Source organism: Scyliorhinus torazame, chromosome 1 (assembly GCF_047496885.1).
Source record: "Scyliorhinus torazame isolate Kashiwa2021f chromosome 1, sScyTor2.1, whole genome shotgun sequence".
Lineage (NCBI taxonomy): Eukaryota > Metazoa > Chordata > Chondrichthyes > Carcharhiniformes > Scyliorhinidae > Scyliorhinus > Scyliorhinus torazame.
In genome coordinates, this window is record NC_092707.1 from 312,056,723 (window position 1) to 312,345,080 (window position 288,358).

Sequence of the window (288,358 nt, forward strand, 5' to 3'; positions counted from 1 at the left end):
CAGGACCTTCAACCGATGTTATACACCAGATACATCGATGACATTTTTTTCCTTTGGACCCACGGCGAAGAATCACTGAAACGACTACACAATGACATTAATAAGTTCCATCCAACCATCAGACTCACCATGGACTACTCTCCAAAATCAGTTGCATTCTTGGACACACTCGTCTCCATCAAGGACGGTCACCTCAGCACTTCGCTTTACCGCAAACCCACGGATAACCTCATGATGCTCCACTTCTCCAGCTTCCACCCTAAACACATTAAAGAAGCCATCCCCTATGGACAAGCTCTCCGTATACACAGGATCTTCTCAGACGAGGAGGAGCGTAACAGACATCTACAGACGTTGAAAGATGCCCTCGTACGAACGGGATATGGCACTCGACTCATCGATCGACAGTTCCAACGCGCCACAGCGAAAAACCGGACCGACCTCCTCAGAAGACAAACATGGGACACAACCGATAGAATACCCTTCGTCGTCCAGTACTTCCCCGGAGCGGAGAAACTACGTCATCTTCTTCACAGCCTTCAACACATCATTGATGACGATGAACATCTTGCCAAGGTCATCCCCACACCCCCACTACTTGCCTTCAAACAACCGCGCAACCTCAAACGAACCATTGTTTGCAGCAAACTACCCAGTCTTCAGAACAGTGACCATGACACCACACAACCCTATCATGGTAATCTCTGCAAGACGTGCCAGATCATCGACATGGATACCACTATTACACGTGAGAACACCACCCACCAGGTACGCGGTACATACTCGTGCGACTCGGCCAACGTTGTCTACCTCATACGCTGCAGGAAAGGATGTCCCGAAGCGTGGTACATTGGCGAGACCATGCAGACACTGCGACAACGAATGAACGGACATCGCGCAACAATCACCAGGCAGGAATGTTCCCTTCCAGTCGGGGAACACTTCAGCAGTCAAGGGCATTCAGCCTCTGATCTCCGGGTAAGCGTTCTCCAAGGCGGCCTTCAGGACCCGCGACAACGCAGAATCGCCGAGCAGAAACTTATAGCCAAGTTCCGCACACATGAGTACGGCCTCAACCGGGACCTGGGATTCATGTCACATTACATTCATCCCCCACCATCTGGCCTGCGAAATCCTACCAACTGTCCTGGCTTGAGACAATTCACACTTCTTTAACCTGGGATTACCCCATCTCTGGATCTGTAAAGATTTAATCACCTGCTAATGCTCGCATTCCTAGCATTGTTTGGCATCTTTGAATTTGTCTATATATGTGTTTCTGGAACAGACCTCTTCATTCACCTGAGGAAGGAGCAGCGCTCCGAAAGCTAGTGACATCGAAACAAACCGTTGGACTTTAATCTGGTGTTGTAAGACTTCGTACTGATTTAATAGACACCATGAAGCTAATGAAAGAGGTTGATAGGGTAGATGTAGAGAAAATGTTTCCAAATGTGGGAGAGTCCAAAACCAGGAGCCAGAAATATAAGAAACAAACTAATAAATCAAACACAAAATGTAGGAAAATTCTGTTCCAGAGGGTGGTAAGAATGTGAACATAAACAGCACAGTGGCACAGTGGTTAGCACTGCTGCCTCACAGTGTCAGGGACGGGTTCGATTCTGACCTTGGGTGACAGTCTGTGTGGAATTTGCCCGTTCTCGTCGTGTCTGCGTGTGTTTCCTCTGGGTGCTCCGGTTTCCTCCCACGATCCAAAGATGTGCAGGTTAGGTGGGTAGGCCGTGCTAAATTACCCCTCAGTGTCCAAATGTGTATGGGTTAGGTTGCACTATGGCGGGGATAGGGTGGGGTATTGGGCCCAGGTAGGGTGCTCTTTTGGAGGGTCAGTGCAGACATGATGGGCCGAATGGCCTCCTTCTGCACAGTAGGTAGTCTATAATTCATGTTTCAATGTGTACTTGAGACAAATATTGATGGTGCATTTAAAGGGAAGCTAGATAAGCACTTGATGGAGAAAAGCACTTGAAGAAGGATTGGCTGGTGCTCATGTGGAACATAAAAAAGGCATAGACCACATAAGCGGAATGGTTTGTGCTACAGACAAATTGTAGGATACCTAGTAGACATAATGTGATACAATCTAATATACCTAGTGGACTGGCACCTTGGCAGTGCCATGTGGGAGCCAGTCCCAGGGACAATCCCTCAATTCCCAACCAGAATGGACTCTTTTTTTTCGTTAGATCGATTTGATTCAAAGAAGGGGCATAGAAATTATCAAGAAAAAGCAATAGACCTGAGGATTGGGAGCAGCTTAAAGTTCAGCAAAGTGGGCCTAGGATTTGATTTAAGAAGGGGAAATAGAGCATGAACGTAGGCTAGTGGGGAGCATAAAAACTGACTGTAAAATTTTCTATAGGTAAGTAAAGAGAAAAAGATTGACAAAATCGAATATAGGCCCCTTACAGTCAGAAACAGGAGAATTCATTTTTTTAAAATAAATTTAAAGTACCCAATTATTTGTTCCAATTAAGGGGCAATTTAGCGTGGCCAATCCACCAACCCTACACATCTTTTGAGTTGTGAGGGTGAAACCCACGCAAACACGAGGAGAACATGCAAACTCTACACAGACAGTGACCCAAGGCCGGTATTCGAACCCGGGTCCTCAGCGCCGTAGCCAGCAATGCTAACCACTGTGCCACCGTGCTGCCCTGAAACAGGAGAATTCATAACAGGGAACAATGAAATGGCTGAGGAACTAAATTTATACATTGCATCTGTCTTCACAATGGAAGCCATGAATAATGTACCAGAAGTTCTGAGAAACACAGGTTTTAGTGAGGAGATTGTGGTGATGTGCATCAATGTAAATGCATGTAGGCTAGCTAGACACTAGAGGGAGCACCAGAAACATCACACACACACACTCAACCAATAGATCAGTTAGATAGGACGCGACCAATGGACATTCACGATGCACACGGAGGTGACACGACCACAGGGGGGCATTACACCAACCCATAAATAAAAGATGCCACACACATGATCTGCCTCTTTCCAGTGGAGACAGTCAGTGAGTACAGACACAGGGTTGATTCAATATTAGACCCGCCACGTGGATTGCAGCAGCTAGTTAGTCAGTCTGGGTTGCTATAGTAGGATCAGCAGTAGTGTCAAACCCGAGTAATAGAAGTGTAAATAGTTTAATAAACGTGTTGAAGTTATCTCCACGTCTGAACCTTCCTTTGTCAAGTTGTAGCCACCTGGGTTGGCCACTTCCCGACTTTAAAATGGAGATCCGCTAAGAATGCAGGGAAATTCAGCCAACGTAGGAAAAACAGCAGGTGCAAAGTTTCCTGTATATTAGAACTTGCAGGAACCCAGACAGCACTGAAACTAACAACCATCTACATATTAATGAGCGATCCCCGGGAACAATTGGAAACAGTTAAGGTAAACAAGGCCAAGCCAAACTCCACGGCGCCAGCAGGAGCCAAGACAAAGGAAGTCCAACAGACACTTAGGAACAGCCCAGCGATCAGGGAACAGCTTCAGTATTGGAGAAATCGATCCAAGTGATCAGAACTCAGTCCAATCACTTGGAACCAGGTACGGGGTCCACCCCGAATGGCGCGAAGCCCCTGGGGACTATAAAATAGAGTCCCCAAGTTCAGTTCGGCCTTCTTGGCAGGGTCACTCAGCAGCTCGAAACAATCCTTGACAGTAACCTGCCTAGCCGCTACATCAACCAAGTAAGTCTCCAGTCAATGCACTGATAGGCGCTCCTAGCTACCAGTCTATACCAGCTTTGAATCCTGCAGACTCAGAATCGAACGAAAGGCCATTTGTTCCCCTGACCTGGTGGGCCAGTTCCAAAGCTAAGTATAGGCCTATAGTGTTAGAGATAGACTAGTAAGTAGAGTTTTATGCATGAGTAGTGATTGACTGTGTATAATAAACGTGTTTTGATTTGAATCTTACTAACTGGTGTATTGAATTATTGATCAGTACTTGAACTTGAACCTCGTGGTGGTATCATAAAGATACCTGGCGACTCTAGAGCAAAGGTTATAGAAACAGAGCAAATTAAGTAAAGACACAACGAGCAACATTTAAGAGCCAACCAAAAGTTAGCAACAAAGTGCACCACAAGGAAGCCCCTTATGTTACACCTACAACATAACAAATCAGAGATGAAGCGAATCAGTAGTAGTGCAGAAATGGTTTGGGGAAATTAGTGTGATTGAAGGAGAATAAATCTCCAGGGCCCGATAATCTTCATCACAGAGTACTTAAGGAAGTGGCCCGAGACATAATAGATCCATTGGTGGTCATTTTCCAAAATTCTTTGGACTCTGGTTCCTACAGATTGGAAGTTAATGTAAGCTATTCAAAAAGGGAGGTAGAGAGAAAACAGGGAACTATAGACGAGTGAGTCTAACGTCGGGTAGTAGGGAAGTTGCAAGAGACAATTATCAATGATTTCATAGCACAGCATTTGGAAAACAGTGGTGTAATCAGACAATGTCAGCATGGATTTACGAAAGGGAAATCATGCTTGACAAATCTACTGAAATTCTTTGAAAATATAACTAATAGAGTTGAACAGGTGTCTCAGTCGAGGCAGGAAGAAGGAAAAAACTTTTTTTTTTTCTATCTGTTTTTCAAAATGGACAATTGCTGAGCTGACAAGATGGCTCCGACTGCTCACATGCTGGCTTTTTTTTTACATAGAATTTACAGTGCAGAAGGAGGCCATTCAGCCCATTGAGTCTTCACCAGCCCTTGGAAAGAGTTCCCTACGCCTCCACCGTATCCCCCGGAACCTGGTGGATATTGTTTATTTTGACTTACAGAAGGCTTTTGACAAGGTCTCACATAGCAGATTACTATGTAAAGTTAAAGTGTATGGGATTGCAGGTAGTGTCTTGAGGTGGTTAGCAGACAGGAAGCAAAGAGTTGGAATCAATGGCTCTTTTTCCGACTGACAAGCAGTGATTAGTGGAGTACCGCAGGGATCTGTGCTAGTATCCAACCGGCCACATTATATATCAATGATTTGGTCGAATGCACTAAATGTATTATCTCCAAATTTCCAGATGATACAAAGTTGGGTGGGAGGGTGAGCTGTGAGGAGGATGCAGAGATGCTTCAGCGTGATTTGGATAGGCAGAGTGAGTGGGCATATGCATGACAGATGCAGTATAATGTGGATAAATGTGAGGTTATCCACTCGAATAGCAAAAATAGGAAGGCAGATTATTATTTGAATGGGTGTAAATTGAGGAGAGGTGGATACTCAGTGAGACCTTAGTGTCCTCGTGCATCAGTTGCTGAAAGTAAGCGCACAGGTACATCAGGCAGTAAAAAGGCAAATGGTATGTTGGCCTTCATAGCGAGAGGATTTGAGGATAGGAATAGGGATGTATTACTGCAATTGTATTAGTGAGGCCAAACCTGGAGTATTGTGTGCAGTTTTGGTGTCTTTATCTGAGGAAGGATGTTCTTTCTATGGAGTGCAGCAGAGGTTTACCAGGATGATTCTTGGGATGATGGGACTGTCATATGAGGAGAGACTAAGTCGGTTAGGATTATATTCATTGGACTTTAGAAGAGTGAGAGGGAATCTTATAGAAATTTATGAAATTCTAACAGGATTAGACAGGGTAGATTCAGAAAGAATGTTCCCGATGGTGGGGGAGTCCAGAACTAGGGGTCATAATTTGAGGATAAGGGGTAAACCTTTGAGAACTGAGGTGAGGAAAAATCTCTTCACCCAGAGAGTGGTGAATCTGTGTGGAATTCACTGCCACAGAAAGTAGTTGAGGCTAAAACATTGTGTGGTTTCAAGAAGGAATTAGATATAGCTCTTGGGCTAAAGGGATCAAGAGATATGGGGGGAAGGCGAGATCAGGGTATTGAATTTGATGATCAGCCATTGTCATAATGAATGGTGGAGCAGGCTGGAAGGGCCGAATGGCTTACTCCTCCTATTTTCGCTGAAACGTTTGAACAGCACAGGCAGCAGACTAACACAGCGCCGGTCGGCGCCCCCCCCCCCCAACCCCCCCCCACCCCCCCCCCCCCGCGATTCTCCGGCCTGCGATGGGCCGAAGTCCCGCTGCTAGAATGCCAGACCCGCCGGCGAGAATTAATTAGGGGCTGTTTAGCACAGGGCTAAATTGCTGGCTTTGAAAGCACACCAAGGCAGGCCAGCAGCACGGTTCGATTCCCGTAACAGCCTCCCCAAACAGGCGCCGGAATGTGGCGACTAGGGGCTTTTCACAGTAACTTCATTGAAGCCTACTTGTGACAATAAGCAATTTTCATTTTCATTTCATTTCTAAAATCTTTTAAACAACAGCCAGCAGATTTCAGGACCACCCACACCAACCGTGACCCCACAACGGAAACCCCCACTTCTGCCCACCCTGCACGTGCCTAAGGCTACTCTCCCCCCTCCAGGGCTGGCCAGTGGACTCTGTCCCCTTGGACTCTCCAGTGTTAGGTGGAGACAGATATGCTCACCTCCTTCCTCCTGCTCAGAGTTCATGATGCATGGTTCCCGTTTTTAAATAGCAGTAGTATTTCCCATCATTGTGATGTCACGCCTGGTGAGTTGGAAGATTGAATGGGGGCTGAAGGTGTGATGTTAACCAAACTAAGTACGTAATAATGGATTCAAATCCATGCAAATCAGGTTCATGCCCTTCCTGGGTGTGATCATGCTCACACTTACAGGGAGGGCCCGGGAAAATGGTGTTTCAAAATGTCGCCGGCTTGAATCTGGTTTTTGGCCTCTCACGGGATTTAGCAGCCATTACTGGATTTATGCCTGCAGCTAATGGGCCTCCTAAATCCCACCCATGGGGAGGGATTCTCCGACCCCCCACCGGGTCGGAGAATTGCCGGGGGCTGGCATGAATCCCGCCCCCGCCGGTTGCCGAATTCTCTGGCACCAGATATTCAGCGGGGGCGAGAATCGCGCCGGTCGGCGAGCCCCCCCCCCCCTCCCCCCGCGCGCCCCCCCCCCCCCCAGCGATTCTCCGGCCTGCGATGGGCCGAAGTCCCGCTGCTGGAATGCCAGACCCGCCGGCGAGAATCAAACCACCTCTCTTACCGGCGGGACCAGGCGGCACAGGCGGGCTCCGGGGTCCTGGGGGGGGCGCGGGGCGATCTGGGCCTGGGGGTACCCCCACGGTGGCCTGGCCCGCGATCGGGGCCCACCGATCCGCGGGCGGGCCTGTGACGTGGGGGCACTCTTTTCCTTCCGCCTCGGCCACAGCCTTCGCCATGGCCGACGCAGAAGAGACAACCCCCCCCCCACCCCGCGCATGCGCGGGGCTGACGTCAGCAGCCGCTGATGCTCCCGCGCATGCGCTGACGTCAGCCGGCCAGCAAAGTACTTTCGGCCCCGGCTGGTGTGGCGCCAAAGGCCTTTCCCGCCGGCCGGCGGCACACCATCCACTCCGGTGCTGGTCCCTCAAGGTGAGGGCTTGGCCCCTAAAGGTGCGGAGAAATCCACACCTTTGGGGTGGCCCGGCGCCAGAGTGGTTCCCGCCACTCCATCTCGCCGGGACTCCCCGCCCCGCCAGGTAGGGGTGAATCGCGGCCATGGTCATTCTTAGACTTTTCACTCCAGATTTTTATTGAAATCAAATTTCATCATCTGCCATGGTGGAATTCCAACCCAGGACTCCAGACCAATACCTAGGGTCGCTGCCTCATAAGTAAAATGAAAATCATAGTTTAAAAATAAAAAGAAGTAATTTATTTACTATCTGTGAGCGACTTATACAATCAGCTCACGGACGATATGTAAACAATTAAGGCGATGGCACATGACATCATTGTGCTTGGCAAAACAGTACAGCTGGAACCATGTTTTATCGCTAGAATTTCATATTTTTGTGATTACACATTTCACAAATTCTAGCTGTTATCTGTTAAAGTATCCATCACCAAGAAGATGTTTTAATATTCAATATTCTTTTTCAATTAGAAACACTTTTAGGTAACTGTTTTCTAAAGATCGATAGAGAAAAGATGGGTTCAGTTGATCAAGGTCAGGAGGTACGCATTAATCCTCATGAACCACAGACAGCTCTCGAGTTGGAGGTTGCTGACCCCTGATTTCAGGGATTTGGAAGTTAAACAGCAGTAAGTTATCATCGCAGCAAGTAGATGACCTTGTAAGACATAACACAAAGAGAAAATGGTATTCTAAATATGTAAGCGAATAATATATTTTTGGCCTTCGAATAATTATGTGTGAAAATTAGCTGTAAAGTTAAATACACACTCCAACAGTCTAATCACAGAAAGATCTTTTACTCCACCAGAACAATTAAAAATACAATCAATAAACAATTTCCTACATATAAAAAGTGTCACCAGCATTGACTGTTTTAGTCATCTCTGTGCGGTTGTTAGTGAAAATACCCAGAGATGAACAGATGCCCCGGTCGAGACAGGAAGAAGGAATTGTTTTAAATTTTTTTCTCTCTCTGCTTTTCAAAATGGACAATTGCTAAGCTGACAAGACAACTCCGGCTGCTCACATGCTAGCTTTTCTTTTACATAGAAGGAGCACCTGGAGAAAACCCACGCAGACACAGGGAGAAAGTGAAAATTCCACACAAACAGACACCCGAGCCCGGAATTGAACCTGGGACCCTGCAGCTGCGAAGCCGCAATGCTAACCACTGTGCCACTGTGCCAACCCAACTTCCAGGGCTTCTGGAAGTTTCTGAGCAGTTTGAAAGCGAACAAATGCTAACACCTCAAATGCCCTGGAACATAACACTCCTTGTATCATGAAACATTCCAGCCAAGCCAACATAATGGCTTAGCAGATGAGCTTCCTGCCCCAGCCTGCTATGCACAGAGGCAGCTATTTGCAACTCCTAGTCTCCAATCTGGAGCTAATGGATCAAATGTTACCTGTTCAAGTACACAACGGCTTTCAACCAGAGATTTTGATTAGTCAACCTGAAACGAGTGTCTCCAAGAACAAAAGGAATCCTGGTTTCCATTAAACTACTCAAGGTTCCAGCCCTGGAAAAATACATCCTTTGTCCAACATCTAGGAGAAGTGGTGGGAGGTACATCACATTTGGATTTGGATACCAAAGTACAATGAAATGTACTTTTCTGCGAGCAGCTCAAACAGATCATTAAGTACATGAAAATAAAAGAAAATAAATGGAAAATATATGACAGGGCAACACAAGGTACACAATGTAAATACATAGACACCGGCATCGGGTGAAGCATACAGGAGTGTAGTATTAATCAGGTCAGTCCATAAGAGGGTCGTTTAGGAGTCTGGTAACAGCGGGGAAGAAGCTGGGCGGGATTCTCCTTTCGCGAGACTAAGTCCCCACGCCGGCGGGAAAACCGACGCGAACCACTCAAGCGTCAACAGCCCCCGAAAGTGCGGAATTGTCCGCACTTCCGGGGGCTAGGTGGATGCCGGAGGGGTTGGCGCCGTGCCAGCTGGCACCGAAGGGACTGCGCTAGACTGCGCATGCACCAAAGGGCCAGCGTGATCCCGTGCATGCGCGGAACCGCCGGCATAGTCTGGCGCATGCGCAGGGGGTTGTCTTCTCCGCGCCAGCCATGGCGGAGCCTTACAGGGGCCGGCGCGGAAGGAAGGGGTGCCCCCACGGCACAGGCCCACCCGCAGCATGGTGGGCCTTGATCGCGGACCAGGCCACTGTGCCCCCCCACCCCCCTCCCCCCCCCCCCGTGTCAGATTCCCCCCCCCCCCCCCCCCCCCCCCGGAGGACAGCACCAGCCTACTTACCTACCAGGTCCCTCATGTCATAGATTATCATAGAATTTACAGTGCAGAAGGAGGCCATTCGGCCCATCGAGTCTGCACTGGCTCTTGGAAAGAGCACCATACCCAAGGTCAACACCTCCACCCTATCCCCATAACCCAGTAACCCCACCCAACACCAAGGGCAACCTTGGACACTAAGGGCAATTTATCATGGTCAATCCACCTAACCTGCACATCTTTGGACTGTGGGAGGAAACCGGAGCAGCCGGAGGAAACCCACGCACACACAGGGAGGATGTGCAGACTCCGCACAGACAGTGACCCAAGCCGGAATCGAACCTGGGTCCCTGGAGCTGTGAAGCAATTGTGCTATCCACAATGCTACCGTGCTGCCCCACGGGGTCCATGTCTAATCCACGCCAGCAGGACTGGCCAAAAACGGCCCCCGACCAGCGTGGCATGAACCCTGCCCCCGCCCGAAAACCGGCACCGGAGAATACGGCAGCCGGCGTCAGGGCAGCGGGGCGGGATTCCCGCCGCCCCCCAGGGATTCTCCGACCCGGTGGGGGGGTTGCAAAATCCCGCTGGCTGTTTTTGAATCTGTTTGTGCGTGTTCTCAGAATTTTGTATTCCCTGCCTGATGGAAGAAGTTGGACGAGTGAGTAGGCCGGGTGGAAGGGGTCTTTGATTATGCTGCCTGCTTTCCCCAGGCAGCGGGAGGTGTAGATGGAGCCAATGGATGGGAGGCAGGTTCCTGCGATGGACTGGGCGGTGTTCACGACTCTCTGAAGTTTCTTGCGGTCTTGGGCCGAGCAGTTGCCATACCAGTGATGCAGCCCGATAGGATGCTTTCTATGGTGCACCTGTAAGAGTTGGTAAGAATCAATGTGGACATGCCGAATTTCCTTAGATTCCTGAGGACGTAAATGCGCTGTTCTGCTTTCTTGGTGGTAGCGTCGACGTAGGTGGACCAGGACAGATTTTTGATGATGACCTCCCCAAGCTACTAAAACTTGTAATATTTCCCTGTGGGCAGCTACGACAATTACAATTTGACCTCTGAAGAGAAACAGTGGGCGGAATATTCCCCAAAATTACACTAAGTGTCATTTCCACTGTGAAAATGGGTGCGATATCCACAAGACCAGAACCAAAATGCAATTTCTCAACACTTAGAAAAAAAAGATTTCCCTACATGAAAAATGTCGCACTTGTGGCATGAGCCTTCTGATTCGCCTGCCCTGGGGTCATCTGAGCAGTTCCATCAAGAGGACGCTGCTTTAAATGGCTGCACAACACTTGTTCACAGTCAAGCCAGGAGGATAGCTCAGAAGTCTGTTCCCCACTTTACGGAGGGGTCTTCACCCATATGCTTGATGCTGTGGAGGAGAGACGATCAGTCATCTACCCACAAGCTGGCAGGAGACCCTCCAGCAAGGTCATGAACCCAACCTGGGAGACCGCGGCCGCACTGGTGAGTGCCAGCACCCACCACAAGACAACAGGGTTCAGTGCTGCAAAAAATGAATGTCCCCTTCATTCGGTCAGAGTAAGTGCTTCTCAGCTTCTCTCGCCACTCTCCCTTTCAGTCACCCCTCACCATGCCACGTGAACCCGAAATATTGCCATCCTCGCTCGGCCCCACCACCTGACCTCCCACAAGCTTCCTCATCTCCCCAGTGCTCCCCTCCTTACAAGTCATCCCCGCTCATGCCAGGTATCATGGCCATCTCACCCGGCTGGCAGCCGGCTCACATCGTCCCCATTTGTCTCCCTACAGGATAAGCTCACTCACAACTACACGAGCAAGCGAATGCAGGGGGGGGGGGGGTCTGCGTCAACTCTCCACTTCAGTTCAGAGGAAATATCAGAGGAAGACAGAGAAGATGAGTCACAACTGTCACCTGCACCTTCCACCAGCGCAGAGGCACACCCATTGGTAGGTGGACTTAGCAGGCAGGTTTCTGGGTCACCAACTGGTGAGCACCGCACAGCTTGTGATGCACATCAGACGGAGGCAGGAATGTCCCAGTCTGAGGTCTGCTGGATCCCAGGACTCAGTTGTTCCCCAGGCATGTTCCGTGCCTTTGGCGTCATTCATCCCTCAGCTGCTTGAGATGCAACAGCAGAGCCACGAATACCAGGAATGGATGTCAGCAACCTTCCTGTGAGGCCAAATGGAGGAGTTCCAAAGCCTTCTGTCGCAGGAGATTGTGTCGGCAATGCGTAGCACCCAGGCCAATACTGCAAGGGTGGCATCCGCAGTGGAGAGCCTGGGGCTTGAAGTCAGATCCATGGCGGGAGATGTTGGAAGCATGGCTCAATCCATGAGCTCCATGGCTGAGGGCATCAACTGCATGGTGCAGAAACTGGTGGGCATCCACAGAGCCAGCACCAGAGGACAGTGTGTCTTCTGTGCCTCACTCCATCTGCCCCTCTATTCCATGGAGTGAGCCAGAGGCCCAGAAGCACCCTTAGGGAGGAGGATCCGCTGGTGCACAGCCTGGGGCCTTCCACCCAGAAGACCCCAGGAGTGTCCTGCCCATATGACTCCTCCCTTCCAGAGATTGGCAGACCTCAGTTTCAACAGACAGAACAGTGTGGCATTATAAAACCAGTGCCACCCAAAAGTAGGGTCCTGGCCCTCCAGAGGACACCCACAAAGAGCATCTCCGGCATCAAGGGCGGGAGACAGCATACCGCCTCCACCTCAGATGTGGATCCTGGGGACACAACTAGACACAATGGGAGGGTACATAAGGTTAAGAAAGTATGGATGCATAACTTGGGCACAGGTGAATTTAGGCACTTTAAACTCTGGGTCACTGTCACCTGTCTAATTTTGATTTGTCAGTATATTAAATATTATTGATGCTCACCACTTTAAGGATTCACAAGTTTAAATGACTTCTTCACTCAAATGGGGCTTCACACCATCGGGACACATCTGGTCTCACAGGGCCGACATAAAAGTAAAGATAAAGTCGCCATTGTCCCAGGCGACCATAGGCTGCTTTCCTCTTTGAAGGGGAGAGCTGACTAGTGGTGATTTAATCTGAGGATCACCATAACTCAGGCAAGGGGCAAGGTTGAGAAGGTGGGGGCTTCATGAATAACCTCAACAGGTACAGGGATTGAACCCAGGCTGCTGGCCTCGATCTGCATCACGAACTAGCTCCCAACCAGCCCTCAACAGGGCCTACATGCTCTTCAAGTTTCTCACTTGCTACTGTTTCATTCGCATTGACAGGACTCAGTCATGATGCAGGGAGTCCAAGGCCGTTGCCCCAAATCCTCCTCTAGAGCATAAGGACAGAAGAATGTATGCATTTATCCTCCCTCTGACATGAGCCAGGGAGTCAGCATGTTGGCATCAGATAGAAAAGAGCCAGACATGAGCAGTACCAGTGAGGAGAATCACAGACCTTTCCTCACTGTGAGTCATCATCATCCTTCTGCATTGACTGGTCAGCAGGCACTCATGGACTCCCCATCTCCCTGAATAGCAAGTCGTCGCCCCCTTCACTCCTTGATCACATGGGGTTGGCAATCATAGAATCATAGAATTGACAATGTCGTGAGGGGGCACACAGTTGTCCACCCGACCAGTCATCCTCCATGAATTGTGAGGTGATGAGGCCATCTCTAGCCCTCCTGCCCATGCGCACCCTCGCGCCTGTCTAGCCTCCATCCTGGAACTCCTCAGCGGCCTCCTCCTCAGCACCTCCTGCTCGTCCTCCTCATGTGAGAATATGTGCCGCTCCTCCAGGTCCTCCTCTGGCAGCTCCTCACCCCGTTGCAGAGCACGATTGTGGAGGGTTCAGTAAACAGCATCAATGGAGACCCTCTAGGGGCTGTACTGTAGGGCCCCACCGGACCTGACTAGACAGCGAAAACTTCAGAAGTCGTATGCGCTGCAAGATCAATGAGCGAGTCGCATTATGTGCCTCACTGTATCGGTTCTCCACCCATTCTGTGGCCTCCGCAATGGCATCATTAGCCATGATATGAGGGTATAACCCTTGTCCCCTAGGAGCCATCCATGAAGTCTGGAGTGTTTGTCGAAACATCCAGAGATTTGGGACTGGTCAAGGATGAAGCTACCATGTATGCACGCTGGAAAATGGACATGCACGTGCTTTATTCACATCTTGTTGTCACAGACCAGATGCACAATTAGGGGGTGGAACCCCTTCCTACTGGTGCCAAGGGGCACGGAGAGCTATACGGGTGCAGTCAATTGCCCCCCGCACTTGTGGCAAACCCGCAATCTGTCCGAACCCCGTAGATCTCTCATTCTGTCTGACCTGGACCTGGTCGAAATTAATGTAGTCACTGGCCCTTGCATACAGTGCATCCGTGACCTGATGGATGCACTTACGGCGGATGCCTGTGAGATGCCACACAGATCCCAGGTGGAGTCTTGAAAGGATCCAGAGGCAAAGAAACTCAAAACTGCTGTGACCTTGATGGCCATAGGGAGCAGGTGTCCTCCTGCGCCACATGGCACCAAGTCCACCAGGACATGACAAAGGTGCCCCACATCTCCTTCGTGAGCTCTGGCAGCAGACGCTATCAGAAAGCTCCATGAAGAAGATCCAAGTGCAAAATACTTTGGAGCGATTTCATTACCTTCAAGCTCCTTACATGGTTGATGCGGCCTATGGCAGCTGATCATGGACTGTGGCCCTCTGGTGTTGATTTGGAAGTTTCATCATTAGTGCCGTTGTATGTTGCTGCCGGAGTCTCTCCTCCTCCAATGCCATGATTAAGATCAGGTTAAAGTACAACAGGTTTTTTGGAATTACTAGCTTTTGGAGCGCAGCTCCTTCATCAGGTGAGTGAAGAGGTAGGTTTGAATGCGAGTCTTTGCAGATAATTAAGTCTTTACAGATCCAGACGGTGCGACTGGAAAGAGGGATAACCCCAGGTTAAAGAGGTGTGAATTGTCTCAAGCCAGGACAGTTGGTAGGATTTCGCAAGCCCAGGCCAGATGGTGGGGGTGAATGTAATGAGACATGAATCCAAGGTCCTGGTTGAGGCTGTCCTCATATGTGCGGAACATGGCTATAAGTTTCTGCTCGGCGATTCTGTATTGTCTCGCGTCCTGAAGGCTGCCTTGGAGAACGCATACCCGACGATCACCAGGCTCAATGCCCTTGACTGCTGAAGTGTTCCCCGACAGGAACGTAACATTTCTGCCTGGTAGACTCCAAGAACACCGACAACGGACTCATAGGTGGGGATTCACCGATATTGCGGCCAAGTGTTGACACCGGCGTCAAAACCGGCGCGAGCGACGCCGGCATCAACGGGCCTCCAGGCCCAGTAATTCTCCCCTTCTTCAGGGGCTAGAATGGCGCCGGAGTGCTGTGTGCTGCTCCGGCGCCGAAAGCTGGCCCTACATGGCTGGCGCATGTCTGTGCATGCGCACCATGGCCGGTGCGGGTCTGCGCATACGCCTGGTTACCATCTCCACTCCGGCCCCCGGGCAACATGGCAGAGCCCTACAGGGGCCCGGCGCAGAGGAACATAGGCCCCTCCCAGAATAAGTGCGCCTGCCGATCGGTAGCTCACGATCACGGGCCTGGCTACCGTGGAGGCCCCCCCGCAGTCGGATCCCCCCCCGCTTCCCCACCAGGATGGCCCTGCAGCCAGAACAGCGAGGTCCCGCCGGATGGGACCATATGTAGTCCACGCCGGCGGGACTCGGCGGGCACTTGGCCCGTCGAGCGTGGACAACCGCCACGAGGGCCACTTTTAACGGCCCCCGACCAGCGCCGCGGCAACCGCGCGGGCGCGATTGACGCCGATTCTTCGGTCGCCGGAGAATCGTAGGCCCGGCATCTGAGCGGCGTGGTGGGATTCTTGCGCCCCCCCCACCGGCGATTCTCCGACCCAGCGCGGGCTCGTAGAATCCCAGCCATAATCCATCAACTGCAATATTAATTATCAGAGACCCCTCCCATCCAGGCATTGCCTTCTTCCAGACCCTTCCATCAGGCAGAAGATACAGAAGTCTGAAGACCCGCACATCCAGACATAAGAACAGCTTCTTCCCCACAGCTACTAGACTCCTGAACGATTCCCCCTCGGGCTGATCTGTTCCCTGTAAGAACACTATTCATGACGCCCTATGCTGCTCTTGCTGATGTATTTACATTGTTTGGCCCTTTGTTCCGCACTGTAACCAATCACTGTTTGTCGATGTACCATTTGTCATGTTCTCTGTTGATTATTCTTTTTATCTACTATGTACGTACTGTGTACGTTCCCTCGGCCGCAGAAAAATACTTTTCACTGTACTTCAGTACATGTGACAATAAATCAAATTAAATCAAAACAAATGATGCCCCTGTGAGTAAAGCCACTGGCCCCCGAGAGCTGCCTTCCTCTTTCTCCTATTCTCTCCCCCTCCGCCCGCCCATGGCTGCCCTGTGGCCTGTGTCCCCATGGACTCTCTGGTGCTCAGTGGAGACAGTGATGCTTACCTCCTTCCTCCCTCTCGGAGGTGCCTGGTTCTCATTTTTAAGGAGCAGTAGTGATTCACGCTTGCGTGATGTCATGTCTGGTGGGTGGGAAGATTTATTGAGGGAGGTGTATGTGATGTCAAGCTCTCTAAGTATATTGTGGTGGTTGAAAGCAGAACTAGCCGGCAAAGCCTCAAAATAAGGGGAAGTAGATTTAGGACTGAGCTTAGGAGGAACTTCTTCACCCAAAGGATTGTGAATCTATGGAATTCCCTGCCAAGTGAAGCAGTTGAGGCTCCTTCATTAAATGTTTTCAAGATGAAGATAGATAGTTTTTTGAAGAATAAAGGAATTAAGGGTTATGGTGTTCGGGCAGGAAAGTGGAGCTGAGTCTACAAAAGATCAGCCATGATCTCACTGCATGACGGAGAAGGCTCGAAGGGCCAGATGGTCTACTCCTGCTCCTTGTTCTTATGTTCTTATAATGCATTCAAATCCATGCAAATCAGGTACATGCCCTTTCTGGAGGGAATCGGAGATTGCGATCAGAAATATCAGCGGTGCAAATCCCGTGTTTCGCCTTTTGTAAGATTTAGTAGCCATTGTGGGATTTGCGTCCGCAGCTAATGGGGCTGCAAAATCCAACCCAGTATCTCCAGACAAGCAGCCTTCATTGCCTAGCATCTTATCATCAAGCAGCAGAAAGAACTCAGCCCTCATTAAAACTCCAAACTACTAGAGCATTAGAACTTGTGCTTTCAAGACTAACTTAACTCTACATGCCGTTTCCCCTGGTGGAAGTCTCACTTCTGGAAAGATTGATCACCCTGCAACACTCAACTTCTCCTCTGAAGAAAACATTCCATTAGTCTTTTGATTCGGGACTCTGGAAACATGTAAATCCGAATTTGTCTTTTTACTGTTGTCTTGCCCTGTATCTCTTTCCTTTCCCTTACCTCTCTTTGTATTGGATATGTGCAAAAAGGGACAGACATTGCAAAACTCCTGCCTCGTATGTGTGTGTATAAAAATAAACCAAACCCGTTATTTTATCCTACCTCGTGTTTGCTGCGCAAGCTATTCATAGAGGATTGGAACACACCAAAATTAACGGTTGAGGGAAACACGCCACCACTTGCAAAAAGGGGAGAAATAAAAAATAAAAAAACACCTTTCTATATACAGACAGATAGTGGAGGAGATTTCAGGGCTGTTTAAATTAACTCGCTCCCCCCCCCCCCCCCCCCATCCTGTCTGTACACAGATAATCAAAACCGTGGATTATTTTACCAAGACTTAGCTGTGGCCTTTCTGGGAGTAATGTGTGTGGCCATAGACCAGGGTTAGCATCAAAGGATAGAAGGTGGTTGAAAAAAAGGCATAGATCGGGAATTTATCATGGGCCTCACTCATTCATCTGTCAATTACAATCACATAGGTTACACTTGGCACAAGAAGCTGCACATTAATTCTTAGGTAAAGTTTCATCTCCGCCCACAGTATCAAATTGGTGATTTCTGTGTCAATAAATGGGGGAGAAAATAGCAAAAATCCCTGGAGAGGAAATGTAAGGGAAGGAAAACTTTAGCAAACAAAGTTACCCTTGCCAAATTTCATTAACTAATGGATACTTGTTACAGTTCTGCTACCTCCGCTGTTTCAGTTCCTGCAGTGGTTTGCCGTTAAGTTGTAATAATACTGAAAAGTGAACAGAAGAGGAAATAATATAAGGGCACTGGTGTGTTAAGTCAGCAAAGAGAAAATCACACACAGGTACCGGGTTTCCAAGTTAAAGGCAGGTCTGAATGCTAAATCATTAAGGCTGAAGAACATTGTTACATCTGAAAATGTTTCCCATTGTATACTTTTGTTAAATAATGTTCTGCAAGACAAAACTTTGAATCATGGAATCACACATTACAGAATGCAGCGAATGAGAGCAAGTTCAACAATTACCTTTTCAAGTGAATGCAGGTGAATTTCAGCTGTAGAATATTATACTTCATATGCGTATTTCTGATATTGTACAGACTGATATTGGTGTGTTTTTTAAAGCACAGTTTATACAAAGTGTTTTCCACGTATTTTTACTCAACTGGGAAATTGCATTAAAAGTCTTTGGGTTGCCAATTTACCAGACATCTGGAACTTCCGAGTTAAAAGTTTTCCCTTCCAGGATTAATTTCACAACTCAATGCATTCCTCTCTTATTGGCAGGTTAGCAATAGAGATAGACTTTACTGCTTGACCATGTGACTCTGCCACTAACCCATTAAACCTTTCCTCAATGTCTCTTATTTGCTATATCGAGCAGGGTTTGAGCAGCACTACTGTTCATGATAAGGTTACTGCCACTGGGAGGGAGGGAAATTCTGTGTTGATATATCCTTTAATAGGCTACTGTCAAACTAAAGAGGAGAATAACTTTTCAACAGTAGAGAGTACAAGGTGTTTGAAGGAGGATGGGCCTCAAGGGAGAAAGTCAGCAGTGTTCTGGCCAAGATATGTTACATGCCTGTGGAAATATTTCTGATTGAAGTCAAGGCAAGAAGAGCTGGACCATTAGGCATTGAGGGTAGGCAAACTCATATGGAATGATCAGCTTGTTTGGAGGGAGGTTGCAAAGCTGACAGTTCAACATTGAGCATTCAAAGAGCTGCCATACAACGCAGCAAGCTCAACGGTGGCCAAGATAAGTCAAGGCACCAATGCTAATTCACATGGTGTATGACTGATACAACCTTCACTCACCTCCTTACCTCTCATACTTTTCCTCTGTCAGGGAAATTCAACATGCAAAGGAAAGCCTCTGCAAGCATACAAACATCATGGAGAGTGGAGAAGCAAATGACCTTGGCTAAGGAGCCAAACAAGAGAGTTCTAATGTACCCAATCATTAAAAGAGCTGTGTCATGTGCAGGATGAGGAGATTCTTTCCACACATATGGTTGAGGGGCTAGAGAAGCAAGGGGGCCGGTTTAGCTGGTTAGAGATGCAGAGCAACGCCAGCAGCATGGGTATAATTCCTGTATCGGCTGAGGTTATTCATGAAGGCCCCGCCTTCTCAACCTTTCCGCTCGCCTGAGGTGTAGTGAGCCTCAGGTTAAATCACCCACAGTCAGCTCTCCCCCTCAAAGGAGAAAGCAACCTATGTTTGGGGCAGCACGGTAGCATTGTGGATAGCACAATTGCTTCACAGCTCCAGGGTCCCAGGTTCGATTCCGGCTTGGGTCATTGTCTGTGCGGAGTCTGCACATCCTCCCCGTGTGTGTGTGGGTTTCCTCCGGGTGCTCCGGTTTCCTCCCACAGTCCAAAAGATGTGCAGGTTAGGTGGATTGGCCATGATAAATTGCCCTTAGTGTCCAAAATTGCCCTTAGTGTTGGGTGGGGTTACTGGGTTATGGGGATCGGGTGGAGGTGTTGACCTTGGGTAGCGTGCTCTTTCCAAGAGCCGGTGCAGTCTCGATGGGACGAATGGCCTCCTTCTGCACTGTAAATTCTATGTTAATCTATGTATGTTCATCTGGGACTATGGCAACTTTACCTATCTTTTCCCAGAGAGGCAAGATAAGTCTACTCCCAACATTTCCAAAACAGTGCAGACAGCTTCCAGGCTATGTAGAAAGCTCCCCCCCCCCCCCCCCCCCCCCCCACCCCCCACCCAACGAGAGTAACCATCCAAAATATTTCAGCAGTAATTTGCAGGAGCAGATACCATGGGGATAATGAAGGTGTCTGGAATCTAAGCTATCACTGCTTCAATAGATGCTTTGGACAGTCCAAAACCGCAAGGGACACCAACCAGTTGCATGTTGAAACCCATTTTCTGACTCTGTTGCTTTCTATTTCTTACTCTCCAAGGATTAGCAATGTGCCTGCATCCCTAACACCCACTCCAATGCCTGCATCTGTGGACAGCACCTGTAGACACTGCAAGAGAAAGGGCTCCAGAGCTGCTTACCTGAGATTGGGAGTGATCACAAGCCTGCAAGACTCCATTGAAAGCTTCCTATCTCTGGATGCACATGACTCAGGGAGTACCTCATAAAAGTAGTAGATTAAGAGGTTAGGTTGGCACATAGGCGACCACATAGAAAAATTAATTAATTTCTGTGTATGCTTTCAAACTGTTAGAAGATGTTAGAGAAAATTTAGACTTCTATTTCATGTGCTTTTTGGAATCTTCCCTGATATGCCCCCTATGTCCCAAGTAAGTTAGTTTAAATAAATTGTAAGAGCCAAGCAGTGGCACTGGTACTTGCATTTCATGCACAATCATTCACACAGCCCTTGGGGTAAATTACACTCAGAATTATAAGGTACTGCTGTTACCAGGATCTGCTGAGGCAGGCAGATGTGAGGGGTTTGAGAGTGTGGAGAATTTCAGCAGCTGTGTCTGGAGATGCCAATGGCTTTTTGTTGTGGATTTTCTGCTCACGCTGACCTTGCTTTGAGCTGATTTTGATTGTGGGAGGAAACCGGAGCACCCGGAGCAAACCCATGCAGACACAGGGGGGAACATGCAAACTCTGCACAGACAGTCACCCAAGGACAGAATTGAACTCAGGTCCCTGGTGCTGTCAGGTAGCAATGCTAACCACTGTGCCATCGTGCCACCTCACGGTAGGTTTCCCAGTGGCAAAGGGTGCAAAAAAGACCCCTTGATACTGGCAGGACTGGAAGATCCTGCCGCCAACCACCACCACCATCACAAAACATGCTACAGCGTGGGGCGGATAAAGTCCCAGCAGTGTTTGATCTACAGTGCTACCAAATCTCTTGCCATGTGGAGAGAAGAATCCATTATTGAGCGCCTCAAGCTTTCCCACAATTCAATTAGAACATAGCTAATCTGCACCTCATTTCCATTTATCCACTTTGCCTTTCGAGTTCACAAAAGAGAATGGGATTTAGTCAGGCATTGTGAATCCTGATCAAAATGTCATAAAACATTGAGCAGAGGGAGTACCAAGTATAAATTATGTGCCTGACTTGTGATACAAACAGAATATATGAGCAGCATGTTACATGCAATTTATATTACATTCTTACTAATCAAAACTTACTTTTGATATCACTCTCAACACTTGTGGAATATAAATCGCATGTCATAGCGCCTCAACATGGATGGGATTCTCCGGTTGCCGATGCCGAAATCGCATTCGGCGATCGGCCGGAGAATCAACATTTGTGCCGAAATGGGGGACGGTGCCACTTTCGCAATGCTCCGTCCCCTCCAAAGCGGTGTATTCTAGGAGTACGCCACACATCATATCGACAGCCTCAGGGTGTTGCCTGAGGCACTCCTCCGATGCTCCGCCCCCGACTGGCCGAGTTCCCGGCGTCGTCGGTTGCTTGTGCTATTATTTGTCGGGAACTCGGCGTGGCGGCTGTGGACTGAGTCCAGCACCACCACAGTCAGGGGCGAGCCGATCCACGGGCAGGGAGGACTTTGACAGGGGCTTGGGGCATTGTTGTGGGGTGGTCCAGGGGTCACGAGCCGGCCAAGGAGGGCGCTATTTTGCAGGCCGGGTGCGCGCGCGGCCGGCTCCATGTTGCATGGCGCAGCCAGGCGAGTCCACGGCGGCCGGCTCCATGTTGCATGGCGCAGCCAGGCGAGTCCACGGCGGCCGGCGCCATGTTGCACGGCGCTGGCGCTACAGGCCGCCGCTGTGCGCATTATCGGCCACGGACCCGGCAATTCTCCAGCCATATCAGCAGCTAGAGCCAGGTGCTCTACACTGCCTGCCTGCTAGCCCCCCACCAAATGGAGGATGGGTGGCCGTTTTGTGCCAAATATTCGGTCGTAAAGCGCCACCGTTCTCCCGCTGGCTTCAGGACATAGCCTGAAAATGGGAGAATCCAACCTCATATATTTTCTGTGTCGGCGTTAAAAAAAATGAAAAGTAAAGTTACCCCATTCTTAAGGCAGCTGTGGATATCAAGTAAATTACAAATTTATTTCATTGCTATCTGTATAAATGCCTATGGCCCCCAAACTACCAAAAGACTGGATAATTTATTGATGTGTCCTAATGTATTTTATTTCCATCGTGCGTTTCACGAAATACAATTCTGAATAATTGCTTAGTTGACGCAAATGATTTCTTCAGTAACATTGCCAAGTTAATTATTGCTAGCAATTGCTGCATTCCAAAACAGAACAGACCTAAATTAAATTAGCAGATGTTGTAGACTGATATATATGTGTGACTTGCATCATGGCCTGTGAATAATTTTACTTTCCAACTTGTATATTGATCAATTTTGATATTTGGCAAATCTGAACTTGGACACAGAGTTTGGACAGGACTGGGTGAATCATGAAGAGTCGATCGTAAGCAATGTGGAAGCTGGGAAATTGGTGATGGTGGAGAGGAGGAAGGCCATACCATTGTCACTCAGAAGGAGTGACTCCGCAGAACTCAAGGACGTTGAGGTATAAGTATCTAGGTTAAATATCCAGCTATCTTATATTGTGTTTCTTTTCATTTAATGGGCACCATCGAACAGCACCTGAAAGGCAGCGCGACGCAGCACAACGTGGTCAATAGAAGCCGGGAGACCCCGCTCCATGGATCGACCCGGCTTCAACGCCTCGCATGATCTAACGCGATCGTGCAAGATGTTGTGCTGTGAATCCCGCCCATTGTGGGAGGGATCACTTTTGGGCAAATCTGCATATTAGAGCAAGACAGCTAGTGTCACTTTAATATGCAGTTTCCCGAGGCACCCGAGGCATTCGGATCTATCCCTTCCACTTTGGGGACCTTGGGCGAACGCTGTTCAGTGCTGGTCTCCACAAACGGGGACCAGGCAGAACGGCACTTATGGGGGTGAAGAGATCTACCATGCAGAATTAGTGAGGTCTTGCGACACTAAAACTCAGTAGAAATTTGAGTTAAACCTCTCGGATGCAAACAAGAATCTTTATTGCCTCAATTTGATTACAATTTGGAGAAACTTAAATCTATTCTCAATAAAGTCCAACTAGCAAAAGGACTTAAAGAGAAGTAACTTGTACACAATTTAACTTTCAAAATAATACAGAAATGGTTTCTTGCTTACGGCAAAACAGCTTGCATTTACTTCAAGAGTTAGAGTGGAAAAGTGAAAATATGAAAATAGATATAGCGAAGTTAGGTCAAAGAATAGGATGATCCCGGAATAGAGATGGCCGTGCGGACCATCATGTTTAAAGGAAATCTTATCAGTCTTGAGCCATCTATCTACACCTCTATGTCGTCCTAATTGGTTTGGGTTAGAATCAAATGTATTTGATTCGATGGTTAACTGTCAATCCTTAATGTGCAACATAAGTTCTGAATGTTTCATGTTTGAATATTTGTGTACGTTATGGAATGCGATTCTGTGCTATTATCAAGACTAGATTCTACTGGTTTTCTGCTGACTTTGCTTTATCCACATTATGAACAATGGTGTCTTCATGTTGCTATGGTGCCTGCTTCGTCCTTGATCAGATCACTGGTACAGCTCATTTCTTAATGTCAAACTGTCTTTGAAAATATGTTTATTATAACAATAGCTTTTTCATCTTGCTTAGTGAAATGTTGTTTTAACCTCCAATTAGTTTATGCATGTGTCAGGCTTGTTGCGTCTCTGTTGAAGCTATGTGTTTTATCATGACCTGAGGTTGTGAGTGCTGAAATCCTCATTTTAAAATGGGTATTAAACTGGGGCTTAATATTTACACTAAATAGCCTTCTTTTACCAATCAGATTTATCAGTAAATAGTCGATTACTATCAGTCCGCGCTTTTGATAAATCGAAAGATCAAGTGAGATATATCACAGTAAGATAAACAATACATCAAATGCGATAGGATAGGTAAAAGCGCAAAGAAGACCTCATTCATATTGTCATTGCAGTTTTAAACAATAGAGTGGGCAAGCATTGCATTACAAGCATTTCAGCAAAAATTATTATAATTCTTAAAGAATCATTATTATAAAATAACAATTAGTCAAATTTGATTCTACTGATTCAGTATTAATCTATTAGCAATATGTGAATAATGCAGTCAAATAATTGATTGATCAGTAACATTTCAATAATAATATTGCATTTCTGTTTCATCTAATGGTGGTGCAGTGGGGTTAGTGTGAATCATTCTGACTGTTGGGCTCTTGCGTTTAGTAAATAGTTGTTTAATGCACACGATACACTGGTATGTTATGTAAATGATGAATCCTGCTACACAGGAGAAAAAGATTATTCTTACTGTGGACGTTCCAGTGTGTCCCAACCACCCGCAAAGTTTCTCCCAGATGGAGATATCTGGGGGTGGTTCAAGTTTCTTGATTTCCTTTTGGATATGTGATGCCAGATCTTTAACTTCCTGTGAATTATCTGGAATGAAAGTGCAACACTCTGCACCAGAGCACAGGTGCCACCTTTTTCGGCTAGCACATAGTCAAGTGCCATTCAATTTTGTAATGCCACTGTTCGAATTGCTCTCATTTCATCAGAGATTTTATCGAAGGCAGTGGCAGTGTAATCGGCTACGTTTTGTATGATGGTTGTTATTTTATTCAATTCATTGGCCACCCTTACTTCCCAATAGAAAGGAATAACTCTAGCATAAATTGCATCTCGTAATGTTAAGGCATGTTTATTTCTTCCAGTGGCTGGTTCTGAAACATAAGGGAGATGAGGAAGATGACGGATGGCAGGTACTATCTAAATAGCAAGATCCTGACCAGTCTTTTGGGAGCCAGGAATATGCTTTGTCATTACAAATAAAATAAGTCCCATTGTAAGCAGAGTATAAGTAAATATCTTCCTAGTACCAATGATCTGAGAATGTTTTATTATTTGTGATGTTGCATATGCCTGTTATTGTTGAGGACCGTTCAGTTCTTTGTAATAAATTTTGCGTACATTTATAAACTGTGATAACATCCAAATAATTAGTACAAACACTATTGCCCATTTTCATCCCTTTAGAGTGATTACTAATGAGGCATATTGATCCTTTTTGTTTAATATTAGTTGGGAGGCTAATATATTGAGGATTTTTGTTGGGGTTATATTTAAGTTGGTGCCATCCTGAAAAGGTGTATAGTGGATAGCCTGCAGATTTCCATAAGCTAATAAATTTCTTTAAATAAATCTTGTACCTTCCTTTTTCACATGAATATGCCCAAGAACGGACCACTACAGAGCGAGGGACACTTTGATAGATGTACCATTCTGCTGTTTCTGAAGCATTAAAGGGAATAGTTAAGAAGGGAATACCCTCTCCTGAGTTAGTAGGGGTTGCAATGCATACCCAACAATTAGAAATGTTGAAATTTTTGGCATATACCTTCGATGTGTAAAGGAATGTCTTCTCGTTCAGTTTTGGTACAACATTTACAAAGTCAATCAAATAACTGAAAATGAATATTACGGTAAACATTTTACAGATCTTAATCTTTATACGCGCGCTTCACATGTGATGCGTGGATCCAACGTATCTTTCCTTTTAATTTTACAGCAGATTGGGTGGTGAGGATTATGAATGGTCCTTCCCACTTTGATCCTAGGGGTTCTTTCTGCAGCTTTTTGGCGTACACTTCTTCACAGGGCACCAGGTCGAGCCCACCTTCTGGAGGATCTCCCCACGCAGCTAACACCTGTTGAGAGGCAGAACTAACAGCATTTGTTAGATTTTGACAATAAGTCAGCAAAGTATCACTCATTAAATGACAGTCTGCTTTCCGCAAATCAATAGTTCCTGGCAGAGACATTGGTCTGCCTGTCATGATTTCAAATGGACTCAGGCCTGTTCTGTTTGGTGTCAATCTAATACTGCATAATACTATTGGCAAAGCTTGAACCCAATTCATGCCTCCCTGGTTGTATTTAGACAGTCTTCCTTGCAAAGTTCAATTCATACGTTCCACTTATCCTGATGATTGTGGATGATAAGGACAGTGTAAATTCCAGTCAACGTTTAATAGTCTACAGACTTCCTGACAAACAGCACCTGTAAAGTGGGTTCCATTGTCTGAGTCAATGCTAGCTGGTACTCCCCATCTGGGATAAAGTCTTTGCATAGCACTTTGGCTGTATGGGCAGCTGTTGCTCTTCTAGCTGGAGCAGCTTTCACCCATCTAGAGAATGTATCCACTATTACAAGGACGTCATTGTATTTTTGGCATTTAGGAAGGGTGATGTAATCTACCTTATATCCTGGAATGGTCCTGCAGGAGCAGGAGCTCTTAATTGAGGCATCGATGTTATAGGTCAAAGTTATTCTTTTGACAGGTTACACAATAGTTTGATACTAATTGTGCATGTTTGTTGAATCCTTTACCACACCAACTTCTATGGAATTGATCCATCATTTGTTGAGGTGATAGATGTCCCCATGAATGAATTTGTTGAACTAAGAAGGGCATTAGTGATTGTGGTGCCACTGGTTTATCAGTTTGAACTTGTCTCCAAATATTGTCATCATACAGCTGAATACCTGATTCTAACCATGTCCATTTTTCTTCCTTTGTACAATCATGTTGCATTTCATGTAAATCCTGTAATAAGGTGGTTACTCCCAATTTGTAAATGTGATTGAATCCTTATGCCATTGGGAGGCAGCTTCCCTTGCTTCTTGGTCCAGAAGAGCAATTCCTCTTGCTTCCATAGTGTCCTCATGAGTATGGGCTTTACATTATAGAACTCATACTTCTTTTGGCAAGGCCATAGCTTCTAGAAGATCTCGTACTTCATTTCCATTTCGGATAGGTGTACCTGCTGTTGTGAGAAATCCTCTTTTTCTCCACAGATGGCCAAAATCATGTGCTACTCCAAAACCATATCTGGAATCAGTACGGATGTTAGCAGTTTTATCTCTTGCCACATGGCATGCTTCTGTTAGTGCTTTTAATTCGGCCTGCTGAGCTGATGTACCTGGGGGCAAACTTCCTTCAGCTAATACTCCCTTTGGGCTTGTGACTGCCCACCCAGCTTTCCTGATACCCTTGTCAATAAAAGAGGAACCATCAGTGAATAAGACTAAATCTGGGTTCTGTAGTGGCTCTTCTACTAAGCGTACTTCTTCCATTTCCTCTATTATCTTCACACAGTCATGCCCTTCTCCCTTTTGTTCCTCGGGAAGCGGGAGCAAAGATGATGGGTTTACAGGGCTGGCTCTGTGAAAATATAGGTTGGGAGCTTCCAAAATTGCTGTTCATCTAGTCCATCTAGCTGATGTAACTTGGGATACTCTTTTCATGGATAGGAGAGAATGGACTCAATGTGGACATTTAATGGTTAACTTTTCATCTAGGACAAGGCCTGATGTTGCCATTACAACTCGACATGGGGCTTCCATGGCTCGTAAACAGCTGCCAAATGCCAATGCCACATTGTCAAGTTAAATAGAGTAGTATCCAACTGGTCTTAACTGATCACCATGTTCCTGGGCTAGTACTGCAGTCATGTAACCATCTTTTACATGAACAAACATGGTAAAAGGTGTTCCGTTGTTTGGAATACCTAAGGCTGGAGCTGAACACAGGGCCTTTCTCAAATTTAGGAATGATTGCTTTTGTTCTGAATTGAGTTTAACTGTGTCTTTTGATTTCCGGTGTCCTTTTAAAAGATCATTCAATGGCTGAGCTAACTGAGTGTAAGAATCAATCCAATTTCTGTTAAAATTACACAGTCCCAAAAAAAATCTCACTTCCTGAACAGTTGAGGGTTCTGATGTGTTAGGCAGGTAGGTTCGATGTGGACTGCACTCAATGCAGGGAAGCTAGAAACAGACGTCTGACATTGGAGAAGATCGAACACTGTTTTATTCAACGATAGAACTGATATACATATTCAGCTGTGGGTCGACACTATACTGAACTGACTGGCAACCTTGTAGTAGCCTGACCAGACTTACTAGCTACCGCATGGTGTTTGCACTTGCTAGCTCGTGAACTCTGACTGTCTCAGTGGCTGGGTCCCGAGAGAGCGAGAAACCTAGTGCCCTCTGGCTTTATAGTGGTAGTGTCCTGTCTGGTGATTGGCTGCACTGTGCTGTGTGCTTACTGGTCATCCTGTGTGTCAATCGCTGCCTGTCTGCACCTCATTATATACATGAGTGGATATTATGACAGGTTCTTTAGCGGCTTTGATGGCAGCTGTTCTGTTCTGAGTAAGTTCCCTTTTGCCTTTGGATATTTTCTGACCTAAATAGATGACTTCTTCCTGGGAAATTTAGTCTTTGGCAAAGCTAGCTTTGTGACCATTATCACTGAGATGGTTCAGGCCACTCGTAGGTCTTTTTCGTCATCATCTTTATTGATGGAGGCTATCAGAATGTCATCTACATACTGGATAATGGTGGATGGCAGATCAGGCAGTTGCCTGAGATGATTCTGTAGAGCCATGTGGTAAACAGTTGGGCTATTGTGAAAACCTTGCGGTAGTCCAGTCCATATGTACTGTTGAGGGGGAGGGGTGGCATTGTTAGTCAAGGACAGTATTACGGTGGCAGAAAGGACGTTTGATGAAGACTCGTCTACTGAGGTAGTATGGGCTGAGGCTAGAAACAGGAAAGGAGAGGTCACCCTGTTAGGGGTTTTCTATAGGCCTCCGAAAAGTTCCAGAGATGTAAAGGAAAGGATTGCAAAGATGATTCTGAATAGGAGCGAAAGCAACAGGGTGGTTGTTATGGGGGACTTTAACTTTCCAAATATTGACTGGAAACGCTATAGTTAGAGTACTTTAGATGGGTCTGTTTTTGTCCAATGTGTGCAGGAGGGTTTCCTGACACAGTACGTAGATAGGCCAACGAGAGGTGAGGCCATATTGGATTTGGTACTGGGTAATTAATAAATATGTACCTGTCAGGCAGGGAGGAAGTGGTCGAGCAAGGGAACCGTGGTTTACTAAAGCAGTCGAAACACTTGTCAGGACGAAGAAGGAGGCTTATGTAAAGATGAGACATGAAGGTTCAGTTAGGGCGCTCGAGAGTTACAAGTTAGCTAGGAAGGACCTAAAGAAAGAGCTAAAAAGAGCCAGGAGGGGACATGAGAAGTCTTTGGCAGGTAGGATCAAGGATAACCCTCAAGCTTTCTATAGATATGTCAGGAATAAACGAATGACTAGGGTAAGAGAAGTGCCAGTCAAGGACAGTAGTGGGAAGTTGTGCTTAGAGTCCGAGGAGATAGGAGAGGTGCTAAATGAATATTTTTCATCAGTATTCACACAGGAAAAAGGCAATGGTGTCGAGGAGAATACTGATATTCAGGCTACTAGACTAGAAGGGCTTGAAGTTCATAAGGAGGAGGTGTTAGCAATTCTGGAAAGTGTGAAAATAGATAAGTCCCCTGGGCCGGATGGGATTTATCCTAGGATTCTCTGGGAAGCTAGGGTTGAGATTGCTGAGTCTTTGGCTTTGATCTTTAAGTCATCTTTGTCTACAGGAATAGTGCCAGAAGACTGGAGGATAGCAAATGTTGTCCCCTTGTTCAAGAAGGGGAGTAAAGACAACCCTGGTAACTATAGACCAGTGAGCCTTACTTCTGTTGTGGGCAAAATCTTGGAAAGGTTTATAAGAGATAGGATGTATAATCATCTGAAAAGGAATTATTTGATTAGAGATAGTCAACACGGTTTTGTGAAGGGTAGGTCGTACCTCACAAACCTTATTGAGATCTTTGAGAAGGTGACCAAACAGGTGGATGAGGGTAAAGCAGTTGATGTGGTGTATATGGATTTCAGTAAAGCATTTGATAAGGTTCCCCATGGTAGGCTACTGCAGAAAATATGGAGGCATGGGATTCAGGGTGATTTAGCAGTTTGGATCAGAAATTGGCTAGCTGGAAGAAGACAAAGGGTGGTGATTGATCGGAAATGTACAGCCTGGAGTCCAGTTACTAGTGGTGTACCACAAGGATCTGTTTTGGGGCCACTGCTGTTTGTCATTTTTATAAATGACCTGGAGGAGGGCGTAGAAGGATGGGTGAGTAAATTTGCAGATGACACTAAAGTCGGTGGAGTTGTGGACAGTGCGGAAGGATGTTACAAGTTACAGAGGGACATAGATAAGCTGCAGCGCTGGGCTGAGAGGTGGCAAATAGAGTTTAATGCAGAAAAGTGTGAGGTGATTCATTTTGGAAGGAATAACAGGAAGTCAGAGTACTGGGCTAATGGTAAGATTCTTGGCAATGTGGATGAGCAGAGAGATCTCGGTGTCCATGTACATAGTTCCCTGAAAGTTGATAGAGTTGTTAAGAAGGCGTACGGTGTGTTAGCTTTTATTGGTAGAGGGATTTAGTTTCGGAGCCATGAGGTCATGTTGCAGCTGTACAAAACTCTGGTGCAGCCGCGTTTGGAGTATTGCGTGCAATTCTGGTCGCCGCATTATAGGAAGGATGTGGAAGCATTGGAAAGGGTGCAGAGGAGACTTACCAGAATGTTGCCTGGTATGGAGGGAAGATCTTATGAGGAAAGGCTGAGGGACTTGAGACTGTTTTCGTTAGAGAGAAGAAGATTAAGAGGTGACTTAATTGAGGCATACAAGATGATCAGAGGATTGGATAGGGTGGACAGTGAGAGCCTTTTTCCTCGGATGGTGATGTCTAGCACGAGGGGACATAGCTTTAAATTGAGGGGAGATAGATATAGGACAGATGTCAGAAGTAGGTTCTTTACTCAGAGAGTAGTAAGGGCGTGGAATGCCCGGCCTGCAACAGTAGTGGACTCGCCAACACTAAGGGCATTCAAATGGTCATTGGATAGACATATGGACGATAAAGGAATAGTGTAGATGGGCTTTAGAGTTGTTTCACAGGTCAGCCAACATCGAGGGCCGAAGGGCCTGTACTGCGCTGTAATGCTATGTTCTATGTTCTATGTTGCTGATTAATGGTAAAAGCAAACCATAATAATAATAATATTAATCGCTTATTGTCACAAGTAGGCTTCAATGAAGTTACTGTGAAAAGCCCCTAATCGCCACATTCCGGCGCCTGTTCGGGGAGGGTTATGGTTAGGGTTAGGGTTAGGGTGCGAGAAGTGAACCCATGCTGCTGCCTTATTCTGCATTACACATCAGCTATTTAGCCCAGTGTACATCCTTAGCTAGTGGTACTGACCAGAAACCATTTGCCATGTCAATGACTGAAAACCATTGAAGGTCAGGTGTTAAAGAGTTAAAGATCGTAGATAGGTCTGCCACTAAAGGAGCGTTTCTGACAATGAATTGATTTGCTCTTCTATAGTCAATAGTAAGGCGTCATGTGCCATTAGCCTTTTTTACAGGCCACACAGGGCTGTTTGATGAGCTGTGAATGCGCACTAAAATACCCCTTTCTTCAAGTTGTTTTATTATAGGTAGAATACCTTGAATTGAAGTTTTGTTAATGGGGGTATTGTTTGGTACAAGGTGGAGCAGATCCAATGAAAGTGACTGGTTCCATTTTTAAAAGGCCACAATCATTTTTGTCTTTTGCCCAAATTGGGTGATTTTGTATCTCATCATTTTTGATGTGTCTAATGGACCAGGTGATTTTTCCATTATCAAAATTAAGTGAAGAATTTAGTTGAGATAAGATGTCCATACCTAGAAGTGCTTGTGTTACCGACCTACCCAAATTGATGCCATCAGTTGATGTGGCCCAAATTCTAACAGCAGTAGATCAGTCTGTTGGAGGGTAAAAGGATCTCCTCCTGCAGCAAAAGTGTTAATTTTTCCTGCAGATAGGGGAAATAAAACAGCATAGGTTTGAGTAACACAGGTAAGTTCAGCTCCAGTGTCAAAAAGAAAATTGATATGAAAACCTCCCACTCTTAGCAAAATATATAGTCCATCCTTTTTCTGTTCCAAAAGTGCATGTAGAGAAATATGGAAAGAATCACCAAGAGTGGGGTCCATTAGTTTTTTGAAGAATCAAACATAGAACGCCTTTGAGCTGGAGTTAAGCTGTTCAACATTTCATTCATGTCATTGTCGTCATCACGTGCGTCCCTATGTGGGAACGGCTGGGAGGATCTAGAATCCCTGCACGCATGTCTGGGTGTGTCTTGTTGGAACGCAACTCTAGGTGTGTCTTGTCTGTGCGTGTTACGTGTCTGGCCAGTCTGGTCACGGGGTGGAAACGTATTGAAGGAGTCATTGGACACCTCACTATCATTTCTTGACTCAAGTCATTGTTTATAATAACATGACACCATCCAATGGCTTAGTTTGCCACAAAAAAGACAGCGTGGAAGTTTCTTATGTGATTTTAATGGAGCAAGGGTGCATGCGGAGCCCGATGCTTCTGGGGAGGTTGTAGTTACTGCTGATATCCCTGCAGGGGCTACAGCAGCTGCTGCTGGAGCAGCGGGCAACACAGGCTGAATTTGAGCAGCCGCAGTGTGATAGTTTGACTGGTTATGCATACCGTGATCTAGCTGAATGCATCGGTCAACTGTTTCGCGATATGTACCAGCTGTGGCCCAATTTGGTAAAATTAGATTCAAAGCATTAGATATTTCAGGTTTAATACCGACTACAAAAGCCGTTTTAATTGGCCCTAAAGTGCTTGTATCCCAAGTGTCAGTCTCGTTTTGGAGTTTCATTCCTGAATGTTCTATCCAGACATGTAAAAATCTGTCTTCGAAATCTTGTATAGCTTTAGTATGTTTCTGAATGCAAGATGTAATTTTAGACCAATCGGTTTTAGGAGGGCAAATTTTTGATTGCCAATTTTTGACTGCTAGCCAACCAGCTTCTAAATTTTGCAAATCATCTCCAAGGGCAACTTGTACTCCTTCTCCAAGAATTATACTGTCACGGGTGCCTACCATAATAGACAGAATTTGTACACCATCTAATGGGTGGAGATGATAAATGGATTGCAATCTGTGAAGTTGTTCCCACGTGGTCAAACCACCTTTTTTTGGGTGTTGAAGATCTTTAGACCATCTGTCAATTTTTTCAGGGTCTGCGACCTCATGTACCCAATGATGGCCAAATACAGTTTTAGTGGTTGTCAAATCGTTTTCTTTTATTTTTTTACTTACAATTTTAACCCGTTTGCATCGTAAAGGGGCAAATCAAATTACTTTTGTATTTTGCATTCTAGGAACGCTTATTTCATCACTTTCTTCATCTGAGTCAATTGGCAAATGAAAATTAGGTTTTGATTTATTACTAACACTTGATCTTGGCTGTGGAACTGGAGCTGTTTGTACAACTGGAGCAGTTTGTTGAATTGGAGTTGTTTGAGGAACTGGAATTGGCTGTGAGATTGGATTTGGAGATGAAACTGGAGTTGGAACTATGTTGCTCAGAGTACTTTCTCTAGTTTCAGAACTAACATTCTCGTTTGTGCTTTGATTCAAATTATGAGCTGCAAGATTGTCTGTCAAGAGTTTGCAGTGTCCTTTTAAATTGTTCATTTCACCTTCCAAAACATATCTTTCCACGACTAACTGACAATTTTGACTTTTGATTTCATCAGTTTCTGTTTGTAACTGTTGGTATTTGGACTCTGATTCATTATTTTTACGTTGTAATTCACTAATTTGAAATCATTGTTGTTGAACTTTAAAGGTTTCGTTTTCCAATAATGTTTTAATCTGATCACATTGTTCAAGTTTAGATTTTACATCTCGTAATTCTTCAACAACTGCGGCTAGTTGGTCTTTAGTGGACTTAAGGTCATGATCGCTTTTCGTTTTTGTAATTATCTCTTGCTGTCTGCGGAGCTGTGCCATTATTGCAAAAGACCATTTCACACGTTTTCTTCTATTTAAGCGTGTGGTTTTTCCCCATGCCTTCTTGATGTTATCAAGGAACCACTGCCCTTTGGGGATGTCATATTTTGATTCAATTTTTGTGGCTACTTCAGACAGTCCAAATTGTCTACAAATCAAAGATCTAAGATCACCCATTATATCGTCAATAGATACATCCGGTACAGTGCGACCTCCCTTGGACATTGTGGGAAGTAGTTCTCTATCATTTGAAGGTCCTGAATCTATTTTAGGAGTCATGTCCGCCATAAACTCAGCCTTACACCCAATGTTTTGGTTGTCAACTATGTTTATGTGCAATCTTTGTACACTACCACGACTATTCACTATTCAGTCCCATTTTACTTTAGTTTCTATGACCGGCACCCGATTGAATAACACAGTCTGTAAAAAGGTCCTTTCTAAGGGGTCGGAGTACTGCTTGATGCGGCTTTAAGACTTTTAATGGGTGAAAAAGATGTTTCTTACCCCAGTCTAGCCGTTTTTCTTTGGATCTTCCGTCCTTCTGGGCTTCCGTTAGCGGTACGATCTTTCGTCTTCCGATGTCGTCCGATTCTCCCCGATCGTCTCCGACTCGTTACGATGTTTTTCCGATTTTGTCCGATTTCCATCTCAGCGCTCCTCCCCTTTTGCCGAACTATGCCAAATTGAAGAGATCTACCATGCGGAATTAGTGAGGTCTTGTGACACTAAAACCCAGTAGAAATTTGAGTTAAACTTCTCGGATGCAAACAAGAATCTTTATTGCCTCTATTTGATTACAATTAGGAGAAACTTAAATCTATTCTCAATAAACTTCGGCTAGCAAAAGGACTTAAAGAGAAGTAACTTGTACACAATTTAACTTTCAAAATAATACAGAAATGGTTTCTTGCTTACGGCAAAACAGCTTGCATTTACTTCAAGAGTTAGAGTGCAAAAGTGAAAATATGAAAATAGAGATAACAAATAGTTAGGCCAAAGTATAGGATAATCCCGGAATAAAGATGGCCATACAGACCATCATATTTAAAGGAAATCTTATCAGTCTTGAGCCATCTATCTACACCTCTATGTCATCCTAATTGGTTTGGGTTAGAATCAAATGTATTTGATTCGATGGTTAACTGTCAATCCTTAATGTGCAACATAAGTTCTGAATGTTTCATGTTTGAATATTTGTGTATGTTATGGAATGCGATTGTGTGCATTCTGCCACCAGTTTCTACTGGTTTTCTGCTGACTTTGCTTTATCCATGTTAGGAACAATGGTGCCTTCATGTTGCTATGGTGCCTGCTTCGTCCTTGATCTGATTACTGGTACAGCTCATTTCTTAATGTCAAACTATCTTTGAAAATATGTTTATTAGAACAATAATTTTTTCATCTTGCTCAGTGAAAATGTTGTTTTAATCTCCAATTAGTTTATGCATGTGTGGTAGTATGCATTAGGGGTCATGTGGGACTGTGAAGCCGTGATGTCATTGGCTGACAGATCCCGGGTCCTGGTTGGCTGTTGACCTCTAGCTCCGCCCTGAAGGCGGAGTATAAGAACCAGGAGTTCTCCCCCGCAGGCCAGTCTGTTACTGAACTGCGGGGAACAAGTCACGCTTAATAAAACCTCATCGACTTCACCTCTATTCGTCTCTCGGGAGTCTTTGTGCGCAACAATTTATTAAGCATGCTTAAAGGACTATGGAGCTCAGGATCATCCCGGAATGCCTGAGGATCAGCCCCCACGCAGTGAACTCAGCAGCAATTTTTAAACACTGGCAGACTTGTTTCGAAGCATACCTCCGAACGGCCCCCGGCCGGGTCACAGAAGACCAGAAACTACAGGTCCTGCACTCGAGGGTAAGCCCGGAAATTTTCCCTCTCATCGAAGACGCAGAGGATTTCCAGATGGCATTCGCAGCACTAAGGAGCATCTATGTTCACCCAGTGAACCAGATCTACGCACGTTACCAACTCGCAATAAGACGGCAAAGTCCCGGAGAATCGCTGGACGAATTCTACGCCGCGCTGCTAATTTTGGGACGGGCCTGCAGCTTCCCGCCGGTAAACACGTTTGAACACACGGACATGTTGATGCGCGATGCTTTTGTGGCAGGTATGAACTCTCCCCAAATCCGCCAAAGACTTTTGGAAAAAGAGTCGCTGGAACTCTCAGAGGCACGGGCCCTTGCAGCCTCCCTGGATGTAGCCGCGCGAAACGCCCGCGGGTACGGCTACGACCGCGCAGCAGCCCCTTGGGCTCCGTGGACCCCCGTCGCGACAAACCCCCCACCCCCCACCAACAGGCTTGCGCGGTTCAGACTCCAAGTCGTCCCGGGGGGGCCCGCTGCTATTTCTGCGGCCAGGCGAAACACCCCCGGCAGCGCTGCCCGGCCCGCACAGCGATTTGCAAGAGCTGCGGGAAAAAGGGCCATTTCGCGGCTGTGTGCCGGTCCTGGGAGGTCGCCGCTGTCCCAGGAGAAGAAGCAGTCCTGCACGTTTCTAACGCTCCCCAACCCCCCCAGCACCCTATGTACGACCCGCAGGCGCAGCAATTTTGGGTCCCGGCCACCGCTGTCCCCGGAGAACAAGGAGTCCTGCGCGTTTCAAACGCTCCCCAACCCCCCCAGCGCCCCATTGCGACCCGCAGGCGCCGCCATTTTGGGTCCCGGCCACCACGAGGGGAGGAGGGGCGCCGCCATCTTGGGACACCCAGCCCAGTGCGACGCATGGGGGCGGCCATTTTGTCCACCCCGCCGCCATCTTGTGACCCCCAGCTATGTGCGATGCATGGGGGCGGCCATTATGTTCACCCCGCCGCCTTCTTGGACGGCAACAATGGACCCCAGCATCGACGCTTCAACGGGGTTCGAGGAAGACGCTGAAGCACTACGACCACGTCTGGCCTCAATGACGCTGGACCAAGCACGGCCCCGGACGCTCCAGACGACGACAACAACGGTGCTGATCAACGGGCACGAGACACCATGAATGGTCGACTCCGGGAGCACAGAAAGCTTCATCCACCCCGACACGGTAAGACGCTGTTTTTTGACCATCCGTCCCAGTGCGCAAAAGATTTCCCCAGCTGCAGGATCCCACTCCATACAGATCAAAGGCTACTGCATAGTGACCCTAACGGTGCAAGGGAGGGAGTTTAAAAACTACAGGCTCTACGTCCTTCCCCAACTCTGCGCGCCCACATTACAGGGATTAGACTTCCAGTGCAACCTGCAGAGCCTAACTTTCAAATTCGGCGGCCCAATACCCCCACTCACTATCTGCGGCCTCGCAACCCTCAAGATTGAGCCCCCATCCTTGTTTGCAAACCTCACCCCGGATTGCAAACCCGTCGCCACTAGGAGCAGACGGTACAGCGCCCAGGACCAGACATTCATTCGGTCCGAAGTCCAGCGGCTACTGAAGGAAGGCATAATCCAGGCCAGCAATAGTCCCTGGAGAGCACAGGTGGTAGTAGTAAAGACAGGGGAGAAGCAAAGGATGGTCATAGACTATAGCCAGACCATCAACAGGTACACACAGCTAGATGCGTACCCTCTCCCCGGCATATCCGACATGGTCAATCGGATTGCCCAATATAAGATCTTCTCCACCGTGGACCTCAAGTCCGCCTACCATCAGCTCCCCATCCGCCCAAGTGACCGCAAGTACACAGCCTTCGAGGCAGACGGGCGATTATACCACTTCCTAAGGGTCTCATTTGGCGTCACAAACGGGGTCTCGGTCTTCCAACGAGAGATGGACCGAATGGTTGATCAACACGGGTTGCAGGCCACGTTCCCGTATCTCGACAATGTAACCATCTGCGGCCACGATCAGCAGGACCACGACGCCAACCTCCAAAAATTCCTCCAGACCGCTAAAGCCTTGAACCTCACATACAACGAGGACAAGGGCGTTTTTAGCACAAACCGGTTAGCCATTTTGGGATATGTAGTGCGCAATGGGATAATAGGCCCCGACCCCGAACGTATGCGCCCCCTCATGGAATTTCCCCTCCCTCACTGCTCAAAAGCCCTAAAACGCTGCCTGGGATTCTTTTCATATTACGCCCAGTGAGCCCCCCAGTACGCAGACAAGGCCCGCCCCCTAATACAGACCACGACCTTCCCTCTGTCGACAGAGGCTTGCCAGGCCTTCAGCCGCATCAAAGCGGATATCGCAAAGGCCACGATGCGCGCCATCGACGAGCCCCTCCCCTTCCAGGTCGAGAGTGACGCCTCCGATGTAGCTCTAGCGGCCACCCTTAACCAAGCGGGCAGACCCGTGGCCTTCTTCTCCCGAACCCTCCACGCCTCAGAAATCCGCCACTCATCAGTGGAAAAGGAAGCCCAAGCCATAGTGGAAGCTGTGCGACATTGGAGGCATTACCTGGCCGGCAGGAGATTCACTCTCCTCACTGACCAACGGTCGGTAGCTTTCATGTTCGATAATGCACAGCGGGGCAAAATTAAAAATGACAAGATCTTAGGGTGGAGGATCGAGCTCTCCACCTTCAACTACGAGATCTTGTACCGTCCCGGAAAGCTGAACGAGCCGTCCGATGCCCTATCCCGCGGCACATGTGCCAACACACAAATAGACCGTCTCCAAGCCCTCCACGAGGACCTCTGCCACCCGGGGGTCACTCGGTTCTACCATTTTATAAAGTCCCGCAACCTCCCCTACTCTGTGAAGGAGGTCCGTACAGTCACCAGGAACTGCCACATCTGCGCAGAGTGCAAACCGCACTTTTTCAGGCCAGATAGAGCGCACCTGATCAAGGCTTCCCGTCCCTTTGAACGCCTCAGTCTGGATTTCAAAGGGCCCCTCCCCTCCACCGACCGCAACGCATACTTCCTGAACGTGGTGGACGAGTACTCCCGTTTCCCCTTCGCCATCCCCTGCTCTGACATGACAGCGGCCACAGTCATTAAAGCCCTTAACACCATATTCACACTGTTCGGTTGCCCCGCATACGTCCATAGCGACAGGGGGTCCTCCTTCATGAGTGACGAGCTGCGCCAGTTCCTGCTCAGCAAGGGTATAGCCTCGAGCAGGACGACCAGCTACAACCCCCGGGGGAACGGGCAAGTAGAGAGGGAGAACGGCACGGTCTGGAAGACCGTCCTACTGGCCCTACGGTCCAGGGATCTCCCAGTTTCACGGTGGCAGGAGGTCCTCCCGGACGCCCTCCACTCCATCCGGTCGCTACTGTGTACCACTACTAACCAAACGCCTCATGAGCGCCTCCTTGTCTTCCCCAGGAAGTCCTCCTCTGGAACGTCGCTGCCGACCTGGCTGGCGGCCCCAGGACCCATCTTGCTCCGGAAACATGTGCGGGCGCACAAGTCGGACCCGTTGGTCGAGAGGGTTCACCTCCTCCACGCGAACCCGCAGTACGCCTACGTGGAGTACCCCGACGGCCGACAGGACACGGTCTCCCTGCGAGATCTGGCGCCCGCCGGCAACACGCACACGCCCCCGACACCTATCACCCCCTCCCTGCCACCGGCGCACCCCGCGACAGCCCCCTTCCCGGGAGGATCGGTCCTCCTCCCAGGTCCGACCAGAAGTGAAGCTGAAGCAGAAACCGTAAAGCTCCCGGAGGCGACAACACTGGAACAAGCACCACCACCACCAGGGCTGAGGCGATCGACAAGGACGACCAGACCGCCCGACCGACTTGTGGCATCGGTGTAACACTAGAATGTTGTGGACTTTAACGAGAATCTTTTTACCTTTTTCCCTCTTACGAATACTGTAAATAGTTCAAAACAAAAAAATACCCTGTACATACTGTGATGACATGCAAAAGTTTTTCCTCCCAGGACCAGCCTTGTAAACCTCTACCACCATGCGAAGCACCACCCCGCCGGGTTCATTTTTAACAAGGGGTGAATGTGGTAGTATGCATTAGGGGTCATGTGGGACTGTGAAGCCGTGATATCATTGGCTGACAGATCCCGGGTCCTGGTTGGCTGTTGACCTCTAGCTCCGCCCTGAAGGTGGAGTATAAGAACCAGGAGTTCTCCCCCGCAGGCCAGTCTGTTACTGAACTGCGGGGAACAAGTCACGCTTAATAAAGCCTCATCGACTTCACCTCTATTCGTCTCTCGGGAGTCTTTGTGCGCTACAGCATGTGTCAGGTTTATTGTGTCCCTGTTGAAGCTATGTGTTTTATCGTGACCTGAGGTTATGAGTGCTGAAATCCTCATTTTAAAATGGGTATTAAAACTGGGGCTTAATATTTACACTAAATAGCCTTCTTTTACCTATCAGATCTATCAGGAAATAGTCGATTACTATCAAGGGGTCTCCCCGGGCATTGGAGGCACACAGGTGATTGCCCTCTGGGCAAGGTGGCACCCTGGTAATGCTGGTGCCATCTAGGGACCTTGGCAATGCCAACCTGGCACCCTGGCAGTACCACTTGAGTGGCAGCCTGGTGCAGGCAGCTGGCATTTTTTATGTGGTGGTGATTGGGCCAGTCATATTGGGAGGGAACTGGAGACCCCCTCATAATGAATAGGGGTTGTGTGGGGGCTCCAGTGATCGGGACGCCATTTAAAAATGTCATCCTGATAGCTCACTGCACTGAGGAATTCCGATGAGCTGAGTTCCACAGTGCAGAAAATGGGAAGTGCTGGGAAACGTGCAGCTAAGTACGCTCAATATGGGACTTTGTTCCCATTTGTTAAATTGGATCCAATATCTCAGCGGTTCCTGCTGGGCCTGAGTAAATAATTGGTCTTTGGCTAGTTTGCTTTGAGGGCGACTAGAAAAATAGCAACGTCGTTTAGATCTTATTAACAGCAAAAAACAGTGGCAGAATCAGACAGAGTCAGCATGGATTTATGAAGGGGAAATCATGCTTGAGAATTCTTTGAAGATGTAACTAGTAGAGTTGACAAGGGAGAGCCAGTCAATGTGGTATATTTGGACTTTCAGAACGTTTTGACAAAGTCCCGCATAAGAAATTATTGTGCAAGATTAAAGTTTATGGGATTGGGAGACGTGTATTGAGATGGATAGAAAACTGGTTGGCAGTGAGGAATTGAAGAGTAGGAATTAACAGAATCTTTTCAAATTGACTGGCAGTAACTAGTGGGATGCCACAGGGATCAGTGCTGGGACCCCAGATATTCACAATATATATTAATGATTTGGACGAGGGAACAAAATGTAACATTTCAAAGTTTGCAGATGATACCAAGTTGGGTAGGAGGGTGAACTGTGACGAGGATGCAGAGATCCTTCAGCATGATCTGGAAAGGTTGGGTGAGCGGGCAAATCAATGGCAGGTGCAGTATATTTGGATAAGTGTAAGGTTATTCACTTTGGAAGCAAAAACAAGAAGGCAGATTACTATCTGAATGGCTGTAAATTGGGAGAGGAGAGTGTGCAGCGGGACTTGGGTGGCCTTGTGCACCAGTCACTGAAGGTAAGCATGCAGGTCAGCAGGTGGTAAAGAAGGCTAATGGTATTTTGGCTTTCATTGCGATAGGTTTCAAGTACAATAGCAGGGATGTATTGTTACAATTATACAGGGCCTTGGTGAGGCCACACCGAGAATATTGTGTGCAGTTTTGGTCTCCTTTTCTGAGGAAGAATGTTCTTGTTCTCGAGGGTGAGCAGCAAAGATTTACCAGACTGATTCTGGGGGTGGCAGATCTGACGTAAAGGAGAGATTGACTAGGTTAGGATTGTTTTCGCTGGAGTTCAGATGAATGAGGGGGGAATCTCATAGAGACTTAGAAAATTCTATGAGGCTTAGATGGGTGGATACAGGGGGAATGTTCCTGATGGTGGGTGTGTCCAGAACCAGGCATCATCGGATTTGAGGTAGACCATTTAGGACATGGATGAGGAGACATTTCTTCACCCAAAGAGTGGCGAGCCTGTGGAATTAATTACCACAGGAAGTAGTTGAGGTTAAGACATTAAATACATTCAAGAGGGGGCAAGATATGACATTTGAGGCTAATGGGATCAAGGGTTGTGCAGAGAGAGCAGGATTAGGCCATTGAGTTGGAAGATAAGCCATGATTGTGATGAATGGTGGAGTAGGCTCGAAGGGCCGAATGGCCTCCTCCTGCTCCTATCTTCTATGTTTTCAAATATAGTCCGATGATGGTGGCCACGTTGAAAATATGGAGGCAATTTCAGCAAAACTTTAGGTTAGGGACGGAGTCAAAGTTGATGGCGGTCCAAGGGAACCATGTGTTTGAGCCATAAGACCATAAGACATAAAAGCAGAATTAGGCCACTCGGCCCATCGAGTCTGCTCCGCCATTCAATCATGGCTGATATTTTTCTCATCCCCATTCTCCTGCCTTCTCCCCATATCCCCTGATCCCTTATTAATCAAGAACCTATCTATCTCTGTCTTAAAGACACTCAGTGATTTAGCCTCCACAGGTTTCTGCGGAAAGAGTTGCACAGATTCACCACCCTCTGGCTGGAAGAAATTCCTCCTCATCCCTGTTTTAAAGGATCGTCCCTTTAGTCTGGAATTGTGTCCTCTGGTTCTAGTTTTTCCTACTTGTGGAAACATCCTCTCCATGTCCACTCTATCCAGGCCTCGCAATATCCTGTAAGTTTCAATAAGATCCCCCCTCATCCTTCTAAACTTTAACGAGTTCAGACCCAGAGTCATCAACCATTCCTCATATGACAAGCTGTTCATTCCAGGGACCATTCTTGTATATAATTGCTCAGCCAGTGAGGATGGATGCTAGGCTTTGGGGATGGGGGAGAGAGGGGTGATGGAAATGAAGGACTTATTTCTAGAAGGGCAATTTGCGAGTTTGGAGGATTTGGGAGGGACATTTGGGATCCTGTGATGGAAGATTTTCAGATATATGCAAGTGCGGGACTTTGCGATAAAGCTCTTTCTGACTTTTCCGGTGGCACCACCCGCCTCGTTGGAGGGGGTGGTGTCAGTGATGAGATTGGAGGGGGGGGGGGTCATCTCAGCGTTCTATGGGAGAGTTTTGAGGAGAATATGGTGTCTCCGGGGGTGGGTGCAGGTTAAGACCAAGTGGGAGGAGGAGCTGGGGATGGTGCTGGAGGTGGGGTTGTGATATGAGGTGCTGTGGAGGGTGAATGCTTCAACCTCATGTGCGAGGCTGGGGTTGATACAGCTAAAGGTAGTACATAGAGCGCATCTGATGAAGTCGAGGATGAGCCGCTTGTTTAAAGATGTGGAGGATTTTTGTGAGTGGTGAGGGAGGGGCCCAGCCAATCACGCATATGTTTTGGTCCTGCCCTAAGTTGGAGAAATTTTGGAGGTCGTTCTTCAGCACCATGTTGGTGGCCTTGCAGGTGTATTTGGAGCCTATAGGGCCATATTTGGGGTGTCAGACTTGCCGGAGCTGCAGATGGGAGCGGGGACAGATGTTTTAGCCTTTGCCTCGCTGATCGCTCGCAGGCGGGTCCTGTTGGGGTGGAGGTCAGTTGTCCCACCCTGTGCCTTGGTGTGGCTGGGGGATCTAATGGAGTTTTTGTATCTGGAAAAGGTGAAATTTGCTTTGATCATCAAGAAGCCTCTCACAAGGTTCAACGGCCTCGTTCCGACACCTTGTCTAAGGAGAATTGCTTAAGTTTCTAATTAGAATGGAGGAATAGCTACACTCCATCGCCTTCAATTCCTGCTTTGTGTGAGAACTTCCCAAAGCTTTAAGTGTTCCAGAGGTGTACAGGAAGTGCTTCCAGCTGTTCGGACACATGTTTCTAAGCTTGCAGGGCATGAGCATTCACTGCAGGTCATACAGGTGACTGAACGTGTCCTGGATATAGGTCCCAGAAGGTTGTCACCCCACAGAGAGATAGAGTTCAGACTAGTAAGTGAGTGGCCAACAGGAAGAATTGACAGATGCAGGCAGTGCAGGAATCCTCTGGGAATGTAGCACTCTCAAACCAATATTTAGCTTTTAATACTGGTAAGGGTGGCCACACCTCGAAAGAGTGCAATCCCAAGGCTGTCACTGTGCGGAAAAGGACGCTGGCAGCAAAATATGGCAATGCAATAGTAATTGGGGATTCAATGGTCAGAGAGACAGACAGGCAGAGCTGCTACTGTCACTGTGAAACCCATGTGATTTGTTACCTCCCTAGTGCTAAGAGTAAAGGACATCAGGTAGAGGGTGGGGAACATTCTGCAAAGGAAAGTGGAAGAGCTAAAAATCATGGGTGTGAACCAAGTGTATTAGGCAGAATAAGGCTTACGGTCCTGCAGTTAGAGTTTAATGAGCTAAGGAGGAAGTTAAAAGCAGGACCTTGGAGATTGTAATCTCGAGATCACCCCCAGTACCATGCGCTAGGTGAAAATAGAAATATGACGATATGGCAGGTTGATGCATGACTAGTGATATGGTGCAGCAAGGAGGAGCTCAGATTCCTGGGATATGTGGCCCAATTTTGTGCCAGGAGGGGTTTGTTCAAAATGAGCAGGTTTTACCTGACCGACGCTCGGTTCAACATGCTTAGTGGCAGGTTAGCTTGTGGCTGTGGGGAGGATTGAAACAAATTTAGCAGGAGTTGGGCACCTGGACTTGGGACGTGATTCACCAAAACTTTCCCTGTCCAGTGTCCGGCGTGTTTAGCGGGGTGTTTCTCGGCGGCTACAGCAGCGAAAAACATCTCGCTATTCATGTCACTTTGTCGTTTTCTTTGGCCCCAGCGAGTTTCTCTCTGCCGAGGCCACACTTAGAGTGATATCCTAAGGCGGTGTTTCATTGCAATGTTAATGGTAGCTTGCTTGTGACAATATAGATTATTTTAAAAAAGAAAGCAGGAAGATGGGTTGCAGTTTTTATTCAGGAAAATATTAAAGTGCTAGAAGGAGAGAACATTCTGCAGGGGCCCAAGAAATAATCTATTTGATTGGAGTTAAGAATCAACACGTGGTATATTTTACAGATCACCAAAAAATGAGGAGGTAGAGGGGCAAATTTACAACGAATTGCCAAGAACTACAAGGTGGTGGAAATGGGAACGGTTAACTATCCCACCGATAGCAGTCAAATGGAGCAGTGGTTGAATTTAGGGCAGACAAGACAAGAAATTACAGAAGTGTTTTAAGGAAACCCAACAATTGGAAGGAGACACTGTTCAATCTCGTGCTGGGGGATGAAATGGTACAGGTGGAGAAAGTTACAGTGGGGAATACTGATAATTGTATCGTGAGGTTTAGATTACTAAAGGTAAAGATAATGTTTTTATCAAGTTCAATGGCATGTGCCTCAACCTTGTTGCTGACAAAAAGATTTGGGCCCTTATTTTTTGGCTGAAACGGAGAGGGATGCTTTTGCCAATCTCCATCTACTCTATGGGCAGTATTTTATGTAAACTGAACAAATCTATTGCTATCAGTTTTTTTCCTCTTTCCCTACTGCGATTTAAACCGAGTGCCAAGTCACGGGAATATCATGATTCCATTAGTAGTAATGTCTGCAAACAGTTAGGCAACCAATCAATTTGAATTATTCACATAGAGCAAAAGCAGGATGTTAAATGCACTTAATCATTCACTCTTAAATATTTTAATAGTGAATAAATAAATGAATATAGAAGCTAGAATAACAGCAGTTTTAAACAAGTAAAGACAACTTTTGTTCTTAAATTTTTTTAATTTTTTATCATTGGGGAGAAATTTGACTCTCCACAAATATAAAATTTTTCAGGGCCAGTTTTTCAGGGCCATTTAGCTATCATCATGAAGTTAATGCTCTATTAGAAATCTAGGTAACAGCTCATTCAGTGTAAATATGTAACATTTTTGGGGCTTTTTACAGTAAGGTTACTGGAGCAGAAATCAAAGTTCTCACCAAATAATAACTGCCCTTTGGGGGAACGTCTACAGGGCACCCTATGGAAGAGCACTCATTGTCAATCGGCGGAATTAAACCAAAAAAGTTATGTGTCATCTTGGATGGGTTCAACGGGGTGTTTCCCGACGGATTTATTGGTGAGATCCACATCGGTTTTCAATCACACTTAGGGTGCAATTTAGCGGAAATTAAACAGAGTCCCAGATCGGGAGCATTTAGCCATGTGTTTCCCAGCGCTGGCAATGCTGAGAATGGCCCCGCTATTAAAAGGACTCAGCTTTAAGGGCAGCACGGTAGCACAAGTGGATAGCACTCTGGCTTCACAGCACCAGGGTCCTAGGTTCGATTCCCTGCTGGGTCACTGTCTGTGCGGAGTCTGCATGTTCTCCCCGTGTCTGCGTGTGTTTCCTCCGGGTGCTCCGGTTTCCTCCCACAGTCCAAAGACGTGCAGGTTAGGTGGATTGGCCATGATAAATTGCCCTTAGTGTCCAAAATGGTTAGGAGGGGTTATTGGGTTATGGGGATAGGGTGGAAGTGAGGGCTTAAGTGGGTCAGTGCAGACTCGATGGGCTGAATGGCCTCCTTCTGCACTGTATGATCTAAGTTCTAAATTCTATGCTTCATTTCTGGGCCTCGACAAGAAACACCCCGCAGAGGCCACATTTAGTCCCATTTCCTGCACTAACGGGCTCCACTCGCCAGTGCAGGAAGAGATCAGGGCACCATTTTTAAATCGCACTACGATCTCTGAAACCCCCACCACGACTTCCAGACACCCCCTCCCAAAGCCCCAACTTACCAATGAAGGGGTGCTTGAGCCCCCCATACCCACTTCATAAGGGCAGGCCACCCCCGGGCCAGATCCCCGGCACGGGCAAGATGCCACATGGACACCTTGGCCCTGCCAGACTGGCAGCACCACCTGGGCACCCTGGCAATGCCAGTGTGGCACCTGGGACCTGAGTTGGTTGCGACAAGGCCGGTAGATTGCAGCCTTCGTCCTTTTATTGGGCCTTGGGGAGTTTCTTCACGATCTGTCTCACTCTTACAAATTTTTTCAGCAATGGGGAGCAGAACTCGCCAGCGAGACTGGCGCCTCAGAAATCAGGCTGCCATCTTGAAACGGTGCCCCAATCTCTAAGTGAGCTTGAGGGTCCATCACAACCCCCACCCACAGACAATGTCACCCCCTGCAAACATGGGCAACATCCCTAATCCTCAAACTCCGAGGGGCATCCTTCCCCATCAATAAAAGTTAGCATGAGCCTCCCCCACAACCCAGAATGAGGATGACCCTGCCCCGCACCCATCCATTGTTGTGGGCATCGCCCCCCTCCCAAAATGAGTATACCCTACTATGGGGTCAGTTCAGGCCGCCCTTCACCCTCAACCTTCGTGACACCCCTTCATATCCCCTTCACCTCCACCCCACCATTCATACCTCCTTTTCACCCCCTTCAGGCCCCACTCCTAGGTAGGGCCAACTTGGCACCCTGACACTACCAGACTGGCACCCAGGCACTTCCCCTGACACCTTGACAGTGCCAAAATGTCCTGTATAGCTGAAGCATAGCATCCTTACTTTTGTGTTCAATTCCTCTCATAATAAAAGATAGCATTAAATTTGCATTCTTGATTATGTGCTGTACCTGCATTCTAACTATTTGTTGCTCACGCACTGTAACACTTAGATCCCTCTACATATTGGAATTCTGTAGTCGTTCTCTGTCTAAGTAATACTCTGTTTCTTTATTCTTCCTGCCAAAGTGAACAACTTCACATTTTTGCACATTCTAGGCCTTCTGCCAGATTTTTGCCCACTCGCTCAACCTATCTATAACCATCTGCCAACTCCTTCTATCTTCTTCACAACATACTTTCCTACCTATCTTTGTGTTGTCTGAAAATTTAGCTACCATGCCTTAGCTGCCCTCATCTAAATAATTGATATCAATTGTAAAATGTTGAGGCCCCAGAGTAGACCCCGAGGGTCTCCACTTATCACATCCTGCCAGTCAAACAAAGACCCATTTATGCATACTCTCAGTTTCCTGTCAGCCAGTTAATCTTCTATCTATGCTGAAATGATACCTGCTACACCATGAGTTTTATTTTCCATAATAACCTTTGATGTAGTACCTTATCAAATGCCTTCTGGAAATCCAAGCATGTTACATCAACAGGCGTCCCTTCATCCACAGCATGTAATATTCCTTCAACGAACTCCAATAAACTGGTTAGGCATGATTTCCCTTTCACAAAACCATGTTGACTCTTACTGATTACCTTGAGTTTTTCTAAGGGCTCAGAGTGCGTGATTCTTACACCGTCCCCACAATCAATGTCAGCTAACTGCCCTATAGTTTCCTGTTTCCTGCCCCCTCTTTCTTGAATAGAGGGATTATATTTGCCACTTTACAGTCTGATGGAACCTTTCCAGAATCAAGGGAACTTAGGAAAATTAACACCAACACATCTATTATATCATTAGTCACCTCTTTTCAGAACCTCAGACGAAACCCATCTGAACCTGGCGATTTGTCAGCCCACGGCTCCATCAATTTGCTCAGCACCTCTTCCCTAGTAACTGTAATTTCACCAATGTTCCCCTCTCCCTTCCATCTCCTGATATACTGCTATTACTGGAATGTTTTTGTATCCTCTGTCGTGAAGATAGATGCAAAATATTTGTTAATTTCATTTGCCATTTCCTTATTTTCTACAAATAACTCCCCATTCTTACTCTAGAGGCCAACATTCACTTTACTTTTATTTTTTAAATACCTGCAGAAACTTTTCGTATATGCCTTTATATTTCTTGCTAGCTTTCTCTCATATTCGAATTTCTTTTTCCTGATTAACCTATTAGTCCTTCTCTGCCGTTCTTCATCTTCTGACCGATCATCTGGCCTGCCAGTCATCTTTGCACAGGTATATGCTTTTTCCTTCAGTGGGCCTTTGTCGCAAATGCCATCAACACCATCCTGCAACACGCCATCTGCCACCATTTCAGAGCAACCCTAGTACACAGTGAAGTTGAAAAAGCCATCCGACAGCTGAAAAGCAACAAAGCCTCTGGCGCAGATGGAATCCCTGCAGATGTATTAAAATGCGGCGGAGAGGCACTCTTGCCAAGAATCCACAACTTCACAATAAGGGGCTGTTTAGCACAGGGCTAAATCGCTGGCTTTGAAAGCAGACCAAGGCAGGCCAGCAGCATGGCTCAATTCCCGTAACAGCCTCCCCGAACAGGTGCCGGAATGTGGCGACTAGGGGCTTTTCACAGTAACTTCATTTGAAGCCTACTTGTGACAATAAGCGATTTTCATTTTCATTTCATTTCATCACCCTTGAATTCAAGGAAGAGAGCATGCCGAGTGATCTCAGAGACACCTTAATTGTGACTATCTTCAAGAAAGGAGACAGGTTTGATTACGGAAATTGTAGAAGGATTTCCTTACTCTCATCATGGGAAAGGTCATTGCAAAAATCCTCCTCAACCATCTCTTCCCAGTGGCAGAAGAACTCCTCCCCGAGTCTCTGTGCGGATTCCGCACATCTAGATGCACAATGGACATAATCTTCAGCGCGCGGTAAATCCAGCAAAAGTTCAGGGAGCAGCATCAACCTCTCTATATGGCCTTCTTCGGTCTTGCAAAGGCCTTCGACTCAGTCAACCGTGAGGACTTGTGGAACACCGTCCTCAATTTTGACGGCCTGCAAAAATGCATCACCATTTCTCCGCCTGATCCACAATGACATGCAAGCAGTGATCCACACCAACGGAACCACTACAGACCCAACACATGTGCGAACTGGGATCAGACAGATCTGCATCATCGCACCAATGCTCCTCTCCATCTTCCTCAGAGCAACACTCCACCCCGTCACCCTGCTGGAATGGAGTTACCCTACTGGACAAGCAGGAAACTGTTCAACCTCTAATGCCTCCAGGACAGAACCAAGACCACCCCAACCTCTGTCATCGAGCTGCAGTGTGTGCACACACTTAGAGGCTGAGCTACAAACCATTATTGATGCATTCACCAAGGCATATGAGAGAATGGACATCAGACTAAACACCTGGAAAACAAAGGTTCTCTCCCAGCCCGCTCCTGCCACACAAAACTGCCCCCCGACAATCAAGATCCACAGTGAGCCCCTGGACAGTGAATCATTTCAGCAGGGTAGCATTGTGGTTAGCACCATGGCTTCACAGCGCTAAGGTCCCAGGTTCGATTCCCGGCTTGGATCACTGTCTGTGCAGAGTCTGCACGTTCTCCCCGTGTCTGCGTGGGTTTCCTCCGGGTGCTCCAGTTTCCTCCCACAAGTCCTGAAAGACGTGCTGTTAGGTGAATTGGACATTCTGAATTCTCCCTCTCTGTACCGGAACAGGTGCCGGAATGTGGCGACTGGGAGCTTTTCACAGTAACGTAATTGCAGTGTTAATGTAAGCATACTTGTGACAATAAAGATTATTATTATTATTTCCCATACCTCAGGAGTCTCCTCTCAGCGCAAGCTGACATCAATGATGAAATCCAATTTTGACTCCAATGTGCCAGTGCAGTTTTTGGATCCCTGAGGAGCAGAGTGTTCGCAGACCGAGACCTCAAATCCAGCATCAAGCTCATGGTCTACAGAGGAGCTCTAGTCCCCGCCCTTCTGTATGCATCTGAAACATGGACAGTAGACACCTCAAATCCCTGGAGAGATATCACCACATACCCCCACAAAATCCTGCAAATCAACTGGCAGGATAGACGTACCAACGTGAGCATCCTCTCCCTGGACAATATCCCCAGTATCGAGACACTGGTCATGCTCAACCAGCTGTGGTGGGCGGGCCACACTTTTCGCAGGCCCGACACAAGACTCCCAAAAGAAGTACTCCATTCCGAACTCCGCAATGGCAAGCGATCACCAGGAAGGCAGAGGAAACACTACAAGGACCCTCTGGAAACCTCCCTAAATAAATGAAGCATCGCCATCAACATGTGGGAATCGCTTGCCTTAGAACACAGAAACTGGAGAAGAAGCATCCGCGAGAGCACCAATCACCTCGAGCATCACAGGATGGAGCACGCAGAGGCCAAGAATAAACAGCAGAAAGGGAGCACAGAATCCAGAGCTTCCCACCTACCCACCTCATCAAGCACCACCTGTCAAACCTGTGGCAGAGTCTGCGGATCCAGGACTCGGCCATTCAACCACCACAGAACCCACCTCCTCGGAGTGGAAGCACGTCATCCTCAACCTTGAGGGACTGCCCAAGTTGAAGGGGGTTTAGATGTATCCACTTTTCCCAGTACTGCTGTCCAGTGCTCCACAAAATGGAACCCACTTCTCTCACACCAGTCTTTAAGCCACTTATTCATCTCTCTAATTTTATGTACCATATGCCAATTTGCATGCGTCTCAGGTAATAATCCAGGGATTATAACCTTTGAGGATCTGTTTTTAATTAAGTGTGTCGCTCCTCATACTTTCCATGCAGAATTGCAGAGGCTGACACTCCTGCACTGTAGGTCCTCTTACTTGCCTCACTCGCAGTCACAACCTCCTGTCCGTGACCACTGACCAAATCAAAATACCTCATTCTAAGGGGTATGGCTGCCTCCTGGCCAAAGCTTCCAGCTAGCTTTCCGCCTCACTGTTGTGTCACAGAGTCTGCCGTTCAGCCTCCAGCTCAATGACTCTGAGGCAAAGCTCCTCGAGCTGCAAACATTTACTGCAGACGTGTTTGTCCTGGATTACAGTGGTGTCCAGGAGCTCCCACATGCTACAGCCTTCACACAACACCAGCCCTGCCATCCTTAACGTATTTCAATTAATTATGTCGTTATATTATGCACTTTACTTATGTTGCTTTTTAAATATATTTCATTCACTTTACCACCAATTTGGGTACTATTTTAAACCTTAGGGGTAGAATAGACCTTAACCACTTACCCAAAACGTACTCACCAAACAGCTAGCTTCTTCGCCTGTAGTAGAGTAAGAAACAGTTCCTACAGGGTGATAAAGATAGAAAAAGCAAAAGGAAAAGAATACCTCCTTCACCGCCCCCCCTCCCCCACCTTCACCGAATGCCCCCACTCACCAAACCCTCAGGTTTGCACTCAGTTTTCTCAGCTCCATTCATTTGCCATCTGACTTCGTTGTGCCTGTTAATTCATATGTACCTCATACCTACCCTGAACATTCAAGTATATAAATATTATCAATTATTTTATCTTTCTGACCTTGTATAGTAAAGTTTACTTTGTTTGTTCAAAACCTGTGGAATCCTGTGGCTTTATTACATTAGCAAGCGCTTTAAATCTCAAACTTTAGGCCTGATCTACCGACCACGTCGCGTCCGAATGGGAGTGTGGGAGCGTGACGCAGCCGGTAGATGTCGGTTGAAGCCTCCCGCGGGCTTCCTGACAACCACAACACCTCGCGGGTTCTACCATGTGGGAGTCATCGCTTAGCATCCCAATCAGACCGTGATGCCTGAACACTGCGGGAGGCAGCACCATGGACGCAGCAGCCAACATCCAAACTCCCAGGGGTTGGACCCCAGCAGCAGGACATTACTGTGACCAGAGGGTGGGTGTGTGCTCTGGGGAGGGGACCAGCGCCCGGTCCAGGTAACATTATATATGGCTGTCTGGGATATAAGGTCTGAGGTCCAGTGAGCCAGAGCCCCTGCTGTGGCCGGAGGTGCGTGGTTAGGACATGCCAGGGGGGAGGCATGCTGGACCTCTGTGTCCGGAGAGATGGGGCATGGGATTGGTGCTCGGCCTGCATTGCGGAATAAAGTGGCAGAGATGTCATGTTGGCCAAGGTGAACGATTTTTATTATTTAACAAAATGTGTCCCTAACTGCTCCAATCCCCTGATGGTGCTGCCCCCCCCCTCCTTCCCCACCCCTGCCAGAGCCTCCCGATCCCTCCCCCTACACAATGCACCTAAGCCCCCTTACCCCTCCCCACACCCTTTTCCCCAATCCCCGCTCAGTGATCCTCGACCTGCTTAGCCTTCGGTACTCTAATGCCTTAGTGTGTCCCCAGGATCCACATCAGAGGTGGAGGCAGCTTGCTGCCGACCATGTCCCATGGCCTTCGATGTATCTGGTGGGTCTCCTCTGGGGGCAGAGGACCCTAGCGCACTTGCCGGCTGCACATGCCTCGTTGTGCTGCCATGTTCCTGGTGCTGACTCCAATATGCACCGTTGGCAGTGGGATTGGTTCGCGGGGGAGTGAGTGGCCACCTTCGCCACTCCATAGTGTGGCTCCAGGTTGGCACCCAGCGCCCCGTCCTTCCGGTCGGTGCCCATAGGGCCCTGGCACTCACCTTGGAATGGACGGACAGTTGGATCGAGCCCTGGTTGCCCCTGCGTCATTTGGCTCTGCCAGCCCTGACGGCTCCCCAGCACCGTGTTGACACCCTCGCTGATGCTCGTCAGTGACTGGGCCATGCTCTGAAGTGCCCTGGCAATGCCTACCTGCAATTGGGATATGTTCCCAGTACCGGGACAAACTCTTCAGTGCCTGGGCAGTGCCCACCCGAGAATGGAACATGCCCCGCAGCACCTTGCCCACATGGGACTGGGAATCACCGCCCCCCCCCCCCCCCACCCCACTTGCGACCAGGATGTTCTCAGAAGGGCCTCGGCAAAGCCACCTGAAACTGGGACATGCTCCATCGAGGTCTGCCTGGTAGTGGATCACGTCGCCCAGTGACTGGGCCATGCAGTTGGGGCTCTCAGCCATGGCCGTCACTGACTGAGCCATGCCTAGGACACCACCACTCATGCTGCCAGCGTCACGCACCAAGCTCTCTAATGCAGTCGCCACCCCTGCAGTGTTGGCCTTGGTGCCGGCGACATCTTCAGCAGGTGGGACCATCATTTGCAGTGTCAAGCCCATGAGGCTTACATAAGTATTAATAATCTTTATTTTTGTCACAAGTAGGCTTGCATTAACACTGCAATGATGTTACTGAAAATCCCCTATTCGCCACATTCCGCTGCCTATTCAAGTACACAGAGGGAGAATTCAGAATGTCCAATTCACCTTTCAGGACTTGTCGGAGGATGGCAGGAGAATGGGGATGAGAAAAATAGCAGCCATGATTGAATGGCGGAGCAGACCCGATGGGTAAACCGGAGCACCCGGAGGAAACCCACGCAGACACGGGGAGAACGTGCGGGAATCGAGCCTGGGACCCTGGTGCTGTGAGGCAACAGTGCTAACCACTGTACTGCTGTGGACCCATTAACATGTTATAGCAGTGGCGGCCTCACCGGGCCGAACGTCGTAAAGCTGGCAGCAGTTCCCGCTCACTACCACACTTAGAGCTAGATTCTTTGCCCACGCCCGCCGCAAGATCGCCATAGACTGGACGGGGACTATGTAAAGGTCCGTTGACCTCGGGTGGGAATTTCCGGTCGCTGGGCAAGCGCGACCGAAGAATCCCGCCTCAGATACTTTTCCATTAAATCGCTGTTAGTGTGGCTAAACTAGCGAGAAACTCCCCATGGCCCAAAAAATGGCTGTGTCGTTAGATAGCGGTGGGGAATTCGCTGGCAGAGCCGGCGGGAAACTTCCAGCAAAGCCCACCATAAATGACACTTAGAACCGTTTCCGTTAAATCGTGTCCTTTATCTACTTTAAACAAAATGTTATTAGTCCCTAACTGAATCTTGGGGAGGGGCCTGGCCAAGGATCACAACAAATGGGAGAATCCTAAATTTAAACTGAGTCCCCTAGTTCTAGACTCCCCCACAAAGAGAGACATCCACTCATCACCCAAACTGTCAATTCTACTCAGCATCGAGTCTGTTTCAGTTAGGTCACCACTAATTCTTCTAAACTCTAATGGGTATAGGCCCAACTTGCCAATCTTTCTTCATAAGCTAACCTATTGAATCAGTCAAGTGAGTCTTCCCTGAACTGCTTTTAATGCAACTATATCCTTTCTTAAGCAAGGAGCAAAATGTCAAGGTGTCTGATTGTTTCCTGTGGAACAAGGCTCATGCTCTTCTGCTTTAGCTCACGGTTAGTTTCCACATGCCCACAACATCTGCAGCAGAGAGATACGATCCTGTCCACATGATAAGGAAAAACACGGATGTAAACATGATGAAAAGAATTTCTCTCTCTAATGGAGCTATTTCAGTAACAACAGGGAGATCAAACTAGTGGGTAGGAGGCCCCCACCAGAGACCCACAGAAACAGTCCTCAGCAAGAAAAGTGGGCAGGGGTGGGGCAGGCGGTGGTGCAATCGATAACTTTTGTGGTCTGAGAAGTTCAGGATAGGGAAAAATCCAAAATGACCTTGTAGAACAAGGAGGAATAAAAAGGACTTGCATTTATATAGCATTTCTCATGAAGTGTCAAGGCATTTTTGAGCCATTGATGTATTTTTGAAGAGAATTCACTATTGTAATGTAAGAAACACAATAACCAGTTTGTGCACAGCAAGCTTCCACAAATAGCAATGTGGTAATGCGGAGTTTGTCTGTGTTTATGGCATTGATTGAGGAGAAAATATTGGTGAGGACACCAGGGAAAGGTCCTCTGCTCATCTTTGAAAGAGTGCCATAGGATCTTTCACACCATCTTCAAAGGCAGATAGTGTGAATGAAGGACAGATAGCCTGGCAGCAGTCAGACCTGCTGTTTTTATTAGCCTGAATAATGACACCTCCAACAACACAGCGCTCTCTCAATACTCCACTGGAGTGTCAGCCTTGGGTTTTGTGCTCAAGTCCTGGAGTGAGATTTGAACTCAGAACCTTGTAACTCAGATGCATGTGTGTTATGGCCTCATGGCTAGCATCTACATGCCAGCAAGGAGCCTTTAAAAAGTAAAGCCAAAGGCACTTACCTGATCATCCTGTGAAAGTCTGTGATAGAGACCAAAGAATGTTTCTGCTCCTGTCAATTTTATGCTGGAATTGTGAGAGTTACAAAATTCTGATGCCTACCTGAGCAAAAACTGTTGAAATTAGAGAAAGATCCCATTGTCATGCATGCTATGCTTCTACCACCACAGAATATTTGTTTTAGCTTACTCATTGGGAACTACTCAATGGTTCATGCCAAAAGGGAAACCATTTTGGTCATCTAGCCATTGATATTGGCAACTTTACCAAACGCAGTAGTTACCAGCCTTCCTTTCTTTTGTAGTAAAGCCAGTTTTTTCCATCTCTCATCCATCAAACTTGTTTCAGTACTAAACGTTTGCCAGTTATTGCAGCAAAACGAGAACACTGGGATCATTTGAAAGTCTTCCTCAGTGCAACTTGTATAATCAGAAGGCCCCAGCTCAAACTGGGCCTGTTAATATTTTCCTCACATTTCTATATCGAGCAATACACATAAAGTTCAGTGGGACAAAATAGAAAGTCAACAAGTAAATACATAATAAGTAAGTCAGGGAGAAAAAAAACACCCATTAAAATTAACCAAAGTTGTTTGGTAGCTTTAAAGGATTCCAGATATTTCATTAAATTAAAATCAGATATATGGATAATGCGAGTTAAGTAAAACATTTTAGTTAACGTACAACTTAATCAAGTTCAGGAAAGTAGTTTAAAAACTAAAACAAGAAGCTAAGTTGAATCTGAGAGCCCAGAAGTAAGGCAGAGCAAATGTTTAGGAGGGAGAATTTAATAAAAACATCCAAAGCCATAGTAGCCAAGTAAAGGAGCTGATTGATGAGGACATGGTGAGAGTTTTATTTTAAGTCTTAACTTTTTTTTTCCTATTAGATCAGTTAATATTCTAATAAATAGAGGCATGGCAGAGTACCTCAATCCTGTGAAGTGCACACCTTATTCCATATGGGAACTCCAGGACATTTCTCATGTCCTGGACAACCACATGTGCAGAAAGTGCCATCAGCTGGAGTAGCATGAGCTCCGAGTTTCAAAGTTTGAGCAGCAGTTGGCTGCACCGTGTACATCTGTGAGACTGAGATCCACGTGGATAATCCATTTCTGGAAGCAGTCAACCTGCACCTTGAGAGTGCAATGGGAGAGAGGGAATGGGTGACCACCAGACAGTTATGGAGGACTCGGTTGGTAGTGCAGGAGTCCCTGAGTCCATCTCGCTCCCCAACCGGTATTCAGTTCCGAATATTGCTCAGGGTGATGGTTCCTCTAGGCTGGTGACACAAACTCAATGGTCTGAATGGCTTTGTCCTGTGCTGTAATTTATTCCATGGTTCTAAAGCTTATCATCTAACGCACTCCTAACTCAACACCAGCTGTAAACTGAATAATGTGAAGGGAGATTTTCCAATGGGCAACAGTAGTTGAACCAAATTTCTGCAAATGCCAACTTGAGGCCGGTGTTAACATATTCATTTTACAGTCATTTCTGTTTGTATATCTTGTGACATCCACGTCAAAATAAGAAAACTGAAGGATGACAAAAAAATATTTTGTCTATCAAAACCCTCATCCATGTAGTACTTAAGAAGCCTTACAACACTAGGTTAAAGTCCAACAGGTTTGTTTTGAATCACTAGCTTTCAAAGCACTGCTCCTTCTTCAGGTGAAAGGAGCAGTGCTCCGAAAGCTAGTGATTCCAAACAAACCTGTTGGACTTTAACCTGGTGTTGTAAGACTTCTGACTGCTCACCCCAGTCCAACGCCGGCATCTCAACATCATGTAGTACATAATCTACTTCATCGTGGCATCTATTTATTGGAAAGTCAATGTTTTTGCCTGGATTATTTTCCTTGACAAGCAGTTTCACTCTCTCAAGACCATCTCCTTTAAACCTGTTTTAAATTACTTTTTTATAATTGTTACTAGTGTCCTGTGATGCTACTTTCTTGGCATATTTTAAAGTAATATAGGTTGGGTACTTTAACAAGAATCCCTTCGACTTCAGTGATGTAGTGACAACTTTGGAGATGTGTATACAGTAGATCAGGTGGTAATTTAATTTTCACCAAGGAATCCAGGGTTGAAAATTCCACTTCTCCCAGAAATTGTTGAATTCGTGATGATTTGCAGTGTATTTTTCCAGCATTCTGATCCTTATATATATGTACATTTTCTGATACATGTACTTAATATGAGAACATATAACTCCCCTTCGCTTCAGTAGCAGTGACTGAAGAACAAGTTTAGGGGTTCAGGGGAAACATGATATTTAGAGCAGATTAATTATATGAATTTTGGAATTCAATCTACTATTGTGCTTAATGATTCAATAAATAGTTTCTAATCTCTTAAAACTGAAGAGAACTGTCACATAGGCACAATAGATTGGGAAAGGAAATTCCTCAGTGCCATAGCTTTACAAGACAGATGAATGTCTTTGCTGAACAGCTTCATGAGGAGGAATAACTATTGTATGTTGAGCTATTCACTGTGAACTGAATGTATCACATCAGGCAAGCACTGATGCTGTATGAGGATCAACACCTGGGTGAGTACCTATCTGACTTGCATCCAGTGCAAGAACCCAAAAGCATATCGCATTTGCCCAAACACTGCTGGTCAATCCTGATATCTGCACAAAAGTGGACATCCATATTTTAGCACTCTGTCAAGCAAAACCAAGGGTGAGATTTAATGGGACAGAAACAGAGTCCTGTTTTGTGTGCATTTAGCTGGGTGTTTTGCAATGTTTGTAGCACCAAGAATGACATCGCTATTTAATGGCATTTTGCTGTTTGTTTCAAAATATATTTTATTCCAAACATTATCAAATTTTTTACATACAAATGCTTAACTATATCATACAAACAGTTTGTCATTTTTATTTTAACAAAGTAACAGCAACATCCCTTAATCCCCTATCAGCCCCACTATCCTCCCTCCCTTATCCCCTCCCCCTCCAAACCCTCCCGCCCCATCCCCCTAACTGCTGGCTATGGACAGGTCCTTAAAGAAAGCGATGAACGGCATCCACCTGGAATAGAACCTTTCCTCCGACCCTCTCAGGGTATATTTAATCTTTTCCAATTGCAGGAATTCTGCCAGGTCACTCAACCATGTCGAGGCCCTGGGTGACACCGCCGACCTCCATCCAAGCAGGACTTGCCTCTGAGTCACCGAGGAGTCAAACGCCAGGACATCAGCCTCCCCCCACTCCCACCCCCTCAAGGAGCTCTGGGAATCTGACCTCCATAGATGTCTGACACCCCACCAGCGGACATGGCTTTAGTTTGACCCCAACGATCTCAAACATGATCTCAAACAATGAGACTCAGAACCCATCTAGCTTGGGGCAGGACCAGAATATGTGTGAGTGATTTGCAGGTCCCCCTGAACAACGCTCACACCTATCCTCCACCTCAGTGAAGAACTCACTCATACACGTCTTGTTAAGTGCACTCTATGTACTACTTTACATTGTAGCAGGCTCAACCTGATGCAGGAGGTAAAGTTTACCCTATGCAGGATTTCACTCCACACCCCTCCCTCATGCCCTAGGCCCAGCTCTAATTCCTATTTCCCCTTCACCTCTTCTAGTAATGGTTTCCCCGTCTCCAGCAAACACTCATATATATTGGAGATCTTCCCTTGCCCCATCGCATCCTGTGATAGCATCCTATCTTTCAGTATGCGTCTTGGCAACTGGGGGAACGAGGACAACTCTTGAGGAATAAAGTTCCTCACCTGTAAATACCTGAATGCACTCGCTCTCGGGTGTGGAAATTTCTCCTCCATCTCCTCTGGACCTGCAAACCTACTTTCCAAAAACAGATCCCTGAACCTCTCAACCCCTTTTCTTCTCCATATCCTGGTGCATTGCGTCCAGCTCTGACGGTGAAAACCTATGATTATCACAGATTGGTGACATTGAAAACATGTCCCCCAGTCCAAAATGTTGTCTAAACTGGTTTCAAATTCTTAAAGATGCCTCTGCCACCAGGCACATAGAAAGCCTGGCGGGGAGAATGGAAGAGGGGCCGTAACAAAGGCCCTTAGACATGGCCCTATGCAAGAGGCCTCCTCCATCCGTCCCCAACCTGCACCCGGCTCTTCAGGCCACCTTCACACTTTCCCAATGTCCGTCACCCAGTAATAGAGCATCAGGTTTGGCAGGGCCAACCCACCCGATTCGCCCTCTCTGTAGGAAAGTCTTTACCGCCCAAACAAACGCAGTGATTAGTCTATCAACCCCAGCAAAAAAAGACTTAGGGTGGAAGGTCGGAAGACTCTGGAACACAAATAGGAACCTTGGTAAAACGTTCATTTTGACCGTGTGTACTCCACCTGCCAAGGTTAGTGGAAGGGCATCCCACCTCTTCAGGACCCACTTCACCTCTTCCACCACACCGATCAAGATTAACTTATGCAATCGTGCGCCACCTGAATCCGTAAATACCTAAACTGTGTCATGGCCAGTTTAAAAGGCAGCCTCCCCGGATCTGTCCTCTTCCCCAGGGAATTTACCAGGAACATCTCGCTCTGCTCATATTCAATCTATACAATGAAAAGGATCCAAATTTTTTCAATAGTTCATAATTTCTTCCATACCTGTGAGCGAATCGGAAACATGCAACAACAAATCATCTACATAAAGAGACACTCTATGATCCTCACCCCTCCCCCTCTCAATACCTTTCCATTCTCCTGACGATCTAAGCACAGTAGCCAATGGCTCACCCGCTAGCACGAACAATAGTGGAGACAGCATCCCGTGCCCCTGTGTAGTCGGAAATATCCTGAGCTCACAGCATTGGTCCAGACACTAGCGTGGAGACATTATATAGCAGTTTCACCCAGGAAATAAAAGTAGGGCAAAACCCAAATCGTCCCAACGCCTCAAAGAGGTAGCTCCACTCCACTCGCTCAAAAGCCTTCTCCACATCCATGGAGATGATTACCTCCGGCACCTGCTCCACAGAGGGCGACATGACCGCATTCAAAAGCCTCCTAATATTGGACAACAACTGCCAACCTCTGACAAATCCTGTCAGGTCTTCAGAAATCATTTCTGGTAATGTTTCGCCAGGATTTTAGCTAATATTTTCGCATCAGTCGTTAATAGTGAAATAGACATATAAGACCCACATTCAAGGGAATCTTTGTCCTTTTTCGGGATTAGAGAAATCGAGGCTTGCATCGGCGTGGCTGACAGCATCCCTCTCAGCAGAGAGTTGTTGAACATTCCCAGTAAGTGCGGCACCAACAAGGCCGCGAATTGTTCGTAAACTTCAGCTGGAAAACCACCAGGCTCAGTGCTTTCCCCAATTACATGGAACCAATACAGCCAATAACTTCCTCCAACCCCAGCAGAGCATCCAGCCCCTCCCTCTTCACCCTTTCGACCACTGGGAAGTCCAATCTGTCCGTAAATCGCACCACCTCCGAGCCACCCTCCGCTGGTTCTACCCGCGATAAAAAACTTCAAAAGCTCCGTTAACCTTGTCTGGGGCAGTAACCAGCTCCCCCCCCGCCCCCTCATTTTTACCCTGGGTTATTGGGGCAGCATGGTAGCACAGTGGTTAGCACTGTGGCTTCACAGCGCCAGGGTCTCAGGTTCGATTCCCGGCTGGGTCACTGTCTGTGCGAAGTCTGCACGTTCTCCCCGTGTCTGCGTGGGTTTCCTCCTGGTGCTCCGGTTTCCTCTCCCTAGTCCCGAAAGACGTGCTGTTAGGTGATTTGGACATTCTGAATTCTCCCTCTGTGTACCCGAACAGGCGCCGGAATATAGCGACTAGGGGCTTTTCACAGTAACTTCATTGCAATGTAAGCCTACTTGTGACAATAAAGATTATTATTATTATTTCTGAACCAATAATCAACTGGCTTTATCCCTGTACTCATAAAAAGTCCCTCGGAAACGGCGAAGCTGCTCACCACATTCCCCATCGATTCAAGCTCAAACATCATTTGTAGCCTGATCTGGGATGGTTGCCAACATCCTTTAGATAAAATCTTTGTCGTCCCAGTTTGGTACATAAATGTTCACTATTACCACTGGTGCTCCCACCAGCACCCCACTGTAGAAGTCAACTATTTCCTAAATAGCTATCTTACACCCACTCACCATAAAATATCGCCCCCAGGGTCTTTCAAAATTCTAGTTGCGGGAAATGCATCCTCTTATTGATCAAGATCACAACTCCTCTCGACCTTGGATCACCCACCAACTCTCTCCTCAGTCTCGTCTGATCCTTATCTCACAAATGTGTCTCCTGCAAGAAGACTGTTTCTGCGTTCAAAGTCCTCAAATGAGTAAACACCCGAGACCTTTTAACTAGACCATTAAATCCCCGAACGTTTCACGTCACCAACCTTGTGGGGGGGCTCCGGACCCTCCTTCTAGTAGAGTCAGCCATACCCACTCTGTGCGGACCTCCAACTGGGCCTCAACCTACCTCGAATCCAGGCTCAACCATGATGGACGCTGCCTCCACCCCTACGTCGGCCCATACATGAAGAGATCCTTGTCGGCAGCATATTACCTACCCCCCTTCCAACCCCCCCCTTCCCCTCGGCAGTCCACTCAATACCCCTCTCCCCTTCTTCCCTCACCCTTCCAAACATTTGCTAACTATTCCTCCCAGCTCAAATAGGCACCCATTCCCTACCCCTCCCACACCCAACAAAGAAAATCCAACCAACCTAAACCCATTACCTTACCCAGCAAACAAAACAGAAACCACTCCCACCCCAAGCATCTAGCCACAGCCCCCACTCCCACTTTTCTTCCATTAACTAGCAAAACCACTGGCCAGGCGGCCCCCATCCAGTTTACCCCAGTTGCCCTCTTACCCTAGTCCCTCAGCCAAATCAAAAGTACACATTAGGCAAAACAATAAATAAATGAAGAGTCCACACACCTAACTGATCAATCAAACTATTCCATACTATCATGTGCGAGAAGACAAAAACAGAACCCCAAATAGCTAAAACACAAACAGTGACAGGAAATATGGGCAGGATTGTCCCATCCCCGGCAGAGTGTCCATGCGTCATAAACGCCGTCACGTTTTACGACAGCATGAACGGGCCACTGCCAGGAGTAATTCTGGCCCCTCCATGCACAGTGGCGCCGACGCCAACGCGCGCTTGCGCAGTGGCCTCCTTCAATGCGCCGGCCCCTGCGCAACATGGCGCAGGGCTACAGGGGTCGGCACATAGGAAAGAAGGCCCCCAGCTAGAGAGGCCGGCTCGCCGATCAGTGGGCCCCGATCGTGGGCCAGGCCACATTGGAGGCCCCCCGCGAGGTCGGACCCCCCCTGCACCACCCACAGGCCGCCACCTGACCCTTCAACGCCGAGGTCCCACCGGCTCAGAGCAGGTTAGAACAGCGGCGGCAGGACTCGGTTCTTTTCTTACGGCCGCTCGGCCCATCCGGGGCGGAGAATCGGCGGGCCGGCTGCGTAGAGTGGGCCCGAGACCGGCGCCGCGCCAACCACGCCGGCGCCAATGGCACCGATTCTCCGCTCTGCAGAGAATCGCGCGCCGACGTCGGGGCGGCGTGGCCCGGTCACGGAAATTCTCCGGCCCAGCCCAGGGCTGGGAGAATCCCGCCCTATATACAAGAACATGAAAAATTTGGTAAACACAAAAAACATCCCATAACCACAATCAGATCTCTTCTAGACCGCTCCTCCTCACATCTGCTGTTTTTTTGTTAGCCTCAGCGAGGAACCACCTGCCGAGGCCACACTTATTTTTTTAAAAATAAATTTAGAGTACCCAATTCGTGCTTTCCAATTAAGGTGCAATTTAGCGTGGCCAATCCACCGACCCTGCACATCTTTGGGTTGTGGGGCGAAACCCACGCAAACACGGGGAGAATGTGCAAACTCCACAAGGATAGAGACCCAGAGCCGGGATCGAACCTGGGACCTCGGCGACGTGGGGCCGCAGTGCTAACCACTGCACCACCGTGCTGGCCCGCACTTACAATCATGATGAGCTCAACTTGCCAGTGCAGGAAGAGTATTTGCGGATCGGGGCACCATATTGAAATGCTGCCCCGATCTTTTGATCCCCGTCAGCCATCCCTCTGCGGCCTCCAGACCCCCCCCCCCCCCCACCACCACCACTGCACCCACCTTACCTCTTACGAGGTCCTTGAGCCCTCCCCTCACCCCACTCTTAAGGCCAAGGTATCTCCGGGCCCAATCCCTGGCACGGGCAACCTGGCAGTGTCACCAGTGCACGCTGGTAGTGCCAAGGTGCCCGGGTGTCAACGTGAGTGCGAGGGTACCACCCTGCCCAGAGCCTGACCACCTGGGGGTCTCTAATGGCCCGGGAGACTCCTCAGGTACTGTTACGTCTGGTCCACATTTGTGTGGACCAGTACTAAACAGCACCCTGGCAAGGTCTTCCAGGCGATGTCCAGATCGCGACATCCCACGAGATCTCATTTAATTTCACGTGGCATTTCAAGTATTGTGAATCTTGCAAGAGGTCACTCGGGAGATTCAACGGCCTTGTTGCATCACCAAGTTGGGCGCAGCGAAGCCATTAAATTGTGTCCCAAAAGTGCTTTGTAATTTTTCCATGTGGATAGCCAACATTCTTTCATTTTTTCCCTTCTTCAGGATAACATATACCATCTGCCTCAAAGGTCTTGTCAACCTTAAATTACTTTAACTTATCAAGCACTCCCACAATAACTTCAAAATGGTGCAGCATGGTGGGGTAATAATAAACTGGATGATATTCTGTCCTCTCAATTGAATAATTTAGAAAATATACAATGCACCTGAAATATTGCATAGCTTTTTTACAGAAGGAGTGCAATATGTTTCCAGGCCATTGTGTTTCTCTTTGTTTTTTGTTGCACCTACTTTAGATGTTTCTCTTATGACTGGCCTTTGCATTCAATGGGCTGTAACCTCCGTTGGAGTGGAATCTGATTGCCACTCCACATGAACGTACTAACCTGGGAGTCCAGGCAATCCTCCCTTGCCTGGCCTTTTCACTCAGGCTGGGCGAGATTAGGATGGTGCAGAACGTTACCAGGGCCAATCATCGGGTGCTGTAGAGTCACTTGTAAGTAAACCATGTCCCATTTTTAAAGGCACTAGCTGCCATAAACTAGGTAAGTTTAAAGGTCCAGCCAATAAGAAGGTCTTTGGCAAACCAGGGAGAAGGTAAGTGTATAAAGTAAGTCAGTAGATTTGGGGGAAGTGTTCGGTCCTGGGGGAGTGGAGAGAATGGCAGTAGGGTCTTGGGTAGTGGGGGGGGGGGAGTGAAGGGTTCCCGTGGAACTGGAAGGAGTCCCATGAGGGTAGGGAGCCCCAGTGTGGGGGGGGGGGGTGATAGTTGGGGGGTGGGAGAAGTCCTTTGGGGTAGGAAGTCCTGTGGGGGCTGTGTATAGCCAGGGAATGGGTTGAATCTCTTGTGGGGGTGGTAGTCAGGGCTTGGGGGGGTGGGGAGAGTTCCTGGAGGAGGGTATTCACGTGGCAGGGGGGTGAGAATATCTCCTGGAGGTGCTGTGTCCCAAGGAGGGGTGGGTGGAGCCCTGTGGGGTTGGGAAATTCTGTGTGGATGGTTGAGGTGGTGTTGTGGGTCTGTGCATAGAAGCTAGAAGTGGTTTTAATTTTTCTAACCTTTTCTGTGTGGCTATTGATGTTACATAGTCAGAATCATACAAAGTTTTTGATTAAAATCAAATTTTCGAGTGGTCCTCGTGCACAGCAATTGCCCACCGGAAGGTTTCACTGCCAGAGCCAATTGTTGTGCAAACCTTACTTGGGAGCTACGGGGGAAAGGAGGAGCGCATCTTTGGGTTCGCCCACCCCATCCCATCCCAGTTACACTGTCCTGGACCACTCTTTCATCAAGATTTTTTGACATTAAAATTCATATTATGGTAATGCAAGAGTGAAATCATTTGACCAGCAGTCGCCACTAGATGGAAGCCTATGGCTTGATTTGAAATTATACCAGAACTAACATTCTGAGATAAAGAATAATTGTTACTGTGTATTAAACACAACACTGGGGGACCCACTGTTGTTTGTGAGTTATGAGACTTGGCAGCACGCTGTATTATTCATATCCAACGTGCCTCCTCGACAACAGATTTTCAACACCTCTATCGCCAAGCTATCCCACTTGGTCTTTTTTCCTAAATATTCTCACGTTTTGATGATGCGCATCAAGGTTGGTTTCTTCTGTTTACTATTTCTTCCAGCGATACTCGCTAAGGTCAAACAATGGAAAATCTACCTAATACGCTGCAGGAAAGGATGTCCCGAAGCGTGGCACATTGGCGAGACCATGCAGACGCTGCGACAACGGATGAACAGACATAGCACGACAATCGCCAGGCAGGAATGTTCCGTTCCAGTCGGAGAACACTTCAGCAGTCAAGGGTATTCAGCCTCTGATCTTGGGGTAAGTGTTCTCCAAGGCGGCCTTCAGGACGTGTGACAACACAGAATTGCCGAGCAGAAATTTAGAGCCAAGTTCCGCACACCTGAGTACTGCCTCAATCGGGGCCTTGGATTCATGTTGCATTACATTCACCCCCCACCACCTGGCCTGGGCTTGCAAAATCCTACCAACTGTCCTGGCTTGAGACAATTCACACCTCTTTAACCTGTGATTATCGCATTCAAAGTATCGTCTTGCATCATTGACTTTGTCTATATATATGTTTCTGGAGCCCCCCTCTTCATTCAACACATTATGGAAAATCATGAAGGGGTTTTTCCTGGAGAAGCACAGTGTCAATCAGAGTTTGCCAGTTTAGTCAGATGAATGAAGAAGGTGGGATATTTTGTTACAGTCTGACAGTTTCACCAAATAAACATGAAGGAGAAAATATGAGGCAGAATGAATCACCTGTAACGTCACAAGAAAGATACCCACCCACTCCCCCAATATTACATTGACCAAAACATTCTTATTTCCCCCCACTTGAAGCACTTTCAGCATTGCAAAGAAAGCTGATCCAGGAACTCAAAACTCGTCAGGAAGTCTTCAAGCTGCGTTTGGGGTGGGATTGCCAAATATTGTTGACCTCACCGCGTGTTTGAGTTTTTTAAAATATTATTATTCATTGCTTGGATGACCCCCTCCCCCTCGACACGTCAGCCAAAGGTTCCCGGAGTAAATCAGCCACACGCTGTTCCGTATTATTTTTGGCTGGCGGAATCTGGGCAGAGTGCAAACGGAGGCCGTTTTCAGAGCTGTGAACACTGGCCTGGGCTCTTTAATAACCTTCTGGAAAAACCTGCCCACTCATTATCATTGCCGCTTCATCTATATTTCACTCTGGCTCTGTTAATCCTGAGAATAACGTGCTCGTGTGTTGTATGTTGACTGCCTCGTTACTTTATCAACTTTATTCGAGTCGGCAAAAAAATATTGCAAAATGTCACACAAGCTGCAAATCGCTCTATTCCCCCGCTATTTATGTTTTGTAGTAACTGCGGATGATGAAACCTTTAGATTTGGAGGAGCATTTTACTTCACGTGCAGTTGCTCCATTCCTGAAGAACACGCGAGTATGTAACTATTCGATGCAATCTTATTCGGCTGTCCTGTGACTGAGCTTTGACTGATAGACCCGCCTTGCCTTCGGTGGATGGTTGCAGAGCAACTAGGACACCACCTGACGGTGCTGCAGTTGTGGTGACACTCCCCTTGAACTGCTCCTGAAGGGTTTGTTGTTCGCTCTTGTGTTCTTAGTTTGGGGGGGGGGGGGGGGGGGGTGGGGAGCGATTTAGCCCGTGAACCTGCAGAGGGAGCAACACATCTGTCGCACAACCTCCTCACAACGTCTTCACCACCACTGCAACTCACACACTCAACACTGCTCTTCCGGCAACTGATAATATATATTAAAAAAACAGCCAAAAGTTGACCAGAGGATTTTTTTAAAGTTGTGAAGACCTGCTTTTCTTTAAAGGTAATGTCAATACATGTATATGCCGCTTCTGTAGATACAAGGTTGAATAAAACGTTTTATTGTGCGTGACAATTCTGCACTTCAGCATGCATAACTGCTCACTATTTTAATGATTGCTCATGTTCACTTTGGATTACTTACTAACCTTGTATCATGATGTAGTTCGAACTATTATAATAGATTTTTATGCGTGCAAAATTGTCCTATATGTAAGTGAATATAAAGAAAATGGAAAATGAAGTGTCTGCAGATGAAGAGAATTCCTTATATTTTGAAACCACCATTATATTGCATGCATTAAGTTTATGAAAATACTTAAATTCTAAATAAATTAATTGATATATTTAAGATAAAACGTTTGTAGATCTATAAAGCATAAATACCATTTTCCTTCTCAAGATGCCTGTCAAGACTTGTATAAATGTTGTTAGTTTAAACTTGAACTCATTCCAATAAAACAGTGCAAAAACAACCTCTTATGTTCACCATGTATTTTTTGAATGATAAATATAAATTAATTAGGTGCTGTAGAGTTGGCTTAACAATTTCAAAGGTTGTGTGTTATTATTGTCCAGATACAAGATGTTGCAGTGGTGTCTGCTGGTTGCAACGATTTTTCATACCATAGGTTCACAGGAAATCGATGAAACTATCACATATACGGTAAGATGTCTCCAAGAACTGAGCACCCTGACTGTTCAGGATTACATAAGATTTGATTATAATTCGATTAACAATAATTCATCATTGATAAATACTTAAATCTGTGATGTGATCAATTCTGTATACAATTATTCCAGTGTGTTTATCTGCAATGGGATATTTATTTCGCGGTTTGTGATTATAAGAAACATCATTTTTACATCACAGCAGTTGCTTGTCACGGAGAACATTGCTGAATTAGTCAGTAGCATTCTCTTTATTTTAGTTTTCCTGTTGCACAATACTGTAATTTTCCAACTAATGCAAGAACAGTGCTGCTCTTTGAAACCCCTTCTTGTCTTTATGCTCTTTCAGCAGTGTACAGATGGTTATCAATGGGATCCTGAACGGCAGCAATGCAGAGGTGAGACTGTAAACTTGAGAAGTTTTCTCCCTTCCTTTTACATTGCATTCCTTTACTTTTATTTGAGTATTTCATTTCCTATTTCAGGTTCTTCTGTATTTTTACATTTTACAGTAATATCGTCAAAATTATTTCAACATTGTCTGATATAAAATGTCAGTTATATGTCAGAATTAGCTATTGTAAATCTTTTTTAATGACTGTGCCGAATAAAACAATAATTGGAACAACAACAAATTCAGTGCACTTGTTGGGAACAAATTGATGTTTTCATGCAGTGCAATTAAAAATAAGCGACAATGGGGCGGATTTTGGTGAAAAGAATAATGGTGTCCGAAAGGCACATTCTGTTATTAATGTGCTAATGGGCAAGGAACTTATAACGAGGCAGAGATAGATACCCATGAATTGCAAATTGCCACAAATTACTGACTGATTTATATCGCTCCGTTGCTAGATGCATGCCAGCAAGAGCTTGTGCTTAACCCTCCCATGTTTTTCATGAGATGACTGCATTTGCATGTTAGTTGCCCATTCAACTAGCAACAGACAGTTAAGCCTGGTGAGTAACAGCATATTTATTCTGTTAGCGACACGCTAACTGTTGATGACTGCCAATCAAACTCTCTCGCCCAGAATGTAAACAAGCATGTGCCAAGTCTCATTCCTTCAAATACAAATTGTTTTGTGAAATGGTAAAAATATCAATTTTTTTTCTTTTCTTACTTTTCCTTTCTGAGCTTTTTCCCCCTCTCAATCAATTTTCATTTATTCGGTAGAGATCCTGCTCCCTATCCCTACAAACAGGAATGTTGACCGGCCATTCTTGCACTTCTTCTTTAAAGGAAAAAGATAGACTTGCATTTATATAGCACTTTTCATGACCACCAGGCATCTCAAAAGTGGTTTACAAATAATGAAGTTCTGAAACCAAAGTTTTAGGAGAGGGCATGGGAAAATATTGTCAAGTACAATCAAGGAAAACCCAAAGACGTTTCAGAATATGTTAACAGCAAGAAGATAACTAAGGAAAGAGTAGGGCCAGTTAGAGACTGAAAGCAGAATTTGGGTGTGGAGGTGCAAGACATTGGCATGGTTCTTAATGGATACTTTGTGCCGGTCTTCTGGAAAAAGGAAGATGATACAGATATTGTTGTTAAAGAGAAGAAATGTGAAATATTGGATGGGATAAACATAGCAAGAAAGGAAATATTAAGGGGTTTAGCATTTTTGAAATTGGATAAATCATTCAGCCTGGATGAAATGTATCCCTTCACTTCCTCCTATTTCTCACTTACCTGCTGCCTCTTAGCAGCATCATCTGAAAGCACAGTGATAGTAAAGCATTTGATAAGGTCCCTCATGGCTAGTAAAGCATTTGATAAGGTCCCTCATGGCAGGCTGGTGCAAAAGATTAGATCGCATGGGGTCAGGGTGAACTAGTTGGATGGATCCAGAACTGGCTTGGCCATAGAAGGCAGAGGGTAGCAGTGGAAGGGTGTTTTTCCGAATGGAGGTCTGTAACTAGTGGTGTTCCACAGAGATCAGTTGGGGACCTCTGCTCTTTGTAATATATATAAATGACTTGGAAGAAAATGTAGCAGGACTGATTAGCAAGTTTGCGGATAATACTAAGATTGCAAGAGTTGCGGATAGTGATGAAGATTGTCAGAGAATACAACAGGATATAGATAGGCTGCAAAACTGGGCAGGGAAATGGCAGATGGAATTTAACCCGGATAAATGCGAGGTGATGCATTTTGGTAGATCCAGTTCAGGTGGGAGCTATAAAATAAATGGCAGAACCATCAGGAGCATAGAGACACAGAGAAATCTGGGCCTGCAGCTCCACAGATCCTTAAAAGTGGCAGCACAGGTGGAAATGGTGGTGAAGAAAGCATATGGCATGCTTGCCTTCATAGGAAGGGATATCGAGTATAAAAGCTCGAAAATTATGTTACAATTATATAGAACGTTGGTTAGACCACATTTGGATTACTGTGTCCAATTCTGGTCACCGCACTACCAGAAGGATGTGGAGGCTTTGGAGAGAGTATAGAAAAGGTTTACCTGGACGTTGCCTGGTATGGAGGGTATTAGCTATGAGGAGAGATTGAATAAACTGGGATTGTTCTCCCTAAAGAGACGGAGGCTGAGGGGTGACCTGATAGAAGCTTGTCAAATTATTCGGGGTATAGATAGGGCGAACAGTTGGAGGCTTTTTCCAAGGCGGAAATTACAATTACAAGGGGGCACAAGTTCAAGGTGAGGGGACAAAGTTCAGTGGAGATGTGCGGGGGAAGATTTTTACAAAGAGGGTGGTGGTAGCCTAGAATGCACTGCCAAGTTAGGTGGTTGAGGCAGATACGTTAGCGACATTTAAGACTTATCTGGATAGGCACATGAACAGACGGGGTATAGAAAGATACAGGTGGTTGGTCTAGATAGGACACGTGATCGGTGCAGGCTTGGAATGTCGAAGGGCCTATTCCTATGCTGTGTTGTTCTTTGTTCTTTGATAGTTTTCAAATGAATGCTCTATTTCACCATCACTTCTCATGACTCCTCCATTGTTGCAAAATTATCAGACTGCTTATCCAAGATCCAGTAATGGACGAGCAGAAATTTCCACCAGCCATTGGGAAGACATCTCTCTTGAGCACCCCTGGTTTTAATCACTCCAACGTTAGTGGCCAAGCCTTCAGTTGCCTTCGCCCCTAGCTCCCAAATACTTTCCTCAGCTCTCCGCCTCTCTACCTTGCGTTCCTCCTTAAAGACTAGCTACAACGCAGCTTTGATCAAGCTTTTGGGCATCTGGATTAAAAACTCATTATGTGGTCCAGTGTCGCATTTTGTTTAATAATGCTTCTGCGAACTGCCTTGGGCATCTTATTATGTTAAAGGTGCTATATAATTATAAGTTGCTGTTAAATGTAGGGGTCATAATTATGGAGTTTGCAGATCATAGAAACAATGATTGATTTATAAAGCCACGAAGGAATCCACTGTGAATAGTTCAGGGAAATTTAGTTTATTTACAATAACTATTATATACATCACACGGTAGATCCCATCTGGGTCTGCTATGCCCGTGCCTAACTGGCCGGCTTTTTATATCATCCAACTCATCACCCAACTCTACATTGTTTAGAGGTCCCTTGTCCTCTTAATGGGGGAGCTCATATTCTGCTAGGTTCATGTGGAAGTTAATTGTTCCCATCCCATAAGATACTTGTGGGTTATAGCAGGTTGATGGTGAAGAAGAAATCTGTAGGCTCCAGGAAGATAACAATGGATCGGCCAGGTGGGCAGAGATATGGAGGTAGTGCGTTTGGGGAGGCAAACAAGACAAGGGAATATGCAATAACTGGTACGACACAGAGGTGTAGGGGAACAGAGGGATGTTGGAGAGCATATTAACAGATCCATGAATGTAGCAGGACAGATAGATAAAATGGTTAAGAATGCATGGGATAATTTCATTATTAGTCGAGGTATGAAATATATGAACAGGGAGGTTACAGTTCTGATCACCATATTGCAGGAACTGTGTGATTACAGTAGAGAGAGGTCAAAGGAGAATTACAAGGATGCTGCCAAGGATGGAGAATCTTTAGCTATGGGGAAATATTGGCTAGGCTGGGTTTGTTTTCATTGGAACGACACAGGCTAAGGAGAGATTTAAGTCAGGTGCATGAAATTATGAGGGGCCTCGATGGAGTGGATATAGAGAGAACCTATTTCCATGAGCAGAGAGGTCAATAGCCAAAGGGCATTGTTTTAAAGTAACTGGCAGGAGGATTAGAGGAGAGTAGAAAATGTTTTTACCCAGAGGGTGCTGGTGGCCTCGAGCTATCTGCGTTAAAGCCTGGTCAGGCAGCAACCCTCATTGGATAAAAATAATTCTTGAATGTGCAATTAGAATTCCGTAGAGTACGCCAATACGGATCGAGACGTGAAAAGTGAGACTAGACTGGATAACCTTTTCAGCCAGCACAGGCATAGTAGCCTCCATCTCTACCATGAATGCTTAATGTTTCTACATTTTTATTTCTCTTTCTCTCTCTGATTTGACTTTTATTAACCGGCTTTCTCAAACCCTCCGTTGTTTATTTCTTAACCCTTTAATCTCATTGGCTAAGGAGGGGCACTGGGCTGAATTCTCCGGTTCCTTACCCGCGTATTTCTCGGCGGCGTGCCGTTCGCTGGTGACGTAATTCTGTCTTCACGCTGCTTGTCAATGGGATTTCCCATTGAATCCAGCCCACACGGCTGAGAAACCCACGAGCGGAGGTGCGCTGCTGGCGGGAAAAGTGGATCGCAACAGCCGGAGAATTCCTGCCACTGTTGGCTCGTTATACACTCCGGTTCTAGCTCCCCTGTTGCCTTAGCTGCGATGTAATCAGCTGACATTTCAAGCAACTTTGTGGGAAAATTGCTTTCACACCTAAACATGAAGGACGAACCCTAACTAACAGGCTATGCTTTTGTTTGTTATCAGATATTGATGAATGTGAGACCATCCCAGATGCTTGCAAAGGAGAAATGAAATGTATAAATCATTATGGAGGATACTTATGCCTGCCTAAAACAGCTGTCGTTTTCCTGAATAATATGACAACGGCTCCTCCTTTGGTTCCTGTTCATGTGCCTGTTCCCACTCGACGGTCAAATCCAATTCTCCCTCGCTTCCCACAGCGTCGATGTCCACATGGATTTACACTTAATGAACAAAACCAGTGCAAAGGTAAGACTGCAGTTTAGCAATTTGATTGCACTTATGAGCTTGTGGAAAGATTAATGGTTATTTTGCTTGCACTTGCTTCAAACATTTTCAGTTGAGTTGTGTAATAATTTAAATCCTTTCCCTCTGTTGCAAAAAGATTCATTATTGCAATACAAAACTACGACTGTCAGTGGAGTGACTTATTTTTATTGAGTTTTTCTCCTCTCATTCTGTTTCATGTTGGTTTGGGAGGCATCCTGTCGCTTCATATTCTCTCTTGCCAATCAGGAAATTCAGAGCATTTGATGACCTGTCTGTCTCCAGCACAATGAGGAATTCAAGTGGGGAAGTCAGTCAGTGTCATTTTTCACATCCTTCCAAATATTTCTTCTGTTTTCCAAACAATATTGAAGCATTGCATGCATTAATGTAGTGATTAGTTCCACGTAGCACTATAAACAAACAGCGCAGTTGATCAATAAGAAATCCTGTTGATGCTTCTGAGGCAATAAGAAATCCTGTTGATGCTTCTGAGGCAAAGTATGGTTTGAACCTACAGCCACTGTGCAACTGATTTCTAATCTTTGGACATGTCAATGGCGAAAAGCGTTGAGCAGAAACTGGAAGGTAGGAGGGTCATTGAGAGAACCATTCACTCAGCTTGGAGCATCTGATCGAGTGCAGCACTGGTGGAGGCCGGGAGGGGGCCACACAATACGTTGGCTACAGTTAGGCCTGAAGAGAATCTGGAAAAATAAAGGGGAAAACCCCGCCTTATGAGAAAAGGTGCTTTTAAATTCAGATTCCCACCTTTTAGCTAATGAAAGATCAGTGGCAAAAGATAAAGTAAAACAGATCAACACTGCTTTTGAAGCACAAAATAAAAGAAGTAGAAAAATGAAAAACAGAAAAGAAATTGAAGGAAGATCTTTTTTATTCAAAACAGTCCTGAAGCTACATTGAAACTTCAGGGTGCTCGACCACTTAAAAATACGAAAAAAAACTCTCCTTCCGTATCATCAGGAATGTTTGAAAGTGGATGAGAGGTTGAGGTGACTGTTAAAAATAGCACATAGGATTCCTGGTTTTATAAATAGAGGCATAGAGTAAAATGCATGGAGGTGACTGTTTTGTTATGTTTCCTTTGTAACATAAGCGGCTTCCTTGTGTTGCATTTGTCAAGGAAGGTCGAGACGTGTAAATAATTTCAACTCATTTATTTACACTATGTACACTTTTATAACTTGAGTTCGACACTACTGCTAATCCTATTGTAGCTACCTAAACTGACTAACCAGCTGCTGTCTTCCACGTGGTGGGTGTGATAATGAATCAACCCTGTGCCTCTCCTCACTGACTGTCTCCACTGGCCGAAGGGGGTGATCATGTGTGTGGTGTTCTTTATGTATGGGTTGGTGTAATGCCCCCCTGTGGTCGTGTCACCTCCTCGTGTATCGTGAATGTCCATTGGTCGCCTCCCATCTAACTTATCTATTGGTTGAGTGTGTGTGTGTGATGTTTCTGGTGCTCCCTCTAGTGTCTGTCTAGCTTACATGTATTTACAGTGATGCACATCACCACATCCTCCCCTTTTTATATGTTCATATTTTCTGTACACTTTAAGAAAAACTGAACAAAGAACAGGTAGAGAAGGTAAGGTATATACAAGTCATGGGAACGGTGGTTAAACAATAAGTCCAAATCATTCAGGTGAGTCCATAAACCATCAAACATCATGGTCAAATGTCTCTCTTGGTTATGAACGCCATCAACAGGAACCAAGAAGTGGTCGAATCACTGCGCTGTCCGATTTGGAGTCTTTTTATGTTTGTGGTGGTGCTGTCGGATGGCATCTTGTAGCTGATAGGTCGTTGACATTGAAGAGGTACCATCAACAGTATCATTCGAGGTCATGGATGTGCCAGATGTTGAAGTCGGATGAGACTGTGCATACTGGTTCTGGCCACATGCTGTGCTGGAAGGGTGATTCTGCTGAGAAGCATTGAAGTATATCGATTTGGAGACAGAATTGCTGCTAGCATCAATGTCTGGTGATGGTGTGAAACTAGAACCTTGCATCTGATAGGAATTTGCTGTCTGGCCAGGCTGTGGTGCAGCAAATCCTGGGCAGTAACTAAGGCATCCAGTCTGTAGTGCAGATTGCATTGGCGGTAGTCCTCCTTCGGTCTTGATTCCATTAGTGGGCAATCCGTAGTGCTGGCCTGTTTGAGAATATGCTGCATAGACTGCTGGCTGCTGCAGGCTTGAATACTGGGTTTGTCCTGCATGAGCTGTCATTGGCCGCACTGTCGGTATGGAACAAATGTGTGGACATAGCTGTGGTGAAAATTGGTGTATTCCTCTTGGACTGTAGCTGCTGCTTGTTATTGCTGACCCAGTGTGATTGTCATGTGATCCATCTCCTGTCATTGTGGCATCTGCTGTCACCCTGAGCGTGCCATCACTGAGGTTGCGACACTGCCTGTCTGGAGTAAAGTCTGGCTTACGTGAATCAGAGTCGGCGTTTGGTTGCTCCCCATCTGGAGTCTGGTCTGTTTTTTGTTGATGCTCCCTGTCTCCACTGGCCGAAGGCGGTGATCAAGTGTGTGGTGTCCTTTATGTATGGGTTGGTGTAATGCCCCCCTGTGGTCGTGTCACCTCCTTGTGTATCGTGAATGTCCATTGGTCGCCTCCCATCTAACTTATCTATTGGTTGAGTGTGTGTGTGATGTTTCTGGTGCTCCCTCTAGTGTCTGTCTAGCTTACATGTATTTACAGTGATGCACATCACCACAGTGACGTTAAACATTTATAAAACAGTGGTGAGACTCCTGTGTCATTGGGTGGGACTCAGTGACCCCGTTGCGCCCGGCTCAGATCCGGACTTGCCTGAACCCATTTTAGCTTGGGGGTTTCTTTTCTTTTTAACATCTCTTTTTGATACGAGTAAAGTCAATCCTCAGCCTTTTCTCAATTTGTGTCAAATACCACAGGTAACAGTTATTTATGTAACATTCAATGGGCAAACTATTCTCAGAACACCCTTTGTATAGAATTCCCTTTAAACTATTTGACAAGTAAAACCCAATGGGTGGGATTCTCCGTTTCCCAACGCCTATTTTGTATTTGGCTCTCGGGCGGAGAATCCCTTTTTACGCCGGATTTTGGGGGCGGCGCCTGTTTTACCCAGCTTTCTAATGCTCCGCCTCCTCCAAAACAACGTCATCATGGCGCACGCCGCAAGCCGTTGGGACAGCCTCGACATCACCTGAAGGCCCTCCCCTGATGGGCCGAGTTCACGATGGTGCAGGGGACGTGTGATGCCAAGCATGTGGGAACCTGGCGTGGCAGCTGCAGACTATATCCGCCGCCACAGCCGGGCGGGAGCTGTGCTGCTGGCCCGGGGGGTGGGGGGGGGGGGGGGGGTGTGCTTCGGCGAGGGCATGCCCTATCAGGTAAGAGAGGTCCGCGCACGGCAATTCTCCGGCCGTTTATTTTGTGGAGGCCAGGCGTTTTACGTGATGCGACTGCTCGCCCCTCACCAGTCGCAACATCGGCGAGGGGGCACCGCCGAGTTTCTTCCTCGTAAAACGCCACAGATCCTCTGCACTTAGCCTCAGAATCGGAAAATCTGTCCCCATATCTATTGCTTCCACAAGAGCCAGTGTTTCAACCACCCGGTTTACTTTCTTACCTTCCCAGACCAGTGACAATATTTTCTATTTCTCCCCACCAAGAATATTCTAAAACCAGCTGTACTTAAATATCTACATAGAAGATTGGAATGAGAAGTATCACTAAAAATGTTTAATCTCAGGTCCAGAAATTTGAGTACACATTACTCTGTATTTAAATTTTTAATGTTTTATTTGTCCTTCAGACATCCTCAACTGAACTATAGCATGTTTCAGCATAGTATTTGGTTCCAATTTATTGAACTAGCTGGTCTAATTCGATTTTCCAGCTAATTCAACGGCCCAATCAAGCTTCTTAACTTCTCTGTTTCTTAACATCATCTTTCTGTGATGACCTAACACAATTACGAGGTATAGAAGTAACTCTCACTAGATAAGATCGTGGATTCAAAGTTACCCCAGACCTAGTATGCTTATTGTGCAACCTACACATTTAAAAGGTCCCCAAATCCTGACGTCCAATCTTAAATTCCCTTTTAAATCTTATTTAGAACAAATTGCTCAAATTCCACAGAACGTCCCCATACAAAATCATCAACATGCATCATAAAGATGCCGGAGAATTTCCCTTTGTGGCACTTGTCAATCATTGCTGGATCTGCTATCAATTGCGTACAACCTGCTTTCAACAAGACGATCTAATCGACAAATACCATACCCTCGATGCATCATTCAATCGATAAACCCATTTGTTTTGTTTCCACGGTTTCCCTTCCACATCACTTGCCTCTTTAGGTGGTTTCAAAAACACTTGTCTGAAATTTTTCTCCCTGCAAAGACATGGGGTGAGATTCTCAGTTAGACGACGGCGAAAATCGGGAAAGACGATTCGGTGGAGAATCGGTTCCGAAACCTAAATTGCGGCAGGTGCCGATTTGACGCCAAATCGCAATGCTCAGCACCTCGACAGCGGTGTCAATGCGTTCCACAAATCACATACAGTAGACACCGTTTGAATATCATTAGTGGGCCCGACCCGGTATTCTTCGAGACCTCCGCGATTCTCTGCCTCCGTTGGGCCGAGTTCCCGATGGCGTGGTTCCTTGTGCTTTCAAAAATCGTGAAACCGCGTGGCCGCTGCTGAGGGAGAGAGAGGGCGTACGGAAGATGTTCAACATCGCCATAGTTTGCTGACAGTTGTGCTGCTGGCCAGGGGGCTTCTGCCAGGGCTGGAGGGAGTAGTGGGGGTGACCAGGAGGTGGGCTGTGGAGTCAGGATGGACGGGCATGGAACACTATTGCCACAGCCAGCAAGGCAACCATGCAGCTGAGCACATCGCGAACAGCTCATTTTGAACCAAGTGCCATGAGTCATATAGGTGTTCCCCCAGGGCAGCCCCCTGGGTGACCTCTGGCCCCAGCAGACCCATCAGCTTTATGGGCGCGCTCCAGCACAACCAGTGCCATGTTGTTGGCTGGGATAAGTGTGTGTGTGGGGAGTGTAATGAGTATGTGCGGCTGCAGTTTGTCAGACTCAGGCACTGGGGGAAGAGGGACATGCCTGGGCACTGTCTCCTGGCACAACGTGACAGCCGGGGGGGAGGGGGGTAGGATTCCCCCAATACTTCCATGGTGAGGGACATCACTCCGATGCTTGTGGGGGTTCATCCGTGGGGATGTGGGGCAAGTACATTTTAAATGCAAAACAAGGTGCCCTTTAAAGATGGTGCCCTGATCTCTGTGGAGCCAGCCGTTCCGGCCCTGCCCTACCACAGTGACAATGCAAACATTGCCCCCAGAATCTCTGTACAGTGCCAGAAATGTTTGTTATGGGAAGATCGAACCCTGGAAACGGCAATCCAGATAGTTAGACAGTCCGAACCAGTGATGGGAAACCTGCAGCCCCGGTCAAATGCGGCTCATTTAGGTTCTGGGTGTGGCGCAGGAGACATTTTGTTGACTGTTGCCCACGTGAGAGTTGCCACATTCCACTGATCTCCATCCATGTAGGTTTTTTCCCCTACTAGTGTGTCTGAAGTGATTTGCACATAAAGCAAGGGCACATGAGGTGAGATGCAAGCTGATTGCACACAACATTGACTGCGAGCCATGCGCTCTCTCTGCTTCCGAAGTGTATATATTTATTTAGATTTTACCATTTGAAGTTGATAGTTCTATTAATATGTAAATGCTTAAGCATTTTCTACAACTAGTTATGAAATATTCAGCATTTATTAAATATATTTAATCTTATTCATAGGGTCACGGTTAGTGAACAAGCCCAATTTGAATCTTGTAACCCATTGAGATGAAGGAGGGACACCCATGCGGCCCACTCACCAGCCTAGGTGGCCCATCGGTAGTCAGACCTCGGAGAATACAGGGCAATTTTAAGGGGAGCGAATATAAAATGGTCAGCCTTCAGTCCAGTTTGTCAGGTCACAAGACACAAAGACATTCTAAGTCAAGAAATGCAATTCCTGAACCAGCCAGTGCTGTGGAGCAAAGCGCCGTCACTGGTGAGATCGATGTCCTGCAACTGCAACCCAATGTCCCAATGAAACAGAATTGGACACTATGGCAAACTATGCAAGGCAAGAGCCATGAAACAAATGGAAGGCCCGAAGATGATCCACAATGTCGGCATGATGGCACAGCAGTTAGCACTGCAGCTTCACAGCACCAGGGATGTGGGTTCAATTTTGGCCTTGGATGACTGTGCGGAGGTTGCATATTCTCCCAGTGTCTGCATGGGTTTCCTCTGGGTGCTCCTGTTTCCCCCCCCTCCCCCCACAGTCCAAAGATGTGTTAGGTGGATTGGCCATGATAAATTGCCCCTTAGTGTCCAAGGATATGCAGGTTAGATTACAAAGTTAGGGTGGGGAAAGAGTCTGGACCTGGGTGGGGTGCTCTTTCGGAGGGTTGGTGCAGACGCAATGGGCTGAATGGCCTCCTGCACTATGGGGATTCTATGATTCTAAGGTCGAGACTACAAACCCAGAAGACACAAGACATGCTTCTTTGGAGGATCCCGATTTCCAGACATTGCTATGATCCTGGAACCACCGGTATGGTGGGAACTAATGTATCATCCATTACTAGCTTTTCTGTCTCCTGAGCAGGGATGCCTGCAGAGCCTTGGACCTTCTCAAGGATGCAGATGATGTCAAGACAATGCAGATGATGTCAAGACAACTACCGTCTTTAGCGAAACGGAACTGCACATTCCCAAGAATGCAAACAAAGAGTATCCTTGCTGGGACTTCAGCTCTGAACCATCTTCCGTCTTTGCGGAGCAGGTTTGTCCATTCTTGTTCCAGGTCCTGGAAGACCCTCAAGGTCAGACTAGCCAATCACCCAGGAGATAATCATGACCGCTCCTGTGGAAGGGATGAAAGAGAGCGATCAGCACTCTGAAAAGCCTCTATCTCCTGCCCCGACGATGGTACAGCAGGTTAACACAGCAAGCACTGTACATCCATCGCAACTCCCCGCTGGCGTGCCAAAGCCGCAAGAGGTGTGGGAACCTGGTTGCAGCTGTCCATGGTGGACAATGAGTAGCAGAGGTGAATGTACCACAAAACCTTCTTCTCGCCACAGGAGCACTTTTCCTCAGCCACAGAGGACATCACATGTTGTCGGAAAAAACAATGGCATCAAGGAGATAAACATAATGTTCACCCGCCCCTATAAGAAACAAGTTGGATTAGCCACAACCACTGATCTATGCCACAGCTGAAACCCATCAAGTGAAGAAATGGAAGAAAAGAATAAAATACCCAGATGCCAGCTCAATCTCCAGACCAACCAGAAGAACCATTAACCACACAGCCTACCAGAACTGCAAATGTGATAGGGAACGGTTATGAGGCCTGCAGACCACCTGAACCTTTATATCCGAGGAATCTAATGGGGGAAATGGTGGTAGTGATAAGGTGGTAACAGTGCGGGGGTAGTAATAGTAATAATGCAGCAACAACGTACTGTATTGGACTGATAACACCGTATGACATGAAGTAAACTAGTATATTTCCAAATACATTGGATAAAGACCAGGGGGGGGGGGGAGATGTAGTATAAGGGCCTGGCACAAGAAGGTCAATGTGGGACTGAGTACAGTTTCATCTACGCAGTGATGCAAGAAGGAATATGTTCCAGACCCAGGTGTTGAACAGTGATGTGTATAGACCCAAGCATGGAGACAGCTCCTAGCTTATATACTTTACTGCACATGTGCAAATAGTTCCAATAGGTAATAAAGATTTTGTTAACAGAAAACTACAGAGGGCACGGTATAACAAAAAAGAGAGTCCAGTTCGGAGCTGGATCAAAGTTCCACTCGCCAGTGCAGGAAATGAAGTCCCAATCTCTTTCCGCTCCCCAACTGATACGACACCCCAGATGCACCCAATGCCCCAACTCACTTGGGGGGTCCTTGAGCCCTGCTGCACCCCACCTCATACGGGGAGGGAACCCTTGGACCCCCGGAGTGAGCAAAATGCCACCAGGGCACCTTCGCACACCCTGGCAGTGCCACCCAGGAACACTAGCAGTGCCTAAGTGGCACCCGAGAGGCACTGCCCAGGTCCAGAGAGTATGGCGCGCCACGTATCGATGGCCTCAGGACATTGCCTGAGCCCCCTCTTCTTGATGCTCCGCCCCCGACCGGCCGAGTTCCCGACAGGGTTGGTTGCGTATGGTTTCATCCGTCAGGAACTCAGCGGGGCGGCTGCGGACTCAGTCCAGCGGCACCACAGTCGTGGGAGGGCTGATCTGCGGGCAGGGGAGGACTTTATCAGGGCTGGGGGCACTGTGGGGGGGGGGGGGGTGGTCCGGGGCGCACAAGCCAGCCAACGGGAGGGGGTGAAATTATTTTGCGGGACAGGTCCGCGAACGGCCTCCGCCATGTAGCACAGCGCGGCCGCTGCAGGCTGTCACCGTGCACGTGCGCGGCAACTGACCCGGCAATTCTCCGGGCCGTATCGGCAGCTAGAGCCGGGTGCAGTATGCTGCCGGCATGCCAGCCCCCAGCAAAACGGGGAATCGGTGGCCGTTTTACACCATTTTTTCTGCCATTCGCACGCCGTCGTGGGGACATAGCCCCAGAATCGGAGCATCCAGCCCATTGTTTCCTAACCACCACCCTCCCAACATCAACTCCGATAGAAGTACCACAATCCAAGATCTTACAGTAGTGGCTTATGTCACAGAACTCAAAGAAGTATTCAGCAGACCAGAATTTATAATGAAACAAGATGATGCAACATTGAAGAATACTTGGGAAGGGTAGGAAAATGGGGTCAGAACAGAGAAATCTAGTTCAACTGTTAGCACTATCATTTTACTGATGGTTTAAATGGTCTTCTTCTCAACTATAATTTCTACAGTTCTCTGTGAAGGAATTGAGTGGGAAAGAGAATTGAGCTCTGCGGAATCCTTGCATTAATGGAAAAAGAGTCATAGGATCAGTTGTCAACCACACCTCAAATAGAGTGATCTTGAAAAAAAATCTGGCTTGTCATCAACGTTCTTTTGTGGGGAGCCGTTTAATGATAATTTGTTTCATGCAGTACAGTTCCAAATCCAGTCAAATACACCAAGGCAATAGCAAACAACTCTCCAAAGTGCTGCAAATGCAGAATTCTGGAAATACTCCACAAAGCCAGCAAAATCCCAAATGTAGTGGCCATGCCAAATCCAAATTGGTGATAATAGGATTAGGACAGGACATTGGAAGGGAGAAATAATTTCTCAGATAATATTAACCTTACTGTTGCTAATGCAAAGGTATTAAAGTGGATGAAGTTGAAAGTGTTCTACGGCAGGATCTTGCGGTCCTGCACACTGGTGGGATTTATAGGTGCCGCTGGAGTCAATGGATATTTGGCTGGCTCACCGGATTAGCCGTGGAAGGGCGGGGAATTACCCGCCAATGAGACGGAAAATATCAGGTAACTAAATCCTCATCAACAGCAATACATTTACTGTACTGGATACTTGCTATGTTAACTCGGTTCCTTCTAATTGTCAGGCTGAACAACCTTTACAGCTGTTATCCATGAAGGTGTGTGCACCAGTTAAGTGGAAATATGCGCCTATCAATCAACTGAATGGACATTTAAAAAAATAGTATCTTGGAGTTATTCTTAATCTTTTTGACTTTTGATTTTAAGGATGGGTTTTATTGGTGATACTCTACGGGCATGATCTAACGAAAAAAAAAAAAAGAGTCCGTTCTGGATGGGATTGGAAACTCTGGGGCCTGACGGGGAATCACCCGAACTCTCGACTGCTGCCCCCCGCCCCCAACATGACCTGCAGACCTTCCCAATGCCCTAACTCACATGTAGGGGGATCCGCGAGCCCCCGCCCCCACCTCATCTGAGCAGGGCACCCCTGGGCCCAATCCCCGGTGTGGGTAAAATGCCATCTTGGTACTGCCAGCCTGGCACTCTATGCCCCTGCCAGCCTAGCAGTGTCACCGTGCATCCTGGCATGGCACTGTCAAGGTGCCCAGGTACCACTGCCAGGCTGGCAGTGCCAAGATTCCTGGATGAGTTAAGTCTTAACTCTGCAAGTCTGGATCTTGTCCATTATGGGGGTGATCCAGATCACGACATCTCGTCAGGCGTAACGAGCCGTTTTCCGTCCTGTCCCAATTCCAGTGGGATGTGGTGGGGAAATTGCACCCATTGATGCAGTACAAAACGGCTGGTGATGAGAATATGTTACAAAAGGTGGAATAAAATTGTCACTGTTAAAGTGGCAATAGATATTCCTGGAATAATGTCCAAAAAAATGGAAATCATAATGAAATGGATATTGTCGATTAATAACATGTTGAGCAGGATTCTCTGTTTGGGAGACTATGGGCTGGATTCTCCGATTTTGAGGCTATGTCCGGAGGAAGTGTCTAGTTTTACGACGAGAAAGTCGGCGAGGCCCCAGCACTGATCCTCCGACCGGTGTGGGGCTAGTAGCCACACCACGTTAAAATGCACGGCCTTCCAGATATAAACGCCTGGAGAATTGCTGGGTCCATGACCTGCAGCGGTCGCGCCGTACAACATGGTGCTGGCCACGTATGGACCCGACCCGCCAGATAGTGCCCCCCTGGACCTCCCCGGTCCACCCCCACCAGTCCCCCTAGCCCTCGCCTGGCGGCGCTGGACACAGTCCGGGTTCACGAAAACTGAGAGCACGTGAGCACACGTGCCCCGCAGCAGCGAGAACTCGACCCATCGGGGACAGAGCATCGGGGGATGGCCTTCAGATAACGTCCTGAGGCTGTCCCAACAATGTCCAGCATACTCCTCGATGACACTGTTTTGAAGGGAGCAGAGCATCCGAAAACAGGCACCGCCCCCGATTCAGTCGGAAACAGGGATTCTCTGACCAACCGACGATTAAGATATCAGGGTCGGGTAATGGAGAATCCCACCCCACATTCTCCCGCGGGAGTTGAATTGCACCCGATTTGCGCTCATGCTGGGAGCGCAAATCAAGAAGCGATTCCCAGTCCTTGGCCATGCAAATTTTTGCATGCCGAAGATTGCAAGGGATTCCCTATGGAACGTGGCTATTGGGCTGCCAATTTGAGCGGGAAGCCTGAAAGAAAAGGTCCCGCAGCTTTCTCAACTTCCCCCCCCCCCTTTGTCACCCCCGGGATCGTTAGGTCACCCCCCCCCCCCCCCAGTACGGGTTGACCCAACCCCACCCCTCCACCAGAGACCCCATAAAGACCCCCCCCCCCCCCCCCCTCAGAGGCCGCTAGCATCCTCCCGCTGGCACACCTCGATCCCGATTTCAGCGGGTGACCAGAGCATTGGAAACGACCGGAGTGTCTTTTCCCCGACGCTGGATTCTTTGCTCCATCAGGAACTCCAGGACCGCAGGAGGGCGGCAGAGAGTCCAGCCCATTAGTATTCTTAAAGGCACGTGAAGTATTTTTATGTTACTAAAATAAATCATGTTCTTTGAGGGCAGAGAAGGTTCAATGGAATAAATGGCCACCTCCTGTTCCTATTAAAGTAAAACAGTCAGGTTAAAAACGATCACTTATAGATTTTAGTTTGTTTTATATATTTTTTTTAAGTGACCTTCAGTTAGTTAATAGATAAATTCCTGCAGATGGCCGTTTTTTTTTTTCCAGTCCAACAGACTCAGTTCTTTAGCTGGGTGTTTTTTTATACAAGAATTGTAGTTCAAGAACCATTGCGTGATCAAAATTGTACTCTAAGGACACTTTAATACTGACATCATTGAGAAATCTGGAGATATTTTATATGGAGATTAATGGAATCTCCCATGCGTATTACACAGTCAGAGCTTGTTTGTACAACCACATTTATCACAGTCAAATTAGCCAGATAAACAAGGTCACTGGCGTACAAGTCACATGTACAGTAATCATTTCAACATCGCACGTGTTAAAATAATTGAAATGCTTGTGGGACAGGACTAGATTATGGCACATACGTTGAGTATTTATCATTTTGAGACTCCCATCAAGGTAAGCTCTTTGGTTTGCTTTGTTGATGAATAACTCACATATTCATTTAATATTTGGCGTTTACCATCCATATGTTTCACCTGCGAAAGGGGAGCAGCAACATGCATTCTTAAAGTATTCGGAGCAAATATATTTTATGGAAATCTCCTTTTCCCTTCCAGACACTCACTGGTAGATGCACAAAGTCCTGGATAGAACACAAACAACTGTCAAATCAAATCTGTATATTATTTGTGTATTCATATCGTTTAAGCCTTGAAAGATAGATAATGTAGCCACAGCAAAAAAACATTTTTAAACTGTTATCTTAACCCAATTATAATACACGAGGAACAAAATGCAAGATTGGATGTGCTAACAAGCTTTTGCTTCCAACATGCACGCTATAGAAAGCCAGACTGTTAGTCTGAGCAGAATCGGCTCAGTACACACCTCCTCCAGGTACCATGGGCTAGATTCTCCCCTTCAGCGGCTAGGTGCCAGCTCAAATGGAGAATTCGCAGGCGTTTTACGACGAAAAAAATCGGCACCGACCCTGTACCAATTCTGAGACCGGTGAGGGGCTAGCAGCAGCACCAGGTGAAGCTCCCGCGCTGAAAATGGCCGGAGAATGGCCAAATCCCTGGCCATGCGCACGGCGATGACTTGCAGTGGTTGCGCCTACAACATGGCGCCGGGCTATGTGCGGACGCGACCCGACATCCGCAACCCCACAGGCCACTCCCGCCAGTTCCCCGAGCCTTCGCGGAAGCCCCCCGGGCCAGTGGCACAGATCCCGGCCGAATGTGGCGGCGCTGGGCACAGTCCGCAGCCACCACACCGGGTTCCCAACCGCTGAGACCATACATGTCCCGCAGGGTATCGCAGGAGGGTCTGCCGATGATGCGGCGACGCTGTTTCAACAGCATGCGGCGCGCTATGCAGTGATGCCATTTCGGAGGGGGCAGAGCATGGCTGACCGGCGTCAAACCGGCGCCAGCCCCGATTTGGGCATCAGAATTGATTCTCCACCCGATCGCCGATTACGATGTCACCGCCAGGCAACGGAGAATCCCTCCCCCTATCTTAAAGAGGGTGTTGGAAACCATGGACTTTGCCCACGATTATGCTTGGCAAGGTACTGCAGTGATTTGCTGTTGCCTTCTGCAGCAAATTCTCACTCTTATCACCTGTCATATTGGAAGGATTTACAGGCTCATAATCAACATGTCTGGCCACATTGTAGCCCCCCCCCCCCCCCCAACCCCAGGGGTGATGCAGAAACTTCTGGAGGAGGGGCTGTAGAATTGTGTTGAAGGCGGGGGGTCAACCTCTAAGGATTGTGACTTGCTTCCGTGAGCGCAAATCAGGTGCAATTCAGCTCTGGCGCGAGAACATAAGTCTCCCAAATGCAGAATCCTGCCCTAAGTGTTGACGCCGGGACGGAATTGCTTGCAGTTCGTGTTTCTGTTGGGCGTGCTTTTCGATAAGAGAGTCAGGACATGCAAATGGGTCAGCTCTCTGCCAGCGCACTATCAGCACAATTCCCATCCCAGTGGGTGTTCTAACTGCTGGGGATGGAGATGACGTGAAAGAGCCTGGCAGCTGGAGCTGTTTTAAGTGCTCTACGTACCACACACACACTGCAGCCACCAAGATGGCTCACAGAAGACAAGCTCCCTGAGGTCGGGAGTGTGAGGTGGACCAGCTCGATGCCAGTGAGGAGCAGAGGGACACCCTCTTCCCCAGGTTGGACCACACATTGAAACCTGCCCTCATGAACACCACCTAGGAGGTGGTGGCAGACACAGTCAGTGCTGCCAGTCCCACCAGAAGGAGACAGCTGGTGATCAAGAGGGGTGGGGTCACAACTGAGGCCTCTGCCCTGAGAGGGGCAGAGAACCAGGGAGGGCTCTGCAGGCCATGGTGCAGGTGTCCTCTGGTTGGGGTGAGCTCTCCTGATTCCCTCTTACTCTCCAGTGAGGCAGCACTCAAGCAATGTAAGCAGCTCGGATTACGATGTCGCCGCGAGGCAACGGAGAATCCCTCCCCATATTTTAAAGAGGGTGTTGGAAACCATGGACTTTGCCCACGATTATCCCAGGGAACACAGACTGATACCAAGCCGATTCCCATTCCTCCTCGGCAGTCATTTGTAAATACTTTTAGTAATTTGAACTCACGATACTTCTGCCTGAGAGGGGTGGAGTGTCGCAGAAGGGAGGAGCATAATGGGTCCAAGACGCTAATCACATTTAAGCAATTCCCAATCTTTAGGCATGCGAGGGATTCACAATCAGGCCGCCATTTTGAGCGGGCTGCCCAGAAGCAAGGTCTGGCCACCATCCACCCCCGCAGCACAATAAAGCCCCCACCCCCCAGATATTCTGGGTTCACCCCTTCCCCCTCTCTCTCTTCCCCCCCCCCCCCCCCCCCCCCCAAATACGGAGGTGATCTGAGCATTCTGCTCACCCCCCCACCAACAAAGACCCCTGCGGACCTGGACCCCGGAAATAGTGCCCCCGAACGGCCGCTCGAGAATGAGGCCCGCCCTGTCCTCCGATCAGCCCACCCCCAACTGTGGCAGCCGTGGACGTAGTCCGCAGCCGCCTCGCGTGTTTCCCGAACATCAGGACCAGTTTAGATCCACGCCGTCGGGAATTCGGCCAATCGGGAACAGAGAATAGCAGGGCAGGCCTCAGACAATGGCCTCGGGTGGTGGATACTTGGTACGCCGCTTTTCGGGGGGGGGGGGGGGGGCGGAGAATCGCGGAACTGCCGCTGGTCCTGATTTCATGCGTGAAACTGGATTCTCCACCTCGTCGGCCAACGCGATCTTGGGATTTATCTACTGACGAATACACGGCTACGAAAAGGACTTAAACACTCAATGACCCTTTACTTTGACCTCTATACCTTGAGCTGCCTGACTTCCTACTTTAGCTTATCTCCAGCCGAGAGCCTCATGTATGGCTTTGTTGTCTCCCATTCAGCACCCTCTGTAAACCTCAGCTTACCAAATCTCGGTGGTCCACATCCTCACATACACAACCTCTATCTTTTGCTGACCTGCACTAGCTCTTGGTTCTCCAATGCCTCCAACTTAACATTCTCATCATTGCTTTTAAATCCCTTCATGGCTTCACCTCTCCCTCTCTCTGTAACCCCCTTCAGCCCTGTACACTCCCCAGTACACTTCATTCCTCTGGTTCTGCGCATTCTGTCTAACCCATCAAACCCATCACTGGTTGCCATGGCTTCAGCTACCTAGGCTCATGCTCTGAAATTCCCATCCTAAATCTCCTCCCCAGTCTGTTTCCTCGCCTCCTTAAGTTCCTCCTTAAAATCCACCTTTTTGACCAAGCCTTTTGGCCTCACCTCCTGTGTTCTTCCTTAGCTAGGCATCTATTTTTGCCTAATACAAATCTGTGAAGTACTTTATTGAAGATGTTACATAGTGATAAGTTGATGTTGTCCACAAACCTGCAGATGCATGAAATTCAAATGAGACAAACCATTAAATACGAAATATAAATGCAGCAAAAAAGAATTGACTATGCTATAAGCGCCAGATTATCAAGGCACATGTTTTGGTCCTAGATTGAATGTTGGATACCCCTGGGCTAAGTAATAGCACATACAGAAGTTGCCAAAGAACATGATACACAGAAACTGGCAGTATGAAATATCCACAAGTCTTCTGGGGCCAGATGGATACATGTTAATGTCATAAATAATTAAAGCAGGAACTGAATGATGTTTTGATATTTCTCGGAGCTCCTCAAAGGCTGGAGTAGTACCAGAGCTAGAGAAAAAGCAAAGTTAGTTCCGGTCATCAGCATGAAGCAACGATGGGAATCACAGACTCTTTAACCTAACGGGCCAGATTTTAAGGTTTGCCATGGAGGGGGTGGGTCTGGAAATTGTGGCAAGGCATTCAAAGGCCATTGACTTCGGAAGGCACGGAAAATCCCGCTGACGGAAAATTCTACCCAAATTCTACCCAATGGCCAAAATCTTCCACCCTGGGATTTTACGGTGCCCTTAAATGGATAGATTATTGGCTGGAACGCCAAATTATCCATTCTCGCTCACATCAGATCCCGCCACGGATAAGACCGTAGAATTCCTGTCGTGGGAAAATGTTACGGAACTTTGTGGCTATTATAAGTAAATAGCTAAAGAGCACAAGTAGTGCTGGATAAAAAAACAAAAAATAAATAAGCAACTTGCATTTCTATAACTCCTTTCACAGCTTCAGGATGTCCCAACATGCTTTATAATCAATGAGGTACTTTTGAAGTGTAGCCACCATTGTAATGTAGATAACAATACAAGCCCAGAAAACATAGGAACAGAATTCGGCCATTCGGCCCATTGAGTCTGCTCCGCCATTCAATCATGGCTTTAAATCCCTTCCGACTAACTCAAGATATAGGGCGGAATCTGACTGAAGAAACGGTGAAGTGTCAGTCACGGCGAGGAAAAAGGAGTGAATCCTGTTGACCGATTCGGTGGGATTTCTAACGGAATCGGAGGCCCCTTAAACAAAAGTTTTCCTTCCCATGAGAATCCCACTGTGTTCTTGGCACCTTCCTGCTGATTTGCTTGCCCCGAGGAAACTTAATCACTGCAATCACCGGGGATTCCATATAAATGCATTCCCAGCACTTGTTCCAAATCCAAATCCAAGAGAAGGGATGGCAGCATGAAAGCTGGCACCACGTTTCACAGAGGGAGCCCTGACCAGACACCTGGATGGTGTGCAACAGATCCCAGTGTGGTACCATCAGGTATTGCAGTACCCGAGAGGCTGAAGACCATTGGTTAAACCTAGGAGTTTATCATTGGCTGTTTGGTATGTAGCTCCGCCCTGACAGGCGGGGTATAAGAACCGGTGCCATCCCAGCAGCCCTCATTCTGTACCGAAGCTGCTGGGGAACAGTTCTAGTCTATTAAAGCTTTCAGTTATGTTACTACCTCGTCTTTAATTGTAATTCATCGTGCATCAATTTATTAGACTACACTTAAGCTGAAAGAATGGATCTCCGAATCAAGCCGGAGTGTCCACAACTCAGCCCCCACGCGGAGAACTCGGCGGCGATATTTAAGCACTGCCTGCCGTGCTTTAAAGGCTACCTCGAGACGGACGGAGGCACCCCCTCAGGAGAACAGAAACTGCATCTCCTGCACTCATAAGTCCTGGGATCTACACCCTCATCGAGGAGGCGGAGGACTTTGATGCTGCGATCGAACTGTTGAAAGGACATTATATCCGCCCTGTAAACCAGGTCTACACACGTCACCTGCTTGCAACTAGACGGCAAAGCCCCGGGGAATCGTTGGAGGAGTTCTACCGTGCGCTACTGGTGCTGGGCAGAAACTGTGGCTGCCCACAAGTTTCGGGGAGCGAGCACACGGAACTCCTAATCCGGGATGCCTTCGTAGCAGGTATGAGCTCCTCAGAGATCCACCAAAGACTCTTAGAAAAAGACACCCTGGGACTTAGAGAGGTACGGGCCCTGGATGTTGCCTCCAGAAACGCGCAGACCTATGCGCCCGATCACGCGGCGGCCCCCTGGGCTGCGTAGCATCCCACAGCGGCAGCCCCACAGACCTTCCCAGTGTCCCCGCAGGCATGCGCTGTAAGACAGCCCGCTAACTCAGTTGGGCCCCGCTGTTTCTTCTGCAGGCAGGCGAAGCACCCCCACCAGCGCTGCCCGGCCCGCACCTCCACCTGCAAAGGGTGCGGCAAGAAAGGCCATTTTGTGGGGGTCTGCCAGGCACGAGCCATGGCCGCGGTCTCCAGCGACTCCGGATCTCCGCGGCAACCTTCTCTTCGGGCCCCAGGCAGCCAGCACTCACCGCCACTCCCCTATCCTAGGGCCACGTGCGACCCACGAGCGTGGCCATTTTGCACCTCGGACACCACACTGGATGGATGGGCGCCACCATTTTGTCCATCCCCGACCACCATGTGCGACCCATGGGAGACGCCATCTTGAATGGGGCTCCAGGCCCCCAGCACGGCCGACTACACGCTGCCCGATCAAAACCCGCAACTACTCCACCTGGCCTTGGTGACTCTGGACCAAAATCGACCTTGGACACTCGCAACAGCAACGACGACGGTCTTCATCAACGGCCATGAGACATCTTGCCTGATCGACTCTGGGAGCACTGAAAGCTTTATACACCCAGACACGGTAAGGCGCTGTTCACTTGTTACCCACCCTGTAAACCAAAGAATCTCCCTGGCCTCCGGGTCACACTCGGTGGAGATAAAGGGGTTCTGCCTAGCAAACCTCACTGTCCAAGGCAGGGAATTCAACAAGTTCCGCCTTTATGTCCTGCCGCACCTCTGCGCGGCTACACTCCTGGGGTTGGACTTCCAATGTAACTTACAAAGCCTGACCTTTTTCGGTGGCCCTTTACTTTCTGCGGCCTCGCGACTCTGAAGGTCGACCCGCCTTCCCTGTCTGCGAACCTCACCCCGGATTGCAAACCCATCGCCACCAGGAGCAGACGGTACAGTGCCCAGGACCGGACCTTCAGGTCAGAGGTCCAGAGGCTACTGAGGGAAGGGGTCATTGAAGCTAACAACAGTCCCTGAAGAGCTCAAGTAGTGGTGGTGAAGACCGGGGAGAAACATAGGATGGTCATTGACGACAGTCAGACCATCAACAGGTTTACGCAGCTGGACGCGTACCCTCTCCCCCGTATCGCCGACCTGGTAAACAGGATTGCGCAATACAAGTTTTCTCCACGGTGGATCTCAAATCCGCCTACCATCAGCTACCCCTCCGTACTAGTGACCACAAATACACTGCCTTCGAAGTAGATGGGCGGCTCTATCAATTTTTAAGGGTTCCCTTTGGTGTCACTAACGGGGTCTCGGTCTTCCAACGCGAGATGGACCGAATGGTTGACCAGTACGACTTACGTGCAACGTTCCTGTATCTTGATAACGTCACCATCTGCGGCCATGACCAGCAGGAGCACGACACCAACCTCCGAAAATTTCTCCAGACCGCGAAAATCCTTAACTTAACGTATAATAAGGATAAATGCATATTTAGCACCGACCGCCTAGCCATCCTCGGCTACGTAGTGCGAAATGAAGTTACAGGCCCCGACCCTGAACGCATGCGCCCCCTTATGGAGTTTCCCCTTCCCTCACTGCCCCAAGGCCCTGAAGCGCTGCCTCGGGTTTTTCAGTTATTACGCCCAGTGGGTCCCTAACTACGCCGACAAAGCCCGACCCCTAATCCAGTCCACAACCTTCCCTCTGTCGACAGAGGCCCACCAGGCCTTCAGCCGCATCAAAGCAGACATCGCAAAGGCCACGATGCACGCCATCGACGAATCCCTCCCCTTCCAGGTCGAGAACGATGCGTCCGACGTAGCTCTGGCGGCCACCCTCAACCAAGCGGGAGACCCGTGCCCTTCTCCCGTACCCTCCATGCTTCCGAAATTCGCCATTCCTCGGTCGAAAAAGAGGCACAAGCCACAGTAGAAGCTGTGCGACATTGGAGGCATTACCTGGCCGGCAGGAGATTTACTCTCCTCACTGACCAACGGTCGGTGGCGTTCATGTTCGGTAATGCACAGCGGAGCAAGATAAAAAACGACAGGATCTTGCGGTGGAGGATAGAACTTCCAGACCGTTCTACTGGCCCTACGATCCAGGAATCTCCCAGTCTCCCGCTGGCAAGAAGTCCTCCCGGTGGCCCTCCACGCCATCCGGTCGCTGCTCTGTACAACTACCAACCAGACACCTCATGAACGTCTCCTTGTCTTCCCCAGGAAGTCCTCCTCTGGGACCTCGCTCCCAACCTGGCTAGCGACACCCGGACCCATCCTACTTCAGAAGCACGTGTGGGCGCCCAAGTCGGACCCATTGGTCGAGAGGGTCCACCTGCTGCACACTAACCCCCAGTACGCCTACGTGGCGTTCCCTGACGGCCGACAAGATACAGTCTCCCTTCGGGACCTGGCGCCCGCCGGAACCCCACGCGCACCTGAACCATTACCCCCCCCCCCCCAATTTGGGAGGGTCAGTCCTCCCGCCGCTCCTGCGTAGGCCCTCCCACCCACCAACGCCCCCTATAGGCGCCCCCCTCTCGTGTCAACCGTTTGCCCCACCAGCGCCGTCTAGGGGTGACTAAGCTGCCATGGAGGACGAAGCCACGCTCCCGGAGTCGCAGATGCCCGGACCCCAACCAGAATCACCACCGAAGCCCAGACGATCCAGGAGGACGACCAGGCCACCCGACCGACTGATTGCTTCACTGTAACTGTAAACGAACACTGAATGTATATATCTTCCACGCTTGTAAATATTCTCGACAACTCTGTAAGGAGGTATCACGGTAACTCCATATCTGATCATACCATGTTAGATGCAATTGTAACCACTGGCCACCACCCCCGCCGGACTCTTTTTTTTTTTTTTTTTAAAACAGGGGGTGAATGTGGTATTATCAGGTATTGCAGTACCCGAGAGGCTGAAGACCATTGGGTAAGCCTAGGAGTTTACCATTGGCTGTTTGGTATGTAGCTCCGCCCTGACAGGCGGGGTACAAGAACCGGTGCCATCCCAGCAGCCCTCATTCTGTACCGAAGCTGCTGGGGAACAGTTCTAGTCTATTAAAGCTTTCAGTTATGTTACTATCTCGTCTTTAATTGTAATTGATCGTGCATCATCTGGAATGAGACCCACCAGGAGAGTTTCCACCCCAGCCTGGAAGGCAATAGTTACCTTGGTGAGTGCCAGCATTGTCCAGAACAGGGCGTGCAGCAGTGCAGGAAGAATGAATGAATGAACCTCTTTGTGCAGCCAGGGCAGGTTGCCACCTGAGTTTCTCACTGCCCACTTCACCCAAGGTGATCTCTCAGCCAGCCACCTCGTGGGTTACCCACCAGGTGACGAGGCCCTCTTCCCCCCCCCCCCCCAGCTCTGAGGGAGGCATCTTGCATATAAACATAGAACAGGCGTCACATCTGTCACCCGCACCCACCAACAGCACTGATACGCACACCTCGGTGGGATTAACTAGTAAAAAAGCTTCTGGATCACTCACTGGTGAGCACCTCACAATTGATAATCCACAGCAGGTGGAGGTAGGGTACACAGAGGGTAGTGGGTGCCTGGAACTCGCTGCCGGAGGAGGTGGTGGAAGCAGGGACGATAGTGACATTTAAGGGGCATCTTGACAAATACATGAATAGGATGAGAATAGAGGGATACAGACCCAGGAAGTCTAGAAGATTTTAGTTTAGACGGGCAGCATGGTCGGCACAGGCTTGGAGGGCCGAAGGGCCTGTTCCTGAACTGTACTTTTCTTTGTTCTTTGTAGGGAGATCCCAGGGATGGGGAAGTTGGAGGGATGCTGGGGCCCTGGACACTGCTGAGCCCCTGGCCAATGACATGCCCCTGGTTCCAGACCCGCCAGAGCTGCAAAGGCAGAATCATGAGAATCAGGCAGGGATGACAGCGTCCATCCTTGGACTGCAAGACTGTCTTGAGGAGTCCAATGCTGTCACTCCTATGCAACAAACCCAACACTGGGATTGGCCGTGAGCTGGACATCCATCACCAAGCAGCATGCCAATTAGTGGGGTGTCATCCAACCCACTCCTCCATCACCCAGCGTACCGCTCGTCCTGGTCACCCCAACAGCCAAAGCCCATCCCTTCACCAGCCATCCGAAATTAGGTTAGTCAAGCTGCAGATTCCTGAGCAGCGGCTCCCTGACGACAGCTGCTACTCCTGACAGGGGAGAGCTGTGGCACGAGGTGACCATGCTCCACACTTTGAGCAGGACCTGGTAAAAGCCGGGCAGTTCCTGCAAAGAGTTTCAAAGACCCCTAAGATCTATGAACTGGAGCTGCACGTCATAGTTCAGGTCATGCACCTGGCGGAAAAAATACATCACCAGGGCACACCATGAAGATGGCTTGATGTAAAGGTTTTGCTGCAGGGTCTCAAAGTGAAAGATTGCCTCCCAAGTGCGGAAGCACAGCAATATCTGATCGCCCTCCCTCAGTGGGAGATTCAGAACCTCAGCAGCGACCCAGTGCAATCTTTTGTCTCAGGAGAACTGGATGAACATTCTCAGGATTTTTGTGACAAAGTCAGGGGGAGGGGTCAAAGTGACCAGCTGGTACCATAACATGGAGGCGACCAGAACCCAAGCTCTGTCAGACAGCATTCAGAACAGTCCTGTCCAGCATCTCAGGCGATTGGTGACCCTGGCCTCCAGCTCCTGCCAGGCAAAGATGGACTCCCATGTAGAAGAGGTTGGTCCTGCTCCAGGTGAAAGGCCGGAGCTTCTCAGGGAGTGGGCCAACTGCCACGGATCGGCCAGGTGTCCGGAACACTTGGCCCAGTGGATCCCGGCAGAGGACACAGCAGAATACAGAGCTTGGCACCCGCGCATCCTCCGTAGGTCAGCAGGGTCCATGAACATTAGGAGTACATCCTGGCGTAGGCCGAAAGGACCACCTCGATGTCTGGCTTGCACCGAACCAGACCCTATGACCTCTTCCACAAGAGATGCAGACTCCCATGTGGATAGAAAACAATTGGCCAGACAAGAGGCAGACTGACGCACTCCTCTCCCAAAATAAAGGAACGCCATCGGGGACACGTTTATCTTAACGAGACACTCTGCGGCAGCGTACAGAAGTCAGATCCGGCAACAAAGTGCGTCCCAAACCTGAATGCACCGAGTTCTGAATAATTATTCGTGATCCACCCTGTTGAACGTGTTCTCCTGGTCAACTGACAGGAAGGCGCTCGACAGACCAGCCCTCTGGGAATGGTGGATCAGGTCCCTGACCAGGTGGGTGTAATCATGAATGGTCCAGCCCGGGACCGTGTAGGATAGGTCAGCATGGATCATGTGGTCCAGTACGAGAAGGCATTGCCTTCACAACGATTTTGTAGTTTATGCTGAGGAGGGAGACACGGTGCCAGTTTTTTAAGCAGGTGGCAATCACCTTCTTGGGCAGCAATAACTCCCTGCACCACCAAAGGGGCATGTCCCCAGTCATGATACTCTCCCCCAGGACCACTGCATAGTCGTTCCCCACGACATCCCAGAACGCCCTGAAAAAATCCACAGTCAGCCCATCTAGCCCCAGGGATTTGTCCCTGGAGAGGCTGTCGAGGGTACAATCAATAGAAAAAATATAAAGCTTTTCCCCCCTCAACAGGCAGCACCAGGCACCGACCGACCTTCCAATGTCAGATGTTCTTATATCCAAAAGGTATTCTCCTTCCCGGCTTGCACTCACTCTAGGCCCTTGAATCCACAGGCTCCAGTTTACAGGCATCCCTAAGACAAGACTGCACCAACAGCAGCACTGGCTCCTTGCTGCAGTTGGAAGTGCCAGGTAAATTAGGCCCTGCAGCACAAAGCTGCAACACAAGTCTGCAGGCAGGCAATGCATAGAGTCTCTCTCTCCTCCCTTCTCCATAACCATGCAAATCAAATACAGGCGTTAGAGATTCTACATCTTTACTGGTTCACTTGTAGTCCACAGAAGTTCTCCCAAGTTCAGCTCCTCAGGGAAAGGCCGTTTGCCAGCATCTCCAGTTGCAGCCTCCACTCGGTGGTAGTTCGCTTGAGCTTTGCATATCTCATTTGCACTGTTAATTTGCCAATGAAGGGTGAACCTACATTGCAAGCAATTAAATGCCCCTTGTGACAGATGAGGCACAGATGATTAGAGTAAAGCCCACAATAAGCTTGACGAGCACACATCGAGAGGGCACCCTCGTTCTCCCATTTCACAGCTCGACATACTTGTTCCTGAGAGACAAATAACTGAGAGAAATGAAATTGATATTCAATAGAGCTCAATCTCTTGGTCCTCAGAGTAAAACAGTGAAAGTATATCTAACGTAAAGGGTCCTAGTTTAAGACAAGCCAATAACACTATGGAAAGAGCGATGCCGAGCCCAATCATGACACAGCAAGTGACTCCTTTTGTAGCAGCAATAACACAGGAATTTCAGGGAGGTGAACACTGGTTTAAAATAAAACAAATCTACAACAGCAACAGCTTGCATTTATTTTGCACCTTTAGCATCCCAAGGTGCTTAACAAGAGCTTTATTAAAACCAAAAAATCTTGACATTGAACCACAAAAAGATTTTTAAAGACAGGTGATCAAATGTTTTATCCACGAGGTGGATTTTAAGGGGCGGGATTCTCCAACCACCCGCCGGGTCGGAGAATCGCCGGGGGCTGGCGTGAATCCCGCCCCGCCGTGTCCCGAAGTCTCCGCCACCAGAGATTCAGCGAGGGCGGGAATTGCGCCATGCCGGTCGGTGGGGGCAAGAATCGCACCGCACCGGTCGGCGTGTCCAACGCCGCCGATTCTCCGGCCCGCAATGGGCCGAAGTCCCGCTGCTGGAATGTCTGTTCCGCAAGCGTGGATTAAACCACCTTTTGAACGGCGGGACAAGGTGGCGCGGGCAGGCTCCGGGGTCCTGGGGGGGGGGGGGGGGGCGCGGGGCGATCTGGCCCCGGGGGGTGCCCACACGGTGGCCTGGCCCGTGATCGGGGGCCCCCCGATCCGCGGGCGGGCCTGTGCCGTGGGGGCACTCTTTTTCTTCCGCCTTCGCCATGGTCTTCACTATGGCAGAGGCGGAAGAGACCCCCTCCCCTGCGCATGCGCGGGAATGCCGTCAGCAGCCGCTGACGTTCCCGCACATGTGCCAACCCGCATCGCCCGGCGAAGGCCTTTCGGCCCCGGCTGGCGTGGTGCCAAAGGCCTTTCCCGCCAGCCGTTGGAGCGCAAACCCCTCAAGGTGAGGGCTTGGCCCCTAAAGGTGCGGTGACTTCCGCACCTTTGGGGCGGCCCGACGCCGGAGTGGTTCCCACCACTCCATTACGCCGGAAACCCCTGCCCTGCCGGGTAGGGGAGAATCCCGCCCAAGGAGCTTTGTAAAAGAGGAGAGAATGCCAGAGCAGTGGAGTGGTATGTAGAGATAATTCCTGAGCTTAGGGCCTGGACAGGTGATAGCATGACCACCAAAAAAATCAGGGATGCGCAAGAGGCTAGAATTGGAGGAGCGTGCAGATTTTGAAGGCATGTAGAGCTGGAAGAGATTCATAAGATAAGGCCAGACCAATGAGGCCACAGAGTTATTTGAAAACAAGAATGAGGATTTTAAAATGAAGGCTTTATCTGGCTGGAAGCCGATGAAGATAATCAAACATAGAGATAATGGGTAAACAAGACTTGTGCCTCGATTTTGAGCCCACGTTCGGTGCAAGCACAAACGGCAACATGGGCTTAAAATATCGTGAGACGTGGAAAATAGGAATCTTGCTGGCGAGATCATGTTTACCAATTCTCCCTGCCCCGCGCTAGTGATTTAACGAGGTTCTCACCCAGGAGATTCGGCAACCTCATTTAAGTACATATTGGCAAGGGGGGAGTTCCAAATGTGTGAGGATTCCCCCCTTGCCGACATGACGTCACATCGGCAAGGTTCACAAGTGCTTTTCAAAATCGTGAACCAGGCAAATGGAACCTGTCGTGGTCCCTGGCGGGGGGGGGTGGGGGGGGGGGGGGGGGTGGGGGGGGGGGGGTGAACATGCTTGGGCATACCCTGGCATTGTCCCCGACATTACTCTGGCACTATCCCCTAGCATTGCTCTCTGGCAGCCTGACATGGCCCCCAGGGCCCTGTGGGGAGCTCCAATGGGGGTTCCCTTTACCAGTTGAGGCAGCATTCCCTTTGTCCATATGGGTAAGGGGGGTTCCCCATGTCGATGAGGGTGTTCATGTGAGTGAGGGTTTCAGCAGGACATGAGCTGGGTAGGGGCAGAGGTAGGCATGTCGCGGAGATGGAGTTCAGAAATCTTTGAGATGGAGAGATTGAAACCTTAGGTCAGGGTTGTATGGGATTCTGTGGCTGTCTGCTTCAGTCCGAGACCGTGACCAGCGAGTAGCTTGGGATCTGTGGCAAGGATATAGAATTTGTGGCAGAAATCAAAGAACACACCCGGAGGATTGCAGTTTATCCAAGACTGAATAAAAGACAAGCACTTAAAATGGGGAAAGGGTGAAGGGAACATGAGGGCTGCGTGTGGAAAATTAGCTCAAAGAGCACAGGGGGAAAATGGGAAAGTAACAACTGTTTCAGGACTGAGACTGGAGGCAACAGGATAAAGCTGGGCTTGGGGGAGAAGCATTGGGGGTTGCTGAACGGATGGTGTTAGCGTTAATGGCAAAGACATTCAGAAGTTCCTCACACCTGATGAACTTTAATCACTAAAACGCTGATGAGCACAGTATTATTAACAGGGATCGCACAGCTCCGTGATTATAGAAGTAGATTATAAAGCACAGTCCCGCTCACTGAAACACTGAATTACAGCTACACCTACCATTTTAGGCCCATATAAATCTTGTTGTATGGTTTATACTGGTAAACTGGTATCCAAATACCCATCAGCTTTGGGGTGTGAACTCAAATCCAATCTGGAATCATGAAGTCGAGATAAAGATTAAAGTGCACAGGTAGTTTACAAACTGTTATACAATGACCTTGTGAAGTTGCAGATTTAAGCTGGATCGAAGAAAGGCAATCTACAAGTTATATGTCAGAGATTGTTCAGGTTTCTCGATGGTGTTAACATAATTGTTAATCACGTCAATGTCAATTTGATTATTTTCCAATTAAAATTGTTGAGCTCTGCTGTACGAAAGTTCTAAAAGCCTCTTTAAGATGAATACACATCGACCGCCATTCAATCTGCCTGGAGCATTCTTACTAACTAATTAAACCCCCCGAATAGTTCAAAAACAAAAAAACAAATACTTACAAGTTCATACAAGACATTATAGTCTTCTGAACATCTGACAGAATTTGGATCAATCTCAAGATTCTACATGCAAGGCCTTTTTATAGTGAAGTCAGCAGCAAAAGGTAAACATGGGCGAAATTCTCTGGAAACGGCGCGATGTCCGCCGACCGGCGCCAAAAACGGTGCAAATCAGTCGGGCATCGCGCCGCCCCAAAGGTGCGGAGTCCTCCGCATCTTGGGGGGCCGAGCCCTAACCTTGAGGGGCTAGGCCCGCGCCGGACTGATTTCCGCCCTGCCAGCTGGCGGAAGTGCCCCGCCAGCTGGCGCGGAAATGACATTGCTGGGCGGCGCATGCGCGGGAGCATTAGCGACCGCTCACGGCAACCCCGCGCATGTGCTGTGGAGGGAGTCTCTTCCGCCTCTGCCATGGTGGAGACCGTGGCGAAGGCGGAAGGAAAAGAGCGCCCCCACGGCACAGGCCCGCCCGCGGATCGGTGGGCCCCGATCTCGGGCTAGGCCACCATGGGGGCACCCCCCGGGGCCAGATCGCCCCGCGCCCACCCCCAGGACCCCGGAGCCCGCCCGCGCCGCCTTGTCCCGCCGGTAAGGTAGGTGGTTTAATTCACACCGGCAGGACAGGCATTCTAGCAGCGGGACTTCGGCCCATGCTGGCCGGAGAATCACGGGGGGGGGGGGGGGGGGCCGCCAACTGGCGCGGCGCGATTCCCGCCCCCGCCGAATCTCCAGTGCCGGAGAATTCGGCAACCGGCGGGGGCAGGATTCACGCCAGCCCCGGCGATTCTCCGACCCGGCGGGGGGTCGGAGAATCTCGCCCCATGTATTTAATAATTATAAAGAAAATAAGCTCTTCTTCATATAGACTTTAATCAACCAAGTCTAATTTCAAGGTAAAGCTAAGAAAGTTTTCCTCAATGGTGTCTACACCTGTTTGGAATGAATTCCAGGTAATCCTTATACTTGTTTTTAATCTTCTTCAACACGAATAAAGCATGCTTGTCTTGTGAACTTCAGCCTTGATTTACATGACATGGAACAGACTCAAAAACTTTTTTTTTGCTCCATTCCTCCTGTTTCTTATATTCTACTTAATATTGAGGGTCACCTCCATGATGTAATTCACAATATTTCTATCTGCCTCATTGCTGAATTCTTCTTAACTCGTATTTACAGCTACATTGGTGAAAATAATGATATAATTCATACATCGAGGATTAAGTTCACTATTTCTGAAAGTAACATTGCTTTCCTCAAACAGTGCTCAGCAATATTTATTATATTTGTAAGCGGTCAGCACTTTCCTTACAATGAATAAATATATATATATATTATTTGTCATTTTGAAAGAACTAACAATATCATGGGAATCTAAGGCTTTGAAATTTCTGAGAATGTGTGTTTGTGTCAAGGAAAATATTCAAAAACAGCTAAAATGTCCGGAAGCTTTTGAAGGCAGAGGCAAAGTACTATGGTAGAATAAGCAAATGACAGTTCCAAGCTCAGGAACATAATGCTGAAAGATAGGGAGATAATTGAAAGCAGGAATTACTTTTGAGAATCTACTTTGTAGAGGACCCGTCGAAATGTGTGTTATGGAGTGATAGATATGTGACTTTCTGTCAGAATGGTGTTAGCTCATTGAGTTTTGAATTAACTGAAGTTTAAAAAACATGGAGCAGGAAGCCAACTGGCAGAGTATTTTATAAATAAAGGTTTGGTATGATGACGGCTAGGACATAAATTTCAGAAGTCAATGCCAGAATTAGGGGATGAAGCAAGGTTTTTCTGGAGATGGAAGAAGCCAGTTTTAGTAATGGGTTCAATCTGAAGTTGGAAGCTTGTCTCGTCGTGGCATAAAATGGTGAGATGGCACACCATTGTGGTCAGCTTGAGAAAACAGCTATAGGGGTTGGTGAAAGTAGATAGTCACCAGATGAGATGAACAAGAAAGGCTTGAGATGTGCCATTGTTGAGCTGTAGGAATTTACAAGTCATCCAAGCCCTGCTGGATGTGTTATCCAAACAAGAGATCCACAGTGTTGGTAGCATGCAGACATAACACACTTACAATAGTATGTTTCTCTAGCAGCTAACAAGCAATGTAACTCATCATAAATGTTGAAACTTTCCTTAATCCTTCATAATAATAGGAACACAGATTACAGACCCCATTAGAGATCCAGAGGAAAACGCTCCACTGGGCAGGGTAGCCCCTTGGTTAGCACAATTGCATCACAGCTCCAGGATCCCAGGTTCGATTCCTGGCTTGGGTCATTGTCAGTGCGAAGTCTGCACGTTCTCCCCGTATCAGTGTGGGTTTCCTCCGCATGCTCCGGTTTCTTCCCACAGTCTAAAGATGTGCAGTTTAGGTGGATTGGCCATGTTAAATTGCCCTTAATGTCCAAACAAAATGTTAGGTGGGGTTACTGGGTTACAGGGATAGGATGGAGGCATGGGCTTAGGTAGGGTGCTCTTTCCAAGGGCCGGTGCAGACTTGATAGGCCGAATGGCCTTCTGCACTGTAAATTCTATGAGTCTATAGAACATAGAACATTACAGCACAGTACAGGCCCTTCGGCCCTCGATGTTGCGCCGACCTGTGAAACCACTCTAAAGCCCATCTACACTATTCCCTTATCGTCCATATGTCTATCCAATGACTAATTGAATGCCCTTAGTGTTGGTGAGTCCACTACTGTTGCAGTTAGGGCATTCCATGCCCTTACTACTCTCTGAGCAAAGAACCTACTGCTGACATCTGTCTTATATCTGTCTCCCCTCAATTTAAAGCTATGTCCCCTCGTGCTAGATATCACCATCCGAGGAAAAAGGCTCTCACTTTCCACCCTATCCAATCCTCTGATCATCTTGTATGCCTCAATTAAGTCACCTCTTAACCTTCTTCTCTCTAACGAAAACAGTCTCAAGTCCCTCAGCCTTTCCTCATAAGATCTTCCCTCCATACCAGGCAACATTCTGGTAAATCTCCTCTGCACCCTTTCCAATGCTTCCACATCCTTCCTATAATGCGGCGACCAGAATTGCACGCAATACTCCAAATGCTGGCATCCAACCTGGCACAAAGGAAGATGGTTGTCGCTGTCGGAGGCTGACCATCTCAGCCCCAGGACATCATTGCAGGAGATCCTTAGCGTCATGTCTTAGGCCCAGCCATCTTCAGCTACTTCATCAATGAGCTTCCCTCCATCATAAAGTCAGAAGTGGAGCTGTTTATTGATCGTTACACAGTGTTCACTACCATTCACGACTCCTTAGATACTGAAGCTATCCGTATCTGCATGCAGCAAGACCCGGGCAACATTCCGGTTTGGGATGATAAGTGGCAAGTTACACTTGTGCCACTCAAATGCCAGGCAATGACCATCTCCAACAAGAGAGAAGCCAACTATTCAATGCCATTACCATCACTGAAACCCTCACTATTAACATCCTGGAAATGAACTAGACCACCATAGAAAAACTGTGGCTACAAGAGCAGGGCAGAGGCTGGAAATCCTACGGTGAGTAACTCACCTCCTGACTCCCCAAAGTCTATCCACCTAGAGGGCATAAGTCAGGATTGTGATGGAAAACATTTCCAACTGGCTGGATGAGTGCACACACATAGAATCATAGAAAGAATTATAAAATCATAGAACAGTTACAGCACAGAAGGAGGCCATTCAGCCCATCTTGTCCATGACAGCCTGAGGACACCCAGGTGCCCTTTCTAATCCCACTTCCTGCACCTGGCCCATAGCCCTGTAGCTTAGAGCACTTAAGGTGCAGATCCAGGTACCTTTTAAAAGCGTTTACTGTCTCTGCCTCCACCACCAACTCGGGCAATGAATTCCAGACACCCACTATTCTGCGTAAAAAGGTTTTTTCTCATGTCCCCTCTACACCTTCTGCCACTTACCTTGAACCTATGTCCCCTGGTTTTACAAACCTCCACCAAGGGAAACAATTTTATCCTGTCCACTCTATCGCTTCCTCTCATAATTTTGTACACCTCAGTAAGTCACCCCTCAGCCTTCTTTGTTCCAAGGAAAATAACCCCAGCCTATCCAATCTGTCCTCGTAGCTACACTTTTCTAGCTCTGGCAACATTCTTGTAAACCTCCCATGCACTCTCTCCAGAACAATAACTTCCTCCCTCTAATGTGGTGACCAGAATTGCATACATTATTCCAGTTGAGGACTCACCAGTATTTAATACAATTCTAACATTATATCCTTACTAAATATTCTATACCTCTGCCAATGAAAGAGAGCATTCCATATGCTTTCTTCACAACCTTGTCTACTTGAACTGTTTCCTTTAGGGACCTGTGTACCTGTATACCAAGATCTCTCACTTTATCTACCCCTCTTAGTATATTCCAATTTATTGTGTACTCGCTGCAACTGTTTGACCTCTCTAAATGGATGACCTCCTACTTCTTGGTGTTAAATTCCATCTGCCACTTTATCGCCTACTCCACCAATCCATCAACATCATTCTGGAGATTATAGCTATCCTCTATACTGTCCACCACTTGGCCAATCTTTGTGTCATCTGCAAATGTCCCAATCATGCTCCCCACGTTTACATCCAAATGGTTAATATGCAACACAAAAAGTAAGGGTCCAACCCTGTGGAACACCACTTGAAACAACTTTCCAATTGTAAGGGCAGCCATCGACCATTACCCTGTTTCCTGTTTCTAAGCCAACTTTTTATCCAGTTTCCCATTTGCCCTGGGATACAATAACACTCAAAGCTCATCAGCATCCAGAACATAGCAGCCCATTAGCTTGGCACCCCATCAACTATTCACTCCCTCCTCGAGAAGCACATAGTGGCAGCAGTAAGCTGGACTGCAACAACTTGCCAAGCCTCCTTCAACAGCACTTTCCAACGCCAACTCTGCCACCTAGGAAGACAAGGATAGCAGATACATTGGAACACCACCATCTACAAGTTCTCCTCCAAGCCTCACACAATGCTGATTTGGAACTCTATCACCATTCCTTCACTGTCGCTGGATCAAAATGTTAGAACTCACATCACAACAGCACTGTAGGTGTATCTGCACGAAATGGACTGCAGAGATTCAAAAGGTAGATCACCCCACTGCTTTCTCAAACAGGAATGGGCAACACCCACATTCCATGAACTAGGAGGGCGGCATGGTAGCACAGTTGATAGCACTGCTGCCTCACAGAGCCAGGGACTTGGGTTCAATTCTGGCCTTGGGTGACTGCCTGTGTGGAGTTTGCACGTTCTCCCTGTGTCTGTGTGGGTTTCCTTCAGGTGCTCCAGTATCTTCTCTCAGTCCAGAGATGTGCGGGTTAGGTGGATTGGCTATGCTAAATTGCTCCTTCGTGTCCAGGGATGTGCATGTTAGGTTACGAGGATAGGGAGGAGTGGACTTAGGTGCGACGCTCTTTCAGAGGGTTGGTGCAGACTCAATGGGCTGAATGGTCTACTTCTGCACTGTAGGGGTTCTATGATAATTCTGGGGCTGGTTTAGCACAGTGGGCTAAATGGCTGGTTTGTAATGAAGAACCCATAACGACCTCCCCGAACAGGCGCCGGAATGTGGCGAGAAGGGGTTTTTCACAGTAACTTCATTGAAGCCTACTTGTGACAATAAGCTATTATTATTTTAAACATTGGAAAAAGGTCATAGGTTTTTCAATACATTGAAATTAATTGTATCTCATCAACTAGTAGGACTTGGCTAGACGCCTAAAAGAAATTGCCCAACATAAATATAAACACAAAGATAATGCATAAATATTACTAGAAAGTAGGAGTGTAGTATATACATGTATGTGAGATTTAGTGAAAGGACACGATTGAAGCGGACCAGTGATCGCAAGAATATGCTCGGTTATTATTTTGAAATTGAAAACAATGGGTTATGCAAATTGCTTCATGTCTGTCATGATAAGAACGGAAATATGCTGCTGAAGGAATTTTCATAGGCTGGTTCACACTGCTTTCATGCTTAAAGGCATAATTGGACTATAACTGATCTTTGACGCATGACATGAAGCAACTCATGTCATTGCGTAGAAATTGCTTTTGATGTGCTATTCAGAGTGAAACAATGGATGTAAAAGGTTTTGGGGAGATTTAATTCCTAATAGGCTTGCACAACAACATTTGGGCAAAAAGCTGCAAGTAAAAATGGACAAATTGCTCGCACCCAACAGGAAGTTGACAGGCACCATGACAGTTTCTGGGTTAACCTCATTTGTACAGTGATGCCAAGATCTCAGTGCTATTAGTCCTTGGGAATGTGCCATTTTTGAGTGGAACTAACTTATTGCAGGAAGGTTTAAAGGCCAAGTAACTTCAGGAGGTTACAGTAGCTTAGTTTGTTTTGTATATAATCTTTTTATTTGCATAAGACATTGACGGTGGCGGACAGGTTGAGAGCCGTTAATAAAGCATACAGCAGGGCAGCACAGTGGCGCAGTGGTTAGCATTGCTACCTCATGGCGCCGAGGACCCAGGTTCGATCCCAGCTCTGGGTCACTGTCCATGTGGAGTTTGCACATTCTCCCCGTGTTTGCGTGGGTTTCGCCCCCACAACCCAAAAGATGTGCAGGTTAGGTGGATTGGCCAGACTAAATTGCCCCTTAATTGGAAAAAATGAATTGGGTACTCTAAATTTGTAAAAAAAAAAAAAAATTTAAAATTAACTAAAGCATACAGCATCCGAGGCTTTATTAACAGAGGCTTAGAGTATAAGAGCAAGGAGGTTATGTTGAACTATGCCTCAGCTGGAGTATTGCGTCTAGTTCTGGGCACCACACTTTAGGAAGGATACCTAGACATCGCTTATGTACAGATGTTAAAGAAGTTCAAATCACTCTCCGTAGATCAGAGATGTTACAGGGAGATTTAATAGAGGCGTTCAAATTGCATCTTGAGCCAACAACTAAGGAGTAACTGTTTCCAGTGATAGGTGGGTTGATGTCCAAAAATCTCAAATTGAAGGTAATTGCAATAGAGCTGGAGGAGAGATGAGGAGACTTTCTTTCACCCAACAAGTTGTCATGATCTGTAATGCACTGCCTGAAAAGGTGGTTGAAGTAGATTCAGTAGTAACTTACTAAAGAGGGTTGGATATGTACTGGTACTGGAAAAGGAAATGAATTGGAAGGTTTTGGGAAAAGATCAGGAGAGTTGGATTAATCAGATTGTCCTTTCAAAGAGTCAGAAGAGGTACAATGGATCCAGTGGTCTCCTTCAGTGCTCTATGACTCTCGATGCTAAAAGAGAAGTAAGTCATAAATTCCAATTTTGAGGCCTCAGCATAGCTTGTTCTTGCGAATGTTACTGTCTCTACTAATTGATTCATCACTCGTCATGCAAAAATTCCCATGATTTTCATCAAATCCCTGTGTTAGCAGCAATGCAGAAAACACCAGGAGAGGATAGGAATTTGAAGCGGAACTTTTCACACTGCATTTCTGCCCCGTTTCCTATTTCCCGTTAAGATCTAGTGGTAGGTTGGGGATGTATAACATGCAAATCATCTGTGTTCCAATTTCCACATCAAAGGGACAGGCATTGGAAGTTCTAAAGCTTTGCTGGTAATCCTATTCTTTATGCCTATGTAAGTCTTGGAGAAGCCTCTAATATTGTCCAAGCCTTTATGAAGAAATATATTCAAATCTGGAGGCGGATCAGTTGTCTTCCCAAAGGAGCTCACTTGCTCTACAGGAAGCAGAAGAGATGAAGAACAGGAATTTCTTGAAGACCGAGATGAGATCTTGGGCCCGTCTAGGTTTTGATCTGCTGCACTTGTGATGGTGGAGTGGAACTCCAAAAATCCTGTGTTTAAATATCAGTTGCTCAAAAGCCAAACAAAGTTTGTAGCACCTAAGATGTCCCTTACAAATGCACATAATCTCTCTGAGCGCGATCTAACAGCTGCGTTGCGCCAGGCAGAAATCCGTGCGAGCTGAATAGATTACGGAGAGTCTAAAATCAGGAACCGTGTTGGGCACTATTCGGATTCCAATCGAACCGGCCTGCTGCCATTGGCGAGATCTGGATCCCATTCTATCAATTAAGGCCAATCTTCATCCTATTACTGGGAAGGACCCCCTATCGAATGGCCTCCCATGATCTAACCAGCTCCCCAGCAAGCGGTCATGCGGGCACCCTTCAGCACACCTGTGTAAAAACGTGAAGCTAGCGCAATGGCTGCTGTGGGGATCGGAGGAGGTGAGTCACCATCTTGGAACTCGGGAAATTGGATTGGATTGGATTTGTTTATTGTCACGTGTACCGAGGTACAGTGAAAAGTATTTTTCTGCGAGCAGCTCAACAGATCATTAAGTACATGAGAAGAAAAGGGAATAAAAGAAAATACATAATAGGGCAACACAACATATACAATGTAACTACATAAGCACTGGCATCGGATGAAGCATACAGGGTGTAGTGTTAACGAGGTCAGTCCATAAGAGGGTCATTTAGGAGTCTGGTGACAGTGGGGAAGAAGCTGATTTTCAGTCTGTTCGTGCGTGTTCTCAGACTTGTGTATCTCCTGCCCGATGGAAGAAGTTGAAAGAGTGAGTAAGCCGGGTGGGAGGGATCTTTGATTATGCTGCCCGCTTTCCCCAGGCAGCGGGAGGTTTAGATGGAGTCAATGGATGGGAGGCAGGTTCGAGTGATGGACTGGGCGGTGTTCACGAATCTCTGAAGTTTCTTGCGGTCCTGGGCCGAGCAGTTGCCATACCAGGCTGTGATGCAGCCCGATAGGATGCTTTCTATGGTGCATCTGTAAAAGTTGGTAAGGGTTAATGTGGACATCCTGAATTTCCTTAGTTTCCTGAGGAAGTATAGGCGCTGTTGTGCTTTCTTGGTGGTAGCGTTGACGTGGGTGGACCAGGACAGATTTTTGGAGATGTGCACCCCTAGGAATTTGAAACTGCTAACCATCTCTACCTCGGCCCCGTTGATGCTGACAGGGGTGTGTACAGTACTTTGCTTCCTGAAGTCAATTACCAGCTCTTTAGTTTTGCTGGCATTGAGGGAGAGATTGTTGTCGCTACACCACTCCACTAGATTCTCTATCTCGCTCATGTATTCGGACTCGTCGTTATTCGAGATCCGGCCCACTATGGTCGTATCGTCAGCAAACTTGTAGATGGAGTTGGAACCAAGTTTTGCCACGCAGTCGTGTGTGTACAGGAAGTAGAGTAGGGGGCTAAGTACGCAGCCTTGCGGGGCGCCGGTGTTGAGGACTATTGTGGAGGAGGTGTTGTTGTTCATTCTTACTGATTGTGGTCTGTTGGTCAGAAAATCGAGGATCCAGTTGCAGAGTGGGGAGCCAAGTCCTAGGTTTTGGAGCTTTGATATGAGCTTGGCTGGGATTATGGTGTTGAAGGCAGAGCTGTAGTCAATAAATAGGAGTCTGATGTAGGAGTCCTTGTTTTCGAGATGCTCTAGTGATGAGTGTAGGGCCAGGGAAATGGTGTCTGATGTGGACCGGTTGCAGCGGTATGCGAATTGAGTGGATCAAGGCGTATGGGAGTATGGTGCTTCATGATCAACCTCTCGAAGCACTTCATTACGACTGGAGTCAGGGACACTGGTCGGTAGTCATTGAGGCACATTGCCTCAATGACTACCGGGCAATCAGCCCGGGGGCACAGGGGATGCTGGACACTTTGCCTGAACACCGGATGCATCAACACCACAGAGGCAGCAACCAACAATCAAACACCCAAGAGCTGTGCCTCAGCGACCAGTGGGTGGGTGTGTGGATCGGGAAGGGAACCTGCGCTCGGTCCAATAATGTTCCCGGCAGAGGTCTGTGTGTGCAGGGCACGGTTCCCAGCCCAACTGGCTCGTTGGATGGCACCGTGTGAGATAGCAGGGAATGTAAGGGTGGGGGAGGCCTGGGGGACTCAAGGGCACCGGGGTGGAAGCTCTAACTGATTATTGTTCTCTCACCCTCTCCAATTCATAAGAACTAGGAGCAGGAGTAGGCCATCTGGCCCCTCGAACCTGCCCATTCAATAAGATCATGGCTGATATTTTTGTGGACTCAGCTCCACTTAACCGCCCGCTCATCGTAACCTTTTATTCCTTTACTATTCAAAGATTTATCTACCTTTGCCTTAAAAATATTTATGACGTAGCCTCAACTGCTTCACTGGCCAGGGAATTCTAATGATTCACAACACTTTTGGTGAAGATGTTCCTCCTCAACTCAGTCCTAAATCTGCTCCCCTTATTTTGAGGCTATGCCTCCTAGGTCTAGTTTCATTCACCAGTGGAAACAACCTCCCACATCTATCCTCATCATAATTTTATATGTTTCTATAAGATCCCCCTCATTCTTCTAAATTCCAAAGAGTATAGAATCATAGAATTTACAGTGCAGAAGGAGGCCATTCGGCCAATCGAGTCCGCACCGGCTCTTGGAAAGAGCACCCTATGCAACGTCAACACCTCCACCCTATCCCCATAACCCAGTAACCCCACCCAACACTAAGGGCAATTTTGGAGACTAAGGGACATCTTTGGACTGTGGGAGGAAACCGGAGCACCCGGAGGAAACCCACGCACACACTGGGATGATGTGCAGACTCCGCACAGACAGTGACACAAGCCGGAATCGAACCTGGGACCCTGGAGCTATGAAGCAATTGTGCTATCCACAATGCTACCGTGCTGCCCGAGAGAATCTAGTGGAGTGGTGTACCGTATAGTCCCAGCCTACTTAGTCTCTCCTCACAAGCCATTCCTCTCAACTCCGGGATCAACCTAGTGAATCTCCTCTGCACCCCCTCCAGTGCCAGTACATTCTTTCTCAAGTAAGGAGACCAAAACTGTACACAGTACTCCAGGTTTGGCCTCACCAGCATCCTAGACAGCTGCAACATAACCTCCCTGTTTTAAAATTCTATCTCTTTAGCAATGAGTACAAAATTTCACTTGCTGCAAATGTAAACCAACATTTTGTGATTCATGCACAAAGATACCCAGGTCCCTCTGCACAGCAGCATGCTGTTTCACACCTTGAATGTTCAACATGAGTGCGACCACCACCTAAAGATCATGCACATCTGTGCCTGCTTCCCAGAGAGTGTGCATGACAGCTACATCTCGTCACTTCACGTACCAGCCTCCCCGAACAGGCGCTGGAATGTGGCGACTAGGGGCTTTTCACAGTAACTTCATTTGAAGCCTACTTGTGACAATAAGCGATTTTCATTTCATTTTTCATCCTGGGGCAGTCGGACATCCCAGGATGGCCAGTTGGCTCTTGATGGTATAAGGGGTACCCGCTGAGGTCCTGGCTAATGACTCTAGTATGGAAGCCGATGGCCGATGCGGCGACCCAATACAACGAGGCCCATGTGGCCACCCGGGCTGTCATTGAGCGGAGCATCAGACTGCTGAAAGTGCGATTCCGATGCTTCGACCGCTCTGATGGTGCACTGCAGAACACCCTTCGAAAGGTCTCCCTCTTTGTGGTGTTCTCCTGTGCCCTCCACAACCTGGTACAGCAGCGAGGCAACATGCTGGAGGTGGAGGAGGAGGAACATGCGGCCTCTCTGAGGAGGAGGACGAGGAGGAGTCAGAACAGGAGGGGCGGGAGGACGAGCCTGGGGAGGACCCGCGGAAGCAGCCGGAAGATGGAGGACAGATGGCTGCGAGGGTCTGACATGTACGGGGGACCAGGGAGGCCATCATCCTCGCCCACTTCTCACAGGGCGTGGATCCATCCGTCATCGTCCCCTCGTCACTTACCACCCACCATCTCCTGCTACCCGACGCACCTCTCCATCACACCCTACCCGCCAACCATTCCCCGCCCTCCCTTCGCTGTGTTCCACCTTCCCAGGGGCAGCGTAACATCAATCCAGGGTGATGTGCATGTGTCGGCACCGCCAGCAGGTTGATATACAAGGCAGGATGGTGATGATAACCTGCTGTGGAGTGAGCATTGTTGCTCCTCAATCTATGCCATAATCTGACTCCTGTCTGCTGACAGAGCACTCACACCCATCACCCGCACATGGTATAACTCGGGGAAGGGGGGGGGGGGGGGGGGGGTGGATCTAGGATCACCACGCCTGGGAAGCTGGAGCCGGAGCAGAGGGCAACAGGGTGAGGGGAGTGCAGTCTGGTCCGCAGTGTGGAATAACGTGACAGTGGCTTCACATGTCTGGGGTGTGACATGTTTAATGGTGTATAATCGTGATCCTAACTGTGCGGCTCTAACTAGAGGCTCCAGCAGCGATTGGAGTGAGCTCCAGATGCCCCTGCGCATCTGGCTCTGCCAGCCCTGGTGGCTCCCCTTGGTCTGCAACTTGGTGCCGATGCCCTCAGTGGTGCCCCTCTCTGTGGCCGGGCCACATTATGCAGCGCCTCGCCAAAGCCGACCTTCATCTGGGACACATTCCTCAGTGACTGGGACATACTCTGGAACACCTCGGCAAGGTCCATCTCCATCAAGGACACGTCCCGGAGCAAACCGGGTGAGCTGCCATGATGCTGACGTCATTCTCCAGGCTTTCCATGGCGGTCAGCACCCTAGCAGTTGGCCTCAGTGCCGTACTTTGCCGGTGCCATTTCCTGCACCTGTAGCCTCTGGGACTCCTCCATTCGGCTATGGATCAGCTGGAATGTCGCTGACATCCTCCTCCGAATCTCACGGCCACACCGTAGCGTTGGGATCAGCTCCGGGATAACCTGGTCCAGAGGCTCAACATCGGGCTGGGACTAAGCTGGGTCCTGGGATTCAGCATACTCCCGACTGCTGCCTTCCCTGGACGTCCCTGCCTCCACCTGATGTGCATCAGCAACAGTGTAGTGCTCACCAGACTGTCCCAGAAGCCTGTCCTGTAAATTCATCCACCGAGGTGTGTGTCTCTGCGCTGGTGGAATGTGGGGATGGTAACTGACTCCTCAATGGTGGCATCCTCGGAGCTCTCCTCCGAGGTGTTCTCTTGGGAGGCGGTGGGGGGGGGGAGGGGGGGGAGAGAACCGAATGGGCTGGCACCATCGGACCAAGATCCTGCGAGAGAATTGGCATGTGGTCAGTGCGAGGGAAGGATCATTATGCCTGACATGAACAATTCACATGTGACAAGTCATCTGGGTGGGGGCCGGTGGATACACACACGGCGGCGGAACCAAGCTTGAAGTCAGTGACCGCTCTGTCCACAGGCACTCCAGCGACCTCCAGGACCCATTCCTTGTGGGGGGTGGGGACTCTGCTGTCCGGCATCTGCTGTTGTTTGGCTAACTTCGTCTGTGGAGATAGAGAGAGGGCAATATGAGCTCCATGCTTCATGCATTGCGGAGTGGGCGGGAGGGGCGCTATGACGGAGTCAGATGTGATCACTGTTGCTGGGAATGGGTGGGGTGTACTGGTGGGTGCAGCGTGTACTGGGACATAGGCGCGGTATTGTGTTGGGGGGGAGGGGTGCAATGCAAACCGCAGGGTCGTTGTGGGGATGGCAGGCGGGATCGGTGCTACGTGGCCGATGCCCGCTCACCCGTGCGGCCAGGTGGAGGTCATTGAGCTTCTTGCGGCACTGGGTGGCGGTCCTCCTGGTGACACTCCTCACTGACGGTCACTGCCACTGTCTCTCAAGTGGCACTGGCTGACCTGTGGCTGACCCTCTGACCCCTTCGGGGAAACAGGATATCCCTTCTGGACACCCACTGTGTCCAGCAGTCTGGTCAGGTCAGCAGCTCCAATTTGTGGAGCCGGTTTGCACAGTGGCATGGCTACATGCTCTCTGGGGTTTGCTCTGCGAGATAGTTTTAAGAGCTGCTCAATAGCGGGGTGCTTCTGGGTGCGGTCCAGGCAAATCAGCTGGCGGGACAATTATTTCTGACGTGAAGTCTGCGGGGCATCATTACCAGTCCTAATTGGCATTAGATACCAGTGGTGGTCTCGCTGGGTCAGCCATCAGGAAGCACCCAGCAATTCTTGCTCACCACAACAGTTTTTCTGTTAGATCGCACCCTCTGTCTTAGATGTTGGTGCCGTGTACTGCTACTTATAGTATATTCTAAATTATGTAATGTCAATGGCGGAACTCATGGGACAGACTGTTCGGCCCTCAGTGTAAATGTTTCATTCACAGTGCTAGGACTCAGGCATATTCAGTGAACCCTAGACCCGAAATCTCTCCAGAAGAAAGGGACAAAGGAATGTAGCACAGAATCTCACTCAGACATGAGACGGAGAGTCAGCGTGCTGACAGCAGACAGACAGGAGTCAGACTTGAGCTGTAGCTGAGGAGCATCACAGACTGTTCTTCACTATGAGTTGTCATCACCTTCCTGCATGACGCTGTCGGACAACATGCTGGTTCTACTCCATGAGGCAGGAGGTAATGAGGGCACCCTTGCCTTTCTGCCCATGCGCACCCTCTCCCTTGTATGGCCTACATCCTCCAGATCCTCAGCGGCCGCTTCCTCGATTCCCTCCTGAACGTCCTCCTCATCCGAGATCGTGTGCCGCTCCTTGAGGCCTTTCCCCCAGTACAGAGCAAGGTTGTATGGGGCACAGCAGACCGCCACAATGCAGGAGACCCTCTGTGGGGCTATAATGGAGGACCCCACCAGACCGCTCGAGGCAGCAGAAACACATCTTTAGCAGACCAATGCACCACTCTATCACATGTTGGGTGGCAGTGTGAGCCTCATTGTACTGGGCCTCTGCTGTGGTCTCTAGCCTCCATACTGGCGTCATTACCCAAGACCAAAGAGAATATCCCTTGTCCCCTACAAGCCATCTCTACAGTCTGGGGTAACCCTCAAAAATGTGGGGATCTGCTATTGTCCAAGGATGTGACTATCACGCACTCTTCCAGGAAAATGTGCACAAACGTGCATGAATCACATCTGATGGTCCCATATCGATTGGATTCCTGCGAGGGATGAGAGAGAGTCAGGTTGATGTCGCTGCCAGATAACATCAGTACCTCTGCTGACCCATTGGCCTCCCAGACCTGGAAGCAGCCAGTCCCACACCATATCGGGCAGCAACCCTCACTCACAGCTCAGATGTCCCCCCATCTCCATTGCATAACTGGCCCGGCCTATGCACTCACCCAATCAGAGTCGCCTTTGGGCTCCTGTCTAATTCAACCCTCCCTTATACTCTATATCACCGGGTGTTCTGACAGGAGATTTATATGCTCAAACATCCTTCATGGGTGGTGATGTCTGCTTTGGGGGATAACCCACCCTCACTGACAGGGGTTGAACACATAAGCAAGCCCAGTGCCTCTTAATCTCGTGTGCCCAATCATTTAGCCTTGAACCCTGAGTATTCATCCCATTCCTTGAATTTGATGCTGTGGGCAGGTGACATTATTAAGGGTTAACTCTTGATGGCCAATTAGTTTGACAAGCATGAGTCTCTGGAATGTCAGAGGGCACAATTGCTTTCTGCTTCAGGGATCGGCAAATCTAATCTGCACGCTTCTTACTCAAGCCACATCATTCCGAGATCTCATTGCTGTCATGACTCTTGGGTAACACAGGGTTTAGTGAAAAAGAGAAACATTCTTTTTTTAAATTTAGAGTACCCAATTATTTTTTTCCAATTAAGGGGCAATTTACCATGACCAATCCACCTACCCTGCACATCTTTGGTTTGTGGGGGTGAAAGTCACGCAGACACGGGGAGAATGTGCAAACTCCACACGGACAGTGACCCAGAGCCGGGATTCGAACCCGATCTTGAGTGCCGTAGGCAGCAATGCTAACCACTGCCCCACCGTGCAGCCCTCGTGAGAGGGAGAAACTGAAGGAGATCGGTATTAGTAGAGAAATGGTATTGGGGAAATTGATGGGTTTGAAGGCCGATAGATCCCCAGGGCCTGATAATTTACATCCCAGAATACTTAAGGAAGTGTCTCTAGAAATAGTCATCTTCCAAGATTCTATAGACTCTGGAACATTACGACAGATTGGAGGGAAACTAATGTAACCCCACAATTTAAAAAGGGAGTGAGAGAGGAAACGGGGAATTATAGACCAGTCAGCCTGACAATGGTAGTGGGGAAAATTCTAGAATCCATTGTCAAGGATTTTATAACAGAGCACTTGGAAACAGTGGCAGGATCAGACTGTCTGCATGGATTGAGAACAATAGAACACTACAGCAGTACAGGCCCTTCGGCCCTCGATGTTGCGCCGTCCTGTGAAACCAATCTAAAGCCCATCTACTCTATTCCATTATCATTTATATGTTTATCCAATGACCATTTAAATGCCCTTAATGTTGGCGAGTCCACTACTGTTGCAGGCAGGGCATTCCATGCTCATACTACTCTCTGAGTAAAGAACCTACCTCTGACATCTGTCCTATATCTATCTCCCCTCAACTTAAAGCTATGTCGCCTCGTGCTAGCCCTCACCATCCGAGGAAAAAGGCTCTCACTGTCCACCTATCTAATCCTCTGAACATCTTGTATGCCTCTATTAAGTCACCTCTTAACATTCTTCTCTCTAACAAAAACAGCCTCAAGTCCTCGGCCTTTCCTCATAAGATCTTCCCTCCATACCAGGCAACATCCTGGTAAATCTCCTCTGCACCCTTTCCAATGCTTCCACAGCCTTCCTATAATGCGGCGACCAGAACTGCACGCAATACTCCAAATGCGGCCGCACCAGAGTTTTGTACAGCTGCAACATGACCTCATGGCTCCGAAACTCAATCCCTCTACCAATAAAAGCTAACACACCATACGCCTTCTTAACAGCCCTATCAACCTGGGTGGCAACTTTCAGGGATCTATGTACATGGACACCGAGATCTCTCTGCTCATCCACACTGCCAAGAATCTTACCATTAGCCCAGTACTCTGTATTCCTGTTACTCCTTCCAAAATGAATCACCTCACACTTTTCTGCATTAAATTCCATTTGCCACTTCTCAGCCCAGCTCTGCAGCTTATCTATGTCCGTCTGTAACCTGCAACATCCTTCCGCACTGTCCACAACTCCACCGACTTTAGTGTCATCCGCAAATTTACTCACCCATCCTTCTACGCCCTCCTCCAGGTCATTTATAAAAATAACAAACAGCAGTGGCCCCAAAACAGATCCTTGTGGTACACCACTAGTAACTGAACTCCAGGCTGAACATTTCCCATCAACCACCACCCTCTGTCTTCCTACAGCTAGCGAATTTCTGATCCAAACCGCTAAATCACCTTCAATCCCATGCCTCCGTATTTTCTGCAATAGTCTACCGTGGGGAACCTTATCAAACGCTTTACTGAAATCCATATACACCACATCAACTGGTTTACCCTCGTCCACCTGTTTGGTCACCTTCCCAAATAACTCAATAAGGTTTGTGAGGCACAACCTACCCTTCACAAAACCGTGTTGACTATCCCTAATCAAACAATTCCTTTCTAGATGATTATAAATCCTATCTTTTATAATCCTTTCCAAGACTTGCCCACAACAGAAGTAAGGCTCACTGGTCTATAGTTACTGGGGTTGTCTCTACTCCCCTTCTTGAACAAGGGGACAACATTTGCTATCCTCCAGTCTTCTGGCACTATTCCTGTAAACAATGACGACATAAAGTACGGCAGCACGGTAGCATTGTGGATAGCACAATTACTTCACAGCTCCAGGGTCCCAGGTTCGATTCCGACTTGGATCACTGTCTGTGCGGAGACTGCACATCCTCCCCTTGTGTGCGTGGATTTCCTCCGGGTGCTCCGGTTTCCTCCCACAGTTCAAAGATGTGCCGGTTAGGTGGATTGGCCATGATAAATTGCCGTTAGTGTCCAAAATTGCCCTTCGTGTTGGGTGGGGTTACTGGGCTATGGGGATAGGGTGGAGGTGTTGAACTTGGGTAGGGTGCTCTTTCCAAGAGCTGGTGCAGACTCGATGGGCCGAATGGCTTCCTTCTCCACTGTAAATTCTATGATAAAGATCAAAGCCAAAGGCTCTCCAATCTCCTCCCTAGCTTCCCAGAGAATCCTAGGATAAATCCCATCCCGCCCAGGGGACTTCATCTATTTTCACACTTTCCAGAATTGCTAACACCTCCTCCTTATGAACCTCAATCCCGTCTAGTCTAGTAGCCTGTATCTCAGTATTCTCCTCAACAACATTGTCTTTTTCCTGTGTGAATACTGACGAAAAATATTCATTTAGCGCCTCTCCTATCTCCTCGGACTCCACGCACAACTTCCCACTACTGTCCTTGACTGGCCCTACTCATACCCTAGTCATTCTTTTATTCCTGACATACCTATAGAAAGCTTTAGGGTTTTCCTTGATCCTACCTGCCAAGGACTTCTCATGTCCCCTCCTGGCTCTTCTTAGCTCTCTCTTTAGGTCCTTCCTGGCTAACTTGTAACTCTCAAGCGCCCTAACTGAACCTTCATGTCTCATCTTTACATAAGCCTCCTTCTTCCTCTTGACAAGTGATTCAACTACTTTTGTAAACCATGGTTCCCTCGCTCGACCTCTTCCTCCCTGCCTGACAGGTACATACTTATCAAGGACACACAGTAGCTGTTCCTTGAACAAGCTCCACATTTCAATTGTGCCCATCCCCTGCTGTTTCCTTCCCCATCCTATGCATTCTAAGTCTTGCCTAATCGCATCATAATTGCCTTTCCCCCAGCTATAACTCTAGCCCTGCGGTATATACCTATCCCTTTCCATCGCTAAAATAAATGTAACCGAATTGTGATCACTATCACCAAAGTGCTCACCTACCTCCAAATCTAACACCTGGCCTGGTTCATTACCCAGTACCAAATCCAATGTGGCCTCGCCTCTTGTTGGCCTATCTACATACTGTGTCAGGAAACCCTCCTGCACACATTGGACAAAAACTGACACATCTAAAGTACTCAAACTCTCGCGTATCCAGTCAATATTTGGAAAGTTAAAGTCCCCCATAACAACTACCCTGTTACTTTCGCTCCTATCCAGAATCATCTTTGCAATCCTTCCCTCTACATCTCTGGAACTTTTCGGAGGCCTATAGAAAACTCCCAACAGGGTGACCTCTCCTTTCCTGTTTCTAACCTCAGCCCATACTACCTCAGTAGACGAGTCCTCCTCAAACGTAATACTGTCCTTGACTAACAATGCCACACCTCCCCCTCTTTTACCACCTTCCCTGAGCTTACTGAAACATCTAAACCCCGGAACCTGCGACAACCATTCCTGTCCCTGCTCTATCCATGTCTCCGAAATGGCCACAACATCGAAGTCCCAGGTACCAACCCATGCTGCAAGTTCACCCACCTTACTCCGGATGCTCCTATTGTTGAAGTAGACACACTTCAAACCATCTTCCTGCCTGCCGGTACACTCCTGCGACCTTGAAACCTTACTCATGACCTCACTACTCTCAACCTCCTGTACACTGGAGCTACAATTCCGGTTCCCATCCCCCTGCTGAATTAGTTTAAACCCTCCCGGAGAGCATTAGCAAATTTTCCCCCCCAGGATATTGGTACCCCTCTGGTTCAGGTGTAGACCATCCTATTTGTAGAGGTCCCACCTACCCCAGAATGAGCCCCAATTATCCAGGTATCTGCATCCCTCCCTCCTGCACCATCCCTGCATCCACGTGTTCAACTGTTCTCTCTGCCTATTCCTCGTCTCGCTAGCACGTGGCACGGGTAACAGCCCAGAGATAATAACTCTGTTTGTTCTAGCTCTAAGATTCCACCCTAGCTCCCTGAATACCTGCCTTATATCCCCATCCCTTTTTCTACCTATGTCGTTGGTGCCTATGTGGACCACAACTTGGGGCGACTCCCCCTTCCCCTTAAGGATCCCGAAAACACGATCCAAGACATCACGGACCCTGGCACCTGGGAGGCAACACACCAACCGCGAGTCTCTCTCGTTCCCACAGAATCTCCTATCTGTCCCTCTAACTAAGGAGTCCCCAACGACTAATGCTCTACTCCTCTCCCCCCTTCCCTTCTGAGCAACAGGGACAGACTCTGTGCCAGATACCTGTACCCCATGGCTTACCCCTTGTAAGTCGTCCCCCCTACCAGTATCCAAAATGGTATACTTGTTACTAAGGGGAACGACCACAGGGGATCCCTGTACTGACTGCTTCCTCCCAGCCCCTCTCACGGTCACCCATCTATCTTCATTCTTTGGAGTAACTACATCCCTGAAGCTTCTATCTGTAACCCCCTCTGTCTCCCGAATGATCCGAAGTTCATCCAGCTCCAGCTCCAGTTCCCTAACGCGGTTTTTGAGGGACTGGAGATGGGTGCACTCCCCACACTTGAAATCAGCAGGGACGCTGACAGTGTCCCTCACCTCAAACATTCTGCAGGAGGAACATTGCACTGCCTTCCCTGCCATCCCCTCTAGATAACTTGCGGATAAAACAAGAAAAAGAAAGAAAGAAAGAGCTTCCCTGGTATTCACTCAACCCCTTAGGTTAGAGGAGGTGGCTCCTCTCCCCCGCTTTTAAATCTCCGGCTCCTCTCCCGCTTTTAAATCTCCGGCTCCTCTCCTTTCCCATTTATGAATGGGAAATCATGCTTGACAAATCTTCTGGAAATCTTCAAAGATGTAACTAGTAGAGTTGACGAGGGGGAGCCAGTGGATGTGATTTATTTGGACTTTCAGAATTGACTAAGCTCCACATAAGAGATTAACGTGTAAAATTAAATGGGAAAATTTCTAGTGGGTACCACAGGGATCAGTGCTGAACCCCAGCTATCAATAATGTATATTAATGATTTAGATGAGGGAACAAAATGTAATATTTCCAAATTTGTAGGTGACGCAAAGGTGTGAGGAGGATGCAGAGATCCTTCAGTGTGATTTGGACAAGTTGAGTGAGTGGGCAAATGAATGACAGATGCAGTATAATTTGGAGAAATGCGAGGTTTCCCAATTTGGTAGCAAAAACGGGAAGGCAGACTATTATCTGAATGGCCATAAATTAGGAGAGGGGAATGTGCACTGAAACCTGGGTGTCTCATACACCAGTCACTGAAGGTAAACATGCAGGTGCAGCAGGCGGTAACGAAGGCAGATGGTGTGTCGGCCTTCATCGTGAGAGGATTCGAGTACAGGAGCAGGGATGCAATTATACAGGGCCTTAGTGAGACCACACTGAGAATATTGTGTGCAGTTTTGGTCTCCTTATCTGAGGAAGGGTGTTTTTGCTATAGAGAGAGTGCAGCAAAGGTTTACCAGACTGATTCCTGGGATGGCAGCACTGACGTATGAGGAGGGATTGAGTTGGTTAGGATTTTGTTCGCTGGGTTCAAAAGAATGAGGGGAGTATCTCATAGAAAGCTATAAAATTCTAACAGGAGTAGACAGGGTAGATGCAGGAATGATGTTTGCGATGGTGAGAATGTCCAGTCTGAGGATAAGGGGTAGATCATTTAGGACTGAGATGAGGAGAAATTTCTTCACCCAGAACGTGGTACGTCTGTGGAATTCTATCACAGAAAGCAGTTGAGGCCAAACTACTGTGGGCGGGATCTAACCAAATTGGATCAGAGTCCCGGGATGACCGTGTTTGCCAGGTGCTTACTGGTGCTCGCCAACAAACACCACACTATCTACTGGGACTCTGGGTTCGATTCGGGACCTGAGCGGGGAACTCCCCGACGAGGTCGCACTTAGTGGGCCCACCCATAGGCTCGATCCCCCTCATGGCAAAATGCCAGCCTGGCATCTTGGAACTGCCCATCTGGCAGTGCCCCTGCCAGAACCACCTGGGCACCTTCACAGTGCCAGGCTGGCACCCAAGTGGCACTGCCAGGGTGCTTGGCTGGCAATGGCAAGATGCCCAGGTGGCACCTTTAGATGAGGGAACAAAATGTAATATCTCCAAATTTGTAGGTGACACAAAGCTGTGCCAGGGTGCCACTGTGGCGCACAAAGACTCCGTGAGACAAACAGAGTGAAGTCGATGAGGCTTTATTAAGCGTGTCTGTTCCCCAGCAGCCCGATAGTAAACTGGCATGCGGGGGAAGGCACCGGCTTCTTATACTTCGCCTTCAGGGCGGAGTATGAGGTCAACGGCCAACCAGGACCCGGGATCTGTCAGCCAATGACATTAGGGCTTCCAGTCCCACATGACCCCCAATACATACTACCACATTCACCCCTTGTCAAAAATGAACCCGGCGGGGTGATGCTTCGTATGGTGGTAAGGGTTTACAGTACTGGTCCTGGGAGGAGAGAACAGTTACATGGTAGGACCGTATTGGACAGTATCGTCCTGTTACAACTATTTACAGAGGATATAGGAAAACAAAATGTTCATTGGACAGTCCATCTTTGTTTTACATCGACGCCACGAGTCGGTCGGGCGGTCTGGTCGTCGGTGTCGATCGCCTCGGCCCCGGCGGTGGTGGTAGTGCTTGTACCAGCGTTGTCGCCTCCGGGAACCGCACGGTTTTAGCTGTCGGTGCAAAGGGGAGGGGGACTGATCCTCCTGGGAAGGGGGCGGTCGCGGGGTGCGGCGGTGGCAGGAAGGGGGGCGGTTGGGTTGATGGTGCCGGGGGGGTGTGCATGGTGCCGGCGGGCGCCAGATCCCGCAGGGAGACCGTGTCCTGTCGGCCGTCGGGGTACTCCACGTAGGCGTACTGGGGGTTTGCGTGGAGGAGGTGAACCCTTTCGACCAACGGGTCCGCCTTATGTGCCCGCACGTGCTTTCGGAGCAGGATGGGTCCTGGGGCCGCCAGCCAGGTCGGCAGCGACGTTCCAGAGGAGGACCTCCTAGGGAAGACAAGGAGACGCTCGTGAGGCGTTTGATTAGTGCTCGTACATAATAACGACCGGATGGAATGGAGAGCGTCCGGGAGGACCTCCTGCCACCGTGAAACTGGGAGGTCCCTGGACCGTAGGGCCAGTAGGACGGCCTTCCAGACCGTGCCGTTCTCCCTTTCTACTTGCCCGTTCCCCCGGGGGTTGTAGCTGGTCGTCCTGCTTGAAGCTATACCCTTGCTGAGCAGGAACTGGCGCAGCTCGTCACTCATGAAAGAGGACCCCCTGTCGCTGTGGACGTATGCGGGGTAACCGAACAGTGTGAATATGCTGTTCAGGGCTTTAATGACTGTGGCCGCGGTCATGTCGGAGCAGGGAATGGCAAAAGGGAAGCGGGAGTATTCGTCCACTACATTAAGGAAATACGCGTTGCGGTCGGTGGAGGGGAGGGGCCCTTTGAAATCGAGACTGAGGCGTTCAAAGGGACGGGAAGCCTTAATCAGGTGCGCTCCATCTGGCCTGAAAAAATGCGGTTTGCATTCTGCGCAGATGTGGCAGTCTCTTGTGACTGTACGGACCTCCTCTAAGGAGTAGGGGAGATTGCGGGACTTGATGAAGTGGTAAAACCGAGTGACCCCCGGGTGGCAGAGGTCCTCGTGGAGGGCTTGGAGGCGGTCAATTTGTGCGTTGGCACATGTCCCGCGGGATAGGGCATCAGACGGCTCGTTCAGCTTTCCGGGCCGGTACAAGATCTCATAGTTGAAGGTGGAGAGTTCGATCCTCCACCGCAAGATCTTGTCGTTCTTGATCTTGCCCCGCTGTGCATTATCGAACATGAAGGCAACCGACCGTTGGTCAGTGAGGAGAGTGAATCTCCTGCCGGCCAGGTAATGCCTCCAATGTCGCACAGCCTCCACTATGGCTTGGGCTTCCTTTTCCACTGAGGAGTGGCGGATTTCTGAGGCGTGGAGGGTTCGGGAGAAAAAGGCCACGGGTCTGCCCGCTTGGTTAAGGGTAGCCGCGAGAGCTACGTCAGAGGCGTCGCTTTCGACCTGGAAGGGGAGGGACTCGTCGATGGCGCGCATCGTGGCCTTTGCGATGTCCGCTTTGATGCGGCTGAAAGCCTGGCAAGCCTCTGTCGACAGCGGGAAAGTCGTGGTCTGTATTAGGGGGCGGGCCTTGTCTGCGTACTGGGGGACCCACTGGGCGTAGTATGAAAAGAACCCCAGGCAGCGTTTCAGGGCTTTTGGGCAGTGCGGGAGGGGAAATTCCATGAGTGCGCGCATACGTTCGGGGTCGGGGCCTATTATCCCATTGCGCACTATGTAGCCCAGAATGGCTAGCCGATCGGTGCTAAAAACGCACTTGTCCTCATTGTACGTGAGGTTCAAGGCTTTGGCAGTCTGGAGGAATTTTTGGAGGTTGGCGTCGTGGTCCTGCTGATCGTGGCCGCAGATGGTTACATTGTCGAGGTACGGGAACGTGGCCCGTAACCCATGTTGATCAACCATTCGGTCCATTTCCCGTTGGAAGACCGAGACGCCGTACACGGAGTCTTTGTGCGCCACAATTTATTAAGCGTGTCTGTTCCCCAGCAGCCCGATAGTAAACTGGCATGCGGGGGAAGGCACCGGCTTCTTATACTTCGCCTTCAGGGCGGAGTATGAGGTCAACGGCCAACCAGGACCCGGGATCTGTCAGCCAATGACATTAGGGCTTCCAGTCCCACATGACCCCCAATACATACTACCACAGCCACCCTGCCCAGAGGGCAAGCACCTGGGGGCCTCCGATCCCTGGGAGACCCCCACAAGTGCCGTTCCATCTGGTCTCCATTTGTGGAGACCAGTGCTGAACGGCACTCGCCCAAGGTCTCCGAGGCGAAGGGGTTAGATCCCACTACTTTGCTAGATCGCGAGAATGCATATTAGAGTAAGACTAGCTGCCCGGTCTAATATGCAAATTTGAAAATAGTGATCCCGCCCACAATGGGCAAGATTCAGATTGCGATGTCTTGCGAGATTGCGTTAAATATCGCGAGGTGTGGCACGCTGGGTAGATCCCGGAAGAGGGACCTTTCACCATCTACCGACCGCACCGCGCTGCTTTTTAGGTGCAACGCGGCCAGTAGATCATGCCCTTTATGTATTCAGTGCTCAGTGGAAACAGTGGTGCTCACCTTCCTCTCTTTCCGATGTCATGGCACTAGTTCCTGTTTTTAAATAGCAGTTGTAATTCGCACATTCGTAAAGTCATGCCTGATGGGCAGGAAGATTTGATGAGGGCTGAAGATGCAACGTTAACCACTAAATATGTTGTTATGGATTCAACTTCATGCAAGATTCCGTCATTGGGCAAATCTCACGAGATTTGACAGCTATATGGGATTTACACCCACGGCTAATGCGGCCACTAAATCCCACCCCACTTCTTAAAATTACTCTATATCATGAATCCAGTCTAAATTCATGACTAATGAGTTTAAGATGTAAAAACAAGTTGTTTTCTTCCAAGCAATTAAGGAGGCAAATGGTATATTGGCCCTCATTACTAGAGGGTTTGAGTACAGGAGTAAAGATGTCTTATAATTTTCTAGAGCCTTGGTGAGACTGCACCTGGTGTTGGTCTCCTTACCTAAGGAAAGATACACTGGCCATATAGGGAGTGCAATGAAGGTCTACCAGACTAATTCCTGGGATGAAGGGATTGTCCTATGAGGAAGGATTAAATGAACTGGACCTTTATTCTTTGGAGTTTCAAAGAATGAGAGGTGATCTCATTCAAACACACAAAATTCTTACAAGGCTCAACAGGTTAGATGCAGGAAGGTTGTTTCCTTTCACTGGGGGGGGGTCTCGAATCAGGGGACAGTCTTAAAATAAGGGGTAGGTAATTTAGGACTGAAACAAGTCCTCAGAGGGTGGTGAATCTTGAGAATACTCTATCCCAGAGGGTTGGAGCCAATTGTTGAATATGTTCAAGACTGAGATCAATAGATTTCTGTATATGAAATACATCAAGGGATATGCAAACAGTGCAGGAAAGTGGTGTACACCATCCATGATCTCATTGAATAACAGAGGAGGCTCGGTGAGAGTCAATGTAGGACATCTGTAAACTTTATTACAAATAAAAGTTGATCTTATATTTCACAATAAATCTGTCATTTATCCTTATTCCATTTCTTAAATGCATTTAAATTATTAATACATTAATTCTATTGTGGATAGTGGAAGCATAATTGTTTCCTGTACCACTTTCCAAACTCAAAGACATAACCTGATAGCATATGGTATATTAGTGAGTTTGAATACAGTAACAATACAATAACAAGTGTTTCTGTTCAACTCAGGTGTTCACAACAGGTAAGTCACATTTGTTCACAAGCGTTGATTATAGTACCGAATGTGAGGACAATATTTGAAGTAAAGCTTTAAAACATATGAATACATTCTGTTGAATTGCCACATAATCCTATATGTTAGAAAGGGAAATTTCCATAAACTTACCAGTATGCCTCAATCTATTCTCATTAAAATCTTGTGGATTATAATATAATTGGTTAGGAACAAGGGGTCTGATTCTGTGTAGTATTCTGGTCCAATATGCACAAGAAGTGTTACACTCAAAACATTGGTGAAGCTAATGGTATTGTGCATTAATGATATGGCAACTTCAGGTGATGAGCACTTGTGCAGTTAAATGCCAACATCCAAATGTTGGTGTCCAAATCCTGCCGTTAACTTTGTAAAAATGGCATTCAACAGTCTGCCTCACCATTGACATACGTTGAATGTTGTGAAGTTGCTGTCTTTCAACATTAGATATGAGGTAAAGCTTCCAGAGATCTTTAGTAGCATAACTATCAAATACTCTTGTAACTGTTCATTTCTGCCAATCAATCTCTCGGGCACTGAAAATAAACTATTGTAAGTGTAAAGATTTATCTTTTTGCAGGGACACTTCAAAACATCCAATTTATTATTTAAATTCTTGCTTTACTGTCTCTTTCTTGCACTTCTATGTCAATCTTGCTTTCCATCCCTTTATTTCTCTTTCTGCACCTGATTTGACATTGAATTCATCCCTTTTAACTCACCAATCTTCTTAGTGATTCTGCCATTTATTTATCAGTCCTTAAATCTGATTCGTTATGGCGATACTCTCTGTTGGTTTCCTTGTTCTCTCAAGTCAAAGGTTTCACTCATTGTGGCATGTGCTTTCAGCAACTTAGTGAGTAAAAATGTTTTTGGTTAAAGTGCTAAAGGGAAAGTCTAACTAATGACAGGCTAGGTGTTCTGCTACAGCAAACTTTGACCCACTCTGCCAATTAATCGATTTGATCGTCTAACTCAAACATACCAGTGACATATATATTTTGTGTGAGAAAAAGCAGTCTTTCTGCCATTGCAACAGAATTGTATGCTCAGCCCCATAGGAGCAGATGTTGACCATTCATTACATGAAGCCTCATCTTCTTCATCCCAATTCATCACCCTTTCATCACATCCCCTATTTCCCAACATTGCCGTCCAGAATTCCAAGATAAATTAATCGACAAGCATGTAGTGAGGTACCGAGCCGTACAAATCAGGCAGCTCTCATTTTTGATTGGCACACTGCACTGAGATAAATGATCCCAAACAAAACAATTTTTGGGGGTGATTCAATTGGTCATGGTTTTGGTTATGGGGCGTTCAAATCAGCAAAAGATCCCACACCAAATTGTTATCCAGCAATGCCTGTCAGAAAGCAATGTTTACATATTGGATGGGTACAAAATAAGGCTTTGCTGTGATGCTTTCCATTATGTGGAGATGTTTGCGTTGGACTGGGGTGCGCACAGTAAGAAGTCTTACAACAGCAGGTTAAAAACCAACAGGTTTGTTTGGAATCACTAGCTTTCGGAATGCAGCTCCTTCCTCAGGTGAGTGCCTGATGAAGGAGCTGCGCTCCGAAAGCTAGTGACTTTAACTTGGTGTTGTAAGACCTCTTACTGTGCTTTCCATTGACAAAAAGCTGGTCATCAGCAATAATAGAATATCCAATCCAGACTTTTGCAATGTTTACATTTTATTGAATACATTGATACACGTTTTCTTACTTCTCTTTTTGTAAATGCACAGAGATGTTATGATTAATGCTCAAAACAATTATGCCATTTAATGAAAGGTTGGCATTCCCTCCTAAGAAATCAGGTCAGTGGTTATAAAACATTACATGCGCATGACTAGACAACATTCCAATGTGCTGGGAGATAATAGACTTTTGTAAACAAAAAACCTTCTGAAGTACAGTGGAAATATTTTAGAAATCATGTTCCCTTCATGATTTCTTTGACAGAAACAAACGTATTTAATTGAAGAAATCAGCTCTTATTTTATTAGTGACTTCATCTATTTGCAGTTTCTCATCTTTGCAGCTTTAGTTAAACATCTCCAAGAAACGAATGTCATAAAAACAAAATAATCATAATATTGTATTGTTTTGCTGGCCATTATACAAAAGAGTAGGAGGGAATCAGATCTTACAGGCTTTTACAGTTATAGCTTGTTCCGATTTGGTACAGGGACCATATACTCTTAGACCTGGGCCTGAACATTTTGATGAATAATGCTTGGCTCAAAACTGTTTCAAATTATTATTAGAACTTGCTCTTATAGCATCAGATATAAGCTACAATACAAACCTGCAGAGTAAGAACAAGTTAACATATGTCTCATCAATTTGGAATATGTCTGCACATTTTGAATGTTCGGGAGGAAATATAATTTAATATAAATGTTATGCTGTGTAATCCACGTCACCAAAATCATATGTTGAAGCATAAATTCCAAGTGATTTACGATTATCATGGGTGGACTTTAAAGTGGAATATTAATCCACTCAATGTTTGGGAATTAAAGGCTAAATGAGTATTGAACAAATAAATGACCAAAAACCTCATATAAAAATGAACTCTTTCCAATACCACGTGGAATACTCATTTAAAGTTAGGACTTCAACTTTTTTAATTTTTGAAAAATTAGAAGAAAAAACCTAGGCATACGCACTTATTTCTCAAAATATTGCTCCTTTTGCCCTCTCCTGTAAAACACAGTAAATAAAAATGCAAGAAGAGAACATTTATTTTGTCTTTCTCCAAACCTAGTGTTTTTGTCTAACACATTTGTGTTCAACTTAGTTGGACAGAACTCTGAACCTACGTGCTGTCATGCACTATCTGCCTAAAGCTCAGGTGTCTATGAGTTTACTTGATGTGTCTGGTAGCAGGAAGCCAGGAGAGAGAGGGTTGTCTATGGTACTGACATAGTAACCTAGAGGTTATGAATTAAATTCATAACAGGTTGAGTATTTAAATGCAAAGAAATTGAAGAACAAATAATTAAATAAGCAAAATCTTGGGCTAGCATCGTACAGAACAACCATGAAAGCTGCTGTTTTTTCATGGCCAGAATTTCACGTGGTTTGACCGGGCTCGCGGCCCACCCTACGGCATTAGAAGACATCAAGTTCCCATACTGACATCATCCCACATTTGCACAATGTTCCGCTCAGCGAGTGCAGAGGTGCACCCGCCGGCAATTAAGCAGGCAATTAAGCCCATTAAAGAGTCAAATAAAATCGCTTTTATGCGACCCTTCCGTCCAGTTTTACGGTTGATGGGCAGATCAGTCGACTTGGCGGCCTTTACATTTTCACTTCTATCTCAATCCAGGGCAGGATGAACTATCCGGGATGCAATTTGATTTTTTTAAAAAGGTGCCTGGGGACTGATCTCTGTTGTCAAGTGTTTGGCTGTGCTGCATAGACACAGTTTGCCGCATTTCTTCATCACTTTTAATTTGGAGCGACACAGCAGCTGACCGTCTTGAGGGAGCCAACAGAAGTGCCAGCCCACAACCTCCCTTGCCTCGGAGCTTGCCTTCTTCCTGCCCACTCTGGCAGTGCTGAACCTTTCACAGCGTTTGTTACATGCTGCCTGTTAATTGGCCAACCAACGTCAAATCACATCCCGGGACCAATCGCAGCCGGAAGCGCATTTTGAAACCACTTCCAGGCCTACCGAGTGTGCGCGCCCAAATTGGCGACAAACTTCAAGCACATAAAAATTCAAATGGTTCATCAGGGAGCCAATCAGCCGTAACTTACTATTGTCAGGGCTACTGGAGATGGGCAATAAATGTGCCCACCACCCAAAAATATATTTAAAATATCACACTAACAGGTCATGCTCAGAATTAATCATAAGATTGATTTTAGTTTGCTTGAAAATGTTGATGCCAGAAGACAGCCATGAATTCTACCTTACTTATATATACTTAACAAGGAATGTGATCATCAGGTTTACTATGTTTTCAAGTTAAGTGTTGAGCTTGGATGGAGAGTTAGTTAAAAACAATGATTCTGTTTGGATGGTTATCAACACGATAGAGCTTAGTGAGTTATGACAACTTGTACATACTTAAGCAATGGTGTCAGGTCTATGCACTCCAGCAGTAGACAGTTCTTTGAACCCTTGTGTCTTTTCCCATGAGTGCACATGTTGTTGATGTAGACCAACTTCTAACCTTTCTATTGTATGCACAGAGGAACCCTTTGTTGCTTTAGATTTGTATTTTGTTCCCTTAAAACTGCCTTGCCACTATAGATCTGAAGCCATCCAGTAGAGTAGAAGATTTTGGCTAACGGTTAGTTTCATAATTGCAATTGCTGCTGTTCCATTATCGGTCTGCCAAGCATGTGATTAAAGCAGGAGAGTGATGGATGAATTAGGGCGGCACGGTAGCACAGTGCTTAGCACAGTTGCTTCACAGCTCCAGCGTCCCAGGTTCACTTCCCAGCTTTGGTCACTGTCTGTGCGGTGTCTGCACGTTCTCCCTGTGTCTGCATAGGTTTCCTCCAGGTGGTCCGGTTTCCTCCCACAGTCCAAAAGATGTGCGGGTTAGGTGGATTGGCCATGCTAAATTGCCCTTAGTGAGTGGGGTTACGGGGATAGGGTTGAGGTGTGGGCTTGAGTAGGGTGCTCTTTCCAAGGGCCGGTGCAGACTCGATGGGCTGAATGGCCTCCTTCAGAACTGTAAATTCTATGAATTATGTCCTCCCCTTTCTTCTGAGATGGAACAGCTATCATATGACATGCCATTGAATTACCTGAACTGGGAACTGAGGAAGCACATTCAATTAAGGAAGGCAGGCTCAATGGCAATACGATTTGTGCATAAATATATGTCATGTGCATTTGTAAATAATTTCTCATTACCTCATCAAATTTGGCTTTATCTAAATTATTGTTCATCACAATTTTGGTGGAGAGTTGTATGAAACTAAATGCACTTAAAACACAAAGGGATCTATTTTAACTTTTGGGTGATCAACTGGTGGAGCAAGCAAAATAAATATTGAGCAAGTACACCCCTTCCCCCACCCCGAAGGGAGTACTGAGATTTTTCAGGCTGCACTGCCTGAGTTACATCAAGCTCTGAGTCATGCCAGGTGAAGGCTGGTCAATTTTGAACCAAGGTTCTCAATAGCAAGGTAAGTGTGGGGAAGGGGGAACACATCACAGCATGGAGATCATAAGCAGGCAACACCCTTGATTATTCTTCTGGCACCTAGAGGAATATTCATGATCTTATCTGTTATAAAGGCAGAGTTCTATACTGAAAGCACATAAAAGACGGCTAATTCTTTAATAGCTTCTTTAAATTGTCAATCACAATGTGAATTCAGGCCCCCACTGGCAGAGATCTCTGGTTTTGAGCTTTTGAAACTTAGCCAATCATTCATAAAGCCTTAGCTGTAATAACAGTCCTTAGGAAATGTCAACAATGAACTCTATTGAAATTACAGGAACAGATGGCGATGTTTGTTTCTAACTGATGGCAGTCAAAGCAGTCCAGCAGCCTGTGTTTTTTTGTTCTAACTGACAGATTCATCATGGTGTTTTTAAAGGGCTAGGGATTTAAATAACTTCAGATCATGACACCTAAACTTACCTTACCCGCTCCTCAAGAGTGTTTCATCTACTAGGTCCGAGTACTTTTGGTTGCACCGAGGGACGAGACAGGGGTGTCCCCTGTTCCCCCTGCTCTTCGCACTGGCGATTGAACCCCTGGCAATGCACTGAGAGAGTCGAGGAACTGGAGGGGGTTGGTGCGGGGTGGGGAGGAGCATAGGGTGTCGCTTTATGCGGACGACCTGCTGCTGTATGTGGCGGACCCGGTGGGAGGAATGCCAGAGGTAATGAGGATGCTTAGGGAATTCGGGGACTTTTCAGGGTACAAGCTCAATATGGGGAAGAGCGAGCTGTTCGTAGTTCAGCTAGGGGACCAGGAGAGGGGGATTGGCGAGCTCCCACTAAAAAGGGCAGAGAGGAGTTTCAGATATTTGGGGGTCCAGGTGGCCAGGAGCTGGGGGGGCCCTGCATAGGCTTAACTTTACAAGGCTGGTGGAGCAAATGGAGGAGGAGTTCAAGAGGTGGGACGCGTTGCCGCTGTCCTTGGCGGGTAGGGTGCAATCAATCAAAATGACGGTGCTCCCAAGGTTTTTGTTCCTGTTCCAGTGCCTCCCCGTGTTTATCCCGAAGGCTTTTTTCAGGCGGGTTAACAGGAGTATAATGGGGTTTGTGTGGGCGCGAGGGACTCCGAGGGTGAGAAGGGTGTTCCTGGAGCGGAGTAGAGATATGGGGGGGGCTGGCGCTGCCCAACCTCTGTGGGTACTACTGGGCCGCCATTGCAACAATGGTGCGCAAGTGGGTGATGGAGGGGGAGGGGGCTGCATGGAAGAGGCTGGAGATGGCGTCCTGTGTGGGTACGAGTCTGGGGGCGCTGGCAACGGCTCCGCTGCCGCTCCCTCCAAGGAGGTATACCACGAGCCCGGTGGTGGTGGCGGCCCTCAAAATTTGGGGGCAGTGGAGGCGGCATGGGGGGAAGTTCGGGCCTCGGCGTGGACCCCATTACGGGGGAACCACCGGTTCGCCCCAGGAAGAACAGGTGGAGGGTTTTCAGGGTGGCACAGGGCAGGCATACGAAAGTTGGGGCACCTGTTTGTGGACGGGAAGTTCGCGAGATTGGGTGAGCTGGAGGAGAAATACGGGCTCCCCCCCCCCCCCGGGGAACACCTTCAGGTACTTACAGGTAAGGGCATTTGCCAGACGGCAGGTGGTGGAATTCCCACGGCTACTGCCACACACAATACAGGACAGGGTGCTCTCGGGGGGGTGGGTGGGAGTGGGGAAGATCTCGGAAACTTACCAGGTGATGCAGGAAGAGGAGGAGGCCTCGGTGGTGGAGTTGAAAGGTAAGTGGGAGGAGGAGTTGGGAGAGGAGATCGAAGAGGGGACGTGGGCAGATGCCCTAGGGTGGGTGAACTCTTCCTCTTCATGCGCGAGGCTCAGCCTCATACAGTTTAAGGTGCTGCACAGGGCACACATGACGGGGACAAGGATGAGCAGGTTCTTTGGGGGTGAGGACAGATGTGTTAGGTGCTCAAGGAGCCCAGCAAATCACACCCATATGTTCTGGGCATGCCCAGCGCTGGAGGAATTTTGGAAGGGCGTAGCGAGGACGGTGTCGAGGGTGGTAGGATCCAGGGTCAAACCGAGCTGGGGGCTCGCAATATTTGGGGTGGCAGAGGAGCCGGGAGTGCAGGAGGCGAAAGAGGCCGGAATTCTGGCCTTTGCGTCCCTGGTAGCCCGGCGAAGGATTCTCCTTCAGTGGAAAGATACGAGGCCCCCAAGCGTGGAATCCTGGATCAGCGATATGGCAGGGTTCATTAAATTGGAGAGGGTGAAATTCGCCTTGAGAGGGCCGGTACAAGGGTTCTTTAGGCGGTGGCAACCGTTCTTAGACTTTCTGGCAGAACGCTAGACATTGGTCAATGGCAGCAGCAGCTCGGGGGGTGGGGGGGATTTACTTTATTTTTGTTTATGTTATTTACACTGGAAGGGTCTGAGTGGGTGTATACACCTGTTGTCTTAAGTCGGGGAATTAATGTTAATTTATTATTTAGGTACGGCGGGGAGGGGTTTGGGGGGTTGCTTTTTTAGATTGTGTTTTGTACTTAACCCCGTTGGGTTCTTTTTTCTTTCTCATTTTGTTATTGATATTTTATGAAAACCTTTAATTTAAAAAAAAATTTTTTTAAAAGAGTGTTTCATCTACTCCATGAGTTTGTGATTCCCACATTGTGGGTTAAAACCTTTTGATCAGCAATAATTTCAAATGGCCCTGCTGACTTCAGCCTGTGTGCTTCACACCATTCCGAAAGCAGCAAAAATGGCATCTGTTGGAAATGGGGAGAGACCTCTGCATCTGGGTCCTGTTCATAATTTTTAAAGGTCTCTGAAGTCACCCAACTCCATGAAAATAGGTTGAGGATGCCAATGCTGAGAAATTACACTTTCTGGGTGTATTTCACCCACCATGTGCCCAGCGCAGATCTGGGTGCACCGGGTAATTAGCAAGAAAAGCCAAAATCAAGATTTGCACTAAGCTTGGACCAGTTTGCAATTCACCCGGCATGCTTCCGATGGCGAGCTCCGGATCGCGCCAAAAGATGGCGAGAATATCATTAACCCTCAGTTGCATTCACTTCAATCTCATTAGCAAGATTGAAGTCGAATGCAATGGTCTCCCGAGAATTACGCAACTCGTCAGCGAGAAATCATGCGGGCGTCGTTTAATACTCCTTTTTAAAAACATGAAGCTGGCGCGATGGCTTCTGAGGGGAATTCAGTAGGTGAGTAACAATTTCCATTTTCCGGCAGCAGCTCAAAGGAACCGGAGCTGATGCCCCGGCGGTGGGGGGGGGGGGGGGGAGAGACACCTCAGGTGGGTTGGGCTTGGTCAGGGGCGCTGAAGGGTTCCAGGTCAGAGGTTGCCACTGGTGGAGACCCATAACAGGGGCAACCACAGCTGCAGCCTGTCTGACCTACCAGACTCTTCCAGGACAGAGCCCTGCTGTGGATTCAATGCTGAAATTCAATTTCACCCCCTTTGACTATGACCAGCCTCTTGTTTCACAGCTGAAAGCTATTGCAAATGACAAATTTGCCTTGTTAGTTGTGAGAGCACTTCACAGCTGCAGGTTTTGTTTGTTGCTTGCTTCTGCTGGTGGCTGCAGGTTCCCGGGGGCTGCAGCTGCTGTTTCCTTCCTTTTCCGTAACCGGAAAGAAGGACAGCGGGCTCAGAGGGGTGTATGAGTCCAGAGGGCAATCCGGTTTGAAGCAAGAAAACGCTGCAGCACCTGGTGTGCAAGGTTGATGCAAATGGGCCACCATCTAACGCTGTTGAAGAAATGCTTTTGCAGATTGCTGATGCTTTTGTTGCTGATGTGGTGAATGCTGCATGTAACTGACATGTCACCGCGGGTTAAACATGCCGGAAGTCAAGGATGTTGAACTGCACCTTGAGCGCCAGTGGAATATGTGGATGCCAGGATTTGGTTCTGGAGAGATTAGGCCAGGTGGGGGGGCCTGCACAGCTGCAGCTCCTGGACAGAGAATGGCACGGATACGTAGAACAAGTCATATGTTGATGGATAGATCATTTCTACGACAAAGTTCTGGACAAGATAATAAATGCTTAGGCTTATCCTCCGTTTCCGTTGAGGAACCTGTGAGGGGTGATAACGTGTGTTTGTTGTGAAGATGAGCTGATCTCGCTTTGTATTTGTACCAAACAAAATATTCTCAACTCTTCAAGTGCCTACTCCAGGGTACACATGGCGTGCCTCAGAGAATGACTAGTGGATAGCATCTCAAGGAAACTTGAACAGTGTGCCTGAACAGTGTGTCTGAACGCTAGGAGAATCAGCACCATAGAGGCAGCTACCAACAATCAAACACTAAAGAGCAGGGCTTCACCACTGTGGGTCTCCCGGTAAGTATGTGGATCAGGGGAGAGCACCAGAGCATGGCCTCCCTAATGTTCCCGGCAGAGGACTGGGCTCTGGGGGGCTCCTGATGTAGCCCGGAGTGCGTGTGCAGAGCAAGGTTTGCCAGCACAACCGGCTCAGTGGTTGGCACTCGAGAGAAGGCGGGACGTCAAGGTAAGGGTGGGTGGGGGGGGGGGGGGGGGGTCTTGTGCGATTTGAGGCTCCTGCGATGAAAGCTCCAATGGATTGTCAGTTTCTCTCCTCCAATTCCTTTTGATTAAAAAGTATTTGATGGTGTTGATCCTGCAGAGGCTGACCTCGCATCACTGGCAGGCAGATGCTGGAGAAGGCAGCAGTGACCACGCAGGCTGGAGGCGGCACCTCATGTGCGGGGGCCACCGCACACCCTAGAGACCTGGCCACCCCTCAGGCAGAGCAAGAACCCAGAGGCGGAGGCCAGCAATGGCCCACGGTGGGATGACGGACAGCATGTGCTGCAGGTGATTCTGTCTCAGCAGAGAGATAGTGCAGTACCTCTGCCACGTCCTCGCAGACTTGGCACCCCGTGGAGGTGGACAATGCACTCTCCCAGTGGCCGTGAAGGTCACCGCAGCCCTGAACCTTTATGCAACCGGCTCATTCCAGGACTCGAATGGGGACCTGTGCGGCATTTCTCAAGATACATCCCACAGGTTTACCGAGGAGGTCACAGATACCCTGTATGCCCAGGCATCCAACTACACCACCTTTGAGCTGTACCAAGCTCACCAAGGTGCCCAGGCTGCAGGATTCTCCGCCATTGCCGGGGTGCCCCAGGTCCAGGGGCAATAAATGGCACGCATGTCGCCTTGTGCGCTCCCGGGGCATCAAGGAGTGCCCTTCATTAACAGGAATGTTTAGATTGTGTGTGACCACCATCTCCATATCATGCACATGTGTGCATGCTACCCAAGGGACGTGCATGACAGCTACAGGGACACATGGAGTTCCCCAGGGTCCTAGAGGATCACGTTACGATGGTTGGCTCTTGGGGGACAAGGGGTATCGCTGAGGTCCTGGCTGATGGTGCCGGTGCAGAGGCCTGAGACTATGGCAGAGACTCGATATAATGAGGCCCATGCTGCCACCCATGCTGTCGTTGAGTGGTGCTCAAAATGCGGTTTGTGATGCTTGACCGTTCTGGTGGTGCCCTGCAGTACACCTCCCAGAGTGCCGCCCGCTTTGTAATTGTCGTCTGTGCCCTCCACAACCTGACACAGCAGCAGGGCGACATGCTGGAGGAGGAGGAGTAGGGACATGCGGCCTCGTCTGATGAGGAGGCGGAACAGGAGGAACTGGAGATCGAGTCCGGGGAGGAGTTGCAGGAAGAGCCAGAGTATGGAGGACATGTGGCGGCAAGGGTCCGGCATGCCTGAAGGACCACACCAGATTCACAGAGGACTGAGGCTATGTCTGTCAGCTCAACCTCTTTTCCCCCAAAAGGTTTTCCCTCCTTACCCCTCCAAAACCCCCCCATTTCCCTCCTTTCCCCAATTCCCCCCCTTGTCCCCAATCCCACACCCTTCGCCTGCAATATCGCCCCACCCCATCACACCACCCCATTCCCGACCACCTTGCTCCACCCTCCAAGGGTCTGTGTAACATCATTCCAGAGTGATGATAACTCGCTGGGAGGAAAGCTCTGGTGCTCCTCAGTTTCTGCAAAGGTCTGACTGCTGTCTTTCTGCTGAGAGCGCGCTCACACCCATCGCACCCATCCTCTGAACGGGGTCTGTACCGGGATGTTTGATCTTAGACCACAATGCTGGGGGGGGGTTACAGGGGGTGGGAGTGCAGAGAGGCCCGTTCTGAAGATTAACGTGATAGAGGCTTCACATGTATCAGGTGTTACATGTTTTAATTGTGAACATTTGACATTTCCATTCCCCCTAGCTACAGATGGAGGCTCTTAGACATGGTCATTACAGATTGAGCCAGCCTTGGATACCATTACTCAAGATCTGGACATCGTGCTCCAGGTTTTCCACTGCGGTCGGCACCCTAGCAGTGTTGGACTCGGTCCCACGCATGGTCGGCAGCATCTTCTGTGACCGAAGCCTTTAGTACTCCTCCATTCGGCTATGCAGTCACTGGAATGTAACTGACATCCCCTCTCGAATCTCATGGCTGTGTCCTAGCATTAGCTGTGGGAGAACCTTGTCCAGAGGCTCGGCATCTGACTGGGACCCAGCTGTGTCCTGGGATCCAGCAAACCTCCGATTGCTGCTTCCATTGGATGTTCCTGCCTCCCACCTGATGTGCATCAGCAACTGTGTGGTGCTCCCCAGATTGTGTCCCAGAAGTCTGTCCACTAATGTCACCCATTGAGGTGTGTCTCTGCAATGGGGGAAGGTGGATGTGAGAGCTGTGACACCTCTATGCTGATCTCCTTGGGGCTCCCCTCCGACCTGGTCCCTTGGGTTGCAGGGGCAACGACTCCTGATGACCCAGCCTCATCAGATTGAGATCCTGCGAGACAATGGACATGTGGTCAGTGAGAGGGAAGGATCATTTTGCCTGACATGGACTGCTCACTTGAGACAGGTCATCTGGGTGAAGGGGCAGTGGATCTTCGCTTCTGTGATCTTGATCAACCCCGCGATCTCCAGGGCCCGTTTCTCATAGGGGGTGAGGACTCGGATCTCTGGGACTCCACCCCCCCTGTCTTGGCCCTTTCCCATTTATTATTGGCTATCTTCACCTGCAGGGACAAAGAGGGGGCATTGTGAGCCGCACGCCTGATGGGTCAGGGGGTTCCAAAGCAGGTGGCATGTGTGGACACCGCAGCCGGACATGAAGAGGTTGTGCTGTTGGGTGCCAGGGGTGCTGAGGAATAAGCACAAAGATCGGTGTGGGGAAGATGTAGGGTGTCAGCCTGTGATCTGTGGGGGGGAGGGGGGGGGGGATTTGGGAATTTGATGGGTGCCAGGTGGAACTGATACCAGGAGAGGTGGTAACTTAACCTTGCAGCTCAGTGGAGGTCGATGATCTTCTTCAGACATTGGACGGCATTCCTCCTAGTCATGTTGCTTGCACTGGCAGCTGCTGCCACTGCCTCCAGGGGGCATTGCTGACCCCTCAGGGTAACAGGATGTCTCGTCTCGCTTCAGTAGCATTGAGAAGCCTGGCCAGGTCGGCATTGCCAAAGTGAGGAGCAGGTCTGTGCGCTGCCATGCTTGTGTGCTGACTGGGAGTGAGTGGTCAGGGAGCGTTTAAAAAGCGGCTCCCTCTTAGCGATGAGATACTGAGTCAGGAGTCTAGCGAATCAGACAGTGAGACAGACAGCAACGGCAAGAATCTTGTGGAACTTACTTTTGGCACAAAATGCCGTAAAATACGGGCCGCGATCTCGCCAACACTGGCGTTGAGGAACACACCCACCACCAAACGTGCCCAAAATGATACATAGAAATTTTTCCGTTGAATCATGCCCTACATTTTTCTCACTCCCACCATTAGAATTAGCTCAGTTATAACATGTTCAATGGGTTGCAAATGTGGAGGACTTTAACAACCCGTTAAAGTCCTCCACGCATGAAATAAAGTTCCTGCTCTACCGGTGTCCCATTTCACATTATCACATGAGCCATATTTGCAACTTCTGAAATAAATTGTCAGATTAAAGTCAACCAGTGCTTGATTATGGCCAGTTTTGCACTGCAGACTCAACAACCATCACAAAGTTATCTATAGAGAATACATTACAATAAACTAAAGTTTGTGCAAATGTAATCCACGTCAACCAGAGAACCCATAAGACAAAAATTGCATAGATCATGTGGTTTATTTTTGCAGAAACCCACAGCTCCCAAATTACGTTTTACATAAATAAATCCCGCTGTGTGGTTATAAATTTGAAACTCCGTTTCACTGGCAGCACATCCCTGCCCATGGGTTTCCCGGAGGCCGTGGGGAGTGGCTGCAATGGGAAATCCATTCGGCCAACAGCAGGAGTGGAGAATCCTGATGCCAGCGACGACGCACCGCTGGGAAACACATGGCTGGGGAGGAGGAGAATTCACCCCAATGTTAGATTTAGTAACAGGCCTCCTTTAATTTATCAGGCCTCAGCCTCAAACCTGTTTGAATTTGATTGGTGGGCAATGTCGTCAATACTCTTGTATTTCTGCTTGAAACCTGAGCAGCCCTAGAATTCAGATATTCACCAAACCAAATGGGAATTCCCTGTGACACATGCTAATACTAGATTGTCACCATCAAGCTGCCACAATACTAAACTGTTGGGGATCAGGCATATTTGACCAAGTTTATATCATAATCAGGCTGGCTGTGGGTGCCTGAAGACCTACACATCATATTTCCTCTCCATTATCACCTCCAGAAGCTGCTTCCTCATTGACATTGAACAAAAACTAACCAAAAGACCACCAGAGATGAAAAAAACTCTATTTTGCCACTGAACACGAGAATATAAATATTAAAAATGCATCTAAACAAGTAGCTGTTTTGGTTCCTGTGATGTCAGGGTACACAGAAAAGCACATTGCACTTATCCATGGCCCTTTTTCTGAACGTTATGGTTAACGCGTGAACAAAACTGAAAATATTTTGAACTCAATTTTAAATGTGTGTGGGAACAAAAAGAGTGAGTCAGTTATCATTGGGGGTGGTTATGCGATGAAGCCAGAGGCAGGGTTGGGGGAAAAAAGGACTTGACGGAGACATTAATAATTGGTTCAAAACTTTCGGAGCAGATGGATCACTTTCCCTCTGATTCCACTGTTGATGCATGGTGGAAACAAAGTGCCAAAAAAGTTGAATTCTTGAAGTAGTGAAGACATGTTGCTGACAAAAGATCGAAATCTGGAGCCTGGGCTGGTGGAAAGTGGTAATAGACTTACAAGGGAGAGGTCAGAAAATACCAGCTGTGAATCAAAAAGGTGAGGGAGGGTGCCAGAAATGGGAGAAGTGTGTGGAAATACGTGCATGTGAGATCAGTGCCTTGGAAATGATAAAGCTGCATCTTCCCTATTGCAGTGAAAGGCACTTAACAGGAAAAATGAATAATTCCCAATCAGGAATTCAACTATTGTCTCTGTGAGCACACATGTAGCACAAATAGAGAGCAAACATGGATAAGACTGAGTTACAAGATAATAATGACAAACTATAGAGAAATTCTTGAATAATTAGCATGATCATCAAAATCTGTTCAGCAGACCGAGAAACCTTTGATTCACTCCTCCTAGGTTATTTCCTTGTGTGTGAGGTGTGCCTCTTTACCCTCGGTCAGGTTTCATGTATGGTTCTCTGTCTCCTGCCACAGCCGACAGCTTTTGTTCTTCAAATTCATAAATCTATCACTTGCTTCTAGGTTTGCACCTTGTGTTTCCCCCACAAATTCACATGAATTGTGTCTAGATTGTACCGCTGCAGCTCAGAAATGTTAACCATAAGAATTTTAAATATGCTAATTTTGCAACTCAAAAAGCACCACAAAGTAACACAAGCAAGAGCTGGAGGATGTACTGGTGGAAAAAGAACATAAGGCGTAAATTCAGAATGGGAACCTTTGCATTTAAATTAAATTAAATTGCATTGAAAATAAATAGAGTTAACAACAGGGCTATAGATTTATAATTAGTTGGATGGTGCATGATTGCAAAACCACAATAGCATCTATAATGCGATAAAGTTCTTAATACTTAAGAAAAAAAAACTGCAGCACAGCCTGAGATTACTGACATATTTAGAATTTTGCTTGTGGGATTGTGCCAACCATAACTTATGCTTCTAAGCTTACAGTGTTGTGATGACACAGCAAAGAGGGATTTGGTAATACAAGCATGTAGTAAAATGGTCATCTTGTTTGAGCAGTGAATCATGGCAACTGCACCAGGACATCAGTGTCTGTCTTCTAATTTCTAGAGCAAGATCAAGATGTAACTGTGATAGAATTGAGGCTATTTGTATAATGTGCCATTTCATTACCTGCACGTGACAACTTTAAAAATTGCAACCAACGTCATGTCACTGAAGGCAAAAAAAAATCAGAAGGCAATTGTTTTATTTTTGTTACCAGAACTTAATTTTACTTAGCATACACTTGTCACAATTTAGTACTAAAAGTTATGCTTTGGACAAGAAATTTTGTAATGGGTGTGGAGATCACAATGCCCACTTATTCACAATTATTGCTTCCAATCAAGGCAGTGTGTAAACTTTGTGCTGCTTGTTAATTTTAATGTTTGTAGCGTGCAGCTCAGTGTCAAAGAAGCTGTTGAATGGCTGCATGCTCAACAGTGACCCAAGATTGGACGATGCTAGCACAAGTTCAAACTAGCCTGCAGTACTTAAAACCAACCTTTTGGATGAGGTTCATTCTGGCTGGAGCAGGTGTTGGAAGAGACAGACGCCAGACTGGCACGCCATTGGCGAGAGTGGCTTCATAGCTTTCCCAGTCTGCACCAGAACCCTTGGTCGAGGCAAAGCAGAGGAGGAGATGCCTCCATACAAACTATCTGGGACCAGGTAGCCGTTGGATCAATACCAGGAGACTAGGCCCGGGAATCTGCATGCAGTACCATAAGAAGCTCAATAACCTTGCAAAAGTGGTCATGTCCTACCAAATGAACTGCTACCCCCCCCCTTGCAATCCCTTCACCCACCAAAAATCTCTAAATCTCTATTAATCATATGTCACATTTATATGCTTTACCACACCATAGATATAGAACATACAGTGCAGAAGGAGGCCATTCGGCCCATCGAGTCTGCACCGACCCACTTAAGCCCTTACTTCCACCCTATCCCCGTAGCCCAATAACCCCTCCTAACCTCTTTGGACACTAAGGGCAATTTAGCATGGTCAATCCACCTAGCCCACACATCTTTGGACTGTGGGAGGAAACCAGAGCACCCGGAGGAAACCCACGCAGACACGGGGAGAATGTGCAAACTCCGCACAGACAGTGACACAGCAAGGAATCGACCCTGGGACCCTGGCGCTGTGAAGCCACAGTGCTATCCACTTGTGATGCCCCATATATTGCCCCACATAACATTGCTCCAAGTCTCACGTCCCCATCTCACAATGTGCACACACTCCTAGCTATTCAACCATAACAACATTCTCACCCAAGTACATTGCAGCGCACACACACAAGTTGGCACATAATCTCAGGCTGCAAGATCTAACTGATGGGGATTGGGCATGGCTGCATTTCCTAAGTTCGCATGAAGGCGACGGTGGCTGCCATCACTGAAGTGGTCGTGACTGAAGCCATGGCTGCTGAAGGGGTTGACACCATTGAAGAAGACTGTATGCTTATCCCTAATTCACCTTCACACATCCCACTTCCTCCTCATTGCACAATTTCCTCTGATTTACAAGCTGCAGATGGCGTAAGCATGACTTCTTACTTCACCCCCTCCCCTCTTTGGATAGGGGCCCCAATGCATTCCCACCTCTGTACACTTTTCCTGGTGGCAACCTAGCAGATTCGATGGCAGCCTGCTCAACAACAGCGGTGGGAAGCAATCAAGGCTGATAATGAGCCCCATTTCCTTTGCAAGAGATGCTACCCAGGATGAACACTGTGTCAGGAGCCTAAAGCAGCTTTGCAGCTGGTGGTCCAATCTGAGATCCACTGGAGTGTTTATTTGCTTTATTTGCTGGCAGTAATTAACAAAGGGAATCTATCCCTAAGCAGCAGGCATATCCTTGCAGGCACCACATGGAGAGTTGCCTCCACTAATGCTTGCACTGCTTAAATGGCAGGCACCTCCCTCCCACTAAAGATGTCCGCCTGTCTGCCCCTGCTGATGGGCAGGCATCATCTGCACTGCAAAGGCAGCCAGTGGCTATTCCACGAGCTGTGCTGATTGAACCTGCCATGTTGGACAGGGCTTCCCGGAGCCAGCTTCTTAATTTGCTGCCAGACATCATGCCATGACCATTTCCAGTTTCCCAACCTGGAATTCATCTCAGCATTGGGATCAGCATACTAGTGGGAAATTCAGTCCTCTGAGTAATGCATGGGCTCCATATTCGGACAATTTCCAAGGTTGGACTGCAAACACATGGAAGCACGTGTCAGAAACTCAGGTGAAACTGAACCTTAAAATATTGTAGTAGAAATTCCAAGGCTTCCATGCCCTGGTGTTACATTGCAGAATATATTATATTAGTGCTTAACATGTCTTCAAAAATTCCTTTCTCTTTGATGCACGATCAATTGCACAAAGACTAAAGTTGGGTACAACTATGGCTTTATTACCGTGAGATGCATGGCCTCCTGCTGCAGCTGGCGAAATGGCAGGGCACTGGAGGTCATACATATTTAGACAGTTCTCAGTGTTCCAGCCGGCAGGAGCTACCGGCGAACCTGTAGTGCAGGTCCTACCTTGCATCCCCTAATACAGAGGTTCACCACACTCTTATAGTCTAGTGGAGGCACTAATCTATTTAAAATGCAATAGGTTACGTTAAAATAAATGGGTTAACACTGCCACTTAAATAATGGAGGAAGAGATCTCAAACATGCTACAATTACATAGAATCTATAACACGGAATCAAGCCATTTGATATAACTGGCTGGTGTTTATACTTCACACGTGCCTCCTCCTAATCTAGTTATCTCTTCCCATCCTGTCCCTGTGTTCTTTGTTCCCTTCATCCTCATGTATATATCAAATCTCTGCTTAAATGCATCGATTCATCAACCACTACCGATGGTGGTCAGTTCTACTGAGTAAAATACATTTCTCCTAAATTCGTAGCATTTATTTTCCCTTATTAATGACTCACCTACAAGTGCAAAGTTTTTCCACCTCCATCCTATTGAACCCCTTCATCAGTTCTCCTCTCTTTTCCATAGAAAATTGTACCAGACATCTCAATCTTTCCTGTTAGTTGCAAGCTCATATTGACATATTTGTAAATCTTTGCTGCATTTCAAGGAGTAAAGGAGTGCTCTAGTACATTAAGATCCTTCCAATAGTCTGGAGACCAGAACTTACCAGGACTTAAGAATTAATTTATGAGAGCAGGTTGCATAAACTTGGCTGGTACTCTTTAGAGTTTAGAAGGTTGATTTAATGGAGATGTTTAAGATGAGATAAAGATTTGATAGAGGAGATAGAGAAACTGCTTTCTCTAATGGGGGGGGGGGGGGCACTTTTTCACTCAAATTCTCAGCCCAAAAGGCTGTGGATGCTGGATCATTTGGAATTTGCATGTCAGAGGTCTAGAAATATTATCAGTAAAGGTATCCACAGATATGGTTCAGAGGGAGGTAAACAGAGTTGAGATATATGTCAACCAAAGTCTGACTGAACAGTGGGGCAGCACGGTAGCACAGTGGTTAGCACAGTTGCTTCACAGCTCCAGGGTCCCAGGTTCGATTCCAGGCTTGGGTCACGGTCTGTGCGAAGTCTGCGCGCTCTCTCTGTGTCTGCGTGGGTTTCCTCCGGGTGCGCCAGTTTCCTCCCACAGTCCAAAGATGTGCAGGTTATGTGGATTGACCATGATAAATTGCCCTTAGTGTCCAAAACTGTTAGGTCGAGTTACTGGGTTACGGTGATAGGGTGGAGGCGTGGGCTTAAGTAGGGTGCTCTTTCCAAGAAAAATTGATTGATTGATTGAAAAATTTGAACAATACCATATTTGTATGAATATGAATATCGTTTAGAGAATAAAATATGAAGATTTAACTTGTGTTATGGGCCAGGGTTTAGAGGACCCCAAAGTGTATCATGGAGTTCACCTGACCCACAGTGTTTAATAGATTGTGGTATAGGGAGCACACGGCCCACTCTACAGATGTGGTACAGCAGAAATGGAAAAGTATTTTTTAAAGCAAAACAATATTCTATGAACTGAAGTTAACCTTTTTAAAACATGCAGTGAACATCTTAGCAACCATTAATTCAAATACAACCCCCAAAGAATACAACACTAAGTAATCCTTTAAGCTTTCCTTTTAACATCCATAAGACTTAAAACACCTTTTACCAGAAGCACATCAGGTTAAAGTCACAACTGTTATTAGTTTTAAATCACCAGGATCGATTTACAGTCTTTAGATTACAGAGAGAGACTCCAATACACCTTCTGGCTGTGACTACAGCTATCCAGATCTGAAAACAAACTAAAACACACCCTGCAGCAAACAGCCTAAAACAAAAGTAAAAAGCTGACAGACAGCCCAGCTCCACCCACTCTCTGACATCACTGCAGTAATAAACACCCGTTTCTTAAAGGTACTCTCACTACAGATATTTATATACACACCCATTTATAAACACCCATTTCTTAAAGGTACTCTCACATGACACCTCCCCCCAAGAAAAATAAATAAACCATCAACTTCAAGATGGTTTCATTTTTCACCTTTTCACCATCCTTTAAGAAATTCACACAGTAAATATACTTTATCATTTCAAAAAACAACACATGCCAACAGGTATAATAATATAGTCCATTTCTTTTTTTTTCTTCTTCCTCCAACTGGAATCCCTCTTGATTGACAGTGTCTTTGAACAAGAAGGTCTCTGCACGATCCATGCATTTCTCTACGCCTCGGCATTTCTCTTTAAAGTCAGATACTTTAGTTCAATCTGATCACAGAGTCCCTTGTAATTCTCCAACACAAGTGCATTGTTTAGCAAAGCTTTCAGGCCGTCAAATGCCTGTTGAAAGTCTGCTGTCCACTGAAATTTTCGACGTTTCTTCAGCAAGTCCATCAGTGGGGCAACCACGCTACAAACATTGTTCACCAATGTTCCATCAAATCCGCTCATGCCAAGAAATCACATCAAGTCCTGTCGTGTCGAGGGTATCGGAAACTCCTCAATAACTGTTGGTTTCACATCCCGTGTGACAATTCAACCCTGTCCAATTGTATGGCCAAGGAAAGTGACTTGGGCTTTTCCAAATTCACTTTTAGCTAGGTTTATCACCCAACTAGCCTCCTGAAGTCGATCGAATAACTCCATCAGATGTTTTAAAGGTTCTTTCCATGTCTGGCTGAAAATTACCAAATCGTCGATGTATACCGCACAATTCGGTAATCCTGAAACAACTTTGTTAATTAACCGTTGAAATGTGGCTGGGGCGTTTTTCATACCAAACGGCATAACTTTGAATTGGTATATACCATCTGGAGTCACAAAAGCTGAAATCTCCTTCGCCCTTTGGGATAAAGGTACCTGCCAGTAACCTTTAAGTAAATCCAGTTTGGAAATAAAAGCTGATTTTAAAAGCTCCCACTTTCTCAATGCAATCCTCCAAACGTGAGATAGGATAAGAGTCCGTTCTTGTAACTGCATTAAACTTTCTATAGTCCACACACAACCGTTGGGTACCATCTGGTTTAGGTACCATCACTATGGGTGAGCTTCATTGGCTGCAACCCACTTCAATTATGCCATTTTTAAGTATACTCACAATCTCTTTGTCAACCTGTGCCAATTTTAAAGGGTTAAGTCTGTATGGATATTGTTTGATTGGAACAGCATTTCCCACATCTACATCATGTATAACCATTTAATATTTCCCAATTTATCTCGACAACCTTGTCCACGTGATATCAATAACTCTTTCAGGTCAGTTCGTTTTTCCTCTGGAAGTTAACTAACAATTTATCCCAATTTTTAAGAACATCTTCGTTTTCCAATTTAACTTGAGGTATGTCAAATTCACAGTCATCTGGATTTGGTTCGTCACTTTGAGTTAGAATCCTTAAAACCTCCTCCTTTTTCTCTCCTTCCCTTTCAAAATACCTTTTAAGCATATTCACATGACACACTCGGTGAGTCTTCCTTCTATCTGGTGTTTTTACCACATAATTCACCTCACTTAATTTCCTTTCAATCTGATACGGTCCACAAAACCTTGCTTTTAAAGGTTCACCTACAACTGGTAACAACACTAAAACTTTATCTTCACTGGCAAAACTACGAAGTTTGGATTTCTTGTCCGCGAGCCGTTTCATCACATTTTGTGCAACTTTTAAATGTTGTCCAGCCAATTCACCTGCTCTATTTAATCGTTCCCTAAAATTTGACACGTAATCCAATAATGTAATTTCCGATTTCTCACTCACCAATTTTTCCTTAATCAATTTAAGTGGTCCTCTTACCTCATGACCAAAAATTAGTTCAAAAGGACTAAATTTGGTTGACTCATTAGGTGCATCCCTAACTGCAAACAGTACGAATGGAATTCCTTTATCCCAATCCTCTGGATAATCTTGACAATAAGACATCAACATTGTCTTTAATGTTTTTTTTAAAATATATTTTATTCAAAATTTTTGGCCAACCATAACAGTACATTGTGTATCTTTTACACAGTAATATAACAATATAAATAACAATGGCCAGTTTTTTAAACAAGAAATAAATAATATATAAACAACATCAAAATTAAAAAACAAAACTAAATGGCAATTGCCTTGTCCCAAATAAATACTCTCCAAAAATACAATTCAGCAGTCCAGTATACAATTACCTATAACAACAACCTATACATATTATACTTATACACTAACATCCCTGAGAGTCCTTCTGGTTCCTCCCCCCCCCCGGGTTGCTGCTGCTGTCTTCTTCTTTTCCATTCCCTCTATCTTTCTGTGAGGTATTCGACGAACGGTTGCCACCGCCTGGTGAACCCTTGAGCCGATCCCCTTAGGATGAACTTAATCCATTCCAGCTTTATAAACCCTGCCATGTCATTTATCCAGGTCTCCACACCCTTCCTTCCACATCAACAGTATCCTGCGCCGGGCTACTAGGGACGCAAAGGCCAAAACATCAGCCTCTTTCGCCTCCTGCACTCCCGGCTCTTCTGCAACCCCGAATATAGCCAACCCCCAGCTTGGTTCGACCTGGACCCCCACCACCTTCGAAAGCACCTTTGTCACCCCCACCCAAATCCCCTGTAGTGCCGGACATGACCAGAACATGTGGGTGTGATTCGCTGGGCTTCTCGAGCATCTCGCACACCTATCCTCTACTCCAAAAAATGTACTGAGCCGTGCTCCAGTAATATGCGCCCTGTGTAACACCTTAAATTGTATCAGGTTTAGCCTGGCACACGAGGACGATGAGTTTACCCTACTTAGGGCATCAGCCCACAGCCCCTCCTCAATCTCCTCCCCCAGCTCTTCTTCCCATTTCCCTTTCAGCTCATCTACCATAATCTCCCCCTCGTCCCTCATTTCCCTATATATGTCTGATACCTTACCGTCCCCCACCCATGTCTTTGAGATCACTCTGTCCTGCACCTCCTGCGTCGGGAGCTGCGGGAATTCCCTCACCTGTTGCCTCACAAAAGCCCTCAGTTGCATATACCGAAATGCATTCCCTTGGGGCAACCCATATTTTTCGGTCAGCGCTCCCAGACTTGCAAACGTCCCATCTACAAACAGATCTCTCAATTGTGTTACTCCTGCTCTTTGCCATGTTCCAAATCCCCCATCCATTCTCCCCGGAGCAAACCTATGGTTATTTCTTATCGGGGACCACACCGAGGCTCCCGTCTTTCCCCTATGCCGTCTCCACTGCCCCCAAATTTTCAGAGTAGCCACCACCACCGGGCTTGTGGTGTATTTCTTCGGTGAGAACGGCAACGGCGCCGTCACCATAGCTTGTAGGCTAGTCCCCCTGCAGGATGCCCTCTCCAATCTCTTCCACGCCGCTCCCTCCTCTTCTCCCATCCACTTACATACCATTGAGATATTGGCGGCCCAGTAGTACTCACTTAGGCTCGGTAGTGCCAGCCCCCCCTATCCCTACTACGCTGCAAAAATCCCTTCCTCACTCTCGGGGTCTTCCCGGCCCACACAAAACTCATGATACTCTTCTCAATCCTTTTGAAAAAAGCCTTAGTGATCACCACCGGGAGGCACTGAAACACAAAGAGGAATCTCGGGAGGACCACCATTTTAACCGCCTGCACCCTCCCTGCCAGTGACAGGGATACCATGTCCCATCTCTTGAAGTCCTCCTCCATCTGTTCCACCAACCGCGTTAAATTTAACCTATGCAATGTACCCCAATTCTTGGCTATCTGGATCCCCAAGTAGCGAAAGTCCCTTGTTATCTTCCTCAGCGGTAAGTCCTCTATTTCTCTGCTCTGCTCCCCTGGATGCACCACAAACAACTCACTTTTCCCCATGTTCAGTTTATATCCTGAAAATTCTCCAAACTCCCCAAGTATCCGCATTATCTCTGGCATCCCCTCCGCCGGGTCCGCCACATACAACAACAAATCGTCCGCATACAGAGATACCCGGTGTTCTTCTCCTCCCCTGAGTACTCCCCTCCACTTCCTGGAACCCCTCAATGCTATTGCCAGGGGCTCAATCGCCAGTGCAAACAATAATGGGGACAGAGGACATCCCTGCCTCGTCCCTCTATGGAGCCGAAAATACGCAGACCCCCGTCCATTCGTGACCACGCTCGCCATCGGGGCCCTATACAGCAGCTGTACCCATCTAATATACTCATCTCCAAAGCCAAATCTCCTCAACACCTCCCACAAATAATCCCACTCCACTCTATCAAATGCTTTCTCGGCATCCATCGCCACCACTATCTCCGCTTCCCCCTCTGGTGGGGGCATCATCATTACCCCTAGCAGCCTCCGTATATTCGTATTCAGCTGTCTCCCCTTCACAAACCCAGTTTGGTCCTCATGGACCACCCCCGGGACACAATCCTCTATCCTCATTGCCATTACCTTGGCCAGAATCTTAGCGTCTACGTTCAGGAGGGAAATAGGCCTTTAGGACCCGCATTGCAGCGGGTCTTTTTCCTTCTTTAGGAGAAGCGATATCGTTGCCTCTGACATAGTCGGGGGCAGCTGTCCCCTTTCCCTCGCCTCATTAAAGGTTCTCATCAGTAGCGGGGCGAGCAAGTCCACATATTTCCTGTAAAATTCAACTGGGAATCCATCCGGTCCCGGGGCCTTCCCCGCCTGCATGCTCCTAATTCCTTTCACTACTTCCTCCATTTCGATCTGTGCTCCCAGTCCCACCCTCTCCTGCTCCTCCACCTTAGGAAATTCCAGCTGGTCCAGAAAACACATCATTCTCTCCTTCCCATCCGGGGGATGAGCTTCATATAATCTTTCATAGAATGCCTTGAACACTCCATTCACTCTCTCCGCTCCCCGCTCCATCTCTCCCTCCTCATCCCTCACTCCCCCTATTTCCCTCGCTGCTCCCCTTTTCCTCAATTGGTGGGCCAGCAACCTGCTCGCCTTCTCCCCATATTCGTACTGTACACCCTGTGCCTTCCTCCACTGTGCCTCTGCAGTACCCGTTGTCAGCAAATCAAATTCTACGTGTAGCCTTTGCCTTTCCCTGTACAGTCCCTCCTCCGGTGCCTCCGCATATTGCCTGTCCACCCTCAGAAGTTCTTGCAGCAACCGCTCCCGTTCCCTATTCTCCTGCTTTCCTTTATGTGCCCTGATTGATATCAGCTCCCCTCTAACCACTGCCTTCAGCGCCTCCCAGACCACTCCCACCTGGACCTCCCCATTATCATTGAGTTCCAAGTACTTTTCAATACACCCCCTCACCCTTAGACACACCCCCTCATCCGCCATTAGTCCCATGTCCATTCTCCAGGGTGGACGCCGTTCTTTTTCCTCCCCTATCTCCAAGTCCACCCAGTGTGGAGCGTGATCCGAAATAGCTATAGCCGTATACTCCGTCCCCCTCACCTTCGGGTTCAACGCCCTTCCCAAAACAAAAAAGTCTATTCGCGAATAAACTTTGTGGACATAGGAGAAAAACGAAAACTCCTTACTCCTAGGTCTGCTAAATCTCCATGGGTCTACTCCTCCCATCTGCTCCATAAAGTCTTTAAGCACCTTGGCTGCTGCCGGCCTCCTTCCAGTCCTGGACCTCGATCTGTCCAGCCCTGGTTCCAGCACCGTGTTAAAATCTCCACCCATTACCAACTTCCCCACCTCTAGGTCAGGGATACGTCCTAACATGCGCCTCATAAAGTTGGCATCATCCCAGTTCGGGGCATATACGTTCACTAAGACCACCGCCTCCCCCTGAAATTTGCCACTCACCATCACGTATCTGCCCCCACTATCCGCCACTATGGTCTTTGCCTCAAACATTACCCGCTTCCTCACTAGTATAGCCACCCCTCTGTTTTTCGCATCTAGCCCCGAATGAAACACCTGCCCCACCCATCCTTTGCGTAGTCTAACCTGGTCTATCAGTTTCAAATGCGTCTCCTGTAACATAACCACATCTGCCTTAAGTTTCTTAAGGTGTGCGAGTACCCGTGCCCCCTTTATCGGCCCGTTCAGCCCTCTCACATTCCACGTGATCAGCCGGGTTGGGGGGCTCTTTACCCCCCCCCCTTGTCGATTAGCCATCCCCTTTTATCCAGCTCCTCACCCGGTTCCCATGCAGCTGTGTCCTCCCCAGGCGGTGCCCTCCCGCCCTACCCACCCCACCCCATACCAGCTCCCCCTTCTCCCCAGCAGCAGCAACCCAGTAAATCCCCCCTCCCACCCCCCCCCCCCGCTAGATCCCCCACTAGCGTAGTTACACCCCCCATGTTGCTCCCAGAAGTCAGCAAACTCTGGCCGACCTCGGCTTCCCCCCGTGACCTCGGCTCGCACCGTGCGACGCCCCCTCCTTCCTGCTTCCCTATTCCCGCCATAATTATCATAGCGCGGGAACAAAGCCCGCGCTCCCCTTTTGGCCCCGCCCCCAATGGCCAACGCCCCCAGCTCCTCCACCTCCCTTCCTCCTCCCCCACAACCTGTGGAAGAGAGAAAAGTTACCGGGTCGCAGGATTAACAACATAAAAATAAAAAAACATAAAAATCATCTCTTTCCCCCCTTTTTCCCCCCTCTTCGCCCCCCATATTCGCCCCACCATTTTGTCTCAAACGTTCTTTTTTAATAACCCGCTTATTCCAATTTCTCTTCAACAATAAATGTCCACGCCTCATCCGCCGTTTCAAAGTAGTGGTGCTTCCCTTGATATGTGACCCAGAGTCTTGCCGGCTGCAGCATTCCAAATTTAATCTTCTTTTTATGAAGCACCGCCTTGGCCCGATTAAAGCTCGCCCTCCTTCTCGCCACCTCCGCACTCCAGTCTTGATATACGCGGATCACCGCGTTCTCCCACCTACTGCTCCGAGTTTTCTTTGCCCATCTGAGGACCATCTCTCTGTCCTTAAAACGGAGGAATCTCACCACTATGGCTCTGGGAATTTCTCCTGCTCTCGGTCCTTGCACCATCACTCGGTATGCTCCCTCCACCTCCAATGGACCCGTCGGGGCCTCCGCTCCCATTAACGAGTGCAGCATCGTGCTCACATATGCCCCAACGTCCGCCCCTTCTGCACCTTCAGGAAGACCAAGAATCCTTAAATTCTTCCTCCTCGCATTATTCTCCAGCACCTCCAGCCTTTCCACACATCGTTTATGGTGTGCCTCGTGCATCTCCGTCTTCACCACCAGGCCCTGTATATCGTCCTCGTTTTCGGCAGCCTTTGCCTTCACGACCCGAAGCTCCCGCTCCTGGGTCTTTTGCTCATCTTTTAGCCCTTCAATCGCCTGTAATATTGGGGCCAACAGCTCCTTCTTCATCTCCTTTTTAAGCTCTTCAACGCAGTGTTTCAAAAACTCGTGTTGTTCAGGGCCCCATATTAAACTGCCACCTTCCGACGCCATCTTGGTTTTTGCTTGCCTTCCTTGCCGCTGCTCTAAAGGATCCACCGCAATCTGGCCACTTTCCTCTCCTCTTTCCATCCATATCCAGGGGGGATTCCCTTCTGGTTTACCGCACAGTGCTTTTAGCCGTTAAAATTGCCGTTGGGGCTCTTATTAAGAGCCCAAAAGTCCGTTCCACCGGGAGCAGCCGAAACGTGCGACTTAGCTGGTCATCGCCGCACCCAGAAGTATTGTCTTTAATGTTTGATGCCACCTTTCTAACACTCCCTGCGATTCTGGATGGTATGCAGTTGATTTAAATTGTTTTATTCCTAAGCTATCCATAACTTCTTTGAATAACCTTGAGGTAAAATTCGATCCTTGATCCAATTGTATTTCTGTGGGTAGTCCATATCTAGTAAAGAATTTAATAACTCTTCCACAATCTTTTGAGCTGTAATATTACATACTGGAATGGCCTCTAGAGTAGACACATCCATTATCATCAAAAGATATTGATTCCCACTTTTTGCTTTAGGAAGCAGTCCTACGCAATCAATTAGGACTCTTGTAAAAGGTTCCTCAAATGCTGGAATGGGTATTAAGGGTGCTGGTTTTATCACTGCTTGAGGTTTCCCTATCACTTGACATGTGTGACATGCTTGACAAAATTTAACTACATCTTTATGTAGTCCAGGCCAATAAAAATGTTTACTGATTTTAGCTTGAGTTTTCCTTATTCCCAAATGACCTCCCACTGGTACCTCATGTGCAACTCACAACACCTCTTTTCTGTACCCTACCGGCAATGCTACCTGATGAACTTCTGTCCACTTTTCATCCGCCTGCATATGTAAAGGTCTCTATTTTCTCATCAAGCCATCACTTTTACGGTAATAACACTCTGGTATACACTTAGATTCCTCTTCCATGTATGCTTTCTGATTCATCCGTTTTATTTCTGTATCTTTTTGCTTTAGCTCTGCCAATTTTCCTGAACTAAAAATATCCGCCTCATCCTCCCCCTGTTCTTGTTCTTTTTCAACCATCCGATCAAAAATCGTTTCTGATAATTGCACTTCAACGTCATCTTCACTCTTTGATTTCTCCTCTTGTCTTAACCTGTGACTTTGCGACCTTGTTACTACACAATCCGGAGAAATCCCAGGATATTCGTCCTTCAACACTTCAGTTGCCTGATTTTCCACTGGCTTATCAACCACAGTAGGCATCACTCCGACCTGCGATCCAGCTATATCAGTACCCAAGATAAACTGTATTCCTGGACAAGATAGTTCCTCTATTACTCCTACTACCACTTCACCACTCTTCACTGGACTTTCCAACCTTACCTCATATATTTGGACACTACTCCTCTCACCCTGAATTCCACATATTACCACCTTTTCTGGCAATATTCTTCCCAGACTACATAACTCCTCATTTCTTACCATTAAAGATTGACTAGCTCCCGTATCTCTTAAAATTGTGACTTCTTTACCTGCTCCTCCTGATACACATGACTAAACTTTACCCACACAAGTAAATTCTTTGAAAAGATCTAGCACCTTCTGATCAATCACTTCTTGATCAGGCTGTACAATCTTTTGCACCTCCTTCTCTCACTTGGGCTTTCCATTACCACTTTCACAAACCCCTCTGTCTTATCCTATTTTACCACATCAGCCTTCCCAGTGCTTTTCTTCAACCACCTTTACATGGCCTAGCTTATTACATGAAAACATTTGAAACTTTTCATTTCTTTTCCACCTTCCTGGATTTCTTTTTTAATCTGAGATACACTCCTTATTATCTCCCATCAGATCACCTTTATCTTTACCACTTGAGTATTTCTCATGTCCCTAGATTCTATCCCTCGGAGGCTGAAGCTGATGTCGGAAACCAAACTTTGACTTATGAACTAATTCATAATCATCTGCCATTTCTGCTGCTAATCTCGCAGTTTTAACCCCCTGTTCTTCCACATGAGTTCTCACTACATCAGGAATTGAATTTTTAAACTCCTCCAAAAGTATAATTTCTCTGAGAGCTTCACACATTTGGTCTATTTTCAAAGCCCTTATCCACCTATCAAAATTACTCTGTTTTCATGGTCTTTCAAACTCCATGTATGTTTGACCAAATTCTTTCCTTAAATTTCTAAACCTTTGTCTGTAGGCTTCAGGCACTAGTTCATATGCACCCAAGATCGATTTTTTCACCTCCTCATATGTCCTAGATACCTCCTCCGGTAGTGATGCAAACACTTCACTAGCCCTACCTATCAGCTTTGTTTGAATCAGTAATACCCACATTTCCTGTGACCATATCATTTGGTTAGCCACCTTCTCAAAGGAAATGAAAAAGGCTTCCACCTCCTTCTCGTCAAACCTTGGCAATGCTTGGACATATTTAAATAGATTCCCACCAAGCCTTCGACTTTGACGCTCTTTTTCACTATCCTCATCACTATCAACCAACTGTACGTTTCCCTTTACATCTGCCAATTTTAACTGACTGTCATGTTTCATGGCCATTTTCTGAAGTTCAAACTCTCTCTCTTTATCTTTTTCCCTGATCTGTATCTCCCTTTCTCTTTCTTTTTGTTCTGCTTGGGCTATTCTTTCTGTTTTCCTTTCTTCCCTCACTTTTTCCTCTCTCTCTCTTTCTCTTTCTTTTTCCTCTCTCTCTCTTTCGTATTCAAGCTGCTTTAATTCTTTCTCATGTTCCATTTGTTTAATTTGTAACTGAATTTTTGCCATTTCCAATGAGTCAAACTGTATCTCAGGCAACTTTAAATGCTTAGCCACCGCCATAATTACCTCATCTTTTCGCATTTTGTCAGGTAATGTTAACTGCAATGTTTTTGCCAAATCTAACAGTCTGCTTTTAATCTCTGTCCGTAAGGTACTGCGTGTGACCGCCTCCACCCCCAAAAACTTCAGAGCCTCTGAAAGAGCCATTGTCCACAACACACTCCCCACTTAAACTAAAATACCACACCTGACAAGCAACCACAATATGCTCACCCCTCACTGTCTTTAAGTTCACTAAGCCAATCCAATAAATAGACTTTTATCCCGGACGAGCCCCAAATTTGTTATGTGCCAGGGTTTAGAGAACCCCAAAGTGTTTCATGGAGTTCACCTGACCCACAACTTTTAATAGATTGTGGTATGGGGAGCACACGGCCCACTCTACAGGGGTGGTACAGCATAAATGGAAAAGTACTTTTTTAAAGCAAAATAATGTTTATTCTATGAACTCAAGTTAACCTTTTTAAAACATACAGTGAACATCTTAGCAACCATTAATTCAAATACAACCCCCAAAGAATACAACACTAAGTAATCCTTTAAGCTTTCCTTTTAACATCCATAAGACTTAAAACATCTTTTACCAGAAGCACATCGGGTTAAAGTCACTACTGTTATTAGTTTTAAATCACCAGGATCGATTTACAGTCTTTAGATTGCACAGAGAGACTCTAATACACCTTCTGGCTGTGACTGCAGCTATCCAGCTCTGAAAACGAAACTAAAACACACCCTGCAGCAAACAGCCTAAAACGAAAGTAAAAAGCTGACAGACAGCCCAGCTTCACCCACTCTCTGACATCACTGCAGTAATAAACACCCATTTCTTAAACGTACTCTCACATGACACTTGTGAATTTAAATGAATGTGAATAAATAACTGAAAATAGTTTGTGATAAAGTCAGGAAACGTATTGAAATAAATAATATTGAAGTGTTATTTTGTTGTCTTCCTTCGGACTAGTTTTAATTCTATAGAGAGAAATGGTTCCAAATTATTTATTTTTGCTTCATTAATCCAAATAAACTTTCACATTATTAATCATTTTGAACATATGGATAATGGAAATACTAGAGATGGTGCAGGGGAGATTCACCAGGATGTTGCCTGGGATGGTGTATTTTTGCTGAGGCTGGATAAGTTTGGGTTGTTTTCTTTGAAGCAGAGAAGGTTCAGAGGGACCTGATTGAAACCAAAAGAGAAAATGCTGGAAAATCTTGGCAGGTCTGGCAGCATCTGTAAGGAGAGAAAAGAGCTAATGTTTCAAGTCCAGATGACCCTTTGTTAAAGAGCTCTTTTCTCTCCTTACAGATGCTGCAGGACCGGCTGAGATTTTCCAGCATTTTCTCTTTTGGTTTCAGATTCCACCATGCTTTTTTATCTAGGGGACCTGATTGAGGTGCATAAGATTCCGAGAGGCATGGACAGGGTGGATAGAAAGGGGCATAATTTTAAGGTGAAAGACAGAGGGCTGGATTCTCCGAGCCTCCGCGCGCCGTGGCCACCCTGGTAGGGGTTGGGGGGATCCTTCACCGAGGGGGGGCCTCATGGACAGCCAGGGGGACGATCGGGTGGCACCGATCCACGGGCGCGCACGATCTCGGGGGTGGGGGGGGGGACGCTACATTTTTGGTGCCGCTCCGTGGTCCGAGTCCGCCATCGCGCACGGCGCGGCCGCCACAGGCACCACCGTGCGTATACGCGGACTCGCAACCAGAAGTGCAGGGTCCCGTATACGCAGCCAGAGATGCGAGAAGCACTCCGGGGCCCTGCTAGCCCCCTTCAGGTTGGAGAATCATTCTGGACTTTCTTAAGGAAAGTCCAGAGTGAAACGCCCGCGTTTTGACGCTGGCGTGGAGACATAGCCCCATTATTGGAGAATCCCGTCCAGGAGGTTTAGAGGGGATTTGAAGAAACCCTTTTTATCCAGAGTGGGAATCTGGAATACACTGCCTGGGGTGGGGGTGGGGGGTGGGAGGTGTCAAGGCAGGAAACCTCACAACTTTTAAAAGTACTTGGAATGCCATAACATTCAAGGCTATGGGCCAAGTGCTGGAAGGTAGGATTAATGTCGATTAGAGTGCTCTTTCAAAGGTTTTATGCAGACTCGATGGGCCAAATGGCTTCCTTCTGCACTTGGGGTTCTATGTAAGAATTCTATGAATCCCTGTCACAAATGCTTTCAGTTGACGTTCTTTTTCTGTGTCAAAAAGAGTTCAAAATTATTTACGAAGTACGATGAGTCAGGAGCATTTGACAAGTTCTATAATGTTGATGATTGAAAGTCCGTCTGTACAAGATTTGACCTACGATGATGTAATTGATGATTTTGTAACGAAAAAGTGTAGAAAATAAGCTAACTAAATTTACATGCCAACGAGGGATGAAGCAAGAAATTCTTAAAACTCTGTCCTTCTTCCATATTCTCTTGTTTAAATTCTGATTCCCAAAATGGACCATTGCTGGTCTGATATAATGGTTGCAGCTGGTCACGTGCTGATAGTTCAGACCACTATCGCTCTCAAGACTGGCCTTCAGAAAATCCCTTCAAGGCAAAGAATGGAATCCTGCCAGACAATGCCACTGATACTGGACTTGGATTTACTGGGCACTCTACTCAAGGGAATTTACGACAATAACTTATTTGATTTTGTGAGAGAAAGTAAGGAAGTTAACTTTTATTTTTGGAACTCAATGAGACTGTGAATGAAATATACTGAATGGCGGCATATGCATCTTGTTGATGGGAGCATTTGCTCCTGCACTGGACTGGCTCAATCTGCCCTGCACTGGCCTGTGCTGCAGTGATGCATGGGCTGATTTTTCCATCTCAGTGCTCGCTGCAAGACTCCCACATTGCAATATTGACCATCTTTACAGTCGTTCTGACAAAAGGTAAGCTTGGATTTCAATTCAGCAATTATTCATACAGATGTGTTTTTACAAGCTAAAAAGCAGTGATCAATTTGTGTATTTTTATGGCTTCCACCTTTGCGTACTGTAGGGTATAGCTGGGTGGGGTCATGGGCCGAGAAATGAAGATGAAGACAGGGCCCTACGAACTGTAAATCTGCATCTGCATCCACCCAAGTCGGCAACAGAACTTCAGTTTAACTTTTCACCTAAAAGGTGGCACTGGAATATCAGTCTCAATTTTTGTGCTCCGGCCCTGGAGTGGGCCTTGAACCTGGAACCTTGTGATTTAATAACAAGTGTGCTACCAACTGAGCCACAACTGACACAGTTAATTACAACTGGAAACATCTAGTCAAAAAAGCATGAAATAACTCAACCATTTAATGGAAAAGTTCACAATTCAGAGGTGGAGTCTGTCTTATAAATAGAAGTGACATTAACTTCTGGCTTCCTGAGGCAACCTCTACCTTTCCCAATCACTGTCCAGAATTTACGAAACTAATGACACAAATCTCATGATAATTGAAAATCTAAAAGCCACTGCGAATTTATCAACATTTAAATCATCTTTCCAAAATGTGCCACAGGAAGAGTTGAGTTTTTAATTGTCTTGTGGAAAATTCCACATCCAATTACACGTGAAATGCTGGAGGCAATCATTCCATTAAAAAATTCTGTTCCTAATGTAACAGTAAACCATGGAGACTTGTTGACAGTAGGTTAATTAAAAGCATCTGCCAACCTTATCTATATAACTAACCTTCAAAACAATAATCATGTGAGTTTAATCAAATATACAATTCATTTTTCATTAAGACTAGCGGCTAATTTCTGCTTTGTTGAGAATCTGGGCCTTTGTGGTTTCCATTATTACGTTTTTATAAGTGTCCATGCTGAGCTCTAATAGAGTATGGGTCCTTCTCTGACTAGTGTTTACATGTAATTGTTACATGATCAGTCTTTTTTTAAACAGGATATTAGGTTGATGGGTTTTAGCCACAACAATGATGCCTCCATTCTCTGATCATAGAACATAGAACATACAGTGCAGAAAGAGGCCATTTGGCCCATCGAGTCTGCACCGACCCACTTAAGCCCTCACTTCCACCCAATCCCCAGAACCCAATAGCCCCTCCTAACCTTTTTGGTCACCAAGGGCAATTTATCATGGCCAATCCACCTAACCTGCACGTCTTTGGACTGTGGGAAGAAACCGGAGCACCCGGAGGAAACACACGCAGACACGGGGAGAACGTGCAGTCTCCGCACAGACAGTGACCCAGCGGGGAATCGAACCTGGGACCCTGGCGCTGTGACGCCACAGTGCTATCCACTTGTGCTACCGTGCTGCCCAAAGGACCGTAGCACAAGTGGATCAGAGGACTCCATTCTCATACAGTGATACATTGCCTTCAGAGCTGAAAAGTCATATTTTACTGGATGCTGTTTTACTGTATAGGTCAGGAAAATATTCTGATCTGAGCAGAGGGACAATTCATGCTCAATTTTCCAACTACTGATCGTAACAAATCTGTGGTCAGCTCTCATTAGTTATAGATAGAATAGATAGAGCATTACAGTGCAGTACAGGCCCTTCGGCCCTCGATGTTGCGCCGACCTGTGAAACCAATCTAAAGCCCATCTACACTATTCCCTTATCATCCATATGTTTATCCAATGACCATTTAAATGCCCTTCATGTTGGCGAGTCCACTACTGTTGCAGGCAGGGCATTCCACGCCCTTACTACTCTCTGAGTAAAGAACCTACCTCTTACATCTGTCCCATATCTATTCCTCTCAATTTAAAGCTATGCCCCCTCGTGCTAGACATCATCATCCAAGGAAAAAGGCTCTCACTGTCCACCCTATCTAATCCTCTGTTCATCTTGTATGCCTCTATTAAGTCACCTTTTAACATTCTTCTCTCTAACAAAAACAGCCTCAAGTCCCTCAGCCTTTCCTCATAAGATTTTCCCTCCATACCAGGCAACGTCCTGGTAAATCTCTTCTGCACCCTTTCCAATGCTTCCACATCCTTCCTATAATACGGCGACCACAACTGCACGCAATACTCCAAATGCGGCCGCACCAGAGTTTTGTACAGCTGCAACATGACCTCATGGTTCCAAAACTCAATCCCTCTACCAATAAAAGCTAACACACAGTACACCTTCTTAACAACCCTATCAACCTGGGTGGCAACTTTCAGGGATCTATGTACATGGACACCGAGATCTCTCTGCTCACCCACACTGCCAAGAATCTTACCATTAGCCCAGTACTCTGTATTCCTGTTACTCCTTCCAAAATGAATCACCTCACACTTTTCTGCATTAAACTCCATTTGCCACTTCTCAGCCCAGCTCTGCAGCTTATCTATGTCCCTCTGTAACTTGCAACATCCTTCCGCACTGTCCACAACTCCACCGACTTTAGTGTCATCCGCAAATTTACTCACCCATCCTTCTACGCCCTCCTCCAGGTCATTTATAAAAATAACAAACAGCAGTGGCCCCAAAACAGATCCTTGTGGTACACCCCTGGTAACTGAACTCCAGGCTGAACATTTCCCATCAACCACCACCCACTCTCTTCTTACAGCTAGCCAATTTCTGATGCAAACCGCTAAATCACCCTCAACCCATGCCTCCGTATTTTCTGCAATAGCCTACCGTGGGGAACTTTATCAAATGCTTTACTGAAATCCATATACACCACATCAACTGCTTTATCCTCGTCCACCTGATTTGTCACCTTCTCAAAGAACTCAATAAGGTTTGTGAGGCACGATCTACCCTTCACAAAAACGTATTGACTATCCCTAATCAAATTATTCCTTTCTAGCTGTTTATAAACCCTTTCTCTTATAATCCTTTCCAAGACTTTGCCCACAACAGAAGTAAGGCTCACTGGTCTATAGTTACCGGGGTTGTCTCTACTCCTCTTCTTGAACAAGGGGACAACATTTGCCATCCTCCAGTCTTCTGGCACTATTCCTGTAGACAATGACGACATAAAGATCAAAGCCAAAGGCTCTGCAATCTCCTCCCTAGCTTCCCAGAGAATCCTAGGATAAATCCCATCCGGCCCAGGGGACTTATCTATTTTCACACTTTCCAGAATTGCTAACACCTCCTCCTTATGAACCTCAATCCCGTCTAGTCTAGTAGCCTGTATCTCAGTCTTCTCCTTGACAACATTGTCTTTTTCCTGACAAAAAAATATTCATTTAGCGCCTCTCCTATCTCCTCGGACTCCACGCACAACTTTCCACTACTGTCCTTGACTGGCCCTACTCTTACCCTAGTCATTCTTTTATTCCTGACATACCTATAGAAAGCTTGAGGGTTTTCCTTGATCCTACCTGCCAAGGACTTCTCATGTCCCCTCCTGACTCTTCTTAGCTCTCTCTTTAGGTCCTTCCTAGCTAACTTGTAACTTTCGAGCGTCCTAACTGAACCTTCACATCTCATCTTTACATAAGCCTCCTTCTTCCTCTTGACTACTTTAGTAAACCACTGTTCCCTCGCTCGGCCACTTCCTCCCTGCCTGACAGGTACATACTTATCAAGGACACGCAGTAGCTGTTCCTTGAACAAGCTCCACACTTCAATTGTGCCCATACCCTGCAGTTTCCTCCCCCATCCTTTGCATCCTAAGTCTTGCCTAATCGCATCATAATTGCCTTTCCCCCAGATATAACTCTTGCCCTGCGGTATATACCTAGCCCTTTCCATCGCTAAAGTAAACTTAACCGAATTGTGGTCACTATCACCAAAGTGCTCACCTACCTCCAAATCTAACACGTGTCCTGGTTCATTACCCAGTACCAAATCCAATGTGGCCTCGCCTCTTGTTGGCCTATCTACATACTGTGTCAGGAAACCCTCCTGCATACATTGGACAAAAACTGATCCATCTAAAGTACTCGAACTACAGCATTTCCAGTCAATATTTGGAAAGTTAAAGTCCCCCATAACAACAACCCTGTTGCTTTCGCTCCTATCCAGAATCATCTTTGTAATCCTTTCCTCTACATCTCTGGAACTTCTCGGAGGTCTATAGAAAACTCCCAACAGGGTGACCTCTTCTTTCCTGTTTCTAACCTCAGCCCATACTACCTCAGTAGACGAGTCCTCCTCAAACGTCCTTTCTGCCACCGTAATACTGTCCTTGGCTAACAATGCCACACCTCCCCCTCTTTTACCACCTTCCCTGAGCTTACTGAAACATCTAAAGCCCGGAACCTGCAACAACCATTCCTGTCCCTGCTCTATCCATGTCTCCGAAATGGCTACAACATCGAAGTCCCAGGTACCAACCCATGCTGCAAGTTCACCCACCTTATTCCGGATGCTCCTGGCGTTGAAGTAGACACACTTCAAACACCTTCCTGCCTGCCGGTACATTCCTGTGACCTTGAAACCTTACTCATGACCTCATTACTCTCAACCTCCTGTACTCTGGAGCTATAATTCAGGTTCCCATCCCCCTGCTGAATTAGTTTAAACCCTCCCGAAGAGCATTAGCAAATTTGCCCCCCAGGATATTGGTACCCCTGTGGTTCAGGTGTAGACCATCCCGTTTGTAGAAGTCCCACCTATCCCAGAATGAGCCCCAATTATCCAGGTATCTGAATCCCTCCCTCCTGCACCATCCCTGTAGCCACGAGTTCAACTGTTCTCTCTCCCTATTCCTCGCCTCGCTAGCACGTGGCACGGGTAACAACCCAGAGATAATAACTCTGTTTGTTCTAGCTCTAAAATTCCACCCTAGCTCCCTGAATACCTGCCTTACATCCCCATCCCTTTTCCTACCTACGTCGTTGGTGCCTATGGGGACCACGACTTGGGGCTGCTCCTCTTCCCCCGTAAGGATCCCGAAAACACGATCCGAGACATCACGGACCCTGGCACCTGGGAGGCAACACACCAACCGCGAGTCTCTCTCGTTCCCACAGAATCTCCTAACTGTCCCCCTAACTATGGAGTCCCCAATGACTAATGCTCTACTCCTCTCCCCCCTTCCCTGCTGAGCAACAGGGACAGACTCTATGCCAGAGACCTGTACCCCATGGCTTATCCCTGGTAAGTCGTCCCACTCACCAGCACATGTTAGTCAGCACATGTTCCCAGCATTAAATCACCATACCTTACAGCAAGCATTTAAAGTTCTTTAGTAATAGTTTAGAGAGAAGTGAACTTTTCAACCACAAGTATTTTGCAGCCCTTATTGTACACTACATAGTATGAATGTTCTGTTTATTGATGTGGAAGTGGAGGTGATTTTGGAAGAACAGGAGGGCTGCCTGTATAACACTTCGGCGCGTCCTCAGCACAGAAAACAAACCCAGAGTACTCTGGTCCTTTGGCACTGCCTGCTTGTTTAAATCGTTGTAGTGTGCAGCTAGCTCTAAGCTGAGTAGCTGAACATCTGAGCAGGGGGAACAAAATTGTGACAGACTACATGAATTCAAGCTCTGCTCCTTAAAACCAGCCTGCACCTTTTAAAGAAGAGGTGCATTCTGAGTGGTGCAGCTGCTGGAACTGTTTGGAGAAGGGAGAGTGAGCAAGATGACGAGGGAAGCATTGAATAGCAGAGAACGCCTCCCAAGATATTCCGAACCTGGACTGGAAGGCCTGACCAAGGAGGTGCAGAAGAGAAGAGATGTCATCCAACTACAGAGGAACAGAAGGCCCTCCATAGAACCATAGTCATAGAGTCATGGAGCTTTACAGCACAGAAAGAGGCTCTTCAGCCCATCGTGTTGGTGCCAGCCATCAAGCACCTACCTACTCTAATTCCATTTTCCAGCACTTGCTCCGTAGCTGTTAGAAGTTAATGAGATGAGATAACTGTGACAGTTGATGCAGGAGTAAAGACCTGAGGACCTGGATAGGTGCAGTGCAACAAGAAATTCAATGACGTCACAGGAGTGGTCAAAGTCATCTTCAAATGCCATAAACTGCCAGCTGCACCACCAACCTTGCACACTGCTCAGTGTGTCACATCCCCCGCCTCAACCAGCTGCCACCCAGAACGAGCGTTCATAGTTACACCTCATCCTCACACACTTAACACTGCCGCAAACCTCAAATCAACACCTCACAGCTTACCTAAACTGTCAGCTATTCCAATAAATAGGCACATCACTCAAATATATTGCACCAGACTCACTGAAGCATGTCCCTCTGTTTTGAATTACAAGCCGGCCCATGACCAGAAGCCCAGCACCTACTCGCTGCTCTTCACAAGTGAAGCTGTGGCCAACAGCAAGGTTGAAACCATCAGAGATGATGGAATTCTCAGACCTAATCCTCTTTCTCACATCCCACTATGCTGTCATCCCACAATCTTCTCTGGTTTACAAACTGGGAGTGTAATCCCTTGCTTTCTTCCACTTCCCCCAGCACAACCTAACCCTTGTGCCTTTCTCGTTTCTCACTGTGTGTGTGTGTACCTACAGCACACGGACTGTTGAAATTCAAGCAGACAACCCATAGGCAATTAGGGATGGGTAATAAATGCTGGCCTTGCCAGTGGTAGCCATTACCTGAAAAACAGATTTTTAAGAACTACTGCACCCCTGACAGCAAGTGGCCTGTGCAGAACTCTTGAAGTCATGGCAAAGTCCTCGAGCACATGCTGCTTTTCTATTTGCGGATTATGAAAATGAGGTGTTTAGATGGCGTTAAGGCACAGGTAAACCATTGTGTAACTGAATGGCAGAACATGTCCAAAGGGCTTCTCCTGTTCTTATATTCATAGCATCAGACATCTAATTCTTTAAAAAGCTGAATTTCCGGGCACTCTATCTCCACGTGGTACTAAGTTTGATGAACGGTTGTGATCAATTCGAAGAACAAATGCAATTGGCAACAAAAGAAAAATCCTTGGGAATTTTGTATTGCAGATTTTATACATATAAAAGCTTAGCTCCACCGTAGCATCCATAATGACCCCAAACTTTCCGAGGGTTAGATGTCAACTGAAATCGTAAAATAATCAGCTACAACAACTTGAATTTCTATAGCATCTTTCATTTTGAAAATCATCCCAGTGTGCCTCGCAGAGGGGTAAACAGAAAACATAGACATTGAGCCAAAGACAGAGATAATCGGAGAAGTGACAGTGTTCGGTTAAAGAGGTGCGATTTATGGAGGGTCTTTATAAGACCATAAGACATAGGAGTAGAATTAGGCCACTCGCCCAGCGAGTCTGCTCCGCCATTCAATCATGGCTGATATTTTCTCATCCCCATTCTCCTGCCTTCTCCCCATAACCCCTGATCCCCTTATTAATCAAGAGCCTATCTATCTCTGTCATAAAGACACTCAGTGAGTCTTTAAGGAGAGAGGGATAGAATGGAGAGAGATAAGATGCACATATGGCCAAAGTCAGAAGAATGGAGAGTTCTAGGGAAGGCTGTAGGGATGGAGGAGGTTACAAGTACCCCAGAAAAGTGAATTTCTTTTTAACGAGGTTTCCTTGTGGGCCAAAAGGAGCAGGAGCTTTATGGGGCTTCTCCGCTTTGGATATCCCTCCCCTACCCTGACTGCTTTACTCACTTAACGCCAACATCCCCCCCCCCCCCCCCCCACTCCCTTTGCTGCATAATATCCTGCTCTTCCCAACCTGACCTGCTTCCCACCACATTCAGGCAAGTGTTGACTGGGCATGTGATAGTGAGGCCTGGGTTTATTATCTCCCAGGCCCCATGCTGTGGAGGGCTTGATAATTTCCAACCTGTTTCCATCCCAGGCTGAGAAGAAAGAAACAAATTTAACATCTCAGGTCAGTAACATTTCATCAGAACTGGAAAAATTGAAAGCGATAACTTTTAAAACAAATTTTTAACTTTTAACTTTAATTTACTAATTAATTGACGCAATGTCAGTTAGAGGGGTGCAGTGCTCTGACTGCGAGATGTGGCAGGACCGGGAGGCTTCCAGCGTCCCGGATGGCTTCATCTGCAGAAAGTGCACCCAACTGGAGCTCCTCACAGACCGCATGGTTCGGTTGGAGCAGCAATTGGATGCACTTAGGAGCATGCAGGTGGCGGAAAGCATCATAGATAGCAGTTATATAAATGTGGTCACACCCAAGGTGCAGACAGAGAAATGGGTGACCACCAGAAGGGGCAGGCAGTCAGTGCAGGAATCCCCAGTGGTTGTCCCCCTCTCGAACAGGTATACCCCTTTGGATACTGTCGGGGGGGGATAGCCTATCAGGGAAAAGACCAGCAGCCAGAGCAGTGGCACCACGGCTGGCTCTGACGTTCAGAAGGGAGGATCAAAGCACAGAAGAGCAATAGTAATAGGGGACTTTATAGTCAGGGGCACAGATAGGCGCTTCTGTGGGCGTGAAAGAGACTCCAGGATGGTATGTTGCCTCCCTGGTGCCAGGGTCCGTGATGTCTCCAAACGGGTAGAGGGCATCCTGAAGGGGGAGGACAAACAGGCAGAGGTCGTTGTACATATTGGTACTAACGACATAGGCAGTAAGGGGCATGATGTCCTGCAGCAGGAGTTCAGGGGGCTAGGCAGAAAGTTAAAAGACAGGACCTCTAGAGTTGTAATCTCGGGATTACTCCCTGTGCCACGTGCCAGTGAGGCTAGAAATAGGAAGATAGAGCAGCTAAACACGTGGCTAAACAGCTGGTATAGGAGGGAGGATTTCCGTTATCTGGACCACTGGGAGCTCTTCCGGGATAGGTGTGACCTATATAAGAAGGACGGGTTGCATCTAAACTGGAGAGGCATAAATATCCTGGCCGCGAGGTTTGCTAGTGTCACACGGGAGGGTTTAAACTAGTATGGCAGGGGGGTGGGCACGGGAGCAATAGGTCAGAAGGTGAGAGCATTGAGGGAGAACTAGGGAATAGGGAGAGTGTGGCTCTGAGGGAGAGCAGACGGGGAGAAGTTGCTCACTTAGTGCCAGGGGCTAAGACGCTCACTTAGTGCCAGGGGCTAAGACGGGGCAGAGTTTGTAAGGAGCATCCAGGAGGGCTTCTTAAAACAATATGTAGACAGTCCAACTAGGGAAGGGGCGGTACTGGACCTGGTATTGGGGAATGAGCCCGGCCAAGTGGTAGAAGTTTCAGTAGGGGAGCATTTCGGGAACAGTGACCACAATTCAGTAAGTTTTAAAGTGCTGGTGGACAAGGATAAGAGTGGTCCTAGGGTGAATGTGCTAAATTGGGGGAAGGCTAATTATAACAATATTAGGCGGGAACTGAAGAACCTAGATTGGGGGCGGATGTTTGAGGGCAAATCAACATCTGACATGTGGGAGGCTTTCAAGTGTCAGTTGAAAGGAATTCAGGACCGGCATGTTCCTGTGAGGAAGAAGGATAAATACGGCAATTTTCGGGAACCTTGGATAACGAGAGATATTGTAGGCCTCGTCAAAAAGAAAAAGGAGGCATTTGTCGGGGCTAAAAGGTTGGGAACAGACGAAGTCTGTGTGGAATATAAGGAAAATAGGAAGGAACTTAAGCAAGGAGTCAGGAGGGCTAGAAGGGGTCACGAAAAGTCATTGGCAAATAGGGTTAAGGAAAATCCAAGGCTTTTTACACGTACATAAAAAGCAAGAGGGTAGCCAGGGAAAGGGTTGGCCCACTGAAGGATAGGCAAGGGAATCTATGTGTGGAGCCAGAGGAAATGGGCGAGGTATTAAATGAATATTTTGCATCAGTATTCACCAAAGAGAAGGAATTGGTAGATGTTGAGTCTGGAGAAGGGTGTGTAGATAGCCTGGGTCACATTGAGATCCAAAAAGACAAGATGTTGGGCGTCTTAAAAAATATTAAGGTAGGTAAGTCCCCAGGGCCTGATGGGATCTACCCCAGAATACTGAAGGAGGCTGGAGAGGAAATTGCTGAGGCCTTGACAGAAATCTTTGGATCCTCACTGTCGTCAGGTGATGTCCCGGAGGACTGGAGAATAGGCAATGTTGTTCCTCTGTTTAAGAAGGGTAGCAAGGATAATCCAAGGAACTACAGGCCGGTGAGCCTTACTTCAGTGGTAGGGAAATTACTGGAGAGAATTCTTCGACACAGGATCTACTCCCATTTGGAAGCAAATGGACGTATTAGTGAGAGGCAGCATGGTTTTGTGAAGGGGAGGTCGTGTCTCACTAACTTGATAGAGCTTTTCGAGGAGGTCACCAAGATGATTGATTCAGGTAGGGCAGTGGATGTTGTCTATATGGACTTCAGTAAGGCCTTTGACAAGGTCCCTCATGGTAGACTAGTACAAAAGGTGAAGTCACACGGGATCAGGGGTGAGCTGGCAAGGTGGATACAGAACTGGCTAGGTCATAGAAGGCAGAGAGTAGCAATGGAAGGATGCTTTTCTAATTGGAGGGCTGTGACCAGTGGTGTTCCGCAGGGATCAGTGCTGGGACCTTTGCTGTTTGTAGTATATATAAATGATTTGGAGGAAAATGTAACTGGTCTGATTAGTAAGTTTGCAGACGACACAAAGGTTAGTGGAATTGCGGATAGCGATGGGGACTGTCAGAGGATACAGCAGGATTTAGATTGTTTGGAGACTTGGGCGGAGAGATGGCAGATGGAGTTTAATCCGGACAAATGTGAGGTAATGCATTTTGGAAGGTCTAATGGAGGTAGGGAATATACAGTGAATGGTAGAACCCTCAAAAGTACTGAAAATCAGAGAGATCTAGGAGTACAGGTCCACAGGTCACTGAAAGGGGCAACACAGGTGGAGAAGGTAGTCAAGAAGGCATACGGCATGCTTGCCTTCATTGGCCGGGGCATTGAGTATAAGAATTGGCAAGTCATGTTGAGCTGTATAGAACCTTAGTTAGGCCACACTTGGAGTATAGTGTTCAATTCTGGTCGCCACACTATCAGAAGGATGTGGAGGCTTTAGAGAGGGTGCAGAAGAGATTTACCAGAATGTTGCCTGGTATGGAGGGCATTAGCTATGAGGAGCGGTTGAATAAACTCGGTTTGTTCTCACTGGAACGACAGAGGCTGAGGAGCGACCTGATAGAGGTCTACAAAATTATGAGGGGCATAGACAGAGTGGATAGTCAGAGGCTTTTCTGCAGGGTGGAGGGGTCAATTACTAGGGGGCATAGGTTTAAGGTGAGAGGGGCAAGGTTTAGAGTAGATGTACGAGGCAAGTTTTTTACGCAGATGGTAGTGGGTGCCTGGAACTCGCTACCGGAGGAGGTGGTGGAAGCAGGGACGATAGTGACATTTAAGGGGCATCTTGACAAACACATGAATAGGATGGGAATAGAGGGATACGGACCCAGGAAGTGTAGAAGATTGTAGTTTCGTCGGGCAGCATGGTCGGCATGGGCTTGGAGGGCCGAAGGGCCTGTTCCTGTGCTGTACATTTCTTTGTTCCTTGAGGAAAGGGAGAGGGCAGGAAAGAACATGATGTTAATTGGACAAGTAAAGAGAAAAAAATTGTTTCATTTGTTCTTGAGATGTGGGCATCACAGGTAAGCCCAGTTATTGCCCATTTATAATTGCCCTTAAACTATGAGGTCCTCGTGCTTTAGACATGTGTTTTTTTTAATGTGTGGGTTGCTCAAACATTTCAACGGGCAGTGAAGAGTTAACCACATGGCTCTGGAGACACATGCAGACAAGACCAAATAAGGACATCAGATTTCAACAAACCAGATGGATTTTTTACAACAATTCAGTATGTTTATGATCATAATTAAAATTCATAGCCAGGTTTATTTATTTATTTTTTATTCATTTTTAAGGGATGTGGGCGTCGCCAATTAGGCCAGTATTTATTGCCCATCCCTCATTGCCCTTCAGAAGGTGGTGGTGAGTTCCCTTCTTGAACCTTGCAGTCCTTGAGGTGCAGGTGCACCCACTGTGCAGTTAGGAAGGGAGTTTCCGGATGTTGCCCCAGCAACAATGAAGGAACAGCGATATATTACCAAGTCAGGGCGGTGAGTGACTTGGAGGGGAACCTCCAGGTGATGGGGTTCCCAGATATCTGCTGCTCTTGGCCTTCTAGATGGTAGAGGTTGTGGGTTTGGAAGGTGTTGTCTAAGGAACTTTGGTGAGTTACTGCAGTGCATCATGTAGATAGTACACATGGCTGCCACTTTGTCGATGATGGAGGGTTTGACTGTTTGTGGAAGGGGGACCAATCAAGTGGGCTGCTTTGTCCTGGATGTTGTTGAGCTTCTTGAGTGTTGTTAGAACTGCACTCATCCAGGCAAGTGGAGAGTATTCCATTACACTCATGACTTCTACCTTGTAGACGGTGGACATGGTTTGAGGGGCCTGACGACCTCAAACACCCAAATCCAACCCGACTAATTACCGCCCCATCAGTCTACACTCAATCATCAGCAGAGTGATGGAAGAGGTCATCTTGTAGATAGTGGACAGGCTTTGAGGGGTCAGGAGATGAGTTACTCGTCGTAGGATTCCTAGCCCTTAACCTGCCCTGGTAGCCACAGTATTAATATGGCTAGTACAGTTCAGTTTCTGATAAATGGTAATCCCCAGGATGTTGATTGTGGGGATTCAGCTATGGTAATGCCATTGAATAGAACAAAGAAATGTACAGCACAGGAACAGGCCCTTCGGCCCTCCAAGCCCGTGCCGACCATGCTGCCCGACTAAACTACAATCTTCTACACTTCCTGGGTCTGTATCCCTCTATTCCCATCCTATTCATGTATTTGTCAAGATGCCCCTTAAATGTCACTATTGTCCCTGCTTCCACTACCTCCTCCGGTAGCGAGTTCCAGGCACCCACCAGGCGTAAAAAACTTGCCTCGTACATCTACTCTAAACCTTGCCCCTCTCACCTTAAACCTATGCCCCCTAGTAATTGACCCCTCTACCCTGGGGAAAAGCCTCTGACCAACCACTCTGTCTATGCCCCTCATAATTTTGTAGACCTCTATCAGGTCTCCCCTCAACCTCCTTCGTTCCAGTGAGAACAAACCGAGTTTATTCAACCGCTCCTCATAGCTAATGCCCTCCATACCAGGCAACATTCTGGTAAATCTCTTCTGCACCCTCTCTAAAGCCTCCACATCCTTCTGGTAGTGTGGCGACCAGAATTGAACACTATACTCCAAGTGTGGCCTAACTAAGGTTCTATACAGCTGCAACATGACTTGCCAATTCTTATACTCAATCCCTGTCAAAGGGCGGTGGTTAGATCCTCTCCTATAGGAGATGGTCATTGCCTGGCACATGTGTGGCACAACTGTAACTTGCCACTTGTCAGCCCAAGCCTGGATATTGTCCAGGTCCTGCTGCATTTGGACATGGACTGCTTCATTATCTGAGGAGTTGCGATTGGTGCTGAACATTGTTCAGTCATCCGCAAACATCCCCACTTCTGACCTTAAGATGGAGGGGAGGTCACTGATGCAGCAGCTGAAGATGGTTGGGCCTGAGGACCTCCAACACCCAAATCCAACCCGACCAATTACCGCCCCATCAGTCTACTCTCAGTCATCAGCAGAGTGATGGAAGAGGTCATCTCCAATGTTATCAGCCAGCGTTTACTCAGCAATAACCAGCTCATGGATGCTCAGTTTGGGTTCCGCCAGGGTAACTCAGCTCCTGACCTCATTACAGCCTTGGTTCAAACATGGACAAAAGAGCTGAACTCCAGAGGTGAGGTAATAGTGACATCAAGGCAGCGTTTGACTGAGTATGGCATCAATGAGCCCTAGCTAAACTGGAGTCAACTGGAATCAGGGGGGAAATTCTCTGCTAGTTAGAAGCATACTTGGCACAGAAAGATGGTTGTAATGGTTGGAGGCGAATCATCTGCGCACCAGGACATCTAGGCCCAACCATCTTCAGCTGCTTCATCAACATCCTGGGGGTTACCATCGACCTGAGACTGAACTGGACTCGCCATATAAATACTGTGGCTATCCGAGCAGGTCAAAGGCTATAAATCCTGCAGTGAGTAACTCGCCTCCTGAGCTCCAAAGGTCTGTCCACCATCTGCAAAGTACAAGTCAGGAGTGTAATGGTATACACTCTTAGCAGTCTGGAAAACAACACCTCCCACATTCTACCCTCTGTAAACTTCAGTTATCCAAAACCCTGTTGCCTTTGTCCTATGTCAATAATCTCTTCCATCCCCACAACCTAGAAAGATAACTGTGTACCCCCAATTTTAATTGCTCCACCTTTGCTGTCCACACCCAATGTTGGCAAGGCCCTCAGCTCTGGAATTTCCTCCCTAAACCTTTTCACCTCTCCACCTTGCTTTCCTCCTTTAAGATGCTCTCCAAAACCTACGTCTTTGGCTAACCCATAGCCATCGGCCCTCATATCTGCTTATGTGGCTCGGTGTTAAATTTTGTTTGATAACACACCAGCCCATGTTAAAGGTGCTATGTAATGCAGTTTGTTGTTGATATTTGGTGCTGGAATTGTGGACTAAGGGAGGTAGGAGAAGATGTCAGAAGATAGATGTTCAGCCTCCACTTGATAGTGGTCAGTTCACCAAACAAGATCAATGCCACCTTTTTAGCAGTTTCCATGACATTGAGCTAAATTCTCCGCACCTTGGCGCCGGGATCGCGAATAGCGTTCGGGTGGAGAGTCAGGCATTCAACCAAAATCGAGGTTCATGCTGGGGCCCAAACTGACTGCTATGCTCCGGCCCCCAGCTGGCGGGGGATTGCGGTTCGCTCCCACACACTAGCGGGAGGATGCTAATGGATCTTACTGACCCATTTACATCCACTCAGCGAGGCAGGCACTGTATTCTCCGGCCCTGCGTGATTCTCCGGTGCCCACATTTAGGGCGTCCCTGTGGGGGGGTCTCCCTATTCAGGGGGTCCCTGGTTGTTGGGGGTACTGTTTTGCGATGCGGGGATAGGGGGACTGATTTGCGGAGGGGGGTTTGTCGTTGGCTGCGGGACTTGCTATCCGGCTGCCTACTCAAAATATCGGCCCAAAAGCAGGATTCCCTAGAGAATCCCTCGTATTCCTCGTATAACTTTGCATGGCGAGGGATACTGACAATGTCAGTGATTTGCGTGCAATTCCGCTCCGTGGGGAGAGAACTTAGTCTCCCAAACGGAGAATTTTGCACAATATGATGGACCTGAGAAAACAGTGTTCTGCAGGCTCCGAAGAAGTAAGTAAAGTGAACGAGGGGAGTAGAGAAATTGAGACAGCCAATGCCAAACCAGAAGTTCCCAATGAAAAGATCAAGAGAGGATAAGAGACCAGAGTAAGGGTGAACTGAAAATTCTGAACGGTTCTGCTCGCTGTACAGTAGGAAGGAACCTTGCCAAAGAAGTCGATAAGGAGGTGAAGGCAAAGGGGAAGAAGAGTTCAGCATCACTCCGAACTCCAAATTCAATAAGTTGGGGTTGTAAGGGGATAGCACTGAAGTTTTTGTTGAGCACGGTGAGTTCAGGGTGAATAAAGGCCACAAAGTATAACGGAAACGCACCAAAGCGATTGGAATGAGGGAGTTACAGAAAGATAAACGGGAAGAGGGTTCTAGAGGGGCGTTGATAACATAGGCTGCGAATTTCCAGCCCCATCACCGTCAGGCATCATCACAAGTGGTATGAGAAAATATGGACAGCCATCAGGCTCCAGGTTTTCCCGTCTCGCCCACGGCGATCCCCGCCAGAAAATCCCGGCCTGAGAGTTTTTGAAGCTTTGACCCTTTGGATCTGAAAGGAAGAAATAAAGTTTAGACCAGAGGAGATGAAACAGAACTGTGGTCATCTCTGAAATGGAGTCAGGGCTGTTGAAAAGTGATTGGGAGCACAGCGAATTGAAATGGGACCTCTGGAAGCGACAAGAGTAGTAGTTTGAGGAATGTTGAATATCTTGGAGGTGTCCCTAATCATGGGTGGATTTGAAACATGGGCCGGGATTCTCCAATCTTGCGGCCAAGTTCTGACGCTGCCGTGAAAAGTGGCGTGAGCCACTCCGGCGTCAACGGGCCTCACCTGGCAGCTATCCATCCCTTCCTAGGAGGCTAATATGGCTCCGAAGTGGTCTCCGCAGCTCCGGCGCCCGAAAGCAGGCATGCCACGGCCGGCGCGAGTTCGCCCATGTGCGCCACGGCCGCCGCAGGTCGGCGCATGCGCAAGGGTTCCCGTCTCCGCGCCGGCCCCCGGGCAATATGGCGGAGCCCTACAGCGGCCCAGCGCGGAAGAACATAGGCCTCCTCGGAACTAACCCGCCCGCCGATCAGTAGGCCCCGATCGCGGGCCAGGCCACCATGGAGGCCCCCTCCCGGGGTTGGAACTCCTTGCCCCCCCCACCAGGACGGCCCCCGCAGACAGAACTCTGAGGTCCCGCCGGGTGAGACCATACGTAACCCATGCCGGCGGAACTCGGCGGGCACTCGGCCCGTCGAGGCCCGGAGAATCGCCGGGGGGAGCCACTTTCAATGGCCCCCGACCGGCGCTGCGGCAATCCCATGGGTGCCCGAAAAATAGCGCCGGAGAATTGGCGAGCCGGTGTCGAGGCGGCATGGCGCGATTCTCGCACACCCCCAGACGATTCTCCGACCCGCCGCGGGGGTCGGAGAATTCCGCCATGAAGTGTGGAATTTATGTTGGAATCCACAAGGTCAGAGCTGGAGTCAGCTGATGGGGGAAAAGATGTGATTGTGTATGCATGCTTTACTAGGTACCTGGTCAAACATCGTAAGGAATCATAAGGGTGTATCAGGACATTGGGGCAGACCTGGCCAAAAGAAGGGCTGAGTTCAACAAGGCAAAATCAGCACTCTACAAAAGCACGGTGAAATTTGGGATGTTATTCCCGGCCAAACTCTGGGTAACATTTGAGGGGAAAGAGCAGTATTTTAACACCCCAGCAGCGGCCGATGAGTTTGTTAGATCGAACAAACTGGGGGAGGAGCAGCCGCAACCGTGATGAAAGCCACGGGGAAGGGAAAACTGGAACAAAGAGCAGAGGACAGACCGCAAACAAGGACCATAAGATCATGAACTATGCACATGTGTTTTATGGCTTGCGCGGGACTGTGCTGCCGAGTTTCTGGGCTTGTCTCCTCTCTCAATGTGATGGGGGGGAGTGGAGTGAGGGAAATGAGGGTGAGAAAAGCGGACAGGAGGGCGAGACAAGGGCCAGTAGGAGGAAGGTTAAACAAGGCCAGACTGGGCGAATACTGGGGGGAGGGCCACCGTACTAGCGAGGAGGGCCTGCACGGGAGGGCGGCCAGGATGTAGAGTTCCACCATTCTCGTCTCGTGATAATTGACGGTACATCAGTTTATTGAACAAGCTGTTGTGCCACCTGTAGCTGGAACCAGAATGGCTGCAGCACAGAAGAGCACACACTTTATACGCCGCCTGCTGGGCGGAGCCAGCAGGCAGGGATTTACCGTCGTACCAGTAATATACGGCAGTGCCGTAATACACACAATATACCACTAGTGGTGACTACCACAGATGGCACCGCAAACAGCCACTCGGGAGGGCATCAGGCCGAAGGGAGACCCCGGAGCACAGGGGCGCATCCACGTGGCGTACACATAGCTGGTGGCCACATTGGGTGCCCCCTGGACAAAGGGAAACCCAGGAGCACTGGGGCCCGACCCCATGGTGAGAGCAGCGACCCTGGCCATTTTGGACAGCCTCCTAACAAAGGGAAACCCTGAAGTGCAGGGGCACATCCACGAGGTAAGTATGGGTAATTCCGCAGGACCAGGGAGTCAGAAACGCCCCACCAGGATTGTTACCTGGAACATAAGGGGACTCAACGGACCAGTGAAAAGATCCAGAATCTTCACCCATCTAAGTAGCCTAAAAGCAGACATAATCTACCTACAAGAGATGCACCTGAGGGAGAAGGACCGACTGCTGGTAAGGAAGGGCGGGTGGGACAGACGTACCACTCATGCTGCGGGACGAGGGGTAGGGGGGTAGCAATATTAATTAGCAAGAGGACGAGGTTTACGAAAACCAAGACAGTTACGGACCCAGGGGGACGGTACGTCATGGTCAGCATTGTCCTGGAAGGGGTACCGGTGGTACTGGCAAATCTGTACGCTCCCAACTGGGACGACACAGAATCCATAAAGAAGACCATGGCAGAAATCCCCAACCTTGACACACACCGACTGATCATGGGGGCGACTTTAACTGCGTGCAGGACCCACTGACCAACCAAGCAAACCCCAGAACGGGGAAAAAGTCTGGCATGGCTGGGGAGCTAGGAGTCTTCATGGAGCAGATGGGGGCGGTGGACCCATGGAGGTTCCTGCACCCGGGAGAAAAGGAGTTCTCGTTCTTTTCGCAGGTGCACAAGGTATACCCGTATCGATTTCTTTGCAGTGGGGAAATCAGTGCTTCCAGGGATCACGGGAACGGAGTACTCCACAATCGTTATCTCCGACCACGCTCCACACTATATGGATGTGAGGTTGGAGACGGGCCGGGCCCAGCGCCCCAAGTGGAGGCTGGACTCGGACCTCCTGGCTGACAAGGCCTTCTGCCAAAAAATATCGCGGGTCATAGGCGACTACGTTAGTAACAACCAAAACGGGGAGGTTTCACACCCCCGTTTTGGGAGGCACTGAAGGCCGTGATTTGAGGAGCGATCATAGCCTACAAGGCAAGCAGAGATAGGGAAGAGAGGATTGCCAGGCAACAGCGAGTGGACTCCATTCTGGAAGTCGATAGAAAATACTCCGAGGCCCCGACCGTAGGGCTGCTGGCGGAGAGAAAAAGCTGCAAATGGACTTTAACCTGCTATCCACCAGGAAAGCAGTGTACCAACTCCGCCAGACACGGGGGACCTTCTACGAACACGGAGACAAGGCGAGCCACCTATTGGCTCACCAGCTGAGAAAGCAGGCAGCCACAAGGGAAATAGCGCAGGTTAAGGATAGCAGACTGGGACCAGAGCCATGGAGGTCAATCGGGCATTTGAGACCTTCTACCGGGGACTGTACACCTCCGAGCCCCCCAACGGGGACGTAGGAATGAAACAGTTCCTAGACAGACTGGAATTACCAGTTGTGGCGGAAGACAGACTGGGAGAGCTGGAAGCACCAATAGACCTGGGAGAAATCATGGAGAGCGCCAGCTCCATGCAGGCAGGGAAGGCACCGGGACCCGATGGGATCCCGGCGGACTTCTACAAAAAATTTGCAACAGTCCTGGCTCCACACCAAGGGACATGTTCGCAGACTCACTGGCAGGGGGCACCCTGACCCCCACGCTAGCGCAGGCCGCAATCTCACTGATACCAAAAAAAGATAAAGACCTGACGGAGTGTGGATCAAACATACTCGCAAAGGTCCTGGCCAAAAGGCTGGAGGGCTGCATACCAGAGGTGGTCGCAGAGGACCAAATAGGCTTTGTCAAGGGTAGGCAGCTCACAGTGAACATCTGGCAGCTGCTGAATGTTATAATGACCCCCTCCGGGGAAAGAACACCAGAGATAATCGTCTCCCTGGATGCAGAAAAGACCTTCGACAGAGTCAGATGGAACTACCTCCTCGAGGTACTGGAATGGTTTGGGCTAGGAGCGGGGTTCACCGCCTGGGTGAGGCTCGTGTACAACACTCCCAAAGCGAGTATCCAAAGTAACACTACCACCTCTGAATACTTCCAGCTACAGAGAGGAACAAGACAGGGCTGCCCCCTGTCCCCACTCTTGTTCGTGCTAGCGATCGAACCCCTGGCGATAGCCCTGTAGGATGCAAAAAGCTGGAAGGGAATCCAGAGAGGAGACAGAGAGCACAGAATTTCACACTATGCAAATGACCTGCTCCTCTATGTCTGGAAGCCACAGGAGGGACTGAAGGCAATACTGCAAATACTGAAAGAGTTTGGAACCTTCTCGGGCTACAAACTTAACCTGGGCAAAAGTGAGGCATTCCCAGTGAACCCAAACGGGGGAGGGACAGATCTGGAGGGGCTCCCTTTTAAAACAAGAACAGATTCCGTTACCTGGGGATCCAGATAGCCAGAGGCTGGACACAGATCCACAAGTGGAACCTGACCAGCCTGGTGGAGGAAGTAAGAAAAGACCTTCAACGGTGGGGCTCACTCCCACTCTCCCTGGCGGGGAGAGTGCAGACGATCAAGATGAACGTACTGCCAAGGTTCCTCTTCCTGTTTAGATCCATTCCAATCTTCATCCCCAATGCCTTTTTCCAAAACGTCTGTGTGGGGGTGGTAAGAACCTGAGAATTCCCAAACTGACACTGCAAAGAAGAAAAATCAAAGGGGGCTTGACCTTACCAAACCTACAATACTACCACTGGGCAGCAACGGCAGAAAGAGTGAGGGGATGGGTACAAGAACCCGACACATATTGGGTACAAATGGAGGAGGCATCCTGTAAAGCAACAACCATTCGGGCCCTGGCTACAGCAGCGCTCCAACCCCACTCAACAAGATACACAACGAGCCCAATAGTAGCGGCCACGGTGAGAATGTTGACCAAGTTGAGGCAGCACTTCGTGATAACTAAAATGTCCCCCATGGCCCCCATCTGCGGCAATCATAGATTCCCCCCAGCCATGCTAGATACCACCTTCAAAAGTTGGAGGCTGGACGGGTGCACACTGTCGGCCGGGGACTTCTACATACGGCGCAGACTGGCGACACTGGACGAACTGATGAGGAAGTGGAAACTAGCAAAAGGACAGGAATTGAGACACCTCCAAATAAAATCTTCCACAAAGATACAGTAGGGTACCCCGGGGCCCCAGAACACACACCACTAGAGGACCTGATAGGCACAAGCAGCGGGAAGGCGGGGCTATGTGGAAAAATATACAGACAACTACTGGACAGAACTCTAACACCACTGGACGAGAACAGACAGAAATGGGAGGACGAACTGGGGACAGAGGTAGGGTGGGTACTCTGGAGCGAAACATTGAGTAGGGCCAACTCCACCTCCTCCTGCGCAAGGCTCAGCCTAATGCAGCTCAAAGTGGTGCACAGAGCGCACCTGACCAGAACCCGAATGAGCAGGTTCTTCCCGGAGGTGGAGGACAAATGTGAACGATGCCAGAGGGGCCCGTCCAACCGCACCCACATGTGTTGGGCTTGCCCCAAGCTTGCTGGGTTCTGAGCAGCCTTCTCCGAGGCAATGTTCAAGGTTGTAGGGGTGAGGGTGAAGCCATGCCCAATAGCGGTAACCTTCGGGGTATCGGAGCAGCCAGAGTTACACATAGGGAAGCGGGCCAATGCCCTTGCTTTCTTGTCGCAAGCTGGAAAATCCTGCTCGGCTGGCGATCGGTAGTACCACCCAAAGCTGCAGACTGACTCGCTGACCTCTCAGAATTTCGCCACCTGGAGAAGATTAAGTACGCCGTCCGAGGGTCAGAGGAATGCTTCCTGGATACTTGGGGCAGTTCGTCGACCTGTTCCAAAACCTGTTCGAGGCGAGTAACCAGGAGTAAGCTAAGAATAAAAAAAGATAGATGAGGAACCAAAGAACTGTGCAACGCCCGGGGGGGGGGGGGGGGGGGGGTGGAGGCGGAAGGAAGGTGAGGCAACCACAAGGGAAGAGGAAGGGTGCTGAGGGCGGGGGAGGAGAGGGGGGGAATTGACCAATTCAGAGGGCAACAAAATGTACATCGAGTTAGTGAAATGAAGGACAAATTAAACCTCTCTGAAAATAAAGTAAATTAACGCGGGCAATAAAAATGTAATGTACATACACAACTGTTTATAAATATGAGAAAAGCCAATAAAAAGATTTTTTTTTTTTAAATCATACGCTGAAAATATAAGATGCTCAGCTTGCTTACAGAAATGTTTGTTTTGTAAGCATGGGTGTTTTACAAATAAACAGCAATCATACAGAAAGCTTAGTGATTGAGAAACCAACAAAAGCAATAAAAACAAGGAGAAAAACACCTCTGCCATTGTAACTATTGACAGATCCTGTAGTATTTGCCCTGAGAGTTCATTATCCTCTTTTTCCTTCTCCTAAATGGCTTTTTACTGATCTCTTCCCAAATGGGTATTTGTTATTCGCCAAGTATGTAATGTTTCAAATACTGCCAGAAGCTCTCAAAGCCTTGAGGTATAATTTATACATTTCAAACTGTCAAATTCTCCAAACCAGGAAACACAGTTTCTCAATTTTGAAGAAAAATAATAATTTTGACAAGTTCCGTGCTGCTGTTTAATTGCTAAGGCTTCAGCTAATTGCTAAGGTTTCAGCCTGCAAGTGGTATATTTTTCAACATCTGGCTATTATCTCTGGTACACCAGGCCTATTTTTTACTGCACGTATTGTTGACTGAAACGCACGGAAACATTTTGATTTAAAGAAAAATTAAGATTGCTTACGTTGAAGAAAAGTTGCATCTGAGAGATTTGCTGAATTTTCCTTCTCCAAAACTTTCCCCTGGGCCTGATCTTGATGATATTCAGAGCGAACCCTGTCAAACACCATCTACTGAAGTTCAAATTTGACTTGTTAACTGGATGTTACACTTGCCCATTATTCCGAGGATTTGTTTACCCAGACTGCAGGCTCCAGCTGTGGCATTTTTCCAAAATTACATAATTCCAGCTTTGTGCTCATTTCTCTCGGAAACTAGGAATAATTTCCGAATATACATGGTGAACGTAGAATAGGTTGGATTTCAGATCACTATTTATTTCTCATCTTGTAGATGTGTATATATAATATATATATATATATTTTATATACAGCATGTAAAAGATATTCATATTCGTGATCTGTAGCTTTTCCTTTTTATTGTAAATTAGTCTCGCGTCACGTAACAGTTGCATGCTGTGCAATAAAGTAGCAAAGTTTAGCTTTGTGTTTAAAGTCGCACAGACCGCCAAGATGCTATTACTTAGCCAAACAGTTTTGGAGAGAAGATGTTTTTGGGCCAAATGCTTTGCAACGGGAGATAATTGGAAGGCAATTTGCTCTTTTGCACCTCACCATAATCAGCTACAGGGCACCAATTGCACAGTTATGGAAGCAGGTTGGACCAATCTTTTTCATTTTGGTGCAGGGGCACCATAGAACATAGAACAGTACAGTACAGCCCCTTCGGCCCAAGATGTTGTGCCGACCATTTATCCTAATCTAAGATCAACCTAACCTACACCACTTCAATTTACTGCTGTCCATGTGCCTGTCCAAGAGTCGCATAAAAGTCCCCGATGAGTGATTCCACCACCTCTGCTGGCAGTGCATTCCACGCACCCACCACTCTCTGTGTAAAGAACCGACCCGTGACATCTCCCCTATACCTTCCTACAATCACCTTAAAATTATGTCCCCTCATGACAGGCATCTCCGCCCTGGGGAAAAGCCTCTGGCTATCTACTCTATCCATGCCTCTCATCACCTTGTATACCTCTATCAAGTCACCTCTCTTCCTTCTTCGCGTCAGTGAGAAAAGCCCTAGCTCCCTCAACCTTTCTTCATAGGACATGCCATCCAGTCCAGGCAGCATCCTGGTAAATCTCCTCTGCACCCTCTCCAAAGCATCCACATCCTTCCTATAATGAGGCGACCAGAACTGGACGCAATATCCCAAGTGTGGTCTAACCAGGGTTTTATAAAGCTGCAGCAAAACCTCGCGCTCTTAAACTCAATCCCCCTGTTAATGAAAACGAACGTACCTTACGTCTTAACAATCATATTAATCTGAGTAGCAACTTTGAGGGATCTATGTACATGAACCCCAAGATCTCTCTGTTCCTCCACACTTCCAAGAATCTTGCCTTTAACCCTGTATTTAAATTTGACCTTCCAAATTGAATCACTTCACATTTATCCAGGTTGAACTGCATCTGCCACGTTTCAGCCCAGCTCTGCATCCTGTCAATGTCATGTTGTAACCTGCAACAGGTCTCAACACTATCTACAACTCCATAGACCTTTGTGTCATCGGCAAACTTATTAACCCACCCTTCTACTTCCTCATCCAAGTCATTTATAAAACCCACAAAGAGCAGAAGTCCCTGCGGGACACCACTGGTCCCCGACCTCCAGGCGGAATACTTTCCATCCATTACCACTCGCTGTCTTCTTTCAGCCAGCCAATTCTGTATCCAGACAGCCAAATTTCCATGTATCCCATGCCCCCTTTCTGAATGAGCCTATCTTGGAGAACCTTATCAAATGCCTTACTGAAATCTATATACACCCACTGCCTGACCTTCATCAATGTGTCTCATCATATCCTCAAAGCACGGTAGTATTGTGGATAGCACAGTTGCTTCACAGCTCCAGGGTCCCAGGTTCGATTCCGGCTTGGGTCACTGTCTGTGCGGAGTCTGCACATCCTCCCCGTGTGTGCGTGGGTTTCCTCCGGGTGCTCCGGTTTCCTCCCACAGTCCAAAGATGTGCAGGTTAGGTGGATTGGCCGTGATAAATTGCCCTTAGTGTTGGGTGGGGTTACTGGGTTATGGGGATAGGGTTGAGGTGTTGACCTTGGGCAGGGTGCTCTTTCCAAGAGCCGGTGCAGACTTGATGGGCTGAATGGCCTCCTTCTGCACTGTAAATTCTATGATAAGCTCAATGAGGCTTGTGAGGGATGACCTGCCCCTCACAAAGCCATGCTGACTATCTTTAATCAAACTATGTTTTTTCTAAACAATCATAAATCCAGGCTGGGATTCTCCGATCCCGCAGCCAAGTTCTGACGTCGTATTCACCCCTTCCCAGGGGGCTAGTACAGCGCCGGAGTAGTGTCCGCTGCTCCAGCTGGAGCGAGTTCGCGCATGCGCGCCCACGGCAGGTGTGAGTTCGCGCTTGCGCGTGGGGCCCGGCGCGGAGACGGCAATATGGCGGAGCCCTACAGGGGCCCGGCGCGGAGGAACATTAACCCATCACGGAAATAGCCCGCCCGCCGATCGGTAGGCCCCGATCGCGGGCCAGGCCACCGTGGAGGCACCCCTCGGAGTCTGACCCCCTCGCACCCCCCCACCAGGACACCCCCTGCAGCTATAACTCCGAGGTCCCGCCGGGCAGCACCATACGTAACCTACGCCGGCGGGACTCAGCCAAACTCGGCGGGCACTTGGCCCGTCGAGGCGCAGAGAATCACAGGGGTGGCCACTTTCAACAGCACCATACCAGCGCGGCAGCGATCTCGCGGGCGCCTAAGAATCGGCGCCGGAGAATCGCGGGCCAGCGTGGCGTAATTCTCGTGCCCCCCACCCCCCGCGATTCTCCGACCTGGCAGCAATCTCCTCCCTCGCTTCCCATAGTAACCTTGGGTATATCCCGTCTGGCCCAGGGAACTTATCTATCCTGATGCTTTTCAAAATTTCCAGCACATCCTCCTTAATATCAATCTGTTCAAGCCTATTAACCTGGTTCATGCTGTTCTCATGAGCAACAAGGTCCCTTTTTCTAGTGAATACTGAAGCAAAATATTCATTTTGGGCCTCCCCTACCTGCTCAGACTCCAGGCACAAGTTCCCTCCACTATCCCTGATCGGCCCAACTCTCAATCTGATCATCCTCTTATTTCTCACATAAGTGTAGAACGCCTTGGGGTTTTCCCTAATCCTTTCCGCCAGGGCTTTTTCATGCCCCCTTCTAGCTCTCCCAAGTCCATTTTTGAGTTCCTTTCTGGCTACCTCCAGAACCATGCCAGATCCTTGCTTCCTCAACCTTACGTAAGCTTCCTTCTTCCTCTTGACTAGAAGCTCTATTTCTCTTGTCATCCAAAGCTCCTTCAACTTACCATTCCTTCCTCGTCTCAGTGGGACAGAGCTATCCAGCACTCGCAGCAAGTGCTCCTTAAGCAACCCCACATTACTGTTGTGCATTTCCCTGGGAACATCTGATCCCAATTTATGCTCCTCAGCTCCTGTCTGATAGCAGTATAATTTCCCCTCCCCCAATTAAATACCTTCCCATACTGTCTGTTCCTATCCCTCTCCATGATTATGGTCAAGGTCAAGGTGTTGTGGTCACTGTCACCAAAATGCTCTCCCACCGAGACATCTGACACCTGGCCTGGTTCATTGCCAAGCAAAAAATCCAATATGGCCGCCCCCTAGTCGGCCTATCTACATATTGAGTCAGGATTCCTTCCTGGACACACCGGAAAAAATATGCTCCATCCATACCATTTGCACTAAGGAGGTTCCAATCAATGTTAGGGATGTTGAAGTCATCCATGACAACAACTCTGTTACTTCTGCACCTTTCTAAGATCTGATGCCTAATCTGTTCCTCCATCTCTCTGCTGCTATTGGGGGTCTATAGAAAACTCCCAATAATGTGACTGCTCTTTTCTTGTTTCTGACTTCCATCCATACTCAGTAGACAAACCCTCCTCGACTACCTCCTTTTCTGCAGATGTGATGCACTCCCTAATTAACAATGCCACTCCCCCTCCTCTTTTACCTCCCTCCCTAATCTTCTTAAAACATCTAAACCCCGGAACATCTAACAACCATTCCTGCCCCAGTGAAATCCATGTCTCCATAATGGTCACAACATCGTAATTCCAAGTACTGATCTATGCTCTAAGTTCATCTCTCTTATTCCTGTCACTCCTTGCATTGAAACTGACACACTTCAACCCACTCCACAGAGTGCAACTTTGCCCTATCAACTACCTATCTTTCCTCACAGACTTGCTGCATACTATTTCTGCCTGTTTAACAGCTAGCCTATCCTCTGATCCATAGCTCTGGTTCCCATCCCCCTGCCAAACTAGTTTAAACCCTCCCGAAGAGCTCTAGCAAACCTCCCACCCAGGATATTTGTGCCCTTTCAGTTTAGGTGCAACCCGTCCTTCATGTACAGGTCCCACCTTCCCCAGAAGGTATCCCAATGATCTACATATCTGAAGCCTTTGCCCCTGCACCAGCCCTGCAGCCACGTGTTCAGCTGCACTCGCTTGCTGTTACTTGCCTCACTAGCACAAGGCACCTGTCTTAATCCTGAGATTTCTACTCTGCTTGGCCTGCTCTTTAGCTTCCAACCTAACTCCCTAAAATCACTTTTTAGATCCTCATCCCTTTTATTAACTACGTCGTTGGTGCCTATGTACACTACAACGTCTGGTTGGTCACCCTTCCCCTTAAGACTACTGTCAACTCGATCCAAGACATCCCTGACCCTGGCACTTGGGAGGCAACATACCATCCAGGAGTCTCGTTCGCGACCACAGAATCTCCTATCCACTCCTCTAACCATTGAGTCTCCCATCACTATCGCTTTTCTATTCTCCTCCCTTCCCTTCTGAGCCACAGACCTAGGCTCAGTACCAGAGACCTGGCCGCTATGGCCTTCCCCGGGTAGCCCCCTCCCCCCCGAAACAGCCTCCAACCCCGTACTTGTTTTGAAGGGGAATGGCCACAGGGGACTGTGGACTGTCTGCCTGTTCCCCTGACTGTCACCCAGCTACTCTTGTCCTGAACATTGGGTGTGGCTACCTCCCTGAAACTCCTCTCTATCACCTCATGTGTCTCCCGGATGATCCGAAGTTCAAACAGATTCAGCTCCAGTTCCCTAACGCGGTCTCCGAGGAGTTGGAGTTGGGTGCACTTCCCGCAGGTGTAGTCAGTGGTGACACCATCCTACAGGAGGACCATGCAACTGCCCTAACTTCCATCCCCTCTGATCGGAATTCCCAAAGAGATTTAAAAGGATTTTTTTTTTTTAAATTAAAGATTAAACACCCATTAGGCCCTTAAAAAAATATACTGCTGCTACTCTCTCAAGTGAACCCTCTAAAATTGGTGATTCTGCTGTATGATACAAATATAGCTTGCTGCCCCATTAAACAGAAAAAAAAGCAATGCAAGCATCATCCCCACACTCAGCTCCATTGAAGTGGCCTGCATGCAAATGCTGCCTCATCTGAATGATTTCAGCGTGCAGACCAGCACAGGACATGCTGCTGCCTAGCTGCACAATCAACAGGGAGCCCAGTTGTGTGCATTGCTAGCATGATGGACAGGTAACCTGGACCTCTTAAAGGCAGTCTGCCCTTCTTAAAGCAGAGTTACTTACACTCATTGTGCAGAAGCTGCTGCAGACCATGACAGACTTGGAGAGAAGCAAAAGGACAAGAAATGGAACAACAGGCAAGAAAGAGAGAGGTTTTGCGGGGTTTCTGATATCGTGCTGAAGGTATTTATGAGAAGAAAGGAGGGGGACGCACTGTTCCTGTCGGGTTAAGAGGCCCTCGAGACACACCTTGAGAAGGAAACTGGAGCAGGGAGCCAGCGAAGTAAATTCCCAGAGCCTGGATCTGAGGAAAGTACACTTAGCTGTGCAGTTGGAAAACTTAGCACTAACGTCTAAACCGTTGCTGATGATTTTCCAGCAAGCAACATATTCACTCAGCACGCAGCCTGTCTTTTTAATTTATTTCATCCATCCATCTTCTCACCATCTCAGAAGTAAACACTGCTCCTGATATAAACTTCAATCCTTCATAATTGAACGTGCAATTCAGCATGATGCCAGACATCAGAACATAAATCTGAACCATACTCCAGAATGTTTTATGTTGGACCAATAACATGGTACTGAAATGTAAAGTTATCTTCTTTCATACACACTTGTGGTCTCAGAAATTATTTTTTTTAAATGTCCTTCTGGAAACTGCAATCATTCTCCAGCACAGCTTTCTGCTTCAGACACACAGAGGTGTTTTCATCACATCCCAGACTACTACTTATGGGTAAATCATTAACTTGACACCTAAAGCTAGTATTGCAGATCGAGTGGTTTCCAGAATGGGCAGCTAATCTGCAACACCAATTTACACTCAGAGGTGACCCCTATCATCCCAGCGTCCAGCTGCCTCAGATCAAACTGCATCATCTTAACTGCCTTTTCTCCTTATGTTATCTTTGTTTTTCATCCCACACCCAAAATTAACAAGACTCGAGCACGTTGAGAAATGTTAAAGATTTTCCCCAGATAATATTCGAGATATAGAAAATACTTCCAGCAAAACTAGTTCAAACTGTGTCAGTTTATCCTTTAGAAGGAAAGGTAAATAATTATCTGATTAGGAACAGGCTCGAAGATTGCATAAAGGCACAAATGTTCATGGGACACAATTGTTCATGCCCGGTTGGGCATTGGAAACGTGAACTGTTGAATGTGCATAGTTAAAGTTCAGAATGTAGAGTGTAATGTTAAATTGATTACTTCAGGTATTGTGAGGTTAAGTTGGGAGCTGAAGGAATCCTTTCGCACAGAATTACCTTTCTTGAATTTTCATTTGTGAGTTTAGAAGCAGAAGATTACCGGCAAATGTCTTGGATAGTATCCAAGACAAGGAAATTATACATGCTATATGCAAGAAGCCAGCTCAGTGATCTGGATAGGTTTTTCTCATACTCTATTCTGTCTGCACCATGTGGCCCTACATCAATAACCATTGTCTCACATCTTCACTTAAAGCCTCGGTTCTGATCATTCATTGGAAGTCAGTCTGAAATGTGCAAAATACGATTTAGAGTCTGTTAACCTATGCTCAATAGGTCTATTATATACTGTCTAAAAGTAATCATGACTCAGTGATTTACTGAAACATAAGCCAACAAGTAACTTTTGGCAGGACAACTGGAATTATAGAGAGTGACTCAGTCGGTGGTTTTGTTTTTCAGGAATTCACGAACCTCAGATAGTGTATTTCTTATGTAACTTAAGGATTGACATTTGCAATGCAATTCGGGGTTTTCTGCCACTTTGCCGGGATAAATGTCAGTGGCACAATGTAGTCACAGCCCGAAATTTCTGATCCAGTTTACTTGAATAACCATCACAGTTGGTTCGGCATCATTGCCTTTGGACAGTTTGATGGGAAAAGTAGAATTCTAGCAGTCACATCTGAATCAAATCAACATTTTTACTTTAGGTTAAATGTCTGCATATAGGGAGAAGTGTTTATTTCAGGCACTTCAAGTTAAACTGCGGAAGCCCAAGTCAAATTCTAAGGGCATGTGAAACAGTGGTGCAGCACCCAAACCCCTGTTTGAGGTGTGGATGTACAAAAATGCAGTTGTGTGCAGAGAGTTTGCCAAATGAGGCGCAAGGACACCATTCCTAGCAGTAAGTGGTTAAGCGCACTCAATTTATAAATCACTACCTGTGGGATCTGGAAATGGATGGGGAAGGCATAAAATAATCTGCCCAAGTAACAATGGCCAAAAACGCAATGTTTCTCAAGGACAAAGAAAAACATTTCTTCACACAAAGTATCAGCTGTCGCAACATGCCAAGTCCTAAAGCAGCTCTAAATGAGATTCTTTGTATGTTATGCATCCTCATAACACACGAGGGCATTCCTCATAGATGCAAGATAAATTTATAAACCTTTCTCATCATGTAGGTGAGGGGGAGAATGAAATGAAATGAATGAAATGAAATGAAATGAAAATCGCGTATTGTCACAAGTAGGCTTCAATGAAGTTACTGTGAAAAGCCCCTATGGATCTAGGGCGCTGGTTAAAATGGGCTAGAGCAAATTGGCAGCCTGCCTGGTTTTTCAGTCGGCAGAGATAGAAAGCAGGTTACTTGTTTCCTTCTTTTGATACTGTGTTATGCACAATACTAATTTTTACTCCAGATGACGTCAAGTTATTTTGGCTCAAATTAGCTGCATGATGACATGCAGGGTTGGCATGCTGGTGTGCACACATGCGTGCTGTGCCCTTTCAACTTCCAACCTTTCAAAACAAGTTTTCTTCAGCTGGAATAAAATGGCAAGATTAAGGCGTGACCACAACCTTGACCGAATCTTCCTCTTCACGGTGGTCCATCGGGTTTTATGCACCAGTAATTGTGCCCTGTGTCACCTTTTCCACATGCAGTCTAATCTCCTTCTGATCACTCCTCTGGAAATCCTCCCTATCTTCCAGCTATCGGAGCAAGAGAAATTCCAAGGGAAGGTTGAACCTCGCCGTCAAGCCCTTCCACACAATGTTTAAACACACTTGATTTGTGGGCAGTAACAAGGAAAAATAAAAGATAAAAAAGTAGGACAGTAATTGAAGCTTAGAAATGAACCAACAACAAAATATGTTGGGTTGGGAAAGAGTATGAATCGGGACTTGTGCTTTCTGGGGGCAGGAATTTTAGGAAGATCCTAGGTCTGTTTGCAGTTCTCAAGCCATATGTGAGTCATTAAGGTTACGGTAGAATGGCATCAGCAATCCTCAACCTTCTTGAACCGCTGCTATCCCTTTGGTGTAGATATACCACAGTGCTGGTAGGGAGGGAATTCCAGGATGTTGCCCCAGTGACAATGAAGGAGCGGCGATAATGTGGAGGGGAAGCTCCAGGCGGTGGTGTTCCCAGGTATCAGTTGCCCTTGATTTCTTTATGGTAGCGCTCATGGGTTTGGAAGGTGCTGCCGAAGGAGACTTGGTGAGTTACTGCATCTTGTAGATGGTACACATGGATGTTACTGTTCGTCGGTGGTGGAGGGTTTGAATGTTGTGGAAGGGGGAGCAGTCAAGCAGATTGCTTTGTCCTGGATGGTGTCAAGCTTTTTGAGTGTTGCAGGAGCTGCACTCATCCAGGCAAGTGGAGAATAATGTAGAGAGTAATCCATTACACTCCTGACATGTGCCTTATAGATGGTGGATAAGGTTTGGCGAGTCAAAAGGTGAGTTACTCGCCGCAGGATTCCTAGCCTTTGACCTGCCCTGGTAGCCACAGTACAAATGTGGCTAGTCCAGTACCGTTTCTGATTAATGGTAACCCCCAGGATGTTGATTGTGGGGGATTCAGCGATGGTAACGCCATTGAAGGTCAAGGGGCGGTGGTTAGATCCTCTCTTTTGGGAGATGGTCATTGCCTGGCACTTGTGTGGCATGAATATAACTTTCCACTTGTCAGCCCAAGCCTGGATATTGTCCAAGTCTTGCTGCATTTCCACATGGACTGCTTCATTATCTGAGGAGTTGCAATTGGTGCTGAACATTGTGCAGTCATCTGCAAACAACCTCACTACTGACCTTATGATATTTGATGAATCAGCTGAAGATTGTTTGGCCTGGGACACTATCCTATTTTAAAATGTTTTTATTGGGTTTTATACATGATATACTTACAAATGTGCACACACACAAAAAAAAGTTTGAAAAAAAATGTCATAACACATATTTCTCCCCCCCCCCCTTCTCTTTTTTTTAATACAAAACAAGCAAAAGAAAACCGGATGGAGGGGCACCTGGGTGGTGCCCCTGATGTCACTTGCATATTTTGGTTGGTTTATTTTGTTTTTGTCCATTTGGCTCAGCTTCGGTCATCTGTCGTTGCTTCTTCCTGTTATTTCTTTCTCTCTTTCACCTTGCTGTGCTTGTTGTAGTCATTGTTGTTTCCTGCGCTGTCCTCCCAGTTTGTGTTCCCTCCCCTTTCCTCCATTCTGGCATCCCTCTGTTGTTCTTCTTCCCTTGTCCTCCCTCCCTGTCCCCCGTCCCCCCCCCCCCACCCCTCCGCCCCTTCCCTCCTCCCTTCTCTCCAACCCCCCTCCCCTCCCACCCCCTTCGCTGCTACTCCTCTTTCTTTCCTGCTGGGTTTGGCTACTCCCTCTTGCTCCATATGTTTCATCTGGTGCTGATGCCAAGGCCCCAATCTGCTGCCTGGCATACTCGCCACATTTATATTGCGTAATACCATCTTCAGTACCACTTTGCAGTAACTACGCCATGCCACTTACCTTTGCGGAATGCAGGAGGTCATTGACCCTTTTGTGACATTGGGCCCAGTTTCACTTGTGGTCCCATGGCTGCTAACCTCCACTGCGATCCCCGCCCAAGCCACCTTGGTCAGGCAGGAGGGTCTCTTGCTGCAATCACTGACAAACAGGACCTCCTGTCATTCCAGGATGGCCTGGAGGAGAACCTAGAGGAAGGAGTGGCAATAGCTCCAGGGATTCAAGAGTGGATCGGACCTGGCGCAACCAGAGAGCTCCTTGTGACGTAAAATATAAAGGTCATGGTGGCCTTAATAGTCACAGAAAGGTAGCAATCCTGTCCTTGCCCTGTTTCAAAGCTCAGGTATTGTTTGCAGCAGATGATATAGCTGAGTAACAGCCTCCTTATTGAAGCAAAAGGACCTCATGCATTGCTTCTCCAAGAAGGTTAGCTAGGAGATGTGCACCTGCACAGTGCCCAACTCCCCCTGCTGCAGTTTGCTCCTGTTTCCTACTGTCTTCCATGTTGCTCCCCTCCTCTTCCAGAGCAAAAGCCACCCTACCTGTGGTCAAATTTATTTTGTTCGGTCATGGGATTTGAGCATTCCTGGCAAGGCCAGCATTTATTGCTCATCAATACTTGCTTTTGAGAAGATGCTTGGGAACACCTTCTTGACCCACTGCCATCTGTGTTGAGAAGGTCCCCAATGCAGAGTTGGGGGAGTGCAGCACTGTTGACGTGCTGTCTTTTGGATAAGATGTTAAACTGAGGCCCTGTCTGCTCTCTCACGTCGACATAAACAAGCCTTGTTTCGAGGAAGAGAAGGGGAATTATCCCCGGAGTCCTAACCAATATTTATCCCTCAATCAAGATCACAATAACAGATTATCTGATCATTAACTCATTGTTCTTTATGAGGGTTGATTGTGTGCAAGTTATTCCCTACATTACAGCAATTACTGCACTGTATTTCATTGGCTGCAAAACATTGTGAGATGTCTGTTGATTATAAAAGGCACCAAAAAAATGCAAGTCTTTGATTTCATTTGACAATGGAAGTGGATTTTTTTTGCGTTGAAACAGATATCGATGAATGTGCATTAGGGAGCCACAACTGTGATCAGGAACTAACCTGTATCAACACAAGAGGTTCATTCAGGTGTCGATGCAGGCAGGGCTATCAACGACGTGGAGATCAATGTTTGGGTGAGTATCATGAAACTACTTTTGGAATTTACATTTTTGTTGCTTTGCTTTGTGAATTGAGTTTCTGGAGTAACGTTCTGATTTTGTGCTATTTTGTGAGCAACCCATTTGCGAGGGTTTTCTAAAAACTGCACCTAACTTTCTGCTCATTCATTCAAATCAGAGCAAATTGCAGAGTTGGAAAATTATTCCTCATGAAAAGTAAAAAATGCTTTCTTAAATGCATCCTTTTAAACTTTCGCAAAATGTAATGAACTGAATTCTCTGTCCCAGGATGCCCAGATCGCATTTCCAGATGGGACGGAGAAGCACGGGGCAAAATCGGGATCGATATCGGGTGCCGACCCGGACGCGATGCTCCAACTTCTGGAATTGAGGTCCACGCCGTGCGCCAGCGGGAGCATGGAAATGAATGCAATTGTGTCTTAATGACATATTTACATCCATTTAGTGGGCCAACCGTCCTATACTCCGGCCTGCCATGATTCTCTGATCCCTGTGGCCGGGAATCACGTGGGTGTGGATCACTTGTGGTCTCTACCAGCATGGCCCTGACATGGTGGCCCTGGTTTGCTGGTTTGCGCACCTGAGGGGATCTTAAACTGGTTCCAACATAGTCTCCCAAACCGAGAATCCAGCCCAATAAGTTGTACATGTCGGCGAGCTCTGATACACATTACCAGTTTGCTAAAAAATTGTATGTTGGGGTCAGAGGGAGTAAAGTTTTACTTCAGAGGTGGAACAATAAGGGCAGTAGCAGACCATTTAACACTACCCAATGTCAAGGAAAATATATAAATGGCCACTATTGGAGTTCAGTAATCCCTTAGAGTAATAGAGAAACATCCTGCATGATACTGCAAATTGTCACCATATGACATATCCTAAATTAAACATGTCACTAATTAATAGAAGTGGGTGTAGTTTTTTAAATTGGCAATCAGTTTCAGATTTATCTGTTATACTCACTGCCTAACTTTAGGGTGTTTTAATTCATCTGTCACCTGTCTTTAAAAATCTGTCGTTACATTTTTTGAGCTACCTGACAAATTGCGGCCAAAGTCAAACCTGAACTCAGTTTTGATGAACTAGACATTTGAAACTTCATTAAACCATTTCTGTGCTTATTAATGTAGACTGCTATTTTAGTTTATCTAGCAGATTGACAGTGGCTTTGCTTATGATGAATCAGAGGTTATGTAGTTGCCAGGAGAGGGCTGGGGTGTAAATGTGATGAGGGACACATGGAAAGAAATTGGCACGAGGTTTGCAGGGAGACACAGAATTCCATGCTTTTGTTCTGACCTGATTCTTGGAAATAAATAAAGAGCAATTTTCCCTGAAATGTTGAGAAATCCATGCTTTCTCTGGGTTTGATGTTTTACACAAAAAAATTCCAGTTACTTTCATTGTTCCAAAATGTGGGTTGAATTTCACCCTGTCCACCACGCTCAATAGTACTTTGGTGGACGGACAGTAGAACAAACCAGCTCTGGCCTACACGATATTGGGCAGCCCAGCCAGAGAAGGTAGGTCCTGTGGTGAGATTAAAGCTTTGGATATTTGGGTAAGGGGGAGGGGTGGAGGTTAATGTGGCAATGGCTTCGTCTGGATTTGGGCAGCCTGGAGGAGCGTTCCTGTTCTCTTCAATCCAATGAAAAGAAACAGGAACTTAGCGCCATGATGCTGTTCAGTCAGCTGTTATTGGCTAGTGTATCCTGGTGTGTGGTCTGGCCATCTCTGTCCGAAAACAGCAAGCAGGCTCCTATTGGCATTTGAGATGGGCTTATTGATCGATTGCACAGGCCGCTTGAATGAATATTGCCGCAGCCTCAATTACATTGGCACTATGGCACTATGATTATTGGAATATTATTTTTATTCTTTTATGGGATGAGAACACCACTGGCAAGGCCATTATTTGTTGCTTGCTCCTAATTTCCCTTGAGAAGATGGTAGTAAGCCACCTTCTCAAACCACTGCAGCCTATATGGGTTAGGTACACCCACAATGCAGCTAGGGAACAAGTTGCAGGATTTTGGCCCATCAACAGTGAAGGAGCAGCAATATAGTTCCAGGTCAGGATGGTGTATGACTTGGAGAGGAACTTGCAGGTGGTGGTGTTCCCTTGCGTCAGCTACCTTTGCCCTTCTAGCTGTAAATGTCACAGGTTTGGAAGTTGCTGTTGGCAAGTTGGTGAGAATATAGAAATCCTCAGACAAAAACAGACCACGTTGCACCTTTGTCCTTCTACAATCCAAGTAATCACATGGTAGGTCATTTCCCATCATTGTCAGGGCACGAGTGCCTCATTTCCTTTGGTGATGGAGTGCATCACCAACTAGAACACAAGAAAACCAGAAATTGGAGCAGGGGGAGACCATGTGCGCCATCCAGCCTGCTCCATCATTCAGTCAGGTTATGATTGATTTTGGGCATCTACTCCTCTTTCTTCCCACTCCACATATCCCTTGATTCCCTGAGAAAACAAAAATCTGTCGATCCCAGCCTTAAATATATTCAATGATGGAGCATCCAAAATTGTTGGGGGAGAGAATTCCAAAGATTCATAACCCTTTGGGTGAAGCAATTTCTCCACACCTCAGTCCTAAATAATTGGTCCACATTATTTTGAGCTTGCACCCCATGTTTAGATTCACCAAACAATGCAAACAATCTCTTGGTGCCGATCCTATCAAGCCCCTTTGGATCTTGTATGTTTCAATAAGATCCCCTCGCATTCTTATAATTCCTTTGAATGTAGGCCCAATTTACTCAGCCTCTCATCATAGGACAACCCCCTCATACCAGTGACAAATTTAGCGAACTTTGCCTGTACCATCTCCAATATGGAGACCAAAACTGTACACAGTAGTCCAGATGCAGTCTTACCAAAGCCCTGTAGAACTGTAGCAAGACTTCTTTATTCCTGCATTCCAATCTCCTTGCAATAAAGATCAAAATGCCATTAGCCCATAATTACCTGCCAGAACTGCATGCTAACTTTCTGCGTTCCTTGTATGAGCACATCCAAGTTTCACATCTTTTAAAAAATGATTCTGCTTTTCTATTCATACTTCACAACATTATATTCTATCTGCCATCTTGTTGCCCATTCACTTAATCAGTCTAAATATCCTTGTAGTCTCCCAGTGACCTTCCCACAGCTTACCTTCCCACCTAGCTTTGTATCATTAGCAAACTGAGATACATTACTCCCTATCTCTTCATCTAAGTCAGTAATTGTAAATAGCTGAGGCCCCAACATTGATCCCTGTGGCACTCCATTAGTCACAGCCCGCCAACTTAAAAATGCCCCATTTCTGCCCGCTGTCTTCTTCCTGTTCGTTAACCAATCCTCGATCCATGCTAATATAGTACCACCAACTCCATGAACCATAATTCTGCCTATTAACCTTTTGTGTGGCACCTTATCAAATGTCTTTTGGAAATCATGGCATGCTACATTTACTGGTTCGCCTTTATTGGAGCTACTAATTACATCCTCAAAAACTCTAATAAATTTGGCAAACACAACATTATCCTGAATATTTAATATATGACATTTCAATATTTGCAATTTAGATCCTTACTGAATCTAAGTCAAACTAAATTTTAACTAACTCATCACGATTTGACTGATTTATGCAGAGAAATTGCATTTATATGAGCAACATCAAATTGTACTTGGAAAATTTTGATTTAAATTAAATTATTTAAAGAATGTAAATTTGGGGCAAGTACATGGAGACATCATAGATCATAGAACATGGAATTTACAGTGCAGAAGTAAGCCATTCGGCCCATCGAGTCTGCACCGGCTCTTGGAAAGAGCACCCTACCCAAGGTCAACACCTCCACCCTATCCCCATAACCCAGTAACCCCACCCAACACTAAGGGCAATTTTGGACACTAAGGGCAATTTAGGACACTAAGGGCAATTTATTATGGCCAATCCACCTAACCTGCACATCTTTGGACTGTGGGAGGAAACCGGAGCACCCGGAGGAAACCCACGCACACACGGGGAGAATGCGCAGACTCCGCACAGACAGTGACCCAAGCCGGAATCGAACCTGAGATCCTGGAGCTGTGAAGCAATTGTGCTATCCACAATGCTACCGTGCTGCCCATGTATTTTGAATCTTTCAAGATGTAAAATGGAAAGCAATCATCTAATTTTAATATTTAAAAGAGAATGAAAATCAATCGATGGTGTCATTTAGTTACAATAAAGATAAACTGTTGAATTAGTGTTAGCAATGTAAGTGTTTTTTTTTTGCTGTTTAAATATTGAAAACATTGTTTCCAAGTAAGTTGTAGTTATCATTACATCATTTGGACAATCTACTTTACTGGAAATGGGCCAAGTTTAACTAGTTGGCTGAAAGAACTACTTTCTACGTATTCCATATGTCAAATGACAAACAAATGTTACCGGGTGAAACATGGTTACCAATAAAAGCAAAACAGATTTTTCAACCAGGAATACGACTTTCCAAGTACTAAATCATCCGTCTCTTTGAACTCGTGCTTCAACACCCATTCTTTGACATGCATTTTGAATGCCTAGAATAATAGTTGGCTAAGAGTGTGCTATAAGGCTCAGTTGAGATAATGCTTAATAAACCAAAATTGAAACATTTTATAAATAACTCCATTAGAGCTGTGAAGCACAACCTCATATATGATTATTCCATACTAGCTGAATTTCTATGGCATTACTCATGGAGGCTTCCTACGAACGTAGGTACTGGTTCTGATATTAATAGAGTATGGCTAGGTGTAGCTTTGCAGAAGAGTGGGTTTCCCTCCTGCCAGATTTACTGGCAAGACCTGAGTAGTGTTTTTGAATTCTGTACCCCATTCTTGACTACAGCTAGCCAGATGGAGGGGCTGGTTGTATGTCACGCAGATAAGCTGCAGCCAGGGGGAAGGGAATAAGAGATCAGTGGAAATGGGTGCATCAACAGGATGGCTGCAGAGATTGGCAAAAGAGGCAGCAGGAAGGAGTGAGTAGGGCGAGATTGGAGGGGGGCGGAAAGAGAATAGATTGCAGGAGCTGGAAGGGGAGAGGTGGGGCTCTATTTTCAGGATATGGAGCTGTGCTTCCCAAGCATTTTCCTGGTGTGATCCCATTTCCATAGAGGAATCCATAGAATTCCTATACCTAGACCCACTACCCTGCCCTATCCCCAAAACCCCACCTAACCTGCACATCTTTGGACTGTGGGAGGAAACCGGAGCACCCGGAGGAAACCCACGCAGACACGGGGAGAAAGTGCAAACTCCACACAGTCACTCGAGGCTGGATCGAACCTGGGTCCTGGCGCTGGGAGACAGCAGGGCTAAGCACTCTGCTACCATTCATTGTCAGAGTCATTCCTTTCCTCAGTCACACTTAACAGTCTCCCCCTCCTTTGAGTCGTAGCTCCCCAACAGCAGACGAGGTCCAATCTCAGTCTCCGAATGATGTCTGTTCCTTGGGCAGGGGAGAGAGGTGGGTCTGAAACTAGAGGGAGGGAATATCCTATCCCGGGGAAGTCCAATCTCTGATTTTGGGGCAGGAGTCCAATCCTGGGCATGACTCCTCCATAATCATAGGGCAGGGGTGTCTGATCTCGGGTGGTTTGCCCCAATCTTGAGCTGGGGGGTGTTTTCTGATCTTACCATGGAGGAGCGGCAGCACCTCGATGCTAGGAGACGTTTTATGGGGAAAGCTTAGGGGAAGCACTTCTGCTGTTCTCAGCCCTCGGGTATTGCTGTAAATGAACTTAACTTGTCCTCAAAAGCTGTTGGGTTTCTGGAGGCCTCAGAAACCTGACTGGTCACAGTAAATCAGGTCAAGTCAGAGCCTTCTAGACTCACTGAAATAATTGCCATCCATCCTCCTGGAAGTGGGCTGACCGCACATGCTCCTGATGCCCACCATTAAACTGGGATTTGGGCAGCTTGTCGGTGTGTTGGGATCAGGTTTGAGATGTTTTCAATTTTGATCTCTGTTTTTTGGGGTGTAAAAGTTCAGCCCCATGCCTTCAAATCCTACCATGCCATTTTTTAAATCTGTAGATCAAAAGCTGGTGGCAATAAAATGGGTAAGCTGGCTGGTTCACTTGCTGTCCTGTCGGTAAGAAAACTCTGTATAATTACTCAGTCTGGCCTGTATCTCACTCCCAGTGAGTTCTCCCAGTGAGACAGAGAAGACAGCCAGGAGTGAGGCAGCAAAGAGTGAGTTTGGGAATTTGAATCGAGGTGGGAATTGAATTAAATTAAATTGAATCAGTAAGGCAGCTCCTTTTAAATTTCAGGAGTTTAAATTAATTTATATTAAGATAGTATTGTGCAGTGTAGGTTAACAAGGGCTGCCCCACCCACTCACATAACTGGTTGGCAGTTAAGTGTCAGTCACTTCAATCTACTTTGATCTAAAAGCAGGTGGGGGAGGGGAGTCAATTCAGGACAGTTTAAAAAGAGCCACTTGTAAACTCACTCCCAGTGAGTTCTCCCAGTGAGCCAGAGAGAAGACAGAGCCAGGAGTGAGATGAGACACAGCTAAGAGTGAGTTTGGGAATTTGAATCTAGGTGGGAATTCAAAGCTGGGTGGGGAGGAAGTGCTTTTTATGACTGGTAAGTAGTGTTTCTGTTTTTCTGTTTCTTTTCATTGGTATATTTATTTATTTTTTTCTTCGTTGTTTATTTATTTATTTAAATTTGGGGGGGGGAAATTGAAATTATTGAAGTTAACCGAAGATTTAAGACATGGCAGGAGATCTCAGACCCGTGTCATGCTCCTCGTGTGCGATGTGGGAGCTCAGGGACACGTCCACTGTCCCTGGCTCCTTCACGTGCAAGAGGTGTGTCCAGTCGCAGCTCCTGTTAGACCGCTTGACGGCTCTGGAGCTGCGGATGGACTCACTTTGGAGCGTCCGCGATGCTGAGGACGTCGTGGATAGCACTTTTAGCGAGTTGGTCACACCGCAGGTGAAAGGTACTGAGGGAGATAGTAAATGGGTGACCAAAAGACAGAGCAAGAGTAGGAAGGCAGTGCAGGTGTCCTCTGCGGTCATCTCCCTGCAAAACAGATATACCGCTTTGGATACTGTTGAGGGAGATGGCTCACCAGGGGAAGGCAGCAGCAGCCAGGTTCATGGCACCGTGGCTGGCTCTGCTGCGCAGCTGGGCAGGAAGAAGAATGGCAGGGCTATAGTGATAGGGGACTCAATTGTAAGGGGAATAGACAGGCGGTTCTGCGGACGCAATCGAGACTCCAGGATGGTATGTTGCCTCCCTGGTGCAAGGGTCAAGGATGTCTCGGAGCGGCTGCAGAACATTCTGGGGGGGGGAGGGTGAACAGCCAGCTGTCGTGGTGCACATAGGCACCAATGATATAGGTAAAAAACGGGACGAGGTCCTACAAGCTGAATTTAGGGAGCTAGGAGTTAAACTAAAAAGTAGGACCTCAAAGGTAGTAATCTCAGGATTGCTACCAGTGCCACGAGCTAGTCAGAGTAGGAATGTCAGGATAGAGAGGATGAATACGTGGCTCGAGAGATGGTGCAAGAGGGAGGGATTCAAATTCCTGGGATATTGGAACCGATTCTGGGGGAGGTGGGACCAGTACAAACCGGACGGTCTGCACCTGGGCAGGACTGGAACCGATGTCCTAGGAGGGGTGTTTGCTAGAGCTGTTGGGGAGAGTTTAAACTAATGTGGCAGGGGGATGGGAACCAATGCAGGAAGTTGGAAGGTAGTAAAACAGGGACAGAAATAAAAGGCAGTAAGGGGAAAGTGTAAGGCAGAGAAGCCATAGTCAAAAATCAAAAAGGGCGACAGTACAAGGTACAGTGACTGAGGGGAGCTCAGTGAATAGGACCAGGAATACTAAAAGAAATAAAACGGGAAGTGAAAACATTAATGGTAAGCGACGCGGCAGGTTGTTACAGGAAGATATGGGTTCGACGACAAGGAAAATTAGGAGAAAGGTTAAGAGGAAATATAACTTAGGAGAGGTTACTGATCGAGTTGTTAAGATTAAGAACAGAGGTAAAAAAGCCTACATAAGTGTACTTTACCTGAATGCTCGTAGTATTCGGAATAAGGTAAATGAGTTGATGGCGCAAATCATCGTGAATGACTATGATTTAGTGGCCATTACTGAAACATGGTTAAAGGATGGTCATGACTGGGAGTTAAATATCCGAGGGTATCAAACTTTTTGGAAGGACAGAGTGGATGGTAAGGGAGGTGGTGTAGCTCTGTTATTTAAGGATGACATCCGGGCAACAGTAAGGGATGACATCGGTGCTATGAAGGATAAGGTTGAATCCATTTGGGTGGAAATCAGGAATAGTATGGCGAAATAGTCACTGATAGGAGTAATCTATAGGCCACCAAATAGTAACATTATGGTGGGGCAGGCAATAAACAAAGAAATAACTGATGCATGTAGAAATGGTACAGCAGTTATCATGGGGGATTTTAATCTACATGTTGATTGGTTTAACCAGGCCGGTCAAGGCAGCCTTGAGGAGGAGTTTATAGAATGTATCCGCGATAGTTTCCTCGAACAGTATGTAATGGAACCTACGAGGGAACAAGCGGTCCTAGATCTGGTCCTGTGTAATGAGACAGGATTGATTCAGGATCTCATAGTTAGGGATCCTCTCGGAAGGAGCGATCACAATATGGTGGAATTTAAAATACAGATGGAGGGTGAGAAGGTAAAATCAAGCACGAGTGTTTTGTGCTTAAACAAAGGAGATTACAATGGGATGAGAGAAGAACTAGCTAAGGTAGACTGGGAGCAAAGACTTTATGGTGAAACAGTTGAGGAACAGTGGAGAACCTTCCAAGTGATTTTTCACAGTGCCCAGCAAAGGTTTATACCAACAAAAAGGAAGGACGGTAAAAAGAGGGAAAATCGACCGTGGATATCTAAGGAAATAAGGGAGAGTATCAAATTGAAGGAAAAAACATACAAAGTAGCAAAGATCAGTGGGAGACTAGAGGACTGGGAAATCTTTAGGGGGCAACAGAAAGCTACTAAAAAAGCTATAAAGAAGAGTAAGATAGATTATGAGAGTAAACTTGCTCAGAATATAAAAACAGATAGTAAAAGTTTCTACAAATACATAAAACAAAAAAGAGTGGCTAAGGTAAATATTGGTCCTTTAGAGGATGAGAAGGGAGATTTAATAATGGGAGATGAGGAAATGGCTGAGGAACTGAACAGGTTTTTTGGGTCGGTCTTCACAGTGGAAGACACAAATAACATGCCAGTGACTGATGGAAATGAGGCTATGACAGGTGAGGACCTTGAGAGGATTGATATCACCAAGGAGGTAGTGATGGGCAAGCTAATGGGGCTAAAGGTAGACAAGTCTCCTGTCCCTGATGGGATGCATCCCAGAGTGCTAAAAGAGATGGCTAGGGAAATTGCAAATGCACTAGTGATAATTTACCAAAATTCACTGGACTCTGGGGTGGTCCCGGCGGATTGGAAATTAGCAAACGTGACACCACTGTTTAAAAAAGGAGATAGGCAGAAAGTGGGTAATTATAGGCCAGTGAGCTTAACTTCGGTAGTAGGGAAGATGCTGGAATCTATCATCAAGGAAGAAATAGCGAGGCATCTGGATGGAAATTGTCCCATTGGACAGACGCAGCATGGGTTCATAAAGGGCAGGTCGTGCCTAACTAATTTAGTGGAATTTTTTGAGAACATTAACCGTGCGGTAGATAACGGGGAGCCAATGGATGTGGTATATCTGGATTTCCAGAAAGCCTTTGACAAGGTGCCACACAAAAGGTTGCTGCATAAGCTAAAGATGCATGGCATTCAGCGGAAAGTAGTAGCATGGATAGAGGATTGGTTAATTAATAGAAAGCAAAGAGTGGGGATTAATGGGTGTTTCTCTGGTTGGCAATCAGTAGCTAGTGGTGTCCCTCAGGGATCAGTGTTGGGCCCACAACTGTTCACAATTTACATAGATGATTTGGAGTTGGGGACCAAGGGCAATGTGTCCAAGTTTGCAGACGACACTAAGATAAGTGGTAAAGCAAAAAGTGCAGAGGATACTGGAAGTCTGCAGAGGGATTTGGATAGGCTAAGTGAATGGGCTAGGGTCTGGCAGATGGAATACAATGTTGACAAATGTGAGGTTATCCATTTTGGTCGGAATAACAGCAAAAGGGATTATTATTTAAATGATAAAATATTAAAACATGCTGCTGTGCAGAGAGACCTGGGTGTGCTAGTGCATGAGTCGCAGAAAGTTGGTTTTCAGGTGCAACAGGTGATTAAGAAGGCAAATGGAATTTTGTCCTTCATTGCTAGAGGGATGGAGTTTAAGACTAGGGAGGTTCTGCTGCAATTGTATAAGGTGTTAGTGAGGCCACACCTGGAGTATTGTGTTCAGTTTTGGTCTCCTTACTTGAGAAAGGACATACTAGCACTGGAGGGTGTGCAGAGGAGATTCACTAGGTTAATCCCAGAGCTGAAGGGGTTGGATTACGAGGAGAGGTTGAGTAGACTGGGACTGTACTCGTTGGAATTTAGAAGGATGAGGGGGGATCTTATAGAAACATATAAGATTATGAAGGGAATAGATAGGATAGATGCAGGCAGGTTGTTTCCACTGGCGGGTGAAAGCAGAACTAGGGGGCATAGCCTCAAAATAAGGGGAAGTAGATTTAGGACTGAGTTTAGGAGGAACGTCTTCACCCAAAGGGTTGTGGATCTATGGAATTCCTTGCCCAGTGAAGCAGTAGAGGCTCCTTCATTAAATGTTTTTAAGATAAAGATAGATAGTTTTTTGAAGAATAAAGGGATTAAGGGTTATGGTGTTCGGGCCGGAAAGTGGAGCTGAGTCCACAAAAGATCAGCCATGATCTCATTGAATGGTGGAGCAGGCTCGAGGGGCCAGATGGCCTACTCCTGCTCCTAGTTCTTATGTTCTTATGTTCTTATGTATCTGACTCCATTCCCATGCCAATCCAGTTGGCTTGTAACTGCCCATGCCAGGTGATCAAGGAAGCCACTCAGTGTATCAAACCGCTACAAAACATAAGACCGCATTGACTACAATGGTTCAAGAAGAAAGCTCACCGATATCTTCTCAGGACAATTAAGGATAAGCAATAAATGTTGGCCTTGCACATTCTGAAGATTACTATTTAAAAATTAATTGATGAATGCTGATGTAAAGTTTCAATATAATTTGAGGAAATGATTGATTTCACCTTGAAACCCTGGTGAAACTATTTCTCTGGTATCCAGTTAGCAATATCATGGTTGCACTGGCTGATTTATCGAATGGCCTAATACCATTATCATACATGTGTTTGTCCAGCATTAATATGGTTTGGAGTGAGTTAGGAAATAACCAAAACCAAATTGTTACCAGACTGCAGCTCTGAGGCTCAGCTGAAGATTAGTTGGTGACTTACTGAGGAAGACTGAATGGATCCAAGTGTTAACAATAAAATATGACTTGAAACAGAAAAAGCAACCTTACTGTGATAATATTACATCATTGGGCAATTGCCCTTGGCATTAATCATTTTGGGTGTCTGGCAATGATTTTCTTAAATATGAGCAGTTGTGTAATGTATTTTTCAATGATTATGCAGACATTGATGAATGTAACATAGCCACCTATTGCCATCACGGATGTGTCAACACAGCTGGTTCCTATTACTGTCAGTGCAACACAGGCTTTCAGCTGGCAAGCAATAATCGCACATGTAGAGGTAAGCATCTGTTCCTACTCATCCAGGATACCTTGTATTAAATTATACGGCAACATGGACAGTGATTTCAGTATTAGCGTAAGGAAGCTTTTCCATCCAATGCTTTAAGAGTATATTTAAAAGCGCCTGCTTTATATTTAAAGGCATAATTAAAGCTTTGCAGGAGATTTCATTTTAATTTTCCTCCCCTTCACTCTATAAAGGTATACTACTTGTTATTCTGTTGAATGGAATACCCTGTTTTATGATTTACATGTGACATCAGGTAAGGGTAAAGTTCCGTCCTCTGAAGGGTTATTCACTTTAGCATTAAAGAACCTTTCAATCTCTGTAGTGACATCATTAGAAACTGGCAGTCATTGTTTCTGAGTAACTTCAAACCATTTTTTTTACATTGTGAGCAATACCCCACTGAAATACTTTCCTACTTGTATTGGCCAGGTTGGCCTGAAGCCATAGGTCATACTAATACTTGGTGTTCCAGAGATTCCACAAAAATAAATTCTTGTAGGCACATAAAACAAACTGCCTTTTGTGTTACAATAAGTGTAATGTAAGAAGTAATTGTAATTAGCTCCCCTGATGGCTTGCTGAGTAATTGCACTGCATAATGTGGTCCTGAGTTGTGATTATCAGGAATACCCTTGGTATTCCATCATAGAATCCCTACAGTGCAGAAGGAGGCCATTCGGCCCATTGAGTCTGCACCAACCCTTCAAAAGAGCACCCTACCTACGCCCCATCCCCCACCCTATCCCCGTAACCCCACCTGGGGCAATTTAGCATAGCCAATCCACCTACCCTGCACATCTTTGGACTGTGGGAGGAAGCCCACGCAGACAGGGGAAGAATGTGCAATCAGAATCCTTGTTGAAGTTAATCGCTGCTGGAGGGCAATAAAGCACTTTAAGTTAGCCTCAGGACCCCTGGCCTCGGGTAGCAATAACTTCTCACTCCTGGCTGTAGTTCAGTGCACATGTGCTAAAAGGACCAGGGTTTGGCCGTCACGATCCTGGAAACGGAAAGCGCACCAAGAATCAATGACCAGGAATTTCCTGGGAGCTGCTTCCACTCAGTCATCCTAACCTCACCAGATGCGCGGCAAAACCCCAGTTATCACATAGCTGCCAGGGTTTGTGTCGTATGTCCAGCTATGTTACAGCAGTTGAGGAAATGAAGTGCAAAGGAAATTCCTGGCCAGAGTCTACACTCCTACGGGAAGAATAGCCATTTGGGCAGCATACTGGATGGCTACCAGGGTTCAGGAAACTGTACTTTAGCAAGGTCAAGAGAGAATTGTGGAGGGATCTTCTAAGAAAAGCATTATGAACAGATGTTGCATTATTATTTCCCTCTTGATGCGAATTCTCAAGTCAGTCTCTACGTTTTGGCTTTTTTCTGTTTGGAGTCAACAAAGATTTGACCTCCAGTACAGTGCTGCTTTCTGTAACTTTACAGTAGATGTTTTGGTTGGACACCTATAAAAACTGTTTGCTTAAACTGACAATTCAGTGCTACTAAGGAAAAATCAAAATAAGTGAAACAATATTTCAGGCAGAACATGAGGGAATCTGGAGATTGTTGCTATGCCTTGTGGACTGGCCTGGATAAATTAACACTTGGCTTTCTTTCTGTGCAGGGTATCCCAGTTTGAACCTGTGCTATTATGAGTGTTAATCTTCTATTTAAAATGGAGAGATTCTGTTTGCCAAATGTAGCAGTCAGCAATCCTTTACAAATAAGTAATAATTTCCTGCAATATTATATCATGAAAAAAATCAACACTGATTGTCAGAAGTTATTGAAGTCGAATGAAAGGCTGAGGGCTACTTTTTATGCCAAGTATTTGCTATTTTGAAGAAAAATATTTGTCTCAGGGGAATTTTTATTTAAAAAATATCTATTTTGGCATCAGCTTGTAATCCCCCATGCAACCACCACCACCTTCCCGAGCCATGTCCCCCTCCGTTAGGATACCGAATAAAACCATCACTGAGTACATACTTCAACATGGATAACAACTTTTTAATGCAACAAATCTTGAAGATTTAGAATGATAAGTGCACACAGATTTCAATGTATCCTTCAAAAGGAAATTGGATAATTAGTTGAGGGAGAAAAACATTGTAAGGAAATGGGGAAAGAGCGATAGAGAGTGACTAAAGCTCCTCCGAAGAGCCAGCACAGAGTAGATTGGTCAATTAGCCTCCTTCTGTGCTGTACGATTCTATGATTCTAAGCGCTGAAGTGGTTCCATGGAAAACAATAAGGTGGTTGCAACTTCACCCAGATCTGTGAGCCATATTGGGACAATCCCACCTTGGGAAACCATGCTATTTAATGGGAAACCTGCATTGCTACACTCTAGTGGTCAGTCCCAGGGCAAGCATCTCCAGAGAGATTTTCATCTTATCTGAAATTGGAGTACAGTTTCTTTCTTCTGAGTTTATAAATGCACTGTAATGCTCCCTGTCAGTCATACTGCTTCACCAATGTAGCAGCGTTGAATACCCACTCAGCATTCTCCATGTTCATAAGGGCACTGACTTTTTACAAATATATCAATCAAAATATACTTAAGTGAACTGGTAGGGGTACTGGGAGAGAAGTTTGTGAAAGGCAGTCTGCTCAAATGCACCTTGGAAAAATGGGTCTGTAGCATTTCACTTGAAGGCCCCTTAAATCTTTCTGTAATTTTACTTGAAAAGAATCATCTTACTGAGATTTTGAATGATGATTACATTTTTTCTTTTCCCCCTTTAGATGTTAACGAATGTGAAACAAGCGCTCCGTGTGATCACCAATGCTTTAATATTGTGGGCTCGTTCATCTGCCAGTGTGACCAAGGATATGAATTAAGTCCAGACAAAGTTACTTGCAGAGGTAAGGACTGAATGCTCTGTCAACATGTAAGATCATTTATGCAACTATTACAACCAATGTGCGATAGCTTGTCTTTCTCTTCAACTTTCATACATAAAAATGAGAATGTAATCATTTTGACCATTTAGTGATGTTTAGAGCCAACAGCATCTTTCTGTCACCCAGTTTAATACTTATATAGGTTAACATTGCATACACAGGGTCCAATGTTTTGGCCTTAAATGAGCTATCAAACATTGGGTGGAATCTTCTCCTCCTAGCAAATTCTCTGCCGTTGAGACCATGGGCTGGATTCTTCCGCCCCGCCCACTGCAAGATCACCACATTACCTCAGGCGGGATTCTCCGGTTGCCAGGCAGGCGCGGCCAGAGAATTCCGCCCCGTGTGTAGGTCCTGACCCCGATGGTACCCAGTCCTATGTACCCAGTCCTATGCAATCTTCCTAGAGACAGATCATTAACAGGAAGCCACTGGGAGCTCTGTCCAATTAAGGACCATGGGCAGGCTTCCCAGCAGGAGAGCCAAGGAGCATCTACGGCTGCATACAGATGTAGGGGGAAGACAGCTCAAGACGGAGACACTGAAGTTTTTGTTAAATTGTCCGCAATGCAGAACTTGAGTATCGTTGAAAAAAAGCGCATGGCAAAGCTTTTTATCTTGCGCTCATCAGGACATTCGCAAGAATACCAAATGGAAAGAAAACAACAATTTATACTTTATGAGAAGAGAGTGCTAATTGGTTGGCATGTGATCTCAAATTGGTAGAGGCATTGCCATGAAGAATGCACAAGTTAACTAATGACTGACAGTTAACTGCCAAGCTTTGTTTAAATTCAAGCCAGGCAAGTTGACTCTTGATTGGTCAAAGCATTGCTCTGTGGAATGAATCCAAGGATGGCTGTTCACAAGGCTTCATTGAGCCTTCTGTCAGTCCCCAGTTGAAGAAGTGGTGTCATCAGTCACTTCTCTTCAAGAAACAACCCTGACATATTGCTGAAAAGTGCAGATATTGTTGATTGTTGCAGAGCAAAACAACCACAGCAGCTTCTAGAAAACATGCATTCAGGTGCAGAATGATTGGGTTGGCATCACTCATCAGCTTTATTTTAACAAAATATAACCCTGATTTGCTTAACTCGAGGCTGTCTGGAAATCTCCTGTTGCCTTACCATTACAGCCGCTGACAGCACTGCAACCCCGCTAGAAAGCAAGTGCAGATCTGGTGCCAATAATTGATATAATTCACTTACTGCTTCTGAAGGAAAGCTCAGCTTTCTGACACACTGCCTGTGGGGAAAATCTATATGTGATCTTATTCTATAAAGACTCCAGTGTGTATCTACAGGTGGTGCGCACCAGAATTCAGTCTCTTTGGATTCATTAATTAGTTCAACAATTCTTCCCACTGATTAAATTTCTTATTTGCTTTGGTGAAATTTAACCAAAAATGCCAGAATGTCAATGGGATAGTTTTCTCCTTCTGTCACCCGGTTTAATACCAAGTAGAAGCAGACGATGTATACAGTTGTTAGGTGCAGAGTAAAAACCCAAGTATTCGGCTAAACATCAGAACCTTATCCATACCTCATTGGTGTGAACAAATCCAGTTGAGCACATCTGTACATCTCAGCACATTCCAGGATTACAGTTGACATGACTCACATTTTACAACTGTTCACGTTCAGATATCATCAGCAAGAAAATATGAACTTATGCTGCAGGTTTTACATTTTTTTAATAAGCTGTTAAAATGGTCTCTTGTAATGCAGATGTTGATGAATGCGCCTACTCAAGCTACATGTGTCAGTACCAATGTATAAATGAACCAGGACGGTACTCATGCCTCTGTCCCGAAGGATACAAACTCCTGGGTTCAAGAATGTGCCAAGGTGAGGTAATCCAAGCAATAGTTTCTTCTTTCCTATATTAGAAAAATGAATGCTATCTTGGATACTGAAAATGTAAAAGTTTGTCTTGCATTTAAGTTTGCCTCTGGAGCATCACAATACCTCAAAGCATCACACCTCAAAATTACCATAAGCCTTTAAAATTACAAAGATGATGATAAACTTAGATAATTACTACATGTTAACCTGACGATGGTGATGGATTCCACTGTCCAATTCATAGTTTCATAGAATTTACAGTGCAGAAGGAGGCCATTCACTAACTTGGTCCTTGGTATGAATGGCTTTCCGATAATGAGAGGCTGGGTAAATTAAGCTGATGAAGAATGAGGGGCGATCTCATTGAAACATACAAAGTCCTAAAGGGGCTTGAACTGAGGGATTGTTTCTGCTGGTTGTGGAGTCTGAAACATGGACATACAGCATCAGGTTAAGGGGCTGGTCATTTAGGACTGAGATGAGAAGAAATTACTTTGTTCAAAGGGCTGTGAATCTTTGAAATTCTCTGCCTCAGAGGGTTGTGGATGTTCCATCATTGAATACATTGAAGGCTGGGATAGACAGATTTTCAGTCTCTCAGGGAATCAAGGGATATGACGGGGGTGGGGGGTTGAAAAGTGGGAGTTGAAGCCCAAGATCAGCCATGATCGTATTGAATGATGGATGGGCCACATGACCTCTTCCTGCTCCTATTTCATGTGTTTCTATGTATTCACAGTTTTTAGTTCAACATCGTACCTGATTATCAAGCAATGTTTAGCCTATTGGCAGTAAATGTTCAATCCACTAATAGACTGTTTATCTGGGTAATTCTGCAAGAAAGGAAAAATGGTTGCTATTTTATCAAGAACAATTTCCATAGTAATTGTTGCATTATTAAGTCACACCCCTCAATCCATAGAATCCCTATACTGCAGAAGGAGGCCAATCGGCCCATCATTTCTGTACCGACCCTCCAAAAGAGCACCCGACCTAGGCTTACTCCCCCGCCCTCTCCCTATAATCCGGGTCCCTGGCGCTGTGTGGCAGCAGTGCTAACCACTGTGCCACACAGCGCCATTCATGATATTAGTGTTCCTTGTCAATATATTACACCAGTGTTAAACCTGTAGTATTATATACTATACTGTATATAATATACATTGCAGTGTTCGGATCCAGTTCTGGACCACTAACATTTAAAAAGAAATCGGAGCATCTCATTTTATCCAATAGAACTACTCCACAGGATTTCACCTCTTTAAGAAAACAAACTGTATATAAACAAAACATGCACTATATTTTTAACGATATGGTTCATAACTATATCTGTTTGGCGTTCAGGTTTACTTCCTACTTCACCCAAGAATGCTCTTGCAAGATACACCAATCTTAAAGTCATTTACTTCCGTGAGGAATACACATATGTACGTGGAGGTTCTGATTATTTTTCCAATACTTCCAAGTTAATTCAGCTAATTACTTTCTTTTGCAATAAGGACTATTGTAGATTCTCCCACTGGCCTCAATCTTCCAGTTTATGTTCTTCACAAGTTTCAAACTGCCTTCCATGCAGTCAGTTGTGACGTTAGTGTTTTACTCTGCTAACAGTGCAAGTCTGCCTGTCATTTATTTTGGTTAATTTCTCTCAGTGAGCTGAAAGCCACACAAGGTCCAAACTGCAACTAACCTCTCCAACTAATCTCACAAAGTTCTGAACCAATCATGATGGCACCTCGGGGGGAGTCTTGCTGGAGAGTTGAAGCCCCGGGAAGTAGGGCTCTGGGCAGGGTGTCACCTGGCACCTTGCCACTGCCACCTGGGCACCCTGGAAGTGCCACCTGGTACTACCAAGGTTTCTGGTGGCACTGCCAGGGTGGTTGGGCACTGCCAAGCTGACAGTGCCAAGGGTCGGGCACAGAGGAGCCTTGCCCATAAGAGGTGGAGTGAGGAGGGCCCGAGACCCCGGAAGAGGTGAATTGGGTGAAGTGGGGAGATTCTGAGGCCACGGTTGGGGTGCAGAGGGGGTTGAAAGATTGGAGCTGCCTTTAAAAATGGTGTCCAGATTCGCGAGTAGTCTTTCTACACTGGCAAGTTGAGCTAGCCAGTGCAGTAAATGACTTAAAGAGTGACCTCGACAGGAGTTCCTTGCCGAGGCTAAAAAAAACCAAAGTGTCATTTAATAGCGGGGTCCTAATGTGCCGAGAAATACCCCGCTAAACGCGCTGTCCATTGACTTTGTTTCTCTTTCCACAAATGCTGCCATACCTGCTGAGTATTTAGAGTAGTTTGTGTTTTTATTTCAGGTTTCCAGCATCTGCAGTATTCTGCTCTTATGTAATTGTAACAATCACTTGTACTTATTTAACTGGAGTGAAACATTACAGAGGGGTGGTTCCCCCTTCTACAGTGGAATGCCTCCAAACCCGTGATCAGCCGACCCATCTCCAGCAATTGAGATTTCACCCACTGCTATTGCTTCCCCTGCAATCTCTCCCCAGTTGCAGACTTGCAAGGCAGGCTTTCCCACCCCTCAGCCAATCAGCTTCTCAAACTGAACGGCAGCAATGAAGAAAAAATTAAAATGAGGTCCTGCCGTTAAAATCAGCTGGGCCTCAGACTTTCCTGTAATCCCAGGAGCTAGTGGAGATTGGTGAAGCCACGGTGAAAACCTTCAGTGACTCAGTATGGAGAAGGATTTAAGAATCAAAACTGTAATCAAGTCAGAGTTTACATTAATGTGAAGACATGAAGGCCAGGAAGAATGTTGGAATAGAATAGCCCAGTGAACGAGAGAACATCTTAATGTAACATTCTTTTCTATTGGTGCCTGTTAGCATTACCAGCTCCTTTATTCACAAAGTGGGTACAGATCTCAAATTGGTGCCATTATTATCGAATCAATTATTATAGAATTACAATGTCTTCCCTATTCCTGTCGGTGCGGCAATCGCTAACTCACAAGTTGACCCGTGATCACTACCGCAATAGCCTTTCAAGGATTTATTGTACTTCAGGGACAATCATCCTGCCCCAACTTAATATTTTCAGGTGTTCAATTTTTATTTTCCTGAAACAGATATAAATGAATGTGAAACAGGAAGTGTTTGTGAGGAACAAGAGAAATGTTGGAACTATCATGGTGGACATAGATGTTATCCTCAAAATCCATGCCATGAGCCTTATACTCAGATGTCTGAAAAGTAAGTAATAACATTTTTCCAAAAGTCATGATACAGGAGGAAAACAAATGGAAATCAAAGGATAATTTTCAACATTAGAAAATCAGCTAATTTTTCTTTTCATTCAAAGGATGTGGGTTTTGTTGGTTAGGCCACCATTTTATTTTCCATCCCTAGTTGCCCTTCAGCAGGTGGTGGTGAGTTGCCTTCTTGAACCACTGCAGTCCATGTGATGTAAGTACACCCACAGTGCTGTTAGGGAGGGGGTTCCAGGATTTTGACCAAGTCAGGCTGGTGAGTGGCTTGGAGGGGAACTTACAGGCGGTGGGGTTCCCATGTATCTGCTGCCCTTGTCCTTCTAGATGGTTTTGGTTGTGGGTTTAGAAGGTGCTGCCTAAGGAACCTTGGCAAGTTGCAAGTTATAAGCTACCAAATGAAATGCTGCAAATGACACATGTAAGTGTTCACCATTTTGTCACTCTGAAATGTACCATCAGGTCAGCATTTTCTTAATGACTGTAATAGTTCATCTGTACTAAAGCAAAAATAGTTATTGCTGACTAATCTTCAAATTCCCTAATTGTAATTACAATCCTGTATCTATTATAAAAATTTAATGTTGATTCTTTTCTGGAGAATCTGGGGTAGGCTCCTCTAAAACATTGTAAAGTTTGACATGATGACGATACATTCTGGTTAATTTTAAGCATGTTTTTTTTACCATCAATAATTTTTCAATGTAACAAACTGGAGCTAATTGGCATGTAGTCTGTTAGCTCAGTTGGCTGAATGGCTGGTTGTGATGTGGAGCGACACCAATAGTGTGGGTTCAATTCCCGTATAAGCTGAAGTTATTCATGAAGGCCCCGCCTTCCCAACCTTGCCCCTCACCTTGTGGTGACCTGGTTTAGCTCAGTTATCTGGACAGCTGGTTCATGATGCAGAGTGAAGCCAACAGCACAGGTTCAGTTCCGATACCGGCTGAGGTTCTTCTTCCCTCCCCTCACACACCGCTCCCCAGTTTCTCTTCTCACTAAGATTTCATTTCCAACTTCTGAGTCCTCGTTCTTTTCCATTTTCCTTTCATTTTTCCATCCTTTCCGTTCCCTTTCTTCTTCATCACCATCCATTCTCCCTCTTCACAGTCACCCATTTGCCCTCCTGCAATGCCATCTTACTTCAATATCATCCATTTCGCCCCTTCTATTACCATTCATTTCCTCTTCTTTGCTTCCATCATTACAATTTAGTAATTCAATGACAGACCATCATGACCCACCTACCAATCAACAGAAAGGCTTCTAACTGCTTCACACTATAGGTAATAAGGTTGTTCTTGCAAGAATTCCCAGCCACGGTATGCAGTGTACAGATCCACTTTCATTAGCAGCAGAGGAAACATCCAAGGGATGGGGCTGGTCTGGTCCGGCATTGGTAGGACGTAAACAGAAGCAGGACTGAGAGGGACCTGACACTTACTGATTTTGTCAGTAAACACTGTTGGTATGCAACTTACGGGTGAGAATCTTCATCCCTGGTGATGGTGGCCAGGATTTCCCACCCCATCATGGCAGGACCCGACATGGATTCATAAAATTAAAGTGCAAAAGGAGGCCATTCAGCCCATCAAGTCTGCACTGGCTCTTGGAAAGAGCACCCTATTTAAGTCACACCTCCACCTCATCTAACCTTTTAGGACACTAAGAGCAATTCAGCATGGCTTATCTACCTAACCTGCACATCTTTGGACTGTGGGAGGAAACGGCTGCACCCGTAGGAAACCAATTGTTATGGGCGAGGCGTTTTCAGAACCCCAAAATGTATCATGGAGTTCAACCAACCTCTCCCTTTAATGGATTTGTTGCTTTTCCTAGCAGACTGCTTTTTCCCTTGGTGTGGGATTACAATTATGGACATGTGGGTTTTTAAACACAAAACATTGTTTATTCCATGAACTCAACTTAACATCTTAAATAAACATTGGATCTCTTAACACCCCTTACTTCAAAGATACGGTAGCATTGTGGATAGCACAATTGCTTCACAGCTCCAGGGTCCTAGGCTCGATTCCGGCTTGGGTCACTGTCTGTGCGGAGTCTGCACGTCCTCCCCGTGTGTGAGTGGGTTTCCTCCGGGTGCTCCGGTTTCCTCCCACAGTCCAAAGATGTGCGGGTTAGGTGGATTGGCCATGATAAATTGCCCTTAGTGTCCAAAATTGCCCTTAGTGTTGGGTGGGGTTACTGGGTTATGGGGATAGGGTGGAGGTGTTGACCTTGGGTAGGGTGCTCTTTCCAAGAGCCGGTGCAGACTCGATGGGCCGAATGGCCTCCTTCTGCACTGTAATTTCTATGAAATCTATGATAACTCAGAAAATACTGCAACAGTAAATACTTCCTTAAAATGTTCCTTCAAACTTCCAAGAGACTTAACACCTTTAAACAAAATCACATCAGGTTAAAGGCTTCACTATTATAAGTTTAAATCACCCAAATGATCCAGAGATAGTCTTTCATGGCAGAGATCCAGCTCACTGCAAAACACAGACACACACAAGCTGTTTTTAAAACTAACTGCAGCTCTCTGGAAACACACAGACACTCACCAGCTCTTTCTCCAACAGCAAAACTTAAAACTGCAAAATGGCTGACCTGAAGATCAGCTCCACCCACTCTTCAACATCACTGTTTTCTTAAAGGTACATTGCTTAAACATCCAGTTCTTAAAGGCACTCTCGCATGACACAACGCAGACACGGGGAGAACATGCAGACTCCGCACAGACAGTGACCCAAGCCAGGAATTGAACCTGGGACCCTGGAGCTGTGAAGCAACAGTGCTAACCACAGTGCTACCATGCCACTGTGCATCCACTATTTGTAGGGCCACTTCCTTAAGTACACGGGGATGCAGAGGCTCAGGCCCTGGGGACTTATCAGGTTTTAATCCCATCAATTTCCCAAATACAATTTCCTGACTAATAAGGATTTCCTTCAGTTCCTCCTTCATGCTAGACCCGCTGTCCCCTAGTATTTCCGGAAGGTTATTTGTGTCCTCCTTAGTGAAGACAGACCCAAAGTAATTGTTCAACTGATCTGCCATCTCTTTGTTGACCATTATGAATTCACCCGATTCAAACTGTAGGGGCCCTACATTTGTCTTCACCAGTCTTTTTCTCTTCACATATCTATAGAAGCATTTACAGTCAGTTTTTATGTTTTCTGCAAGTTTACTCTCGTATTCTATTTTCCCCTTCTGAATTAAACCCTTTGTCCTCCTCTGCTGAATTTTAAATTTCTCCCAGTCCTCAGGCTTGCTGCTTTTTCTGGCCAATTTATATGCCTCCTCTTTGGCTTTAACACTATCCCTGATTTCCCTCGTTAGCCACGGTTGAGCCACCTTCCCCATCTTACTCTTGCGCCAGACGGGGATGTACAATTGTTGAACTTCATCCATGTCTGCCATTGCCTATCCACCGTCAACCCCTTAACTATCCTTTGCCAGCTTATCCTAGCCAAAGTTAGCTTTCTTTATGTTCAGGACCCTAGACTCAGATTTAATTGTGTCACTCTCCACCTCAATGAAGAATTCTACCATATTATGGTCCATGGGAGATTGACTTTCAGCAGGACTGGATGATCCTGGTGGTGGGTGGAGTCAGGCATATGTCTCTGTTTCCTGGTATTTGGGAAGAACTATGTGCCTTTGATCAACAAGAACAGCTTACATTCATAATGTTCATGTAGCAGAATAAAATATTCCCAGGAGCTTGACAAGAGAAAAATCAATAAAAACATGCTTGATATCCATTGACAGGAGGAGATGACAGGGCAGGTGACCAAGAACCTGATTAAGAACAATGACTGGATTCTCCGGTCCCCCAGCCACGTGTTTCTCGGCGGCGCACCAATTGCGGGCAGCGTGATTCTGCAAACCCGGTGCTGGTGAATGGGATTTCCTATTGAAGCCACCCCACTCCGGCAGGAAACCCGTGGGCAGGAGTGCGCTGGCAGCGGGAAGAGAATCTGAACGGCTGGAGAATTCCACCCAAAATCTTAAAAGATCAGAGGGGGTTAGCAAGGGAGTGAGGATTATGGAGGGAAATTCCAGAACTCTGGGTCAAAGCAGCTGAAAACACAGTGGAGCGATTCAAATCAGGGATGTGCAAGAATCAAAGGAGTGCAGGAATCTCCAAACCTTGTCAAGCTGGAGGAGTCTACAGAGATAGTCAGGGGCAGAAATAACAAGAACAAGGATATTAAAACCGTGATATTGAGCTGCACTCTCCAGTTCCTCAGCCGTGTGTTTCTTGGTGGTGAATCGTCCACTGGTGGTGGGATTCTGTCTTCCTACTGCTTGTCAATGGGATTTCCCATTGAAGCCATCCCACGCTGCCGGGTGATCTGCGGGCGGGGGTTCGCAACCGGCGGGAAAAGTGAATCGCAACAACCAGAGAATTCCGGCCATTGTCAAACAGGGAACTAGTGAAGGTCAGGCAAATGTGATTTGGAGTGAATTAAGTTACAGGCAGCAGAGTTTCGGATGATATTCTCTGGTAGAAGATGGGAAACTGACCAGTGGAGAATTAGCATAGTCAAGTCTAGAGGTAACAAAGAGTTTCAGCAGCAAATCAACTGAAGCAGGATTGGAATTGAGCGATATTATGGAGGTGGACGTAGGCAGCCTTGGTGATATGTGGCCAGAAACAGAACTCTGGGTCAAACACAACACGAAGGTTCCAAGTCGTCTTCCGCAGAATGAGACACTTTCCAGGGAGGCTAACAATGATGATGGAATGGAGTTTTGTGGTGGGGATCAAAGACAGTGACTGGAATCATCCAACCCCACTCCGTGGAACGTTTTTCTATGGCAGAGGCGGCACACCATTGGCTGCCGGCAGGGTCCACCGATCCCGCCGAAGTCGATGGCAATTTGAATGGCTCGCCCGTCCTGCCGCCAGGGAACCAATGGTGGGGATCAACAGGACCAGAAGATCCTGCCAGTGGAAAGGATTCGAAAATCCCGCCCAATGACTTACGTATTCACAGTATTTTGTTGGAGGAGATTTCTACTCATCCAGTATTGGATGTTGGAACTTCCTGGACCAGAGACTAAATGCAGTGGCGGGTGGAATTAATGGTGATTTTCCCACTGATTGGGAATCGCACCCAATCTCACGCTTGGAGCCTCATTAAATATGCGCTGATGAGAAGCTCGCCAAATCACACATGGCGACTAGACCAATGGTTCATCTGTGCCCTCCCTCCCTATCCTGTCTGTAACCAGCTGAACACGCATTACTCTCTATAGCCCAGCTGTGCGGACGATCAAGGTGGAGATGGCTCCAAGCAAAAGGACAAAGCAGTTCCAAGGTCCAGCACTAGCTGCCTTGAGGCTTTTATTCATGTTTTGTGGCAGCATCGGCACCGGGATGTCCTCTACATGAGGGATGGTTCCAGGATGCTCCATTCCTTTTCATCACACTCCATCTACATGCAGGCCAAGCTTGCCCACAATACAAGGGAGAGACCCCAGACTGGAAGAGGAACTGTGGACATCCAGCATCTCGCCAAGTTTGAGGAGGATGCCACCAAGTTGGTGGTGAAGGCAGAGAGAGATCGCTCCTGTGAGGAAGGCAGAATTGACCTCTCCCAGCAGTCCAGTACAAATGAGCTCTCCATGAGTTGAGTGCATTCCGACATTCATAGTGAGTGACATGCAATATTGTATTCCGCCTGTTCACGTACTAAACCTATCTACACTCACTTACAGACAGCAGCAGGCTCAGAAAGACCAGGGAACATAAGCCCCAGTCCCTTGGCCACCTCAGAGGATTATGAGAATCCATTTGAAGAAGACCTGTCATTGTGTTCACCCGCACCCTCCACCACCGCAGAGACATAGATGGATCATAGATGTAAATTAGGCTCTTGGTCACTTTCTGGCGAACACCTCACTGACACATCTCCGCAGCAGTCAGAAGCAGTGACAGCCCAGGTCTCTGGCACTTGGAGGATTGCTGGTGAATGGGCAGTCACTGAATCTGTGTCTGATGGTGAATTTCTAGAAGCAGCCATCACAAACATGATGGAGATGCAAAGACAGGTATCAGAATATCAGGTAGTGTTGCAAGAGGCAGTCAACAGACTGGAGCGAAGGTTGGAGGAGTCCGTCGCATTTTGTCTCCACCTTGGTCCCGGAGGTTCTGCAAGATTTGCATTCGGGCCTTCACTGAGTCACTGTAGACATTGGAGGGATCCGTCAGTGGCTAGGTGAGAGGGGAGCAGAGCACCTTGATCTCCCTCCAGGTGCCCCTTCTCCTCAAGACGTCAGGCAAGAGCCCTCGGAAACTCACAGGAAGGGCACCAGCAGCTGGACACACTGGGGCCACCAACACAGATGACTGAGAGTATCCAGCTGATCCCAATCCCACCTGCCTGTGAGCCCATCATCTCCTGCTGCACAGGCCAACAAGAGCGCACCTGTCTCACAGCAGGTGACCCAAATCAGGATGGGGCCCTCCATGCCTCAGCCTTCCAGAGGATGCCCACCAAAGGCAACAGGGCACAGCAGTGAACAGATTGCCTCGCCCTCTGCTGTGCATGTCGGGGATCCGCCAAAACATAGCAGAAAGGTTAAAAAGATTAAGAAACTTTGATAACACTTTTGGGTGTTCACTCGTTGTTTATGTCATGCATCTGTGTAAATATATTTGCTGTTCATGACAATAGTCTCAACATTTGAATGCATTGAGTATATGCATCTCTGTGAGCTCGTATTGCGAGGGTGGCCCTACCTCCCACGCCGTGTTTTCCTCCCTTTGTGAGCTTCACATTCATGTGATGTCTGGATGTCTCAAGTTAGTTACCCAGTCAGGAGATGTGTCAGCCCCTTTACTGAAAGTGACTGCAAATTGCATTAGGAAGTGACATTCATTAAAAGACACCATGGAGTTATGCTTGCTCAATTGCCTTGCAGGGTTACCACTCATGTTGTCCCATCGTCAAATAGCTGTCTTCATTGTCTGTGCCAAGCACAAGACCTGCATCCCTGGTGGTCTCTCCAGTCATGTGCACATCTCTGTGGTAGCAAGAAAGTGTCTCATTCAGGAGGCCATGACTGCATCAAGATCACTTGGCAGAGGCTTTGCGCTGGTGTGCTGCCTTTCATTTCCCAGAACATTGAACACAACTCTCGCTTTCCAAAGACCAGAGCCTGGTGAAACATGAGCGTTGGAGATCCAAGGCCCAATGCTGACCTTGCTTTCAATGTTCGTGCCACTAAGGAACAGGAGAAATGTGTTTGCGTATCCTTGGGTGCGCTTTACTGCTCCTGGAACCTTGTGGCTATGAGTGTGTCACCGGCATGTCTTCCGTGTTTTGCTGAATCAATCGCATCCTCACATGGAAGCTTCCCATCATCAACCTCTTCGGGTTCCTGCAATTTCAGGTCTTCATCACCCGAGGAGTTCTCAGCCTCCTCCATGTCTTCCCCTGGCAAGTGATCTCCCTTTTGAAGCTACCGATTGTGCTGATCGCAACAGACCGTAATGATGTGGGGCACCCTTGTACTCAGAACCCCACCTGAACAGTCCAAGCATTGGATGCACATTCAGGACGCAGTAGTCTATTTTTTAAAAATAAATTTAGAGTACCCAATTATTTTTTTCCAATTAAGGGTCAATTTAGTGTGGCCAATCCACCTAACCTGCACATTTTTGGATTGCAGCCCCCGCAGACATGGGGAGAATGTGCAAATGCCACACAGACAGTGCCCCGGGACCGGGACAAACCTGGGGATGCAGTAGTCTTCACTATGAACGATTTTTGTCAAACTAGATCAGTGGGAAGTCTGACCCGCTATCAGCCTGCCATGGAAGTGATGAAGGGAGAATTTCGACTCATTTTTCTGCTGGCGGAAATCCGACATTTGGCCTCGCTCCGAAGTTCTGCTCCCGCTCTCCATCAAACCCAGTGCTGGTGGGAACAGGAAATTTCACCTGCTCTATATGTCAAGTCAGAGCTAGTGGTGGGGCCCAAAGACATCGTGGTGTGATAGTGTCATCGCCCTGTATGTGAAACCTTGTACATTTTCAAATAATATCACCGTGGAACACAATATAGATGAGAAATGGAAGAGGACCAAGTAAAATCTTTGGGGTAACAATGTGAGAGTGGAAAGAGAGAAATCAGGTGCAAGAAACTCTCTGGCTACCATGAGGCATGTCATGGGAGTGTACCTTTAAGAAATGCGTGTTTATCAAATAGCTGCAGTGATGTCATTGTGTGGGTGGAGCTGGGTTGTGTCTCTGGTTTTTACTTTTGTTTTGAGCCGGAAGCTGTTTGTGGCTCTGTGTTTTACTTTTGGTTTTAGACAGTTGGGAGCTGCATTCAGACAAAGAAGGTTTATTTTGGTCTCTCTCTCTCTGTATGTTAAAAGCTGTCCAGATCACTTGATAATTTAAAAGTGATAACTGTCTTGTGTAAAGAATTTATACCTACTGCTTTGTTGAAAAGGGTGTTTGGCTTATGGATATTGTTAGGAAAGGTATTAAGGGTTACATATAGAGTACTGTATCTGTGGGGGGTATTTGTGTTGATAGTTGATAAAATGTTTACTCTGTGTTTATAAAATGTTAACTGAATTCATAGAATAAACATTGTTTTGTTTAAAAATACTTAAGGTCTCTGTTGCATAACACCTGGTAAGTAGGCCCTTGTGCCCCTCGTAACCAAAATCTACTAAAAGTTGTCGGTCAGGTAAACTCCATGATGTACTTTGGAGTTTTCTAAACCCTGGCCCATAACAGGTATATCAGAATGGATTCAGAATCGGTCTGTTTCACAGAACTGGACGATGGAGGAGAGATACTGGAGCAGAATTGTATGTTCGACTATGGTGAAATCTGCAGATAAATCAAGAAGGAGAAGAAGGAATAGATGATCATATAACCATGGAATTCCTACACTGCAGAAGGATATCATTTGGCCCATCGAGTCTGCACTGACCCTCTGAAAGTGCACCCTACCTAGGCCCACTCCCCTGATCTGTCCCTGTAACCCCACCTAACCATCTGGACACTATGGGGCAATTTAGCATGGCCAATGCACCTAACCTGCACATCTTTGGACTGTCATGATTAAAGTCACAAATAATGTTATTTATAACTCGAAGAAGAGGTGGTTCAGTCCTACAGCCTAATTGGAGGGATTCAAACTTGGAATTGTCGAAAAGATGGGCATGAATTTGGAGAGTGTCAACACAAAGAGAAGTTGGAATGGGACTGTAGTTTGTAGGTACAGATCTTTGATTTAATTCATATATACATTTAGGACCTACTGCACTTCACCAAAACCTAATCCTACAATATGTAACAATCCTGTGGCATTATTCCAAAAAACATTGTAGGATATGTTGGGCTTTAGCATTCTTAATGACGCTTGCTTTGCTTTGTTTGTTTTTCATTCAGCCGCTGTGTCTGTCCAGCAGCAAATGCAGCCTGTCATGATCAGCCTTATTCCTATGTGTATAAATACATGAATGTTCGATCAGATAGATCTGTCCCTTCTGATATCTTCCAAATTCAAGCAACAAGCGTTTACCCCAATACCTTCAATACCTTCCAGATCATCTCTGGGAATGAAGGCGAGTTCTATCTGAGGGTGAGTAATACTTTAATTATCAACCATTTTATTGATGAGGTGGGATCCAAAAATCTGCACATCGGCTGAAATGCACCCAGTGGGAATCTCCGCCATTTTCTTCTTAATGGATTGCATCCCACCACTCGGCACCACTCAGGCTGAAGAGGCCAGATGGTAACACCAATCTCTGCCTAGTCCCTAGGTCGAGAATTGTGTGGAAGGTTCCCAGAATACGTCTCCAAAGAAATAATTATTTGTTGCTCCCTCATTCCCTCTTCTGGTGGGTGGAAGGGTGCTCTCCTGTGCCAACTGCCATGTTTGGGGTTGGCAGACTCTTCATCCAGTTAAATATCATCCTGAAAGGTTCTGGGCAAACGATATGTGGTCATATAGTCTTTAAACTAATTTGTTGTTGAATACAATTTACCCTCAAAAGCAAAGGGTGCAAATGGTGTTTGTATTTGCAATTAGAAAGCTAAACAAATATTGTATTTCCAGCTGCCCCCAGAATGATATCAGCACCACAGCTTTCCACATAGAGCTCTCCATAATGCCACTATCTAGTTCTTGGCCCTACATAATTGTCCGCAACAAATGCCTTGTCTATGTGTCATCTGTGTATCTGGATGCGACCCCAAAAGCCCACAGGTGCATCCCCAGTGATTAGTCCTGGATCACGTCCACTAGTGCCATCCAGCTGATACCTGCCAGTCTGCTGGGTGCCCATACCTTATCCCACTCAGATGGAAATTCTGACACCTTCCTACCACTGGAAGCAGGGACCAATCCGTATCCCCAATCAGGTCTCCTGTGTGACAATGCCAACCCAACTATTTCTTTAAACATAGGGCCACAACCTTCCTTTGGATTGTATGCCACTTGTTTCAACTGGACCATCTGGTTAATCCCACTTGCAGTCATTTGGCGGTGACCTTGGGCGAAATTCTCCCCCAACGGCGCGATGTCCGCCGACTGGCGCCAAAAGCGGCGCCAATCAGACGGGCATCGCGCCGGCCCAAAGGTGCGGAATGCTCCGCATCTTTGGGGGCCGAGCCCCAACATTGAGGGGCTAGGCCGGCGCCGGAGGGATTTCCACCCCGCCAGCTATTGGAAATGGCGTTTGTTGCCCCGCCAGCTGGCGCGGAAATGCAGCGCATGCGCGGGAGCGTCAGCGGCCGCCAACAGTTTCCCGCACATGCACAGTGGGGAGAGTCTCTTCCGCCTCCGCCATGGTGGAGACCGTGGTGGAGGCGGAAGGGAAAGAGTGCCCCCACGGCACAGGCCCGCCCGTGGATCAGTGGGCCCCGATCGCGGGCCAGGCCACCGTGGGGGCACTCCCCGGGGTCAGATCGCTCCGCGCCCCCCCCCCCCAGGACCCCGGAGCCCGCCCGCGCCGCCTGGTCCCGCCGGTAAATACCAGCTTTGATTTATGCCGGCGGGACAGGCAATTTCTGGGCGGGACTTCGGCCCATCCGGGCCGGAGAATTGAGCGGGGGGTCCCGCCAACCGGCGCAGCCCGATTCCCGCCCCCGCCCAATCTCCGGTACCGGAGACTTCGGCAGGGGTGGGGGCGGGATTCACGGCGGCCAACGGCCATTCTCCGACCCGGCGGGGGGTCGGAGAATGACGCCCCTTGTGTCTTCTGGACCAGGGAAGCAAGAACTCCGAACAAAGCACATTCCCATCCGTGGCTCCTTTCACCATCAATGTCCTTGTAAGAGGTGGACAGAGCTTCTGTCCGTTATGTGGCATAAATTGTTCTTTTTAATTGGTCATTGCCATATTCCTAATCCCCAGGGTTACCAGTGGAGTCTCAAAGAATTCTTGCTTAAATTGAGGCACATCTATGTTTTAGAGGTATCAATTGAAAAATGCTGATTTGCAAAGTTTTCCATTCACCCAGATTATTTAGTGCAAAAAATGAATTTACCATATGTCAATTTAACTTAATAGGCACTCAACCCCTCACTTCTCAGAGGGAATGTACCAAACTTCCACCGTGCCTTTGGTAGGCATTCTGTTGAACCCAGAGGAACCATATAAACAATTGTTATCAGCTGCTTTTCTTTTATTGATTCATGGGATTCGCTCACAAGGCCAACAGTCACAATTCATCCCTAATTGCCATGGAAAAGATGGTGGTGAGCTGCCTTCTTGAACTGCTACAGTCCCTTTACTTGAGATATAGCCATAGATTTGTTAGGAGGGAGTTCTATGATTTTGACTTAATGACAGCGAAGGAACAATGGGCGGGATTCTCTCACCCCGGGGCCGGGCCAGAGAATCGACAGGACTGGCGCGAATCGCGCCACGCCTCCCAGACGCCGGTCCGCCGATTCTCCGGAGAGCGGAGAACCGCCGCCATTGGTGCCGGCACAGTCGGCGCGGCGCCGGTCGGGGGCCGCTCTACGGGGGCCCACCCCCCCCGGCAATTCTCGGTCCGGGATGGGACGAGCAGCCACGCTAAAAAAGCCGAGTCCCGCCGGCGCCATCCACAGCTGCTCTTAGCCGGTGGTACTTTCGGCATGGATGTATCTGGGGGCGGCCTGGTTGGGAGGTGCGGGGGGGGGGGGTCCGACCCCAGAGGGGGGGTCCAACCCCAGGGGTGGCCTCCGCTATGGCCTGGCCCGCGATCGGGGCCTACCGATCAGCGGGCCAGCCTCTCGGGCTGGGGGCCTCTTTTGTTCCGCAACGGCCCCTGTAGCCCTTCGCCATGTTGCGGCACGGAGAAGGGAGCCACCACGGGGCAATCACGCCGGTTCCACTATGCATGCGCATGTTGGCACCGGCCCCACTGCGCATGCGCGGACCCTGCGGCGCCCATCTGATGCCTGTAGGGGTCAGAATTGCTGCTCCAGAGGCCATGTTGACGCTGTCGGGAAACACGACGACGTTTACGACGGCGCCTCAGGATCCGAGAATCACGCCCAATATATTTCCATGTCAGGTTAGTGTGTGACTGGTAGTGTTCCAATTCAAATAGTGCTCAATCTTTTTTTCTTAAATCAAATTCTGAACCCTGCTTGGTGGCATCACATGCCTGCAACCACAGGTGTGCATACCATTAATCATTATGGAGGCATATCTGACACGATTACCAGAAATGCCCAAAACTCCTTCTGTCACTCAACACCCCCATTTCCCCAGGCCTGTCCCGAGAATGAGAGGGCTACCCCTCACCTTCAAAAGTGTGCAACGTAATCTGGTGAAGAGATGATCTGCCCCATCCAACCTTCGCATTTCAGGGACTGTTGCCTCATAAAGGAAGATTTAAACCATTTTCTTTTTAATCACTACATTATTTTCTTATTTCACATTTTTGTATTCCTACAGCAAACAAGCAATGTGAGTGCAATGCTTGTCTTAGTGAAACCTTTAACAGGACCACAGGAGTACATTGTGGATCTGGAGATGTCAACAGTCAACGCCGTAATGAATTACCGGACTGTGTCTGTGTTGCGGTTGACAATAGTAGTGGGACCTTATTCATTTTAGTTTAGGTGGCACTGGCATGAATAACCATCGTAAAGCATTGATTACCACAGCATTTAACATTCTGGTGTGTTTATGTAATTTGCTTTATGATTCAATTTAACTTTCACTTTTGTATTTTTGGGTCTTTTTGTACAAAGTGCCTTCAATAATGTGTAGAGATAAACTTACTGAAATGAATATACATTACAAATTAATATTTAAAGCTACATAAAGTTCTATTATGTTCGCTATACAGCCAAAATTAAATACTTAATATCATGATGTACAAAGTTGTTTTCTAATCAAATAAAATGTACTTCATATATTAAATTGTCGTCTTTGCAATATTCTTTCTGCTGTGAATTCGAGTCACAATATTATGAATATCAATCATTTACCTTGCACATAAAAATTTCATAAAGCGGACGAATTTTGTGGTAAAGTGATTGCCTGCACAACATTCACTTCTGTAAGCACAAATGTATTGATAGCTTGTCTTCAGTGAAAGTGAAGTTTCAAGTATTTTATTAATGATAATGGAGTTCATGTTAACAAGTGATGATGTTATTGTACAATAAATATAATGTGAAAGTTATGAAGCATCATCACAGAAAATACTGTGCAGAAGAGGCCCCACGACCTATCGAGTCTGCACTAGCACATGTAAAACACCTGATCAGCCTACCTAACCCCATTTGCCAACACCCGATCCATAGCCTTGAAAGTTATGACATGCTAAGTGCTCACCCATGTGTTACTCTGGGATAACACAAGCTGCAACTCGATGCAGCTTTGACCAAAAGGTACTCCAGGCTTTGAAGTAAGTTCAATGTGATTTATTGAACCATTAGCACAGTTCTCTGAGTTCGACTCTCCTGCTAATCTTGCTATAGGAACACTTAAATTGAATCATAAAGCAAATTACTGGTTCTAACTAACCAGTCAGCTCTAAGCCACGTGGTGGGTGTGATGCTTCTGATCTGTCCCTGTCCTACTCTCTAAGTGTCGCCTGTGGAAAGAGACAGAGCATGTTTGCCCTGTCCTTATATATGTGTTGTGTAATGCCCCCTTGTGGTAGTGTCACCTCTGGGTGTCTTGACTGCCCAATGGTCGTGTCCTATTCTATTTGTTCATTAGCTGTATGTCTGCATGTCATGACGGCTCTGGTGCTCCCTCTAGTGTTTACTTAGTTGTAGTGTATTTACATTAACCCCTTGTGTATTTACAGTGATGTATATCTTCACATCATGTACTTTTTGAAGAATGTGAGGCAACCCGCCTCTACCACCCTCTCAGGCAGTGCATTTCAGATGTTACCACCCTCTGGGGGAAAAAAATATTTTCCTCACATCACCCTAAACCTCCTGCCCCACAACTTGAACTTGTATCCCCTCGTAACTGACCTTTTAACTAAGGGGATTAGCTGCTCCCTATCCACCCTATCCATACCCCTCATAATCTTATACACCTTGATCAGGTCGCCCCTCAGTCTTCTCAGCTCCAGTGAAAACAACCCAAGTCTGTCCAACGTCTCTTCATAACTTAAATGTTCCATCCAGGCAACATCCTAGTGAATCTCCTCTGCACCCCCTCCAGTGCAATATTCATCATGATTACCATGTTATTTGCCAATTAAACAAAATTGCCAATGGGCATCAATGCCAGTTTGGGCACATTGTGAAAAATCTCTGGGGGAAGTGGCACTAACAAGCCACTCCAGGGAGAGGCCAACAACAAGTTATGTTTTTTTTTATTGCCCATTGACTCCATATAAAATGTTCTGTATTTCTGTGGTTCAACAGTCTGCAAGGAGGGCACAGACTTGGATACGAGTTTGGATTCAGTTCCACTAAAATAGCCTAATGCCTTGCCCTTCCCAGAGTCCAGATCACTGGGTGGAAAGGAGATAGCAGCCAAAGGAATTCCAAAGGGGGAGCAATTAAGGACAATGTTCCTCTTTCTCAGCCTCAACCTGCAATAGAAACGGTCTTCATATTCTGTTTTGATCCTATTCCATTTGCCACCACAAATTCATTCCATAAAGTATAGTCCAATGTATTTAACATCTCCTAGTAGCCAGGATGCTCTAGTGGAATGGCACTAGAGAATGATGGAAAATGGTCATACAAGGCTTACAGCCACACTCCCCTCCCCGTAGCTACCAGGATAGTGGTGTGCTGCTATTTCTCCATCAGCCACATCCAAAATGCCCTTGGGGTCATGTTGCCACAGGTTTCCCTTGTGTCTGCTCCACCACTGCTTCGAAGGGCCATCATTGGGAAGGTAACAGTTAGACTTGGCAATGCAAAAATCTGGGTTTTCTCAATTGACTGTGAAGTTTTCTTCATGGCCTCCTCCCATCCTTGAAACATTGGCACTTAGGTCAATCCTGATCATTAATTCCTGGATTTTTGTTAACTTAAAACCATAGCTTTCTTTAGTCTTTTTCTAATATTAAACATAACTTAATGAATTTGAATGATAGTAGAATGATCTAAACTATCTTTCTGAGCTTCACTGAGTTCTTTCTACTGCCAATAGATCTTTTGGTAAGTGCCGTGACTAAAGTACTACTTGTGTGGTCTCACTAGTGTTTTATAATGTGTCAGCATCAGGAAATGAGAACCTCACTAAAAGTCTTTGCAAAGGTTTTGAACATTGGAATAGGCTGCTAAGGGAAACATAAATTCAGCTGAAAATCCCAGTGAGAAACAACATTCCTGCACAGCCCAGTGGGAGATTACAGCATCCTAGCAAGTTGTTGAAAGGTTTTGTGACAAGGGAGCAATTTCATCAAAGATAAAGAAATTGAACCCAATGGCAAATGTCCTGCATTTGCGTAACAAACACATCAGAATAAGCTTCATTGAGAGGTGCTCAATTCCTGCAAATAAATTTGGGGGATGGGGGCGTGGGGTGGGGGGGGGGGGGGGGGGGGGGATGTAACTGAGAATTTCTGAAGCTGAATGTGGCAGTGGATGAATTAGAGTTTCTTAGATCTGGTGGATTCTCTCAGAATAATTAAGCCCCATTGCCCTGTGTTATTTTTGTTTTGATATGTTAAATCTAACATCACAAACATTGGCCTGGATTTTACTAGTCTTTGGGGGGCCTTTTTATTTAGGGGGTCTCTGTGTGGGGCTCTTTATTCAGATAATCGCTGTGTGGGGGGGGGGGGGCGGGTTGTATCACCCCCAGACTGGGCAGAAGGGGTGGACCCACATATTCCGGGGGTGGGGGGCTGAATTGCACTGCGAGGTGGGGGGGGAGAGAGCTGAATTGAGGTGCGGGGGTGGGTGGCCAGCCGTGGGACTTCGCTATCGGGCCGCCAGCTCAAAATCCTTTTGCAATACAACATGACTTGGCGAATTAACAGAGGACATGCAAAGCAGGACACACTGCTAAAAAAGGGAGGAGGAACAACCGGAGAAGGGGTCCCTGCCGAAGGACATATCCACAGCGGCTGTACAGGGAATATTTCTCCTTAAGTGAGGAGTAATATGAGATGTCTACTGTTCAGTAAAAATGTCCTCACTGAAATCTGCTGCCTGCTGTAGCCATGACTGCAACCTCAGAGCACGGCAAGGCTATGACGGTGACCTTGGTGATAAACCTCGACGTTTCTGACTTGGCCTGGGCTGGAGCTGGAAATATTTTCAACATCTTGCAGTTGACATTCACTATTTCATCCGGAAGACCATGAAGATTCTTTATTCAATGAGGGCTGACAACATTTCATTCTCAGGTAAAGGGAGCACATAGCTTTGCTAGGATCGCAGGCTTCTTCACGGTTATATATTTTTTGTTGCCGCAAATGAAAAGGTATGGAGGTGTCCACGCTCTAGATTCTTGTAAAACACAATGAGAGCCTTATTAAGGGTGATGCTCAATACAATCACGATGGTGATCTGTTCAAATCCCGCCACTACTGATGTCACTGCACATCACATGACGCTTAACCAGTGGGAATGTATTCCCAGATACATAACACCCCTCCCCTATTAATGCAACAACATAATAATAATAATCGCTTATTGTCACAAGTAGGTTTCAATGAAGTAACTGTATAAAGCCCCTCAGCGATTAACATTTATCCAACAGATTCCCCTATGTATTATTTTGTCCATATATACAATTCAATAATATAGTCTCTGTGATGGACATATATTTGATAGAATTCGGCATTTTTGATTTAAGACGATCCCAACGCTACAGATACGGAACTGAAAGGGATCCACTCCTTCCACATCAGGTTGATGTGTAATTACGGACAGCAAAACAGCCAGGTCAAATGCTTGGTTTCTTGGCAGCACATGATACCGCCATCCTGGTGGAGCCATAGTGTCTCTCTCTACCCTGTGCACTTTTCCAGCTACATCTGAGCCACCACACTAAACCGAAGGTGGATATAGGGTGATAAGGGCTAACAACTGACAACATGGCTGATGCCTCTGGTGAGCGATTCACGCACACGCATGCACACACAGAAGTATGCATCATGCAAACAATGGCAGCCATGCTGCCATACAAAATGGGATAGAGCAAACCACTGGCATGCAGAAATAATTCTTCCCCTGCCTGGATCGCTCAGAAGGTCTTTTGCAGTTCTTATTAAAGCAGGTGTCAAAAATCATGGTGGTCTGCTGCATGCTGCCCATCCTTAACGTCATGAGGAGATACCATTTGCCACCAGCTATACAATGCGCAGCGCAGGAGCAGATGCATGCGGAAGTGAAGGAGGAATGTGAGGAAGTGAAAGGGAGATGATAACTTAGACAATCCCTTCCTGGACAGGCTGCCTGTGAAGGACTCATCTGACTGTGACAACAGTAAATGCAATCCCAAATTCCCCATTCACCAACAGTCCTACACCGTACCTTCCGACATTACTAATCATCACTGCAATGGCCACAATGCAAAAATAAAAGCCAGCATCAAAGAAACATTCCAAACCAAATCTATAAATGAAATCATGCCATGCTGAGTACGAAAATCACCTTCATACCTTCCTTCAGTGCCTCTGTTCCATTTGTTTTCGCCTGACCTAGTGCTGTTACACAGCGGCTGTATATGGTTGGTATAAAACTGCTGAGTTTCAGTGAGGGAGTCTGCAGGTGGCCTTAATTGGATGATGCCCTGAAAAAACTCTCGGCCAGAAGGCCTGGGGCGGTCTGTGCCATCTTGAAATAGGCAGCAGCATTCTGGGCTGGCTAGCTGACAGACTACAGGCCACTGTAAGATCTCCAGTGGAGTGCCAGGAGTAGGGTTGCTTTCTGAAAATATTTTTTTTTAATTTGTTCATGGGACATGGAAGTCGCAGACTGTGCCAGCATTTATTACCCATCCCTAATTGCTCTTGAGGGGGCAGTTAAGAATCAACCACATTGGTGTGGGGCTGGAGTCACATGTAGGCCAGACCAGGTAAGGTTGGCAGATTTCCTTCCCTAAATGACATTAGTGAACCAGATGGGTTTTTATCACAAAATACAATGGTTTCATGGTCATCATTAGACTTTTAATTCCAAATGTTTTATTGAGATTAAATTCCATCACCTGCCACGGTGGGATTCAAACCCCGGTTCCCAGATCATTATCCTGGGTTTCTGGATTACGAGTCCAGTGACAATACCACTATGCCGCCGCCTCCCCTAAATGGAATGGAGTCACTGCCACTCCCTTGGGGCCAAAGAAGGACAGATTGCCAGATTGCTGTGAAGCTCTGCAAACTCCTTTGCAAACTGAAATTTGCAGTCATGTTGGCAGCAACCCGAGCTTGCGTGGCTTCAGTCCGAGCTTGTACTGCAGCACCCAGACTTTGGGTGGCTGCTGCTCGTGCTGTAATGGAAGTTGAGACATCAACCATCAGATGTTATGCTATGGTTAGGTTCACAAGTGTGCAAATGCAATTAGTCCACCTTTGCATTTTGAAAAGGATATCTTTAGCTTCTGTACAAGATCCTGTGCAAAATTGAAGCTGGACTTCACCGTGCTCCTGCCATTGACAACAGGCTTTCCGACAGGCCTATAAGTGTGTAGATGAGCGTCATGCAATCTGCTTGATTGATGTGGCTGCCATGTTCGAATAGCTGGCAGCGTGTGCAACTATTTAGATGAGGTTGTGAGCCTTGAAGCAGTGCTATGTGTGTGAAGTGCAGTAGAACCTATGAATGTTTGATATGAGTTCTGGGACACTTTTCACCCAAAACATTTCAGAGTCCGGTTTTGGGCGGTTTTGGCAGGTTATTTCACAATGGCTGTAATGCCGAGATTTATCCGGGGCCTCAGGGAGTTCCTCCCCATAAAGGCCACACTTAGAGAGGTTTCCTACCCTGAGAAGCTGAGCTTGCCAACAGGACCAGCTCCTCACAGATCGGGGCATCATTTTGAATGGTTGCCCCGATATCTAGACCCCCTCCTCTTTCAGGACCTCCTGCTTTCAGCCCCCCCCCCCCCTCACCCCCAAAACCTTTCTTGGCACCTCCCTCAGATCACCCCCCCCCAACTCCCTTTCATGTGCATGGACCCTCCAGACCCTGACCCCTAGAAGTGCCAACCTTGGCACTGCCAGCCTTGGGACCCTGGCAGTGTCCCCAGCACTCTGGCAGTGCCAATTGGGCATCTGACAGTGCCAGGTTGGCACTGCCAGGGTGCCAGACTGGCAATGCCAAGATGCCTGGGTGCCAGGGTACATTGCTCTGTCCTGACTACCCAGGGGGGTTGTAATGACCTGTGAAACCCCCTGAGGTGCCATCACGCCTGGTCCACATTTATGGAAGCCAGTGCCAGACGGCGCAGGCACGACCTCACAGGCACGGCCGCTGAATCCCAGGCGCTGGGTAAATACAACATTGAGTATTTAAATGAGCCTAATAGCTCATTTGAATGAGTCTGTTCCAGATCGCGCTGGGTGTAGCATGTTGAGTGACTTGCAATCAGCCCGGTGCCCGGTGCGAAACCTGATTTGGGGCTCTCCGGGATTCGCCTGGGCACAATGCGTTCACTGAATCGTGGCCCTGATTAATGGAAATTGTTGGTAGTTGAGTGAAGATGGGTGTGTTATATTGAGCAATGTCATACATATGATGCAGTTGTTTAGATAAGGCATTTGGAATGTGAGAAACATGAGAATGACGAGAGTGAGGGTAGGTCCAATCAAGGACAGTAGTGGGAGATTGTGTATTGAGTCTGAAGAGATAGGAGAGGTCTTGAACGAATACTTTTCTTCAGTATTTACAAATGAGAGGAGCCATATTGTTGGAGAGGAGAGTGTGAAACAGACTGGTAAGCTCAAGGAAATACTTAGGAAGGAAGATGTGTTGGGCATTTTGAAAAACTTGAGGATAGACAAGTCCCCCGGGCCTGACGGGATATATCCAAGGATTCTATGGGGAGCAAGAGATGAAATTGTAGAGCCGTTGGCAATGATCTTTTCATCCTCACTGTCAACAAGGGTGGTACCAGGGGATTGGAGAGTGGTGAATGTCGTGCCCCTGTTCAAAAAAGGGAATAGGGATAACCCTGGGAATTACAGGCCAGTTAGTCTTACTTCGGTGGTAGGCAAAGTAATGGAAAGGGTACTGAGGGATAGGATTTCTGAGCATCTGGAAAGACACTGCTTGATTAGGGATAGTCAGCACGGATTTGTGAGGGGTAGGTCTTGCCTTACAAGTCTTATTGAATTCTTTGAGGAGGTGACCAAGCATGTGGATGAAGGTAAAGCAGTGGATGTAGTGTACATGGATTTTAGTAAAGCATTTGATAAGGTTCCCCATGGTAGGCTTATGCAGAATGTAAGGAGGCATGGGATAGTGGGAAATTTGGCCAGTTGGATAACGAACTGGCTAACCGATAGAAGTCAGAGAGTGGTGGTGGATGGTAAATATTCAGCCTGGATCCCAGTTAACAGTGGCGTACCGCAGGGATCAGTTCTGGGTCCTCTGCTGTTTGTGATTTTCATTAATGACTTGGATGAGGGAGTTGAAGGGTGGGTCAGTAAATTTGCAGACGATACGAAGATTGGTGGAGTTGTGGATAGTGAGGAGGGCTGTTGTCGGCTGCAAAGAGACATAGATAGGATGCAGAGCTGGGCTGAGAAGTGGCAGATGGAGTTTAACCCTGAAAAGTGTGAGGTTGTCCATTTTGGAAGGACAAATATGAATGCGGAATACAGGGTTAACGGTAGGGTTCTTGGCAATGTGGAGGAGCAGAGAGATCTTGGGGTCTATGTTCATACATCTTTGAAAGTTGCCACTCAAGTGGATAGAGCTGTGAAGAAGGCCTATGGTGTGCTAGCGTTCATTAACAGAGGGATTGAATTTAAGAGCCGTGAGGTGATGATGCAGCTGTACAAAACTTTGGTAAGGCCACATTTGGAGTACTGTGTACAGTTCTGGTCGCCTCATTTTAGGAAGGATGTGGAAGCTTTGGAAAAGGTGCAAAGGAGATTTACCAGGATGTTGCCTGGAATGGAGAGTAGGTCTTACGAGGAAAGGTTGAGGGTGCTAGGCCTTTTCTCATTAGAACGGAGAAGGATGAGGGGGCGACTTGATAGAGGTTTATAAGATGATCAGGGGAATAGATAAAGTAGGCAGTCAGAGACTTTTTCCCCGGGTGGAACAAACCATTACAAGGGGACATAAATTTAAGGTGAATGGTGGAAGATAGAGGGGGGATGTCAGAGGTAGGTTCTTTACCCAGAGAGTAGTGGGGGCATGGAATGCACTGCCTGTGGAAGTAGTTGAGTCGGAAACATTAGGGACCTTCAAGCAGCTATTGGATAGGTACATGGATCACGGTAGAATGATATAGTGTAGATTAATTTGTTCTTAAGAGCAGCACGGTAGCATTGTGGATAGCACAATTGCTTCACAGCTCCAGGGTCCCAAGTTCGATTCCGACTTGGGTCACTGTCTGTGCGGAGTCTGCACATCCTCCCCGTGTGGGCGTGGGTTTCCTCCGGGTGCTCCGGTTTCCTCCCACAGTCCAAAGATGGGCAGGTTAGGTGGATTGGCTATGATAAATTGCCCTTCATGTCCAAAATTGCCCTTAGTGTTGAGTGGGGTTACTGGGTTATGGGGATAGGGTGGAGGTGGTGACCTTGTGTAGGGTGCGCTTTCCAAGAGCTGGTGCAGACTCGCTGGGCCGAATGGCCTCCTTCTGCACTGTATGTTCTGTGTTCTGTTCTGTGCTGTATTTTTCTATGTTCTATGTTCTATGAAATGTATTCACTGACCTTGACCAGTGTGAGTTCACTGAGCTTCTTGTCACACTGTATGCAAGTCCGCGGGCTTCGTTCGTGGTCTCCATGGTTATCTGTCCCTACTGCCTCCTCACCACCTGTGGATACAAGACATCTTTCCTCCTTTCCATCTCCTCTACCAAGAGTTCCAGTGCAGCATCTGAAAACGTTGGAGCCCACACTTTGCTGTGCCATTGCTCCACGTTTCCTTCCTCAAATTCACTGACTTCACTATTGCCTGTACCTGATCAAGCCACAATGCTCCTCCTCTTTCAGTGGTGCCAGTTTTTATAAAATTAGTTTTTATGGGTTGTGGGTTTCACTAGCTCGGCCAGTATTCGTTGCCCATCCCTAATTGCCCTTAAAAAGGTGGTGGTGAGCTGCCTTCCTGGACCGGCGCTGTCCATGTGGTTTAGGTACACCCACCGTGCTATTAGGGAGGGAGTTCCAGAATTTTGACCCAGTGACAGTGAAGGAACGGCTTTATATTTCCAAATCAGAAAGGTGAGTGACTTGGAGGGGAACCTCCAGGTGGTGGTGTTCCCATGTATCTGCTGCTCTTGACCTTCTAGATGATAGTGGTTGTGGGTTTGGAAGGTGTTGTCTAAGGTGCCTTGGTGAGTTACTGCAGTGCACCTTGCAGATGGTACACACAGCTGCCACTGTTCATTGGTGATGGAGGGTTTGAATGCTTGTGGAAGGGGAAACAATCAAGCAGCTGCATTGTCCTGGATGGTTTTGAGCTTCTTGAGTTTTGTTGGAGCTTCATTCATCTAGGCAAGTGGGGATTATTCCATCGCACTCCTGCCTTGTGCCTTGTCGGTGGTGGACAAGCTTTGAAGAGTCAGGTGAGTTACTTGCCGGAGGATTCCTAGCCCCTGACCTGCTTTTGTAGCCACAGTATTTATATGGCTAGTCCAGTTCAGTTTGTGGTCAATGGTAACCCCCAGGATGTTGATAGTGGGGGATTCAGTGATGGTAATGCCATTGAATGTCAAGGGGCATTGGTTTGATTCTCTCTTACTGGAGATTGACTGACTTGTGTGGTGTGAATGTTCCTTGTCACTTGTCACCCCAAGCCTGGATATTGCCCAGGTCTTGTTGCATTTGGACATGGATTGCTTCAGTATCTGAGGAATCGAGAATGGTGCTAAATGTTGTGCAATCACCAGTGAGCATCCCCTACACCTGATCTTATTTTGGAAGGGAGATCATTGATGAAGCAGCTGATGATGGTGGGGCCTAGGAACCGGTTCAGGGCCTAGGCCCTGAGGAACTCCTGGAGTGATGCCCCAGGACTACGATGACTGACCTGCAACAACCACAACCATCTTCCTTTGTGCTAGGTATGACTCCAACTAGCACAGAGTTTCCCCCTTGATTCTCATTGACTCCAGTTTTGCTCGGGCTCCTTGCTGCCAGACTGGGTCAAATGCTGCCTTGGTGTCAAGGGCAATCACTGTCACCTCACCTCTGGAGTTCAGCTCTTTTGTCAATGTTTGTACCAAAGCTGTAATAGGGTCAGGAGCTGAGTGACCCTGGCAGAACACATAAGAGTGAGCAGGGTATTGCTAAGTAAGCGCGCTTGGTAGCATTGGTTACCAACGCAGGGTGGTTTAACACGGTGCTAGTCACTCAGAATGGCCCTTCTGCTGATGCATCCAGGCAATCAACAGCGCAATTAGTGCCAGCTGCACACTAAAATCATTGAAATGGGCCAATAGAACAAAGATGCATACAGATTGCATCGCAATTCAACGGGCATGGGTTAATCATACATCGCTATTCCTGTATCTATTTTGGGGGCTATCAAATTTAGCTTCCAGAGCATCTACTTTCCTTCCTACTGAATGATCTACACCATTTTGGGCCAAAACAAATTCAGAATTTTGGACCCCATTCCAGTATGAAACTTGGTGACTATTTCATTTCAGATTTTTGTGTTAAGATTTTTAAAAATAAATTTAGAGTCCCCAATAATTTATTTCCAATTAAGGGGCAATTTAGCGTGACCAATCTACCTATCCTGCACATCTTTGGGTTGTGGCGGTGAGACCCATGCTGACATGGGGAGAATGTGCAAACTCCACACAGACAGTGACCCGGGACAGGGATCAAACCCGGGTCCTCGACGCTGTGAGGCAGCAGTGCTAACCATTGCACTACCATGCCACCCCATTTTTGTGTTAAAATATTGTGAATGTGTACCTGGAGACGCCGGTGTTACCTCTTTCCGAGGAGGCCTGTAATATTTGTGCCACTCAATCCATTGACAAGCCAGTAGCAGACCTTTCCTCAGGATCAAGGACATTAGGGGCAGTTCTTCTGTACTCAACAGCGGCACCAGGGTGGCAGTACCACACCCACCCGAGGCCTCTGATTGAGTAGGAACCCAGGTACAGCTGCTGGGAAAGAGTCATGGAAGGGGGGGGTCATAGAGGAAGGTGGAGGGGACACAGCATCTAGGGCAGGAGGTCACTCTTATTGCCGTGTCACCTTATCCCCCCCACCACCACACACAATGCTGAATAACTTGATCCAGCGCCAAGTGCTTTTGAACGAGGGATACTCCTGGAAGCCAACAAAGAAATCTGCCAGCGTTTTCTTGTTGTGCCCTGCACCTACCATTGGGTTAATTCTAGCAGCAGCCACCCACAGGCCTTCCCACCAAAGATTTCATCAGGGTGGAGGTGGGAAGGTGACAGGGTCCCCTCTCACATCACCCTCACCTGATTAAATACCCACCAATCACACCAAGGGCATAAGATTCAGACCATAGTTGTATAGAAGACCTCTCGATACCAATAGCCATTTAATTAGCTTGTTACTTCATGATCATTTCTGTCTCTTGTCTCTTGTTAAGTATTGCATACTTCAATTGGGTCAACCAGTGGTGATGAATATGGGGTTGAATTCTCCGCCGTGGGGATTCTCCGTTTTGCCAGCAGCACAGGGGTTTCCCGACGGCATGGGGCTGCCCCATAATGGGAAACCCCATTGACCACCCGGTGAAACGGAGAATTCCAACGGCGTGCCACACCAGAAATCTGGTGCGGGGGACGGAGAAACCCCCCCCATGATTTAAGGGACTGGTTTAGCCCAGCAGGCTAAATCGCTGGCTTGTAATACTGAACAATGCCAGCAGCGCGGGTTCAATTCCCGTACCAGCCTCCCCGAACAGGCGCTGGAATATGGTGACTAGGGGCTTTTCACAGTAACTTCATCGAAGCCTACTCGTGACAATAAGTGATAAGTGATTATTATTATTTAGACAAAATATAATGGACTGAATTCTCCACTTCCCAGCCATGTGTTTCTTGGCGATGCGCCATTCACTGGCGGCGGGATTCTTTTCTCGTTGCTTGTCAATGGGATTTCCCATTGAAGACACCCACGCCGCTGGCAAACCCGCAGGTGGGGGAGTGCTGCCAGCGGGAGCAGAGAATCCCAATGGCTGGAGAATTCCGGCCAATATCTGTTCATTAGTTTTCATCTTTTTCAAACATTTCTAAGGTATTCCTCCTTTTCTCTCTTCTGGTCTGCCCGAACATGAATACACCCAATACTGGCTGAATGCTGACAAATTTCCTCGGTCCAGATATCTGCCAATGTTACTTTGCAACCAGTCCTCTGGCCAGCCCAGGTCAATATATCTCTGATTCTCGTGGAATTTTCCCAAAAAATGGCAAAAGTGTTTGAGCTGAAGCATAATGCTCCATAATGCAGTGACTGAAAACGAGCATGATCTCCCCCGAGAAACAGGCAGGTTTTCTCCTCAGATCTTCTGACACTTTGTCAGATCAAACCAGGGAGGTGTGCTGTGTGCTACATTTCTGAGGGACGGGGCCTAAAGAGATCACGGTACCCTTTTGATGTCAAATTGAAATGAAAGACCCACATCATCATTGGCATTGGGGCTTTAGAGCTGCTTCCCCCCCCCCCCCCCCCCAAACAAGGCAGGCATCCTCCCTCACTACCACTAATGCAGGCACACTGCCCCTCCCCCCTTTCAACCTCCTCCCATTGCAGCGCCACCCCCACATAATAGGAAGCCCCCAATGGGGTTCCCTGGAGGCCCTTCCCTTACCTCTGCCCCTGGCCGCCCCCTGATCCAGAACCTAGCAGCGCCTACCTGACAGTGTCCACCAGGAATGGCTGTGGCCCTCATCAGCTGGAGGCTATACTCACCTCTGAGCCCCTGGCATAATCATCATGACTGATTCGCTTTTTGGAAACCAGAACCCAGTAGTGATTCCTGCTGACATGACGGCACACTGGCGGGGGCGGGAGGGGGAGGGAGAGGGGGGGGGGGGGGTGCATTCATACGGCGAACCCAAAAGCCATGGCATAAACCCATTTTTGAATATTAAAATGCATGGTAATCAGGATCACGCTTTCGCAGGGTGTGAACCTGCTACATCAGTGTGGAGAGCCTGAGAACTGGGTTCTGAGTTCTTGCAGGCGCAAATCCCATTATGGCCCTCTCGCCAGAGTAAGCGGCCAAAACAGGATTTGCTTCTGTGGGAGGCAGGGCCTGAAAATCACCGCCTATAAATCTCAGGGTCACCCTCTCTTGCCATGAAGGAGCATTATGCCTCAGCTCAAACTTTGCCTAATATCACAACCGACTTTGGAAATGTATTCTGTGGGATGTTTAGAAGGGAGGTTTTACACTGCACATGTAGCTTGCCCATGAGGTTGACGTTACAGCACTGGAACAGGCCTTTTAGCCCAACTAGTCTGTGCCAGTGCCTCCCCCCCCCCCCCCCCCCATTCCTTTTTATGTAATGCTATCAACTTACATTTCTATTCCTGTTTCCTTCATGTGCTTCCCTTAGGTGTAATTAAGATGAGCACACTGTGATAAGCTTTAACCTGAGTATCGCCACCTTGCCCCAATATTGCTTTCACTAACAAGTTTCTCAAAGTTAAACAATTGATACAGCTGCATTTTTTTTACTTCTGAAGTGATAAATAAAATAAATAAAGGCATTGCATTAGTTTTGCGTTTTGGTGGGATTGTGTGTAGCATGATCAAAATTCTGCTGTACTTCTGCACTTAAATGTTTTATCTGGTGTTAGAAAACACAATCTGAAAGATTCAGTGGAGCAATGTGGGTCACAATAAAGTTCAACAGTGAGGAATACTTAGAGTCAATAAGTTTTGTTTTTTTGTGTTTCCATGACATCAGGTATTGTTTATCTGTTACATGTTCTGCATATTTCGAACTTTATGGCCACCCCGTTCCACTGGAGAGCAGCTGGTGCTGGGCACATGCAGTCTGTGCACTCGGGACTAAACTCATTAATATCACTGGGGAATTTAGCAACCACCTCACATTTGTGACCCACGGGATCATCTCATTTCAATGGCAACTCGCCATGCATTCTGGGTGGGGGGAACACCTGTGTTTTTAAAAACCAGTCCATTGCCACATCTGGAAAAGGCACTGGTCTCTACTCATCTGGTCCGCACATTTAACAAATTACAGTTCCGAAGCCACTAAACAGAAAAGGAAAGTTCAATTCAGCATACCCTGCTGTGCACATGGAGCCTTCGCTGAGTTAAGAAGTCAGTATTTATTTATAAATGTTGTTCTTTGCGTGTAACATATCCTTTGAGTGAAATATTATACCTCACAAGTAAAAACATTCATTTTTACTTGTGCCTGACAAGTGACGTTAACTGATAGTGGAACAGACTCAAACCTGCCAAGGTCACAGACTACAGATGTGGAACTATGCAAACCCATGGAAAGGTGTCCTGCTTTAACTACTTCACAACAAAAGAGATGATATTTAATGAGAAAACAGGAATATTTTATTTATCCTTTCTTCACTCCACACAATTTTAAACATGGCAACAAAAAACAATGAAATGATAAAGGCACACGCTGCTCAGAGTATTCAATGTTGTGTTGTGTTCAGTCGAAGTGTTATTTTCCCAAAATCCAAAAACATTTTCAACCAAAGCAATCATCAAATCCAGGTCAGGTCATTTTCCTTGGCAATTTAGAGATGATAAGCCAGCAAGAATTCAAGCCAATGAAAACTTGAAGAGCGCCTTGAAGAACAATCTTTCTCTGCACGGACAAGGCCTGCCAAAAACGTGTCATTTATAATAAGATTTGTGAATGAAAACCAGAAGTGGATGCAAGTTCCATCAAAATCAATTCCAGCAAGTAACATGTTTATTTTAACCACCCACCAAAATATTAAAACAAAGAGAAATGTTGCCTTCATTGTGGCCTCTGCATGCATCTATTCCTCCTATGGGCAAGACTGAAATGGACACAGAATTTAAGTACGCTGGTTTTTCTATAGTCAGTCTGTAGTCACAGAGAGGTAATTAGGTTAAATGCAGACAGTAAAATATTTAAATAAATATTTATATCTTCACTCAATCAGCAAAGGATTTATGTACGTGAAGGGTGTATCTTCAGTGATGGAGAAAATGAATGGTCATCAATGAGGTCATTAAAATGTGGGAGCAGCTGAAACATTGTAAGGTCCAGATGGGAGGCGCCCAAGAATACTATGATAAATAAGATTAAAAGAACAGGGAGACAGCTTGTTGGATTCCAAGACTGTATCAGCGAGCTAGAAGATCACAAACAGGATCACAGGGATTATAAACCTGTTTGGCTGCTATTTATAAGGGGAATCTTTGAAAGTATCAGACAAGAAATCTCAAACAATTTGAGTTTATGAAAGGTAGGTAGTCCGTAACAATGTTGAACTAGTTCAAAACATAACAAAATCTTGTTATATTATGATGTGGAGATGCCGGCGTTGGACTGGGGTGAGCACAGTAAGAAGCCTTACAACACCAGGTTAAAGTCCAACAGGTTTGTTTCAAACCACTAGCTTTTGGAGCACTGCTCCTTCCTCAAGTGAATGAAGAGGTACTTGTTATATTCTGGTACCTATTTAGTATACAGTAAAATCCCACGGTGATGAGATAACTGACTGATGATGTTGAGTGAGGGAAGAATACTATGGGAATACAGAAAGACGCCCTTTCCTTTTTTTAAATAGTGCTCGGGGTTCTTTAATACCCACCTGAAACATGAGTTGGAGCTTTTGATTAATCAATTAGGGTAGAATTGTTTGAAAGGATTCTCTTGATCCCTTTCCAAAACTTCAGCAGAAGATCTGGGAAACTCCCACAGTAATTCCAGGTGGTCTCTGCACTGAATTGTCAGGTTGATCCGCATATTCGGATGAAACTCGCAGACATTTCGGGGAAACTCCCCGAACAGGCGCCAGAATGTGGCGACTAGGAGCATTTCACAGTAACTTCCTTGAAGCCAACTTATGACAATAAGCGATTTTCATTTTTCATTTCATTTAAATGACAATTTAATCAAAGTTCTCCTGGCAGAGAGGATGCTGCCAATCGAACCAATCTAGCACAGTCAGAGAAAGTACAGCAGAGGTGCTAGATACCATAAGGCCAATTAGCCACCTTTGTGGGAGGGGGGGGGGGGGGCGGGGGGGGGGGGGGGGGGGGTTGGAGGTGCGATTGCCATGGGATGCAGGAGCTAACCTCACCAGATTCAACATTGTCAGCTTATTTGAATAATAATGATCATGTGATCCTTACGCATTTTTCTTGACTGGGCAGGGAATGAGGGGAGAAGAATTTGTTAAACGACTGGCGCTCTTCAGAACTACTTCTGTTTGGCGAACGGTGTGTATCCTTCCACAAACCAGGGATTCCCTTCAAGCAGGAAAGTTTAGATATTCTGTTGGCAGAGGCAAGTCACGGCCTTATGTTTGGGTCAGCTTCCTCGATATGTTTGGCATGCCATGGCTGATGGCAATTAATAGAATCAATCCTCTTTCCCACATCCGGATATGGAAGAAAATCACAAGCATGAGGAAGAATGGTAAGTTAAGTAGCCTTTAGATTGATGACTCATATTAATTCCTTTACATTCTGCACGAAATGGCCTCTGGTGTGGTGCATCTCAGCCACAAGGTCAGAAGTGCACTGGCATAACCCCGTACACTGCAAAATATCTGCATCAATAATGTTTTTGCTTAAACCTAGCAGAGAAAAAGTGTTCTAATGACATACAACCCTCTTGCATGTTGTTAAGTCGAAATGTGAGAAGCATTTATTTTAGCTGATATTAAACAACATTGTTGTCGTTAAGAGTAGAAAAAGAAGTTGTGCTGCTGGTCACCCTGTCAACCCACTCCATAAACAAACAGCTCAAGAATCTGGGGTGGTGGGAGGGGTGGGAGTAATGGCAATAGACGATGTGGATGAAAAAAAAACATGGTGGGGTTTTTCCCAGCCTAACAATCATAAGCAACTTCTTGCTACTCTTCAAACTCACTCACTCAGTCGTAAATGGGCAAATCTGTCCAGCAGAGGCATGGCCTTTGCTGCTGTATGCCCAACCATTGGCAGCATGCCAACAGCAGCCTGGCAATTCTCCACAAATTCTGCATTCAGCCAAGTTTGATCTCTTGTGGGCCCCCATTTCCTTCATCCAACTAATGGCCACCCATGCCTTCAGCCATTTTGTGGACGCGAAATTCCAGCTTCACGCTGACGATGCCCTCCATTGTATTATCTGGCACTACAACTGGACTAAATGGGATAGATTCAGAACAGATCTAGCAGCTGAAAACTGGGCATATCAGCAGTATTTTACTCAAACACAACCTGTAACTTTAATGTCCACTTTACCATTATCATCAAGTCAGGGGGCCGACCCTGGTTCAGTGTGGGAAGTAGGACAGTACACCAGAGGCTGCACCAGGCATACCGAGAAATGAAATGCCAACCTGGAGAAGCTACAACACAGAGCTACATGTGTGCTGGACAAGAAGCAGGCTATATAATGAGCAAAGAAATCCCATACCTAACAGATCAGATCAAAAATCTGCAACCCTGTGATATCTGATTGTGAATGGTGCTAGAGAATTATACAATTAATAGGCAAAGGCGGAGGTTCCACGGACATACCCATTCTCAATGATGGGGGCCAAAGCATGTCAGTGCACCTTCAGCCAGACACGTCATGTGAATGATCTATCTTAGCCTCCTCCAGAGGTCCCCAGCATCGCATGTGGCAGTCCTCAGCCAACTCGATTCATTTCACCTGATATCAGGAAAGAGTTTAAGGCAGGGCTGTCAAAGTTATGGCCTGTGGGCCACATCAGGCCTGAGAAAGGTTGCCATGTGGGCCATCAAACATTTATCAAATTACTACAAATTTTGCTGGTACAAACGTTAATGGTGGAGGCAGCATGTGTGCCTGCAGAGCACAACTAATGGCATGGGCACACCAGGAAGCTTCTAATCAGGAGCCACTGTCTCTCTATCTTAGACGCACTTCTAACTGTGCAGGCACAGATACAGCTTTTAAGCAGAAATCATCAGTCTCTCTGCCTTGGGCATCCTTCTAACTGGAAATCAGTAAGTACATTGAAGATATGTAAACTATATGTAGATAGCTTATCTGTACTTGTAAAATAAATACTATTGACAGAATTCTCTGGCCATTATGATTCACTTTTCCCACTGACAGTGCACTCCTGCCCATGGGTTTCCCGGTGGCATGGGATGTCGATGAGGAAAGGTACTCTTTCAGAGGGTCAGTGCAGACCTGAGGGGCTGAATGGCCTACTTCTGCACTGTGGGAATTCTATGGTTCTATTCCATGGTTCTAGGAAACCCATACAGACACAGGGAGAATGTACAAACACCACACTGTCACCCAAGATCTGAACTGAACACGGGTCCTTGGTGTTGTGAGGCAGCAGTGATAACTAGTGTGCCACTGTGTTAAATATGTTTCTGCCTTGTTTATTATCTCATTCATTATAATTATCTCATAATTAAATATTGTGTTTTTATGTTACAGAACGTATTTGTAGAAGCTTGTTTAATGTAAAACATTTCTTAACAAAAATTATTTTCTAAATACAAAACTTTGAAACCAGTTAACATTTAACTTACTATTGTCAGCTGAACAATGACATAAAACTACCTCAACTTTTGAAAATTTCTTGCAATAAAATACTCACTGAAACACAAGGGTCAATAAAATAAAATTTTCCACACAGCAGTTCTGCCTATTTTTAAAGAGGAAGGAGGCACTGAGGGAAGAGGTGAGGGAGGGAAGGTTGAGAGGTGAGGGAGGGAAGAAGGGAGAGAGGGAATGGTTTTCACATATCAATTGTTAATGTTGCAAGCTCAAAGTCTGAAAGCAGCAGCTGCTGAAAGCAGTGTCTTGGCACACATCTCCTATGACATCATTTTGGGATGTCCTTTGTCAGTTCACTCTTAGGGTGGGTAATTGATTCGCTGCAATACCTGTCACATTAGCTTACAGGAGGCTTGTATATGTCAACAAAGACATTAAACTTTGTTAAAGCATTTGAAGTAACCACTGAGACTTGTAAGAAGACTCGTAAACAACACAGCTTACAATACAGTGCAAAATCCATATGTACTATAGCTCTGAATCAGCTGGGAGGGCAGTGTGTTAACGTTAGTGCCCTTGAAGAAATCAATAGCACCAATATCAAGGCCATGATTATCCAACTCTGCTGGCCTGCCTATATGCTTGGGAGGCCAGACTCCCAACTGCCAAAGCTAATCTTCTTCACCCAGATCAAGGAAGGATCCCGAACAAGAGGACAAAGGAAGCTCTTCAAAGACACCTTGAAGGCTTACTTCAAGAAATGGAACATAGATGTCAATGCCTGGGAGACCTTTGCTCCGAAGACACCTACTTGGAGAATTCTCCTGATTGAAGGGATACAATTCTTTGAGAACATCGGACAGCAAGAGGAGGCCCGGAAAAGATTCCTCAGAAAGGAATACCCGCGACCTAGAGTCCAATGACCGATCCCACCTTTTGGAAACTCCTGCCAAGTGAGTGATTGAAGATTCTGCTCTAGGATCGGGCACATCAGCCACGCAAGGACCCACAGAACCCGTGGCCAGTAACACGGAGTATCTAAGGTGGACAATCATGCTCATTCCCGAGTGATCACCACATTCTATCCATTGTAGTTCCTTTAATGGAATGAATTTCCTCATGACAAACCAAAGAAAAAATTAATCATCATTCCACCTCCAAACTCACTTCATGCAGTAAAGTACCCTTTTAATGGAATTAACAGCCTCATAACAAACCAAAGGTAAAAAAAAATTATCTTCCTTTCACTTTATTTGCATTTTGAACATATTTATAAATGCTAAACAATAATAATATAAAACATTAACCTCACAAAAAAAAGTCTTCAATTTCTCCATGCTAGTCCGAAAAATAAAAGTGCAAATAAAAGGTGTAAAAATTCAACTAAAATACGGGCAAGTGGTTCAAGTTAGCGCTGTAGCCACATTTTTCATTGAGTAGCTCCAACACTGCGCAGGGCTTCAAGAAGGGAAAAAAAATGTCTGGGCTCATGCCCTTTCCCGCACACTTCGGGGCCATCACGCCACGCATGTGCGGCACACAAGGGACTCATGTCGCTAAACCGAGAGGGAGTTATGGGCCAATATGTTGCATTTGACATCCATTCTTTCTTTGATAATTGAATATTTTGTTAATTTTATTTGCTGTTCGATAGATTTTGTATGCACATAGTCAGCTTATTAAGTTCCAATAATTGGAATAGCTGGTCTCATTAGATACTCTTTAAGGACATCTCTTTTATAAAACAATATCGGTCTGACCAGCCATTGCTTTCAGAAGCAGAAACTTGTCCCTTTGGATCATTTGAGTGTACACCCCTGGCTTAAAGCTCAGGAGGCAGCAAAGAGTAATGAGCCCTGACAGCATTCTGGTACTGGTACTGATAGTGGTACTGAAAATGTGCTCCAGAACTAGTTATGCTCATAGTCAAGCTGTTTCACTACAGTTGCAACACTGGCATCTGCCTGACAATTTGAAAAATGCCGCAGGAATGTCCTTTCCATAAAATAGCAGGATAAATGCAATCCATCCAATTACTGCCCCAACAGTCTACTTTCAATCAACATCAAAATGATGGAATGGGCCATCAACAATGCTATAAAGTGACACTCACCAAAAACCTGCTCATCATTGCTTAGTTTGGGCTCTGTGAGGGCTACTTGACTCCAGACATCATTACAGCCTTTGTCCACACATGGACAGAAGAACTGGATTCCAGAGGTAAAATGAGATTGATTGCCCTTGACATAAAGGCAACATTTTGTTGAGTGTGGCATCAATAGCCCGAGCAAACCTGACATCAATGGAAATCAGGGGGAAAACTCTACACTGGTTGGCGTCTTATCACAAAAGAAGATGGTCATTGTTATCTATTCATGTTTGTTGCTAGTTGGAACACGGTCACTTTAACAGTCCAATCATGTGACGTATTGATGATGTCATTGGTCATTTGCGCTGGCAAACGTGCAGTCTATCCTAATATCCTGAGGGTGCCGGGGATGAGGGTGCCGGGGTGGGGGGTGCCGGGGATGGGGGTGCCGGGGTGGGGGGTGCCGGGGATGGGGGTGCCGGGGATGGGGGTGCCGCAGATGAGGGTGCCGGGGATGAGGGTGCCAGGGATGAGGGTGCCGGGGATGAGGGTGCCGCGGATGGGGGTGCCGGGGATAGAGGTGCCGGGTATGGAGGTGCCGGGGATGGAAGTGCCGGAGTTGGGGGTGCCAGGGATCGGGGTGCCGGGGATGAGGGTGACGGGGATTAGGGTGCCGGGGTGGGGGGTGCCGGGAATGGGGGTGTCGGGGATGAGGGTGCCGGGGTGGGGGGTGCCGGGGATGGGGGTGCCGGGGATGGTGGTGCCGCAGATGAGGGTGCCGGGGATGAGGGTGCCAGGGATGAGGGTGCCGGGGATGAGGGTGCCGTGGATGGGGGTGCCGGGGATAGAGGTGCCGGGTATGGAGGTGCCGGGGATGGAGGAGCCGGAGTTGGGGGTGCCGGGGATCGGGGTGCCGGGGATGAGGGTGCCGGGGATGAGGGTGCCGGGGTGGGGGGTGCCGGGGATGGGGGTGCCGGGGATGGAGGTGGCGGGGATGGAGGTGCCGGGGATGGGGGAGCCGGAGAGGGCGGTGCCGTGGATGGGGGTGCCGGGGATGGGGATGCCGGGGATGAGGGTGCCGGGGATGAGGGTGCCGGGGCGGGGGGTGCCGGGGATGAGGGTGCCGGGGCGGGGGGTGCCGGGGATGGGGGTGCCGGGGTTGAGGGTGCCGGGGATGGGGGTGCCAGGGATGGAGGTGCCGGGGATGGGGGTGCCGGAGAGGGGGGTGCCGCGGATGGGGGTGCTGGGGATGAGGGTGCTGGGGAGGGGGCTGCCGCGGATGGGGGTGCTGGGGATGGGGGTGCTGGGGATGAGGGGTGCCGTGGCTCGGGAGTGCCGGGGATGGGGGTGCTGGGGAGGGGGGTGCCGGGGATGGGGGTGTCGGGGATGGGGGTGCCGGGGATGGGGGTGCCGGGGATGAGGGGTGCTGTGGCTCTGGAGTGCCGCAGAAGGGGGTGCCGGGGATGGGTTTGCCGGGGATGGGGGTGCTGGGGATGGGGGGTGTTTGACTGGCCAGGTGCCAGCTGGCAACAGTGGCGACCATGCAGCCCATGGCACCTGGCTGCGGAGGGGGGTATGGGCAATGATGACATGTCGTCTACCCCCACCCTCTGTAGACTGTCATGTTTGGGCATCACCCAGCGATGTTGGCTGCAGTAGCGAGAGCCGCCCTTCCCTATGGGAGCTGGAGCAGGAGCATGCCAGGGAGGCGGCGGAAGCTGCCGCAGAGGACCGCCCCTGCATGCAGCCTTGACACTCCAGCGCACAGTCCCGTCATCTGCCCATGGGCGACCCGGGGAGGGAGGGGTGGCACACTCACCTGAGCTCGACATCCTATCACCCCTCACACACACACTGGCGCTCATCTCACACCCCACCCATGCACGCATCGAGCAGAGCACAGAGGCAGCTTCTGTAGATGTGAAAGTGATTTTAATGACAAACAGTTCATACACGTGCCCTAGCCTCTATAAGTAATCTGTGCCCTGCACCTGTGCCAACTTACTCAGGGTCTAATTTTTTGGCCTTATGACTACGTCCAGGTGGTTCACCAGATGGTACAGCAGAACTGGAGGTGGACTCCTGTGATTCCTGCCCTGTGACTAGGGACCCCTTTGGAGGCCGTTTCCTAGAGCGGCCCGATCTGGATGGGCCAGGCTGCGGCTCGGGCGACTGGGATGGCGAGCTGCCAGCCTGTCCTGCCAATTGCCCACCAGACGCACCTGGGGCGGAAGGGGGGGAGTCTGAGGTGTAGTGATGTTCCGTTACCGCCCCTGCAGGGGGACCCGAAAGGGCCCCAGCACCTCCTCCTCCTCGGGGTGCCCGATGGCCCCTGGGCCTTTTCATGGGTTGGGGGTGCAAACGGATCCAGCACCCGAGGCACCCCCGGCACCTGGCGCTGCCAGTCCTGGAGGCCCGCCCTGGTATCAACAAGGGTCTGCAAGTTTGCCATCCCTGTCTGTGTCTGGGCGATGCAGGCCAGCACCTGGGCAATGGCGCCGATGGCCTCAGCGATGGCCTGCTGGGACTGCGCCATGGCCTGCAGAGACTGGCCCATGGCTTGTTGAGATTGGGCCACGGTGTTGAGCGCCTCTGTGATCTGCAGCTGGCTCTGGCTCATGGCTGCCTGTGAGAGGCCACAGACTCCGCCCGCACAGAACGCCCCAGGCCTTGCCTACTGCGACCCATGTCTGACACCGTCGCACCTATTGCCTCCACCGCAAGTGCCACCCTTGCGGTTTCGACCTGGGTGGCAGAGATGACCGACACCACTCCCTGCTCCTGCACGCGGGTGGACTCCTCCACCTGCGTCGGCCGTCACCCCCTTCGGTCGTCCCTTGGTCCCTGACTGCATCGGGTCTATCGGTGGGTGTGGTTGCTCCAGGAACCCGGGACCCGTCTGGGCAGCAGATGGTTGCCTGCGCCGGGCTGCCCTCCGACCGTCCGGTCCCTCGGCTGCTCTTACCTCCACCAGCTGTACGGACGGCTGTGTTGTGCACACGAGTTAGTGTCCCAAATGCCTCATCGCTGAAGTGCCCAACTGAGGTGACAGTCTCTGCGATGGTGGAGGGTGTAGGAGATAGCAGTGGCGTAATGTCGAGGTCCTCATCGGACCCGAAGTCCGGGGTCCCCTGGGGTGGTGTTTCCTGTCCGTCCAACCCCTGTGTGTGGGTGTCTGGGCGGTTGTGTCCTGTGTGTGGGTGTCCTGGGTTGTTGTGTCCTGTGTGTGGGTGTCCTGTGTGTCAGTGTCCTGGGTGGTTATGTCCTGTAAGTGGGTGTCCTGAGTGGTTGTGTCCTGGTTGTCAGTGTCCTGGATCGACTGGGATGGGGGTCTGTTGGTGTGGCTGCCCTCCCCGTCGCTGGGTGTGGCCCTCAGGCGTCGCCACACTGGCACTAGATGGGGGCGGCGTGCGCCTGGCGGTCCGGGTCGATCCCTGGCTCATGGGCGCCCTGGCACTGGGTGGGGGCGTCGTATGCCTGAAGGCCTGGGTCACTGTGCGGAGTCTGCATGTTCTCCCTGTCTCTTGCATCCCTGTTCCTCCATGTGCTCCAATTTCCTCCCACGAGTCCCAAAAGACTGTTAGGTGAATTGAACCTTCTGAATTCTCCCTCTGTGTACCTGGACAAGCACCGGAATGTGGCAACAAGGGGCTTTTCACAATAACTTCATTGCAATGTAAGCCTACTTGTGATTTACATAAATGGCAGGAATATTTGGGCCCGTGGGACACTATGATGAGAACATCGAGCAGTGGAAGTCATATACTGAAAGATTCAATTATCTTGTCCAAGTGAATAAAATTGCGATATTGTTGTCCCAACTTTCCTGATCTCGATGGGGGTGGGGGGGTAGGGAACATTCTACTTGCTGTGAAGTCTCGTGCAGCCAGTAAAACAAGGCTTGAAAGCCTACGATGAGATTGTGGAGATATTGCAGGGCCAATTCCCACCTAAACCTTTGGTCATTGCCGAGAGTTTCCAGGTTCCATAAACGTAACCAACAAGAAGGTAAATCAATCACACAGTTTGCAGCTACTTCTAAGAAATTAGGTGAATATTGTGAATTTGGAGATGTGATGAACGACACTATTAGAGACAGACTAGTTTGTGGGTTAAGAAACAAAGCTATCCAAAAAAGGCTGTTAAAAGAAAACAACTAAATCTAACAAAGGCTTTAGAAGTTGTGATCTCCATTGAATTAGCAGCTCAGGAAGCCCAATAATTAAGAATTCATAATATGTCGGCTAGGACCCAAACACCGACAAAGGTTTGAAGTTGCCATCGATGTGCAAAACCTGGGCATACAGCAGCAGACTGCTGGTGCAGAGGTGAAAAATGCAAAAATTGTGGTACAAAGGGGCACATTGAATTTGCATGTTGGAGAAAGAAACAACCAAGAACTATAAAAGATAATAACCAAGGGTTTCAAATGGAAACTGAATAGACAGAAAAGGATCCACGTGATGTAGAGGGGCGCGAGAAATGACCAGAATCACAATCAGATGATGAACCGTCATTGAGCATACTGACCATTGTGGACACAACAAACTCTTACGCAGGTTGAGGGAAGACCTGATAGAAGTCTACACAATTATGAGGGGCACAGACAGAGTGGATAGTCAGAAGCTTTTCCCAGGGTGGAAAAGTCAGTCACTAGGGGACATAGGTTTAAGGTGCGAGAGGCAAAGTTTAAAGGAGATGAGCGAGGGGCATTTTTACACAGAGGGTGGTGAGTGCCATAGTACTCGTTGCTGGGGAAGGTGATGGAAGTAGGTACGATGGCAACATTTAAGAGGCATCTTGACAAATACATGGATAGGTTGGGAATAGAGGTATTCAGACCCTGGAAGTGCAGAAGGTTTTAATTTAGACAGGTATCATGATCGGCGCAGACCTGGAGGGCCAAAGGACCTATTCCTGTGCTGTACTGTTCTTTGTTCTTGGGTCACTCCTTTACTGGACAGACAATTGTTGAAAATGGAGGTGGACACTCGCACAGCCATTTCATCGGTACCAGAACTTTTTACCACGAGAAATTACAGCATATTGTCTTAAAATCCTCAAAAGAAAACACTTAAAACCTACACTAGGGAAGTAGTTGAGGGGCTGTATCAATATAAATGTGCAGCTGAATGGACAGACCACAGACTTGTCCCTGACTGTCATCAAAGGTAACATGCAGCCCTAATGGGGAGAACCTGGCTGGAGAGAATCAAGCTGAACTGGGCCGAGGTTAACTTCATGTCAGATCCCAAAGCAGGTTTACCAACGATTTTAAAGAAACATGTCATGTCTTTAATGGAGAGCTGGAATGCATGAAAGAGATCTCAGTCGAACTAATGATTAAGGACAAAGTCAAGCAAGATGCTTAAAGGCTATGTCAGTGCGATACGTCAAGAGGCCTAAAGATGAGGCAGAATTAGAGAGGCTGGTCAAGACGGGCGTCCTTGAAGCCATTACTGTAAGTGATTGGGCCATGCCGATAATACTCTGATGAATAAAGATGGCTTGGTGTGCATATGTGGTGATTTTAAAGTCACTATCAATCCAGTACAGTATGTATGTCAGTACCCTCTGCCTTTATTTGATGATTTATTTGTTGATTTGGCTGGAGGCCAACATTTCAGTAAAGTTGACCTTAGTCAAACTTATCTTCAGATAAACATAGATCCAGATTCACAACAATATTTGACAATCGTGACACACAAATCGCTATTCAGATATAAAAGACTTCTATTTGGCATCATGTCCACACCTGCACTGTTCCAACCTACGATGGATCAAATTCGAAGCAGAACAGAAAGAGTCCAGTGCTACTTAGATGATATCTGTTACTGGAGAGAATGAAGAAAAGTACCTTCAAAATTTAGATGCTAACTCCAGAGACTGGAAGATTACAGACTACAAGTACAGAAGAATAGAAGTGAATTGTTCAAATCTTCGACTGAATACCTGGGGCACGTCATTGATGCAAGGGCACTGCACGATTCACTTTTAAAAGTAAAAACCATAACTGAGGCACCTGCACCTCAAAACGTAAATCAACTTCGATCATTTTGGGGCTTATTAAACTATTATGGAAGGCCTGTCCCTCAGCTTGCAATTATTCTCAAACCTTTACACAACTGATTGTGTCAAAACAGGAAATGGAAATGGGTGGATCAGTGTGAGAAGGCCTTCGTACAAGCTGAGGAGGCATTACTAAAGTCGGAAGTCCTGACACACTTAGCAACTGGTGATGTATCACCGCATGGGTTGGGAGCAGTGGTTTCTCACATAAGGCCCAATGGTGAAGGGAAGTCAATAGCGTTTGCATCAAGATCCTTGAACAAAACAGAAATGAACTCTGCACAGATAGGGAAGGAAGCTCGAGGCATTATTTTCGTAATCAAACATTTTTACCAAAACCTATATAGAAGGAAATGTACTTTATAATGAAGCATCGACCACTGACAATGAGACTCGGGCCTCACACTGGTATTCCATCTCTGGCAGCAAACAGGATGCAGAGGTGACATTGTTGTCAGCACATACATACACAATAACGCTGCTGGACTCTCTAGATTACCTTTACCTAATGAGTTGTCAATGAATAGTTCGAGTGAATATATTTTCTTTTTCAAGGAATTTGAAACACCCCTGTAACCACAGGACAAGTTAAGAAGCATATCAGGAATAATCCACTACTGTCAGAAGTTATGGACATGATATTTTGTGGCAAGACCGCGGGAGCAAACTCAAAGTTGAAGCCATATGTTACCGAAGAGTTGACCTATCTGTACAGACCAGGGCCGAAATTCTCCGGAAACGGCGTGATGTCCGCCGACTGGCGCCCAAAACGGCGCAAATCAGACGGGCATCGCGCCGCCCCAAAGGTGCGGAATGCTCCGCATCTTTGGGGGCCGAGCCCCAACATTGAGGGGCTAGGTCGGCGCCGGACGAATTTCCGCCCCGCCAGCTGGCGGAAAAGGCCTTTGTTGCCCCGCCAGCTGGCGCGGAAATGACGTCTCCGGGCGGCGCATGCACGGGAGCATGAGCGGCCGCTGGCGGCATTCCCGCGCATGCGCAGTGGAGGGAGTCTCTTCCGCCTCCGCCATGGTGGAGACCGTGGCGAAGGCGGAAGGGAAAGAGTGCCCCACGGCACAGGCCCGCCCGCGGATCGGTGGGCCCCGATCGCGGGCCAGGCTACCGTGGGGGCACCCCCTGGGGCCAGATTGCCCCGCGCCCCCTCCAGGACCCCGGAGCCCGCCCGCGCCGCCTTGTCCCGCCGGTAAGGTAGGTGGTTTAATCTACGCCGGCGGGACAGGCATTTTTACGGCGGGACTTCGACCCATCCGGGCCGGAGAATCGCGCGGGGGGGGCCGCCACCCGGCGCGGCGCGATTCCCGCCCCCACCAAATATCCGGTGCCGGAGACTTCGGGAACCGGCGGGGGCGGGATTCACGCCAGCCCCCAGCGATTATCCGACCCGGCGGGGGGTCGGAGAATCTCGCCCCAGTTGTCTCCTCTGGGGAATGAGGGTCATCGTTCTGCCATTGTTAAGGAAACATATCCTAAACCAACTTCATGAAGGTCATTGTGGGATAGCAGGCTGAAGGAATCTATTTTTAGTGGCCAGGGTTTGATAGCAAAATCGAGGAAAAGGTGGGGCAGGCGTTCAGCTTGTGCAATGGTTCGAAACCTGCTGCCACTAGCGCCATTACATCGATGGAAATGGTCAGAAGGGCCATGGCAAAGAGTTCATATAGATTATGCCGGACTATTCAAAGGACAAATGTTTTTCATTGTGGTAGATGTGCACTTGAAATGGCCTAAAGTCGCCATTATGAAGACGACGTCCTCAGAAACAGGACATGGTGAGGTTTTTGCAAGATTTAGTTACCCTGAACAACTTGTTAGTGACAATGGACCTGCAAGGCAGCCATCTTGCTGCGCAACCCACTGACCACCCATACTGTCCCCTGGTTATGCAGAGTAACACCAGCTGTATGGGTTTCCCCACCCCCCCCACCCCACCCTCCGCCATAGGCCCCCCAACCAGCCGCCACCATCCCAGAGAAACGCCCACAATAGCCGTGGAGCGTACCGCTGGCAAAGGCAGTGCCAGCCGACAGTACCCCTGGCATCAGGTACAGGTGCCAGGGTCAGATGCCTCCATAGTGCCAGGCATCATCGAGGCCAGTGGTGCAGAGATAGGCAGGGAACATGCGGGGGCAGAACCGGCAGTGCCAACTGGGGACACCATGTAGCCCATTGGACCTGGTTGGGTACAGGGGTATGCATCGTGCTAATATGTCAGCTTTTCACCCCCTGCAGACAATGGATATTGGAATTCAACCAACAATAGTGGCCTTCCTGCTAGTCGCCGCAGCCCTGGGGGATGCCCTGCGGCTGTTCCAGCTGTCGCTGCTCGAGGAGGAGGAGGAAGCTGCAGCAGCAGAGCGTGCAGCAGTAGAGCATACCGCAGCGGAACAGGTGGCAGTGGCCCAAGATGGAGAGCCAGTCACCCAACAGGCCGAGGAGGAGGAGGTGTAAAAGAGGCGTTGCATGAGGCCTCATGTGTACAGGCAGTGCCTGTCAGTCGAGGAGCTGCTGGACTGGGCAAGCTGTCAAAGGTTCTGGCTGAGCAGGGACACAGTGCAACATATCTGTCAGATTATGGCACACCTGGCACCCCGGGGGTATGGGGGACGACATCAGCTCCCAGTGGCCGTCAAGGTGACGGTAGCCCTGAACCTTTACGCCACAGGGTCCTTCCAGGCGCCAAGTGGGGGCGTGTCCGTGATCTCACAGAGCTCGGACCCCAGATGCATCCATGCTGTCACGGCGGCCCCATATGCGTGCGGGAGTCACCAGCACGGGCTCCATCACTTCCTCCTCCCTCAGGGTGGCCGATGGCCTCTGGGCTACTCCTTGGGACGGAGGTGCGTGCGGAGCTATCCCCTGCGGCTCCTCCGCCACTTGGCGCTGTCAGTTGTGGAGGCCCACTCTGGTATCGACCAGGGTCTGCAGGCTCATGGCAATGGAGCACAGGAAGTGGATCATCTCCAACTGGGACTGCGCCACACACCACAGCACCTCGGACTCCCCCGCTCCTGTCCCTGGTGCATCTGGTGGGCAACGGGCAGAACAGGGCAGCACCGGGGCACCCGAGCAGCAGCCGGGCCCATCAAGGCTCAGTCGCCCCAGAAATACCCGCCAATGGGGACCAAGGTCACAAGGTGGGAATCACAGAAGGCCGCCTCCACTCCTGCTTTACCATCTGGGACTGGGCCACCACCTTCTGGGCTTGTGTCACACAAGCCAGTGACTTTGCCATGTTCCTCTAGAACTGGGCCACCTCCCTCTGTGTCTGTGCCACGCGGCCAGCACCTGGGCAACGCCCCCGACGATCCCAGTCATGGCCTGCTGTGACTGAGCCACACTCAGAAGCACCGCTGCGATTACCAGGTGGTTATGGCCCATGGTTGCCTATGAGGCGGCAACCTTGTCCTGGGCCTCGGCCGACCTCGGCCAGCGAATGACCCAGGGCTTGGACATGCTGTTCCATAGCCAAAACCGTCGCCCCCAATGCCTCCACGGCGCACGCCACTCATGCGGTCTTGGCCTGGGTTCCACGCCTTTGGGGGCGGCCTTTGTTTGATGCAGGTTTTGTATGCTCCGCCCGTCTGAAACGGAGTCATCGCGTCGTGCACCACACACCATTGGGACGGCCTCAGCGCGTCACCTGAAGGCCCTCCCCCAATGCTCTGCCCCCGATGGGCCGAGTTCACAACCCCGCGGATGACCTGTGGTCTCAGCGGTCGAGAACCCGGCACGATGGCTGCGGATTGTGTCCAACGCTGCCACAGTCAGGTGGGAGCCATGCTGCTGGCCGTGGGGGGGCTTCCACAAGGGCTGGGGTGACTCGTGGGGGGTGGCCAGGAGGTGGCCAGGGGGACACTATCTGGCAGGTCAGGTCTGTGCATGGCCAGCGCTATGTTTTCTGGCGTGACCACTGCAGGTCATCGCTGTGCGCATGCAAGGCCACAGCCCCGGCCATTCTCCGGACGTTTATTTCTTGGGAGCCGAGAGTTTTACGTGGCGCAGCCCCCTCACCAGTCGCAGGATTGGTGCAGGAGCGCCACCGTTTTTCAAGTAAAACACCACAGATCCTCCGCACTTAGCCATAGAATTCCCATCCTATGTTTTACCGCCAGAGCTGAATCGTACCAGTTTTACGATCCCTATGGGAATCGCTTCCTAATTTTGGCTCCCAGCAACTCAGCACCAGCGGGAGAACATCTCCCAAACAGAGAATCCCAGCAAGAGTCAACTGAGAGTCCACAATAAACTGAGCCAAGTGAAGACAAAGACATGAAAGAGAAAATGCTGGAAAATCTCAGCAAGTCTGGCAGCATCTGTAGGGAGAGAAAGGAGCTAACGTTTCGAGTCTGATGACTCTTTGTCAAAGCTTTGACAAAGAGTCACTGGTCCCGAAAGGTTAGCTCTTTTCGCTCCCTACAGATGCTGCCAGACTTGCTGAGATTTTCCAGCATTTTCTCTTTCGTTTCAGATTCCAGCATCCGCAGTAATTTGCTTTTATTTTATGAAGACCAAGACATTCCTGAGAACCTGACAATACTAGAAATAACTGTGGAAGACAGTACCGAGTCAACCTGCAAACACATCATCAATTCTGGTTGATACAGCTGTGGACGATGTGCAAACTAAAACAAAAACACCAGAGGTTGCAGTCAACATGAAAATGTAGATACCTGAGGTTCTCCAACAACCATATAGAAATCAACAACCTCCAAAAACGTTTAACTTATTGTCTGTTATGTTGATTGATTGTTCATATTGTAAATTTTGACTGTTAACTTTATATTGGGCTGGATTCTCCGCTGTCGGGATTCTCCGTTGCGCCGGCAGCACAATGAAGCCCGGGAATTTCCCGGCGGCGTGGGGCTGCCCACAATAGGAAACCCCATTTGCCGGCAGGCGGGACTGATTCTGCATCCGCCACGGTCTATGACAGGCCGATTGGAGGGCAGGGGGGGGCCTCATACGGGGCCGGGCAATTTTTGGGTGGGCAGTCAGGGTCGGGGGTGCGGCCAATCGGGGGCACTATTTTGGAGGTCCAGCTCCGCGGCCTGAGTCCGCCATGGAGCACGGCGCGGCCGCTGGAGGCCGCCGCCATCGCATGCGCGGCCTCCGACCCGGAAGTGCGGGGACCCGTATCTGCAGCAAAAACGGCTAGATTCACGACAGGTCCTTGCTAGCCCCCTGCAGAGCTATGAATAAGTGGCCTTTCGACAGCGTGGTGGCATAGTCCAAAAATGGAGAATCCAGCCTCTTGACTTTCTGGAATTGGTCAAAACAGACGATAGCAAACTGAAAGCCAATTTTACTCCTCTCCATTTATCTAGTTAAAAATTAAGCATGTTAAAATTTCCATCAGTAGGTAAATAACGTAGGTGATCTAAACTGCCTTGGCCCCCTGTCCACCCAATTGCTGCAGATGGAGTTATATTGCCACCCTCTTTTTAACATTATGGTACTATGGGATCAAAGTGTAAATGGTTCTGAAATATTTTAATACTGCATTAGTGAGAGGAAACCCATAAGATTAAAATATATTTTAATTACTTTCAATAAGATTCAAGTTGCTGTTGTGTGACTGTAAAAAACACAATGGTCAGCATTTGTATTTTTGGAAAATACCAGGAGGTGACTCATTTTCACATCAAGGGAAATCTTTCATCAGCAAGAACTTGATATACAAAAGGCTGGAAAATTCCACTCCAACGTTCTTACTTCAATAATCTGGAAGAAAAATGCTTCTTGCCAGCTCCAAGTTACAGTATTGGCCTGACCCCTCCGTCTTCAATCCTTCATTATTTCTTTGCCTGATTTCTCATTGCATATGATCCTTTGTAAACTACTGCAAATCTTCCCAATGCAGCCTATTAGTTGTGTTACATTGTGGGATTAATTTCCTCCAGTTAAAGTTTAAACTGTGTTTGAGTGAGAGAATGGGCAGCACGGTAGCATTGTGGATAGCACAATTGCTTCACAGCTCCAGGGTCCCAGGTTCAATTCCCGGCTTGGGTCACTGTCTGTGCGGAGTCTGCACATCCTCCCCATGTGTGCGTGGGTTTCCTCCGGGTGCTCCGGTTTCCTCCCACAGTCCAAAGATGTGCAGGTTAGGTGGATTGGCCATGATAAATTGCCCTTATTGTCCAAGATTGCCCTTAGTGTTGGGTGGGGTTACCGGGTTATGGGGATAGGGTGGAGGTGTGGACCTTGGGTAGGGTGCTCTTTCCAAGAGCCGGTGCAGACTCGATGGGCCGAATGGCCTCCTTCTGCACTGTAAATTCTATGAAAATCTATGAAAGGGCATGATAAAATAAAACAATAGTCCTACTTGCCAACCAATAAAGCAAACCAACCCAACATTTTACATGACTCCTAATAAACATACACATACTTAAGAAAAATACCTAATAATAATAATCTTTATTGTCACAAGTAGGCTTGCACTCACACTGCAATGAAGTTACTGTGAAAATCCCGTAGACGCCACATTCCAGCGCCTGTTCAGGTACACAGAGGGAGAATTCAAAATGTCCGATTCACCCAACAAGCACATCTTTCGGGACTTGTGGGAGGAAACGGGAGCACCGGGAGGAAACCCACACAGACACAGGGGGAATGTGCAGATTCCGCACAGAGAGTGACCCAAACTGGGAATCAAATCTGGGACCCCGGCGCTGTGAAGGAACAGTGCTAACCACTGTGCTACCGTGCCGCCCACAGAAGGGACCTCTCGCAAATTTCGAGACCGTAACACCCAAAGCGAGAATCATACCCCTAGACCAACGAACGCACCTCCTGGGCAGCATTAATCTATATTTAGATGGCCTCTGCAATCAATAACATTGCACAAATGTTAGATATCCTGTAATTGAAGCTTATATGAAATCGATTCTGTTCTGAAACGGAGTGCAGATTGCAGATTGCAAGCAGAATGAGCTGATATGATTTTGATGAGTGGGGGGTTTGGTGCGGGGACTGCAGTTGCTTTTTTTCTACATTTTTCTTACTTCAGTGCAGCAGAAAGAGCCGGTTGGGAAGTAACTGGTATGCCAATTTAGAAAGAAGAAATGTAGAACTCTTAGTTGAAGTTAGTGCTAGCATTCAATAAGCATGCTAAATTTTAGCATATGTAGGAATTATTTGAAGTTAATTGAGAAAGTAATTAAATTAAATTAACTAAATCTCATAACAATGGCAGGAAAGGTGTTGTGTTGCAGCTGTGGAATGTGGGGTCTCCTGCATGCCGATTCAATCCAGGACAAATGTGCCTGGAGAAACTAAGCAGCTAGAGGAATTCTGGGTCAGAATTATAGAGCTGGAAGCCGAACTTCAGGCATTGCACAACATCAGGGAGGGGAGAAATACCTGGATATTTTATACCAGGAAGGGGGGTCATGGCTCTTAGAATAGGGTCATCTATTTCAGTTAGCAGTGAGGGTTGAAGGATGTAACCATGAACGAGGCAAGGAAACGGACCGGGCAGAGAATAGTGGAAAAACCTCAGACTTTACAATTGTCAAACACGTTTGAGGGGTTTGCGACTTCCGGGGACGGGGATGTGCTGAGCGGATGCACAGAAGGTAGCTCTCCTCCTAGGAAATCAGGTTTAGGCATTTTTAATCGAAAATAGCCTGTCAGAAATGAGAAAAAAAGCATCCCCTCATCACCTTTTCAACCGACAAACGAAATGTATACCATACCAAAATGCCGAGCAACAGCTGCACCACAGGCCACAGGAGCCTGGCGAAACCGGCGGGCGAGACGATGGACCCACGCGGTAAGAAGCCCCGCCTTCACCTGAAATAGAGGGGCCAACAAGCCGTGCATGGAATTCCCGACGGATGGAAGAAGTTCCTCACCAGAGAGCTAAAGGAATTCAAAGAGGACATAAGGCTCGGAATCCAGGCAGCGGTCAAGGTGGTGATCATGGAACCGCTGGCCACCATGCAGGTGTCCCTCGACAAAGCAGAGAGACAAATAGAGGCCCAGTTGAGGACAATTAAGCAGCTGGAAAAGGCTTCTGTGGACCAGAGCGACCGAATCTCCGCCTTAGAGACAGAAATAGCAAGGTTTGTGACGGCCCAGGAGAACCTTAAGGTGAAGGCAGAAGATCCAGAGAACCGGTCGATGCGCCAGAACCTAAGAATAGTGGGACAGCCGGAGGGAATGGACTATGTGCCCCAGATGCTGGGAAATCAGCTGGGAAGGGACAGCTTCCCCACCCGCCAGAGATAGACAGGTCTCACAGGTCGCTCTAGGCTATGGATCGGGGAACAGCTGAAGGCAATAATCGTGAAAATGTACCGCTACCAAGACAGGGAAAATATCCTGCATTGTGCCAGGCAAAAGAGAACCTGCAACTGGGAGAGGCAGCAGATACGAATTTACCAGGACATTGGGGCAGATCTGACCAAGCACCAGGACAAAATCAACAGAGAAAAGACAGCCCTGTTTAAAAGTGGGATGAAATTTTGGATGCTGTGACCAGCCAAGCTATGGATAACCTTCCAGGGCAAGGAGCACTAGTTTACAGCCCTGCAGATGTGGACGAGTTTGCCCAAAAGAATGGGCCGGGAGGGCAACAGCAGAAACAGATGTGAAGTGGTCACCCTGAGAGACTGAGAGGCTAAAAGATGATTTGCGCAAGACTGTACCTACTCGTTCTGAAGTCAAAAACTAAGGCACAGAAAGGGAGGGGTGAGAGCAGCATGGCGCAGGAGTAAGGGAGAAAGAGGAAGAGGGGAAAGGAAAGAGAAACAGCGGGCGAACGGGAGGCTTAGACCGGCCCCAGGAGGGTCTAGCAGGAAAGCTGGAGTCAGGAGGTACGAGTAAGGGGCGTAACACATCTCCCGCAGGGGAGAGAGCGCCTTGCGACAGGTGAACATCCCTGGTGAGAGGATAGACAGAGGGGTAGAATGAAATGAAATGAAATGAAAATTGCTTATTGTCACAAGTAGGCTTCAAATGAAGTTAATGTAAAAAGCCCATAGTCGCCACATTCCAGCGCCTGTTCGGGGAGGCTGGTACGGGAATCAACCCGTGCTGCTAGCCTGCCTTGGTCTGCTTTAAAAGCCAGCGATTTAGCCCAGTGTGCTAAACCAGAATGGGGGAGAGTTGGGGGGGGGGGGCGATAGCAGGGGGCAAGAGGGAGGGAAAGTGCTGAACCATAGGGAGGACAAAGGAACGGGGTGTGTGGAAGGGCTCTAGGTTGGCTACAACACGCCACACATGGCAAGAGAGAACAAGATGACACCGCAAGCAGCCACTTTGGAGGGTCCCCAAGCAAAGGAAAACTCCAGAGTGCAGGGGCTCACCCACATGGCGTGCACACAGTTGGCGGCCATGTTGGGAGGCCCCCGGACAAAGGGAAACCCCGGAGCGCAGGGGCCCGGCCTCATGGTGAGAACAGTGACCGCGGCCATTCTGGATGGCCCCCTAACAAAGGGAAACCATACAGGGTAAGTATGGTTGACCCTGCAGGAGGAGGGGGGGTGGGGATATAGAAATCCCCTATCAGAATAGACACCTGGAACATCAGGGGACTTAACGGCCTAGTGAAAAGATCCAGAGTCTTCGCCCACTTGAAAAGTATGAAAGTCAACATCGTCTTCCACCAAGAGACACACCTGAAGGAGAAGGACCAACTGTGAGTAAGAAAGAGCTGGGCTGTTGATGGATCTCTTGTGTCTATTCGGAACCCTGGATATGCAATATCCCTTCTTAGTTTCCAAATAACAGAGATTCAGGCTATGCATTCATTCTTTTGGCAAAGTTTCGTTGAACTTTATTTGTCAGCTATGATTACTGGTAAACTTTGGTTACCATACAAACTTAGGTCAGATGAATTGTCTTTAGCGAATACAGTAGTTGAGTTTTCATTCAATTACAAATCTTGGTTATTCTTCAAATCATGATACACTGCACAAAATTACTGATTGATTTAAACAAAAGAAAGATGGCGATTTAGCAAAAGCAAGCAAAGAAAATAAGTTTCAGAAAGAAGTAGATTGATTCCGGAATGGATTTTTCCATCCCGACAAGTGATTTTTAAGCAGCTTATTATCTTAAAGGCTCGTGTTATTTTCATCTCTGATTGGCTTTAACTAATTTATAATTCACTCAATTCGACCGAAGTGTCTGTCAATTTTGAGAGAGGTATGTGTTTAAATATATTGGTCTGATTTTCTCATACCATTGCCTGAGAGAAACACATTTTCCGCTTGGACTTATCACCATGGACAGGTTGTTACCATCGAAACAGAACTGGGACCTCAGCCCAGTTCTTTATAACACAATACGGTCTTTAGCTATTTGACCTCGCAGTCTCTAGCAGTCTGCAAAATGTGAACATCGAGAGTCTTATCTGATTAATTCCCAGTTATAGTTGCACTGAACTAATGCCTAATAAGATTTTCAGTTAAATTATTCTTAATGAGGTCTCAATTAAACTTTTTATCGATCTCATCTACAGCTAACTAGGAAAGCTGATTTCTATCAGCAGTCCAGATGTACCATTCTTGCTATGAGACGAGAGCTAGGGGGGTAGCCACACTGATGAGTAAGAGGACCGTGTTTACAGTGACAAGGACGGTTACAGACCCATGGGGATGATACAACGTGGTCCCCATTAACATGTATGCTCCCAACTAGGACGACACAGAGTTCATAAAGAAGACCATGGCGGAAATCCCTGACATTGATCCACGCGGCTTATCATGGGGAGGGGGCTGGCTTTAATTGTGTACAGGTCTCTGACAGACAGACACGTCGAATCCCAAAACAGAGAAGACCTCTAATATGGCGAAAGATCTCAGCACATTTATGGAGCAGATGGGGGCAGTGGACCCATGGAGGTTCACACAACCAGGGGAGAAGGAATTCTCTTTCTTCTCCCAAGTACATAAGTCTGTACATGCATAGACTTCTTTGTGGTGGGGAAAACAATGCTTCCAGGGATAGTAAGAGTGGAATACTCCGTGATCGCAATCTCCGACCATGCTCCACACTACATAATTTATAATAATCTTTATTGTCACAAGTAGGCTTACATTAACACTGCAATTAAGTTACTGTGAAAAGCCCCGAGTCGCCACATTCCAGAGCCTGTTCAGGTACACAGAAGGAAAATTCAGAATGTCCAAATTATCTAATAGCACGTCTCTAGGGAATTGTGGGAGGAAACCGGAGCACCCAGAGGAAACCCACGCAGACACGAGGAGAACATGCAGACTCCACGCAGACAGTGACCCAAGCCGGCAATCGAACCTGGGGCCCTGACGCGATGAAGCCACAGTGCTAACCACTGAGCTACCGTGCTATATAGAGCTTCGGTGAGACCATCAGCGGGATTCTCCAGCCACATCTGCCCGCGACCAGAGAATCCTGCCCGAGATCAATGGATTTCTCCATTGTCTACATCTCGCCCGTGGCGCTCTTGCGGCGGGCGAGGTGGAACAATCCAGTCACATATATCGAGTACTATGTACATCATTAGTGTCCTTATTTAAAGAATGGTGTAAATGCATTAGAAGCAATTCAGAAAAGGTTTATGAGCCTAAAACCTGGAATGGACAGTTTGTCTGATGAGGAAAGGCTTGTATCCGCAGGGGTTTAGAAGGATAACAGGCGACTTGGTTGAAAGACCTGAAGAGACTTAACAGGTTAGATTTGGAGAGGGTGCTTTATCTTGTCAGAGAATCTAGAACTAGAGCCGTTGAAACTCTCTTCCTCAAAAGGTGGTGGAAGCAGAGTCTTTTCATATTTTTAAGGCAGATAGCTTCTTGATCAGCAAGGACGTGAAAGGTTATTGTGGTAGGTAGGAATGTGGAGTTGAGGTACACTCAGATCAGCCATCTCCAGCTCCTCCAAGACCGAGTTAGGGAACTGGAGCTGGAGTTGGAAGAACTTCGGATCATTCGGGAGGCAGAAGGGGTCATAGATAGCAGCTTCAGGGAATTAGTTACACCAAAGATTGGAGATAGGTGGGTAACTGTAAGAGGGACTGGGAAAAAGCAGTCAGTGCAGGGATCCCCTGCGGTCGTTCCCCTGAGAAACAAGTATACCGCTTTGGATACTTGTGGGGGGGGGAACTTACCAGGGGTAAGCCATGGGGTACGGGCCTCTGGCACGGAGTCTGTCCCTGTTGCTCAGAAGGGAAGGGGGGAGAGGAGCAGAGCATTAGTAATTGGGGACTCTATAGTCAGGGGCACAGATAGGAGATTTTGTGGGAGCGTGAGAGACTCACGTTTGGTATGTTGCCTCCCAGGTGCAAGGGTACGTGATGTCTCGGATCGTGTTTTCCGGGTCCTTAGGGGGAGGGGGAGCAGCCCCTAGTCGTGGTCCACATTGGCACTAACGACATAGGTAGGAAAGGGGACAAGGATGTCAGGCAGGCTTTCAGGGAGCTAGGATGGAAGCTCAGAACTAGAACAAACAGAGTTGTTATCTCTGGGTTGTTGCCCGTGCCACGTGATAGTGAGATGAGGAATAGGGAGAGAGAGCATTTAAACACGTGGTTACAGGGATGGTGCAGGCGGGAGGGATTCAGATTTCTGGATAACTGGGGCTCTTTCTGGGGAAGGTGGGACCTCTGCAGACAGGATGGTCTACATCTGAACCTGAGGGGCACAAATATCCTGGGGGGGAGATTTGTTAGTGCTCTTTGGGGGGGTTTAAACTAATGCAGCAGGGGCATGGGAACCTGGATTGTAGTTTTAGGGTAAGGGAGAATGAGAGTATAGAGGTCAGGAGCACAGATTTGACGTTGCAGGAGGGGGCCAGTGTTCAGGTAGGTGGTTTGAAGTGTGTCTACTTCAATGCCAGGAGTATACGAAACAAGGTAGGGGAACTGGCAGCATGGGTTGGTACCTGGGATTTCGATGTTGTGGCCATTTCGGAGACATGGATAGAGCAGGGACAGGAATGGATGTTGCAGGTTCCGGGGTTTAGGTGTTTTAGTAAGCTCAGAGAAGGAGGCAAAAGAGGGGGAGGTGTGGCGCTGCTAGTCAAGAGCAGTATTACGGTGGCGGAGAGGATGCTAGATGGGGACTCTTCTTCCGAGGTAGTATGGGCTGAAGTTAGAAACAGGAAAGGAGAGGTCACCCTGTTGGGAGTTTTTTATAGGCCTCCTAATAGTTCTAGGGATGTAGAGGAAAGGATGGCGAAGATGATTCTAGATATGAGCGAAAGTAACAGGGTAGTTATTATGGGAGACTTTAACTTTCCAAATATTGACTGGATAAGATATAGTTTGAGTACAATAGATGGGTCGTTTTTTGTACAGTGTGTGCAGGAGGGTTTCCTGAAACAATATGTTGACAGGCCAACAAGAGGCGAGGCCACGTTGGATTTGGTTTTGGGTAATGAACCAGGCCAGGTGTTGGATTTGGAGGTAGGAGAGCACTTTGGGGGCAGTGACCACAATTCGGTGACGTTTACGTTAATGATGGAAAGGGATAAGTATACACCGCAGGGCAAGAGTTATAGCTGGGGGAAGGGCAATTATGATGCCATTAGACGTGACTTGGGGGGGGATAAGGTGGAGAAGTAGGCTGCAAGTGTTGGGCACACTGGATAAGTGGGGCTTGTTCAAGGATCAGCTACTGCGTGTTCTTGATAAGTATGTACCGGTCAGACAGGGAGGAAGGCGTCGAGCGAGGGATCCGTGGTTTACCAAGGAAGTGGAATCTCTTGTTAAGAGGAAGAAGGAGGCCTATGTGAAGATGAAGTGTGAAGTTTCGGTTGGGGCGATGGATAGTTACAAGGTAGCGAGGAAGGATCTAAAGAGAGAGCTAAGACGAGCAAGGAGGGGACATGAGAAGTATTTGGCAGGAAGGATCAAGGAAAACCCAAAAGCTTTCTATAGGTATGTCAGGAATAAGCGAATGACTAGGGAAAGAGTAGGACCAGTCAAGGACAGGGATGGGAAATTGTGTGTGGAGTCTGAAGAGATAGGCGAGATACTAAATGAATATTTTTCGTCAGTATTCACTCAGGAAAAAGATAATGTTGTGGAGGAGAATGCTGAGCCCCAGGCTAATAGAATAGATGGCATTGAGGTACGTAGGGAAGAGGTGTTGGCAATTCTGGACAGGCTGAAAATAGATAAGTCCCCGGGACCTGATGGGATTTATCCTAGGATTCTCTGGGAGGCCAGGGAAGAGATTGCTGGACCTTTGGCTTTGATTTTTATGTCATCATTGGCTACAGGAATAGTGCCAGAGGACTGGAGGACAGCAAATGTGGTCCCTTTGTTCAAAAAGGGGAGCAGAGACAACCCCGGCAACTATAGACCGGTGAGCCTCACGTCTGTAGTGGGTAAAGTCTTGGAGGGGATTATAAGAGACAAGATTTATAATCATCTAGATAGGAATAATATGATCAGGGATAGTCAGCATGGCTTTGTGAAGGGTAGGTCATGCCTCACAAACCTTATTGAGTTCTTTGAGAAGATGACTGAACAGGTAGACGAGGGTAGAGCAGTTGATAGAACATAGAACATAGAACAATACAGCGCAGTACAGGCCCTTCGGCCCACGATGTTGCACCGAAACAAAAGCCATCTAACCTACACTATGCCATTATCATCCATATGTTTATCCAATAAACTTTTAAATGCCCTCAATGTTGGCGAGTTCACTACTGTAGCAGGTAGGGCATTCCACGGCCTCACTACTCTTTGCGTAAAGAACCTACCTCTGACCTCTGTCCTATATCTATTACCCCTCAGTTTAAAGTTATGCCCCCTCGTGCCAGCCATATCCATCCGTGGGAGAAGGCTCTCACTGTCCACCCTATCCAACCCCCTGATCATTTTGTATGCCTCTATTAAGTCTCCTCTTAACCTTCTTCTCTCCAACGAAAACAACCTCAAGTCCATCAGCCTTTCCTCATAAGATTTTCCCTCCATACCAGGCAACATCCTGGTAAATCTCCTCTGCACCCGCTCCAAAGCCTCCACGTCCTTCCTATAATGCGGTGACCAGAACTGTACGCAATACTCCAAATGCGGCCGTACCAGAGTTCTGTATAGCTGCAACATGACCTCCCGACTCCGGAACTCAATCCCTCTACCAAAAAAGGCCAACACTCCATAGGCCTTCTTCACCACCCTATCAACCTGGGTGGCAACTTTCAGGGATCTATGTACATGGACACCTAGATCCCTCTGCTCATCCACACTTTCAAGAACTTTACCATTAGCAGATTATTCCGCATTCCTGTTATTCCTTCCAAAGTGAATCACCTCACACTTCTCTACATTAAACTCCATTTGCCACCTCTCAGCCCAGCTCTGCAGCTTATCTATATCCCTCTGTAACCTGCTACATCCTTCCACACTATCGACAACACCACCGACTTTAGTATCGTCTGCAAATTTACTCACCCACCCTTCTGCGCCTTCCTCTAGGTCATTGATAAAAATGACAAACAGCAACGGCCCCAGAACAGATCCTTGTGGTACTCCACTTGTGACTGTACTCCATTCTGAACATTTCCCATCAACCACCACCCTCTGTCTTCTTTCAGCTAGCCAATTTCTGATCCACATCTCTAAATCACCCTCAATCCCCAGCCTCCGTATTTTTTGCAATAGCCTACCGTGGGGAACCTTATCAAACGCTTTGCTGAAATCCATATACACCACATCAACTGCTCTACCCTCGTCTACCTGTTCAGTTACCTTCTCAAAGAACTCAATAAGGTTTGTGAGGCATGACCTACCCTTCACAAAGCCATGCTGACTATCCCTGATCATATTATTCCTATCTAGATGATTATAAATCTTGTCTCTTATAATCCCCTCCAAGACTTTACCCACTACAGACGTGAGGCTCACCGGTCTATAGTTGCCGGGGTTGTCTCTGCTCCCCTTTTTGACAAAGGGACCACATTTGCTGTCCTCCAGTCCTCTGGCACTATTCCTGTAGCCAATGATGACATAAAAATCAAAGCCAAAGGTCCAGCAATCTCTTCTGTGGCCTCCCAGAGAATCCTAGGATAAATCCCATCAGGTCCCGGGGACTTATCTATTTTCAGCCTGTCCAGAATTGCCAACACCTCTTCCCTACGTACCTCAATGCCATCTATTCTATTAGCCTGGGGCTCAGCATTCTCCTCCACAACATTATCTTTTTCCTGAGTGAATACGGACGAAAAATATTCATTTAGTATCTCGCCTATCTCTTCAGACTCCACACACAATTTCCCATCCCTGTCCTTGACTGGTCCTACTCTTTCCCTAGTCATTCGCTTATTCCTGACATACCTATAGAAAGCTTTTGGGTTTTCCTTGATCCTTCCTGCCAAATATTTCTCATGTCCCCTCCTTGCTCGTCTTAGCTCTCTCTTTAGATCCTTCCTCGCTACCTTGTAACTATCCATCGCCCCAACCGAAACTTCACACTTCATCTTCACATAGGCCTCCTTCTTCCTCTTAACAAGAGATTCCACTTCCTTGGTAAACCACGGTTCCCTCGCACGACGCCTTCCTCCCTGTCTGACCGGTACATACTTATCAAGAACACGCAGTAGCTGATCCTTGAACAAGCCCCACTTATCCAGTGTGCCCAACACTTGCAGCCTACTTCTCCACCTTATCCCCCCCAAGTCACGTCTAATGGCATCATAATTGCCCTTCCCCCAGCTATAACTCTTGCCCTGCGGTGTATACTTATCCCTTTCCATCATTAACGTAAACGTCACCGAATTGTGGTCACTGTCCCCAAAGTGCTCTCCTACCTCCAAATCCAACACCTGGCCTGGTTCATTACCCAAAACCAAATCCAACGTGGCCTCGCCTCTTGTTGGCCTGTCAACATATTGTTTCAGGAAACCCTCCTGCACACACTGTACAAAAAACGACCCATCTATTGTACTCAAACTATATCTTTTCCAGTCAATATTTGGAAAGTTAAAGTCTCCCATAATAACTACCCTGTTACTTTCGCTCATATCCAGAATCATCTTCGCCATCCTTTCCTCTACATCCCTAGAACTATTAGGAGGCCTATAAAAAACTCCCAACAGGGTGACCTCTCCTTTCCTGTTTCTAACTTCAGCCCATACTACCTCGGAAGAAGAGTCCCCATCTAGCATCCTCTCCGCCACCGTAATACTGCTCTTGACTAGCAGCGCCACACCTCCCCCTCTTTTGCCTCCTTCTCTGAGCTTACTAAAACACCTAAACCCCGGAACCTGCAACATCCATTCCTGTCCCTGCTCTATCCATGTCTCCGAAATGGCCACAACATCGAAGTCCCAGGTACCAACCCATGCTGCCAGTTCCCCTACCTTGTTTCGTATACTCCTGGCATTGAAGTAGACACACTTCAAACCACCTACCTGAACACTGGCCCCCTCCTGCGACGTCAAATCTGTGCTCCTGACCTCTATACTCTCATTCTCCCTTACCCTAAAACTACAATCCAGGTTCCCATGCCCCTGCTGCATTAGTTTAAACCCCCCCAAAGAGCACTAACAAATCTCCCCCCCAGGATATTTGTGCCCCTCAGGTTCAGATGTAGACCATCCTGTCTGTAGAGGTCCCACCTTCCCCAGAAAGAGCCCCAGTTATCCAGAAATCTGAATCCCTCCCGCCTGCACCATCCCTGTAGCCATGTGTTTAAATGCTCTCTCTCCCTATTCCTCATCTCACTATCACGTGGCACGGGCAACAACCCAGAGATAACAACTCTGTTTGTTCTAGTTCTGAGCTTCCATCCTAGCTCCCTGAAAGCCTGCCTGACATCCTTGTCCCCTTTCCTACCTATGTCGTTAGTGCCAATGTGGACCACGACTTGGGGCTGCTCCCCCTCCCCCCTAAGGACCCGGAAAACACGATCCGAGACATCACGTACCCTTGCACCTGGGAGGCAACATACCAAACGTGAGTCTCTCACGCTCCCACAAAATCTCCTATCTGTGCCCCTGACTATAGAGTCCCCAATTACTAATGCTCTGCTTCTCTCCCCCCTTCCCTTCTGAGCAACAGGGACAGACTCCGTGCCAGAGGCCCGTTCTCCATGGCTTACCCCTGGTAAGTCCCCCCCCCCACAAGTATCCAAAGCGGTATACTTGTTTCTCAGGGGAACGACCGCAGGGGATCCCTGCACTGACTGCTTTTTCCCAGTCCCTCTTACAGTTACCCACCTATCTCCAATCTTTGGTGTAACTAATTCCCTGAAGCTGCTATCTATGACCCCTTCTGCCTCCCGAATGATCCGAAGTTCTTCCAACTCCAGCTCCAGTTCCCTAACTCGGTCTTGGAGGAGCTGGAGATGGCAGCACTTCCTGCAGGTAAAATCAGCAGGGACACTAACTGCATCCCTCACCTCAAACATCCTGCAGGAGGAACATTGCACTCCCTTCCCTGCCATTCCTCTAACTTTCTACCAAGGTCTGGTTAACAACTAAATTAAATTTTTATAAAAAATAATAATAATATAATAAAATATGGTACTTACCTCAGACCAATGGGTTTTATTATTAGGTTAGAGGAGGAGGGCGGGTGGGAGACACTACACGTGTAGTGTCTCGGGTTTCCTCTCCACCAGAATTTATTGGTGAGGGTCTTCCCAGACGTCCGCGGGTCGACTTCCTGTTCCCGCCTAAAAAACTAATTTTAAAAAAAGAAAAATTCTCAGCTCCTGCTGAAATTGAATAACCAGCCAGCTCCACTCCCGCCGAAATCGACTGGCCTGCCCCTGCAAAGACAAGTGCTTTTAAAGGACAGACCTACCTCCCAGCAACCACTTCCGCAATGCTCCCGCTGAAACTGACTCACCAGCTGTTCTCACGCCGAAATCGACTGGCCTGCCCCTGCAAAGACAAGTGCTTTTAAAGGTTGACTTACCTCCCAGCAGCCACTTCCGCAATGCTCCCGCTGAAACTGACTCACCAGCTGTTCTCACGCCGAAATCGACTGGCCTGCCCCTGCAAAGACAAGTGCTTTTAAAGGACAGACTTACCTCCCAGCAACCACTTCCGCAATGCTCCCGCTGAAACTGACTCATCAGCTGTTCTCACGCCGAAATCGACTGGCCTGCCCCTGCAAAGACAAGTGCTTTTAAAGGACAGACTTACCTCCCAGCAACCACTTCCGCAATGCTCCCGCTGAAACTGACTCACCAGCTGTTCTCCCGCCGAAATCGACTGGCCTGCCCCTGCAAAGACAAGTGCTTTTAAAGGACAGACTTAACTCCCAGCAACCACTTCCGCAATGCTCCCGCTGAAACTGACTCACCAGCTGTTCTTACGCCGAAATCGACTGGCCTGCCCCTGCAAAGACAAGTGCTTTTAAAGGTTGACTTACCTCCCAGCAGCCACTTCCGCACTGCTCCCGCTGAAACTGACTCACCAGCTGTTCTCACGCCGAAATCGACTGGCCTGCCCCTGCAAAGACAAGTGCTTTTAAAGGACAGACGTACCTCCCAGCAGCCACTTCCGCACTGCTCCCGCTGAAACTGACTCACCAGCTGTTCTCCCGCCGAAATCGACTGGCCTGCCCCTGCAAAGACAAGTGCTTTTAAAGGACAGACCTACCTCCCAGCAACCACTTCCGCAATGCTCCCGCTGAAACTGACTCACCAGCTGTTCTCACGCCGAAATCGACTGGCCTGCCCCTGCAAAGACAAGTGCTTTTAAAGGTTGACTTACCTCCCAGCAACCTCCTTCCGCAGTGCTCCCGCTGAAACTGACTCACCAGCTGTTCTCACGCCAAAATCGACTGGCCTGCCCCTGCAAAGACAAGTGCTTTTAAAGGTTGACTTACCTCCCAGCAGCCACTTCCGCAATGCTCCCGCTGAAACTGACTCACCAGCTGTTCTCCCGCCGAAATCGACTGGCCTGCCCCTGCAAAGACAAGTGCTTTTAAAGGACAGACTTACCTCCCAGCAACCACTTCCGCACTGCTCCCGCTGAAACTGACTCACCAGCTGTTCTCACGCCGAAATCGACTGGCCTGCCCCTGCAAAGACAAGTGCTTTTAAAGGACAGACTTACCTCCCAGCAACCACTTCCGCAATGCTCCCGCTGAAACTGACTCACCAGCTGTTCTCACACCGAAATCGACTGGATGTGGTGTATATGGATTTCAGCAAAGCGTTTGATAAGGTTCCCCACGGTAGGCTATTGCAAAAAATACGGAGGCTGGGGATTGAGGGTGATTTAGAGATGTGGATCAGAAATTGGCTAGCTGAAAGAAGACAGAGGGTGGTGGTTGATGGGAAATGTTTAGAATGGAGTACGGTCACAAGTGGAGTACCACAAGGATCTGTTCTGGGGCCGTTGCTGTTTGTCATTTTTATCAATGACCTAGAGGAAGGCGCAGAAGGGTGGGTGAGTAAATTTGCAGACGATACTAAAGTCGGTGGTGTTGTCGATAGTGTGGAAGGATGTAGCAGGTTACAGAAGGATATAGATAAGCTGCAGAGCTGGGCTGAGAGGTGGCAAATGGAGTTTAATGTAGAGAAGTGTGAGATGATTCACTTTGGAAGGAATAACAGGAATACGGAATATTTGGCTAATGGTAAAGTTCTTGAAAGTGTGGATGAGCAGAGGGATCTAGGTGTCCATGTACATAGATCCCTGAAAGTTGCCACCCAGGTTGATAGGGTGGTGAAGAAGGCCTATGGAGTGTTGGCCTTTATTGGTAGAGGGATTGAGTTCCGGAGTCGGGAGGTCATGTTGCAGCTATACAGAACTCTGGTACGGCCGCATTTGGAGTATTGCGTACAGTTCTGGTCACCGCATTATAGGAAGGACGTGGAGGCTTTGGAGCGGGTGCAGAGGAGATTTACCAGGATGTTGCCTGGTATGGAGGGAAAATCTTATGAGGAAAGGCTGATGGACTTGAGGTTGTTTTCGTTGGAGAGAAGAAGGTTAAGAGGAGACTTAATAGAGGCATACAAAATGATCAGGGGGTTGGATAGGGTGGACAGTGAGAGCCTTCTCCCGCGGATGGAAATGGCTGGCACGAGGGGACATAACTTTAAACTGAGGGGTAATAGATATAGGACAGAGGTCAGAGGTAGGTTCTTTACGCAAAGAGTAGTGAGGCCGTGGAATGCCCTACCTGCTACAGTAGTGAACTCACCAACATTGAGGGCATTTAAAAGTTTATTGGATAAACATATGGATGATAATGGCATAGTGTAGGTTAGATGGCTTTTGTTTCGGTGCAACATCGTGGGCCGAAGGGCCTGTACTGCACTGTATTGTTCTATGTTCTATGTTCTATGTTCTATAATCTTATTGGAGGAGCAACCTCGAGTGGCCGAGTGGTATACTCCTGCTCCTATTTCATATGTTTGTATGTACCATAAAAGGTTTAGAATTTATTAGAGAAATTGAGCTTCTCAGTATCAAAACATAAGTATGACTGAGAAACGTAAGAAGACTGTGCATGGGGATCACAATGCATGGAGACACTGTGCCCACACTTTCTGTTGCCTGCTCATCAGAGTGTAGCCTTGCAGGCCAATCAACGTGCGGCTAGCATGATGCTCAGCTCGCCTGGATGTCTTAAAGAAGAGCTGCACTCATATAACAGGCAATTGTCTCTAGAAGACTTGCCTAGAAGGAAAAGAGCAGGAAATGGTGGAGCAGACAAGGGAAATGTCTCCCAGGATTTCTGATGCAACATTAGTGATGGAGGTGGAAAGAATGAGAGATATCGTGGGCTGGATTCTCCGCTGGTGGGATTCTCCGCTGGCGGGTTTCCCCGTCGCGCTGCAGCACATCCACACACGCGGACATCCCGGTGGCGTGAGGTGGCCACAATGGGAAATCCCATTGGCAGGTGGCGGGAATGGAGAATCCTGCTGCCGGCGAGGACACACCGCCAAGGAAAAGGCAACTGGCGGGCCGGAGAATCCCGCCCATAGGGGCCAAGTGGTTCACACAGCGCATCCTGAGAGGAAATGGGAACTAGTTGCCAGGAAGGTCAATTCCCAGTCTGGCCCCATGATGCGGCAGTGCCAGAACAAATTTAATGATCTCACACGTTCATATTCTTCACTCTCTCTTGCAGGGTAAGGCGGTCCGGAATCAGAGAATCAGCGGAGGAGAGGTACACCTCCACCTCTTGGGCCAGACAGAGAAGTTGGTATGTCAACTGTTACTGAAGTCATTGTATCCAACATTGCTGAGAATAATCAGGGTACTGGTGAGTCCCTGCCATTTTACCCTTCACAACCACCTCACCAACCCCCCAGATATCTGGAGTATAGGCTGACATTATAACAATGGGTCTGTTGCTTGTCGCCCCAAACCCTTTTCCTCACCCAACTCTCCCTTTCTACATTTCTGCTTTCAGATACCAAAAGCTGCCACGTGGACAGCCAATCAATGCAGCTTCATGTGGAAGGGTGAATGCTCCACAAGACCTCTAATGAAGGACACCATCGTTTAATCTGTCAATCACAGCGACCAGCCCAGATACTGGTCCGGTGCGAACTTTAGAGTGTGGGTTAGAATCAACATCAGGATGGGGTGTATCACCGGCACCAATAGGCTGCACAGTCAGGTCAGGGGAAATAATAGTTTGTACATTGGCTCAATGAAGGGTGAGATCACAGACATGTTCTGCTTCAGGAAACATGAGTGAGGACTGTGTGCTTAGAGGAGAACGCTGATGGGCATGCACACGAAGGTGCTTGGTGCATTGACAGGTCTGCACAGAGCAGTCCTGTTATTGTTAAGGAGCATAGAGCTGTCCAGCTCCAACATTGCACACAGAGCTTGGAATCCATCCAGTGCAGAAGTGGTGGTTGGAGTAGTATGATCTTGTGCATAAAGGGTTAATGTGGCACTGAGTACAGTATATCCCACACATTGCAGTAAGAAGGCCGGGATCAGTTTAAAGATGGACAAAGATGTGTAAAGGCTTGGACTAGAGACAGCTCCATATCTGTACCCTCTGTTGTAAATATGGACATAGTTAGGTGTTGTTAATAAAAACTTGCTGTTAACATATTCTAGACGATGAAGCCTACTTCCTGGTGTCCAAAGCAGGATCCTTCATGCTGGCACCATCCGGTTTTAAACCCTCAACCTCACAAGAATGCTGAGCAACTGAGAAAAAGGGCAGACTCAATGGATTCTGCACCGAACCTAACTCCCAACTGAAGTTCCAGATGCTCAGAAAACTCAGCTGAACAAAATAATAAAGAAAAAGGTCTAGAGGTAGAAGAGCCTGAAAGCAAACGGGTAAAGGCAGAAGTTTTACTCATGCAGAAGACTCCATTTCATCCGCCTTTCGAAGTCCAGATTCAGCAACCAAAGCTTGCAGCTTGCAAGGGTGAGATAACAGCAGGGATCCTCCATTTGAGAGACCTTGTTGTTGCCGGGACTAAATTGCATTCCTGTTGGAGGCGCTATTCGGAAAGCGAGTCAAGGCATGCAAATAGGCCGGCATTCTGCCCACGGGAATTCAGAGCAATTTTCATTCCCGCTGCCAGCTGATTCTTTGGGAGTGGAATTGGCGCTGAAGGCCCTGACAAGCTGGAGCTGCTTATCTGCTCCCCCAATTACTCCCATTCCAGACAAGACGATGGCTCCACGGAGACCTGCGCCACGCCTCCTGGAGAGTGAGCTGGAGAAAATGTTGGATGCTGTGGAAGAGAGGCTGGACACCCTCTTTCCCAGGGTGTGGCACCAACTTGAGCTGGCAGCCATCGACAGCACTTGGGAGGAGGTGGCAGAGGGGTTCAGTGCCATCAACATGACGAGGAGGATTGGAACCCAGTGCCGAAAAAAGATGAATGATCTCCTCAGAAAGCTCGGATAACTCGCCACCTCTGTGCCCCTGGCATCACTCCTGACCTTCACTCTCATATCACGCACCCACCCACCACCCCCCACCTCACTCCCCTGGAGGCCAACTACACCCGAGCAGCCTGCAACTCCCTTAGATCCCACCCTCCACCAAACCCCAACACCAGTATTGCTCTCTATGGCCAGGAGCCTTATACACACATGCCACCTGCTACAGTCCCCCTGTAGAACTCACCTCCATGCGTCGCACCATGTCCTTTCTGTGTCCCCTAGGACAAAGTGTCCCACAACAGGCAAGAGCTCCAGGTAGCATCCCTGATCTGCGAGTGCAGACTCCTGCGAACTAGAGGGCGATGGAGTTCACACGTGTTATGAGCCAGGGTTTAGAGAACTCCAAAGTGTATCATGGAGTTCACCTGACCCACAACTTTTAATAGATTGTGGTATGGGGAGCACACGGCCCACTCTACAGGTGTGGTACAGCAGAAATGGGAAGGTATTTTTTAAAGCAAAACAATGTTTATTCTATGAACTCAAGTTAACCTTTTTAAAACATACAGTGAACATCTCAGCAACCATCAATTCAAATACAACCCCCAAAGAATACAACACTAAGTAATCCTTAATAACTTCCCAAACAACATCCAGAAGACAAAAGAAATACCTTTCAACAGAAGCACATTAGGTTTAAATTTACCACTGAGAACATTTATAATTCTGAATTCACCAAATGATCAAGAGATAGTCTTTTCATGGCAGAGAGAACAACCTGCTTTGTCTGGCTTCAGCTCCAACACTGAAACAAAACCAAAAAAACACAGACACACCCAAGCTTTTCTCAAAGTGAAAATAAAAAGCAGTGCCAGAGCTCAGCTCCACCCACACTCTGACATCACTGCAGTAACATGAGCAGCCAAACATTTCTTAAAGTGACATTCCCAGGACACAAGTGCGGCTGAGGAAAGGACAGTGCCTGACACGGAGGTCGGCATGTGGCAACCAAGTGAGAGCCCAATGCAAAGCTGATGTCCCTATAGCAAGTGAGTTACCCCTCTCCCACAGACCACTCCTTCCCAAGATCTCACCATCCCTCTTGTCTTTTGACTTGAAGGGTCACCAACAGGTGAGGCTGGACTGTCCAGGGTCGCTAACCCCCCAGTCACATCCCCAACACACCCCGGAGGGCCAGTCCGAGGAAAACACCAACTTCTCATCACTACTGTCACCTGCACCCTCCCCCACCGCACAGACTATCACTGCGGTAGGGCAGTTTAGTGAAGAGAATCTTGGGTCACCTTCTGGTGCACATTTCACACTTGCTGCAGCATATCAGGTGGAGGCAGGGACTCCCGAGGGAGCGGGCGGTTGTGCCCGATCCCAGGAAACAACTGTAGTCCAGACAGGTGTCACTCTTCTGGAAAATATGATCCCAGCACTGGTAGAGATGCAGACACACAATTTACAAAAGTGGGTGTCAGCAACATTCCAAAGCCTGCAGGTACAGCTGGAGGAGTCTAACTGCCTTCAGGTGCAGGAGATGGTGCTAATAATGCATGGTATCCAGGCCAACTCTGAACAGGTGGTATCCGCATGGAAGACCTAGGGTAAGAAGTCAGAGCCATCGGTCAAGATGTCCAAGGCTTGGAGCACACACTGTGCGGACAAGGGAGCCCAGTCATAGGCCGACATGGACATTGCTGCGGTCTTCCAGAGCTTGGCCCAGTCACAAAGGGCCACGGTTGCGAGTTACTCAGAATGGTTAAAATATATTATTAATGATTTTCTTTTGCCAGACTCAAGAGTCACATGTTGAGACTCGGACCAGAACCCGGACATTCCAGCCGTTCACACCGGTGGCATCTTCCAGCCCCGCCAATTGTGAACACCCACCGCGGGTTTCCCAGCAGCGAAAGGTGCATTTGACAAGAAATCCCAGGGACAACCGTGACCAGAAGGTCCCGCCAACAGCCAATGGCGGTCTGCCTGGTTGCGTGGAAAATCCCGCCCTCAGCATCTGGTATCGAGTTTAGCAATGGGTTGCTTTCAAACAGCGCTTCTGAATGAATGACTTAAAACAAGATTAGTTGGTCTGAAATTGAAAATATCGGGCTGGATTCTCTGCTTCGCGACGCCGGAAGCATGAATCACAATCTGGCGGAGAATTGTGCGAAATTGAAAAAAACGTGTTGTGCCTGGCGCTGACTGTGACGCCATGCTCCAATCCCTCGCTGGCAGCAAAATCGAATAGCCCAGATGAATGCGTGGACAAGAGTTGGTGCAGGAGGGAGGTTTTGAGATTCCTGGACCACTGGGACCGTTTCAGGAAAAAGTGGGACCTGTACAAGCGGGACGGTCTACATCTGAACCAAAGCGGGACTAACATCCTTGCTAGTCAGATTGCTGGTGCTGTTGGGAGGAGTTTAAACTAATTTGGCAGGGGTAGGCGACACAGACTGTGAGCCGAATAGGACACAGTATAACATAGAAAAGCAATCAGGTCATAGGGAATACAGCGGTAGTAAGTTTCAGGAGAGTAAGACAAAGCTGAATGGCCTCTACTTTAATGCCCGGAGTATTACAGGGAAAACGGAAGAGTTAAGGGCGAGGGTTGACACGTGGAATTAGTAGCCATCAAGGAGATGTGGTTGAGGGAGTGGCAGGATTGGCAGCTTAACATCCTGGGATACAGAGATTTCAGGAGGGACAGGGAAGGGGGCAAAAGAGGGGGAGGCATTGCATTATTAGTTAAGGAGTCAATTACTGCAGTAAGCAGAGATGAGATCTTGGCGGTGGTGTTAAATGAAGCTTTGCAGGTAGAGCTCCGGAATAAAAAAAGGGACAGCAACATTGCTAGGTGTTTATAATAGATCCCCAGATAGTCAGCGGGAAATTGAGGAGCAAATATGTGAGCAATTTGCAGAAGTGTACAAAAGTAATAATAGGGTAATTGTAGTGGGTGATTTCAATTTTCCCAACATTAACTGGGATATGGGGCGGGATTCTCTGATCCTGAGGCTAAGTGTTGACGCCGTCGTAAACACCGTCGCATTTTCCGACGGCGTCAACATGGCCTCAGGATCAGCAATTCTGGCCCCTACAGGGGGCAAGCACAGCACTGGAACGAACCACGCTGTACCAGCTGCCGATCCTGGCGTTAATTGGGTGCCGCGGGGTCTGCGCATGCGCAGTGGCACCGACGCCAACGCGCGCATGTGCAGTGGCTCCCTTCTCCGCGCCGGCCCCGACACAACATGGCGTAGGGCTACAGGAACCAGCGCGGAAGAAAGGAGGCCGTAAGCCCAAGAGGCCAGCCCGCCGATCAGTGGGCCCCGATCGCAGGCCAGGCCACAGCGGAGGCCCCCCCTGGGGTCGGACCCCCTGCCCCCGATAGGCCGCCCCTGGACCCTTCAACGCCGAGGTCCCGCCGGGTAAGACCAGGTTAGAACGGTGCCGGCAAGTCTCGGTTTTTTTTTTTACGGCCGTTCGGCCCATCCCAGGCCGTGAATCGGCGGGGGGGGGGGGGGCGGTAGAACGGCCCCCGACTGGAGCCGCGCCTACCACGCCGGCGCCAATATTCTCCGCTCGGGGCTGCGTGGCACGATTCGCGCCGGTCACAGCGATTCTCCGGCCCGACCCCGGGATGAGAGAATCCCGCCCCCAATGCGGAGATGCCGGTGTTGGACTGGGGTGGGCACAGTTCGAAGTCTTACAACACCAGCTTAAAGTCCAACAGGTTTGGTTGGAGTCACTAGCTTTCGGAGCGGAGCTGCGCTTCCGTGCTGACTGATCTGGGGTTCAGCTTAGAGTACAATTCTGAGCAAAGTGATTTTTTTCCTTTGCATCTGGAACAAAACTTAACAAATGCTGGACACGGCCTTAATTTGTGCCTTTGACCACATCTTTTACACAGTTATTATGTTAAGGGCTTAGATGGAGCAGAGTTCGTAAAATGTATACAAGAGAACTTTTTAGCTCAACATGTGGAGGGTCCAACACGGGATGGTGCAGTGCTGGACTTAATTCTGGGGAATGAAGCCAAACAAGTAGTTGATGTGATGGTGGGGGAGCATTTTAGTGACCACAACATGGTGCAATTTAAGTTTGTTATAGAGAAGGAAAGAGACAAATTGCACAAAAAAGGTATTGGATTGGGGGAGAGCAGACTTTAGTAAAATAAGGCAGGATCTGGCCAAGGTAGATTCGAACAAGTTATTTGTGGGGAAATCTACAGAAGAGCAGTGGTAAGTGTTCAAAGAGGAAATGGGGAGGGTACAGGCCCAACATGTTCCCTCTAGGGTAATAGGAAGGAGTAACAAGCCCAGAGAACCATGGATGACCAGAGATCTTCAGGATACAATGAGAAGGAAGAGAGAGGCTTTTAATAAGTACAAGGGTAGCAAATCAACAGAGGCATTAGTGGAGTACAGAAAGTGCAGGATGTAGCTTAAGGAAGCGATTAGGAGAGCAAAGAGGGGATATGAGAAATCTGTAGCTGCTAAAAGTAGGGAAAATCCCAAGATATTCTGTAAGTACATCAATGGGAAGAGGATGCTAGGGAAAAAGTAGGACCCATTAGGGACCAAGGGGGGAATCTGGGGGTGGAGCCAGAGGACTTCAGTAGGCTGTTAAATGAATATTTCACATCTGTCTTCACCCAACAGAATGAGGAGGCAGATATTGTAGCCATGTAAAATGGCTGACTCCCGATTAGAATGGTCAAACCCCGATCTAAAATGGCAAACGGAAGAGGCTGATGGGAAAATCAGCCAACAGGACTCAAACGGACAGCTGCAGGTAAAACAGTGTATTCGCCTCTGGGTCCAGACCGATCAACAACAACCCAGCCATCTGCATTTTAATCAGCCATCCCCGGGAACAATTGCTACAAATTAGCAATTCAAAGCCGACCCAGACCTTTCGGCTGCAGCAGGGGCTGACACAAAGAAAGGTAAACGACCACCCCCCGATCAAGGAATCGCTCCAGTATTGGAGCATATCGGACCAAGTCCAATCATTTGGAACCAGGTACAAGGTCCGCCCCGGGAGGCGGGAAGCCCCTGGGGACTATAAGAATAGGGGCCAAGTTCAACTCAACCCTTCTTTTCCTGCTCACAACCTTCGAGACCCTTCTACAAGAAACTGTAAGTTTTACTCCAGCGATCGCTACCAGATTGGCGCTCCTGACTATCGACTTGTACCAGCTTTTGAATCCCGCAGGCTCAGAACCAATTCGAAAGACCATTTGTTTCCCTGATCTGGTGGGCCATTTCCAAAGTTAAGTATTGGCCTTTAGGGGTAGGTAGTAGTCTAGAAGTAGGATCATTGTATAAGTATTAATTGCTGTATATAATAAATGAGTGTTGATTTAACTCTTACTAAGTGGTGTGTTGCATTATTAATCATTACTTGGAATTGAACCATGTGGCGGTATCAGAAAGATACCTGGCGACTCATGAGCAAAGGTGACAGAATAAGAATAAGTAAACTAAGGCTAAAACGAGCAACATTGACGTCCTGACGGGACCCGATCTAGAAGTGGAAAACCACTCCGGGAGAACCCAAGAAATTTTGAATTAGAATCCAATTGGAAACAGAAAACCACAAGTGTTCAAGCGGTTCTGATTAATAGTCATAATTCGGAAGTGTGTGTATGCATGCGTGACTAACAGGGCTATAAGGTAAAACTGATAGATTTTTGTTGCGTCAAAACTGTTGGAAGTCTGTATTTTCGGAAATTAGCGAAAGCCGTACCCGCAACTACGACACCGCCTTAGCCCCCTGTTCCAAATTTAAACAAAGCAAGCGGATAGGAAAGATGACCATGCAGGCAATGCAGCGCCTCATGAACCCTGAGGAATTTGCGGTCGCAGTGGGAGAACATGAGTGAGATACATAAAAAGAGCTTAGCGAAAGCTCGCAAGCCGATGGCAATCGTGTCCTGTTTGGCACAATTGCGAGGCACAGAGGAGGTCGTCAAAACGCTCCGCAAAGAAGTTGAGGGCATACATCGGATGAGTAAAGTCGATGTAAGCGAGGTTGAGAAAGAGAATTTAGAGTTAAGGAGGAAATTGGCAGCAAAGGATGAAGAGGTGGCTGACGCCAAACGGGGTCACCAGTCTTGTCTGGCGCATTTAAGCAGTTTCCAATCACAGTATGAAAAGGCCTATCAGGACACGCAGCGTGCAGTCCTGGTAAGGAAAGAGACAGAAAAGCAGGTGGAGACGCTACAGAAACAATGTAGTGATTTCAAGGCAGCCTTGAGCGTGCTCCACGCTGCCACCACAGAACAAAGACAGAGCACAATAGACCATGCAAAGTGCCGGAAGCAGATTGCAGACCTGCAGTCACTGCTTTCTGTTCAGAAAGGATTTCAGGAAACCTTTGGGGAAAAGTTAGACCAGGAAGACGGCCCTGATTGGGAAGAGTTACAAGAAATAGCGCAGAGATATGTTCAGGGAACATGTGCGCAGGGAAAGCCACAAGGGAGAAAAGCACCCCAACCCCCACACAGCAGGTAGTTCAGGCTCCAATGAACCCTGTAACCACCCAGCGCACAGCCACATCGGATGAGGCGGAATTTCTATATTCCACCCCCCTAACAGTGACCCAATTACAGGATACGTGTGCAAAGATCACACCGTTCCTCCCCGCCGCAGACCCCCACCATTTCTTTGCCATCGTCAAACATCAGGCAAACGTGTATGGCCTGGATGAGAGAGAGCATGAAAAGCTCATGGTTCTAAGTTTAGATCCATCGGTAGCAGCAGCCCTTCCCGACCCACAGAATGTAGGAGCAGGCACCCTTGCAGAAATGCATACCGCGATCCTGGATGCGATCGGGTATAACCGGGGTGACCCCGTAGATGGCCTCAATAAATGTAGGCAGAATAAGTCTGAGCACCCCACAGCGTTCGCAGGACGGTGGATTCACTTCGCAGCCATTTTTGGAGACGTAGACCGTGCCCATTTGTCCCCAGACAATATGGCCAAATGGACCCGCACCCTTATCTCCCATGCCACAGATGCAGGACAGAATGCCTGTACTAGTTATGATCCCTCAGAAGAGGCCCATAACGAAAAATGAGTGGTGAAAAGATTGGGAGCAGTCTGTGAGAGTAAACCCACAGCTAAAACCACCGAGGAAAAGCAAGCCGCCGCAGCCATGCAGGCAGTAAAAGCAACACCTCACAACCCCGCCTGGGTAAATGAGGGAAAGAACAGCCCCCCAACAAAGTCACAAGAATGTTACAACTGCGGACAGTTGGGACATTTCGCGAAAGAGTGCAATGGCCCCAAAAAGCCACAGAGAGCCCAACAGACAGGCACTCTGATTAAGAAAAAGACAGAGCCCATCCATAGCGTTAGCGCCCGTTCGGATCAGACGGACTTGACCGGAACGGACTGATGGTGTACGGGCTCCCCCAGTTGGGTCTGCGACACCCTTTGGGATAGGTCAGGATGACCCGTAGTCGCAGCGAAAATTCGGGGACAGCCTATCGAATTTCTTTGCGACACAGGAGGGTCCCGCACCACCATAAATTCCTCCACCCCCTTTTAAAAAGACACGTGGCCCACTACAGCCACTATCACCCTCAGCGGCTTTACAGGCCACTCACAGCAAGGACACATCACAGCCCCTATACCCATTCAAATGGGATCCATCACCACCAAACACCCCGTAGTTTTAGTAGACCTGCCCCACACAGCAGAACACATTCTAGGAATCGATTTTATGAATTCCCACCACCTATCCTTCGATCCAGTCAACCAGTGTGTCTGGAAGATGGCGAAATCCACGAGAGCCCCGCAATGCTCAACATAGGGGACTACATGAACAAAATTAGCGCCGTAGGCGTATTTTGGTTCAACCCGACCACGCTTAGCACGGACAAGCAGGTTAGGGCAGTCCTGCAAAAGAACAGGGCAGCATTCGCGACCCACAAGCACAACTGTGGGCTGATGACTGGCTTCATACAAGTAACAGGACCTGACCCTAGACCCCAAAAACAGTACGGATTCCCCTTAGAAGCAGAGGGAGAAATCCTAAAAGTTATAGAGAGCTTATTAGAGCAGGGCGTACTAAGGTCAGTAGCCTCTACTAATAATGCCCGATTTGGCCAGTAAGAAAGCCCGACAGATCATGGCGACTGACCATTGATTATCGGGAGCTCAACAAAGTTACCCCCGCAGCAGCCCCCACCGTAGCAACAAGTCCCGAGACCATGCTCAAGCAGGGACTCAATTCCCGCTACTTCACGGTTTTGGACATCAGTAATGGATCTGGTCCATTCCATTGGCAAAGGCGTGCCAATACAAATTTGCCTTCACCTTTAAAGCACAGCAGTACACGTGGACATGCCTGCCACAAGGCTTCCACAACTCCTCCCCCTCCATTTTCCACCGACAGCTGGCAAATGGACTGGCAAAATTTTCTCGCCCCGAATGTCTGGTACAGTATGTAGATTATCTACTACTGCAGACAGACACTAAGGAAGAGCACATTGAGCTTCTGTCCGAACTCCTGGAATTGTTACGTTCCATTGGTTGTAAAGTCAACCCCAAAAAGGCCCAGATTTTGGAAGAAAAAGTGGTATATTTGGGAACAATTATCACGCATGGTAAATGCGAGATCGAGCATAAAAGAATTGACTCGATCGCTAAATTACCCCTTCCCCAGAACGTTTCAGCCCTCCGGTCATTTTTAGGACTGGTTGGCTACTGCCGAAACCACATTGACGGTTTCGCCAGCAAGGCAGCGCCCCTCTCAGACCTCCTAAAGAAAGGAGCCCCCTGGGAATGGCTTCCGCAGCATATGGATGCTGTGGACTCTTTTAAACAGGCACTCATAGCAACCCCCGCACTACAAGTTCCAGAACCGCTTTCGCCTTACGCCATAGAGGTAGCGACCACAGACCGCACCCTTTCAGCCGTGCTCCTCCAGGAACGGCATGACCAGTTAAGACCTGCAGCTTAGTCCTCCCGACTTTTAGATGCTGTGGAGCAGGGATTTTCAGCCTGTGAGAGGCACCTGCTCGCAGTTTTCTGGGCAGTCCAGTACTTTTCCTACATTACCGGACTGAACCCCATCACCATTCTGACCGAACACACCCCCACCCAACTTTTACTGGACGGACGACTGAAGGACGGTACCGTCAGCCAAATACGTGCAGCTAGATGGACCCTTCTCTTGCAGGGACGGGACATCACAGTAAAACGAACAAAGACACACACATACTTAGCGGACAATTTGCAGTACCCCGGAACCCCCCATGAATGTGAGATCATCTCTCCACACCATAACACAGGCCCCTTTGTATCAAAAACACCCCCCAGAAAGATAGGAAATTCAGCTCAGAGCCCCCCGCACATGGACACGTGTGAACCCATTAAGATTTATGTGGATGGATCTTCCACAGTCTTAGATGGACAACGCATAACAGGTTCCGGGATCTATGTTGAGGACGCACAGGGACGCGCCCTCGAGGAAATAGCGTTAAAACTACCCGGACACCTAGGCGCGCAGGCAGCAGAGCTTGCGGCTATCGCATACATCGTTGAGCACCCAGATTCCTTCCCCAGCCCAGCAGACATATACTCGGACAGCCTCTATGTCTGTTACAGCCTTACAGAATTTCTGCCCCTGTGGGAAGCAAGAGGATTTGTTTCCGCAGATGAGAAACCCCTCCCCTCAGCCCCATTACTCCGCCATATTTTAGTGAAAGCCCAGAACAGCACCTTTGGGATCATAAAAGTCCGCAGCCACCATCGTTCCTCCCCCCCTGGAAATGTAAAAGCCGACGCACTGACTAAGGCAGGTTCCAGACATGGGTATTTTTGGAAACCCCCTGAAAGCGCGCCAGTGAGTGCAGTTCAGGTCACACAGACTAGAATAGAGGATCTAGTAGAGGCCCAGAAGCAGGACAGCAATCTCGCGGAGATCGTGAAAGGAAAGTATCCCGCCTCCTACGAGAGGTTCAGAAATACACTGCCCACACATGACGGTGTGGTGTTAAAGGACACCCTTTATGTAGTTCCTGAACAGGACAGGAACCAATTGATTTGTTTGTTCCATGATGGTCATGGACACCAGGGAATCGATCCCACTACAGCCCACCTCAAACAGCTTTGTTGGTGGCCAAATCTCAAGGAAGATGTAAGCCATTACATTGAGAATTGCCTTATCTGTGCGCAGAACAACCCCGACAGATATGCCAAAAAGGCCCAACTCAGCCACACCCGACCCGTTAACGGCCCCTGGACTAACCTCCAGATTGATTTTATAGGTCCATTGCCCCCTTGCAGGAATAGCTATAAATATGTACTGGTGGTCATAGACACCTTTGCAAAATGGGTGGAAGCATTTCTAGCCCGCACCAACACCGCAAAAACCACAGCCAAGATCCTAACCCACCACATCTTTACACGATGGGGACTCCCCCCGTAGCATTGAATCGGACCAAGGTTCGCACTTTATGGGACGTGTCATGCAAAATGTCCTCACGATATTTGGCATCACCCTAAAATTCCACATTGCATACCACCCACAGTCGAGTGGTATCGTGGAGCGCATGAATCGGACCCTAAAAACCACCCTCAGAAAAATGGTCCAGCAGAACAACACCACTTGGGACTCAGCCCTCCCTTTTGTGCTGATGTTTTTGCGTAACACTGTTTCCACCTCCACAGGTTACACCCCACACACTCTCATGACCGGACGCCCCATGAAAGGGACAGAATACTTGTTAGGTTTAGACCTGACCAGCCCGGAAGTAACGGCCCTCACCCACGAGAAAGCCGTGGAGCAATTAGTTGCAAATGTAAAAACGGCTCAGTTAGCAGCCGCTGTAAAATTGGGCACCAAAAAGAAACAGAGCAAGGCTTGTTTCGATAAGGCAGTACATGCAACAGAGTACGATATCGGACAACAAGTGATGCTGTCTGTATATAACCCCAGCACATTCCTGTCACCAAAATACTCGGGTCCGTATTCCATTGCGGATAAAGTAAGCCCATCCGTTTACAAAATAAAGTACCCGAATGGTAAGACTGTGTGGTTTCATATAAACCAGGGTTCACCTGGTCCAACCTTCACCTGAGGAAGGAGCAGCGCTCCGAAAGCTAGTGACATCGAAACAAACCTGTTGGACTT

The 288,358-nt window shown here is 47.5% G+C and overlaps 1 protein-coding gene across 1 annotated transcript; it reads left to right on the forward strand.

Annotated features, from left to right (window-relative positions):
• Positions 1–67,448: 67,448 nt before the first annotated feature.
• Positions 67,449–226,409, forward strand: LOC140423905 (EGF-containing fibulin-like extracellular matrix protein 1). Its single transcript, XM_072507822.1, has 11 exons — positions 67,449–67,622; positions 68,198–68,285; positions 68,640–68,688; positions 73,190–73,435; positions 193,140–193,262; positions 204,895–205,014; positions 207,778–207,897; positions 209,667–209,786; positions 212,863–212,986; positions 222,431–222,623; positions 225,939–226,409. Exons 2-11 carry the CDS (start codon positions 68,205–68,207, stop codon positions 226,098–226,100), a joined length of 1,338 nt encoding a protein of 445 aa, XP_072363923.1. The 5' UTR covers positions 67,449–67,622; positions 68,198–68,204; the 3' UTR covers positions 226,101–226,409.
• Positions 226,410–288,358: the final 61,949 nt, after the last annotated feature.

Coding starts and splice junctions, on each gene's coding strand:
- LOC140423905 (XM_072507822.1), top strand. CDS start 68,205: ATGTTGCAGTGGTGTCTGCTGGTTGCAACGATTTTTCATACCATAGGT. Junction 68,286..68,639: donor ATGAAACTATCACATATACG/GTAAGATGTCTC, acceptor ATGCTCTTTCAG/CAGTGTACAGATGGTTATCA. Junction 207,898..209,666: donor AGACAAAGTTACTTGCAGAG/GTAAGGACTGAA, acceptor CTTGTAATGCAG/ATGTTGATGAATGCGCCTAC.